The sequence below is a fragment of the Equus asinus genome, chromosome 21, assembly GCF_041296235.1.
Source record: "Equus asinus isolate D_3611 breed Donkey chromosome 21, EquAss-T2T_v2, whole genome shotgun sequence".
In the NCBI taxonomy this organism is placed as follows: Eukaryota; Metazoa; Chordata; class Mammalia; order Perissodactyla; family Equidae; genus Equus; species Equus asinus.
Genome location: NC_091810.1, coordinates 85,630,501 through 85,855,115, shown reverse-complemented (window position 1 = coordinate 85,855,115; position 224,615 = coordinate 85,630,501). Strand labels below are relative to the sequence as shown.

The following is a 224,615-nucleotide window of genomic DNA, read 5'->3' as shown; positions in this document are numbered from 1 at the left end:
AAGGGAGGCTGTGGGGTCATGACAGGCTGCAGAGACATGTCCTGTTCAGATTTTTTAATGACAGCTCTATTGAGATGTAATTCATATACCATGCAATCCACCTACTGAAAGTGTACAATTCAATGGTTTTTAGCATATGCACAGAGTTGTGCAAACATCACCACCATCAATTTTACAACATTGTCATTACTCTAGAAAGAAACCCTGTACCCACTAGAAGCCGCTGGCTAGTCCCCCTCCTCCAGTCCCAGGCAACCACTAATCTATTTTCAGTCTCTATAAACTTGTCTGCTTTGGACATTTCATATAAATGAAATTATACAATGTGTGGTCTTTGGTGTCGTCTTTCACTTAGCATAAAATTTCACTTAGCATAATGTTCCATGTTGTACCATCTGTCAATACTTCACCCCTTTTTATGGGCAAATAATATTCCGTTGTAGGTACACAGCACATTTTGCTTATCCATTGCATCCACTGATGAACATCTGGCTTGCTTCTACTCTTTGGCTGTTAAGAATAATGTTTCTGCGGACATGTGAGTACAAGTTTTTGTATGGACGTGTTTCCATCAGCCTTGGGTACAGACCTAGAAGTGGAACTGCTGGATCATATGGTAACTCTGTGTAACAATTTGAGGAACTGCCAGACAGTTTCCAAAGACAGTTTCCAATATTTTGTATTCTTACCAGCAGCACGTCAGGGTCCCGACTTCTGCACATCCTTGCCAACACTTATTATCTGCCTTTTTGATTAAAGCCATCCTAGCTGGTGTGAAATGGTATCTTGCTGTGGTCTTGATTTGCATTTTCCTAATGGCTAATTACGTCGAGCATCTTTTCATGTGCGTAATGCCGTTTGTATATCTTCTTTGGGAAACTGCCTATTCAGATTCTTTGCCCATTTTTAAGTTAGGGTTTTTGCCTGCTTGGATTTTAACCCTTTCTCTATTAAAAAGATTTGACTTTCAATTATGTTGGGATTAGTAAATATTTGAATCCAGTCAAATCCTGAAATACTCATTTAAAAATATTTTTGACTCCCATGCCCCAAATTGTATCATATTTTCCACATTATTCCAAAATTAAGACGGAAAAAAACAGATCATCAGACAGCCAGAGGGACAGACATGAACTGTTAGGAAGACAAGTTTAAGCTGCTGTGCTGCAAACCAGAGGTTTTGAATGCCCATTTCTCACGGGACACGTGATGGGGGTCAGTGCTGGGCATCTGTCTTACAGCCATGCAAGCAGAGTGGCACCAGCTTGGGAGCGAGGAGAAGTGGCACCCACCTACTTGGCCTAGAGGCAATGAATTTGGAAAAGACTCATACCCGGAGGGGAGCTTCTGTGCCCCCAGTCCTCCCCCCACCTGGCTATTCCCTCACCCCTCAGCCAGCCTGAAGGAAGTCAGTTATGTTCACAAGGGCAGCGGCTTCTCACAGATTGTAAGAGGCATCCTCGGAGCGTCTACCACATGCTAGCTTCTGGAACGGGCACTGAAGTATTCAGCAAATCATTTCCTAACCTTGATCAGAGTCTGGTGAGGAAACAGGCAGTTTCTTTCCCATGTGATCCACACTTTTATAGAGGGTCTCACATGAGGTTTGGGGGCACAGTGGAAGGGCTTGGCTCAACCTGGATATCCTGGAAGGCTTCCTGGAGGAGGGACCCCAGGCTCGCTCTTAACGTAATAGAAGTCATCCAGGCATCCCTGGCTCAGGACACAGCAAGTACACACCCCAGGAGGAGGGAAAACTGCAGTGATGGCAAGTTCAAGTTCATTTGATCAATAATGCTCATAGTAAGGGAACGTCTGGACTCTGGATTTATTTTTCTTCCTTTGTTTGTAAATTTAATAAACCTTGGGAAAAGAAAAAGGACAAAACTCCTAACTACAAGAAATTCCCTGATTATAGACAGTTTCTTGGCCTTCTCTGAATTCCATCCCACCCAGCTCCAGATTTAAACAGTTGTCTTTACGTTCACAGACAGACTGCAGCTTTCTCAGAAGCAGGGGCAAGTTAGCAAGGACAAGACAGTGACCCCCCAGAGGTCAGAACTGCATCTTTCCTCTCTGTGTGTGAATCCACAACTCAGAGAGCAGAGGCTGGTGCATGGAAAGGGTCCTCTCAGCACCGGAAAGTGGAGGGCAGTCTCAAGGCTGAGCTGAACTGGGCAAGCCTGTGTCCCGGGTCACAGACTCTTTCAGGGCAGGGCCAGTTGTTGTTCATTTGGGGGTCCCTCCAATACTCACTTTGGGGTCCTTCTAGCACAGAGACTTGCACAGTGCCCTGTACACATTTGGTGTTCAGTGCATGGCTATTGAATGTGGCTGAACATTCTGAATAATCAAATACAACCGGACCATTTTGACAGAATGACAGCCTTCTTCTTAGACGGCTTTGGGGGGCTGGAAGGGGGACACGAGTGCTCCAGCAAAGGCTCGTGTCAACAAAATTTGCAGCCATCTGATGCCTCCTTTCTGCCCGCTACCCTGAGCTCTGCCAACTGGAACAGGGCATCTAAGGTTCCAATTGAGCTTTTCCCTGAAACAAGAGCTCCTCAGGGGAACTCGCCAACAGCTGTGATGGCTGCTAGAGCTCAAGGGTCTTGTCCTTGTGTCAAGGAGCCCCGCACAACTGAACCTTGGGCTCAGGGGCAGGTGAAAGAAGAGGGAGAGATTTTTTTAACATATCAGCACTAGGGCTCTTGGCTAAGCAAGCACAAAGCTTTATGAGAAAATTCACCTTAAAACTTTTCAAATGGAAGAGGAAGGACTTCGTGCACCAAGCCATGCACAGAGATAGGCGAGCATCAATGCGCACAAATTGGTTTGGTCCCAAAAGCACTAAATAAAGCCAAGTAGAAATGGTTTAATTCAAGTGACATCCTCAGTTGGGTTTTAGCAGTGTGTTCATTGTTTTTCTTTTTTAAAATGTATATAAATAATATACATACATGATATTAAGCAATGAATAATGCCATAAAGCTTACAACGACAGTATGTCCTGACTTCAGAGGTGGCTCTACCATGAAGCAATGAATGCTTAATCTTCAAAGCCCCTCATTTTGACAAACCTCTGCTGAATCTTTGTTCCTAATTTTGTATTTCTAATTCTTTTGCTTAGAGGGCCCCCAAATTTTGTTAAGTTTTGGGCACCGCAAACCTGAATCTGCCCCTGTCTGACCTCCTTACCATCCTTCAGACTCCAGTCCTGCTCCCCAGTGCAAAAAAAAATCCAGCTTTTCTGTGTGTTTTCCCTGATATGTATCTTCATCTTGCTAAGTAAGACACTTATAAAGCCAGTCCGCGGTCTGTTTTAGGCAACATCCATCAACTTCTGTTGTAAAAGCTGAGGTCCGAGCCCTCTCTCACTCCCACCCTCGCCTGCCCTCCCACGATCTTTCCTCCCCAGCACCCCAATAGAATCACAATTTCCAGATGAATTACTATAGTATGTACATTTCTAGAACCACATACATATTGTTCATGACTGAAACAAACAGGGTATTATAATTACATATGTTTTCTTGTACACATTTTCATTTTCCCTCAAGTTGAAATTGCTTTACCTTTGCATTTGCGTGTTTTCTGAGCATCAATCACTAATTCACGCTAAACATTGACCCAGCTGTAAAACAATTCTCGTTATAAATATATGAGATCATCTCTACATTCCACTTTTTTTTCTGGTAACATCTCTCCTGGATCCCTTCATCCTCTGGCTCCAGTCCGAAAAGTTGTTCTCTAGAGCTGTCCCACAGATGTCGCCCAGGACATTCCTCGTCATCAGCTTGCAAATCCCCTTCACTCTCTCTGTTGGCTCCTCTGTCTCCTAGATCCCACAGTTTTTATTTTGTTTCATTTGACTCCTCCATTTTTATGCAGCACAGCCTTCTAAAAAACGTGCATGAGATGCCATTGTTTTATACTTGATAGTTTGGCCATGCAGAGAATTCTAGACCAGAAAACACTTCCCCTAAGGATTTTGAGGGATTGCTCCTTATCTGCCAGCATCCTGGGTTGCTTTTAAGAAGTCTGATGCCATTTTGATTCTCACTTATTTTTATGTGATCCATTCTCTTTCCCTCTCTCTCTTCTCCCTCCCTCCCTCTCTCTTTCTCTGAAAGGTTTTAGGATCTTATCTTCATCTCTGGTACTCTGGCCTTGGTGTGGGTCATTTTTCAGCCACTGTGCTGGGCTTGTGACACCCTTTCTATCTGAAACTCAAGTCCTTCTGCCTGGGAAATATATTTTTATTATGTCTTTAATAATTTCCTCCCACCAATCTTTTCTGTTCTCCCTTTCTGGAACTCCTATTAATTAGATTTAGACCTTGTACATCGAGTCCATAATCTTCTCTTTCTTTCTAATATTTTTTGGTCCTATTTTTACTTTTTTGTTCTCTGTTCTGGAACACTTTTCCTGACTTCTGCATGGGGGTTACAAGCGAGGCAGTCAGCTTTCTTATGGGAGCTGAGCAAAGGAAAGGTGCTGGCTCTCCCCAATCAATTATGGACATTGACTTGATTCCTCTGTTTTCAATGCTGTCCCAGGAGCCCCCTCCACTTTGTGTTGAACGTCCTGAGTTCAGGCCTCCCTGGTAGAGGTTCTTCAGAGCAATCTCCCATAGCCAGCCAAAGAAGAGGAGGCCTGGGGGTCTACCTGCTCCCAACACAGACTTGTATTCTATCTAGCCATCTCTACTCTCACTCTTGCGTTCCCAGCTACCTGGGCCTTCCCATCTTCCAACCTTCTGAGTGTGAATCAATCAGGTCCTCATAGGCATCCCGCTGCAGACACATGCGTTTCAGCTGGCTCCACCACCTGCGTCCCATCTTCCCACATTCGTTGATCTCTTTTAACCCACTGTCATCTTTGCTCCTAATCTCTTTGTCTTGGCAGATTTACACCATTTTTATTCCTTTTTTCTGCCATTTTATTAGTATCTCAAGAGGGAGCAGGGATAAATGCATGTGTGCAAACACAGTCTCTACTTTTATTTTTTCTTTTTTTCAAAAATTGCAATTTTATACTGTTTCATACCAAACAGAGTTGTGATTTGTATTTCATAATTTAAGAAGCCAAGTTTCCTACTTTTGACAGTTTTAAAACTTCTGGGAATTTTACGAAAAGATGCATTCACCCCCCCCCCCCAAACTCTGTATGCTCCACTTAAGATCCAGTCATCAAGCATTCAGTGGGAATTAACTGAATTATTGCTACGTCATTAAAGTAGATACTAAGGTTCCTATAAGATCTAGCGTGGTGGCAGTGAGCACAGAAGAAGAGGTTCCAGACAGATGGGGAAGAAAGATACCCTGGGGCAGCTTGGACAGGAGGTCCAAGGAGAAAGAAAGGAGAGGGAGGGTCCAAAAGGGACATGAGGGTTCCATCCATCTGTTGTCACCCTAATTTCACTGTGCCATTGGACCACTAGGCGGGTCAGCCACACCTGTTAGGCACAGGTGAGGCAGAGTCCTGCTGAGCCTGGCTTCTCCAACTGGACACTGTAGGGAGGAAGCTTTGCTCCTCAGGAAGATGTTGAAGGAATGAAGTGAGATGATAAATCTGAAAGCTCTTGGAAAATGACAGGGCTGCATAAGTGCACAGTGTCATTACCAGATCTAGTGCAGCTCAGACAAGTCCAGTTTTAACTCACTGTAACATTATTGGGCAAGTACGTCACAATAATCTATTGAGGAGATAGAAACATCCCTTGCACAGGACAAATGTCTAGAGTTCCTGGGAAGAAATGCAGCATTCATTAAGGAAATTAAGGCCCAGGGCGTCCAAGGGTGACTCAGGAAGAGATCTGCTCCATTCCTCTCTTCCTCTGCCATGGAGATCTTAGAGAACATATGTCAAAATGGCGGCATCCCAAATGGAGGAAGTCTGGGGCCCTGAGTCACCAGGTGGAGGCTAGCCCTTGCTGACCCACAGCAGACTTTATCTAAGTGAGAAACAAGCTCTCGTTGTGCCAAGGCACTAAGATTTAGGGATATATTTGTTACCAAAGTATAGCCTAGAACTAAGAAGCTTGAACTAGGAATGGCTGCTGCCCCCACACTCGTGTCTGGGGTGAGAGAAGAGAGGCCTACTCAGAAACAAAGGCCCTTCCTTCGTGCCTGGAGGCAGAGCTGAGCCCAGAAACAGGCCCCAGGGTTAGGCTTCATTAAACATTCTGGGGCAAGCAAACAAGAAGTGGCAGGACTGGAAACAATTCACCTCATGAGCCATTACTTCTCAACTTCCGTATGGAGTCTGCCACAGGGGGCCTTCTTCTGTCTCCTGGTCTCCCTCCATGTGGCAGTCCCACAGTGCCATCTCTCAGGCCCACTATGGATCCCACCCTTGTGGAGGCACGCTCCCAACTAACCTGCTTCAGGGGATGCACATTAGCCATGATCTCCCTGACTGCAGACACCCTGCCCTGCTCAGAGGCATGGGTCTCCCCTTCACGTGGGATCTCCTTTCAGAACTTCCTTGCAGAACCGCACGGTCATCCAGCCTTCAGTCATTTCTGCCACAGGAACAGGTGCAGGAAGGGTGGCCTCTTCTCACCAATCTTTGAAGTTAATGTTGAAACACAAGCACACCTCAGTTGCAACTAAAATCATAATCTTTGAGAACCAGAAGCCCCTTAGACATCAAATATTTCAATAGCTTTTAACCTTTTTTGGGTCTTGTGACCCTGTGAGGATCCAGTGAAATCAGAAAAACACAAACACATATACTAGTAACAAAATATTGAGTGTGGATTTTTTCCAGTGGATTCAGGATTGTCAGCAAAGCCCCACACTGGGGGAACAGAGTTACCATGGATCCTACATGCGAAAGTGAGCCCAAAACAATTAGAGACAGACAACCCCATTCCACCCCAGGGCCTGGGGGAAATGGCAGAACCAAACCTGCTACCTCCAGCCACAGGACACCCTGGCCTTTACCAGTCTATCTAATATGGGCAAGGAGGACTGTCCTAAGGAGACTAGAGGTCGGTGGAGAAGAGGATCACACTTCCTTGCCAAAGACAGGAACCTGGGGCTTCAAGAGATGGAGTCATGGAAATTGAAGAGCCTGCAGGAGGGGAGAGCTGGTACTGGATACCCATCAGCGGCTTCGTAGGGTGTAGTACTCACAGGCCCCCCCAGTGTTGACGCTGGATGGAGTAGAGGTTGGTGATGAAGTTTTCGGAAATCCTGACATGCGTTCTCTACAGTTTGGAGTGTATGTCTAGTTGGAGGCTTCAGCCTACTTTTCTGCTGGAAATTTATGAAGGTGGCAGGCTGTCTGTAGCAGCCCACACCAGCAGAGTAAGTAAGGATCGTGGTGTAGACAGCCCACCACCACCTCTACCACATGTGACCTGTGGCTGGTGCAGGAGAGGACTCCTCCTCCTCATGACTCCAAGAGGAGCACTGAGGTTAGAGGAGCACACAGAAGCTATGGGCAGGCCCAGTAACCAGTGGCACAAGTGAGACCATGATCCATGGCCCACCCAGAAACGAGTGTTAGAAACATGGACTAAGGATGACATAAAGGAAATATTGCTTTTCCCTTTGTGGAGGAGTCCTCAGCTAGGGGGAAGCTGAACACTGCCCCCAAATCCCATGTACACATTGATGTGGGGACCACCATAGCGGCCTCTAGCCAGAGTCAGTACTGCACCAAATCTCAGTGAGGCCAGCAGCACCCTGACCAGTCATCAGGGGTGAGGGGAGACTGCTGCTCCCTCTTTTTCTCCTCCTTGCCCTCAGCTCTGGACCCTGGGTAGCTTATATATAATGGAAACGTATTTCTCATGGTTCTGGAGGCCAGCAGTCTGGGATCACGGTGCCGGCATGGTCTGTGAGGGCTCTGTTCTGGGTTGCAGACTTCTCATTGTATCCTCATGGACACACTGGATGGAAGAGGTGAGGGATCTCTGAGGGGCCTATTTTATAAGGGACTAATTCCATTCATGAGGGCTCCACCCTCATGGATTCAGCACCTCCCAAAGGCCCCATCTCCTAATATCACCACCTTTGGGGGTTAGGATTTCAGCATACGACTTTTGGGGGGACACAAACATTCAGACCACAGTACACGGTAAAGTCTTCCCTGGGAGAGGGAACTAAACGGAGTTCCAGATGGAAACTTTAAACTGGACTCAACTTCTAATAACTGAGAGTGACAGAAAAATGATGGAATCTGCCCAGGATGTTGCTAAGAATAGAAAAGAAAGAGTCAAAATACCCAGTGGAAGGCAATGATTAGAGAAAGGTGAAATCATGTCATGTTTCTACCCTAAGTTAAGACTATTCAATAAACCATACTTGCATCCAAAATTTGGTATCTGATTTCAATTTTAAATCACCCCACTAATTTTATAGAGTAAAACCAGACAGGGAAGTGGTTTGTTTGAAGACACATAGCTCGTAGCAGGACCTAGAGCAATGGCATCCTCTGACTCCTGACAGTGCTAAAGGAAGCACCTGTGCGTGACCTTGTCCTTAATCGTCCGGCTCTACTACAAGGGCAGTGCTCTGAATCCAAACCACTGAACAGCCACTCGCACCCAGGACAGCCCACGGCAGTGTGGAAGAGAGCTTAGACTGAAGAGAAGAATGCCTCGTAGAGGGTGGTTTCCATCCATTTGAGAATTTGAGACCAAGGATACAGGGTAGGCAGGCAAGCTGTACAATGCTCTACTTTGCTTGAAGTCCTATGCATTTCAGAACATGCACATCCATATTCACCCATAAATTGAATAAAGGCCAAAACAAACCCAAAATATAAAGATTGTTGGATGGCGTACCACTTTGACCAATCTACCCCATTTGTCCCCTCCAGAACTGCTGACTGTTGAGTTTCAAGAGTTGACTGGCACATGGTTTAATTCAAGAGAGAAAAGGAAGAAAATGTGGATACAAAACAGAAATCTCACAGTCCTCTCTAAGGAAAGATGTGTGTTTCCAAGTTTACCTTAAATACCATTGAACTGTTTCATTTTTCAAAAACGACAAGCCAGCCTTCCCTTCCTGATAGAAATTGTGCAAACACGGCACATCTTCGGCATGCCTTGCTAACCACAGATTCCATTATGTGTTTAATAATTGACTGTTCAATAGAGCATTGATGCATTTTTGTCTGGAACTAATTCACCTTTGTCTGTGCCTCAGCACGAATGTTCCGTGAATCGCAGATGGGATCGTGGAAGAGCTTCAGGTGCTGCTGCCCAACACAGAGCCGCATCCTGGGGATTATTCATGTCAGGCCCTGTGCTCAGAAATGTTCTCGCATGCTAAAGCCACCTGAAAATGTGATTTATAAAAGCAGAGGAGAGTGGGGCTACATCCTTTCCCTTCTAATGAGAACTAACAAATCACAGTCTGCGGGCTGCTGAAACCAGTGAAGAAATTGTCGGCTGCAAAATTAACAAAAATGAACGCCCTTACAGCCCGTTAAGGCCAGGGAGCTACCCAGTTGGAAATCGGGCTGAGATGTGTTGGCTGGGGGAGCAGGTATTAGCAAATGCATATGTCTTGACTTCTCTGTAGTGGAAGGAAAATCCCTGCTCCCTCCTAAAGAATTGCCACCCTGCCTTCATTGGTTTGGATTTATGAATTTGAGCAGCACCATAAACAGCACAAATGGTGCATACTCTTGCAATGAGCTGAGCACCCTGTCCTGCAGGGTGCTCTCCTGGGAAGGACCAGCTCTCTGCCTGGGCACAGACACTGAGCGGGGTGGACGTGACATGAATGCCACTGATGTAAAAAGGGGAGGGGAAGAACTTATTCCAAACCGTCCTTACCCACTGCAATTATCTTGGCTTTTTTTGTAGCAGAAGCAGAGCACTGGCCCTCCAGCAGGAGAAGGCCCAGTTGCCTCTGCCCAGCCATGAAAGAGTATTCTAGAATGAGGGAAATGGGGATACAGGGGAATTATCACTTTGAGTGCTTTGTAGAAGCTGGGCATATGATTTGCTAGCTAGCATACTGTTTAATAAAATTATCCATTTATTTAAAAATTCCAGTCACAGCATTGGATGTCAAGACTGCCTTCTTGTTGCTTGATTTTGTCAATGGCGTTTCCATTGCTTGGGGGTATGAGATCTATTTTTTTATTTTAGTGATTGTCCTAAAGTAATGGATGACTAAATTCACTTATTCCGTTAAGGGGCTCTTCTGTTCGATGCAGGGGATCTGCCATCCTCATTGCTCTGACTTTTTCCACTTCGTTGACTTGAATGCAGGCATGCAAATGAGCATGGGCCCAGGGGCCAGGCACTGAGGCTGCCTGTGTTTCTTGGGACAGCCAAAGCTGGTGACTTAAGCCACAGTTATCATCAAATCTGAGCCTGCGAAAGATTGAAAAAGTTTGGCCTGCTGATCAATTTTTTTTTCAGTAATCAGCCAAGTTGTTAAAATACCCTCAAATCCATTGCCCAGGCCTCAAAACCTCTTGAACGACCAGGATCCCCAGCTACTGTTTTCCCTTTATCATCCTTTTTCAGAAGAGTCAAGCTGGAAAATGAGCACTCCATATTTTCAGCTATAATAATACCTTAAACTTACATAGCACTTACTAAAGTGCAGGCTCTGTTGTAAATGTTAATACCTATTAATTTATTAATCACAGCAATCATATAATGCAATTATCACAAAATTACAGATATGGAAGCTGAGGCACAGAGAGATTAACAATTTGCTCAAGGCCACACAGCCAGTGGTGTAACCGAGCTCGGAACACAGGCTGTCTGGCGCCATAGCCTATGTACTAGATCACCACGTTAACCACCTCACATGGGACAGAAGTGCAACCTGTGATTGTATAATCAATGACTAAAGGCTTTTGATCTTTTCGCCATGAGTTCTTTCAGTCTCTAGTATGTGCACAGCACGGCGATAATCCTTAAGGAAACAATGAAATATAAACATAAAGCACAGTCCTTCTCTCCCACAATCCAAACAGAATGGAAAGGGGAGTATCGTGCAGGGGTGCAGAGAGTGGGCTGGGAGGAGGGGGATGGACCGCCATCCGTGCCTCTTGGCAGCTGTGTGAACTCGGCAGTTTAACTTACCTCTCAGAGCCTGTTTGCCCACACGCAAAATGGAGCTGGTAAGACTGCCTCCTGGCATGCCACCACCTTGCGAGAGGGTGGTGCTCACACAGGTGAACTGTCACTATAGGGAACTGTCACTTTGGGGAAGTGGTGGGAGTGGGATGATGGAGGGCCAAGGTTTGGGGCGGGAACCGTGTTCCGAGGTAGCTTTGGTCTGGAGTTTTTACTTCTAGATTACACAAAGTCCTGATGCAAGTGTGGTCTGGAAACCCTGCTGTAAAAAGTGGGAAGGAGGCCAGGAGAGTTCAGGGCAGGCTTCCTGAGAGGAAGCTGGAAGGTTGGAAGAACGAGAGTAAAGATGGATTTTAGAACATCAGAGCCATGGCTGTAAGATGTGACCTCTGATGGCTCCGGGAACCTCCCATCCCACCACCTATCTGTCCCAGGCCTCAGTGGTGTGACAAGATGGCACCCTACCACCCAGAGCATGGAAAGGGGCCCTTCTGAGAAGATGGAGCAAACACCCACGCACTTGGCCAAGCCTGCCTTCTTCTCTGGGTGCAGAAGGGAGCAGGACATTGGAGGGCAATGGGAAGACCTCCTTCCCAGGATAACCCCCCTGGACCCCATGACTTGGGGCCTCTTATAGCACTGAGTGGGGCAGGCATCCCTGGGGAGAAACAGAAAATGAGGAGAAGCAGATAGTTCATGCATTCATCCAACCAACACCTACCGAGCTCTGTGCCAGGTCCTGCCAGGTGCTGTAGTGTGCCGTGCATGTCCTTTCAAAGATCTTTTATTCTAGTGAGAGGATATAAATAAAGCCCATGTAGATTCATCCAGCCTGTGAACATCCATTGCCTCTAAGGCAAGAGCCTCAACCATGTGGCACACACACCAGATTGGCTGATGACTGGTACTGCCTCCAGGCTGCAGCGACAGAGGGCTCCTCTGCAACCTCACATCCCAACAGAGAGGCCAGAACCTGGAGCCCTTGGGGGACATGAGTTCTAAGGTTCCAGCTAGTGTGTTTCAAAGGCTCAGCAATTGACAAGTCTCCCAGGGAGGATAGGGTGTCTGGCCAGACACTGGCCCACCTGGTTTCCTGTCCCACATTCTCTCCAATTCCCACATGTGGAGAAAAGAATGAGGTACTATTTGTTGATTGTCCAAATGGAACAGGCACTGGCTTAGAGATTTACCCCTATGAGGCAGGTGTTGGAATTCCCATTTATATAGATGAGGAACTGGCCCACAGCTATACAGCTGCTAAATGGCAGAATTAGGATTTGAGGCCATCAGACACACAACGGATCCGTCTGACTCATTCTTTTCACCACAGCCTGGCTTATAGGATGCCAGTCGGGCCCCAGATTGCCTCTCTGACCTCAACATTTCCGTCCTTGCTCTCCCTGTCCTGCCACTCCTTTCTCCACTCGTGCTGAATTATTTGTATCTCCCAGGTGTCACTTGACCATTGTCTAGGCTCTTCTTAGTCCCACTTGTGTCTGTCCAACACTCATCAAGGCTCAGCTCAGATGCCATTTCTTCTGGAAGACTTTTCTGGACATCCTCCCCTCCCCCACCCCCACCACCAAGGCTGAGCTTCACTTTGGGCCCCCACGGCACTTGGGCACTTACCTCTATCACGGCTGAGCAATGAGTGTCATTGTCCATTACTTCTTTGTACTCTTTGAGGCCAGAGCTGGGTCAGATTCATTTTCTGGCTCAGAGCCTAGGCTACAACCTGGCTCAACTGGGACTCAAGAATTATTTATGGGAGGGACGGAAGGAAGAATAGAAGAAAGGAAGGAAAGAAGAAAGGAAGAGAGGAATCCTGGCCCCCACAGGTCTGTCATACCTCCCTTCCAGCCCTACCTGGTCTGACCTCCCACCACCACCTGACTTTCAGATCTGACAAAGACACTGATTTCTCTACCCCCAGATCAGGGCGCAGATTCCCAGCCTGGGGCAGTAAATTGACACTGCCGTCAATTTTTAGTCTTCCCGAAGGGCACGGTGTGTTGACTGATAATCCGCACTAAATTTTTAATCATAGATCAGCTGCTCCCCCTCCCGCTGCCGCTGAGGTCTCAGCGCTGCCCATGCTGAGGGACCAGGGACTCTGTTTGACTAGGATCCGCAGTGAAACTAATCAGGAGGGAGATCCTTGTTTAAGCCTCTGCACTGGCTGCTGAGCCTCATGCAAACATTTTCATACAGTAACTGTCCCCTCAGTTCTGGGGTCAGTTCAGAGCTGAGAGCATTAAGAGGCATAGGGATGGTTCTCTCATACGGGCTTATAAGGGCCATCATTACAAGGAGGGACATGGAAGTTGGTGAAACAAAGCTTGTCATAAGGGCCAGTGCGGATCTAGACTTCCCAAGTTATAAAGCCTTTCATGGCTGTGGCCTCAATGAATCTTCACAACAACATAGGAAGAGATATCAGGAAAGCTGTTGTTTCGCTGGATGCTTACAAGATGCCGGGCGCTGCACACACTTGTTTTACAAACTCTCTCATTTATGTCCACAGCCTCTATGAGATAGGTTCAGTTAGGGTTCTTATTTTATAGATGGAGCCCAGGGATGTTAAGTTCCTTGCCTAAAATCAGACAGCTGGGAGATGGGGAGCCCTGGAGCTTGAATTTAGGTCTGACAACAAAGGCCACGCACTGGACCACTTTAACGAGCAACATGCCCATTCTGCAGCTGAGAAATGAGTGCACAGTGGAACCAGGCCAGGATCTGAGCAAAGGAGCAGCGAAATGAGCGTAGGCTCTGGAGTCACATAGAATGGGAGATGAGTCTTGGCTCTGCCACTTACGAGATGTGTGGCCTTGGGCACGCTGCTGAGGCTCTGTCTCCTCCAGTGTAAAACAGGGAGATAGCACCTGTCTGGCACAATTACTTGCTGCAAAACTCCTCAAGTGCTGCTTTGAGAAAATCAAAAGATTCTCACTTTGGCCATCTCCTAGACTCCTGGAGTCATAAGTCTTCCGAAGCCAATGAGTCTTTGTCGGCTCAGGCTCTCTCTCTGTGTTAAATGCTCATTCATTCAACAGCCACAGGGTAAAAGGAAAATTACTATGGTTGAGCCCTGACCGTGATTGAGGTGCTACACTAGGCATTTCCACATGCTCACAAGAGGCCTGCAAGGCAGGGCTTTTTAGGCATTTTACAGATGAGGAAACTGAGGCACAGAGAGGCAAGGTGATGGTCTCAAGGTCTGCTGCGGGGCAGAGCCCAGGTGGTCTGGCCCTACCACCCTTGCTGCCTCATCCTGCCTGTGATTTGCCACAGCTGTCAGTTACCTCCCAGGAACCGGCCTCCCCCTGATCGGTGCACCTGACCCTTCATGAAGAAACAAGACCGAGTCTCACCCGGAGAGGGTCAGCTGCGTTTTAGACAGCACAGCTCTACTAGGTAAGAAGTTAATTATTTGGCCTTTTATTTTTTACTTTTCAAAATAAAATACATTCATCATGTGGGTAAGAGCTTTTTCCTCCTGTTTACAAATGATATTATTTAGCCTTCTTTGTATCAAAGGGAATTTACTTAGGAGAAAAAAAGAAAGAGGAAAAAGAGAGAAAAAGAAAGGAAAAATTACATTGAATAGAAGACCTGGGGGACATAATTACAGAAATACTAGAGGTTCTGCATTAGCTGGAAAATTGCAGCCATTTCATTGTGGGAGTAAAGCTATTTTCTTTTATTTTAAAGTGGATCCTTCACCTTCCAAAAGGCTAATTATGGTGCTGCCTACATGTTGTGCTCATAGGCTCCAATTTCGTCTTTTCATTAACCACAATGGCAAATAACAACATTGTGTCTGCACCCTGGAAGCATCTTCAGGATGGCTCCCGTCACAGGTGGGAGGGACACAGCAATCACTCATCTCATGACTCAGGCCATGTTTTCCATAATTGAGCTCACCAAGGACCTTGTCAGGGGCCCCTCCTCTAGCTCAGCCAGGAGGAATTCATCAAACAAAGCTGTGGGCAGCAGGGGCTGGGAGGAGGGCCAGGGAGGGTGAGCCCAGGGAGGGCCACACAATGGCTGTTAAAAAGTCAATGCCCTAAAATGTTTGTGGAGAGTTTTTAATGATGTGGGAGCACGCTCAGAGAAAACGGCAGGATATGCAACATGTGGACAGTATGATTTCAACTATGTTACACATACATCTCAATATCAAGCTGTCATGATATTTAACTATATTTGATATTTAATACATATCAATTAAGTGATTTTTTAAAATATCCAAATATAACTGAAACCTCAATCTCACAGAAATGCAGGAATCCAAAGCCTCCTTGGAGCTTTCAAGGGTCCCCTGAGAAAGGGGATTTCATTCTTCTAGGGGTCGTCCCTCACCTCTTATTGAAAACCCTCCTCTTGGCTCAGGTATCAATCCCTTGAGAGATGTCAGCACAGCTCCACTGGGCCCTGCTCCTCTCCTCAAAGCCACCTAAGGGTTTATTCCTCTCCAGACAAGGACCCCTCTCCTGCATCCCCCAGGGCACCAGCAACTCCAGGCTGCATCGTGAAACAGACTTTTATCCCGAAGGTTTGAGGATAGTAAGGAGGTGCTGCAGCAAAGGGCAGGAAAATGCTGAGAGCTAGAAATTGGGCTTCAGTCTCTGAGGTTCACTGGATGTGAACCAAGCAAAATCAGCCTGGCTTCTTGTCACTGAAGAGGCCGGCTGATGCTAGTGTCACTGGGTTCATGCTCTGCCTCTGTGCGTGTGCACACACCTGCTCCTTCTCTGGCTCCTATTTGGTGTCCCTCTCTGTGTCTTTCTCCGTCTCTGCTCTCCATTCCATCCATCTTCGTCTTTCTCTCTCTCTGGGTCCTCCTCACTTTCTCCCTGTATGTGTCTCTGTGTCAGATAACCTCCTAGGCCTCCCACTGTGTTCACGTCCTTTTTTTTTTTCCAGTTTCCAGAGCCCCCAAAACGGAACCTCCTTTCCTCTCCGCTTTCAACAAAGGACCTGAAAACTTCTGTTTGACTAGTATGCAGGGAATTCAGAAAACTTTTCTTTCAATGTTTTTCACCCAGACTAGCCAAGGAGAGCAAGGAAGGGGAGCTCATGCGCCCATTAAGGTGTCTTCCCAAATAGATGCCTTCCTTGTCCTTCCACCCAAATGCAGAAACAGCTGCAGCTTTACAAATAGCATGCTTTCATCTTTTGAAGAAAATATGCCAAAGTTTTAACACTGGCTGTCTTTGGGTGGCAAGAAATGCTTTAGTGTTATTTATTTCTTCCTACTTTTCTGAATTTTCCAAATTGTCCGAGGCAAGCATGAACTACTTTATCATGATAAAGTCTCCAATGTATTACGCACCTGCCAGCTATCTGATTTAATCTTCACAATAGCCTTAATAAGTAGATATTAATAAGCCCATTTGGGAGCTCAAAAAGGTTAGGCAATTTATTCAAGGTTGCAGTAGTGGAGGTGGAAATCAGACAGACCTTAGGTCCTCAGCCACTCAATCATGAGCTTATAGAGACCCATCTTTTACTCCACCAGCAGGCGCGGCACCTTTTGCACACCTGAAAGCTGGTTAGATCATCTGAGCTGCCTCGCCAGACCCCTCACTGTAAATGCAGGGGGTTCTATACACCATGATTCACAGTGTTAGCCTCCCCCAGGGCGAGGGGAGGATTCTGCTTTGCCACCCCACTGACTTCAGGCCTGTGACCTGTCAGAGGACCGTCCATCCTGAGCCTGTTGAACTCGGAAGTGGCATATGACTTACTTGGGTTAATAAAACACGGATGGAAAAACATGTCACTTCTGTACAAAAGCAGTAAGAGCCAGCTTCTTGGTCTCCATGGCTCTTTCCCCTCTGCCACAAGGCCGCGTCCCCGAGGTCAATGTGTCAACATGGAGTAGAGCAGAGCATAGTTGACCCACAATGGACAGGAGGCCTGAGCAAGAACTAGATCTTCGTTTTTGTAAGCCACTGAGATGGGGAGGTTGTTTGTCACCACAGCGTAACTTAGCCTGAGCTGACTGACTCAATATATGCAAAGCTGCAAATGCATAGGCAGGTACTAATACATTCCCTACTTGCTCCTCTTGGAAGGGAACCATAGCGGGAGTCTCGACTACAGCATTAGTGTGAAGTTCCGTTTGTCCTTTCTGAAAATGATCTCCTCTAGAGTGTATTTCTGCAGCCCAGTCTCCTGATGGGGCAGGCTGTCAGAATCAGTCCCAATTATAGGCTCTGGGACTACCCAAGGAGAGGCAAGCCAATTAGCACACGGCTGTGAGTCAGTAGAGAACCGAGTGGAAGGGAGCGCTCAGCTTGCTCCTCCCCTTGGGGGGCACTGAGCTCTGACCAACTGTGGCCACCAATGGAGGCTCGAGGCTCAGGTGCCATCTGGGCAAAGCGGGAAGCAATAAAGGCTGATGGAAGGGAGGCTCGGGGTAACGCAGTCGATTACCCGCTGTGGTCTGAGATCCAGAGAGCCGCACAGCCTTCACAGACAATCTGCACCTTTAGCAAAGCTGCCTTGGAGGGAAGAACAGGGTTTAACCACAAAGCTGAAGGCTCAGAGTAGAAAGAATAGCTGTCATCACTGGGAAATAGGCAGGAGAGGAAGCAGGCATTTCTGCCACTGGATGAAGCAGTCAAGTGATTTGGCAAAGAACCCCTGGGGGTGGACACTATTGTCTCTTCCCTAAGTGACTCAACTGCTAGTTCTGTTGCTCAAGTATCTTTATTCAATTTGTTCATTTCTCCCGCCATTGCGTCCTTCTTGTGTTCTTTCCTCCGGGCCATCGTTCTTTCCTTCACTCAGCCCGCACTTCATTCATTCCTTCACTCTTTCAGCCACTGAGCCGTCTGAGCACAGCACTGTTCCAGACACTCGTGGCCTGAGCAGCACACAGAGGAGGTGTGGGCAAGGGGACAGGGCAAGGCCCAGCTAGGGAGGGAAGGACACAGAGCCAAGATTCACCGCTGAGCTTTTCCTGCTGGGGAACGAGACCTCAATGGTGAGGTCTTCAGTTCGAGCTATTCATTTAGGGTCTGGGATATAGACAAACCTCTCCCTCACTGCACATACAGCCCAAACCCCTAACCCCTCATTTTGCCAGAAACGCAGATCGTCTTGCTTTCCTCGGGGGAGGAGCACCGTATCCCGACAGGGTCTGGCTGCTAGCTTCTTCAGCATCTGCCCCAGGTTTTAAACCAAGGTCAAGCTATTCTCATGGCAGACCCCAGCTAATGACTACCCCAAGCGGGGGCCCAGGGACCTGACCATTTCTGCTCATCCCAGGACTCATCTAGTGGGCAACCTGAGCTCCGCAGCTCCAAGCTGGAGAGACGTCAGGTCTGCATCACGGTCTGACGGCTGCCTGGTCCCACCCTGCCTCTGCCCCTTCTCTCCCCCATAAACCTCGTGCACCTTTAACTCCATCTCAGGGTCTGCTTCGTGGAGAACCAAATGGGCACAGATGGGCAGGAGGAAGAGTGGGAGGGAGGAGACAACGAGAGGCTGCTCTCCCACCAGGAGCTCTGCGGTCTGACACCGAGCAGTGTTTCTTCCAGCTCCTTCTCAGAGGACGGATCAAAGCTCAGGACTGACTGCTGTAAGGTGTCACATCACCTCTTTCTAAAGCTCTTGCCTGATGCAGGACAGCACCATTTCGGGGACACTAGGTGAGGGGGGTAGGCCAGGACGTAGCCCTGTGGCCCAAGGGACCAGCTGGGCAGGCTGGACCTGTGAGTGTTAGAGTTGACAGTGAAAGGGCCATTGAGCGCTCCAGACCCTGAGGGACCGCTGGAGGTCAGGGCCTTGCTGAGGCGGTAAAGTGGAAAGAGCAATATGGTTCAACTGCAAGGACACAAATCAGGGACAGCTACATGGAGGAGGAGGTGATAGTCGATCGGATCCTTGAAGAGTGAGCTCCTTAAGGATGCAGGTACAGATCAGGGCCCATGGCCTGTTCTGTACATGTGTGTTTAAAGGTCTGAGCACAGCCCAAGGTAACTCTCAGGCCTCTTTGGGGACCGGCAACAGAAACGGACTCCGGCTAATGTCAAAGAAAAGACTTGCAGAAAAGCCACAGGGAAATGAAGAATCAGGCAGCAGGCAGACAGAAACCTGGCAGCTCTGGGGCCCCGTGTGGCAGGAGCTCTTACAATGGAAGAATGCCGTGGTTTTTAGTGTCTTACTTTTTCTGCTCACGATTCAGTCTCTAGGGAGAGGCAGTGTCCTCCATTAGCTCGAGTGTGGTCTGATGCCTTGACTAACAGGCCCAGCAAGACAGTATGCACACTGCAAGAGGGAGGGGGAGAGCCAGGGGAATGCAAGGCCACAGAGCCAAGGGGGAGACGCGTCTACGACAGCAGTGGCCAATGCTATCAAAGGCAGCACACAGGTCGAGGAAATGAGGACAGAGATTGACCCACAGGAGTTAGCAACAGCAGAGAGGTCTCAGCGCGGAGGCAGGGACAGAAGGCAGATGCTCTGGGTTGAGGACAAAGTGGAGAGAGAAGGTGTGGACCGACCACTGCTTTGAGAAATTTGGATAAGAAGAGAAGGCAAGAGGTTGATTTGTGAGAGAGGTCACTGCGTAAAGGGAGAATTATTTTTAGGATGGGACAGACTTGAACCGCTTTATAAGCTAAGAAGGAGCAGGGAAGAGGCAAAGGTGATTGCAGACAAGAATGGAGGGACAGTCAGCCCAGGGGTAGGCGGCTGGAGCGCGGGCCTGGACAGAAGGCCTGGCCTTTGAACTCTGTCTTCGCCATTGTAGTCTGTTCCTTACTGCTCAGAATGTATTATACATCACAGGTTCTCGCTGTCTTGCTTGAGTATTATTTTAACCTCAACTCAGCTGTCAGTTCCTTGAAGGCAGTGATCACGTCTTTGTAAGTGGAACATGAATGGTGCTGCACAGGGAATCAAGAGGCCAGAATTCTAGGACAAATTTGTATCATCAGACTGTGCTACACTGTGTGCTACTGATATCCAACTACACCGACCTGGCCAAATAGGTTTTTAATTTTTTTATAAAATAAGAAGTTTGCAGGTAGACAGTTCAGAGCTGCTACAGCAGCGCCATGGTGTATTTAGCATATCAGACTCCTAATTATTCATTCAGCCATCCGTAGCAAGTGACTTTGGAGTTTGTGCTTGTCACCTCACAGACTCAAAATGGCTGCTTGGCCTCCAGGCTCATATCCACATCCCAGGAAAGAAGAAGGAAAAAGGAGAGGAATGGGGAGCTCCTGTGTTTGGAAAGCAGATCTTTCTAGTCATCCCAAGCAAACTCCTGTTGTCTTCTCATGGCCATCTCTAGCTGCACAGGAGTCAACCACTCTAAACTAAATTAGGGTTTCACTGTCTCCTGGCTTCCCTGCGTCCCTGACTTCATCCTAACAGCATCTTTGGGGGCTTCCTTTGGGGATCTGCTTCTCTCCACTAAGAGCCTTAGCAGGAGAGTAACTTCAAGTGCTTTCCCCTCAACATCCAAAGTCAGAGGGGTTTGCCCACACCTTCCCCCGGATGGACAGCCAGCCAGGGGAGCGGGTCCTAACCTTGGCCAATAGAGAGTCTCTCCCAGGACTTTGACTCATCGAGGAATGAAAGAAGGGCAGAAGAAGTGGCTGGAATTTAACCGCCTATCTCTGCAGTGGCGTCCTGACCAGACCGTTTCCACTAAGAGACGTTTTCTAGGGTTTTCATTTTCAGCTTCTCAGAACCACTGTCTTCTCATCCATTTCTAAGCCTGGATCTCCAAGCTTCCTGTAAGCTCTGAAGGCCCACTCCTACCAACAGACTCCCTCCTACTCAGATAGCAGAGACTCTTTCTGTTGTTTATAGCAAACAAAAGGCCTGACCGATGCTCCAGCCCCATCTCTGACCAGCTGTACGCGATCTTGAGAAAACCATCGAACCTCTGGTTAGAAAAGTGATAGGTTATTCCTGAAGTGCTTTCCATCATGAACACTGTACTGTGACTTCCTTCCGAAGGCTGTCTTTGTCCCAAGTGGGCCCAGGCGGACATCAAAGCCTGGATTAGAGTTTTAGCAACAGGGGTAGAATATAAAAGCTCCCTGAGGAATGATTACTGACAGCTTTGGGGTGCTGCTACAGAAAATTTCTTAGACAATTAAGACTAGGTAGACGGTCACCAAACCCCACTCCACTGCTGGTGGCACCAGAGTGCGATGTTTTCATTAGCAAACAGGTGCTACTTAGTGTCATCCTGTCATAATTTCAAGGGTCCACTTATCCATTCTATGATTTCACTGCTCTTGATTCTAGGACTGCTTAACTGCACCACTGGAAAACCAGTTTTTAGGGCGTCTTTGTTTTCCACTTTAAGGTCTCTTTTGCAGTAGACATGCATCTGCCTTATAAAACTTTAGCATATGGGGCAGAGGCCTCTGTAAATTCATAGTCCGTACCTTCAAGGAAAAATTACATTGTTAGAACAGCAAAGTGGCCCCAGTTTGGCCTTATGTTCTAGCAAAAGCTCATTGCTTAGCTGCATTTAATAATCCATGAAACATTTCTATTAACTTTAGTGTGTGAATGGTGCGGCTGCAGAATGGGTAAAAAAAAAAATGTGAGAAGCAGGAATAAAAAATATGCAGAAAATGAAAATAAGTGAGATCTTAAATATTTGATCAAGGCTTCTATTTCCAGGTAAGAATTTACCATCTTGGGCCCTCAAATGCCAACAGAAGACACAGAACACCATTCTGAATTATTAAAATGACTAAGGGAAACTTTTTTCTTCTTACTACTTTTAAATGAGTGTGTAGCCTTTCAAGCTAACCTTTGCTTAAATATTTAACACAGACATTGAGTCAAATATAAAAAAGCAGAAGTTCTCAATCTAATAGTCACCTGTACATATGAATCAGATTATACAATGCATCTCGACTTTTTTATTTTATTTTTTCTCACCCTTCTCCAACAATTCTTCCCAATTTGAGAGGAATCCAATTTAGATTAGCTGAAAGTCTGCATTCTAGAACACTTTTGAACTGAACATTTACCGATTTCATGGAGGCCTCCTTCAAAGGCCGTATAAGAAAGACTTGGCGTTGGCATTATCTGCTCATTGCTTGTGAGAAAACACCCACTTTCTGAGCTACTTGGAGTGACTGGAAAGTTTGTCCTCTTTGGTCATTTTAAAAGTCCGCCAGTCTCCTTTTTTATATTTTATTTTTACTCAGCCAAAGCTTGCCCTTTCTCAGAGAAAACTCAGAAGTCAAAGTTATGGGCTCATCCAAATGCAGAGGCCGACCCAGCCTGCAGCCTCATCGCCATCTGGCCAAGAGTGAGTTTTCCAGAATGTCCTCAGGACACAACTCTAGGCCTGAGACATGACTCTCAGCCGTCTGCACATTGATTACTACCCAAAGTGCTCCTTCTGAAACTTCGTCAGAGCACTGTGAGGTGAAAGAAGGAAGCGGCAGGTATTATAGCTTGATCTCATTCAGTGAGCACATTTTTATGCCTAGAAATATCTGTAAAATGTAGCTGGCTTAACAACGCATCCTTGGGCTGCCCTTCCTTCTTCGTATTCCTTCTCCACGCTTCTGCTGGCGTTCCCTGTAGCTCCCAAATAAACTACTTGCACTTGAACCCTTGTGTCGGGATCTGCTTCTGAGGGACCCAAACTGAGACATCCTCTAAGCAAAATCCTCCGCCTTTCTGGAGTGGCATTACCTGGCCACACGCCTTGAGCCATAATGGCAGATGGGATTCAGGAGAAGTAAAACTTACCAATAAGACAGAGACCCAAGTATATTATCCCCATTAAACCCATGACCCAGTAGCCCTTTGTGCCCTCAAGCAAAAGACGTTACTCTCATCTAGATTTGTCTCTCCAGAATGGATTTCTCAACTACCGCCCCTCCCAATGCAGATTAGGTGGTGTGGCTATCATGTGAAGTTCTTACCTCCCACCACTAGGAGCCACTATTTCGTGCCCAGAAAGCCAGGCTTCCACCTAGACCAAGCCCTAGTCTTCACCACCCCAGGGAAAGAAGCACCCTTGGATGGGGAAGCCATTGCTGGGTCCTGCTCTTGCTCTCTGTGTCCAGGGTCAGGGCCCTGGATCCTTATGACAGCCCTTGATTTTAATCCCACCTGTGGTACCAACATGCTACACACAGATTCTTAGAAGTCCCTAACCTTTCTCATGAGCCTCCCACCCTGCTGGGAGACAAACTGAGTTATCAATAAGAGAACATTCAAAGATAATTATCCTTGAAAATTTTCTTTCATCTCAGGGTGGGAATGGCCTTTGTACGTATGATACAAAATCTCGAAGCAATAAAAAGAAAAGAGTAGTAAATTTGACCAAGATCTAAAATTTCTGAGTTGTTAAAAAAGTAAACAAAGTTTAAAAAAACGAAAACAAAGAAAATAATGATTCTTGTCTACACGGATATTGAACCACTTAATCCTCCCCAAAACCCAACGTGGTGGAGGTTGTTACTTCCAATTTCAGAGAAGGAAACTGAGGCTTGAACTGGAAAAGTGACTTTGCCCCAGGTCACCTTGTGGAGCCACATTTCACACCCTAAGTCTGACTTAGTCCCAAGTCCCTGATCCTCAGGAGCTGGACGAGGGGAGGCGAAGGTGAATGAGCAGAAGGCAAGGGAGGCAGAGCAGAGGAAGGAGACGGCTGACCCCCCTGAGCGGAGAAGGGGTGCCAGGGAAGCTGTGAACACTGTTTCTTCGGTCTGAGTAGGGAGGAGTGGACCAAACCCTTCACCTGGCACTTACTGGGTGCTAGCTGTGTGCCCCCTGTGCTGATACAAGAGGGACAAGTACGGGCCCTCCTAAAAGTGGAGACAGTGGGCCCATCCAGCCAACCTCATGGGAGCATTGTAAGGATCTGGTGACCAGGCAGGCGCCCAGGCGAGCTTTACAAAACACTCTCCATACTAAGGTGAGAACTTGTTAGGGATGCTAGGAAAACCTGGGAATTAAGTGTGCAGCAATCACACAACAAAACCTTGACATCATCCTTGACGTCTCTCTTTTTTGCACACTCCAAATCACTCCATTAGGAAATCCCGTTGGCAGAAGCTGACAAATCTTGACCTTCACCCCAACCCCCTGGGAGGGCTGGCAGTTATAGAGGGTTCTGCGTGGGCAGAGAAAGCCAGGCCACACTGGGGGAGCAAATTCAGGAAGTAAATTACCTAAGGAGATCTCAGGGCCCCAGGATTTTGTTGTGATCGCTTTTCTCATTCCAAATAAATGTCCACTTGCAAGCCTTAATCCTGTAGGGCTTTCTAAAACATCCCTCCTCCCCCCACCTCCCAAAAATTGTACAAGCTGCAGGTCCCAGAAAACCTTGCTCCACTCCTAGCTTGAGGTCTCAGAGCTCACCAGGGCAGGACTTGAGGACAGAAGTGTAAATTCGTCAAAAGGGAGGCAGGGGTGCAGTAAGAGAGTAAATCTTCATCTAACGTGGCAGAAAGTCAATAAATAGAGAAATCGCTATGTAAGCTTATTTTTTTCACGACAAGTGGGTGACCACCAGAAGAACTAACGGAGGAACTGATCTAAAGGGCCGTGCGTGGGGAACAAGGGAGAGGGAACTGTTGCCTTCACTATAAGAACATCTAGATAATTCCAGCTTGTAAAAAGTGCTCAGGCATTACTTTGATATATTTTTTAATTCAGTCTTTAAAAAAGAAAGTAAAATTAAATTACAATAAAAATAAGACAGAATACAAAACAGAAAAATAACGCACTCACAACACAGAGGCGCGAGTGGGTGGGAGCAGGGGTGGGGCGAGTGGGCGGGATTGGAGCGAAGGGGCGGGGCTGGGGCCCCCAGTCTCCTGAGATGCCGCCCCCACTGAGGGGCGGGGCGCAGAGCTCAGTTTCCCCCTGACTCCGCCCACAGCGGGATGGGGGTGGCGCAGGGTCAAGTTCGCCTTAGACCCGCCCCCCAGCGCGGGGGCGGGGCAGGCTCGTCCGGGTTGTCCCACCGTGAAGGGCGCCGCGCGCAGAGACCTCGCTCTGTCCCCGCCGGGTCCTTGGGGACAGGGCGGCGCGCCGGCGGAGAGCCTGGCCTCGGCGCGCCCGATCCCCGACCCCCTGCAGTTCCCCGAGGCTCGCTGAGTGCCTCTGCGGAGCCCCGCGACGCGCAGGTAAGCGCAGCCAGGGCCGGGCCTGCTCAGCCCGCCTTTGCCCTCGCGGCGCCCGCCGAGACCTGGGCGCCCGCTCCGGGCGAGAGGTGGCAGCGGGGTGCGGAGCCCGGGAGCCCATCCGGGGTCAGATGGACCCCAGGACGCCTCCTTTCCACCACCGCGCGCCGCCGGTTCTCACCGCAGCGTTGCCCACCTAACCCAGTACCTCGATGGCTGACCAGAGCCCGGCGGACGTGAGTTCAGATTGCACCTTCAGCACTCGTGCACGCCACCGGGACAAATAAGTAGCCAACAGATATTTATGTGCCACCGAGTGCCCGCCACTGGGCCAAGTGCGGGGGCTAGAGTGGTGGCAAATGAACGTGGTGCCCGCCCCCCGTGGAGCTCACTGTCTAATGGGAGAGACCCACAGCGAACAGATAATCCGCACACACGAGTGTATACGTTAAAACCGTGGTGAGCCTGTGGAGGTAGAAAGTGCAGGGGGTGCTGGGAGAGCGCCTGAGCGGTGGTCCCATCCCCAAAGGATGCTCCAGCTCAGCTGCAGGATGACCAGGGAGTCCAGGGTGGAGAACAACAGAACTAACACGTTTGTTGGGAGAGAATGTGGCTTGTTTGAGGAAGGAAGGTCAGTGGGGCCAGCCTGCAGAGAGCTGGGGAAGAGCAAGTTCCTTAATTTCCTCCTGGGTAAAATGGGGCTGTTGCTACCCATGGAGGTGGAGACGTGAAGGTAAATGTCTCCGCAGGTGTTCCAGGTGTGCAGTGAGTGAAGCAGAGGTGAGGGCGTGTGTGAAGGGAGCAGGATGTTGGTGTGGACCGCACACAGGGTGCCTGCCCCGGAGCAGACTCACTTCCCCTCTCCTTGAGTCCTGTTTCCTTGTCTGAGGAGAATCTCCCAAACACCTTTTTCTCTAACATGGTGACTGGTGTAGTCATTCGTTCTTGAAGCATTTACCTGCTGCCCACTTCACCCTGGCTCAGAGGATTCAGAGGAAATCAGAACAGGCCTCCTGGAGCTCATGTGGGGTGGGCCAGGTGAAGTAGAGTGACGGTTCCAGCCTGGGGGTCTCCGTGCTCTGGGAGCCCAGAGGAGGGGGTCTGACCCTCTGGCCCTGCTGGGGAGAACCCCTCTGCTTCTGGCCAGGTGCTCATCTCCCAGAAAGCTCACCTGTGACTGCCAGCTCCTTGAGCCCCCAGAACAGGAGGCCCACAGTCCTTGACTGAGCATCAGTTACTTCCTCACTTACATTGGTGACATCACCCCCAAAACTGGCCAGAAAACTCCCCAGAGGCAGCAACCCTGCTGGTCCCTCGCTGAGGACCCCTCCGATCTTGAAACCCCAGGGATTTAGGGGAAGGCTTTGGGCTTCCAGAAACATCTGTCAACTGCTTGGTATATTTTATTGGCTTGAATGATCCCAATTCCTTCTTTGGCTTGGTTTACACTGTTGGTATAGGCTCAGGATTTGCTCCATGAAAACAGGCTTGGGGCCCAGAGAGTGGGGGGACACAGCTGAGAGAGGAGTCTGGCACTGTTTGTGGGTAGTGATCAAGAAACAGAGGACAGATGTTAACAGAAGGGAGCTGGAGGGAGAGGAAGCAAGGGCAGTCTTTGTGCAGCCACTCTGTTTCCCTCGCAGCCCGTGGCAGTGCCAGGCACGGAGAGAAGGGGAGTGCCCGGCGAGGCAGTCATAGACCTGGGTTCAGATTCTTATTTGTTACTTCCCAGCTCTGTGACTGGCCCTGGGCAGGTCACTTATTGTCTGACTGTGCAAGCTTAACACAGTGCTTGGCATAGAGTTGACCCTGAAAAAATATTAGCTCCCTCCCTATTCCCCTAAATGAACTAAAATAGGAATAATAAGAGCGCCTGCCTCCCAGGGCTGTCATGGGGATTCAATGAGTTAATGTACCTGAAATGCAGAGAGCAGTGCCTGACACGTATGAAGTTACTACTGCTGCTGCTGCTATTGTCCTTATTCCTTATTCTGGGCAAAAACTGGTGAAACAAGGCAGGCAGAGGCTGGGAGGCAGGGCTGAGGGGTGGCTCTGCGGGCCTGTGCAGGGTGATTAGCGGGGGAGTTGGGTTATCTGCTGCAGTGGTTTTACTGGAAAGCATCAGCCCGGGCAGGAGAAGGGGGTGTTCTGTGTGATAAAGGGCATCCTGCACAGCCAGCCTGTCCGCAGCCTGAAGACTCAGGCCAAAGAAAACACAGCAAAAGCATGGGGGAAACTAGGGTTGACGAAGACCTAAAATTGCCTTGTTTGGTTGTCTCTAACCCACACCTGGGTGTGGATCCCCTGTAAGGGGCCACCCCTGCCCCGGTCTGTCCGCCACCCTCATGTGAGTATGAGACTGGTCTAGGAGCTGTGGAATCCAATTAGGAATCCTACCCAGCAGAGGACTGGGCCCAGAATGAATGAATGGATGAGCATAAACCCGCAAGGCAAACTTCCCTGTGTTTGTGTCGGTTCAGAGAAAGGAGCAGGAAGAGAGGGAAAGATAACTAATGTCTTTAAACACTTGCCAAGGGCCAAGCATTTCTCGGTGTGTTGCAGCTTGGTGGTGAACCCTGCAGCTTTGGAGTCAGATGAAATTGCCTCTGTGACCTCACGTGCATCACAGAAGCCCTCTAAAGCTCAGCTTTTGCAACTGTAAAATGGGAGTCATTGTACCTACAGGTGCAATACCCACAGGGCTGTTTGAGCATTAGGAATGCTCACATATAAGTAAATGAAGTGCCGTCCTCACTGCGCAGCACATGGTGTGTTAAGTGCTCAGTCAATAATAGCTGCTGTTACTATTATTATCTTTGTAACCCTCCCAGTGATCTCCACTGTGGTGAGGAAACAGAAGGCCCCAGACGCAGACGGCTGGTGTTGATTGTGCACTCAGTCCCATCTGGAAGCAAGGGCTCTCTGCAGACACTAAGCGGATAGCTTGTGTGAAACGAAGTCAACTTTATGTGCATCTCATTCAATACTTAAAGCACTTGACTATGTGAAATCTTAAAAGAAAATAAATTGCACAACTATAATTTATGTGCCTTTCAAGTTCAGGTATTTATCATCTAGATAAATCTTCCACTTTGGGCTGTCGAAGCTCTTAAATAAAGTAGTTTGCCCTGACCAGTGTCTGTCTTGGCTCGTTTATCATGGTTCCCTGGTAAAGACAGACAGATCCCATTTTGCAGGGCAGGCCTCAGGACGCAGTTCGTGCCCCGCTGTTTTAGCCGTGCAGTTCTGCATGGTGGTGGTGAACAAACCACAGTGGGCTCCTGATTCCCTTATCCTTGTCTCTCTCACATACACATAGACCCAGAGAGCCAATCTAGGAACTAGGAATAGAAAGGCGTTCTGTTGCTGGTGTGAATCTGGAGAGATCTAAGGTTCTCAGTGATGGGTTTTTGGGAAAAAGTGCCTTGGATGAGGTGGCAGCGTCTTCTGGAAGTCAGAGTGGTCGGCTCTTTCCACCCAGGAGTGCCATCGCTGGGCCCGGCGTCCTGCCCAGTGAAGGTCTGATCTGCATCTCCCTGCTGCCCTGCTGTCCCTGCCTTTGGCCAGAGCAGCCCCTAAAGCTGGGATCCCTGGAGCAGCTGCAGGGCACAGCCTATTGCACGAAAGCCTTTCTGAATTGACCCTGCTTCCCCATAGTCCCTGTGGGCACCTCTGCCGGGCACGCCTTTCTCCAGCTGCCCTGGAATTGCCTCCTGTGCTGGGCTGTGAGCACTTCCACAGCTGTTGGATCAGGTGTTCCTGGTACCCAGCACCGTGCTGGCTGATCATCCTCCCTTCCTCCCTTCTGTGAATTCTTCAGGCAGTGTCCCAGGGATCAGCATCCTGAGCCAAAATGGCACAGTCTCGACCCTCATGTGGCCCACAGACATCATGAGACTGGTTATTAATAAGGACAGAATTGAGCACATAAACACACACGCAGTGTCGTATTATAAACTGGATTAACTGCCATGAAGAAGAAGCCTAGCGCATCACAAGAATGTGTAAAGGTGGGACAGATAGAGAAATATAGCCAGTATCAATATAGATAGAGTGGGCCCATAAATGTGGGTTGGAGGCTAATGCTCATTTATTTATATACCTTTGAAGACCGTTGGATGGTATTTTTCTATAAATTCTGGTAGACAATGTTTTATACTGGCAAGATAATCTTATAAGAATGTGTACTTTTAAAAGTAATTGTGATTTGGCTTCAAAATGGGAGGATAATGCAAATGCTCCAGTTTATTTAACCCAGTGGAGCTGACAGCCCCTCCTTGGATGTTGTCTCATTGGGTGCGCTGGTTCTCAGCATCATCCATCTCGCCCTGGGTGTCGGCAGCTCACCTGAGGGTAGGTCTGGCCTGGTGGGCATTGGGGCCCTCTCCCTTCTAAGTGACCCTGTCTGAGAGCCTAGTTGTTTTCTCCTCCTTTGGTACCCCGGGCCACCAGGCTGAGGTTCCAGGGTAGATTTTTATCACATTGTAGCTGGTGACCTACCATTCAAGAGGAAAGAAGAGCCGAGCTGACTGCTCTTGTCCGGAGGGCGGGACCACCTGTGTGCATGCAGCTGAGGCAGGGTGAGCTGGCGGCATCCTTCCCCTGCAGAGCCGTGCGCTCCCGCCTGAGGAACACCACACCTGCCTTCGAGCCCATTTAGTTCCACTGAGAACAAGGAGAAAACAGCACTAAAAGGCCTGTTTTTAATAAGACATGATCTAAACAGCCCCAGGAAACATTCTCTCTCCATGACTGAATATTATTAGAGACTTATTTTATTTGTTTGGCCAGAGCTGAAGACAAAGTACATCTTCGATCCCACCAGTCTCAGATGTAGACATTATTACAAGAGATGAGCTGCCACCTTCCCCAAAGCAAAGAGGGAAACTACCGTCTCCTTGCAGAAATCAAGAAGGCCTCCGCGCCACTCTTCAGGGAGTGGGTTTGACTGCTGTATTCTCAGGGTGCGGCTCTAATAGGATTGTAACTGTGTGACTCTGAGCCACGAGAAAAGAAGTGGCTCTGGAAATCTCTCTTCCCTAAGGCTGACACGGTGACAGTATTTACGCCTCTTGGAAGTGCATGTTAAGTGCTGGGTATTTATGAAAAGGTTCTGAGGTGTAAATGCGTCCATCAGTCAACCTGGAACTTTTTAGAGCTCCTAAGATGGTTTTAAATTAGAGCCACTCTTCCTTCCTGCCTTCTCTCTTCCATCAACACCCCCCACCCTTTGCTTGCTTCCTCTTATAAAAATGAACTGTCAAGGCAGGACACAGGCTTGGTAGGAGTGTTGGAACCGACTTGCAGAAGCAGAGTTAACATGTTAAAGGCCGATGCGTGAGGGTTTAGTGCCTTGATTCTCTCCTTCCCACCTAATCACAGTGTTTAGAAGAGAGGGGAGGGTGGGACAGGCTGACCGACATGTTCAGCCTAATTGCTTCCTAACCACAGCCGTCACAGCTCTGCTGTCAGCCAGCTTGCTCGTTGAAAAGGCTTTGCAGTTGGCGGGGAAGAGAGTAATGAAAACAAGTAATGCAAACACATCTGATTTGGGGCTCAGTAGGTGGCATATAGCCAGCTGCTCTAGCGGTTAAGATTGGGCACTCTCACCGCTGTGGCCCACATTCGTTCCCTGGTCAGGGAACCACACTGCCCATCTGTCGGTTGTCATACTGTGGTGGCTGCATGTTGCTGTGTTGCAGAAAGCTATGCCATTCACCCACGGTAGACAGGTTTTAGCAGAGCTTCCAGACTCAACAGGCTAGGAAGAAGGACCTGGCCACCCACTTCTGAAAAAATTGGCCATGAAGACCCTGTGCATAGCAGCCAAGCATTGTTGGATAGAGCGTCAGAAGGTGAGAGGGTGGCGCAGAAAGACCGGGCAGGGTTCCCTGTGCTTTGTACAGGGTCACTAGGAGTCAGAAACGACTCCACGGGGCATAGCAATGACGACAACAACAACAAAGTGTTATATGGGAGAGAAGCCAGGTAAAGAGCAGGCTTTAGAAGGCTAGACGTTTCTCTGTGGGCAGGTGATCATCAGGACAGAATGCCTGTTCCATGAATTCCTGGGTAGGAGTCTAACTTGGGTTATTATTGGCTTTCAAATGTTCATTTTAAAGATCAGAAATAAATGTTTTTTGCACGAACCCTATACTTAGTATCAGAGATTGCTTTGCTTTCTAATTCTCCCATCTGGCCTTCTTTGTAACTTCTTTGATGCCGTTGGTCAATCTTGTCTTAATGTTTTTTGTGGAAAAAGGATGCCAGTGTCTGTTACCCACTTTGCATTTTTTGAGCCACAAAGGACTGCAGATGATGGAAGTAGGAGGGCTGCCTGTCTCAGGTGTCACTGAAATGTTGCTCCTCTTTGGCTTCTTCTGGGATTCTGTCTTAAAATAATTTGAAAAGTGGAAAATGCCACTGTGTAAAGATGCATCATTATTTATAATGGCGAAAACTTAGATGTGACCTGAATAAACAGTATGGGAGGATAGTCAAAGTACAGAACAGCAGGTTGATGGAATATTAAGCAATATTTAAAAATATGCAGATTAGTGACGGGGGAAGCCTTTACATGCTCAGTGAACAGAACGCCATCATGTTAAAGACGTGATCAGGAAAACAGTCTGCAAGGGAAGCCTCAAAGGGATGGAATTCTGTCTGAACAGTGGAAGTGTGGATAACCTTTCTTCATATTTCGAAGTTTCTATGTTGTTTTATTACTCCTATAACTTTTTTTTAAATCCTGAAATGAGCCAAGTTAAGTAGTGATCTTTAATGCTGTTTGCGGTTTTAAGAGCACTACGTCTGTGGTCTTATCCTTATTGAATCTCTCAATCAACAATTTCTAAAGCCAGGCTTGGCTCCCTGCCTCCATGTCTCTGGTCGAGGGACTTGCTCTGGGTCCAATGGCTGAATGGCCCAAAGATGTGCTCACTCTGGCCCTGCAGACTCAGATTTCCCGGGTTTTTAAGGTGAAGATGCCCCTCCCCGCCGTGCAGCCTCATATCCCTCTGCCAGCCTGTCTCGTCCTGGCTCCCCCCCTGGTCCCCAGTGGTGAGGTGGGGAGGGGGGATTTAGGCTTGCAACTTTTGATGGCCTCCTTGGTGAAGTTTCAGCAACCTCTGCCCCCAGCACACACACACACACACACACACTCTCACACATCCTAGGTCAGCAGTTTCCTGGGGCAGCCCTGCATCACTCTGGCCTCTCCTGCTCAGGGCTTGGTACTCTAGTACCTCAAGGACTGGATTTTATATTCTTAACGTCGGCTCTCCTTGTGTTGGCCCTATGCCCTTGTATCTTCTGCTGCCTAGTGCTGGCAAGGGCCTAGTGTGTGGCCAGTGGTTTGTCCTAAAGCAGCAGTTCTTGAACTCATTCAGTTGGCCTTACATTGGGAAATGGTGACACGTGTCTACTTGAGACAAGCATTCGAGTCTGTGTGGTTCCTTTGGGAGGAGATCCCAGGAAGCGCTAGCAAGAAGTAGAGACATGAGCCAGAGAAGCACACCATCAAGCAGGTCCCCAGTGTGGACCGCTGCAGTTAAACCTGCTGGGGATCTCCGGCAGCAAGCGTAGAAGACCCAGCCCAAAATTAGCCTCTCTTGGGGCTTGGGGGCTGGGTGCGTACACACCATTGCTGTCCGTCGTTGGTTGAGCATTGCTCCTCAGAGGGAGTTCATTCTTGGGTGCTTCTGGCCGCTTCCAGTCACCAGGCGAAGGACCAGGGCAAAGGGATGCAGATGCGGATGCGCAGAAGTCAAGCCGGCTTCTCTGGAACAGTGAGGCCTGAGAGCTCAGGGCAGAGCCCTGACCGCGTCTGCTGTGGCATTCTTCCCCGAACACGGTGAATGTTATCAGTGCGTGAAACTGAAAATAACTGAGCCCTTAATTCTGTGCTGAATCAGAGACCCGTTTATACTAAATTGAGGACTGCATTAAGTAGTAGCCAACCCCAAAAGTTTAAGAAAAGTCATGGGAAGAAAACTTTAAATCAGAAAAATATTGCCATATTTTTTTCCCTGTTAACTGGGATAGACCACCAATATTTGATTTCCAGGGCACAATGCTAGTGTCCTGCAGCCAGGCAGCATGAGACCCAGCACTTTAAAAGAGGGCCAGAGAGTGTAATCAGATTTTTCTTTATAGTGGCAGTGTTCCCCCTCTGTTGTAGCTTTATTTTTCCTGTTATTTCTCAACGACGTGAAGATGAGCTTAAAAGAAAAATTCACTGGGAGAAAACATTGACCCTCGTTTGTATCAACCCACGATTATATGCCACATTTTAATATTAATGCTGGATTCACCATACTGACATTGATACCAGGGGATGGGAGAGAATTTCTGTAGTAATGGCTTAGGCACTGTGATAAATGTTTTGTAGTCATTGCCTTTATATAGAAACACTCCATCTCCAATTAAAGATTTAGGGAGCTCTTCATCAAAGTATCTATTAACGATTGAGGTGAACAGTATGGTTGTGCTGACATTTCAACTTCATTCACTCTGTAGTTTTGTGGGTCCCAATCCATTTTGTATGCTTGTTGTCTTCTGTGCAGGGAGGAGGAGTAACAGTAGAAGTTTGGGGCCATGTGGCATTCTGGAAACAATAAAACACGGAGATGTTTTATTATTATTAAGTCTATTGGAATATTTGTCACTACAAATGAAGGCCTGACTCCAAGGGATGATTTGAAATTGCTCGTGTAACAAGCGCCATAGGATTTAGTGGCTAAAGTTTATATGCTCTGAGTTATGGGCGTTTTAGGATTTGCATGGAAAGGATTTGAGGTCCCAGTGTTTTTGAGAAATGAGGCCATTTCCCTTTAAGCGATGGTTCGGCGTGTGTTCTGAGATGGAGAATCCTTGGTATCCATGCCCTGTTCCTGTGTCCTGTGCACATGGCAGATGTCCCTCCCTGATTCCCGAGCCTGCATCCTCCTCTCCAGAGTGCTCCCTGTAGCCATGACCGGTCAGCAGGATTGGTCACTAGATGAGGCCTCTGGACTCCCCAGGTTGTTGCATACCTTTCCACTTGGCCTTGCCGGTGCTGTGAATGGTCCACCAAGGAATCTTTCAATCTCTCTCAAAAAAAAGATGAATTCAAGAGGCGGTTGGTTAGATCGCCTCGTGCTTCTTTAGTCACCTAAAGTAGTTATTCGGTCTGGCAATGTTCATCTCCCTTCCTTTTTTCCTTCTGTCAAGTGCATTTTGATTTTTTCTTTTCTTCCTTTTTTCCTCTAATGTTGCTCAGAAGATAAAGCAGGGAGCCCCAAATTACTTGCTATTTGGTCTCATAAAGTTTGGTTGAAGTAATTTGTATTAATGGGAATGCACTGAGATGTTAAGGTTTTCTGCCTGCCACTTTGGGAAGACTGCTCTGCTGTGGTCACCAGTGACCCTCGCCAGATCTCCCGGGCTTTCCCTCTCCGCGTCTCCTGTGCAACATCTGAGGCCTCTGACCACGCCCACCTCTGACCCCTTCTTTCTTGGATTTTCCTCCCTCCGCCTGAGTGTTTCCTCTTTGATTCTCTACCTGCTGCCTTTCCCCTGCTGGCGTTCTCAGTGGGGCATCCCAGGGCACTTGCCTTAGCCCCCTCTTGTCTGCACACTGCCCGTGGCTGATTTCATCCACACCCCTGGTTATTAACTACCACCTTTACATAGACGCCTCCCGCATCATTGCCTCCATCACATCCCCTCTCTGGAGCCCAGACCTTTGTAGCCAGCAGCCTGCTGAGTGGTGCCTCTTGTGGTTCCCCTAGGCATCCAGAGTCTGATGTTCATTTGTTCTAGACTTTTCCTACTTTCACAGGGCAACCAAATGCTCGCCCCTCTCGGGTGGTTTCTGCTGCCTCCCTGGGTTATGGGCAAACTGTTTCAAGCATCTCAGAAAGCTTCCATGTTGGAAAATCAAGCCTAAGACAAAGGCACAAACAAGAACGTCTCAGAATGTAGGGCTTAAAAGAAAACAGTCAATTAGTTGTTCTCTGTCACAGTCCCCAGGGGTTGGTGGGCTCAATGAGGCAGATCCTGCTCTGGGGCTCTCATTCAGTGGCAGTCAGATAGCGACTGGGGCTCGAGCCACCTCTGAGGCCCCCTCACTCAGGGTCTGGAGGCTGGGGCCTGCACCAGGCTGGTGGCTGGAACACCTCGCGTGTGGCCTGGCTTCCTCACAGCCTGGCAGCTGGGGTCTAAGAGCAGGTCTCCCAGGAGGGCTGGGGGCAGCTGCACCGCCTCTCGTGACCCTCCCCCCACCCCGGAAGTCTCACAGCATAGCTTTTCCCATATTCCCTGGCCCGCCCAGCTCCAGGGGGATGGAACATACACCTCCCTCTCTGTGGAGGCATGTCAGGGTCACCTCATGGCTATGTTGGAAAATACATTAAGCTACAGCCCCAAACGTGTCTAACTGTGCCTTTGAGAACTACCTTAAATGCCACAGAAGCTTCACATTTTGTTTTAAATTTTTTTTTCTGAATAGGTAACATATTTGCATGATTGGAAAGTTAAGAAAACATATAAATGTAGATGATGAAAATGTTCTTTCTCATCCCATATCCCATACCCCCACCTCCCCATAGACAACCACTGTTATGTTTCTTTATATTCTTTCAGAGTGTATAGGTATTTTTGTATTTCACCCTTTGTATACAAAACACAGTATTCTATCCTCGCTGTTCTGCACTTTGCTCTTTTTTTTCCGCTTGATGATGTATCTGGGAGAGATTTCCTTATCGGTACGTAGAGGGTTCTCGCCCTCCTGCCTCCCTTCCTCTCTCTCACTCTCCTGTCCATCTATCTCTCTGATGCTCAGTATTCAATTGTGCGGCGCTGCCTCGTTCACTTCATCGGTTCCCTGTGGATGGGCACCGGGCTGCTTGCGTTTGCTGTTCTCACAGACACTGCTGCAGGGAATCACAGACAGCTGCCCTCTTTCCTGTGGGAGATAGACTAGGAAGCCTTCCCCGAGAGCTCGGGCCACTTATGTGCATCCTCCTCCGCTAGGGCCCCATCTCATCCCATAGTGACTTACCGTGCCTCCTCTCCCGGGACCGTGGGCTCCCACGGGTCATGGACGGTGGCCATTGTAGCTCATTGCCACTCTGCCTAGCACCGGGAGCTGTGTCCACACCATACAGAGGAGGCCTGTGCTGAGGAGCGGGCAAGAAGGAAGGGCAGGAGGAGGTGACGGAGTACAGGTTTCTGGGTGGCCTGTGTTCCACCGCCTCTAATTTCACTTGCAGCCGTATCTCTGAGTGGCAGTTACCACTTCATGCCTGTGTGGTTCCTCCCTCAGTCTGTCGCTGAAACTGGAATCGGGTCCCATCCTGTTCTGCCTGCTTCATGGGTGTACCCCAGGAGGCTCAGACCCAAAGCCCAGATTTTGTGCAGTCTCCCTGGTCAGCTCAGGACCACTCTCTGACAGCTTGTCCTATCCAAAAATCGCACCAGCAGGGGTCGTTGGGGAAAGCTGTCGGGGGTGGTCATCATGTAGTGATGATATCATCAATGAGTTGCTGTCCTGATAAAAATCCAGCAAAATTGAATTCTTCCCATGTTGAGGAAGTATCCTTAAATCCTATAATTTTACTGTTTCTGTTAGGAAATGTATTCCTTAAGGAATATAGATTGTTTTTGTTAAATTAAGGAGGCCAAACTATAACCTTAAAAAATGACAGTTGTGCTTGTTGCTTTAAAGAAGGCTTTCTGGGGTGGGTGGATGTTCAGAATTCTTTCTGTTGTAAGGAATAGAAACTTGACTCAAACCAGGTTAAGCAAAACTACGATTGTGGCTATTATAATAGAAAAGTTTCAGGGTATCAGGTACAGCTAGATCTAGGTGCTCAGATGATGGCACCAGGAATCTCTATCTTTAAGCAATTTCTACCACTTTGTTGGCTTCATTTTCTAAGGTTGGGACAATGGAAGTTTATAGCTCCTGATTTCGGAAGAAGACACTCTTTTGTCCAGTGTCCTTATTGAAAAGGAGCTCTGACTTGTCCTGTAGGGACATGTGTCTACTCCTGGACCAATTGCTTTTTCCAGGAAGTTAAAGTTTTCTGGCCCTCTTGATTGACAGACTTTCCAGCACCATAAGGAGTGGTGGCAGAGCAGTTTTCGAAACAAAGAGATGACACATGGGGCTGCCCACTGCAGATGGTGATCCAGAATTTGAATTTCAGTCTGTACCCAAACTGGAGGTGGTAAGCCTAGGAGTTAAGAGAAGGTTCTTTGAGCTAATGTCTCTGCTTTTGTGTATGTTTGAAATTTTCTGTAATAAAAAGTGCTTTTTTAAAAAGTGCATTAGAAAAAAGAAAAGAAGAGGAGCTTTTTTCTGCCTTGGTTTGGGAACTCTCAACAAATGAGCCCGCACATCCCTGTATGTTTACCGTCTGATCTTCTCACTGTTTTTCTTTTCTTTATATAAAGAAACCTTAATCTTTACTCTCCTCTAAGCTGGGAATTGGGAGGAAAACACATAATAGTTGACATCAGATTTCTGTGCTGTGCTGGGAGGGCCTGGGGGTAAGGCAATCAGGTGCCCTTAAGTACGTGTCTCCACGGTTCCCAGGACAAAAGGCTTGGAAAATTCCAGCCAGGAGGGAGAAGGCTGTCCATGCCATGACCGGGTCTGCATCTCTCCCTCTCATGGTCCATACTTGAGTCTCAGTGTGGACAGATGGGTGAGGGTTTCATGGGGCCCTGGACTTTCCCACATACATTGTTAGGGGAATGCCCAGATCCTCAGAGGGTCACAGACTGGCTGCTAGAAGAAATCTTAGCAGTTAGACAGCCTTTTCATTTTATAGGTAAGGAATCAGGCCAGAGGGGTGAAGTGACTTGCCCAAGATCACACAGAGTAGTAGCAAGAGCAGAGCTAGATGTGAGTGCCCATAATCTGACTTCTGAGTCTAGTGCCACTTAATAGCTGTGTGACCTTGAGTAAGCCCCATTACCTCTCTGAGTTTCAGTCTCCTCACCTGTTGTGGTGGACAGAATAATGGCCCCCAAAATGTCCATGTCCCAATCCCTGAAACCTGTGAATATGTTCAGTTACGTGGCATGGGGGAATTAAGGTTGCAGATGATCAGCTGACTTTAGAATGATCTTGGATCATCCAGATGGGCCTGATGTAATCACAAGGGTCCTTATAAGAGGAAGAGGAAGGCAGGGGAGTCAGCGGGAGTGATGCAGGGTGAGAAAGGTCAGGCGGCCAGCGCTGGCTTGGAAGATGGAGGGGCCATGAGCCCAGGGCTGTGGCAGTCTCTGGAAGGTGGAAAAGGCAAGAAATGGATTCTCTACTGGATCCTCCAGAAAGGAACGCAGCCCTGTAGACGCTTTGATTTTAGCCGAATTAGACCCCTTTTGGACTTCTGACCTCCAAAACTGTAAGATAATAAAATGTATGTTGTTTTAAGCCACTAAGGAAAAGGGGATAATCATGCCTTTTTCAAAAGATTGGAGTGTGGCAGTCAGGAAGATAATGTCTGACAGTTACCCAGCACAGCTCCTAGAATGTTAGTAGATGCTTAATAAACAGTGATGTTGCTGGCAGACAGTGATGATGGTGGTAAAAGACTGGAGCGTGGAGTCAGGAAGATAATGTCGGACAGTTACCCGGCAAAGCTCCTAGAACGTTAGTAGATGTTGATGGCGGACAGTGGTGATGGTGGTAGGCAGTGGTGATCATTAACAGAGTAAAGGGAGAGAAGCTGATGTCTTCATCAGCAGGTGTCTATGAAGAGCCAAGGTTGGTGCCTCTGAGGTGAGGTTCAGGCCTAGTAGGAGGCCAGTAGGAAGCACGAGATGGCCAAGATGGGTGGCCCAGGCCCCCTGCAGGAACCTTCCTCCTCCAGTTCCTCAGCCTGCCACCTAGCAACACCATCCTACACAGAGGAAGCAGGAGCAAGGGCCGGGCTGACCCGCCGATCTCTTCCATCAGGCGGAGCCCTGCGGCTGGATTCAGGCCTCTCTGCCTGGCCCTCACTCACCCTAATGCCTTTGGCTGCCCCTATGGCCTTAAAGATTGTTGCTGCCACCCCAAGTGTCAGCAGCTAAACTGCGGTGGGCTTGTTACGGCCCAGGCAGTGTGCTGGGTGCTCTGTGACAGCCTGTGTCACTGTCATTCAATCTTCATGGCAGCCCGCTGAGGCAGGCCTTTTTTCCCATATCACAGTGGAGAAACAGAGGCTCCAAGAGGTGAGCCAACTTGCTCTAGGTCAGACAGCTTGTCACTGGCAAGGCTGGGACTACAAGCTGGGTTCCTCTGACTCCAGATCCAGCCTCCTGGACAAAACTGGTCACTGAGTGAGGCAAGAGAGATGACCCCTCATAGGCTGACTGGAAGGGGCTTGGGAGCAAGGTCCCCCAACTCTCCGAAAGGAGGCCCCCACTCAAGGGAATTCCTCCCCCCTCTGGGAATGATGGCACCCCAGGTGGGACAGGGGGGGACTTATTTGCTTCCTGAGGGCCTGGTGGGGCACTCACATCTGCTCTCTCTCAGGGTCACTGCAGTTGCATCAGCATTTTATCTCCTGAAAAGACATACACTGATGTTTGGACTGGTATCAAACGATATTGAGGAATTTTTGTTAATTACTGTTAATTTTGTCAGGTGTGATCATAGTATTGTGGAGACGTAAGAAAGTGCCCTATTTTAGGAAGTGTCCTTTATTTTTGAAGTCTTTAGAGGTGAAATGTCCTGGTGTTCAGTGTGCTTTAATATACCTCAGGGGAAAAAGGTGAAGTAAACGTGGAAACGTGTCGATCGTTTGGAGACCTCTGTGTGGCTGTTCATTATACTCTTCGCTCTGCTTTTCTGTGTGTTGTAATTTCTTATAATGAAAAGTTTCCATTAAAAAGCACTTTGCCGAGCCCTTAGGATGCACTCAGTCTCGGGCTGAGGTGGAACCCGCCCGGTGCTCTGGAGCAGAGGTGGAGGGCGTGACGAGCCCAGGGCAGCAATGGGAGGGGCGGCCTGAGAGGAGGTCCCGTTTGGCCTGGATTCTGGCTCTCCAGTCTTACAGCTGCTTTTCTTGAGCTGTTTATAGTCAGTCCCAGTCAAGGAACTGAGAGGCAGCTGGCCGAGCCCTTCGTGACGCCTGATCACAGATCCCGGCAGCGTGCGGCTGTCCTTCCGCGGCTGGGCTCACTCTCCTTCGTGGCAGCAGCCTTCCTTTGCTGTGTCGTCATATGCATAAAGGGCTGTGGTGTTTTGTCAAACATTTTCCTGTGGTACACACTGCAGTAGGGCCCCCTTATCTGTGGGGGATACATTCTAAGACCCCCGTGGATGCCTGAAACCGTGGATAGTACTGAACCCTGTATGTATCGTGTTTTTTCCTGTGATAAAGTTTCCTTAAGAGATTAGCAACAACAACTACTAATAAAATAGAGCAATTATAACAACATGCTGTAAGAAAAGTTACTGTAGATCTTAGCAACCTCAGCATACAATTATTTTTCTTTCCCTATTAAGTCGAGAACTTTCACCTTTTCACTTAAAAGGAAGCACTTTATGGCTTCTCTTTGGCATATCTGAATTACCAGCATCACTACTCATGCACTTTGGGGCCATCATTAAGTCAAATAAGGGTGACTTGAACACAAGCACTGTGATACCGCAGCTGTCATCTGATAACCGAGAGGACTACTGAGTGACTAAGGGGCGGGTAGTGTATACAGTGTGGATACGCTGGACAGAGGGAAGATTCAAGTCCCAGGCGAGAGGGAGCGAGATGGCATGAGATTTCATCCTGCTACTCAGAAAGGGCGTGCAGTTTAAAACTTATGAATTGTTTATTTCCGGAATTTTCCATTTAATATTTTCGGCCTGCAGTTGACCGCGGGTAACTGAAATCACGGGAAGCGAAACCGTGCATAAGGGGGGACTGCTGTACTTAGGAATTCCATTTGTCACTGCAGATTCCCCAGCACATTTTTGTTGGCAAATTCTGTAATCTTTTGGGTTTTGCATGAAAGTTTATTTTTCAAACATAACATTGGAAGAAGATAATCAGATTCCCTAATCTCCTATTAGCCTCCTCTTTCTTTGCATTTTTCCTTATCAAAACAGCCAGCCGGTGCAGAGGGGCAGCCCTCACAATGTTTGTTCTTACCTTATCTTCTCAGTATTGTCAAGGACTTTGCCAAATCTGGAGACCTGTGCTGAGCATCTCTTAATATAGTCATTGCTGTTGACCGAGAGGCCAGACTTGGCCAACTTCTGGTTTAGCTCTCTAAAGATGGTGTTATCCTTTAACTAAAACTCTCTTGCTTTCCTATAAGCCTTTGGACATAGGAACGCATAATAGGTGACCTCTGAGTGGTAATTTCATAACTTCTTGGTGAAATGAATTGTATCAGATCAATATATCTGTAGACTCATCACATTTTTTAAGCTGCAGGGGACTTTTAGATGAATCTGGTACAGCTCTGTTAGTGGAGGAAACATTCATTTTAACTGCATAGTCAATTCTCAATTAACAAGGGTAATGGAGTGGAAGGAGGTCAGTGATAATCAAAAATCATGGTGAAAATAAAATTACAGTCAACATTGGATTTTCTGGCGGCTGATTAACTGGTGTGTGGATTAATTGAGGTTAAGACACAGTGGACCCTAGGATGTCATTGCTTTGGTAATTGGTCAGCAGCTGCTCACCAGCTGGGCTCCACCCACCCTCTCTGTTCTAGGGAGGAGAAGGGCTTCCTGGGGTCTGGATCAGGCAGAGCTGGCTGACGTTGGCTGGATTGGTACCATGATCTAGACCTCCGTCTGGGGAGCTAGGTAGAGGCAGCTTTTAGGGCTTGTCACATCACCCCTTGAGTGGTGGTTCTCAAAGCTGAGCTGTGTCAGAACCACCTGACCCAGATTGCTGGCCCTGGCCTAAATTTCTGGTTCAGTAGGTCTGGAGTGGGGCCTGAGAATTTGCATGTCTAACAAGTGCCCAAGTACTGTTGATACCGCACTTTGAGAACCACAGCCTTCTAAACCATTCTTTTCATCCTGGCTGCACAGAACCTCCTGGGGAGCATTTAAAACCTACTGATGCCTAGATACACCTCAACCAATTACCTGAGAGGCTCTGGGGGAGGAACCCAGGCATGGGTGGCTTTTAAAGCTCCCAGGTGATTTTAACGTGTCTCCAGGATTGACGACCACTGCTCTAGGTGCACGTCAGTCATCTGCATATGTCTCATGATTTTCTCCATATCTTTACCTCCCTGTATATTTGCTTAATATTTTTCTTTAAATAAAGTTTTTTTAAATTTAAACATATTTATTTAAAAAGCAAACTATGTATTCCCTTTATATAGAAAAACTAGTTTCACAGGCCAGAAATGGGATGTAACTGTAAAAACAAACATTAAAGTTTTTGCCTAGAATCATCTTGCCTTCCATCACACTTTGGGGGTGGGGCGGGGGTCTTTACTCTAGAGTGGTGCTTTTCGATCTTTTTTCCCAAAGGCGTTGGAATATGCTGTTTCTGTTCTTCATACCCTCTCATGAGTCGGGCAGAGCTGTGTATCTCTGAGCAGGCCTCATCTTCCCCTCAGAAGAGAAACAGGTTGGGATGCAAGTGAAAGTGACTTCATTACAGAATAACCTCAAGTAGGTGATAATCTCCCCTTTAAAAAAAGGAATTCATCCGTAGGAGAACAGATAACCTGGGGTATAGCCAAGAATGGAGTACTACTCGGCAATGAAAAAGAGCACGCTGCAGCCATAGGCACCACCTGGATGACCTTCACAGACATCATGCTGAGTGGCAGGCCGACACAGAGGACTATACACTGTCTGACTCCAGTGACGTCTGAAGTTCTAAACAGGCAAAACTGGTCCAAGGTGGAAAAATTTCCAACAGTGGTTGCCTGGGGGAAGGGGGACAGGGAGACTGAGTGGGGGACACAAGGGGACTTTCTGGAGTGATGGGATGTTCTGTATCTTGAGAGGGATTGGAGTCACATGGGTGCAGCATTTGTTAAGGTTCCTCAAATGGTGTCCTCAAGATTTGTGCATTTCCTTGTATGCTCAGAAAGGAAAAGAGAATGCTAAACAAACACTGACTCTAGTTACTGGCACGCGTGGTGAAGTGTTCAGGGGACATGCACTGCCATCCGCAGCTTACTTTGAAAGGCATCAACAAAATAAGCTGGACTAATGAATGGGTCGGGGGATAGATACATGACAAAACAAGCCTAATGAGATGGTAACAGTAGAATCTAGGTGGGGGACATCCAGGTGTTCACTTGCAAACATGCAGGTGTTCTTTAAGCTTTGCTCTGCTTGAAAGCCTTTCATGTAAGATTGGGGAAGAATGAACATGGACGTTCCAAACAACAGCCGCTGCCTCACCTACGTGCCCGAGCTCTCAGCGTTTGCCACCCCGTGGGTCCAGCCAGCGACACTGCTGCCGTCAGATGGGCGGAGGCTGGGAGAAGTGAGCCGGAGTGGGAGGCGGGGTGCTTCAGAGAGGCTGCTGCGCTGGGAGGGAGACTGCGGTGTTGTGTGCTGGCCCTGCTGCCCAGAAGGCCAAGGACGTTGCCTTCCTTCACCTGTGCGGTATCCTGGAGCTTCCCTGGGAGGGTCGCCTTGGCAGTGAGCCCTGGGGGAGCTGTATGGAAGCTTCTTTGGATGCGACTTGCAAATACCACCTGTGCCCTGCCCCTGACAGGCAGGTGTAAGTGGGTGAGGAAGAGAGGGGGCTTCCCAGGCTCCTCCACCCAGCAGAACTCCAGAATTGGGCCACCCCATGCCCCACTGGGTATCCTGAGCCCAGGGATGTGCTGGGGGAAAAGTGGGGGTGCTGGGGTGTGAGCTTGCCATCATGGGGATTGGGCAGGTGCAGCGGGCAGGAGTGGCCTTCTCAGGTCTGGTAGTGGGCTCTCTCTGGTGCCCCACAGCAGTGACCAGGGACCTGAGGCACCTCTCTGGACTTCAGGGTCCTCCCTGCCCTCAGCACTCCCCCATGATACACCGCAGCACACCCATGACACACCTTCACAGACAGCCCCACAATGTCCCCTCACTGTACCCCCATGACACAGTCTACTGCTCCCCACACAACACACCTCTACCCGCCATGATGCATCCCACAGCACAACCCCACAACATACTCCATATCACGCCCCCATGTCCCACTCTCACAGCAAACCCCCCACAGTACACCCTCATGGCTCAGCCCCTCAATACATACCCCCACATACACAGCCCACAGCATCCCTGCCATGAAACATCCACCCCACAACATGGTTTATACCATACACAGTGCAGCATAGCCCCTCTCACCCGTCCCCACCCCTCCCATCCACAGCACACCTCCCTGTGAGACACCCTATAGACCCATCCTCCATCAAACCCCTCCATCGCAGACTCCGCACCATAGAAGCCCCTACAACGCGTACTCCCATGTGACGTCCCCTATCACACACACCCCCCCCACACCCCAGCACACTCCCTACTGTGCGCACGTGCATACACACCCCCCCATGACATGACTCATGCACCCCTGCTGAACTTTGAGTGGAGGCTGAACTTTGAGTGGAGGCCCCTTGCCTTTGCTGTTGAGGAATGAGTCCCTGCACGTTAACCTGCTCTTTCCTTACTCGGGCAAGAATCTTGAGATACACGGGAAGGAAAACAATTTGCTCCTGAGGGAAGAATTTATGATTGATGTCTAAAGGATGGCTAATATGCTGACTACATCTCTTGTTTCCTACAAAAATGAATGAGCCCATCTTAGATCAGAGAGCCTGGGGCTGGGCTGGAGGGGCGGTTGGGGTTGTCTGTGCCCGGTTGGTGTCCAGGCCTTCAAGGCAGCGGGGAGTGAAAGGCCCGGCCTTCGTGATCAGACAGGAGCTTGTCCTCTGTGTTTCCTGGTGCCACATCTCTGGATGAGCCCAAGCTTCCATGTCCCCTCAGAAATGAGATGATAATACTTCTCTGCACAGTGCTTGCAAAGATAAAACAAAAGACAGTGAAGTTACAGGCACAGTATCGGTGCTGCCAAAACATGAGTTAGTAGACCTAAAAAGTGCCTGCTCTCTAGTGCACTAAATACCTTTTAGCTGTTGTCATTGTTGCTATTATTATTGATTGATGATGATTGTGATTTATTATCATTCATGAGGGTTTAAAATGTGAAAAGAGAGCAATATTTGGAACTTCCACAGCTACAATGATAGGATTTTTTGCTTTGACCACAAATGGCATTTTGAATGTTTAAGTAGCTGCTTGTTTCTGACCCACCCACTGGAGAGAGTGCCTTGAGAGCAGGGACTGTGTCCTCTGCACCCTGGTCCCCAGGACTGAGCACCATCACATATGGAAGCTGTTAGGAATTTACAAATTTTTGTTTTTGTTTTTGAGGAAGATTAGCCCTGCGCTAACTGCTGCCAATCCTCCTCTTTTTACTGAGGAACACTGGCCCTGAGCTAACATCCGTGTCCATCTTCCTCTACTTTATATGTGGGACGCCTACCACAGCATGGCTTTTGCCAGGTGGTGCCATGTCCACACCCCGGATCTGAACAGGCGAACCCCAGGCCGCTGAAGCGGAACGCGCACACTTAACCACTGCGCCACTGGGCCGGCCCCAGCTGTTAGGAATTTAGGTGGTCCGGACGTGGTTTCTTGATGAGCAAGTCCTCGCAACAAGAAAACTATTTAGTTTGTCCTAACTGCACTTTGGAAACATATCGTCAACAGCACCTTCAAACCACAAAGCCGAGGTTCTCATTTACGTGCCACTCTGTCCATTAATGTTACATGCCAATTAAATGAGACTTTCAGCTGCCAATAGGTCTGCAACTTTGCATGCCAGCATCCTCTTCACTTCAGTTAGTGACCTGAATTCATTGCCTCCCATCCATTCCTAAGGCTCTTCCTCCCCTGCATCCCAGCCAGTCCCCACGAGGACAGAAAGGCCGCCAGACATGGCACCGAGCCAGGTCTTGAGGAGAGAAGTTCCCCATGCAAGGTAGCCAGCCTGGATCCTTGTGGAATTCTAATTGTAATATGACCAAACGTTTCAGTTGCTTGGATGCATCTGAATTAGTGACTTTCCCATCTTTTAACATTCCTACTGGAAGCAGAAACAGCAGGCCTTAGTGCCCAAGAGCATAAGGTACCTGCCTGGCACCGGAAGCAGCCAGTTTTCAAGGAGCTGTTCTTGAGAGCAACCCCAGGAGCAGTTCTGCCTCCAGTGGAGCCCCTCCCTGCCCCGCTTTGCTGCGATCTGGGCTGAGTTGTAGGTAAACTGATCACAGTGAGCAAATGCACCATCCAGAGGCCGGGCCTCACATGGCCCACGAGCCTGCATGTCATTTTTCAAACTCTTGCTATTATATTGCCATTGGCAAAAGATGCAGCAGTGCTTAATTCTTCCCTCCCTCTGTGGCTCGGGCACTTTAGTCATTTGAAAGTGCTTCTTTTCCTTCATCTAGAGAAGTAAAAATAATTACAATAGAAAATGGGTAATTTGCAGCTACAATGCCAGGCTGATAATCAAAAACTTGTAAAGGGAAACATGAGCATATGTTTATCACTTCTTGAAATTAGAACGCAATTGAGAGAGGCTGTGGCCTCAGAGAGAGGGCGTTAGGGAAGGCAAGGCAGGCTGCCTGCGAATGAGGCTTTTAAGTTGCTGTTGCCTCAGGAGCAGCAAATAGAGGAAGGTGTCCCTGTGTGCTGTCAGCTGCTCAGGGGACCCTCAGGTAGTCACTCATGGATTGATCACTCACCTGTGTAACACCTTGCAAGGACTCACCAGCCACCAATACAGGATCAGGTTTGACCTTGTCAATATAGAACGCAAGGCCTTTGGCAACCTGGACCTGGGAACCTCATTACCCTCTGCCCCTACAACCTTGGTTACTCTGTGACTCTTGCAGCCCTGATGTGCCCCATGGCCTCCCACATTCCCAGGCTTTGCAAACATTGTTTCCTCTTCCCAACTCATTTACCTGCCTAACTCCTGTTCATCCTTCAAAACCCCAAACACCTGTAACTTCATCCTGGAACACTTCCATACCCCCTTTGCAATCCTCCTTCAGCCTGGCTAGACTGGGGGTCCCCCTCTGTGCATGCAGGCTCCCTCTGTTTCCATATATGCCAGCTCTTACCATCCTGGTTGGGGAACATCAGTTATCTGGCTATGCCCCGCCAGCACAGACAGGTGAGCCCTCTAGGCAGGAATGTGGCATTCCCTTCTGTCTCCCTGGTTCCTGGTACCTTGCCTGCTTCTGATGTTTGCTGAATGACAGGATTACTAATGGCAGTCAAGGAGTTTGGAATGATTTTAACGTTTGTGTTGGGAAAAGCACAGTTATCACGTACAGTCGTTGATAAAATCAATCCCACGACCAGCCGGGTTATTTGGATCCTCTGTGTCCATGTAGATTTTTGTGATGAACTAAGTAAGAGGGGCCAAGAAGGGGGCTTGCCCAGTTTTCAAGTCAAAAGTAGAATTGGCCTGAGAGACATCCTGGTTTTGCTTGCCTTAGATTCTGCATGCCTCGGTCCCATAATCAGGACAGCAACGTCTTTACTGTGTTGCATCTTATCTTTGTGATATTATTGGAAGTGTTGAAAGGCACACAACTTCTTTGAGCATGAAAAGGAGGTCAGTCTTGCTAGGGAATTGTTTGTGAGCCCAGGAAGCAGGCTCATCTCCATTTATGCCTTTGCTCTGTAACCCAGCATCCAGTTGGTCCACCTGCCGGACATCTGCCCACTGCTGGGCTTCTCCTCGCCGCCCTTATTCTGAGTCGGGTCCGGCTCTCGGGTGGGGGGTTCAGCATTACATTTAAATCAGCCCCCTGGTCTGCAGTTGACTTTATTTTCATCTGTGTGTTAACTTGCTGAAGGCTCGCTCTTTAGGTGATCGGGTCCCTCTCGTGCCCCAGCCATGGGAGAGAAAGGGGAATGATAGGTGTGAGTCTTGCCCTATGACTCTCACCCATTAGACAGTGAGCCAAGCGGGGATGTTTCAGAGCCGTCCTTAGCCTGGAGCTGTGCCAGCACGGGACTGTGTGTGCTGAGGGCTCTGCCAGCTCTGGGGACCCAGGGACAAGAGAGGAAAGGAGTCCAAGCTGGAGGTGGGAGGCAAAGTGCTGGTCACAAGGCCCCATGTGCCTCTGACAGATCTCCTAGCCTGTCCCCAGATTCCTGAGCTGGGACCCATGAGGCTGCACTAGACAGTGTCTCTGCTCCCTGGCATCTGGCTCTGAAATGCCTCATGCCCTGGGTCTGAGTTAGAACACGTCACCATGTGGGACTCGGGCAGGGAGTGAGTCCCAGTAGGGAGGGGAGGATGTCTCGGCAGCCTGGGTTTGCTGGATGATCTGGAGTGGGGGTTGAGCTGGTCTGAGGCGAGGCTCATCTCTCCATTCAGCAGTTTCCTCAGCCTAGGTCAGGGTCCAGGCCTGTGCTGGACACAGAGACCAAGAAGGCAGCGAGCTTCAGCCCCTCCATCTGGAGCTCAGAATCCAGTGGGGAGGCGGGTGATGCATATGCACGCCCTCCCTTCCCCCGCCGGGCCTGGGCTGTGGCCCCTGCCCGCGTTCTCCTGCCCCACCTCGTGCCTGCTACCTGGACCAGGCAGTTGTGTTTGTTTCTAGACAGTTTGGTGCCAGCTGTACTTGCTAATAAGTGACGTAACTATTAAATATTACAGAAACTGATGGATTATGAGTATAAAAGGTTTTTTTGAGGGATGATTTGAATGCCTTGAAAAGACTCAAAGCAGGGGCCAGCCCGTAGCCAAGTGGTTAAGTTCTCGCGCTCTGCTTCGGTGGCCCAGGGTTTCGCCGGTTTGGATCTTGGGCACGGATATGACACTGCTCATCAAGCCATGCTGAGGCGGCATCCCACATGCCACAACTAGAAGGACCCACAACTAAAATACACAACTATGTACTGGGGGGCTTTGGGGAGAAAAAGGAAAAGTAAAATCTGAAAAAAAAAGACTCAAAATGGTGAGAGTGGCTGCCCTCCCCACCCGCCACCCCCTGAGGTGTTGGTGAAGAACTAGACTATGAAAGATAAGAGATAAGTGGTGGTGGAGATTGGTCGTGGTGGAGGCAGGAGAATTGGAAAGTCAAGACAGACTCTGCCCTCGTGTGCTGCTTGTGCATTTTTCAGTACCCTCTCCACCAAAAAGAAACTGGACAGGAACTGTCGCCGATGGATGGGGTTTGTGAAAGCTCCAGTCCCTGCTCCAAAATCAAGGCCTTGGCCCTGCATCAAATCACTTGTATGGGTTTAATTTAAAGCTGAAGTTCATGCTGACATTTTTTGAATGATTCTCTGCTTTGACCATTTGTTCTGCTTTACCAGCCAGCCAAGCCTGGGGCAGAGGGCTTCTCTGGTGGCTGGGTGCCCAGTGACCACTGGGCTGGGGCTGAGCACTGACTGCTAGGAGCTGAGAAGTATAGACCAGCAAAAGCCACATCACGGGCCACCTCTCCACCTTGTCAACAAGCTTGGGTTCCAGCCTGAGGACAGGGGAGCAGGGGAGGGACAGCTCAGATGTGTATTCAGGAGAGGCTGGACGGGAGAGGGGGGAGCAGGACAGGCCATGCGGCAGCCCCATAGACGCAAGGAAGACCAGAGCTGGGCATTATAGAGGGGATGGAGGGGAAGGGAGATCAGACAAAGATCTAGGAAGTGGAGTGTACAGGATTCGGTGATGGATGAATTAGAGGAGGGTGGTGGGAGGAAAAGAAAGGGGCCCAGAATTGCTTGCACACGACTACTGGGTGATGGCACCGTTCCTTGATGGAAAACTGGAGAAGGTGGTATGGAGACACTGAGGGGATAGGGACTTTCCAGGTGGACAGAAGAGCTCCCAGGAAAAGAAGGAAGCAGCTGGCTCCTGGCTAGATGCCTCCCTCGTTTATTCAGCAAGCATTTATTAAGCACCTTCTGTGTACCAGGTTGAAGGCAGGAATGCTAAGAACAAGCCTGTTGGTCTCAGACACAGAGGAAGAAGGGCCAACCTGGGAGGTGCTTCGGTGCTGGGAGGGCAGTGAGGCATCGGGTTTTCACCCCGAGGTGCCATCGACAGGGTTGATAATGGGGGATGAGGAGCCACTCTCATGGAGAAGCAGTGTGTCATGGCAGGTCGATTTCCAGGAGGTGGTAAATGGGGGTGCCAGCATGTTAGGCCCTGGACAGAGGCCAGAAACCCAGCAAAGAGGTGGGTGGAGGGAGAGGTCAGGCCAAAAGCAGCCCCCACACAGGGGTGTGGCCATAGAAGGAGAAAGGGTTGGGGGTCTCAGATGCAGCCTTTTCTTAGTGCACACAGGATTCTGATTTAGGAAAATGGTAACTGAGGAACTGCTCATAAGTGATCTGTTTGATGGCTCAGAAAATAAAGGTTTCAACTCAAATAAGCAGTTATAGTTTTTTATTGTTTTTTTAATTAAACAGATTTTTTTTAATTATGAGGTTTTTAACAATATCGTTTACCTCTTGCATTATTCCATGACACACTGAGAGGTGTGAGGTTTTTTTGCACCAGAATTTTTTTGAAAACCGTCTCTGTGTCTCATTTTATTTGCAGAATGACCTCTTAGGAACCTTCAATTCAAGCGTAAGTATTTTTGTAAAATGGAGTAGACATAGAAAATGACAGAATAACACCAATAAGGTGACATTTATGAATCAACAGTTCCTTAAACTGGAGCATCTGGTGTTTTTTCTCCCTGTATCCATCCGTTCCTTTAACATTCTACCTCCATGGTTTCAATAAAATAGGAGTAAGATGCTTATCGTGAAAGCCATGTTTACTTTGAATTTTTTTACTCTTGAGTGATCGTGCATCTTGCTTGTTAAACGCATCAGCCCTGGTTTTTCTTTTCTGTATTTGCGTCTGGACTTCTAGAGTTAAGGTGAAGCTGTCTGCTCCCTGAGAAGCAGAGCTGTGCTGGGTTCCACAGTGACTCCCCGCCTCTCTAGACCGAGGGGAGGGGTGGCCATTGATTGCATCTCGATCCCTCTCCCAGGGAAAGAGGCTGCGGGGCATCTCTTCACTTTTGCTTTCAAAATGAAAGTGAATTTAACTCGGTTTTGAGAATTTTTCAGTTCCACTTAAACATTGTGGTGTTGGGGACCTAGGAATCCAGGCCGTAAAGTGCCCTCATGCGTCTGCTCACAGCCCAGGCAGGACTGAGAGGTGCTGTTGTCACCTAGTTTACACCCAGGTCTTAGGGACAGCTTTAGAGCCAGCATGTGGGGTCAAATCCCAGCTCGCCCCTCCTTGCCCTGTAACCTTGAACAAATTAGTTCACTTTTCCGAGCCCCAGTTTCCATATCTGCAAAGGAGGCATAAGAGCATCTAATGGATATAATATGTGTCCAGCAACTAGCAACGGGCCCCATAAGTCGTTAGCAGTGATATTACCCTACTCAGACACTAACTCTATAGCTTTCCTTGGCTCGTGCCCTCAGAGCCATTTAGCCTTACTCTGGGTCCCCTTGCGTTTTGTGGGTACCCACACTTCGTCAGATCACGGCTGTTGGCTTGCATGGTTCTTCCCAAGCCACAGGCTGCCTCTGAGCTGAGCTGGTGCTGAATCTCCTTTGGGACCCCACACCTGGGCTGGGTGCTGGCTGGCTCAGGGCAGACCCAGGGGGTGGGAGTCTTCCCCAGGCACGATGTTGTCCTCCCAGCGTCATGCCCAGCCTGAGCTTTCGGGGCTCTACATGAGGACCTCAGGTTTTCCCTTTGAGGCCTGAAGCTGGGTGGAAGATGAGGGCTGGACAAAGATCCAGGAGCAGGCCCCAGATAGAGCATTCTCTGAGGAGCAGAGGACCTGGATCCCCAGACCCTCAGCAGATGGGCGATTCCTGAACACCTTGGGGAGGAAGGGGGGAGCATTTAGAGAAACACTGGCTTTGGAACGCAGAGAAGTGGCTGGAACAGCAGTGCTGAGTCATGGCCATGAGGAACTTTGACAGGCCACTAGGGGGACGGTGGGAGTGGGCGTGGAATAAAGCGAGACTGTGTAGCCCAGGACCCTGAGGCCAGGCCTCTGGCGTGTGCTCTTTCCTCAGACCTGCCAGCTTCCAACACGGACAGCCTTCCCTGTGCCACAGGCTGGGGCCACCTCAACTCCCACAGCTTCCTTTGCCATGCACCCTTGATTCCCAGGAGCCAGGAATCTCGTCGTTGCTGGTGGAGAGGCATTCAAACTGTTGGCGCTGGGGCGGTGTTATCGTCTTCAGATGAAGTGCCACTGGTTATCAGCTCCCCTCTTAGTATCACGGATGTTAGGCAGGCTTCTTCCTCTCGGAATAACCTCTGGCTTTCGAATTATTTGGCTTGAATATATGTGGAGTCATTGGTGGAATTTTTAATCTATTTTGGTTTTTTATTTTTTTCCCCTTCAGAATACTTAGAAATGTACTTTCTCAAGCTAAGGCCAATACAAAAACTGCTTTGCAAAAAATGGGACTTTATACAAAACTTAGAGATGAAAATCATAGAGTGGGAGCCCTTATATAGTCTGTAACTCAGAAGTCTTCGTGTTACGGATGTTTTATGCTCTGCAGGTCTCTCTGTAGTACCATTTCTGTCAACGTTCTTCATACAGCCAGGCCCAAGCGAGTCTCCTGCATTCTTACAAATTCTTACACAAATCATAGTTAAGGTTTCTTGACATCTCTGTACTCTTATTTCCAAAATGTTTTCCTTTACAGTAGAAATGTTCGTGTTGGATTAAATTAGAAGATGACTTTAAATAATCACTTCTGAGGTCTCGTGGTAGGTAGATTTTGGTTTTTCTGTAGAAGACCATGTGGTGGTTTTTGACGGTTATTTCTTGGATCCTGCTGTTGAGAGGAATCGGATATTCCTTCTTGTTAGTGAAGTTATGAGATCTTCCCTGAGGGTAGAAACAGGATAGATGCTTCTCCCGTGGAATGAAGTCAGTGACTTCTGCCTCAAGGAAGGGAAATGGAGTAGAGAATCGCTCGAGGTCCTTGCCAACCTCATATTTCTCTCAATTTATTACCTGCCCCAAATGGATCTTCTGCATCCCCTGCTTTTGTCCCAGGGTGCTGGGCTCATTAGGCCTAATGATGAGGCTTATATGTCATGATGCATTCCTTGGATGAAACTTAAAAATCTCCATAAGCAAAGAGCTTGGTTTATAAGGCAGAGCCGCAGTGTGACGGGAGCCTCACAGCCCAGCTCTGATGCTAGCTCTGTTATTATTACCTTCCTGCGTGACCTGGAATAAGCAACTTCACCTCTCTGGTCCTCAGTTTCCTCGACTATAAAATGGGGAGTTTGGACCAGATGTTGACATTCTGCAAATGGAAGCACAAAACCAACAGAGTTCAATATTTTGATGAAGTATAAGCCTTTGATGAAGATGCAACAGTCCCTCTGCTGAAGGAAAAATCCAGCTCCCAGTCTTTGTTTTGGGGACAGTTTCTTTAAAATACAGGAGATGAAAGTCTTTCCTGAAGTTTGTAATATGGAATCATAAAATGTCATGACTTTTGAAGATTTGCAGCAAATCTTGGAGAAACATATTTTGAAAAATAAAACTTCATATTATGTGGGGGAGAAAAAAGATCAATTCCTTTCATTCCACAAAAAGGCAGTTATCTCACTAAGGACCATCCCTTAAGAAGTGCTTGTGGAGACCTGTCGCCTTCAAAGCTCACGTGGCGTGTGTCTGAGGTGGAAGTGACCCATGCGCCTGCTTGTTTCCAAAAGGGACTTGTGCTGTCATTTCTTGTGTTCAGAAATCTCAGCTTTGCTCTGGGTCCTGAGACCCACTCCCAGGCCTGTCCTCACACTTCAAGTTGAACGGGGTGAGGTCCGCACATATTTCCCCTAGCTGTGTTAACACCTTTTTGGTGCACAGTTGATCAGCCCAATGGTACGTTAATCGAAAGCAGCGTTTCCAGTGGACGAGGAACCAGGACTCTATGATCCGCAAGCTCTGCCCTTGTACGTGGGGGAGCATAGTTGGGGTGTCCTTTGGGAGGCCAGGAGGGCCCTTTTCTAAGGCATAAGGCCTCCTGTCCACGGAGGGCTGCGCCCAAGAGCCAGCACTGGAGCTGTCTGCTCACCCGCTGAGAAAACCACCCTTCCAGGGGGCAGAACAACCTTTAGAAACATCCTCATGCAGAATTTCTCGGGAGAAAGTGTTCAAAAGACAGACCCCCCCCGCCTTGGCTTTGGTGGAAACCACTGAATTGGTGAATAGTGACTTGGCCCCCACTCCTGTGGATGAGACAGAATACACACGTGCTGGGACTTTGGTCTAGTGACTGTGCCTTTGTTTCTTTTTTTAAGTAAAAACATGGCAGCCCCACTAGGGAGCCTGGCATAAAAGCCGGGGTTTTTGCCTCCAGCCCTGCCACGTGAGCTGGCTTACGGGCAACCTCGAGAAGCCCCAGCCAGTCTCCATAGACGCCCTGCTGCACAGGCCTTCGCCAAGTACATGGTCACTGAGGGTCTCCACTCTTTACTAGACGAGGGTCTCGGGGTGTATCGTTATTGCATGTTCATCTTTTCTTTCTTAAAACTACGAGAAGGGTACATGCTTAGGGGAAAAGCACATTTGTATACAGTAAGAAGTCCAAGTCTGTCCCCTCCTCCTGCTGTCCCCTCAGCAGCCTTGCCCTTTCCTCAGAAGTCGTGACTTCCTGTTTGATGTGTACACAGCCAATGGATGTAGACACAGAAAGACGTGTGTATATTATAATTTCTGCATATTACAACAACATAGCTTTGTTTAACCAAATGAAATAACACTAATACTGTCTGCAACTTGCTTTTTTAATCCAACGTTTATTCCTTAATAACCTCCCATGTCAGTATATGTAGAAACATGTTACTTTTTAATAGCTACATGGTAGTATATGGGATTTAACCATTTCTCTGTTGGTAGACATTTGGGTCTCTGGTTTTTCACTATTACACACAAACCTTCAGAGAACAGCCTTGCAATGTTCGCTTGCAGGCATTTGGCCATGTTTATTGATAATTACACTGCATTTGTTTAAAGATGTGCTCCCCTGGCACACACAGGCCTACGCAGCCCTCTCTGAGCTATGAGGGGAACTCATGGGAGATTTCTTAAATCCTTGGTCCCCTCTTCCCTCTTAGCTATTCAGATGTTTGATTTAAGAACTAGACATGTTTTCTTTGTGTGCTCAGCCCCCTGCTTCAGGAGGGGACATTGCTCAGAGCTGTCCCCAAGGACCTGGGAGTGTGGCTGCTGCTTTTCTTAACCTGTGCTTTGTGGCCCTGACTGGCCTGCGTTCAATGCTCTCATGTCCCACTGGCCGGAGGCAGGAAGTTGAGTTCTGCCAAGTGTCATCCAAAGAACCACAGAGTGTTTGGGATGGTTTTTGGACAAACTGGAACCCTCCCTTCCCGCACCTCTTTGGGTGTGTTCATTTTCTAGGGCTCTGTAACAGGTTACCACAAACTTGGTGGTTTCGAACAATAGAAATTTACTCTCTCACAGTTCTGGAGGCCAAAAGTCTGAAATTAGTATCATTGGGCCAAAATTAGGGTATCAGGAGGGCCACATTCCCTTCGGAGGCCCTGGAGGGGATCTGTTCCCTGCCTCTTCCAGCTTCTGGGAGCTGCTGGCAGCCCTTGGCTTGTGGCTGCCTCACTCCAACCTTCAAGGCCAGCATTTCCAAATTTCTCTCTGCTCCATCTTCACATGGGCTGTCTGCATGTGTCAAATCTCCCCTTCCCTCCCTCTCGTAAGGACTCATGTGATGGCATCTAGGGCCCTCGGACAATCCAGGATAATCTCATCTCAAGATCCTTAACTTAGTGACATCTGCAAAGACCCTTTCTCCAAATAAGGTCACATCTACAGGTTCCAGGGACTACGACCCCATCTCTTTGGTGACATTATTCAGGCCCCCACAATGGGATTTTCCAACCTCTCTCCCAAAATACTTTAACTTACTCCTGAGGCACGCTTGATATTTCCTTTGAACTCTTTGGAAGAATGTATTTTCATTCATAAGGAAGGCAGAAATTGATGTTATTTCACTCTGTGCATTGAAAAATGAGCTGGAAAGTCCGGGTCAGACAGAAAATCTCTGGCTGAGGAGCTCCTTAAACTGGAGACGACGTGGCAGGAACCGCACGTACAAGTGCTGCGCGTTAGGTGACAGCCGCACCCGTCTTCCCCTGGTTGTCGGGAGAGATTTCACTGTATGATGGTTTGCATGCCCTGGCCGGAAGCAAGTCCAGAAGCCTGATCTGCCTTCCCTCCTGCAGGTCAAACCATATCCAAACCATGACATTCGGCTTTTAAATCTGTCCAGAAGATGTGCATACACACGTTCTGCTGTTAAAAACAAGGGAGAGGGTGGCAGTGTTAGGGGCTAAGGCCAAGAGACACGCAGACCTCTCAGGTGCTTGGGATGTTAAGATGCGAGGGTGAGGTCCGCGTGCACCCGTTTACCTGACCGAGAGCGCTGCGCCTCAGCCCCTCCGCCCTCCCTGCGAAAGGCCTGTTACAGTGTTGGACGTGGCCCTGCCATTGCCGTGTGAATGCTAACGTGTTTCACTTCCATTCCCCAGTTTCACAGCAGACCTGCGTGCTCATAAATTAAACTGCATCGCTCAGCATTATCGTGTGCATCCTAGGATTTCGTCCAAAATGGCCCAAACGACGGGCCATTTCAGCAGAACTCCCTTTGGCCCCTGCCGGTTAACATGTGACAGCGGCTTTGGGACAGCGAGGGGAGAGTGCAGAGCGGCAGGTAGAGAGCAGGCTTCCCTGCGCGGAGCCCTCCCGTGGAGCGGCCCAGGGGAAGGAGCAGGCGAGATGCTGCTGCCTCATTTCGGGCGGAAGGTGGGCGGAGGGGGCCCGGACCCGGCGCAAACAGAGGGCGTGATGCATCCGCCTGTCTGACTCTCAGGAAGAATCTCGAATGTGAATGGCTAGAGTTTAAAAAATAACACATCAATTGAAAAAAGTGAAATAAAGAAGGCCCTGAAGATGGCAGGTTTGGGGCACTGTCTGAGCGGCGAGGGGAGTTAGAAAGCGCGCCAAAAGGCCCCCGCCCAGCCAGGTTGCCGCGGGGAAGGGAAATCCAGGGAGGCTTCGCTTCCCGGTGGAATAGGCTAAACGCTGTCACTTTTGTCATCCAAATATTGCGCGCACAGGGTTTTTAAAAAATTCAACTAATTCAGAAGGGCTTTTACTAAAAAGTTTCAGCTCCATCTCTACTCCCCTGCCTACCTCCCAAAGGTATACTGTTTAGCCTTTTAAAATTATTTTAGGGGTTAAATGCACAATTCTAAATTGTATCCTGATAGACAGCCATTGAGGCCCGTTATGAAAGACCGATTTCACTCATTCATACTCCGCACCCTACCCTTCCTCCTTCCTCTCCTTTTCATGGTTCTGTTATTTTTTATTCTTTTATTGGTTACCTTTTTACTTTAGATAATAGACTTCTATCTCTTGAGTCACAGATGGTGAATTGCTTACTTAATATCCATTCCTCCCTTCTTCTTTACAAACAAACTCAGTTTGTTGAAAGCAGCAATGCGCCATCTAAAAAAACTACACTTCTCAGTTTTCATTGTGATAGGGAGAGTCATGTCACTGTGTTCTGGCCAGTGAGATGTAAGCAGAAGTTGCTGTGTAGGACTTCAGGAAAGCTCTTTATAAGGAGGCTGATTCAGCAGGTAGGCCTCTATTGCCTTTCTCCCCTCTTCCTCCTTCTTACTTGGAACACAGATATGATAGCTGGAGCTGCAGCAGCCATCATGTGACCATGAGACAGTCTTGAGGGTCGATGAAAGGTATGTTCTAAGAATGACAGAGAAATCTAGAGGGGTCCTGGGATATTGATGATATCAAAGCTGCTGTACTGTCCCTGAACTGCCTACCTTCCACTTCATTTTATGGGAGAGAATTTTATGTCCTATCTTGTTTAAAGCACTATTTCCCCATATCTATTACTCACAACCAAATCTGTTTCTTGTTCCTAAACTGTGGTATCTTGACTCTCCATGAAGTAAGAGGAAAATATTGGTGCTTCTCCCCTTCTTTCCATCATTCTTTCCCCCAACCACTGCCTCTCTGGTAGCTGTATTCTTACGTTGCCAAGGGTGTTCGTGTTAACCTTCTGTTCTGTATTCACAATTAAGCCTTCTGAGCCTTTCACTAGACTGACTGTAAAAGTTGACCATTAAATAGCATTTAAATCATTTTACCCATGTAAATGTTCACTGCAGGGTCAAGTAGCCCTGGACCACCCAAAGGGAAACTTCTAATATCAGGGTCAAATGAGCTTGCTTTTATCATATTCCATCAAGGGCTTAAAATTGTCACATTTTAATATACATTATTTTTGGACCGTGTTATATAGTTTTTGTTTTACTTGGATTTTTTGTTTTTTTGGTTATACTTGAGAGAGAAATGCTTCACTGTAATCTCAGTTTACCCAACCTCTCCAACATTTACCTTTTCTCTCAGAGGCCCAGCTTTTCTTCTTCTGCCCCAGGCCGTTGCTCTGCAGCCAGTGCATTCTCATCCTGGCTCCACCAGCCTCCTGGGTCAGATCCATGGTCTTCTACTTCAGTGGGTTTTCTTCCTGGTTTTGCTGGAACACACCCTCAAAGAACTTGTTAAGAAACAGTACTTGAGGGGCCAGCCCTGTGGCCTAGTGGTTAAGGTCAGAACACTCCACTTCAGCAGCCAGGGTTCACTTCCCAGGCACAGACCTACACCACTCGTTGGAGGCCATGCTGTAGCAGCAACCCCCGTACACAATGGAGGAAGCCTGACATGGATGTTTAGCAGGGCGAATCTTCCTCAGCAAAAAAAGAGTATCTGAGAGGTAAACTTTGAGCCCATTCATATCTAAAAATGTATGTATTCCATCCCGGTACTTAACTGAGAGCCTAGCCAGTAGAGAATTCCAGATTCAGTCATCTTCTCTCAGAAGCCTGCAGGCGTTGCTGGTTATCTTTTGCATCTAATGTTGCAAATGACAGGTCAGACGCCAGTCTGATTTTCATTCATTTGTCTGTGAACTTTCTTCTTCTTAGTCCTTAGAAATCTTTAGCACCTTTTCTTTATTATTGGTGTTCTGATATTTCAGATCAAGTGTATTATCAATTAGGTTGATTTTGGTTGCAAGCAACAGGACATCAACTCACACTTGCTTAATATTAAAAAGAGGAGTTACTGGCTCAAGAAATTGAAATGACCAGGTGGGACTGACTTCAGGAGCAGGTCAGTCAGGGCTCTGGCTCCGTTTCTCTGTGATTCTCTTGGTTTAGGCAGCTGGGTAGGTCTCAAAACAATCCTGATAGAACAGAAAACAAGGAATCCAGGCAGAGGTTGATGACCCATGCAGCACAGTGGGAGCCTGGCATCAGAGAAGGCTCACCAAAGGAGCCCTCTTATTTTAAAATGTTAATTCTGGTAAAATACTTACAACATAAAATTCACCATCTTAACTTCTTTTCACTATGCAATTCAGTAGTGTTAAGTACATTCACACAGTTACACAACCATCTCCAAAATTCTTTCATCTTGCAAAACGGAAACTATACCCACTGCAAACTCCCCATGCCCCCTCCCCCCAGCCCCTGGCAACCACACTTCTACTTTGGTCTCTATGATTTGACTGCTCTAGGAAGCTCATACAAGTGGAAATAGGCAGTATTTGTCTTTTTCTGATTGGCTTATTTCACTTAACATAATGTCCTCAGGGTCCATGTTGTAGCGTGTGTCAGCACGTGGCCCTTCCTTTGAGGGCCAAATAATAGTCTACTGTATGTATATACCACATTTTGCTTATCTGCTCACCCCTTGAGGGCGATTGGTTACTTCCACATTTTAGCTGTTGTGAGTCATGCTGCTATGAACATGAGTGAACCAATATCTCTTTGAGACTTTGCCTTCAATACTTTCAGGTATATACTCAGAAGTGAAATTGCCAGATCATATGGAAATTCTATTGTTAATTTTTAGAGGAATTGCCTTACTGTTTTCCACGATGGCTGTGCCATTTCCTATTCTCACCAACAATGCACAAGGGTTCCAATTGCTCCACATCCTCTCCAACACTTATTTCTGTATTTTTGATAGTAGCCATCCTAATGGGTGTGAGGTAGAATCTCATAGTTTGGATTTGCCTTTCCCTAGTGATGTTGTGCATCTTTTCATGTGTTTCTGGGCCATTTGTATATCTTCTTTGGAGAAGCGTCCATGCAAGTCCTCTGCCTGTTTTTTAATCAAGTTGTTTTGTTGTTGATTAAGGAGACCTTCCCTGTTGACCTAATACGTGCTGAGTGCCAGGGTTTCTGAGAAACAGAGTCTCATGGACAGAAATGGGTAGAGAGGGCGTTCCAGGCGGCGGGATCAGCAGGAGCAGAGGCACAGAGACGACGTGCGGCTGTGTTCAGGCTTCCTCTAGTCACCGGGCTGTGTTGGGCCATAGGCACAGATAGGCAAGCAACCAGCACCGAAGCAGGAGAGGCGCAGCTGTGCCCACCCGGGGAGAGCAGGACCGAGGAGGGTATCCTCCGGGGGGCCGTCCCCCCGACACAGCTCTGCCCTCTTAGAGGTCCCTGCAGTGCCGTGGGGACAGTGACAGCAGTTGAGGGGGCTCTGTTCACAGTCTCAGGAGGCAGCCTCCCCTGAGATTAGGTCGTGAGGTCACAGTGTCAACCAAAAATCGTGTTTTCAAAATAGTCCCTGGAAAACTCCCAGTGCAGTGCCACGTTGGGGCTCAGCATGCCTGCCCTGGCCAGGGCCAGCCCAGCGGGATTTCCTAGGGCGCAGGCGCAGTCTCTCTCCAGCTGCAGCCCAGATGAAGATGCTGCCTCGCCGTTGGGGACCACCTTCTGCAGAAAGTGCCTGTCTTCACACACCGGAACCACACTTGGCCCACAGAAGTGCACACACGTGAGGGCGACGGAAGCACCGAGGCCCCCTGAGGTCTATCTGTGTGGATGCTTCGGGCCTCAAGTAACCGAATCCCTGGCCAGCAGCAGCCGCAGCGATAAAGACATTTTAGCAGCTCTGGTAACGAAGTCCAGAGAAAGGCAGTACCCAGGCTAATGCAGCGACTTAATGAGACTGTCCCTGGGTTGCCCTTCATCTCGGGTCCTCCCTTCGTGGTGACAGGAGAGCTGTGCAGCCCCAGGCGTCACATCCCTACCCCACAGCGTCCAGGGCACGGAGGGCAGAAGCAGGGCCGCTTCCTCGCCGCTCTGTCACGGGGCAGGAAAACTTTTCCCAGAGGCCTCCAGGCGCTTCCTCTCACATCTCATTGGCCAGGGCCGGGTCACGTGCCCGCACCTGGCCAATCACGGCAAAGGGGGTGGCCCGCCCTTGCGGGCGGGAGCTGTGGTTCCTGTCAGGATCTGCGCCCTCGTCCCTGAAGCTGAGCGAAATCGGGATTCATTAGCAAGGAGGAAGAGGCATCCCTGTGCCGCAGGAAGGACCAGCAGGTTCTCTGCCACGTCACACGCCCTCTGGAACGTCTGCTCGTGGAGGACAGTGAGCTTAAATCGTCTCATTTTGGCTACGTTTTGTTTTGCACTGAAATTCCTATTTTATTGATGTAGTGAGACCGGCCCTTGCGGGAGATTTCACAGAGCTAGAGGCCTGTGGGATGAAGCCCCGCTGTCTTAATTTTGGAGCTGATACTCCAGATGCCCGAGTCTGACCTTACCCCGGCCTCGGGCGTGGGACGCTCTCTCTAGTTCCTCCGGCCTGACTGCCCTCCAGCTCTGCCCCTTGACCCGGAGTCCCGGCTCTGCCTGGTCCCTGGGGAGACCCTCCCCGCCTCAGCCTCTGGGCAGCCTCTCTGCTCCAGCTGCCGGGAGCCCCGTGCTGTGGCACGCACCCTCGTAGATCACCGTGGGTCACTACGGCCAAAGTGTGCCAGATAAATACATTAGTTCTCCAGAAATCAGAGAAGGAAGTTCACCTCTTTTCTGATTTTTTAATTCATTCATGGGGGAGAAGGTCAACAGTTGGTCCTGAGTTTGTAGGAGGGAGCCTGGTGCAGGTCAGCTGGGGTGTTGTGTTTGACCTGCTGGTAGACATGTTGGGCTTCTTAGACTGCCCCAGCCCAGGCTCCGGTGGGCTGGAACATTGGCTTCATTACATCCCTGATCCTGTACTGTGCAGGGCTGAGTGCCCTCAGACAAATAGTGGCTTCATTTGGCCTCCTCGTGCAGGAACAGGTGAATCTGTCACAGACAGGGGTGTCTTTACACAGGGTTAGCACACGTGAATCCTATTCCCTGACTCTGCCGTGGAAGCGTCCTCCTTCTCTTAAAGCTGTGTAGGAGGTGTAGTCTGATGTGTCTCTTCAGTCCATCTTCACAGCACCTCCATGCGTGAGTGTTGGGTTATCCTCATTTTATAGAGGACTGAAGGGCTTGTTCAAGGGCACAGAGCTTGAAAATGCCAAGCTTTTTCTCTTCGAGGTCCCCCAAATGCAAGCATTGGCAAGCTTGGTTGAAGGCCAGAAGAAGTGGCCCTTGCCCTTCACTGTTTTCGTGCACAGATCCTTGTGTGCATGAGAAATGTGAGCCTATGCATGGGCTTTGGTGGGGACATGGACAGGCCATGTTCTGCCAGTCCTGCTAGTGGGTTCTGAAGCAGAAGCTGAGGGAAGAAACAAAAAAGTTTATCTTTTTAAGAATCTTTGGGACTGCCCTTCTTTCTATAACTGCCCACCATTTGGGCCTAATTTCCGGCCAACTCAAAAGCGATTATGTATAACATTAAATATATCTTGGATGAACTTGGTTAAAATTTTTAATTAATCATAGCCCCAAACCTGGCTCAGGTCTGTTCTGGCTTCATAGATCACTGCTCGCATTTGCAGTTATCTGCTCATGACCGTGGCAGGCCTGCTTGTAGCTCGATAAAGAAGGGAAGATGGGTTGCTTGGCTTATAATTGTGGAGTAAGTTATATTACATGAGATGTAATGGAAAGGATTGCTGTGGACTTGGTGATATGCTCAGTGAAATTGTCGAGAGAACACCTATCCTTGAGCAGCAAGTCTCTTGCCTGCATCTCCCCTGCTGTGGTTCACTGGGCCTCACTGGTCTGTTCTGCCTTCATGGAGAGCCTGGCCAGCTTCCCACCTTTCCAGCTATTTCAGGATCTCCCTGTCATCTTCCAGTTGCCTTGAGGAACTTGATAGCGGTGGCAGCTTGTTTTCTTTTTTAGTGAATGAATGAACAAGCAAGCTAAAACAAAGTTGCCTTCTTTGTTAGAATTTTTATATTTGATTTTAGGGCTGGTCCTCAAATTCAGTGCAAGGGGACTTTAGGATAGAACAGAAAGCAGCTGGACGGAGGAGACACCAGGAGAGGGTTGGAAGGTAAATGAGGCTGGTGAAACAGGTTATGACCAGATTATAAGGGGCCATGGATGCCACCCTAAGGAGTTTCAGCATTATCCCGAATGCAATTGTGTGGCAGGAGATCAAGCAGAGAATTGGATGTTCATGTTAAAAGATCCCTTGGGCAGCTGACTGGAGGACAGTCCGCTCAGAGGAGGTGAGACTGGAGACCAGACAGGTAAGAGTGCATTCAGGTCCAATTGAGAAATAATGAGCCCTAATCCAAGGCAATGACTGTGGAATTTGAGAGAGAAAGATGGATAATAAAGATATTGCAGAGGTGGAACTGACAGTCTGTCAAGGCGAGGGAGAGGGAAGCCCATATGGCTGCCACTTTTACGGTTTGAGCACTGGAAGGGCTGTGGTGCTATCCCCTGCCAAGATTATGAACAGTTCTGCATTTTGCTGCCCTACAGGGAAGCTCCCAGGGCTGTAGAGGAGGTGAGACTGCTTTCCCAACACTAACTGTGGCTACTTGCCCACTGCTGGACTGGAGCAGGGCCCTGGGCATGCACCCTGGATTAGGCATGGGCAGAGGCGGGGAGAGAGAGGACAGAGAAATCCAATGATACATCTGAGGTGGGAATCAGGAATCAGGATCCTGGATGGGGCCCCACCAAGGCAGCAGACACAATTTATGGGGTGAGAGCAGAGTTCCCCCAACATGGAATGGGCACGTAACAGGAACATGAAATAAACCTTTGTTGTTTTAAGCTACTAAGATGGGGGCGGGGGGGGGGGGTCTGTTAAGGCATCTCACCTGCACTCTCCCGACTGCTACACTCAAGGTCAGTAGTTAGGAAGTGCTAGCTGTCTTTGAATCCATGTCTGTCTGGCTTGTTATCAAGCCAGTACCAGGTGGCTATTTGTGGACTTGTAGAGGCCCATAAGCAAGGTCAGGACCAGAGCTGTAAATTTGAATGTCATCAACACGAAGGTGGTAGGGACTGGAGAGAAAGGCATAAGGATTTAGTCTGTGGCCTTTGGGGTGAGGCTTCTTTCTCTCCTGAGGGTTTATGGTCGGCTCCACGTGGCCTGCTGCTAAGTAGGACATCACTGCTGCCTGCCAGGCCTGGTGGTTCAGGGACGCTGGCTTGAGCTTGTTGACAGCTGCACACTCATAATGTTGCTAAAAACTTCATCAACTCTGAAGCCTGGAAATAGCCCAAGCGATTTGAGGTTTTGCTCACTTGTAAATGTTTGAGTATTGTGTCCACAATTGCAAATTGAGTAACTCAATTTTGAGGCACAGCTGTTATTTGGAAAAGACCCATCTAGGAACACAAACTCCTTGCAAAATGATTGTGCTTCATTTTTGTCAAGTATCACACAAGCCATTAAACTGCCAAGCCATATGGCAAATGCCCACTTGAAGCAGAGTGCGACAGTGCACCATAATGAATCTGTTTTTGGGGCAAGGAGATAGGGCCGAGCCTGGTTTTTGTGATCTACAGAAAAGCAGATTCGCTGCACCACATTTCAGCCTTCTAGAGTCCTGAGTAAGGAATTTTCTTCCCATGAAAAATTCATATAAAAAATTAAGTTATGGTAGATTTTTTTCTTAGGTGTATTTTCCCTTTCAACCAATATCCATTTGAGTTTCTGCATATAAAATAGGTTTAACTGGAGCAATAGAAACTTCTAAAAGTTTTCACACTTTTCATCCCTTTATATCCTAATTCAATAAACATTCATTAGGTGTCAGTATATCAGTTAGAATTAGATTTAGCTACATATTACAGAAAAGTAGAAAACAATGAAAGATTATGTCTCCCTCAGGTAAAAGAAACCTGGAGGTCAGCAGTCCAGGGCTGGTGTAACAGCTTCAGGGTCATCAGGGTCTTGCTTTCTCTTGGCTTCTTCACTGTCAAACCTGGAGTTGATCCTTGTCCTCAGGGTCCAGTATAGCTGCCATACTCCAGCCATCACATTCTAGACAGCAGGAGTGGAGAAGAGGAGAAAGGTGTGCCTTTCCCTTTTAAAGAGAGTTCCTGGAAGTGTCACCTAACACTTCTATTCATAGATCACTGGCCAGACCTTGGTCACATGGCCTCACTCTGCTGCAAAAGACTGAGGTATGTGGCAATACACCCAGCTAAAGACAGAGATTCTGTTACTAAAGAGGAAGGCAGAATGGATATTGAGAGGTTGCCAGCAAAATCTGCCCTACCTGAGGACCTGGATGTTTGTTCTTCCTGCTAGATTGTAACCTCCTTGAGGACAGGGGCCAGGTTTTATTTATCCCTGTACCTCCAAGGCACTAGCACAATGGTTGGTAGGTTGTGATGTTAATTATCTGCTGCTTTGTGCGCCTCACAGCAGACCCAGGTGCTGCTCCTCACCTTCGCCCCCTCTTCTGCCTTCTTTGTTCCAAGGTGGCAAGTCAGCTGTGATTTGGGGCATATTTATTCTTCATCATCAGAAGTATTTCTACCAGAATGGCATTAAACTCCCTGTTTCTCTGTTTCTCAGTATTGACTCTTAGTTCTAGGAACAAGTGTTGCTTAGAGCCAGGTTGTTATGGTTGGAGCTGGATGGAAGTCTATGGCAGTGGTGTGTGGGAGTGGCCTCTCTCTTGAGCATTCTTCTTCAGAAACATCTCCCAGGCCAAGCTAGTCAGAGCAAGCTGCCTAAGAGGCAGGAGGATGCTGATGTTCTCCTAAGGGCTGCCAGGTTTTGATCATGGATGACTCCAAAACGGTGGGGCCTTTTTCAAACAAGATAAATAAGCATATGGAAGTAAATGTGGTCATGGTGAATTCTGTTTCAAACGTAATGAAAGGAAAGAGACAAGAGCTAATGCTTCTGGGAGAACCCCCTATAGGCCAGGTACTGTGCTAGGTGGGTGAGTTCCAGTAACTCTCATGACAGCCCTAGGAGGATGTGACTTATCTCCATTTCCGTGTGGCCCACTGAGGCTGGGGAGAATTTGGTTAGACTCTTCACCAGAATGCAAGCACACACTCTTCCCTTCCAGGCGCGTTGAATCAGCATCGATGTGTATAAAGTTTTTAGGACAGTGACTCAGTAAGCCAGAAGAATTGAAATTAGCCCCCAGTCCTGAGTGTGGGCTTACAAGAGACCTCGTCCCATTCCTTGTGCTCCTTCACGTCTTTTGAAAGTTCTCAGAACCGAAGAGCCAGGCTGCCTGCTTTCCTGGGCATCTGACAGTTAGGACGAGAGCTTAATTGGCGTGTTTGTTTCCTCCAAGGAGTGGCTGGCAGAGGGTCCTCATACCGACAAAGAAGGCTCACTTTGCTTTTGTTCCTAGCAGCACTGTGTGCCCATAGCAATAGCGGGTGAAGCCAACAAAGCTGAAAAGGGAAAGTGCCCAGAGTTCGCAGGAACGTTGATTGCCCTGGAGAAGTTGACGCCCTCACACAGATGGAAATGATTTCCCCGGGTCCTGAAAAATGTGCTCGTCAATCCCACAAATACAAACTGCATCTCTTGTTTTCTTTAAGATGAGGAGTCCGGTCAAGAGGTCTGTGTAATGGAAGATGTTTGTAGAATCCATTTCCATTCTGCCTGAAGCCATCTGCTTTATGTCTATAATAAACAGGGATGTTTTCAGCCATTTTCCCAGGCCAGCCCGTTAGAGGCGCTCACCACAGGGGAAGGTAAATTGCCTGCCTCCTGGGCGATGAGCGTTAGCACATTACATCTGCAGGGACGGCACTTAACCTTCTCGTTTGCCTCTCCGTTCTGTGTCTCTGCCACGGCCTGTGACAAATGGGCCGAGGGGTGCATGCTTAGTTAGGATTTACTACCTGTGGGGCATTGGCCAGCATCCCATTACCTGGGGATTGAATGGTGAAAGGCTGGCAGCCGGAAAGGCCATCCTCTGGAAAGCTAGGGACCACCCAACCCTCACCAGGCAGAGGATTCTTGGAGTGGCCATCCTGGGGCTTCCTGATGCAAAGAGAATTTGAGAGCTCTTTCCTAAACAGAAATATGAGTAAGTCACCCCCCTGTTTAAAATCCTCAGAGGTTCCTCATTGACAGTAGGATAAAATCTAGACCCCTTGGGGGCCTGTGTGATCCTTACACCCTCTGCAGCCTCGTTGTAGTCTACCCATATGTCAGCTCATACCCACACACGGCCACATTAACGTGCATAGTTCATCACCCACGTTAGGTGGGGTTTCTGGACCTTTGCAATTCTGGCTGCTGTATCCAGCACACCCTTCAACATCCTCACAGGCTCAGTTCCTGCACCTTCCCGCCCCAGCTTGAAGGTCGCTTCAGAGAACTGGCCCCTAAATAGGGGAGTGTATGAGTTTCTACAGCTGCTGTAACAAATTGCTACAAATTATTGGCTTAAAACAGCACCATTTTATTTTTTCACAGTAGTGGAGGTCTGAAGTCTGAAATCAAGCTGTCGGTGGAGCTGCAGTCCTTCTGCAGGCTCTAGCGGAGAGTCTTGTTTCTTGCTGATTCCTGCTTCTAGAGGCTGCTTGCGCTGTGGGGGTCACAGCCCCTTCCTCCATCTTCAAAGCCAGCAGCATCAGATCCTCTCTCCTTTCTGATCGCTGCTTTGGTCCTCATGTCTTTCTTTATCTATCTGACCCTCCTGCCTCCCTCTTATTAGGACCCTCGTGATAAAGTTGCACCCAGCTGAATAATTCAGGATATTTCAAGTTCCTTAATTTAATCACATCTGCATAGTCCCTTTGCCTGTTAAAGCGGTAGCTGGGGACCTGTAATCCTCTAGGGCAGAGGGATGACCTTGGTCAGTGTGCAGGAGGCCAGCATGTCCTTGTGGATGAGATCACAGCACTGAAGGTGGCACAGCAGGGCAGGAATGCCTGGTTTGATTTCAGTCTGAGCTGGGTGGAGTGGAGTCTTGGGGAGGGGTCTTAAGTGCCTCTAGGAAGCTGTAAGGGTCAGTTTATATCTCTGACAGAACCAAAGAGAGGAGGTAGCCGTCTGAAAAGGATGGTGCTTGTTGAGGACAGTCACTGGTTCTCTCATTCATTCCACATCCATTTCCTGAGTGTCTGTGCTAGGCACAAGGCAGGAGGTGAGGGGACCAGATGAATAAGAAGCCACAATATGGGAGTTCATCTTCTCCTTGGGGAAGAGCGACATGGAAACAAAGCCGTGGCAGCTCTGTGGTTGCTGAAAGAAGAAAGTGATAAAGTGTTTAACAGGGACAATTAGCACGGTTGGTGAGGGTGGCACTGAGCAAAGACTCCAAGGAGAACACTTTGCAGGCGTGGGTGAGGAGGGCGTCCAGGTGGTCGGAACAGCATTTGCAGAAGCAAGGAGAAGGGAGCAGTGCGTTGTATCTGAGCAGCCGGATGAAATTCTGTCTGGATGACTGTCAAGTGGGAGGTGGTCAGCTGGAGGGGGCAGGGCCAGAGGTGGAAACTGTTTGCCTTGTCTCCAGTTTGGTGATAAATTCCAAGAAGGCTGGATGCTGTCTTCTCAACTTATTAAATCCTTCTGCAGCAATTATCACTCACTCTGTGGACCTCCATTTAATGAGTATTGATGAAAAGCCTTTCCCAGTAGCAAAAGTTTCCCACACTTGCTATGTCTTGCTGGATATTATTAGATGACGGGGCACATGAGTCACTTTCATGGCATGCATGTGGCCTTCTGTCTGATGAGACTGACAGTCAAATGGAAGCCTGGTTTTTTCTCCTGGTGGACCCCTGGAGAGAGCCTATTTCAGCCCTCTCCTTGTTTCTCTGGGTTTAGTTGAAGTGAGTGAGAGTATACAGTGATGGAGACGCACTGACCTCATCCCTGAGCCTGAAATGTGTGATCACTGCCTCCTCCCACCGAGCCGTGGCTCGGACAGGGTGGTGCACTATGTGGACAGTGGCCCTGGGTGCCCACGGCAAGGAAAGAAAGGAAACACAGACACTTACTCAATCTCATTTATTCTTCTTCCCAACACCACACTTCCCTGCCTTTGATGCCACCATTCAAATGAATGTTCAAATTTACAGTTTCTGGGAACTTTTGGAAAAATGGAGCAAAACCCCAGGTTACCTGAGATGCTGTAGTTACGTGTTTTAAAGGCTCTAAAAAACTGTACTTTCTCAAAATGAAATAGAACTTTGAAAGGCTTCATAATAGTTGTGAAAAACAACCCACCTCTTCATTTACATACTTCACAAGGCTGCTCTTGCGAATAGCTCAGCGCACTCTGCAATAATATCTCATCAAATCTTCCACCTCCCTGGGAGAAGCGAGCAGCAGTGGCTGGCAGCCTGCCTTCTCACACGGTAGGGTGTGCCTGCCACCTCAGGAAGCTCAGAGAAGCCACAGCCCCTAGGTCCAGAGGCTTTCATCTTCACACTGTTGCCCAGCATACATCCAGAATGACTTCTCTACGTTCGGAGGTGCATGAGACCCTCCGACTGCTGGGACTCTGCTCCGCTCTCCAGCCACCCAGAGCCGTTTTCAGTCTTCACCGAGCCCTCCTCTGGGCCAGGCTCTGTGCTTGGGGCTGAGATCCAGAGATGAAGAAAACAGCACTCCTGCTGTTAAGGGGCTTACTGTCTGATGGGTAGGAAAGACACAAGAGCAGGTTTTTCCAATAGAATGTGATATGTGATTGATTACAGGTAGGTCAGAGATCAGCTAACCCAAGCTAGGTGTCAGAGAAGCCATCTTGGCAGCCTTCTACACTGTCAGCTCCTGGACGGTTGTGTCCTCAACTATGTGGCAGACACTATGGATTAGCTAGTCCCAACTCCCTTTCCCTTGCTGCTTCCCCCTGGAGAGGCTGCAAAGCTAAATACTTGCTTTTCCAGCCTCCCTGTTAGCGCAAGTGGCCATGTGACCTAGTTCTGGCCAATGAGACAGAAGCAAAATCAGTGGGGGGCGGTTTCTGAAAAAGCTTTTATTTTCTTGAGTAAGAGGGATGCCAGTCTAGTATAGTGCCTTTCTCTTTCGTGGCTTGATTGTAATCACGATGGCTTTAGCTACAGCAGCAATCTTGTGACCATGAGGGAAAAGCTGAGAGACTTGTAGGTCATTGTTGAGCCAGTGATCCAGTGCCAGCAGCTGCCTATTTCTAGACTTTTTGTAATGTGAGAAACAAATAAACTCCATTTGTTTAACCCACTGAGGTTAGGCTTCTGAGACTTGCAGTCAAATGCATCCCTAATTGATACAGGCACCTAGCAGGCAGTCAAGATATAGTGATTGACATCATAAATAATGTGATCACCTGAGTTGAGTCGTAACAGATTGGAGTGTCCTGGGGGTATTCCAGTTGGAAGAAACCAAAATAGCATGTACAAAATCTTAAAGCAGGAATCCATGAGGAGCTCACAAAGAAACCACTGACAAGTAGTTCATTGTTGCTAGAGTATAAAGTATGAGGCAGGCAGTCGTTGGATATAAGTCTGGAGGAGCAGACAACAAGGGCTAGATTAAAACAGTTTCCTTAGATGCAAAGAGGGTCCCAGGTTCCAGTGACTGAGAACTCTCCATTTTACCCCGGAACTGCAGGGTTACAGCCAAGGCCACCATAACAAGAGGAGTAAGAAAGGAAGAGAATGCATTCCTCTGTTGGTCCCTGTGTAAGTTATGTTGTTGCATTACAAATTCCTCCAAAACCTAGCAGCTTAAAACAACCCACACTTATTATCTCACAGTTTCTGTGGGTCAGAATCTAGATGTGGCTTAACTGAGTCTTCTGGCTCAGAGTCTCTTACAAAGCTGCAATCAAGGTGTTCACAGGGCTGCAGTCTGATCTGAAGCCTCAACTGGGGAAAGATCCACTTCCACGTTCACTCACACGGTTGTTGGCAGGATTCACTTTCCTCATGGGCTGTTGGAGGTCTCCTTTAGTTCCTTGCCCTGTAGGTTTCCCCATGAGTCAGCTCACAACAGGGCAGCTGACTTTATCAGAGTGAGCAAGTGAGAAAGCAAAAGAGGGAGCAAGAGGGAACCCAGAGTCTTTTCGTAACCTTCTCTCAGAAGTGGAATCCCATTCCATTGCTGTATTCTGTTCATCAGAAGCAAGTTACTAGGTCCCGCCCACACTCAAGGGTTGGCGGGGTGGTCTACAGGTGAATATTAGGAGGTGAGGACCATCGGGAGTCATTTTAAAAGCTGCCAACCACAAGCACAATGCCCGCTCCTTTCTCCTTCTCCCTTGTCATGGTCAGCAGCAGCAGCAGCGTTGTCATCATTGTCATCATCATCACCACAGCCACAGTGATTATTTTTTAAATGCTTCTTATGCACCAGAAACTTTCCATACATAGTTCATTTATCCTCCTGACAACCTTATAAGAGTAATATTATCCCCATCTTGCATATGAGGAAACTGAGGCTGAGAGAGAGACTATGATTTGCCCCAGATCACATAGCCAGTCAGTGGTAGAACTAGGAGTCCAGCCAAGGCCTAACTCCTGTGGAGCTCTTCACCACAACTCCAGGAGGCAGGAGAGCCATGTCCGCCAGCCTGTCCTGGAGCCCAGGCTGTTTTCTGCTTTTCATTAACCTCCCTCTGGTGCTGAAAGCCACCGAGTGGGGTGACAAGAGGGTGGGCTGGACCCTCTCAAAATGCTTGGGCTTCAGATAAAGGACAATGAGTGAAATCTTTAAAGATCTATAAATTAGATAATAGTCCTGTAACAATGTTAATTTCCTGATTTTAATCACTGCTCTGCAGTTATATGAGAAAGTGTCTTTGTTTTTAGAAAACACATACTGAATTATTTAGAGGCAAAGAGGTATTATGTCTACAGCTTATTCTCAAATGTTTGAGACAAAAATATTTATAGGTATATACAGATGTGTGTGTGTGTATGGAGAGAGAGAATGAAGACAAAGTAACTGTGGTAAAGTGTTGACCTTTGGGGAATCTGGGTAAAGAGTATATAGGAATTCTTTGTACAAGTTTTGCAACATTTTTTATGTCTGAAATTATTTTTAAATAAGTTTTTACAAAGTACCAGTCTACTCTGGGACCTTGTGAGTTCTATTTTCACTATCAGAGATGACATTATGGGGGTCTTACATACCTCCTTTTGACCCCCAGGTGACCCATCAGAGCACATGGAGGGTGTAGAGGTGATGAGCAGAATATGGTCTCTAGGGCCAGGCTGCCTGGGTTCCAGTCCTGGCCCTGCAGCTGCAAAGGTCCCTGAGCCATATAAGTCACCACACAGGGTTGAGTTGAAAGGATTTCGTGAGACAAGGATATACCTTGGCACAGTTCCTGGCCTGTGGTGAGCCCTCCATAAGCGTTGTTATTGTTATTGTTACCTCAGTCATCTTACAGGTGAGAAGTAATGGCGTGTGTGTGGTTCAGAGACACTGATCTGGATAGTTGGCTTGGTGCCAGCTCCCTGATGTGAGTTTTTCTCCCCATGAAGGCAGGGTGGCCACTGCAGCAGGTGTGGATGGGCCTGACAAGATGAAGAGCCGGATCCCTGTGGTGCTCCTGGCCTGTGGCTCCTTCAACCCTATCACCAACATGCACCTGCGCTTGTTTGAGGTGGCCAGAGACCACCTGCACCAGACAGGTAAGTCGGGGCCCCAGGTCCAACAGAAGAACTGGTGGGTTGGGCCTCATGGGGGTTTGCTGGCTGCTGTCATCATCACGTTACTAAAACTGCTCAATTTATTAATTTACAGCATAACTGGTGGCATACATTTCCTCCGTCATATATTCTAAGGGCTAACATCCCTTAGCCGTGTGACATGTGTCCAAGTCATATCCTGGCCATACAGTTGAACATTTCTCAGGGTCCACCACCCCTCTGCCCACCTCGTGTTGCCCATGACTGCCAGAAAGACTCCGGGCACTTTATAGAACCCTTATTCCAATCAGGGCATCCCTCCCGGTGCTGCAGGAGCATTTACCTACATGGCCAGGTGCCTTTGAGAACTCCTGCTACTCTTCAGTGGGTAAGCAAAGATCCTGTAATGGAGACTTTGACATTTTCTCCTTTGAAAGAATAGATCTTAGACGATTACAAATTAACAATCTTGTATATGGGGCATTTCTAATACAGATGGCATGGCTTTGCCAGAAATATTTAATCAGCTGGAAATGTTTAATCTGGGAATGTTTCATCTTCTCTACTTTGTATTTCATTTTAAGAGAGTAAAATGGCATTTGAAATCTGCATGATTATTTCTAAAGGATATAAGTCATTTGTATGCTGATGTCAGATATATATGAAAGTAATTATGTATTTATGCATATTTTATGTATTCGTATGTGTATTTTGTATTTTTGTATTGTTTAAAAATGTTTACCTTTAAGGGCATTGTTTTTACACCAGAATCAATCCCTATTTACTTTTAATATAGGAAAAAGTATTTGAGTAACATGTAAATCACTTCTTCAAAGAAATTATATACAAATATCAGTATGTTTTAAAGGAAATGTCTTTGTTTACAAAACATAATCTTTTTTATCATTCAAAAGTGAAAGTGGGTTTTTATCCTTAGTAAATAAATAGCTCTTACAAAGGAATGAAAAATCCAAACAATCCAGTTAAAACTGATCAGTGAACATTAGTAGGCAGTATACCAAAAAAGAAATATAAATGGCCAATAAACTTGGTAAGAGATGTACAACATCACTAATAATCAATGAAAATGTAAATAAAAACATGATAAATCCCACAAGGTTGTAAGCACCATGAAGGCAGCTACTGTGGCTGCTTGAATACCACAGAATTGCCACCATCTGTCACTGGGCTTATAGTCAGTGCTCAATAAATATCTCTTGTGGGAGTAAATAGTTTTAACCTATGAGTTTGGCAAAGATTAAAGACTGGCAAAGTTCAGTACTGGCAGGATAGAGAGGGAACAGACACAGGTGTTAGACTTAGCAGACAAGGACATTAAAATAGTAACTATAATTATGTACCATACATTCAGAAATTAAGTAGAGACATGGAAGATATAGAAAGGATTCAAATCAAACATCTAGAGATGAAAACTATAGTATGTGAAACAAAAAATACACTGGCTAGAATTAACAACAGATCAGACATTGCAGAAGAGAAGGTTAATGAACTTGAAGATATAACAATAGAAACTATCCAAAATGAAACACAGAGAGAAAAAAAGATTTTTTAAAAGAATATCAGTGAGATATGGGATAATTTAAAGCATCTGAATATACTCATAATTGGAAGCCCAAAATGAAAAACAAGAGGAAGAACAGGGAAAAATATTTGAAGAAGTAATCACTGAAATTTTTCCAAATTTGATGAAAACAGATTTCATCAAGTAGCTCAACAAACAGATCCAAGTAGCTCAACAAACACCAAACACAAGAAACAGGTAGAAAACACAACCAAGGTATATGATAATCAAATTTCTCAAAACCAGTAATACAGAGAAAATCTTAAAGGTGGCCAGAGAAGAATGAAGATAAGGAGGAGAGCAGATTTCTTGTTACTGAATTTAGCAAAAGGGAACTCAGTGCAACGAATCTTTAAAGTACTGAAAGAAAAAACTTCTGACCTAGGATACTATATCTGCAAAAAAATCTTTCAAAAACAAAGGAAAAATAAAGACATTTTCAGATATACAAAAGCTAAAGATTTCACCACCAGCTAACCTGCACTGCAAGAAATGTTAAAATTGTTCAAGCAGAAGGAAAGTGGTACCAAATGGAAATATGGATCTACACAAAGGAATACAGAGCACTGGTAACCACATGGGCAATTATATACTTTTTTTCTTATTATTTAAATTTCTTTAAAAGATGGTTTAAACAAAAATAATAATATATTATCGGGTATACAGCATATGTAGAAGTAAAATATATGACAACAGTATCATAAAGTCTGGGAGGGGGAGGAAGGGGCAGAAGGTGTCCCAGGCAGCTGGAGCCACTGCACAGAAGCTTGGAGCTGAGAGAACCCAGAGCAGAGATGGTGTCAAGATGGTAGTGTGGGCAGACTCAGAACTCACCTCCTCCCACAGACACAAGAAATTTACAACTACTCTTCGAACAGTTAACCCTGAGAGAGAACTAAAAACTGGATAAAAAGAACCCCTACAACAAGAGACAGTGCTGACTGAGGTGAAAGAGACAGAAATTCCTTTCTGGAGAGAAAAAACACCACCTTCATGAACCGCGGCACTTCATGGCCAGGGGAAACCCTAAGGTACGCAGCCATCCCTGGAGGAGTGGGTGAGCTAAGCTGGGAAGCGTTACCACTGTAAGCATCCTTTGGACTCAGTACAACTGAGACAAGTGTCATAATATCTGGCTTTGTTGACTATTAACTACAACGGGGAATACCATGAGAAAAGCTATCAGACATAATGGGAAAAAAATGTCTGCTCTTAAAGGGCCCATGCACAAATTCACCCATTTTGGAAAAGAATCTAAAATCACCAGAAAGAAAGGTGCACAGTCCTTTGGTGAAGAGATGCACTTGATAAGCTATGGATGCATCTCAGTGAGAGGTGAGACCTCCCCAGGGACTGAGACATCGGCAGCAGCCATTATTGTGACCTAGTACAGGCATGCTGACACAGACGCTGGCAGACGCCATTGGAGTTCTTCCCCTGGCCTGTTAATGTTAGCCCAGGGTTCTGCCCCACCCACTAGAGCACCAATTTATTCCAGCTCAGCCAGGGCAGTTAGCCCACCCTAGGGACTGGCCCCACCCAACAGCAAGTCCTCAGGCAATTGGTGGGCCCACATAGGCAGGGTGCCTGGAACCTCTGCAGCCAGACGAATGGGTCTGCCTCAGGGGCCAGGGCATGTACAAGGAGTGGGCCTGCATTGGTGGAGTGCATGGGGTCTCTGCAGTGGGGCAACTGGGTTCACTTCAGTGGGTCAGGGTGCACACACAGGACAGGACTGTGTTGATGGGTGTGTGGCCCTGTGGGTGGTAGGGCTTGTCAGCTACAGCATATGTGTGCTTCTCAAACAGCCACATAGGGCATCAACCCCACCTTCCAAAGCCTAAAACAATTGGATGCTCCTATGCCTGGGGCCAGCCCCATTGAGCTGCAGTCCTGAGACAGCTGACAAACAGCCTTGCAGACCAGAGGCCTACAGTAATTGTAAGCCCCTGAGCCTAGCAACCAGCCACTCTGGGGGGTCTCCTCACTTAACAGAAAAACTGCAACAGAAATGTGCTATTAGACCTTGCAGCCAACTGTGCTGGGGCTCCACCCACTGGGTAAAGTGAAAAAAGGGACCATATCAGCCACACACACCTTAGCATTACAACCAGCCAGCCAGGGGGACAGCCTCACCTCCCCAGGCACCTGCAGCAACAGCAACCCTGCCACAACAGAATGACACACATAGCCCACACAGGGGACACCCCTGGAACATTTGAAACTGGTGATTATAGGGAAGCACTCTGATGGACCTCTTAGGCATCTCCTACATAAAGCCACCTCTCCAAGATCAGGAGATATAGCTGACCTACCTGATACATAGATATAAGCACAGAGAAAGAGGCAAAATGAGGCAAAGGAATATGTTCCAAGTAAGGGAACAGGACAAAACCCCAGAAAAATAACTAACCGAAACAGAGATGAACAATCTACCTGACAGAGAGTACAAACTAAGAGTCATAAGGATGCTCACTGATCTTGGGAGAAGAATGAACTCAGTGAGAACGTCAACAAAGAATTGGAAAATATAAAAAAGAACCAATCAGAAATGAAGAATATGATATTGGAAATGAAAAATTCACTAGAGGGACTCAATAGCAGAGTAGATAATACAGAAGAATGGATCAGCAAGCTGGATGAAAGACTAGAGGAAGTCAGCCAAGCTGCACAGATAAAAGAAAAAGGAATTAAAAAGAACGAGGACAGTCTAAGGGACCTCTGGAACAACATCAAGCATGCTAACATCCATATTATATGTGTCCCAGAAGGAGGAGAGAGAGACAAAGGGACAAAGAAACTATTTGAAGAAATAATAGCTTGAAAACTTTCCTAACCTAAGGAAGGAGACAGGCATCCAGACACAGGAAGCACAGAGAGCACCCAATGAAATAAACCCAAAGAGGCCCACACCAAGACACACTATAATTAAAATGTCAATAATTAAAGATAAAGAGAGATTCCTAAAAGCCACAAGAGAAAGGCAACAAGTTACATACAAAGAAAAGGCTACCAGCTGACTTCTCAGCACAAACCTTACAGGTTAGAAAGGAGTGACACACTATATTTAAATTGCTGAAAGGAAAACCTACAGCCAAGAAGACTCTACCTGGCGAGCTTATCATTCAGAATGAAAGGAGAGATAAAGAGTTTCCCAGACAAGCAAAATTAAAGGAGTTTATCACCAAAAAACTAGTTCTATAAGAAATGCTAAAGGGACTTGCTTAATTGGAAAAGAGAAGACCACAAATAGGAATGAGAAAATTATCAAAAACAAAAAAGCAGTAAAATCACTGGTAAAAGTAAATATACAGTCAAGGTAGCAGATTAACCACGACTGAAGCTAGTATAAAGGTATAATGACAAAAGTGCTAAAATTATCTATTTCCGTGATAAGAGGGTAACAGATACACATGCACAAAAAAGGAGGATAGATATAATATCAAAAACATAAAATGCAGAAGGAGGGGAATAAAGAGTAGCACCTTTAGCAAGAGGTCAAACTTAAGAGATCATCAACTTAATATAGATTGCTCTATACATAGGTTATTATATATGAACATCATGGTAATCACGAACTAGAATCCTATAATAAATACATAAAAACTTAAGAGAAAGGAACCCAAACGTACTAAAGAAAGCCGTCAAACCACAAGGGAAGAGAACAAGAGAAGAAGAAAGGAACAAAGAAGAATTACTAAAACACCCAGAAAAAAAGTAACAAAATGGCAATAAGTACATTCTTATCAATAGTGCTTTAAATGTCAGCAGACTAAATGCTCCAATCAAAAGACGTAGGGTGGCTGATTGGATAATAAAACAAGACCCATATATATGCTGCATCCAAGAGACACACTTCAGACCTAAAGACACCCACAAACTGAAAGTGGAGAGATGGAAAAAGATACTTCATACAAATGGCAATGAAAAGAAAGCTGGGGTAGCATTACTTATATCAGACAAAATTAGACTTTGAAACAAAAACTGTAACAATAGACAAAGAAGGACACTACATAGTGATAAAGGGAACAATCTAACAAGAGGATATAACACTTGTAAATATCTATGTACCCAACATAGGAACACCTAAATATATAAAGCAATTATTAACAGACATAAAAGGAGAAATAGTAACACAATAATAGTAGGGGACTTTAACACACCACTTACACCAATGGACAGATCATCCAAACAGAAGATCAATAAGGAAACATTTGCCTTAAATGACACATTAGACCAGATGGACTTAGTAGATGTATACAGAACATTCCATCCAAAAACCACAGAAGACACATTCTTTTCAAATTCACATGGAACATTCTCCAGGATACATCATGTATTAGGCCACAAAGTCTAATAAATTTATGAAGATTGAAATAATACCAAGCATCTTTTCTGACCACAACAGTATGAAACTAGGAATCAACTACAGGAGGAAAATTGGAAAACCGACAAATATCTGGAGATTAAACAAAATGCTACTGAACAACGATTGGGTCAATGAAGAAATCAAAGGAGAAATAAAAAAATACCTGAAGACAAATGAAAATGAAAATAGAACATGCCAAAATTTATGGGATACAGCAAAAGTGGTTCTAAGAGGAAAGTTTATAGCAATACAGGCATATCTCAACAAACAAGAAAAATCTCAAATAAACAATCTAACAGTACACCTAAAGGAACTGGAAAAAGAAGGACAAAGCAAGCTGAAAATCAGTAGAAGGAAGGAAATATTAAAAATCAGAGCAGAAATAAATGAAATAGAGACTGAAAAAATCAATGAAACAAAGAGCTGAATTGACAGATCTTTAGCTAGACATACCAAGAAAAACAGAACACCCAAATAAATAAAATCAGAAATGAAAGAGGAGAAATTCCAATGGACACCTCAGAAATATGAAGAATTATAAGAGAATATTACAAAAAGCTATCTGCCAACAAATTGGATAATCTAGAAGAAATGGATAAATTCTTAGAATCCTACAACCTTCCAAAACTGCATTAAGAAGAAATAGAGAATTTGAATAGACCAATCACCAGTAAGGAGATCGAAACAGTAGTCAAAAACCTCCCAAGGGGCTGGCCCTGTGGCCGAATGGTCAAGTTTGTGCATTCTGCTGCAGTGGCCCGGGGTTTCGCCAGTTCGGATCCTGGGTGCAGACGTGGCACCACTCGTCAGGCCATGTTGAGGCGGCATCCCACAAGCCACAACTAGAAGGACCTGCAACTAAGATATACAACTATGTACCGGAGGGATTTGGGGAGATAAAGCAGGGAAAAAGAAAAAAAAAAACCTCCCAAGAAATAAAAGTCCAGGACTAGACGGCTTCCCTGGTGAATTCTAGCAAACATTCAAAGAAGACTTAATACCTGTCCTTCTCAAACTCTTCCAAGAAATTGAAGAAGAAGGGAAACTTCCTAACTCATTCTACAAAGTCAACATTACCCTGGACCAAAACCAGACAAGGACAACACAAAAAAAGAAAGTTGTAGGCTGATATCACTGATAAACATCGATGCAAAAATCCTCAACAAATTATTGGCAAATTAAATACAGCAATACATTAAAAGGATCATACACCATGATCAAGTGGGATTTATAACAGGGATGCAGGGATGGTTCAACATCCACAAATCAGTCAACGTGATACACCATATTAACAAAATGAAGAATAAAAATCACATGATCATCTCAGTAGATGCAGGGAAAGCATTTGACAAGATAGAGCATCCATTTATGATAAAAACACTGATTAAATTGAATATAGAAGGAAAGTACCTCAACATAATAAAGGCCATATATGACAAACCCACAGCTAATGTCATTCCTAATGGAGAAAAACTGAAAGCTATCCCTCTAAGAACAGGAACGAGACGAGGATGCCTACTTTCACCACTCTTATTTAACATAGCATTGGAAGTCCTAGCTAGAGCAATCAGGCAAGAAAAAGAAATAAAAGGGATCCAAATTGGAAAGGAAGGAGTGAAACTGTCTCTATTTTCAGATGATAAAACCCTAAAGAACCCACCAGAAAACTTTTAGAATAATAAATGAATACAGTTAAGTTGAAGGATACAAACTAAACATACAAAAATCAGTTGCATTTCTATGTTTTAACGATGAATTAGCAGAAAGAGAAATTAAGAATATGAAATTAATAATCCCATTTATAATTGCAACAAAAAAATAAAATACCTAGGAATAAACTTAACCAAAGAGGTGAAAGACCTGTACACTGAAAACTGTAAAACTTTGGAAGAAATTGAAGAAGACATAAAGAAATGGAGAGATAGTCCATGCTCTTAGATTGGAAGAATCGACATAGTTAAAATGTCCATACTTCCTATAGCAATCTCCAGATTCAGTGCAATCCCTATGAAAGTTCCAATGACATTTTTCATAGAAATAGAACAAAGAATCCTAAAATTTGTATGGGACAACAAAAGACCCCAAATAGCTAAAGGAATCCTGAGAAAAAAGAACAAAGCTGGAGGTATCACACTCCCTGATTTCAAAATATACTGCAAAGCCATAGTAACCAAAGCAGCAGGTACTGGCACAAAAACAGACAAACAGATCAATGGAACATAATCAAGAGCTCAGAAATAAACCCACACATCTATGGACAGCTAATTTTCAACGAGGGAGCCAAGAACATGCAATGGAGAAAGTCTCTTCGATAAGTGGTGTTGGTAAACTAGACAGCCACATGCAAAAGAATGAAAGTAGACCGTTATCTTATGCCACACACAAAAATTAACTCAAAATGGATTCAAGACTTGAAGGTACAACCTGAAACCATGAAACTTCTAGAAGAAAACATAGGTGGTATGCTGTTCAACATCGGTCTTAGCAGCATATTTTTAAGTACCATGTCTCATGGAGCAAGGGAAACAATAGAAAAAATAAATAAATGGGACTGCATCAAACTCAAAAACTTCTGCCCAGCAAAGGAAGCCATCAACAAAATGAAAAGACAGCCTAACGATTGGGAGAAGATATTTGCAAACCGTATATCTGATAAGGGTTTAATATCCAAAATATGTAAAGAACTCATACATCTCAACAACAAAAAAACTAACAACCCAATTAAAAAATGGGCAAAAGATCTGAACAGACATGTCTCTAAAGAAGATACTCAGGTGACCAAAAGCACATGAAAAGATGTTCAACATCATTAATTATCAGGGAAATGCAAATAAAAACTCCAGTGAAATAGCACCTCATGCCCATCAGAATGGCTATAATTAACAAGACAGGAAATAAGTGTTGGAGAGGATGTGGAGAAAAGGGAACCCTCATATACTGCTGGTGGTGATATTGAACCTGAAGTGAATTCACTTACCCGTTGCACAACAAGCCAATCTTTGACACCATGTGTAGTTGAAGAAAGTAGGAATTTTACTATTGCACAGTGCTGAGCAAGGAGAGAGGGCAGTTAACACTGAAATCCCAAACTTCCCAAAAAGTTAAAAGGAAGGGTTTTTATTTGGAGTTTTAGGTGGGAGGGGCGAGCATATGGCCTTGCTGGTTGGAGCTTTCCCACCAGCCTGTCTATGGCCTTGAGATTACTTGCAGAGAGGAGGGAGCCCATGACCTTGCTGGTCAGCAGCTTTCCCACCAGCCTGTATCTCTTTGTGGGGAGAAGATAATGAATCCTCATGCTGTCCTTGGCAGTGTCTCTCTCCATGGAGGATAGCAGATTCTGGAGCCAGGAAGCCAGGAAGCAAGCAGGGAATGAGTGTTTTGGTTTGAACTCCACATATGTTGGGTATAATGTGGGGGAACTGATATCAGAGTCGGTATCAGTGGGAGTACAAACTGGTGCAACCACTGTGGAAAACGGTATGGAGATTCCTCAAAAAATTAAGAATAGGGGGCCGGCCCTGTGGCCAAGTGGTTAAGTTCGCACACTGCTGCAGCAGCTGAGGGTTTCGCTGGTTCGGATCCTGGGCGTGGACATGGCACTGCTCATCAGGCCACACTGAGGTGGCATCCCACATGCCCCAACTAGAAGTACCCACAACTGAAATGTACAACTATGTACTGGGGAGATTTGGGGAGAAAAAGCAGAAAGGAAAATAAAAAAAGATTGGCAACAGTTGTTAGCTCAGGTGCCAATCTTTTTTGTTTTTTGAGGAAGATTAGCCCTGAGGTAACATCTGCTGCCAATCCTCCTCTTTTTGCTGAGGAAGACTGGCCCTGAGCTAACATCCGTGCCCATCTTCCTCTACTTTATATGTGGGACACGTACCACAGCATGGCTTGCCAAGCGGTGCCATGTCCACAACTGAGACCCGAACTGGTGAACCCCAGGCTGCCGAAGCGGAACGTGTGAACTTAACCGCTGTGCCACTGGGCCGGCTCCTCAGGTGCCAATATTAAAAAAAAAAAAAATTAAGAATAGAACTGCCATATGATCCAGCTATTCCACTGCTGTGTATTTATCCAAAGAATGTGAAAACATGAATGCATAAAGATACACGGACCCCTATGTTCATCGCAGCATTCTTCACAGTAGCCAAGACTTGGAAGCAACCTAGGTGCCCATCAAGAGACAAATGGTTAAAGAAGTTGTGGTATAGATACACAAGAGAATACTACTCAGCCATAAAAAAGGATGAAATCTGGCCATTTGTGACAACATGGATAGACCTTGAAGGTATTATGCTAAGCAAAATAAGTCAGAAGGAGAATGTCAAATACTGTATGATCTCACTCATAAATAGAAGATAAAAATAACAGCAAATAAGCACATAGAGACAGAGATTACATTGGTGGTTACCAGATGGGAAGCGGGGGGAGGGCAAAAGGGATGATTAGGCACATGTGTGATGATGGATTGTAATTAGTCCTTGGATGGTGAACGTGATGTGATCTGCAGAGAAATCAAAATATAATGACGTACACCTGAAATTTATAGAATGTTATAAACCAATGTTACTGCGATTTTGAAAAAAAAAGACTTGGGGGGGGGAAATGGAAGTATATTATTGTAAGGTTCTTATACTGTATGCGAAGTGGTGTGATATCACTTAAAGGTAGACTGTGATAAGTTAAAGATATGGATTATACACCCTGATTCAACCACTAAAATATAAAATAGCAAACAGTTATAGCTAATAAAGATACAAAGGAGGTAAGACTGAATGTACTCAGAATATACTCAGTTAATCCAAAGGAAGAAAGAAAAAGAGGAAAGGGGAACCAAAGAATAGATAGGACAAATAGCAAATAGCAAAATGATAGGCTTAAAGCTGACCATATCAATAATTGCATTAAATATAAATAGTCTAACTCCTACTAAAGGCAGACATTGTCAGCTTGGATAAAATAAGCAAAACCCAACTACAACTATATGTTGCTTACAACAAACACACTAAATGTAAAGACACAAATAGCTTCAAAGTAAAATGGAAAACTATCCCATGCTAACACTAATTAAAAGAAAACTGAAATAGCTATAGTAATATCAGCAAAAGGAGATTTCAGAGGAAAGAATATTATCAGGGATAAAGAAGGTCATTTTATAATTATAAAGAGCTCAATTCTTTAAAAGGAAATAATAATCCTAAACCTTTTTTTCACATAATAACAGAATTTCACAATACATAAGAAGCAAAAAACTTATAGAACTGCAAGGAGAATAGACAAATCTACAATTACAGTCAGATATTTCAGTTCTCTTTTCACTTGTTGATAGAATAAGTACACAGAAAATTATTAAGGATATAGAAGACTTGAACAACACTATCAACTAATTTGACCTAGTTCACATTACGGAACACATGACCAAACATCAGCAGAATACACATTCCTTTCAAGGACACAGAGAACATTTTTCAAGATAGACCATATTCTGGGCCATAAGAGAAGTCTCAATAAATATAAAGCAACTGAAATCATACAAAGTGTATTCTCTGACCACAGTGGAATTAAATGAGAAATCAATAACGGAAAGATCTTGAGTGATCACCAAATACAGAAATGAAATGATATACTTCTAAAAACCCATGAGTCACAAAAGAAATCAAAATGGAAATTAGAAAATATTTTGAACTGAATGAAAATGAAAGCAGAATATATCAAAAATTTTGGGATGTCACTAAAGCCATACTTGGGAATTTTATAGCACTAAACACCCTATTAGAAAAAAAAAGAAAGGTCTCAAATCAATGACTTCAGCTCCTACCTTATGAAATTACAAATAGAGGAGAAAATGAAACACAAAGTAGCATTAGAAAGGAAATAGTGAAGGTACAAGCAGACACGTAATAGAAAACAGAAACACATTAGAGAAAACCAGTTAAACCAATAGCTGTTTCTTTGAGAAAATGAATAAAATTGATAAACTGTTACTGAAAGTTTGGTCTCTGATCCTGATTCCAATCCAAATTATGAGAACAGAGTCCTAAGTGGAAAAGGAAAGGCTTTACGTTGCCAGGCAGAGGGAGCACAGGAAGGGTTAGTGCCTTAAGAGTTGCTAGCTCCCCGTTAAGAAACGAGTAGGGGTTTTTATTTGGGATTTTAAATAGGGGAGGGGCTCCGTGGCTTTCTTGGTCAGCGTTTTCTATTGGCCTGTGTCTGGGGCTGCTGCCAGCAGAGGAGACAAAGGATTTCTCAGATGAGTGTCCTTGGCTGTTTATCTCCGTGGTGGAAGGTAGACTCTGGTGTCAAAAAGCCCAGGAGTTGGGCCAGGGAAGCTTCAGTTTCTTGATAGTCTCTGGACATTAGTTTTTCTGTGAAAGAACTTAAAGTTCCTGTGATTAGCCACAACTTTAGTGACAGTCCAGGGTGAGGTCATCTGGACTCTAACAATTTGTAGCTTCTATTTGGTTGTAAAGCTCAGGGAGTCAGGGGTTAAATAAACAAGCACTTACATGTGAGTGTAACTAAAGACCCAGGGAACTGGGAATGTGTGTTTTTGGTTTTAACCCATATATGCTGGGTTCACTGTAAGGGAACCAATATCAGAGCTGATATTAACTAAGAGCCAATAACAAAACCTCTAGCCAAACTATCAGAAACAAAAAAAAAAAAAAAGAGGGAAGACACAAATTACCATTATCAGGAATGAGAGATACGACATAATTACAGATTCTACTACTACTACAAAGATAAGGGAATATTATAAACTTTATGCCTCTAAATTTGACAACTTAATTGGATAGACAAATCCCTCAAAAGACACTACCAAGGCTCATTCAAGCATAAATAGATATTTTAAAAAGAAGTAGAAGAAATAGGTGACCTGACCATTCCACAGAAGATCCTGAGGAGATGGGGTAGGAAGCACCAGGAATCTGTCTCCCCACCTAAACAACGGTTGCAGGACAGAATCTGTCTGATGTAACTATTTTGGAACTCCATCTATTGAAGGCTTGCAACTTCCAGGGGAAGACTTGGGAGGGTAAATTGTGGTTAATTTTGGTCAATTTCAGCTCCTAGCAGCAACCCATCCCCCAACCCCAGCCACTCAGCAGGCAACTGTGCATGTTTCTGGAGCAGCTTGTGCACAGCTTGAGGGAACCAGGTTGGGCAAAAAGGACCCTGTCCTCCAAATATTGAAGGTCTGTGCTCTGATCCCTGGTTGCTGCCTCTGATCACAGAGGTGCAGCCAAAGAAGCAGGTGGCCATTATTGTTGCACCTCCCCTCACTGTTGCAAGCCGCACACCCTCTGGCTAAAGTGACTTCCAGGGGATTTAAAGAACCAGCACCCTTTCTACCCTTCCCTCATTTTCCTCCTTTTTCCCTTTTTGGGAGCCAGACACTAAAGAGTAGGACATTCAAAGACAGTGGTAAAAATGGGGAAAATTAGAAAGTGGCCACACATATCCAGGGAAAGACAGAAAAGACCTGAAAAGACCTTAAGTTTATACCTCAAGCTGATCCTTGGCACAGACACAGCTTACAACAATCAGAAAACAGAAACAATAAAAATAATAACCAAAAAAGCAAACCCTAGGGCTGGCCTGGTGGCGTTATGGTTAAGTTAGTGTGCTCCACTTTAGCAGCCTGGGGTTTGTGGGTTTGAATCCCAGGCACAGGCCTACACACCACTCATCAAACCATGCTGTGGCAATTTCCCACATACAAAACAGAGGAAGATTGGCACAGATGTTAGCTCAGAGACAATCTTCCTCACCAAAACAAAAAAACCCCCAAACCCTGGGGAAGGGAGAGAATTTTACTTCCAGAGTTACCACATCAGGAGATTCAAATGTCTAGTTTTCAATTAAAAAATCACAAGGCATACAAAGAAATAGGAAAGTATGACCTATTCAAGGGAAAAAATAAATCAACATAAACTGTCCTTGAGAAAGACCTCATGGCAGATATACTAGGCAAAGACTTTAAAACAACTGTCGTAAAGATGCTCAAAGAACTAAATAAAGGGAGGCATGGAGAAAGTCAAAAAACTATGGATGAACCAAATGGAAATATCAATAAAGAGAGAGAAAACCTTTTTAAAAAGGAAACAAAAAGAATTTCTGGAGCTGGAAAGTACGATAACTGAAATGAAAAATTCACTAGAGGGATTCAAAGACAGATTTGAGCAGGCAGAGAAAACAATTCACTTGAAGATAGGACATTGGAAATTATCGAGTCTGGGGAATAGAAGGAAAAAAGGGTAAAGAAAAGGGAACAGAGCCTAAGGGACATATAGGAGACCATCAAGCAGACCAGCATAGGCATTGTGGGAGTCTAAGAAGGAAAAGAGATAGAAAAGGGCAGAGAGAACATTTGAAGAAATAACAGCTGAAAATTTCCCAAATTTGATGAAAGACATAAATATAAACACCCAAGAAGCTCCAAAAGAACTCCAAGAAAGATGAACTCAAAGAGAGCCACACTGAGACATTATAATCAAACTCAGAAGGCAAAGACAGAGAGACTCTTGAAAGTGCAAGAGAGAAGTGAATTGTCACATGCAAGGGATCCTCAATAAGATTTTCAGCAGATTTCCCATCAGAAACTTTGGAGGCCAGAAGACAGTGGGCTGATATATTCAAAGTGCTAAAAGAAAAAAACTGTCAACCAAGAATCCTACGTCCAGCAAAACTGCCCTTCAAAAGTGAGGGAGATATTAAGACATTCCCAAATAAAAGCTGAGAGAGTTTATTACCACTAGACCAACCCTACGAGAAACACTCAAGGGAGTCCTGCAAGGTGAAGTGAAAGGACACGAGATGGTAACTCAAACATGTATGAAGAAATAAAGATCTCAATAAAGGTAAATACATGGGCACTTATAAAGGCTAGTATTATTGTAACAATGGTTTGTAACTTTCTGTTTTCCACATAATTTAAGAAACTAATACATTTAAAGAACAAAAAACTTAGTCTAAAAGCTAGTATTATTTTAACTTTGGTTGGTAACTTCAAATCTGGTTTTCTACATAAGTTGAGAGACAAATGCATTTAAAAGGAGTATTAGTTTATGTCTTGGATCACACAGTGTATGAAAATGTAATTTTGTGACATCAACAACCAAAAGGGGTGGGATAGCACGGTAAAAGAGCAGAGTTTTTGTATGTCATTGAAGTTAAGCTGGTCTCAATTCAAATTAGAGTGTTATAACATTTGTATATTAATGTAATCCCCACTGTAACCACAAATAAAATAGGTATAGAATATATACAAAAGGAAATGAGAAAGGAATTTGAACATTTCACTACAAACAAATCAACTAAACACAAAATAAGATAGTAATACAGGAAATGAGAGACAAAAAAGCTATAAGGCATATAAAAAACAAATAGCACAACGGCAGAAGTAAGTCCCACCTTATCAGTAATTACTTTAAATGTAAATGGATTAAACTCTTCAATCAAAAGACAGAGATAGGCAGAATGGGTAAAAAACACATGATCCAACTATGTGTCTACAAGAGGCTCACTTTAGATCCAAAGACAAAAATAGATTGAAAGTGAAAGGATGGAAAAAGATGTTCCATGCAAATAGTAAGCAAAAGAGAGTAGGGATGGCTATATACTAATAACAGACAAAATAGACTTTAAATCAAAAACGTTTACAAAAGACAAAAGGACATTGTATATCAATAAAAATTTCAATATAGCAAGAAGATATAATTGTAAACATTTTTTGCACTTAATGATAGACCATCAAAATATAGGAAGCAAAAACTGATAGAACTGAAGAGAGAAATAGACATTTATACAATAATAGTGGGAGGTTTCAAAATTCCCCTCACAATAATGGATAGAACTACTGGATAGAAGATAAGTAAGGAAGTAGAAGATTTAACCAACACAATAAGCCAGCTACATGTAACAAACATACACAGAAACACTCTCCCCAACAACAGCAGCATACGTGTTCTCCAATGCACGTGGGACATTTTCCAGGGTAGACCATATGTTGGGCCACAAAGTAAGTCTCAAGAGATTTAAAAAGATAAATTTCATAGAAAGTATCTTCTCCATCCACAATGGGGTGAGGGTAGAAATCAACAACAGAAGCAAAACTGGAAAATTCACAAAATTGTGGAAATTAACACACTTTAAAACAACCATTGGATCAAAGAAGAAATCACAAGGGAGATTAGAAAATACTTAGAGACAAGTGAAAACAAAAACACAACATACCAAAACTTATGGTGCACACACAGAGTGATGTTAAGGGGGAAATTTATAGGTATAAATGCTTACATTAAAAAAACAAAGATCTCAAATCAAAAACCTAACTTTACAACTTAAGGAACTAGAAAAAGAACAAACTAAACCCAGAAAGAAAGAAAGAATAAAGATTAGAGTAGAGATAAAGAGAATAGAAAAACAATAAGGAAAATCAATGAAATCAAAAGTTCGTTCTTCAAAAAGATCAATAAAATTGACAAACCTTTTGCTAGATGAACTAAGAAAAAGAGTAGACTCAAATTACTAAAATCAGAAATGAAAGTGGGAACATTACTACCAATTCTACAGAAATAAAGAGGATTATAAGAGAGTATTATGAACAGTTGTATGCCAACAAATTGGATAAACTGGATGAAATGGACAAATTCCTAGAAACACAAAATCTGCTAACACTACCGTGAAGAAAATCTGAATAGACCTATAAGTAGTAAGGAGATTGAATCAGTAATCAAGAATCTCCCAACAAAGAAAAGCCTTGCACCTGATGGCTTTCACTGGGGAATTCTACCAAACATTTAAACAACTAGGAACAATCATTCTCAAACTTTTCCAAAATACTGAAGAGGAGGGAAGATTTCCTCACTCGTTCTATGAGGCCAACATTACCATGATACCCAAACCAGAGAAAGACTACAAATTAAAAAACCCTGTAGACTAAAACTATAAGATTTCCTGAAGACAATCTTTGTGACTGTAGGTTAACGAATTCTTAGATCAGGCACCAAAAACATGATTTAAAGTAGGAAAAAATAGATATATTAGACTTCATCAAAATTAAAAGCTTCTGCTTTTCAAAAGACACTGTTAAGAGAGTGAAAAGAGTAGTCACAAACTAGGAGAAAAGATTTGTAAAGCATGTACCTGAAAAAAGACTTGTATCCCGAATATATAAGGACTTCTCAATTCAGTAATTAAAAAAAATAACCCAATAAAAATGAGCAAAATATTTGAACAGACTCTTCACCAAAGAGGATAAAGAGATAGCAAATAAGCACATGGAAGGTTCATGCTCAGTTGCTTAAGGGAAATGCAGATTAAGACCACAAGGAGATAGTACTGCATCCCTATTAGAATGGCCAAAATTAAAGAGACTGACCATACCAAGTATGGGCAAAGATGTAGAGCACTTGGAATTCTCATACACTGCTGGTAGAAATGTGAATGGTGCGATAGCTTTGGAAAACAGCTTGGCAGTTTCTTAAGTGTTTACTGAGCATGATTCAGCTGTTCCATTCCTAGGTATTTACCCGAGAGAAATGAAAGCATATGTTCATGCAAAGACTTTTGCACAAATGTTCAGAGCAGCTTTAATTATGATAACCCCAACCAGGAATCAATCCAAACATCCATCAACATGTGACTAGATAAACAGATTGTGGTTTATCCATACAGTGGAATAGTAGTCAGCAATAAAAAAGAACAACACTGATGAATCTCAAAATAATTATACTGAGTGAAAGACTCTAGACCAAAAAAGAGTGTATACTGTATGTATTCCATTTATATAAAATTCTAGAAATTGCAAACTAATCTACAATGACAGCAAACAGATTAGTAGTTTGGGGGTTGGGGAGTGGCATGGGGCAGGAGGGAGGGATTACCAAGGGGCACAAGGAAACTTTGGGGGATGGTGTGTTATGTTCATGATCTCGACTGTGCTGTTGGTTTCACAGGTGCGTACATATGTGAAAACTTACCAAGTTATGCTCTTTATCTGCGTGTGGTTTATTGTATGTTCATTTCACCTCAATAAAAAATACCAAAGTTAAAAAAAAATACCAAGGTTGCTTCAGTTATATATAAAATGTGATAAATTCTGTAGGACAAATGACCCAATTTCTTTAACAAATAAATAGCAAGAAAAAAAGAACAATTGGAAACTGTATAATTTGACAGAGATTTAAGAGACGTAAACGAGATACCATGTATGGTCCTTATTTGAAGCCTGATTCAAGCAAGTCAACTTATATTCATGAGCGAGTTGGGAAAATCCAAAGACTGACTGGATATTAGATGATATTGCAGAATTATTGCCTACTTTTTAAGATTAATAATTGCTGTTGTGTTATCTCTTAGAAAAAAAAAGTATATACCCTTGGCCCACCAATTCCACTTCACACAATCTATCCTAAGGCAAGTGTATGGGGGAAAAAAAAGATCACTCTTTGAGGGAAAGAAGAAATGTGATCCCTGTATATCTTAAAAATAGTGTGTGGAATAATGTTCTTTTCAGGGTAAATAGCTTCTATTTGTCTTGATAAAGACATCTGCTTGACTCTTAGCCACTGAGTGACTTTTCCTGCCAACCTTGACTCATCAGAAATTCCCCCTGGCTTCATGGGCGTCGTCTTGGCTCTGAGGTTTATGAGGGCAAGGCCTGTCCTCTGCTTTGTGGAATGTGCGGCCTCACAGACAGCTACATCTCTACAGTATATTGGAGACTTCAGATACTTAATGAACTTGCAGACTCTCCTTAGCCATGTGAGAAGGCTCTGGCATGGCCCAGGTGTCAGAGAATATTCCTGGTCCCCAAAGAATGCATGGATAATGACTCATATGGATGCCTTATGTATTTATATTATATATGATTTCTATCACTCAGGGTATTAATAGGTAGAGGGGCCTTGGTCAGCAATGACCTCAAAGACCTTGTTGCCTTTATTCTCAGTCATTCCTCTTTGGAAAGTACTTGGTCATTTTTGAAAGTCCAGAATGGATTCTCCTGCCTGTATCTTTGAATGTTATGTGTTGAGTTGACACCTTTCAACATTCCACAGATACTGCATCTTTTCCAGGCCAGGCACTGTTGCTGGAAGTAGAGTTGATGAAGTTGTATCCCCTTCCCAAAAGGAGTGCATGATGTAGGTGGCGAGAGGCATATGATAGCGGGTGATTGTGGCAGGAGGTGCAGAGGAGGGACATGTCCAACCTGGCAGTTAAGCTTCTTGGAGGAGGTGACACCCGAGACTTGAAGAATGTGAAAGATGTAGCCAGTGTAGGGGGCGTTAGGGGCAGAGACAGCAGCTTGGGTCAAACACGGAGGTAGACGAGAATCATGTTTCGGCCATGGGAGAAAGATGAGGCTGAGACAGCAGGGAGGGCCCAGGTCATGGGGAAAGGGACTTTCTTGCCATCGTGAGGGGGTGTGGTATGAATTTTCCCTCTCTGCACAGTCGGGCACACCGTGAGGGGGTGTGGTGTGAATTTTCCCTCTCTGCACAGTCGGGCACACCGTGAGGGGGTGTGGTGTGAATTTTCCCTCTCTGCACAGTCGGGCACACCGTGAGGGGGTGTGGTGTGAATTTTCCCTCTCTGCACAGTCGGGCACACCGTGAGGGGGTGTGGTGTGAATTTTCCCTCTCTGCACAGTCGGGCACACCGTGAGGGGGTGTGGTGTGAATTTTCCCTCTCTGCACAGTCGGGCATCATCTTCCCCTACCCACAGCCCCAGTCGCTGGCTGCAGCCTCCCACAGCCAGCAGATCGGTGCATTGAGCCGTAACCCGACCCATTATCTCTCCAGGGACAAATATTTGAACAGTGCCTTTTCTCTTAATCAGAATCATCTCACGATTAAGACCAGATGAAAATCTGGCCCCACAGCTAACTTTCTTTTTTCATGAAGAAAACTAAATCTCCCTTCTGTTGGTGCATTTTCATAAAACAACTCACAATTTTAATTCAATATCACATGCATATAAATTGAATTAAACAAGGGGAAGCAATTTGTTTTGCACCTTTAAATAGAAATTAATAGTGTCATCCCGGTTTCTGCAGTAGCTCTGGTCCCTTTTTGGTCTTGAACTCTCTCCCCTCCCACAGACTACCTTCTTCAGACTGCTGTGGTCCATCCTTCCTGTGTTTACTTCTTCCTTTCTCTCCTGAAATAACAAAACCGACAGAGGCACTGTAATATATAAAACTTTTAACTATCTTTAGTCCTGTGACAGCACACCCTTTATAATGAAAACATTATGCATTAGATGAAAACTCAGATCTGTAGATTTTCATTGTTAGTACACTGACAAAGTTGTACATGTGCAGAGGATAAAATGTTGAACCAGCAACTCCTTTACACTCCTTTACTTGAACGAATGTTTGGGAATAAGAGATGGGCTGCTAGAAATGTGTGGTGTCTGTGGGTTTTCTGTATTTTGTAGTGGGGTCCTTTAATCACAGGCACTTCCTTGCCTTACGCCATATGCTGTGCAGAGCCCTCACAGAGAGATGTCTCAAATGCTTGATGGATGAATGTGTGTAGTGGGTGTGGGTGGTTTTGAAAAGGTCATTTGGGATTTCTATTCTTGGTTTGCTCATTTTCGACAGAGATGATTCAGCTCAACATATGACTAGTCAATAGCATCAGACATACCTAAAGCATTCATTGAATATATTCAGAATTCAAGCCTGCGTTCTCTTAAGATGTTGGATGTATTCCCAGTTGTAAGTAGTTGTTTTCCCAACATGTAGTCACAAACTTACTGATGGAGGTTGAATTAAATTTAAATCTTGTTTTCTGTTGCTTAAACGGTTTATTATTTCTAGTCAATATGATTTGGCCATTAGCCTATATTTCAACAACAGTCCATTTGTATTTCTTTTTTAAAATGAAACTGCCAGTTTAATTAATACTTATTTAGTTAACAGCTATTTAGCACCTGTTTGTTTTATGTAATTAACAAACATGTCATCCTTACCATTTGCCGGGTAATGTTCTAAGTGCATTACATGAACTCATTTAATCTTTATTACAACCCTACGACTTAGGTACTCTTACTCTCCCTATTTTACTGATGGGGAAGCTGAGGCTCAGAGAGATTGAGTAACTTGCCCAAAGTCACACAGCCAGTAAGCAGTAGAGGCAGTCTGTCCCCGAGTCTCTGCTTCTAAACACCATGCCATGCTGCCTCCATTCATTCAGCAAATTCCTTGTTGAGCACCTTTCTGTACTGGGAGCTGTGCTAGATGCAGAGACAACATGGGAGCAGAAGTGGTCCCTGTACTCCTGGGGGAGCACCTTAATCAGTTCAGACTGTTGTAAGCAAAAGTATCATAGACTGAATGGTTTGTAAACAACAGAAATTTATTTCTGAAAGTCCAAGATGAGGGCACCAGCAGGATGGGGTTCTGGTGAGAGCTCTCTTCTGGGTTGCAGACTGCTGAATTCTCATTGTGTCCTCACATGTAGATGTAGAAAAAGGGAGCAAGCTCTCCCGTGACACTTACAAGGGCACTAATCCCATTCATGGAGCTCCACCCTCATGACCTCATCTGGTCCCAATTACCTCCCAAAGGCCCCTCCTCCTAATACCATTCCATCAGAGGGTTGGGTCTCAACATATGAGTTTGGGAGGAACACAGACATTCATCCATAACAGGGAGGCAGGCTCAGTCAACTTGCCCGAGGTAAAGTCACTCAGGGGACACATACCACTGAGGGGAAGTTCCCACTGCTGTCACTCTGGACAGTGAGCAGTTTGACAGGCAGAGAGTCCAGGGGAAGTGTTTCGGAAAATGGAAGAACTGAGCTGGAGAAGAATAATGAGGCACTTTTTAGGTTAAAAGTGAGGTTGTCTGGGGTCAGGGGATGCAGAGAAAGAGCATTATTGGCATGGGAAAGTGCTTGTGCTCAGACCCTGTGGTGGAAGAGAACATGGCCACAGAGGAATGAACAGGTTGTCAGGACTGCAAAGCAGAGAACAAAGGAAGGTGTTGTGGAAGGCGAGGCGAGAGAGAGAGAGAAGGGGCAACCACAAGGGCCTTGTAAGAAGGTGATTTTCATGCTCAGAGCTGTGAGAAGATCTGCGTCCCTCCGTCTCACCCTCCCCGCCACCCCCACTCCCTACTAAGGAGTGGATGGAAAGAAGCCAGTTAGGAGGCAGTTGAAGTGATACTTTTGACAAGAGGGTGACATGGCAATGAACAGCAGTTGACAGATGTGAAAGGTAATTTGAAGGTAAAGTTGACCTGATAATGGATTGGATCTGAGGGCAAGAGAGAGTCCTGGCACTGGGCCAGACTTGGGCAGGAGACAAGTGTAGATTCAGACATGAGTTTGAGAGACCTGTGCAACATCTAAGAGAAGGTGGTGATTAGAGCTCAGAGAAGACAGGCCTGGAGAGGGACAATTGCAAGTCACCTGTATATAATAAATGAAAATCCCCATGGGGTAAGTGAGATCTCAGAGAGTTATGGGGAGGGACAAGCCCTGAGGGGCTGCAGCGTTAGCAACCCCACAAAGGAAGATGGGCTTGCAAAGGAGCCCAAGGTGGCCAGGAAGTGGGAAGGAGCCAGAGCAGTTTCTGTCACACGAGACAGGGAAGTCGAGGGGTCCCAGCGTTTAATGTGACTAAGAGGTCAAGGGAAATGAAGACTGAAAAATCACATCTGTTTAGCATCGTGGTTTAGCATTGTGGAGCTGGTTCTCCGTGAAAACGCTTTTCTTGAAGCAGTGGCATTGACAACCCCAAGGTGGAATGAGAGAAGGGGAAGTGGAGGCACTAGTAGAGACAGTCCCCCCAGGAACGACAAGGCCCCAGGTGAAGTGGGGTGTGAATGTGGAAGAGTACAGAGGGATTCTTTGTAGTGAGAGGCAGAGGCAGCCAGCCGACCAGCAGCCCAGGGGAAGCACATGTGCCTGGTCCAAAGCGGGGAAGAGTCATAGCTTCTGATTTCTCAGGAGAAGCTGCAAAGACGAATTGTCATGTTTAAAAGATTGTTGGTTGATGGATTGTTTGCGATTGCAAAATATGGAAAACAAAATATTCAATTGTAAACAAATATTCAACTCTAGTGAGTAGGTTTCTTTTTCCCAGAGTAATGGACCAGCAATCCTGAAACTACTTTCTGTGTGTCCTAGGATTAAGCAATAAGTAAATAGCTTGTGGGTAATGGAAGTCAGGTTTCTCACTTTTGGATAAGGGAGTTACAATATGGACAGAGGGAACATAGAAATACCCCAGTGATGTGAGATTGGAATTGGAGGTATAAGTGTGAACTCATGGATAGATAAGATAGAAAGATTAGATAGATATATGATAGATAGATAATTGGCAGGCAGGTAGACACACAGACTTGTCTGTCGGTATGTGTACAGACACACATACATCTATATCTTATCCCTGACTGCTGAGACGGACTAGAAATAACTGTGCCCCAGTAGCAAGAGTACAACCTAGCATCTAATCTTGATGCTAAATACCATTCTTTAGGAAAAGGGCTCCTTGGAAAAATGGTTGATTCTGGGGCTGGGGCAGGAAAAGTATAGCATGAACTTGGAACATCTTGTGGTACCAGAAACTAAGAAAGTACTCACATAATAAGGACATATCAAAAGCACACAGGAGCCAGCTTGAAGGGGTTCCCACTGGTAAAATCTGGTGCAATTTGAGCATAAAAACGAATGAGGTGAAGGATTATAACTCATCAAATAAAGTGACAGTCCATGAGTCTAAGCTGATATCAGTCAATTTATTAGTTAATTAAATGAACAAACAGATACATGGGAGAGAAGGGAAAGCTCTTTCTTACAGTAGAATGCCAACTAATAAACATAGAAGGAATGGTGGGGTTAGAAAATCATACAGTAATTGATTCATGCAAGAATCATTAATGGGTTCTAAAACTAGTGGTTTGAAATAACAGGGTATTTACATAGTCTCAAAGTAACTCCTGACAATAGACTTAGTAATCAGAAAGGTAAAAATAATAACTTTACAGGAGAAAAAACTGGCAGACACCCCGTTAACCAAATGATCAATGCTACCAGCACCAGTATGGGACGTGACCTTGTGTGTCTCCTGATCTGATGCACTGCGAAGGGCACACCATCACTTCTGTGTCGTTCCTGCCTCAAGTGCGCACCCTGAGTCTCCTGCTGAGGAAACCTGAGACAAACCTCAAGCAAGGGACAGTCTACAAAATAATTGGCCTGTACAAAATGTCAGTGTCATGAAAGACAGAGTAAAGAGCTATTCCAAATGAAAGAAGAGCTAAAGAGACAAGACAGCTGAATCCATGATCATGGATCGATTTATTACTCATTTATTATTGCTGTAATGGACATCAGTGGGAAAATTGGTGAAATATGAATTAGGTCTGTCAGATAATAGTATTGTGTCAATGTTAATTTCCTGATTTGGATCATTTTATTTTAGTTATGTAAAAGAATGTTTTTGTTTAAGGGGAAATACAAAAGTATTTAGGAATAAAGGGGCATCGTATGTGCAGTTTACTCAACTGGTTCAGAAAAAATATGTGTGTCTGTGTGTCTGTGTCTGTGTGTGTATGTAGAGAGAGAGAGGAGGAGAAGGCAAATAGGGTAAATTGTTACCATTTGGGGAATCTGGGTGAAGTGTAGATGAAAATTCTTTGTAATATTCTTGCCACTTTTCCTTAAGCCTAAAGTTATATCAAAATAAAAAGTTTTTAAAAAAATCTCTAAAATGTTAAATATGGGTTCGTTAAAAAATAAGAAACAATTAGAATATGTGGACCAAGCAAGACATGCCTGCAGTGGGCAGATTTAGGCTGCAGTCAACTGATTTTCAACCTCCCTGGTACGTTCCTGTGGGGGCAGGAGGGGCTGGGAGCCCAAGCCCAGGTAGCTGGACTGGCCCCAGGCTGCTGCTCTGTTGTAACTGGAGGGCAGATGGGCAGGACAAGGCCAGATGTTGGTAAATGATGTTTGGTAGCAGGGAGATGGGGACACTCCCTTGTGTAGCTTCTCTTGTCCCCCCAGTTAGGCAGCATGGTCCCCAGCTGAGAGTGAGGGTTGCCAGGAGCTCAGAGGTTTGAGGAGAGAAGATGTTGGAAGTGCTATGGGACACCACATGGGCCAGAACTTCATGATGGACTGTCGGGCAGTGTGGCTAGTCCATCTGGGGTCACTGCTGCAAGAGGCCCCATGGGTTGGCTTTTTCCAGCAGCTTTTGGCTACTCTAGGGCAACCACAGAGAAAGAGGATAACTGGGTTCAACCAGGGAAGGAGTTTGCTAGCTGGATGTGCTGGAAGTATGGAGGGGCATGGAACTTCAGATATTGCTGTGAGCATCCTTGAAAGGACTGATGTGGGATCTCAAGTGGCTCAGCAGTAAGTGCAGGAGAGGGTAGATGGGCTAGGCAGGCTCCCATCTGCTGGATGAATGGGCTGGAGGCCCTAGTGAGGTGGAAGCACAGTCTTATCGGAAGTGGTAAAATAGGAGACTGCGAAGGGCTGAAGGGACAGGGATCAGGGACTCTGGAGCACTCTTAGGGGTAACAACGTCTAGTGCATAAAGGGACCCTCAGGTGGCTTCAGGGTGCAGAAGAGAAACCTTTGGAGATGAGGAGGCAGAGAACCAATGTGTTAGACCGTTTGTCCATGTGGACTTGGAAATTGTCCTGGGTAATGGCCACAGTAGGATGGAGAGGATCATGATGTGCCAAGTGGTAAGGCCAAAGTGTGACCGTGGTTTTATAGATCAATAGATGGAGGCAAAGGAAAGAACCAGGAACCCTCGGTGAAGAAGGGGATACAGGGGAATGTGCTATTATGGAGGGTGCAGTGGGAGAGTTTGGGAGGATGGGCAGCTGAGTCACGGCAGGGAAGTATGGAACCTTGTGAAAATGACCACGGGGGAGAGAAGAGCCTTATAATGTGCAAATCTCCAAGCATAGAAGGATTTTGCAAAGATGAGAGTGCTTCTAGTCCTACTCTTGAGAACCGGTGAATCAAATGGGACGAGGGGAGGCTGGGATGAGAAGGAATGCTATAAGCACAAGAAGAACAGCAATGTGCAAGAGAACATCACATGGGCTCAGAGGATTAAAGGAGATTTCATAAGTGCAAGGACAGAACACACAAGATGTCCAATTTTCAGGAGGTGGTATTATCCCTACCTTTATAGACAGGGAAACTGAGGCTTGGAGAGATTGTCACTTACACAGCTAATCATGGGGGTGCTAGGGCCTGAATCCAGGCCTCTGACCCCAAGGCCAGTGTTCTTCTCACTGTCGCATGCTGCAGAGATGCAACAGTAGGCTTCTGTGAGGCCACCTGAGTGTTTAAGTCCCAGAGACAGATTTGGTGAGAGCAGAGGGTCTGAGAGGACTAGTGAAGAGTAGGGAAGTGGGCTGGGCTAGTTCTTGGAGTCTGAAATGCCAGGTAAATAATGTAGACTTTAGGTGAAGGGAACTTGCTGAAAGTCTTCAACCAGGCAGCTACCAGGTACCTATCAGGTGAAGTCTCGGCCATGGAAGGATCCTTGGCACAGGGCTCCTCAGGGAGCCTCTGGAAAAGCGACTGCCGAATACTTTCAGCAACCTGGACCTGGGTAGCCCATGGGATTGTGAAGTGCCAGGACTGGCTGACTCGGAGAGTTCAGGCCCCCTCACCAGACCGAGCAGGACCCAGCCTTGGGGGCAAGTACACAGCTCTGGACAACTACTCCTGCAACCTAGCCCAGCGTTTCCCACCTCGTTGCCAAGATGATCTTGTGAGACCTTGTCAAATGCCTGGCTAAGGTTCTGCCTTCATGGCTGTTACCTGCCTGCTCATTTGGAAACTCTACCGAATAGAGAAATGACTTATTCTCAGTGAACACCTGCTAACTCTGAGTGGTCACCACTTTTTGTAAGTGCTTGGAAACTATCAGTTTCAGACTCTATTCCCTGATTTTGCTCTGGTTTGAATGCAGGGTCCCAAACTATAGTCCAGAATTTATCCTTTATGCTTTTTCTATAATTGACTCAATAGATGCCTCCAAAAAGAAGAGCATTGGTTTTCTAGACTCATGGAGTGGAAGTGGCACAGATCTGCTCTTGGCCAAGTTTGTGTCCCAGCCTGGGCAGGATCCAGAAGGCTGTGCCTATGCCTGGCAACCTGCCAACATGCAAACCCCACCCAGCCCTGGCTGCTACATAGCCACACTTAGCTCTGACTTGGTTGCTCCTGGGCCCTGGGAGTCTCATCTCTAGTTCTCTTTCCCTTGGATGCCACAACCCCCAAGAGAAAGAAATGCAGAATGGTGAACCATAGAGGGGACACTCTCCCCTCCCTATGACTGTATGGTCACAGAAAGAGCACTGGCTTTGAAGTCAGCCTTTGGTGTCAAACCCACTCTCTAGTCCTTGACCAGAGCAATTTACTTCACCCCTCCAACCTGTGTTTCCTCAACTGCAAATGGGAATACTATCTCCTAACCTTACAAGGTTCTTCAGTATAAGGCTTAAAAATGGTGCTGTGCATGAAGTGTGTAGCCCATGCTGACATATCCAATACGTGTTTGGTGTCTCCACTTGCATCCTGGGCAGCCCCAACCCAGTACCAGCTTCAAGGAGCTCCCGTTCCTGTGGCCACGACCCGACAGATTAACATAATATTCGCATATCTCTGTGTGGAAGTAAGAAAATGGCAAAACAGCTTCTCCTGTTTTCTTTAGCCTTTCTTGGTACTTTATGATGTCATTTCCTAACGATCCTGCCCCACGTTTGTGGCATCCTAGATTAAACTGCATCGTAAAGATAACAACCCAGTCGAAAGCCTTGTCCTTTTTTCCCCTTTGGACAACCTTGAGGAGGGGAGAGGTATTTTATGGCTCCCAGGTTTCCCTCTCAGCGACTTGCATTTTAATCGAAGCATATTTATTGCAATATCATTTACACCAGCAGTTTTCTGTGTTGAATAAAGATGGTTGATCAGTGTCCAGTGTGATGCAATCACTTTTGCTACCCCTGTGATTTTTAATTTTGATTCTCTGTTACACAGTGACTATGGAGAGAATTAAATGAATCATGATAAGGGGGTGCAGTACAATCTGAGATAAGGGGGAAAATGAAGCTATACTAATTCCATGGAAGGCAGTCACAGCCCCAGGGTGGGTTTTCTGGGCTTTAGGAGGTGCCATGAGAGCATGAGTAAATATTATATAAGCTCATCATGTTCCTTTAATCTTGGGCTCACACGGACGTTTATTAATCAAATAGAGTGATTTTAATATATATTCATGGACACTTCTCCAGCCTGGTCTGGAAAACTGTTCATTTTCACGTTTCTAATTTAAAATTTTTTCTGGAGGAGATAGATTTAAGAATGTTGAATTACTCCACCAATTGTTTGGAAGCAAGATAATTTTTTCCTTATCACTTGAGGCTTCAAGGGTTTGAGGCTACATAAGTGTTACTTTCCAAATTCTTTGAAAAGGAGGTGCTTTTCTGATTTAATAACAGACCAGCATTTTTCTTACGCTTATATGTCTACCTTGGGATGTGGTTAAATGAAACAGATCCTGGGAGGGTCTCTGAAGGGGCAGTTCCCATGGCATAGGCTCTCACACCAGCCTCAGCTGCACCAGGTTAGGGGTGCCAGCACTTCACCCATAGTGTGCTTTATACCAAGGCCCTCAGACACTTGGAGAGCCCCCTGCCCTCTGACTTCCATCCCACCTTGCTACTGCTTATATACACAATGATGTGAAAATGGGAACCATCACTCATGTCCTCAGAGACTATAAGATGCCTCCCATGTCCTCCCTATTTTCCCATTCTCCTCTCCTTTCCCCCAACAAAATACAAAACGAAAACAAATGAACATTTTTCTTTAATTTTTTCTTATTTAGTTTTACCCTGTCTCATTCCTAAAAAAGAACTGAAGTTGCAAACTACATATCCAACAAAGGACTAGTATGTAGAATATATAAAGAATTCTCAAAACTTAGTGAAAACATAAACAGTCCAATTAGGAAATGGGCAAGAGACTAGAAGAGACATTTCACTGAATAGGATATACAGATGGCAAATAAGCACCTGAAAAGATATTTAACAGCATTAGCCATTAGGGAAATGCAACTTTAAAACCACAACAAGGTATTGCTACACACCTATCAAAATGGATAAAATAGAAAATAATGACAACGCTAAATGCTAGAAAGGATGCAGAGAAACTGGCCCACTCATAATTGCTGGTAGGGTCGTAAAATGGCACAACTCTAGAAAACAGTTTGGCAGTTTCTTGTAAAACTAACATTCAGTTCCCATGTGACCCAGCAATTGCACCCATGGGCATGTACCCCAGAGAAATGAAAACTTATGTTCACACAAAAACCTGTACATGATGTTCATTACAGATTCATTTATAATAGCTAAAAACTGGAAACAATCCAGATGATTGTTTCAAGGGGTGAATAATTAAATTATGATGCATAGAATAAGACTCAGTAATAAAAAGAAACAAACTAGACATACACACAACATTGGTGAATCTCCAGGGATTAATGCTGAGTGAAAAAAAGCCAATTCTGAAAGCTTCCATATTATGATTCCATTTATATACCATTTTTGAAATGACAAAGCTGTATAAGTGAGAATGGATTAGAGGTTGCCAAGGGTTAGGGATGGGGACTTGGAGGTGACAGGAGGGAAGTGGGTGTGGTTATAAAAGGACAACACAATGAGTCCTTGTGGTCCAGGATCTGTTATGTAGTTCGACTGTGGTAGTGGATACATGAAACTTAGAGGTGTGATGAAACTTCATAGAACTAAATAGACACACATACTAGTACATGTAGAAATGGTGAAATCTGAATAAGATCGGAGGATTATATCAATCTCAGTGTCCTGTTGTGATATTGTCCTATAATACTGCAAGATGCACTGAACAACTATTGGATCAATGAAGAAATTAAAGGAGACGTCAAAAATTACCTGGAGATAAATGAAAATGAAAACACAACATAGCAAAATCTATAGGATGTGGCAAAAGCAGTACTAAAGGGAAGTTTATACCAATACAGGCCTACCTCAAAAAACAAGAAAAATCTCAAATAAACAATCTAACACTACACCTAAAAGAACAAGAAAAAGAAGAACAAATGAAGCCCAAAGTGAGTAGAAGGAAGGAAATAATAAAAATCAGAGTGGAAATAAATGAAATAGAGACTAAAAAGACAAAAGAAAAGATCAATGAAACTAAGAGCGGGTTCTTTGAAAAGATAAACAAAATTGGCAAACCCTTAGCTAGACTCACTAAGAAAAAAAGAGAAGGCTTAGAGAAAATCAGAAATGAAATAGGAGAAAATACGATACCACAGAAATACAAAGGATTATAAGAGAATACTATGAAAAACTATACACCAACAGATTGGATAGCCTAGAAGAAATGGATAAATTATACAGCCTCCCAAAAGTGAATCAAGAAGAAATAGAGAATCTGAAAAGACCAATCACTACAAAAAGAGACTGAAACAGTAATCAAAAACCTCCCAAAAAACAAATGTCCAGGACCAGACGGCTTCTTGGGTGAATTCTACCAAACATTCAAAGAAGATTTAATGCCTGACCTTCTCAAACTCTTCCAAAAAATTGAAGAGGAAGGGATGCTTCCTAACTCATTTTATGAGGCCAACATTACCCTGATACCAAAACCAAACAAGGACAACACAAAAAAGGGAAATTACAGGCCAATATCACTGATAAACACAGATATAAAAATCGTCAACAAAATATTAGCAAATCGAATACAATACATTAAAAGGATCATATACCACAATCAAGTGGAATTTGTTCCAGGGATGCAGGGATGGTTCAACATTTGCAAATCACTGTGACATACCACATGAAACAAATGAAGAATAAAAATCACATGATCATCTCAGATACAGAGAAAGCATTTGGCAAGATTTAGCATCCATTTATGATAAAAACTGAATAAAATGGGTGTAAAAGGAAAGTACCTCAACATAAGAAGGCCACATATGTGAATCCCACAGCTAAATGCTCAATGGGGAACAACTGAAAGCTGTCCCTCGAAGAACAGGAACAAGACAAGGATGCCCACTCTCACCACTCTTATTCAACACGGGATTGGAAGTCCTAGCCAGGGCAGTTAGGCAACAAAAAGAAAGAAAAGGTATCCAGATTGGAAAGGAAGAAGTAAAACTGTCACTATTTGCCTATGACATGATTTTACAGAGAGAAAACCCTAAAGAATCCACCAAAATACTATTAGAAATAATTAACAAATATAGTGAAGTTGCAGGATGCAAGATGTTACCGTTGGGGGAAACTGGGTGAAGATCACATGAGATAGCTCTGCATTATTTCTTAAAACTATATATAGGGGCCGGCCCGGTGGCACAGGGGTTAAGTGTGCATGTTCCGCTTTAGCAGCCTGGGGTTCGCCGGTTCGGATCCCGGCTGCGAACATGGCACCGCTTGGCAAAAGCCGTGCTGTGGTAGGCATCCCACGTATAAAGTAGAGGAAGATGGCATGGATGTTAGCTCAGGGCCAGTCTTCCTCAGCAAAAAGAGGAAGATTGGCAGCAGATTGAAACCACATATTTGATTGATGTAAGGATGAAAGGGTGAGGTGAGGAAGTGACACTGTCCTTCAGTGGACCTCCTCCTTGCCATGGGTTTTCAAATAGCCGTGTGATCCTCAGAACAGTCCTGTAAGTAAGTCTCAATAGTCCCATTTTACAAGTACAAGGAAACTTGAGACCTGGAGAGGTGACATATTTTGCATGAGACCTCCCCGGCAAGTAAAAGACAAAGCCCCCGTCTCTTAAAAGGCAAAGCTGGTGCTCTAGGCCTGTGGGGGACAGTCTCTGCCCTCTGCTGCTGCTGCTACACCAGCTGGTCAGGCGGGCTCTCCACTCCCTGAGGAGACAGCTCCAGGGTTAATGTGCCAGGACCTGCGGCCATCTCTGTGTTCCAAATGCGAAGCAAAGATCATTTGGAGCCAGGCACCAGCGTTTGGCTTCTTTGCTAAGTGGATCATAAAGAGAAGTCATGCAAAGAGCATTCAGAAAACCCAGGCCAGTATCAGATAAAGCAGCAGTGAAGTAACGTTCCCAACAGCACAAAGGGCATTAATTAAAATGAAGTGAAGAGATGTGTCTGTATAAATATTTCTAAAGATGAGGTTGTTGAGAAAAAGACCTTGGGGAGATTTATGAGTCACTGATAATTATAGGGAAAATAAATCTTGAGAGGACAGACTCAAGAATAGATTTTATAAACTAATGCAATTGATTACTTCCAGGGGGTGGATGGGAACGGAGTGGAAAGAATTGGGGGAATGGGAACGGGGTAGAAGCTAGGATGAGGGACTGTACTTCTTTTTATAGTCTGACTCAGAACCATGGAATCACATACCAAAAGAACTAAAAAACGGGTATGATTAACGTCAACCAGGATGCAAGGGGAACCCAAGGGGAAATGCAAATAGTAACAAATGAGTCCAACTCTTACAAATGATCACATAACCACACTGAAGGCAGAGGGAAAGAGAAGAACCAAGCTAGTGACTTGGAAAGCAGCATTGTGATGGATACTGCAAGACTCAAGACAAAAAGTGACATAAGTACTGTTCTCCAGTTAGAAAATTTATTTTCCACATGAGTAGAAGTGAGCAATCTTGAAACTACTTTATGTGACTACTAGGATCATGCAAATGAGTTAATTATTGTGGCTGATAGAGCTAGGTTTCTCATTGTTGAAGAAAGGAGTTACAAATAAGGAAAGGAGGGGAGGCTGGAATGAACTCTGCGGTTTTGGTTTTGAACTGGAGGTTTCAGTGTGAACTCAGGGTTTTTAATATATACACTGATGGATTGTTACAGAAATAAATGTGGAGAGGGGTGTGTACACGTGTGTGAATGTATATAATTTCCTAGCTCTGTCTTCTAGAAGGTGCCCAGAAACCACAAAACCCCAGTAGCAAAGACCACAACAAGCCTCTTGGTTTCTAAATTCCATTCTCCAATAAAAGAAACCAGGGCTCCTTGGAGAAATGGTTGTTTACAGAGCTGGAGAAGGGAAAGCACAAGATGAGCCTGAATATCTTGTGGTACCAGAAAGCAAGGAAGTGCTTAATAGATGATAGGATCATGTCAAAAAGACACAGGAGCCAATATAAAGGAGTTTTCATTGGGCAAATCTGAGATAATTTGAGAAACAAAGTAAATATTGATAATGGATTATACCCCGTAAAATAAAGTAAATATCCATGGGTCCATATTGATATAAATAAGTGATTGAATGAATAGATGTGAGAGAAAGGATAGTTCCTCTTTGCAGTAGAATTCTGCTTAATCCTGTAGAAGGCATGTTGGAAATAGAAGCTCACCATTTGGCAAACATCACAGTAATGATGGTTGCATACCAGAATCATCAATGAATGCTAAAATTAGTGGGGAAAGTATGATGGGAAACTGGTATTTGCATAGTCTCAAAGTATTTTCCCACAAGATACTTGTTAATTACAAATACACAGGGGAAAATAGAAACTTCACAGTAGGGAAATCTGGCACACACCACCTCAACCAAGTATGGAAGTTAATATCACTAGAATCATGTACCCCCTGACACGATGCACTGAGACGGGCACAGCATCATTTCTGGGGGATTCTTGCATAAGGTACATAAGCTCGTTCCAGTCATGAGACAACATCAGGCAAGCCAAACTGAGAGATGTTCTACAAACTAACTGGCCAGTACTTTTCTAATGTGTCCGGGACATGAAAAACTGAGGAGCTGTCCCCAATCAGGATACAGGACAATTACATGCAACGTGGGTTCCTGGATTGGACCCTACATCAAAAAAAGGTCATTGTGGGACAATAGGGGAAATATGAATAAGATCTCTAGATTAGTGAATGCTGTTAATGTTAATTCCTGGTTTAGATCATTGTGCCATGGCTATATGGGATGTTAGCAGTAGCAGAAGCTGAGTGAAGGACGTCTGGAAACTCTTTGTACTGTCTTTAAGTATTTTGCAACTTTGTTAAGTCTAAAATTATTTTAAAATAAAAAGTTGAAATATGTAAAATTATAAAAGATGCCAATAATTATGATGAAATCATTATCTAAATAACTAAGCAAATTTGTTATACAGTAAAAACATTAATTTTATCACATGAAACCAAAATACTGGTAATAATATTACATTTGAAGGGCTCCTTAGATTTTACAAATTGTTTTTACGTACGTTCTGTTATTTAATCCCCAAAACAACCCCATGAAATGGCATTATTTTCCTCTCATTTTAAAGACGAAGACTCTTAATCTAAGAGGTACTTGGTATAGTTAAAATAAGCACAAAACACATAAACAAGCAAAACTTCAGATCCAGACAAATGGACCTGCTTTCAAATCCCAGTGCTATTATTTCCAGCCTGTGCAACCTTGGCCAAGCCAGGTAAGAAACCTGAAGGGATGATGCAACCACCTTTTGAGATTGTTGTGAGGATCAAACCCTATAAACACTCTTCACAGAGCCTGATGCCTCCTGGGCATTTAATAAGGAGAGAATGATGATGGTGACGATGATGACGATGATGATGATGATGGGGATGGGCTCTTAGAGCTGAAGGTGCCTTCAAGTTCAGCCCCAGCAACCTCCCCCAGTACCAGTACAGGAGTCAGAGCATTCCTGACAATGGTTCTGACCCTGTGTGGACACTTGGAGTGGGCACAGCTTAATGCTATTTGAGGGAGTCCATCTTGTGTTTAAAACAATCTTTCTATCTGTGCAAGTTTGTATATGTGCAGAATATACATGTAAGTTTGCATATATTTGTATACTTTTGTTAGCAGTAAGTACATTCACAAAGTGATCATTTCTAATACCAAGATGTCTAAGGAATGAACCATGGTGAGGAAGAAGGCCGGGCAGGCACCCTCTGCGCCACCCTCAGCATCATCCCCGATCTGTCTCTGGTGCTCTTGCTATCTGGGGAAGTGCTGTTTGAACCTAGGATATCTTTTCCTGAGGCCCACTCAGGACCTGGCAGCCCTGTGTGACAATTTTTACTCCAGCCCCAGAGGTAATTGAGGGATAAATATGTGCAATTATATCTAGCCTTCCAACCTTTGAATGCAACCTGAAATAATAATACTGTGTTTTTATTTCCTCTCCAGTCTGGACATAGGAAAGATGGTGGCAACAGTGGGCGCAGTGGTGGTGGCTGCTGTGACAGCAGTTCTAGTGGCTGCAGTGATGGTACTGGTTGCACTAGTGGCAGTGGTGGCAGTGTAGATTACGGTGTAATAATGGCAGTGGTGTTGGTTGTTCATCATGTAGTGGTGGTGGTGACGGGATGGCAGTGGTATTGTTGGTCATTGTACGATGGTGGTGGCACTATCAATGTGATGGTAGTGGTAGGGATTGTGGTGTTGGTCGTAAATGCTGATCATGATTTGATGATGGTGGCACTATTGGTGAATCAAGTAGATTGTGATTCCATACTTCAGATCAGTGCTTAAGCCTGATGTCGAGGTGGGAGGTTTGTATTTGAGGAAGCTTCTCCCAAGTGATCTAATATATACCGCCAGTTGTAAAACACTTTCCTAGGCCTGGGTCTTACAGGCAGTGCATCTCAGTGAAAGCAGCCTGATCCCCCTCATGAATTTGCCAGTGGAGTTAACTGAGTATTTTACAATGTGGGGTCTGAACACTCATGCAGCAGAATGGTCCATGAAACCTAAACGAGCTTAGTAAACCCTGAGATATCTGTCCTCCTTGGGAGTTACTCTGCACATCCACATGTTAGGGGTCCTCAGAGGATCTGCGAACTGCAACGAACCTGCTTCACTTTGTCTCCCCTGTGTTTTCCGAGCTGATATGATCACTGAACTGTTTCTTTGGGGTTGCTGGTAGGCGCCTGTAAACCATTACACAGAAGAGCTAGAGAAACACTAATCTAAACAACACTTGAAAAGAAAAATAAAACTTTTAAGAAAAATGTTCCCCCAGAGGGACTAATGTTTTAGTGCTTGGTGAGAATGGTTAGCTTTAGGTTAGTTTTGCAACTCTAAATTATGTCTTATATTACAAATGGAGAAAATCATCTACAATTTACATAATCAGAATTGACCGATGAATATATTAGATATGTAAAGTAGGGTATTATTAGAAACAAACCTCAAAAATGAAATTGCATTAAACTCCATAAAACATTTACAACCTAAGAAACCCATATCCTTTTTTTCTAAACATTTTTTTATTGGGATATAATTGACTTTATCTTTTTATCCCATATTCATAAAATTGGTAATTTGGTCATTATAGAAAAGCGGTCCTTGTTTACTTTAGAGCCCAGAGCTGATTAATAAAAGAACTTTGGGTAACTGAAAGGATGTGGTCCCTCCTCGACTGTCGGTGTTGACCCATGGTTCTCCACTGGTGCATAAGAATCACCTGGGATGCTTGGCATAAATTAAAGTACTTAATCCTCACTGCCAGAGAGCATGTCTAGGGCAGCCTGGAATAACGCATTTTAACAGTGACATCGATGGAGACCTCACTTTGAGAAATACCAGGAAAAGTACTGATGTTAAAACGTTGTCCTCCTCATTCCTCCCAATGCCATTCTTAGGAAAAATTCCAGTTTCGGGCTCCTTGTTGCTGCAGCGGTTTCAGGAGCAGCCTGGGTGGTGGAGGTGGGCTGGTGGGCTGCTCAGGTCTCTTCCCTAAATGCAAGGTCTGTTAACCTCGAGGGCAAAGTCCACACCCCTACCCCATGTGCTTATCGAGTTAGGAAGATGGTTCCTGATTCCTACCATGATCCCTTCCTATTCACTGAGTAATCGCTAATTTTAACACGAATAATGCAAAAAGTCAGCTAAGCAATTTAAATTTTATCCATAAAATTAAGCCCTGTGTTTCACCACAGCATTTAACTCCATGACCTATTTTATTGAATCCCTTAGCAGATCTTGGACAGTTTCCTTGAGTGTAAATTACCATGAAGGTAAATTGAAAATGTATCAAGAAATGGGCAAGGATAGTGCAGAATCAAGGAGTCGTCAAGCTTCAGTTGTTCTGAAGATTTTTAAAAAGTCTTTTCAATACAGTTAAAGGAAAGAATTGATTTGATTAACATGACTTTACCTTTCATAGATCCCCATCTGCCTGACTCAGCTTAGATGTCCCCTCCTCCAGAAAATCTGCCCCACCTGTTCAGAGCCTTTTCCAGGCTCCCAGTGTACCTCTGCCCCGCATTCACCACCTCATGGTCACTGTCTGTATCTCCGGGACTGAGCTGCCCCTGAGGGCAAGGCTCCCACCATATTTATTTCAGAATTGATGTGCTGATGCACTACCTGGCTTAAAGTCCGCCAGGCTGCTGCCTAAGTAAATGAGTGTGGCCCCCTCTTGCCTTTAGATGAAGAGAAATGGTGTTTGTCATGAAAACAAGGGAGAGGTGGGGGGAAATTCAGATTCAACTGATATTTCTAGGGTGCTCTTCGGCCGTGTGTTTGCCCTGAACTGGTCTCCATCGCCTCCATTAGCTCATTTGATTCAGGTGAAGAGACTGGGAACCAAGAGGTTAAATAATTTGCACGAGCTGAGTCTCATGCTCAGGTGTCCCTCTGCCTGCTCGCCCTCAAGTTCCCGCCACTAGTAAGCCTGTCTGGAGAAGACAGTTGAAGTGACGGATTGCCTGAGACTAGTTCTTCATTAATGGGAAACAAGGCTGCTTTGCACAGATTCCACACACACAGGCTGCCCATGGCTGTGCTTCCAGCTGCTCTCCGCTGTCTCCTTCAGTGGACCGCACACCAAGCCGGAACTGCCGGATGACAACCTGCTCCCCCAACCCCCGCCTTTCTTCCTGTGTGAAGTTCCTGCTAGATCCAAGGTCCCCAAAGAGAGGAGCCATGAGATCCCAGTATTTGGGAGTTCTGGGGAGTTGTCTTTTAAAACCAACCTACTCTGAAAGGACAGTCATTCCATTCAGCGGGTAGAGAGACGGAGCCAGGAGTTAGAAGGTGGGAAACAGAAGCACGCAAAAGAAGGAGGTTCTAATACCCTGAAAGCACACAGGACCCCGGGGCGCCCACACCCCATCGGAGGCTTCGTCCACGCTCAGATAACCAGAAGGCGCCGCCAGGTGACCAGCACCGGGTGCCTGAGACTTGGAGAAACAATGGTAGAGAAAGTAGCAGGAGAGAAGACGAAAAAGTCCTTCCTTCCAGGAGCAGAAGGGACATTTAAACCTTTTGAAATATTGCTGCTTTGTGTTTTTCGGAAGTTGCGCACAAAGCAAGCAGGACATTTGGAAATGAAAGGAAGAGAAACCTCAGGCTGACAAGCACAGGCATCGAAAGATTCTGGAGACCAGAGCGGGCTTCGTAGTGTGCAGGGTGAGTTTGCTGGTTGAAAGACTCTTTGCAGAGAAAGAAGTGAGGGAAATGCAGGGCAGACAGAAGAGCCGCGTGCTCTGAGGGCCCCAAAGAGGGAGGGAAGTTGATTACACTTCAGTAAAGGCCACCACGGTTCCAGCCGGCCCACTCTGGTTCCGGAGGACCCTACTCTGGGCTGATGGGAATGCCTGGATCTGGTCCCCCTGCTCCAGGCTTCTGTGATGCAGGCACACAGTGGCCGTCAAAATTGGTGGGTGCTTGTGGCCAGCAGAGCGATAAATAGGTGGTTTCAGGTTCCCCTGGACCACGAGAGCTGAGAGCAATCTGGCTGACGAAACAAACAACAAAAAGCAAAACTTGTCAAATAAGCTTGAAATCTGATGAAGAAAATTTTGAAAAGGATGCCAAAATGGCCTCAAAGCCTCAGTAGCCTCATGTTTCCCAGACCTAGCTTGGAGGCCAAGTTTAATCACAATAACCTCTTTTTAAAAACGTGCAGATCCATCCAGTTGAGATCCTGGTCTTTTTGTTTTCAACCTGCTTATCATCACTCTGGCCTCTTTTCTTTGTTTACTTGATTTTAACAACACTTGCTTCTGATATTTCTGAAAAGATTTCTGCCTTTCAAGACTTTGTTTCCCAGCGTTCTTTTCAGCCAAACAACCGAAGAAAGAAGCAAATGGACAAAAGGGTCCATGAAGTGGTTAGGGTTGGACTGTGCCTATGCCCGCAGGGACGCTGAGCTTCTCCCCAAAAAAGCCCAGATCTGGAGTCTGCCGAAGGGAGGAAGAGGACTAGAGATCAGCCTGCACAACGGGGCAGCCAAGTCTGAGCGTTACCTAATGCTCTTCTCAGTTGGTTTGACAAGTGTAGTTTTGTTTAAATGTGTATGGTAATTCTTAATAAAATGCTGCTCAATGTGCCAGAGCATTCTCTGTGGAAATAATGAAGTCTTGACACTTTGGGACACTATTAAGTCTTTGCTTCGTGGTTGGTGAGGCTGCTAGCATTTTAAGCAGCAGTAACATTTTATTAAAGCCCAGTCTTGCTGGGGGAGTTGGTCTCATCTGTTCAGGTCAGCCTAGAGGGGGCGGAATCTCTGTTGTACCCCAAAAGGACCTGGTTTGGGGCTGCACATAGACAGAGGTGGGGCCACCCAGTGGTACGCTTCTTAACCCTGGCTGGCTAAGGGCTCTCCAAACCTCACCATCAGTCATGAGTACAGTGCAATAGAAAAAGTACAGGCAGACCTGGGTTCAAATCCCAATCCTGTCATTTTCCGGTAGTGTAAACATGGGAAAATCTTATAAACTTTCTGAATCTCTGTTCCTGTCCCAGTATTATTACTGCATAACAAACTATCCCAAACTTAGTTTGTAAATTGACCATTTCGTTATACTCAGAGATTCGGTGGGTCAGGAATTTGGACAGCACAGTGCGGATGGCTTGTCTCTGCTCCACGATGTTTGGGGACTTAGCTGGGAGTGACTGGACAGCTGAGAGCGGGAATCATCTGGAGACTTCTTCACTTCATCACATCAACCTGGTAGTTGATGCTGGGTATCAGGAGGGATGTCAGGTGGGACGTTGACATTGACCCTAACACGTACACATGGCTGTGCTGTGGGGTCTCTCTGCATAGGCTAGTTTGGGCTTTCCCAGCCTAGTAGTTGGGTTCTAAAACCAAATGTCCCCAGAGCACAAGATAGAAGTGCACGGCATTTCTATGACCCAGCCTTGGAAGTCACTCAGTATCACTTCTACCACAAGCAAAAGTGCCCACTTAGGTCCCAGGGGAGGGGCACAGACTTCCCCTCTCGATGGAAGAGTGTCTGGGTTCTAGAAGAGCATGCAGGCTGGGAGATAACGTGGTTATCTTTGGAAAATACAATCTGCCACAATTCCCTCCTCTGCTGACCCACTAGGCCAGGGAGTGGAGGAAATAACCATTGCCAAGCAGTAGCTAAGTGCCACAAACTGCTCATATGCTATCTAATTCTCATAAGTTTGAAGTATTCCACTAATTCTGGCATCTAGGAGAATAGAAGGGGTAGTGGCTACCTTCTGTATTCTCTCACAGGGATGGCACAAGCAAGCAAGTTTTAAGTTTTTGTTAATGTAGCATCTGCTAATATCCCATTGGCCAAAGCAAGTCTCAGGGCCAAGCCCAAAGTCAAGAAGTGGGGAAGTACATCCTGCCTTTGTGACACTGCGGCAGAGGTGTGGGTGTGTAATACTGTAATGGCAGAGTGAGGAAGTAGGGCGGGCCAATAATTCAATCTACCGTAGCCATTTTCTAGAACAAAGAAAATTGGATAAGGATATTGTGGCATTACAGTGAGTGTTTAACAGTATTATCTTGGATGCAAAATACCCATATAAAGTAGTAGGTTATCAAATTTCTAATAAAAGAATAATTCAACATGACCAGGTAGCATTTATCCCAGATATTCAAGGACAATATACCATAAAGATATCTATTAATGTATCACATTACTAAGGCAGTATATTTTTATGAAACCTAAATCATCATAGCGATACACACTTAAAAGTCATTCAAGAATATCCAACACCTACTCAGGGATTTTTTTTTTAAGCTCTTAGTAAATTAGAACTATAAGGATACTTACCTAGCATGATGCATAATGGCATAACGCTTCGGAAGCATTCCCACAGAAGCAAGGAAACAGAAAAGAATGCCTGCTTACCACTGTTATTTTCCAATGGCGTCAGTCAAAAATAAGAAATATAGTTATATAGAGGAGACTCGGTTTTCATTATTTGCAGGTGGAGTTACTGTATCCCTAGAAAATCCAGGAGAAAAACTATGAGAACAAATAAGTTCAGTAAGGTAGCCTAGAGTCAAAAGAAACAAGTGGAAGTACGGAGTTTTCTATGTAACAGTTGTAATAGACTGCAGTTACGTATAATAAAATATGAGGAAGAAGAAGATCCATTCACAAGAGCACCAGCCAAGGACGCATGTCCCCACGGCTAACCTGAACTCGAAGTGAAGGGCCCTGAGGGCAGCAGCTCTGCCCTCTGCTGAGAGCTTGACTAAATGGAAATATGACCAGCTGCCCCTGGGAATGGATGTTTATTGATCGGCTTTCCAGAGGAAATGCTACCCATGGCTATTTTTCTTTGTTTAACTTGAGAAAAGTCTCACAGGGGTCTCCTGGAAGACTAACCAGTGCTCAGAAAGCTCTCTCAGACGTTAAAATGTAATTTTTAAAAAAGTGATTAAATGAGTGTGATACTGACTCTAGATGGTACGATGAAACATCAAGTCTACATAAAAAGAGAATATGTGGTAAGGGAAAAACAAAAAATAAGAGGGGGGAAGGTTATTTAATAAAAGGAAATGGGACCATCAGTTAAGTATGTGTAGAAAAAAGTAAATTTGGTTTCCTACCTTATATATTTCAGTCGGTAAAATACTAAAGATCAACCTTGGAAGTGGAGAATTCCCTGTCAATGGCTCTTTCCTTTGATCTGCAGCTCCCTCCTTGAACTACACAAGCAAGTGTATTTCTAAGATGCAAAGAAAAATTGCAGTAAACCTAAATGTTGCCTTTATCCTTTTGCTGTGAACATAATAGTTAAACAGGAACCTACGCAGGCTCTGACAGGGCTGCCCAGCAGCCATACTGGGCAGGCAGAGCTTTCCCGAGGTGGCTGACTGGTCAGAGAGAAGTCACAGGTCATGTGAGAAGACGCTGCACTTCCAAAGAAGGTCTTTGCCCACAGATTCCGGCCAGGTGGCCCTCCACTCAAGAAGACAACCTTTTTAAATCTCTGGTTCTCCGTGAGTTTCATGAGGAGAGTGTGATAATAGCCGGAGAGCAGGCTGTCGTGAACAAGGAGCCCCTTCTGAGGACAGTGAAGGGCTTTTGGAATGAAAAATATCACATTGTCACCAAATTAGTGCTCAGTGGAGACAGGGCAGCGGGCAGGCGATTTCTGGCAATTAAATAGAGAATTAGAACACCAGTCCAAGGAATTCTTCCAGAACTCAAGAAAAAGTTAAGGATATGAAAATTGTGAGTTGAAACAGAGAAAGGATGCAAGTGAACAGAGCACAGGAGCAATAACAATCAGAGAAACGACAGAAGAAAGTATCCCTGAGATGAAGACTTGAGGTTCTACTTCACGCACGTGGGGACTCTTACTTGGTTGAAGACCCACACCTCAGTCCTGGCAGCTAGACTGGAGTTGGCGGAAGCTCCCAGATGTGGTGGAGGAGCCCTCCATATGGCTGCTAACAGACTCGACAGGCCAGCGTTCAATATGCTCAGTAAAAAGAGCTCGTACACATCAGTAGACAAAAGAGCAATGAATGTGAACAGGCGGTTCACAAAGGGGAAATATAAATGTCTAATAAATAACAAAAATCACACAAGTAATTTAAAATACAAATTGTAAACCACAAAAGAAGTCCTACAAATTGGCAAAGAGTAGTCCCAGTAGCAGCCAGGACGGGGTGACGTGGGTCTCAGCCCCTGCTGGTGGCTCTCTCCTCTGGTTCAGAACAGCAGTTTTGCAGGATGTAGCAAAAGCCCCCAAAATATTCAAGCCGATAATTTTCCTATCTAATAATTTATCTCAAAAAATTATTCAAAACTTGCAACAAAGATCTGCAAAGATGGTCACAATATATTGATTCTAGTCCAAAAAAATTATTTTTTTAATCTCTATTATTATGCAAATGATATTTTCAAGAGTGCTAATGGTCAAGAAAAATGCTCATGACATGATCTAAAGAAAGAAGATAAAAAATTGAGTTTACATCATATGCAGAAAAATATATAGAAGAAAAAAACAAAGAAAAGTCACCAAAATAGAAACATTATTGACCTCTTAGGTATGCTTTGTTAACTTTTTATTCTTTATACTTTTTGGTATACTGAGGTATTTCTCCAAAGTGCATTAATTTTTAAACTTATTTTGTATATTTATAAACATGTATGTAATAAAAGTGGAGTTACTGTAAGGCTTATAGTAACTTTGTTCCCTCCCTCCCCACCCCTGCTTCCCGGTCCCCCAGCAATGGCATTTGACTCATTCAGCTGTTTTCTCTAGTGTTTGACTCCCTGTTTCTAAATAGTAAGCTTGTACTGTTGTTTCTTGATTTTTCTGATTTAGATATTATCTGTTGGTTTCCAATTATGAAAATGAAGATTTCACTCTCTGACACCTCTACCCTCTCACTCATGCTTCATCTCCACCACATATTCCCAAATTGATTAGCTCATAATTTTGGGTTAAATTAATATTTATCGTTACAGTTATGTCTGTGTAAATGGCCTTAATTAAACCATGTAGCACACTGTGATTCCATTGCCTCATATTAACTCTGGTTTTTCCTAGAGTTAAGATTCGCTTCATTTATTTGTTTCCTTAAGTTCCTTATACCTGCTACTAACTCAGTTCCAAATTGTCCAAAACCCTTCTTAGTACAAACAGGCTCATCAGGTCCTCTGTCTTTTCCATTGTGTTTCTGCTCACATCCTTCCCGGAGTCCTCTGGCTCCTGTCTGGATGGCTGGCTCTAGGCATCTGCTACACCACTGTCATCTGGGCTCTCCCTTCACTGTTTTCCTGGGGAGTCCTTTGCCTCTCTCCTGATTTGGAACCCTTGTTTCTTGGATCCCATGCCTTCTGCTTTTTTGGTTTACTCTTGTTTTGGTGGAATGCCTCCTCCAGTATCTTTCTGAGACAGGATCTCTGGGAGATAAATTTTCTGAGACTTTGTATATATGCACACAACTTTATTTCACACTCCAATTCAGGGGTTAGTGATCTATAGCTCACAGGCCAAATCTTGCCCATAGTCTGTTTTCATTCTTTCTATGAACTGAGAATGAGCTTTTGGAATATATGACACAAAGACTATATGTGGCCCACAAAGCCTAAACTACTTACTATCTGTCCCTTAATAGAACAGTTTTCTGACTCCTGTTCTAATTGATTGTTTGGTTGGCTAAAAATAAAATTCTAGGTTGGAAATAATTTTCCTTTACTGTTTCAAAGACTTGACTCCACTGTCTTCTGGATCGCAGATTTGCTGTTGGAAGTCCAATGCTATCTTGTTTCCCATCCTGTGTAGTCAACCTCTGGTTTTCTCTCTGGAAACTTCTAGAATCTTCTCACTAAACCTGGTGGTCTGAAGTTTTATAATGGTTTGCCAGTGTGTGGACCTTCTTTTGTCCAAAGTGCTGAGTACTCGGAGAGCCTTTGATTATGAAAATTTATGTCCTTCTAGTTAAGGAAGATATTTATATTATTTCTTTGATGGTTTCCTCCATCTGTTCTCCCTCAGGACTTTCTGTTAGTTAGATGTTGGACCTCCTGGATCAAGCCTCTAATTTTATCTTCTTTTTGGCATATAATTTCCTCAAATTTGTCTTCCAGTTCCTCTAATGATTGATTTTATTCTGCTCTCATCCTCCAGAATGTAAGTTCCCTGAGGACAAGAATTGGTCTGCTTCATCACCAGTGCATTTCCCCAGGACCTAGCACAGTGCCAGCATGTCATAGGCAGTTGGTGAATGTGGTTGAATGAGTGAATATTTTTTAATTTCTAAGAGCTTCTTGCTGTTTTCTGATAGTTCCTTTATAAAGCACCCCATTCTTGTTTCATGGGTGGGCTGTCATCTTTCTGACTATGTTATTTGGAGATTTTTGGAATTTCCTTTACTCTCTGCATTGCCTGTGTGTCCTCTGAGTGCCTTTTCTCCTGCTGGTTGTTTTGGTCTCTGTCTTTCATAGTTAGCACCTTTCTAAAATTTGTCTCTTGCTAGGCTGTCCACTCATATTTGCAGATCAGGCCCTAAATGCTGGCTGAGAGCTCTGGGTGTGTAGGTGAAGCTGGTGGGCCTCATGGCCATATGGTCAGGCCCGAGGTCCAAGACCCAGAATGAGAGTGTCCATAAGAGTCTTCTCCTGGGTGAGTCTGTTGCCCAGAGAGACATGTCCAGCCTGGTATTCTGGGAGCCACGCTTAATCCTCCTGCTTTAAGAATGGTACTTGCCCTCCCCACAGCTCTGCCTGTATCTGGGAGTCCAGGGTCTCTCTGGTCCAACCTCAGCAGAAAGCAGATATCTCGCTTTCTGCCAGGATGAGAATAAGGTAGACAATTGGATCTAGGGGCTCCTTAGACAAACTCTTGACCATTCCTCCTGCATTCAGGCCCCCTGGCACCCCCACCTGGAAAGGCTCCTCCAGTTCCGGAGCCACTCTGGGCTTCCACTGTGCTGGGCAACTTGCCTCTTACCGCCTTCCCTGCCTGCAGACTTTGCTCTCTTACTGTAGTTCATCAGCTTTCCAGCTTCCAAAATCTTATTGACCTTTCCCAGCTCTTGTTGTCTCCTTTCCCATTCTCTTTGCCCTTGTGATTTCATACTTCTTTTGTTCCTTTATAGCCATTTTCTTAGAGCTCCCAGAAGGGGTGGAGATGAACAAGGAATTCTATCCACCATGTTAAAGATACAGCCATGTGTTGCTATGGTAACCCCAAGGTAAGGATAGTACTTCCTACTAAGTGATGTGCTAGGCATGTTACCCCCAGTGAAAGGATAGGTTCATGTCCTTGGGGAGCTGTCAGTCTCACGGGAACGACAAAGGCGAACAGATTTTACCATACAAGTGCTGTAATGGAGGTGCGTCTCGGGGCAGTGGTATCACCTGAGAAGTACCTGTATCTACCCGGGGAAGAAGGGGTCACTTGAAGCAACACTGGGATTGTGGGAAAGGGACAAGCCTTCAACTCATGACCACTTGGAGGGCAAGGAGGAGTTTTAGCCTAAATTGTTGTTTGTATTGACCTTCTCTCCTGGGTGCTATAATAGAGCATTGATGTCTCAGTGCATGACCTGGCTTCTCAAGATGAGCTAAACCACCGCAGGTGACACCTGGGTCTCCAAGACACCCGGCAGAGCTGCCTGGAAGGGCCCCTGGCCTGCCACCCCCAGCTTCCTCCAGTAAAGCAGAGATTAAGGTGAAGGTTAAATGTACATAAATTGCCCGAGAGAGTTGGCACCTGACAGAAATTGGTCCTCCAGCCCCCATTTTTTGTAATGAGGAGAAGAGAAAGAACTAACATGTTCCATGTATAACATGAGACTCAGATGTGCAGAAATACAACTTACTTTTCTTTCTATAACACTCAACTTTCTCTTAAGCCACTATTTCCATGAATAGTGAAAAAATTTGCCACTTCAAGGTAAATATCTTCCGATTTTAAAGTTTATTCTCTTACAGGTCAATTTTTAATCAAGTTCATCTTTTCCTGCCTACTTCCCCAAGAGTGAGTTAAGCATCTTAGGTGGCTTATCATCCTGGCATCTGAAAAGCAGCATCAGCCCTCAATGCCCTGTAGCTGAGAGGTCTGCCCTTGACCTTGGTCATTGGCCTCTATCCTCTCTGCCTCTACAGTTGAGGTCTCCTCAGCTGCTCTGGGCTCAGGCACTACCGCTGCCATCTGGGCCCATGCCTGGGCTTTCCCCGGTACTGCCAACACCATGGTCCCTGGGTTTTGGTGGCACACCCTGTAGCTCCCCTCAGTAGCCCTCCTGACTGTTAATTCTCAGCCTCCATTACCACTCTTCTCAAGTAGCCTTAGGAATTGTTATGGATCTCTCCAAAGGAGCTACACCCTCAGGGCTGGAGTGAACTAGATCTTAATCCACATCCTTTCCCCAATCCTAGAGGACTTCAGAGAAGCCTTGGTCCCTTGGTTCTAAGGCAAGCAGAAGAAGAAAAAGGAAAGGATAAAATATTGCTAAGAAGAAATGGCCACACATCAGCCTTTGCTCAGATTTGCAACCTTTTGCCTGGATTAGTCAAAGAAGCTCAAGTCAAGAACTTGATTTAAGGTCATCTAGGACTCCTATAACTCCAGGTGCCTGGCAAAAGCAGACATGAAGCCTTTCTGGAGGAGGGCGTATCTATCTTAGGCCTAGGGAGCTCCCTAAATAACTAGTCATGGGTGTTGACCAGCAAGCAGTCACAAATAGTGAAGCACAAAAGAAAAAGACAATACGAATAAGCACTAGCAGAAACAACAGACAACAAAAACAACTTGTACAGACTTTGAAATTGGCATTGTCGGATACAGATTTTAAAAGTTATGCTTTTATTTCAAGCAAAAAGAAACTATAAGTGACTTACCAGATTTGATGAAGAACCAATGAGAACTTCCAGAAATGATGACTGAAATAAACAAAATTAAATGCTCGGTGAAGGGCCACTAAGAAGACATAACAATCCTAAATTTGTGTACACCAAAAAAGAAAGTCTCAAAATACATGAAGTAAAAACTGATAGAGCTGAAAGGCAAAACAGAAACATTCACGGTTTTAGATGGGAACTTCACACTCAGCTCTCAGCAGTTGACAGAAAATCAGCAAGGACATAGAAGAACTTAGCAACACAGTCAACCAACAGGGTCTAATTGATATGTATAGAACTGTTCATCCAAGATCAGCAGAATATACATTTTTTTCAAACACCTGTGGAGCGCTCACTAAGAAAGGCCATATTCTGAGCCATAAGAAAAACCTCAGCAAGTTTGAAAGAGTTGAAGTCATACAGATTATGGTCTCTGACCCTAATGGAATCAAACTGAAATCAATAAAAGAACGACAATAGGAAAATACTAAAACACTTGGAAATTAAACAACTAAACAATCCGTAAGTCAAAAAGGAAGTCTCCAAGGAAATTTTTAAAAATACATAGAACTAATGAAAGAGAAAATACAACATACCAAAATATGTTGATACAGAGCCAGCCCTGATGGCCTAGTGGTTAAAGTTCAAGGTGCTCACTGCTTTGGTGGCCTGGGTTCACTGCCTAGTCACAGAACTACACCACCCATCTGTCAGTTGCCGTGCTGTGGCAGTGGCTCACATAGAATGGCTAGAAGCACTTACAACTATGATATAAAACCATGCACTGAGGCTTTGGGGAGGAAAAAAAATATATTGATGCAGCTAAAACAGTACTAACAAGGAAATTTATAACACTAAATGCTTATATTAGAAAAAAAAGGAAAGGTCTCAAATCAGGGAATAAAAGGCATACAAATTGGAAAGGAAGAAATAAAACTTTCCCTATTTGCATGTGACATGATTGTCTATGTAGACAATCTCAAAGAATCTATAAGAAAGGGAAAAAAAGCTCCTAGAATAAGTGAGTTCAGTTGCAAGATAAAGATCAACAAACAAAAATCAATCATATTTCTGTATACTATAGATACATTTCTATATTTTATATAATAACAAACGTGAAAACCAGAATTAAAATCATAATGCCATTTACAGTTGATCTACAGTGAAATACTTAGGTATAAATCAACAAAACGTGTGTAGAATTTGTGTCCTGAAAATTACAAGATGCTTAAGAAAGAAATCAAAGACCTAAACAAATGAAGAGACATACATCTTCATAGATTAGAAGACTCAAAAGTTCAATGAATGATTTGGAATTAGATTAGAGCAAAATATAGACCTAGTGAACTGGAATAGTGATCAAATGAAATTATCCAAGATGGAGTGTAGAAAAAGAGGGTTTCTTTTTTTCTCTTTTTGGTTTTTTTTAATTCCGTAAGAGAAGGTAGGAGATATGGAGGCTACATATATACAATCAGAGAGCTAGAAGAAAAGGGAAGAGGAAAGGGGGCAGAGGCCATTTCTGAAGAGATAATAACTAAGAATTTTTCAGATCTAATAAAAGACATCAACCCACAGATTTAAAAGATCCAGTGACTCCAAATCAAGATAAGTAAAAAGAAATCCATATGTAGACAAAGAAAAAGTTGAAAGCAACCAAAATATACAGATGACCTTCATAAGAATGAAGGTTAGATTACAGATGGCTTCTCAACAGCAACAATTGAAGCTGGAAGACAGTGGAACAGTAACTTGAGAGTACTGAAGAAAAAGGTTGGCTAATCAATTATTTTAAACCCAGTGAAAATATCTTTCAGGAATGAGGGTAATATTTTGAAAATGTTTTTCAAGAATAACTTAAGGAAATTCTACAGGATATGGTCTGTCAGTAGGAGAGTGATTCTTAGCTAGAAGGTCTGATATGCAAGAAGAAATGGAAAGCAAAGAAAATGGCAAATATATAGGTAAATTTACATGAGTACTGGTTGTATAAAACAGAATAATAAGGTCTAACAGTGTTAGGGAAAAATAGACTGAAAATATCTACCACAATGACACGTAAGTCAGTAGGTGGTAAATGAAGTTACAGAGTTCTGCAGTCCTCATGTTGTTGAGGAAGAGGTTAAAGGTCTGGATTTACGTGGCATATAAAACTGTATATGTAACTTCCAATCTGAGAGAAAAAAAAAATGAAATAAAGTCCAAAGAGAGGCAGGAAAAGAGAAAAAAAAACCATGAAATTTGTGTGACAAAAAAAATACACAAAATAAGATGGTAACTTGAAACTTAAATATATCGACATTCACATTAAATGTCAGTAAACTTAATGTTCCAGTTAAAAGTCAATAATTGTCAAACTTGACAAAAAATTTTTTTAAAGACAGCTATAGGCTATTTACAAAAGACTTGCCTAGATTAGAAGTATAGAAAGGTTGAAAGAAAAAAGATGGAAAAAAAATATGCCATGCATATGCCAACCAAAATAAAGCTGTTGAGGCTATATTAATATCAGACATGTAGACCTGAAGTGAAGAAGCATGACTAGAGACAAAGAGGCTCAAGTCACAGAAAGATGTGTAAGAATACGAAATATGTAGGCAATAACATATTCTTAAAATATGTGAAACAAAAATTGAAAGAACTAAAAGGAAAAATAGAAACATCCACAATCATAGTGGGAGAATTTAACATGCCTCTCCCAGTAGCTAATACAAGAGGCAGACAAAAAAGTCAGTAAGAACATAGATTTAAACAAAAACAATTAGCAGTCTCGACTAAATGGACAGAACATTGCACCCAGCTATCACAGATTACACGTTCTTTTCAAGCACACGTGGGACATTTACCAAAACTGGCCATAACCTAGGACATAAAGCAAATATCAACACATTTCAAGTGATTGAAATCAATATAGAATATGTTCTCTGACTGCAGTGCAACTAAGCTGGAAATCAATAACAAAAAGATAAGCAAAATCTCAATATGTTTGGTAATTAGCAAAAATAGTTCTAAATAACTCATGGATCAAAAAAGACAATAATGGAAATTAGAAAATATTTTGAACTGAATGTTCATGAAGAACACTACATATAAAAACCTGTGGGATGCATGTAAAGACATGCTTAGAGGGAAATTTATAGCCAGAACTGTTCGTATTAGAAAATAAGACAAGCTGCGTATCAGTTAGCTGACCATCCACCACAGGAAGTTAGAAAAAGACCAGCAAAATAACACCAAGAAGGTAGGAGGATGGAATTAATACAAATAAGAACAGAAATTGAGATATGGAAAACAAACATTTAGCAGAGAAGATCAGTAAAGCCAAAAGTTGGTTCTTTGAAAAAACTCACAAAATGACAAACCTCTAGCAAGACTGAGCAAGGAAGAATAATAGAGACACCACCAACATTAGGAATGAAAAGGACAGCACTACAGATGGTGTAGACGCTAAACAGATAAAAGAATATTGTGAACAACCTTATGCCAATAAATTTCAAAATTTAGATATAATAGACAAAATCCTAGAAAAAGTAAATTGCCAAAAATTATAATGAAATAAAAATCTGGATCGTTTTATCACCATTAAAGAAATTAAATCAGCAGTCAAGAAATTTCACATAAATTAAACTCGAGCCTTATAAGATTTCACTGATGAATTCTACCAAACACTTAAGAAAAAAATGTTATTTCAATCCTACCCAAGCACTTTAGAGCATATAAAAAGAGAGAATTCTCCCCAACACTCTTTATGAGGCATAACCTTGGTACCAGAACCTGATTAGGACATTAGGGGAACAGAAAATTATAGATCTCTCTTCCTTCCTTAAAAAAATTAGCAAACTGAATCCATCAATACATTAAAAAGATAATATATCTTGACCTAATCGAGTTTATCTCAGGAATGCAATGTAAAGACTAGAAAGTTAATCAATGCAGTCCACTAGGTTAACTGACTAAAGGAGAAAAATCACACAATCATTTCAAGAATTGCAGAAAAAGCATGTAATAAAACTCATTTATGATGAAAGCTCTTAAACTAGGAATAGCTGGGAATGTCTCTTAAAGTAACATGTTTTCCAGGATCAGGCTAGGCTGCAATAACAAATCCCCCAATTTCAGGAGCTTAACATATTAAATAAAGTTTCTCTCTCATCAGATAAATTCCTTGTAGGTACAGCAGATCTGCAGGGCAGTTTCTTTCCAAGTTGTGTCTCAGGGCTCCTGGCAGGCCCTATTGATGGCTTTGCTACCTTCATTGTAGCTTTCAGATTCACTATGAAACAGTTGGAAGGTCATACAAGAGTTTTTATGGCCAAGGCTAGATGGGCATACATCACTTCCACCCACGTCCCATTGATTATAACTCAGTGAAATCACATAAACCCAACCTAATTTCAAGAGCAACAGAATTGTTAGCTTCGTGTGTGCCTAAAGAGAGGAAAAATAAAAATGGGTCTTAAGAACACGTGGCATTGTCTCTCCCACAACTGAAAAATGATATCTACAGAAGACTCACAGCGAACATCGTATGTAATAATGAAACGTGAAAGCTTTTCCTCTAACAGTGGGAGTAAGACAAAGATGCCTGCTAACGCCATCTCTATACAGCATCATACTAGAGGTCTTAAACAAGACAATAAGAAAAAGAAATAAAAGGTATAAGGATTGGAAATGGAGCAGCAAAATTCTCGGTATTTTCAGATGGTATTATTTTGGACATAGAAGAGTAAAAAGACTCTGCAGATAAACTATTAGACTTAATAAGAGAGTTTAGGAGGATTACCAGATACACATTCAGGATACCTAAATCAATTATATTTCTACATATCAGCAACAAACAGAAAAAAAAAGTATTTTTAAAAAATTCCATTTATCGTGGCATCAAAAAAATCAAATATCTAGGAATAAATATTACAGAATATGTGTAAGTACTCTACAAGAGAAATTGTAAAACTTTATTTAGAGACATTTAAGAAGACCTAAATAAATGGAGAGATATACCATGCTCATGGATTAGAAGGTTCAATATTGTAAAGATGTCAGTTCTCTCTAAATTGAATTACAGATTCAATTCCTATAAAATTTCAGCAGGTTTTTTTTTTTGGTGGGGACGGTTTCATTTTTGTGGAACTCGATAAGCTTTCTAAAATTTATATGCAAAATGCAAAAAGTGAAGAATTGCCAAAACATAAGTGAAAAAGAACAAGGTGGGAGGGTTTTCTTAAGTAGATTCAAGATGTACAATAAAGCTAAACTAAGCAAAGCAGTGTGATGTTGCACAAGGACAGGCAAATAGAGCAATAAGACAGAACAGAGAGCAGGGACCGTTTCGTGCCTGCAGACACTTGATGTTGTACATGGGTGGCAATGCACACGGCAGAGTGGTAAACGTTGCTGGAATAATTGACTGTCCAATTTGAAAATAATAGCACTCACATCATGCACAAAGACCCAAGTGTGAAAAACAAAACTATAAACATTTTATGACATAATACAGAAAAATGTCTTCATACCACAAAATGCACTAGCCATAAAGAAGAAAACTAATAACCCAACTACGTTAAAATTAAGAACTTTTGTTTTCAAAAGATTCCATAAAAAGAATAAGACAAGCCATAAAGTAAGAGAAGATATATATGACATATATAACCAGTGAACAAAGGGCTAGTATTTGGAATATATAGAGAATTCTACAAATCAATGATAAAAAGGCAGACAACCCAAAATATGGGCAAAAGATTTAAACAGGCACTTCACAAAAAATTAAGCTTGAATGTTTAATAGTACATATGAATAAATACTCAGCCTCAGGAAGCAGAAAAATGAACATTAAAACCACAGTGAGATATAACTACACATCTGTCGGAGTGGGAAAATCCTAACAATAACCCCAGATGCCCTGGCGTGGAGCAAATGAAACTCTCAGACACCCACTGGTTGGAGGGTAAAGAGCTGCAACCACCTTAGAAACTGTTTGACGTTATCTAGTAAAGCTGCAAACGCACCTAGCCCATGACTCAGCGCCGCCACTCTTACGTGAGTGTCCTAAGAAATAACGTGTGCTTTTGCGCACAGGGAGACTTGTGCAAGGATGTTCGCAGCAGCGTCGTTTGTGATTGTCTGGTCAAACAAGTCCATCAGCAGTAGAATAGATCCGTTGCGTGGTAGATAATCCTCCAGTGGAATATCTTGGGTGGACTGCATGAATTTCACTTACATAAAGTGAAAAAGGCTTAAGAATAAGTTCAGTATGATTCCATTTATAAAAGTTTCAGAAGCAGGCAAAATGAATCCGTTTTTTAAGGATGCATAAATACATGGTCAAGCTATAAAGAAAAGCAAGAGAATTAATATTATAAAAATAAGAATAGTGATTAACTTCCGTCAGAGTGGGATTGTGATAAGAACTTCTGATGTTCCAGAGTGTTCTGTATCTTAACCTAGGTGATGATTAAAGCAGGGTAGGCTTTACAACTCTTCATCAAACCGTATGTGTTTTATACCCTTTTATGTGCATGTTATATTTTATAGTACATTTTTAATATATCATGTACTATTAAAACATTATCCCACTACACAAACATTATCTAATTTTATCCTTACCGCGAGGTCCTGCCAAGCAAGTATTATCCCATTTTACAGGTAGGAAACCTGACGTTCAAGTGGCTGAGTATTTTATTTTTTCCAACAGTTGGGTAATTTGCCTAAGGCGTCCTAGTAAGCGATGGGGCTGCAGCTCACACCCAAGGTGTCTTGAGTCCCAGTCATTCTCTTTCCATGATGGTTCTCTGTAGCTTCTTCAATGTCATTGTAGTTTAAAACTTAAAATGCCCCATTCTCCAGTCCCTGCACCACGCAGTGTCACTCATCGGCACAGCCCGCGTCTTTTCCCACTCCCTTAGCAGCGCCTTCCTCCAAAGCCGGCAGTGGGCCTCTGCAGTCAATCTGCTTCCCATCACCCATCTACCTGGTTCATGCTAAACCCCATCCCTTCGATCTTTGATCCACAAAATCCCCTATTTTTTCTAAGAAACTGTATGTAACTATTGTCCCATACCTGATTAGAGAATGATAGTGCCCCTGTTAAGTCCCGCAGAGGGGACAGTCATGATGTTCCTTAAACATATTCTGACCCTAACTGTCCACATTGCTATATGGGAGCCTTGCCTGACTCCACCCTTACAGCCTTCTGTAGCAGACTCTGGCGGAGAGGCAAATGGTCCCTGAGGTAGCGCCTTTGCCTTGCCTAAGGGAGCTGGATCACCCAGGATTGAATGCCAGGGTCTGCTCCCACTCAGGACGAGGCACAGAGATTTTTAGCACCTGCCTGAATTTAGGCTGCCAGGTGGCGAGCATTTTGGCAACACCACTGTTCTCCCTTGCCTAGGAATGTACCAGGTGATAGCAGGTATCATCTCTCCTGTCAATGACAAGTACGGGAAGAAAGACCTCGTGGCTGCCCGGCACCGGGTGGCCATGGCCCGGCTGGCCCTGCAGACGTCCGACTGGATCCGGGTGGACCCCTGGGAGAGTGAGCAGGTGCAGTGGTTGGAGACGGTGAAGGTGCTGAGGTAACGATGGGCCTGCTCTGTGATGTCCGGGGCCACGGGATGCATCTGCAGAACCCATGGGGTGAAAGGTTGGGACAGAGTGGGGAGTGGGCTGTCAGCCAGGCCTTCTCAGCCAAAGTTTGAGATGTGTTACTCCTTATCAGGAGAGAGGCCAACAGACATATTCTCAGAGAGTTCCTGGGCAAGAAAACCACTGCCCCGCAGGAGGCACTTTGTGGAAACGCCCCATCTTGTTTTAGAGGACGGTAGCATCCGGGCTGCAGTGCCACCACTTAGCTGTGTGACTTTAGGCACTTGACTTCCCTGAGACACACTTCTCACTTGCAAAATGGGGACAATAAAACCTAGTAAGGATTTAAAAAGTGTAAATAACTTTTCTGACCCAGAACCACATAAGAATATTCACTAAGTGGGGCTTTTTTTTTTTGGTCTTCACTGAGTAGGTTGAAAACTGCGTCTACTTAATAAGCCATCTTTTCTAATGGTACAAATCCTGGGTTCTGTAAATCTAGACTTTTATGTAAAATTGAAAAAGAAAGACTATAAATCTAGAAATAGTTGCTCAGGAGTTTTTTTTTTTTCTTTTGGCATCGCTGTTAGCATTCAGCGAAAGTAATTTGCTGTTTAAAAGCCCCAGCAGGTCCTGCGTGTTAGGACAATGGGTCACTGACTTGTGTCCTGGAAGCTTTACTTGTGTCGGGGATTTTGCTAGAGAGGCAGGAAGTCCCCTGTCCTGGCTGTCAGAGGGGATCTTGAGGTGGCCTGGCTGTCACTATGACAGCCAGCTCTGCTGGAAGGGATTGCACACTGTGGGCTGTCGTTTATCTGTTTGGAAGCACTAGGATCGTCAGGGCATAGGAAGCACAAGGGAAAGGCTGAATAATTGGCAGGCCTGTTCATAATCTGTTTTGGTTTTCATTTTTTGCATCTTCAAATTCACTTGGGAGAAAAATGTTTACCTTTTTCGTAAAAGTAAACATTTAGGTACATATCCTGGTTCTTATTTACTTGGGAAAGAACCAGCTAGAAGCATTCAGCAGCTACTTCAGAACCTGTTGCCAAATTGAAAGGAGAGCAAATAGGAAATAATTGTTAGGACACAGGCTGGCTTTTTTTTAACATAAGGAATAAATTTTCACCTAGATCATCCTCTCAGAATAAGCAGTAGAGTCAGCTCTCATTTATCTAGGCTAACAGAGGGGAATGGAAACAAAACAACAGATAAGCCGACAAATCGTTTGGCTTTAACAGTAGTCAGGAACAAACTGACGCTTCCCGCCGCCTCCACCCTGTAAGAGGCAGCGGGGCCGAGGGCCCAGGTTTTGGGGTCCACATTAGTAGCTAAGTGACTTGCCGTAAGTGAGGTAGCCTCTCTGAGCCTCAATTCCTCACCTATAAAGTAGAAGTCACACCACCTGCTTCACTGGGGTGCTGTGTGAATTAAATGGGAAGGTGTAGGCAGAGCACCTGGTTTGTGGTAGGTGCTGATACTGTTCGCTCTCTTCCCTGCATCCCTAACCCCGGCCCATAACTTGTCCTCAAACAGAGAAGCCATTTCTGGAGAAATCGGAACTGAGCACAGCACTACATAGTACTGCTACTGCTTCTGCTGCAAAATGCAGGCGGGAGCTAAGATTTTACCGAACACAGTCTTTTCCTTTTTTTACTATACCCTTTTGTCCAGTGCTTTTCAGCCCTAGCTGCACATTGAATCACCTGGGGAGCTTGAGTCTTACCCCGGAGACCGGATGTCATTGGTCTGGGTGGGACGCAGGATTTTTAAGAGCTCCCGGGTGATTTTAATGTGTGGCCAGGATTGAAGCCACAGCCTCAGTCACCAAGTCTGTGAATCGTGCCTATGACTAGTACCAAGATCCATCCAAACGAGTGGTCTCAACTCTGTAGAAATCACCTCCAACTCCCCACCCCACCCCGCCCAGATTTTGATTTGTCTGGGGTGGCATCTAGGCATGGATATTTTTTAAAAGGTCCTCAGTGATTTATTTTGTGCAGCCAACATTGAGAATCCACTGATATAAATAGTCAACATCATTTTATCAGATAGCTGATTAAGATTTTTTTTTCAGTATCTGGAGTGAGCTTCATCTCCAGAGTCTATCTGTTGCATTAGAAAATTTGTTTGTGGGGTCAGCCCCGTGGCCAAGTGGTTAAGTTCGCACACTCTGCTGCAGCGGCCCAGGGTTTCACAGGTTCGGATCCTGGGCACGGACATGGCTCCGCTCATCAGACCATGCTGAGGCGGCGTCCTACATAGCACAACCAGAGGCACTCACAGCTAGGATATACAACTATGTACTGGAGGGCACTGGAGAGAAGAAGAAGAAGAAAAAAATAAGATTGGCAACAGATGTTAGCTCAGGGGCCAATCTTCAAAGAAAATAAAGAGTTTTGTTTGATTACAGTGTTTTTCTGAAACTACCCAAAGCATTTTTTAAGACTGAAAATCTAGTTAAAAGTGTAAAGTTAGGTGATTGTAAAAGCATGGTAGAAGACTACCCACCCTTTGCTCCACATAGTAGCTTCGTGATAGAGTCAACAGTGAATTTACTTCGTAGTGACGTTTGTCACTGTCGCCATGAAGTAAATTCACTGTGGGACTTATTGAGCATTCTTTTTCTCCTTATCAGGTTGCTGATTTTTACCCTAATTTTTTTTTTTTTTTAAATCTAGGCCAGCTTTCCTGCTTGTAGGGCATTTGATAACTTATTCCACTCACCTTTTCCCCATGTTGTGGGAAGAAGGCCTTGGTCACAATGCCACTTGATGTGGGCCATCACCATCGTCACCTCATGGATCCCTTTGCAAACTTGACCTTATGTTGTCCTCACTTTACAGATGAGGTAACTGAGGTTCAGAGAGGCTAAGATAATCACAGTCACACAACAGATTAGCAGGCGGTAGAGCCCTGATCTGTTCAACTCTGAAGCCATGCTTATGGCCGTCTTCAAAACCAGTGACCTACAGGTGGGAGCACAGTGTGGCTGACTTTGCTCCTGCCACAGTGACCCTCTGATGGGACATCCCTGGAGAACAGTGGGGTGACTGAGCACAGGGAACATGCTCTCGGGGTCAGTCCTCAGGCCCAGGGCTGGGCACACCAGGGTGCCAGTCAGGCAGGCAACAGGAGGAAGCAGTGGCCACTGTGCCACAAAGGCAGAGTGGAGGTCTGTGAGGAAGATGGCTTTGGCACTGAGAGTGATCATTTGCCACCAGAGTTCAGAGACCCAGCTAAAATTCAAAGTAAAGTCAACTTGAACTAGGAGCTCAAGGTAAGTAAAATAAAATGATGATCTCCACGTTTTCTTGATCCCCTACTATGTGTGCCAGGCTCTTTGAGGGATATAATACCTACTCAGCTCAGCAACTCTGAGGAGTAAGGGGCTTAGCCCCATTTTACAGATGAGGAATTGGAGGCTCAGAAAGGGTCAGTAACATCCTCAAAGGCCTACAGTTGGAAGGTGGAGGTGAGCCTCAAACCTCCTTCAGTCTGATGTGAGATTCTAGACTAACCCAGGAGTGACTCCTCAGAGATGGAGCTTCCCAAACCAAAGCAGTAAGACAATAATGAAACACAGACAGGGTCCACTGGGGCCCTGAAGACTCCGCTGAGTCTCTGAAATCACCAGGAAGGACCTCGGGCCAGAATTAAATGTGTTTATTCTCCCATCGTGCCTGAATTCAGCCGGCTTTAGGTCAGCAATTCCTCGGCACTAAGAATATGTAAGGATGACTCAAATGGGCTCCCTGTTCACAGCAAGGTGGGGAAGGTGGACTGAGAGTAATGATGGTAAGAATAGCGGGTGTTTATTGGGCCTTCTGTATATGGGCCAGTGCTAAGCTCTTCATTTAATCCTCGCAGCAGCTCTCTGGGATGGCAACAGATGAGAAAACTGGAGGCAGATTGCTCAAGGAGCCCACCAAGATTCCACAGCTAGCAGCTAGAACCAGAATTCCAACCAAGGCAGTCTAAGTCTAGGACTTAACCTTTCCGCTGCCCTTCTCCCCATAATAATCAGCCCTGAGCCACTTGCCCAGCATTTGAAGGTAGAAGCACTCTCTCCTTCGTGCTCTTGTGATACTCGGTGTATAAGGCATTAACTTTCATGACCAAGAAACAGGTCAGTGAGGCTGAGAGTGTTAGTGACTCATCCAAGGTCGAACAAGCAGGAGAACCTAAACTTGAACCCACCCACGGTGGCTGCAAAGCACCTGCTGTTTCCACCAGGCACTGGTCCCTCCCAAATACAGCTCTAGTCACTGCGTAATCCAGTAGGTGGAAGATGAAGATCAGATTGATACATGGCATAGTGATTACCATGTTTGATTAAAAAAAGAAGATGCAGGTACCTCTTGATTTGCAGAAGATAGATTGCTAAAAGAACCGCGCGTGCCAAATGGGTGTAAGTCTAATCATATTGGAAATGCTGACGTATAATGAGATCTGCTCGTGCTGCGCACTCTTCAGTGCACTTTGTGTGCATTACTCCTTGAATCTTCATAACCACCCACTGGAGGCAGGTGCTGTCACTCTTCCTCATTTTGCGGGTGCTGAACCATCCGCACAGAGACCTGAACCCACCGGCCCAGAGTCACACAGCTGCCCCGTGGGGGAGCTGGGATTCAGCCTATGCAGTCTGGCTCCAAGCCACACTCTTAGCCATGGCCCGGTTGAGTTCTCAGATGCTAGCTTATGATAGGAGCGAGCCTGTTTTTTGAGAGCCAGCTGTGGGCCGTGCCCTGAGCCAGTGCTTCCTGGGTAGCAACTCATTTACCTTCACAAAAGTCTAAAAAGTAGGTGTTCTTATCCCTGCTTTACAAGTGAAAATTTGTGTTTTGAACTCAGGTCTGTTTGATTCTAATAAACCATGTCCTTAATCCCTACTCAACCTTTTTTTAAGTGAGATATTGAAAGAAAATGTTGAAAGAGTGGAAATATGCTCTTCCCCGCTTTCTCCCTGGCTCGCAGGAGGCAGGGAGCTGTCTTCTTAGGGCGCACTGGGAGGACCCCAACACCTCTGCTTTCTGTCCTGGCACCTCGCCCAGGGCCCAGCACATGGTAAGCCCTCAACAAATATTTGTGGACTGAGCCACCTGAAATGGACCAAAGAAGGTTGAGACCGAAAATCTGAGCCCCCTGGGTGGCTTTGGGGGACGGTGGGCCGCATAGACACGCCCTGAGCGTATGTTTACCATGCAGGCATCACCACCGCGAACTGCTCAGATCTCTGCCCCAGAAGGAAGGCCTGGACCGAGGCAAGGCTCACCCCGCGGCCCCCACAGGTGGGTGCGACCTTGTCTGTCAGGGACTCAGGAGAGGACTGATGGCCCTCTGACACCCTCTGGGCACAGAGAAGGATTCTGAGGCCCACCTGGTTGGGGTGACACGTCCCAGGTTGAAAGGTCAAATTAAACAATCTGCCACCACTCCTTGCTAATGTGGGATCTTCTGCCTGGTAACTAGTGCTGACAACACGGGTTACAGTCAGGGCCACACAGGGATGAACCGGGGAGTGACGCTGGGGTTCTTTGCAAAGCCTTTGCCTTTTGAACACAAAGTGTGCCGTAATAACCCTAGTAAGAGACTCATCCTTGTAGCAGTGTTACGCAGTGGTTTACTCAGAAGAGGAAACCTATTTTTAAGGGAATTTAAAGTCGATTTGGATTATCCTTTCACTGTGTAACCCTGGATTTCTGCCCTGTTGTCAGCTCCTGGTGTTTGATGGAACCTTGTCAGCTTCAGTTTCAGTGTCTTCCTTCTCCAGTGGCGGCCCTGGTACTGGGGTTAAACGCCCCTCGTGCAAATCAACAGGAGCACCAGGAGATGGGAGGGCAGGATGTGACAGGAGCAGGGAGTCACTGGGCCCACTGGGCCGACATTCCATCAGAGCCATCTGCAGGGTTTCCCACGGGGGCTCCCCCAACTTGGGTTGGTGGGATGCTATTTGCAGATCAGAAGGGCTCGGGAATGTCATGGTTAAACAAACTTAAAATGGTTACTGCAGGACTTTTCAGAGCCTTTACTCCCTTCAAGTGCGTTGTGACTCTACAGGAAAGGGATATAGCCTGCAGCCATTATCACCTTTTAATCATGGGACTCTTCTGAATGCATGTAAGTATTCCTTAGAACTAGTGCTCCCCAGAACACAGAAATGCTCTGCTAAAAAGATTTGAAAATGCCGCCGAACCCTGAGTGAAACCCCAAATGCTGGTCTAAGGACCACTCACGGCAGAATCACCTGAGAGCCTTACTAAAAACACTAGTTCCCAAGGCGGCCCCAGACCTCCTGAGGGGGAATGGGCCCTTGGAATCGGTATGCTTAATAGGCAGTCTGCTTTACGGCCGATTTGGGGAACAGCACTAGCGTAGGACTCGGAGAAGGAAAGAGTTGTGGAGTCTCCTGTTGTCAGCTTACAGTGTTTGTGTTCCTCTGGCCTCTGCCTCTCCTCTGTTGCCTGCATGCGCTTCTCCCCACCGCCCCCCGGTCATGAGCACAGCGCAATGTTACCTCTCAGCCTTCTGCCTTCTTCCAGAATCATCTCTGGCTCAGCAGTCACTCTTAATAGGGTTCTAGAGACGCCTCCTGAGCGTCTCCCCAGGCCAGGCTCTGGGCTCAGGCTAGGAACAGAGACAGCCTCCCCCGGCCCCTGACCTGGGCTGGAGCCAAGCTATGAATGGTGGTGAGTCCAGACACGGATGAGGAAGGCTGCCTGGAGGAGGAGACACCTGCACTGAGACTCATAGGATCATAGGTTATCTGGGTTGGGGGCATTCCTGGGTAGAGGGGCAGCTGAGCAAGGCACAAAGTGTCTGTGCTGTTGGGGGATGCTGGAGCTCCAGTGAGAGGCGGGGGGCGCCAGTGAAGGCTCCAGCTTCCTGTGCTTCCCCTCTCTGCAGGGGCTTCCAGAATCCCTGTCTCTTCGCCTGGCCTGCCCCTCTCCCCCTTCCTTCTTGGCTCGCCTGTTGAGAACCTGTGTGTCCTGTGGGGCCTGGTTTGGAACCCCCCCTTCCCCATGAAACCAGCACCACTGCTTTCCCTGCAATGGGCTGTCCCCTCCCTCTGCCAGAACTCACCCCACATTCTTTGTGGGTTTGTTTCTAGGGGCTACTAGGCTCCTCTGCTTAGCCCTATAATGTGGGGAGTTTGTCCCTATCCCCTCTCTCTCTGTTCAGACCCTAAATCCTACTCACTTTGTTCTCTTCTAAAGTAACTGTTACAAAAGGAAGTTTATGTTGAATGAAAAGTGGGCTTTTCAGTTTACCAAAATATGTCGGGGCTTTAAAAATGTACATGCCCTTTGCTCAATATATTCCCCTCCATGAACCTGGGTGAGGAAATAATTAGAGATTGGGACAAAGATTTATGCAGAAAGATGTTTATCACAGCAATTTTTATAGGGGCAGGAAAAAAGAGCAACCTCAAGATTTAAATATAAGGGAAGGCGTAAGTAAATGATACTGTATACTTAGGACGAAGAATCTGTACAAAAGGCTTTCGTGATATGGAGAAACACTTATGAGGTAAGTGGGGAAAAATCAGGATACAATACTGTATATATAATCTCAAGTATATGAAAATATGTAAATGTACTTTCACATCTATTTGCATGTCTAAATCGATAGAAAAGACTAAGAAGTATACCAAAATATTGCCAGTTTTCGTAGAAAGCAGAATTGTTGTTGTTTTCTACTTTAAATATGTGTTTTCCATACATTCCACAATAGACACAGATTTCATGTTTGTAATCAGAAAAAAAAACAGAGCGATTAAAAAAAGAAAGTTTTTCCCAGCGTAAGTTTGGCTTTGGCTGAGACAATGTGTGCGTTGGTAGTGACCCATTTCTGAAGGAGCCGTGAGCCGAGCTGAGCTTCGTACTTTGCTACTTTGCTGCGTGCTGTTCTGCTCTGGGATTGCAGGTTCCACATGGCCCAGCACTTCCCGGCTGCTGGAGCCTGCCATCCCTCCCTCCTTTGATTTGCAGGCCTCCTTGACTCACCTGGAGTCACGCTGTCACTGCGTCTGGGCTGCTCACGTGTTACACTTTGGGATGACGTCTCCATCCTGTAACAGCCCAGCTGTGTCTTGTCTTTTGTGAAGGTGATCCCTGCCCTCAGCTGATGGGGCTGAGCACAGCTCAGCAACCTCTGGAAGATCCCCTTTCCGTACAACCGGAGCAGGACTTCATCTGACTCCATTTTACACTGACTGTTATGGGGCAGCCTTGTCTGGTTAATTTGGGTGCTGCCCTTCAGATGCCAATACCTGGCTTCATCTCTGGGGTCCTCCTGTTTAGACCCAGCAGTCCCACACTCCTGTGTGTGTCTGTGTCGCCTGTGTGGCTGTGTTCACACCCTGCTCTGGGTAGGAAATTCGCATTGCATTCGCTCCATCACTCAACTTCCATAGCTTCCAGACGAGGTTTTATTATCCCCATTTCACAGCTGGGGAAACAAGCCCGTTGGCTATAACCTTCCTGGGTCCCAGCAGATCTGGAACTCAGACCCAGGCTGACTGACCTCAGGGTTGGTGCTCTTTGATGTCAAAGAGTTGGAGCAACTGGACATTCAAAGAAAAAGGTCCTGGTGGCACTTGCCTCACATTCTGTGTAAATCTCAGCTTCATCTGCTTTTCAAAGCCTGTGGCTATTCAAAGGCAGCACGTTGCCCACAAAATGCCTATGCCATCCTATTTATATCACTGTAAGACGAATCAAATTGGCAGCCCTTATTCAACACCTCAGACTATGGACTTTGGACTTGGACGGTCAGAGTCCCTGGATGTGAAGATTTTGTAGCCATGACGTGACTGGATTTGAAAGTGTATGGCGTGCCTCTCTGAGGCCTGATGACAAGACTGCCCACAGCTGGGGTCTGAGGCACCAGCCCCACAGACATGCCTTTGACTTAAGGGACGAGGGGAGATGTGGGCACTGTCCTCTGTAGGCAGGGGCTCAGAGTGAATTGTATTCCTTACCATCATTGTTAATGAATCAAACAGTATCAAATATCAAAGATGATATGTGGAAATCGTCCCCACAAAAATCCACTGGGAGAAGAAGGGAGTATCTTCTCTGTTCTCTGACCTGTGGGAACAGGGGCGTGTGCCCCAGGCCTCAGGAGACCCTGGAATTAAATGCACATCATTTAACCTCCCCCATAGGAAGACCACATAAGAATCACCTAATTTTTTGAAAGGTCAAACGCTGGTCTCTTGCTATATTACAATGGTTGAATAATAAGAAATTAGAATAAAACGTCATAGATGCAGAAGAATTCAAATCCACGTGTATGTTGTAAGCAATGGGACTAGTTCAAATTAGCAGAAAGTGTGAGTTATTGAATAATTTTTAAATGCAGTTTTATTGACTTTAAAAGGCCAGGCACTTAGGAGGTACTCTGTAAGTGTCAAATGGATGTGTCAATGGGGATTGGTGGATAAGTAGGTGGGTAGGTGGATGGATGGATGAATGAATGATAGTTAACGCATATCACACTTACTGTTCTGAGCACTATGCTAACTGCTTTACATTTATAAACTCGTTCAATCCTAAAATAATCCAGTGAGGTAAGTACTGTTAATATCCTCATTTTAAAGTTGAGGTCACCCAGCTGTTGAATGGCAGAGCCTGGACTGGAATCTAAGGTGTCTGGCTCCAGAGTCCTAGTTCTTAGCCATGGAGAATTCATGCATCCACGCATTAATCACTGTCTGAGTATCATGTCATCATGCCAATATTATGCTCCCAGAGTGTTTGAAAACTGTGTGTCTATAATTAACATCTGCTGCTTTAAAATGACTAAAATGGTGCTCACCATTTCATGGATGGGTAAACTGAGGCCCAGAGAAGGAAGGATCATGCTTCCAGCCCCATAGCCAACTGTGCCCAGCTGAGGCCGGAACTCAGACCTCTCTGTGACACCTCCAATTTGTTGCTCTCCAGTCCACAGCTAGTCTAGCTGTCCTTTGTAAACTCATCTCTCTGGTCTATGTCCTGATTCCTTCAAAGGTTTCACAGTAGAGGAGCCTAAACTGCCCACTTACATCAGACTTTTCCCCAGCAGGGGGGACCCCTGAAGCCCCTCCCAGCTGAGGTTTCATGGTGACCAAGAGATGCCAGCGCTCTAGGAGCCCAGCCTTTGCTGTTTACTGAAGCTACAGTCAGCTTCCAGGAGGACCAGAGATCCTGCTGTGCACTTCTAGCCTGGACTTCAGTTTTCACATCCAGCTTTGCCCATTCAAAAGGGACAGGAGCATGAACGGGCCAGGAAAATCCAGGAAGGGCTTCCCAGTTCTGATGCATGTACAGCTCCCGCCAGCAGGAGGCAGCAGAGCCTCGCAGTTACAAATGCCACCCCCCCCCACCGCCCACCGCCCCACCCCCCACCCCCCAGGCTGGCTGGCAGGTCCGAATCTGACTCCTCTGCCTACAAGTCACTTGCCTCTCTGTGCCTCAGTTTCCCCCTACACAAAACGGGCACGACAACAGCAGCTACCTCATGAAGCTGTTCTGAGGATCAAATGAGATGACACACATAAAGCGCTTAGTCACAGTGCTCATCGTGAGCCCCAGTAAATGTTAGGTATTCTTTCATCATCACGATCATTGTTCTGTTAGAACAAATACCAAAGGATTATCCACATTGATCAGTTTTTCTGGAGCTTTGTTTTATTGAAAACAGATGAAAAGGTCAGCAGCTGGGGTCTTGGAGACCTTTTGGTTATCCAAAGGTCCTTTATAATTAAGCTTTATGATGAGATTTTACTTACAGAAGGACTAGGTGTCCAGGATGAGATAGATTTCGAGAAGGGCAGTCACTTGCCCTTATTGGTCCCAGGGCATGACCTTACCTTCCATCAGAACATGGGGTTCAGGGTCCAGCACAGCTGCCTTTGGACCACTGTGCTGTGGGATCCAGCAACCACAGACAGACCTGTGAAATAACACTGGGGGAAAAAAACTGTCTTGTATTACTTGGCGCTTTGCCAATATTAAACGAAGATTTATTGATTAGATTATTACTTGTAACTGTATGTCTCTGAAGTAAATTCAAGTTCATTTACATGCTCTTTCTTTCTAAGTCACGAACACAGAGACACTGAGTTCCCAATACATTCCAAGAACAGCATTTTGTGTAATTTTCAAACAGAAGATGATGTTATCTTTACTGGCCATGACCCTTCTGTAACTTTGCTGGGATCCGCCCTTGTTTTTCCAGCTGTGCCTGAGCTAAAGCTCCTCTGCGGGGCAGATGTCCTTAAGACCTTCCAGACCCCCAACCTCTGGAAGGATGCACACATCCAGGAAATAGTGGAGAAATTTGGCTTGGTGTGCGTGGGCCGGGCAGGTCATGACGCAGAGCGCTACATCTTGGGCCTGCCCATCCTGCAAAAGTACCAGCACAACATTCACCTGGCCAGGGAGCCCGTGCAGAACGAGATCAGTGCCACGTACATCAGGCGGGCCTTGAGCCAAGGGCAGAGCGTGAAGTACCTGCTCCCCGATGCCGTCATCGCCTACATCAAGGACCACAACCTCTATACCAAGGACAGTTCCTGGAAAGACAATAACACCTAGAGGAATGAGGGAAAGGCCAGGGGCGAGGGCCAGCCCCTCCTCCACGAGCTCCTCCTGAGGAGAGGGCCGTTGAGGGCTTTGTCTTCCTTTTTTTGCTTTTCCATTTTTCATTTGTTCTATTTCGACAATGATTTTACTTCTGAGGCGTCTTCTGTCCCAGGAAGAGACTCCTTCTTTTGGGAGGAGCACGTATGTACATCACGAGGATGGACAGAGAAGTTAACCGGTGCGGCAGGTCATCAGGATCAGGCAGGAGCTCTCAGAACCTCTGGATGCAGAAGCCTTATTTCATAAATTGTTGCAAGCGGTTCTGCGCATGGCAGGGGCCCCTGAGGGTCCGATCAGAATTGCCCACTGTGCGATTTTTAACTAGGACCAGGTGCAGCCTGTGGGGCTTGATGGGAGCAACTTGACAGCGTGCTAATTACCAAACAGTGGGCTTTGTCAACGCCTCGTTTCAAACAAAATAATACTGAGTCAAAAATGTGGAAGCAGCGCTTTGCCGATTTACATTGTCTTCCCTCATGAGCCACCGCCGCCTGCCTACTGGCCGTTGATAAAGTTTAAACTAAAGTCTTTCTAAGTAGTGATTCTCAAACAGTATTTTTGATACAGCAGATATTTTTAACACAGCTCCTCTATGAATGCCAGCGCTCCTGATTTCTAGGTCTCTAAAAAGGAACTGAGGTAAAACAGACGCCCTGACTGTTTTAGAGGATCTTTGTGAATGTTTTATGACTGCCTACCTGTTTGAATATTGGCAAAGGGATAAATAATAAATTGATATCAAAAAGTACTAATGAAAAGTTTCTCTTTCTTCTTCCTTTGTTATATTATTCATGTCTGCTGTACCTGCTGTTGCTCTTCTTTCTAGCTATTCCGTGAAATTTGCTCCTGTTCCAATCGAACTGGCATGAATTTAAAAGTTTATGTTCCCAGGTACTAGCAGTGGAGGAAGCAGTTGCTTTCCAGCACCATGCAAACGGGTCTCTAGTCTGAAGTGCTGGGTCGATGTCTCTGTTCAGGCGGGCCCTGAAGGATGAGGACGGGAGCTTCGCGTGTGTTCAGGGTTTATGATGCCACTGCCGATTAGGAAGAGGTTTTGATTGGCCTAATTCTGTTTGAGTTTGCTCTTTACACATGCTGACCGAGTGACTGAAAGCTTCAGAATGTTCTTCTCCACCCTTCCACCCTGGCGGGTCCTGGCTGCAGATGTAGTCGTGCAAAAACACAAGGGTCGGTCAGGAGGAATCTGACATCTCCCCACATAGATCCCAGGGCTCACGTGTGTGTCATGATGGAGAGCAGTGAAGCAAGAAATCCGCTTCCTGGTCCAGAGTAGTGGGACCTTCCTGTGGGGGGTCCCCCGACTTCTGTCCTCCTGCCCCACCTCCACCTCCCACCCCTCCACATCTGCCCCCCCCAGCAACCTCCACAGCTGCTGGCCATTCCCCACACTGAGCTCCTCCTTAAGAAGTCCCTAAAGGCCTGATAATTCAGAGGAATAGGAATCAAACAGCCTTATCCAAAAGCTGCCACAGCAAGCTGGGTGACTTTGACTAGCTCCCTTCTCCATGTGAGCCTCGGTTTCCCTATCTGTATAGTAGGGAGGTTTGATTAGACATCCTCTAAATTCTCTTCCAGCTCTGATTTTCTAAGACTCTGAGTGCCTCAGTCTGTCCACCCTTCTTTGGACCCAGTCCACTTCCGGCCAGACTGGAAGCTCCCCAAGGACAGGGGTCTTTGTTTGTTTGCTGATATATCCCAAGTGCCTAGAAATTTGGTACTGCAGGCGTGGTCCCAGGCCAGCAGGGTTTGCATCCCCTGGGAGTGGTTAGAAATGCAGATTCTCAGGCTCCTCTCCAGACCTGCTGACTCAGAATCTGTCTTTCAGTAACATTCCCAGGCCATTCAATGCACTGGCCTAGAACCGTGCCTGTTAGAATAAATATTCATTTATTTTTAATCAACCTAATGTATGAAATTACATCACATTTACTCTGGTGAATATCCTCCTTACCCTCTGAGCAGTGTTGCCACACTGTTCTGTGTGGAGTGTGGAGGCAAAGGAGGAAAAAAACCCAGAAACCCTGCAAACAGCTGTAGTGTCCAGAAAAAGCAATACAGAGGGGCCTGTGGGTTTGAGGCGGGCGTTCTCAACCTGGACAACATTGACGTCTGAGCCCCATCCTCCTTTGCTTAGGAGGCTGCCCTGTGCATTGTTGGGTGTTTAGCAGAGCGCCTGCCCTCCATCCATTAGATGCTAGTGGTAGTCCCGCACTGTAACAACAAAAATGCCCCCAGACATTCCCAAATGTCCCTGGGGCGCAAAATAATCACTGGTGTCGAGACCCCCGGTTTAAGGACATGGCTGTGGGGGGTTGTATATGAGAAGGGGTTCTCCATTTCCCAAAAGGGACAATCAAGAAGCAGCAGCTTTAGAATAGTCGCCTTTTCTAAGGACCAGTTTTGGGGGGGTCCCCTACCACTCATGAAGTCGTATTTATTCTGGGGAACACAGTGCTGTGGACAGTAGGAACTAGAAGCCACATCCTTCACTCAGAGGCACCCCCAACTTTGGTCTCCCTGTACTTTCCAGCACCCGTAGTGGCTTTCTCTCCCAAATTTTTACAGGTGGAGGCTCCCAACATACCCTCACCCTCAGTACTGTCACCCGGAGCCTGGCAGGTGGCGACTCCCAGTGCATGGAAGCTAGAAGTTTTATGATTATGGTTGTTACGACTCAAAATTCCGGGATTCATTAATTCGAGTCATATTTATTGAGGACTTCTGATGTGCCAGGCGCTAGACTAAACAGTAGGGGTACGATGTGAGCAAAACAGACACAGTCTCTCCCCTCAAGAAGCTTCCAATCCAGTGGGAGATGGAAGGAATCAGAGACTCACACAACTAACCGTATGATTACCAACTGTGGTGAGAGCTCTGATGGCAGATACACCATGTGCTCCGAGAGCCAGAGGCAGTAGGTTCGCCCAGAACTAATGAAGCTTAAGCTCTCGTCCCTCACCTGTGCAGGCCTTTCCAGCCCTCTGGAGGGGCCCTAATTATGTGGGTAGCTCATTTCATATTCATGGTTTTTATTCTTTTTCTGAAAAAGGCCCTTCAAAATTGTACAAAGTTTAGACCCCAAAAAACATCAGGGATTCACCCTGATAACAGAGTGTAGACAGACAGCAGGGAAGAGAGAATGGATTTGAGACCTGAAAGATGAATTCATAAGACGGGTATGGGTGGAGGCAACTGGGCTTTCAGGTAGCATAAACAGCATGTACAAAGGTCCTGAGACAGGAGAGGGCAAAATGAGCAGCATGATCAGCTAGATACATCATTACCTCCTTAAGAAGGGGTTTGTTTGTTTATTTTTATTTGTGTGTGTGAGGAAGATTAGCCCTGAGCTAACATCTGTTGCCAATCTCCATCTTTTTTTGCTTGAGGAAAATTGTCACTGAGCTGGTATCTGTGCCAATCTTCCTCTAATTTATGTGGGATGCCGCCACAGCATGGCCTGATGAGCGGTGCTAGGTCTGCGCCCAGGATCCGAACCTGCAAATCCCAGGCTGCTGAAGCAGAGCATGCGAACTTAACCACTACTCCACCAGGCCAGCCCAAGAAGGGGTTTGTTATACGTGCACGCAAGGTGTTCTCCGCATGCCACCTTCTCCCTGTCCAGCCTTTCCAGGGGCTCAGGGCACCAGGCCCAACTAGGTTTGGAGGAGATGCTTTCATTTCTCTGATTCATGGCTGCATCATGTGGCTCCCACCAGGCAAAACATCCCTTTCTGAGCCTTTATATTGTTCTCTTCTAAAATAAAACGGCACAACAGAACCTACTTTCTATACATATCTCTCAATTTCTCTACTCTCGCTTTGTCTCATTGATTCATGGAGCCTCCCTTTTTTGGTATCAGTAGAGAAAATCTCTATCACCGCTGTGCTCCTGATTTATGGCGTTGACGCTGACCTGCATGCCTGACTTCACATTCCTTCCCACTCCCTCGGGCCTTCTTTGCATCTAGTCTGCCGCAGTGTTTTGTTTATTTTGCAAGAACAGAAAAACAGTGGTTTGGGCTCCTGGGTAAATAGAATTTCCAGCCTTAAATCAAGGTTCTCCTGTGGTGGCATCTGCTGCCTGTGAGAGGAGCTCCGCATCCAGCCTGAGGACAGGAATTCTAGTTCATAATACTGTCTGGGTCACCTGGGACAGAGTGATGGGAACTCCCATTGTAAACCGACGGTGCTGCGGATGGGCAAGGTTTGGTGATTGGGTTAATACGTGAATATGGATTTCCTCATCATCCTTCTCATGCTTCCTGTGTAACCGCGTTCCTGCCTTCTGTTTTTGCAGCGGTCTCCATGCAGAGACTGTGTTCAGTTTCAGTCATGAAGTTATTTTCTTGGACCAAAACTCAGCATTACAGATACGCGCGTGTGTGACTACTAAACAATCTGTAATAATGCACCTGGGGGGCTGGCTCGGTGGTGTAGTGGTTAAGTTCACACGCTCCACTTCGGCTGCCCAGGATTCACAGGTTTGGATCCCCGGTGCAGACTTACCCACCACTCATCAAGCTATGCTGTGGTGGCATCCCACATACAAAATAGAGGAAGATTGGCACAGATGTTAGCTCAGGGCCAACCTTCCTCACCAAAAATAATAATAATAATAATACACCTGGGCACACACCTCAGAATATTTTAGAATTGTTAAAATAACCCCAAAGGGACTTGTTCATGGCACCATAGACTGTGAAAATTAGAAGGGACCCTCAAATTCATCTGGTCTTACCAAATTATCAAAACACGAGAATCCCACAAATTTACGTGTTTCGCTACTAAAAACAGTAATAGTATTATGTTCTGTGAACAAGTTTGAGGGGCCCTACCCTTCTTTATCCTGTTGGGAATCCATAATGAGTGTCTGCGTGCCCTGTCAGTCTTCCTTTCTACACATCCCTCAGCTGCTACCTCGTATCTCCATCCTTGCTCTCACCTCTCAATCCAGACCACCGTCATCTCTTACCTGGACCACTGTGATGGCCTCCCCAATCCACTCCTGGCCCCTGCAGTCCATTTCCCACATAGGAACCAGAGCAGTTGTATGTGTGTGTGTAAATCTGGTCATATTATTTTTCTGTCCTAACCCCTTCCAAGGGACACCATTAAGAAAATGGAAGACAAGCCACAGAGTTGGAGAACACATTTGCAAAACGTATATCTAATAAATGACTTGTGTCCAGAATATGTAAAGAACTCTAACAGTTCAAAAATAAGAAGACTAAAAACCCAATTAAAAATGATCCAAAGATTTGACTGGACATGGCAGCAGGCATGGTGTTGCTGTTGAGAAGGGCCTCCTCGTGAGGCTGGCCCTTGGCTGGCATCTGAGAAACTGACTTTTGGAATGTTGCCTACATTTCTAACTGATAAGTCTGTGTCGTCTGCCTGGGGCACTGAATCCTGCTGTACCAGCTTGCCTGGACTGTTAGTACAAGCAAAGTGATTCATAGTGAACACCTGCCTTCCTTCTAGGAGTTTGGGATTTCAGTAATCATGGCTGGTTGTGGAGGCAGAGTGCCTACATCACCAGCCCACAATAAAAACTCTGGAGTCTGAGTCTCAAGCAGGCTTCCCGGGCTGGAAACAATGCACACTGTTGCTGCATGTCGCTGCTGGAGGAGGAAGTGTGTTCCGCGCGGCCCCCACCCCAGGAGGGAGCATTTTAGAAGCCTTCGTCTGGGCTCCCCCAGACTGCACCTGGTGCATCTTTTCCCTCACTAGTCCAGCCATGTGTCCCTTCAGTGTAATGACCCACTGCCGTGAGTGCAACTGCATCTGAGTCCTGTGAGTCTTTCAAGCAAGTCACCAAGTGTGGAAGCCCGGAAACAAGACACTTCACCAAAGAAGAGATGTGGTGACAAGCACAGAAGACATGCTCGGCACCATTAGTCTTTAGAGAACCACGATGAGATGCTATTTCGCATCCACTGGAACAGTTAAACTCAATCCAGCAATTCCACTCCTGGGTATTCACCCAAAAGAGATGAAAACGTGTCCGCTCAGACATGTATGTGAATGTTTATAGCAGCATCATTCATTATAGCCAAAAATGGAGAAAATTCAGATGCCCCTCAATTGGTGAATGGATAAGCAAATGTATTCTATCCATGCAGTGGAATACTATTCAGCAATTAAAAGGAGGAACTAGAGATAGGTACTGCAGCAAAGTGGATGAATCTCAAAAACACGCCAAGTGAAAGAAGCCAGACATAGAAGACGACACGCTGTCTGATTCCATTTATGTGAAATTTCTAGAAAAGGCAAAACTATGGAGGCAGAAAGCAGACCAGTGATTGCCTGAGGATGGGAGTGGGGGTGGACTGCACATGGGCACAAGGGAACTTTTGGGGTGATAGATTGTTCTACAACTAGACAGCGGTGGTGGTTGCACAGCTGTACAAATTTACTAAAGCTCATCACACTATGCCCATAAAATGGGCAAATGTTGTGGTATTTAAATCATACCCCAATAAAAGTGTTTTAGAAAAACCTTCTGAGAGCCAGCGGTGATGGCCTAGTGGCTGAAGTTTGGCGCTCTCACCACTTTGGCAGCCTGGGTACGGTTCCCAGTTGCAGGACCACACCACCCGTCTGTCAGTTGCCATGTTGTGGCAGTGTCCCACATAGAAGAACTAGAAGGACTTACAGCTAGGGTGTACAACCATGCACTGGGGCTTTGAGAAAGGGGAAAAAAAAGAGGAAGATTGGCAACAGATGTTAGCTCAGGGCGAATCTTTCACTGCAAATAAAAAAAAATCCTTTCGAGCTTCTTTTGCTTGCCCGTGGAGTGAACACCTGACTTCTCCTGAGGTGGCCTGCCCACCCCCTGCAGCCTCCCACTCTGGCCTCGCCTTCTTCACCCTCTGCTCCAACCACACTGGCTTTTTCCAGTTTCTCAGACCCATCCTTTTTCTCTTCAGTGCTTTTGCATATGTGGTTCCCTCTGCCTGGCATGCTGTCTCCCGTCTCCCCTTCTTTGGGCTAATTTCCATGTCTTTTTCAGTTCTCCGCCCCAAGTCACTTCTTCCAGGAAGCCCTCTCCGAGTCCCCATCAAGTTGGATTTGCCCAGTGGACGCCTGGCTCCCCGCCCTTCTCTTTTGTAAGAGAGTCTCGTCACTCTTGAAATTACTGATTTGATGGTGACTCCAAGTTCCCCGAAAGCAACAGTTTATCTTGATCATTGCTCTTTTTCCACAGCACAGCTCCTGGCTCATGGTGGGTGCTCAATAAATATTTCATCAAATAATATCTGGGGGCCGGCCCTGTGGCTGAGTGGTTAAGTTCGCATGTTCAGCTTCGGCAGCCCAGGGTTTTGCCGGTTCGGATCCTGGGCACAGACAAGGCACCATTCATCAAGCCACGCTGAGGTGGCGTCCCACATAGCACAACCAGAAGGACCGACAACTAGAATATACAGCTATGTACTGGAGGGCTTTGGGGAGAAGAAGAAAAAAAATAAAGATTGGCAACAGATGTTAGCTCAGGTGCCAATCTTTAAAATAATAATAATAGTAATATCTGAAAAAGCATCTTAGTAGCTCTGAGAAGCCCATGGTAAACATATCTGCTTAACTTTGTATAAATCAGTGTTTTTGAAGCATGCTCGCACACCCAGTCCTTTTTACACGCATACACTTAATACTATGTGGAACATAGTACTTGAAGGAGCAGTTCAGGAAGTTCCTATCTAAAATTTTCTTCCCAGTTTTTTTCCTGCTACAAACAATGCTTCACTCAACACCCCCATACATAAGCCCTTACACACCTGTGTTTTTGTGGGATAGGTTCCCAGGAGTGGTCTTGCTGGGTCAAATGAGATGTGTACTTTTTATTCTAATCAATGTTACCAGATTGTAGACACTAGATTTTTTTTTTAAGTAAATTGAAACTTTATTTCAAAAAAAGCAGATTCATATAGAGCTGCTGAAATTCCCATTTCCTTATTCCTTGTAGGGACTCACCTTCATTGTCTTCTGTACATGCCGAAGCAATATCCATCCCTTTACTTCAGTAGATAATCTGCGCTGAAGAATCGCAGGAATCTCTCACCATCAAGAGACAGAAATCTGTAGGCGAACATTGTTCCTGGTGTTTGCTGGTGCCTTAATCAGGATTCTTTTTTCTTCTTGGTAAACAGGAGCTCCTCAGACTAGCCTAAATACGAGACATGGGGACACCAGTGTCGTAAGGATGTCGGGAATAGGAAAGACCCAAAGACAGGACATATATACGGGGATCAAAAGAAACAGGAAGGAAGGAAGAAATTGAAGTTTCCTCCCCCCCTTGTTCTCCCCCTCCTCCTCTTCCCCTCACTCTTTCTCCCCCCCCCCCGCCCCCGCACCACACCACCCCCAGACTGGCTTCTGTGCTCCTCAGCCGCTGCTCATCAGCTAGCAGCCATCACATCTGTGCCTATGCGACCTCCCACCTTAACCTCTTGTCTCAGTGGCGTCTTGGTGTCACAATTCCAGATTCCCAGAGACAGACTCACTGGCCCAGGGTGGACTTGTCCACCGGTCCATGTGGCAGTGATGTTTCTGTAAGGGTGGAGGGTGGGCAGGCAGGGAGGAAGTGAGGCACACTTCCAAGACTCAGGTAGGCGCCCACAAAATCACGGAGTAACCCCCACAGTTTGTGTGCACCCCCTCTTGCTCCTGTTTTGTTGGAGGTGGTGCAATAGGAAGAGATGCTGGTGGAAGAGAGAGGCCTCTGGAGGGAGAAGGGGAGGAATGGGCAGGATGGCACCTGGGTGTCAGTCATTCCATCTCTACTCGTCCCTACACTGTGGGCAGACGGAGCTGGGCCAATAGTGGGTTGGGCAGAAGCTAGAGGGAGCTCCCCCTTGTGCTTCAGTGAGTGTGGGTCTAGGGAGCTGGCTTCCATGCATAGGGGTGAGGGGAGACACAGAGTAAATGGACTGCAACTGGACTGGTGTCCAGTCACCTTCAGGCTAATTCTGCAGAGGAGCCAGGGTCTTCCTTCCCCAGAGGCTGCATCAAGCACAAGACATGGGTCCTTGAGCCAGGCATGGGGTCCCAATCCTCCGCAACAGCCCCAGAGCCTTGTCTCAACTCCCACAGCCTCTCTGGGAGCCCCAACTTGGTCAAAACTCAACTGGCTTCTGGGCAGAAGGATGGCAAGATTGTACAAATGGATGTTTGTGAGGTGTGGATTTCCCTTGGATCTCAAGATGTCACGTTGTCCGGAGACCATTCCTCACATCTTTCCCTCACCTCCCTCCCACCAAAGCTGGGGAGAACCTCTCTATGCTCCCCCAGCCCCTGCATGTCCCCCCATCACAGCCCCGCTCACCCTGCTGGCCCGTTTCCATGGCTGTCTCCCCAGCCTGACTGTGCACCCCGTGAGGACAGGGGCTGTGTTGGAATTGACTCAGCACCCCGTGGAGTGGACATCCGGGTGGTCTGGTCAAGGCTGGCATCCACTCCCTCTTCCTAACAGCACCCAAGTTCCTTCTAAGGACTTCTCTTCCTCACTGGATTCAGTCTGGTAGGGCATACCCAGATGTTCACTCCCCCCCCCCCCCAATTTAAATCTAAAACACAGCGACAACTAAAAGTGGCTGGAGTTTCTCCTGGTGGCCATGTCCTAACCAGTTGTTTTTCTATTTCCCTCCCCAAAATTCTGTGAGCCCTTGGTAATCCTTCCAGTAAACTTCCTTGTTTTCTTAAGTTCTCCAGAATTTGTTTCTTTGCTTGCAACGGAGAGAGGGGTAGGGAGAGGGACAGAGACGGGGGGTGGGAGGGGGAGAGAGGTGGAGAGGAAGAGAGGAGGAGATGGAGGAAGAGGAGAGAGAGAGGAAGGAGAAAGAAGGAAGGAAGACTAACTCAAACCCTCAGTGAGTGAATGAGTGGACAAGACCACGGTCCAGCTGGAAAGCCTGTCGTGGGGAAGGCAGTGGTGGACAATGGTGATGGTGTCCATGATGAGCAATATTGTTTTCCTGGAATAACCAGGCCAAGCCCAAACATTCACATCTGTGTTAACATTGAGGCAGAATGTGGAAATTATTTTAGAAAATTCTTAGCTCTCCCAAATGTCACCAGGCTCATGCTGTCCTCCCCCATTATAGTAATGACTAACAGACAGCTATGAGCTCCTGCTGATAGAGGAAGGAAAGTCGAGGCCCCACCGTCAGATTGCTCCCAGACTTTTAGGAGAGCCCCTGCATCCAGTGTACACCCAGCAATTCTCTAGTGCCAGGCTCAGGGTGCAGGGAAGGGGGCAGGACCACCAAGCAGTAAAGATGCCAGGGGTCAGGCCTTCAAAATGCAGGGAGCATAAGAATTGCCTGGAGAGCTTGGTAAAGGTGCCATTTTCTGGGCTCACCCAGACTGTGATTCAGGAAGTTGGAGTGGGTCAAGGAATCTGGGTTTTAACAAAGCCCCAGGACTCTGAGACAAGCAGTCTTTTTTTGGGAGACACTATCTGAGAGTCAGGAGAAGAAAGAAGAAATGCGGATGATGTGTCCTGAGGCGGCCAGCAGCTTGCTGAACCTCGTAGGGCTTTTAGAGGATGGAGTGCACTGTCCTTCACTCCTGCCCCAGGGATAATTCCTCCTAGAATATCTGCATATTGGGCTGCTGTCACTCTGGTGTCAAAAACATTCAGCATCCTCCCATCACCTCAAGGAAAAAGGCTCTTCTTCTCAGTCAGCATTTGAGCTTCCAAGTCCAGTCACTCCCTTTCACTCCTGTCTGTTCTCTGATTGCTCATCCACGAACCCTCTCCTCTGGATGGCTTGAGATCTTTTCCAACCCACAACTTTTGCGAGAGCCATTTCTCTAACCTGGAATGCCCTTCCCTCTCCTCTAAGCCTCCCTGAATACCACGTATTCCTTGGGATCCTCTCGAGCTCCAAGCCTTCCAGAAAGCCCTCCCCCCTCACTCTGGTCCACAGGGACCTCCCCTTCTCTGAGCTCCCGGCTCATGTTGGTGTCACTTTGTATTGGAGACTGAGGCTGGCAAGGGGCTTCTCTGTCCCTCTGAAGCAGAGAAAGGTCAGAAAGTCAATGAAGAGAAATCCATTCAACTGTCTAACCTGGAAAGACTGGAATGGCCTGTGGGTGGTGGGGGTGGGCACATTTCCAGACCAATTCTCAGTTGGACTCTCGAGGTCTCCAGCCCACTGCGTGGGTTCTCAGTGGTACACTGGGCATCTCAGCCCATCCCTTAGTCCAAAGTTGACGAACTGCATTCCTGTTTCATCACCCCTTTCCTCTCCAAAACTACTTTCTTGCTCCTGGCTTCTCTCTGCTGCAAGCTGCATTGTGCCCACTGGCCCTCAGATCCACTGTGGTTGCCCAATCATCCAGAGGTCCAAAAAAAATGGTTCCCTTAGTTCCTTAGCTGGACCCAGACTGACAGAAAGAACTAACTGAAAGGTGGGAATTCAACAAAGATGGAAACCTACCCCATGTCTCCAGGGAAGCGACCCAAAGAAATGACTCCAGAGAGCAGCAATAACAGAAAAGGGCGCAGGCTTCAGGGTCACACAGAACTGGGTTAGAATCACAGTTTTTTGACTTAAAACTTTGTGGCCTTGGAGTGATGTCAGCATCATGGTGGAGTAAGCTTTCCCAGTAATCTCTCCCAACATACAATGAAAAGGTCATTCATACTCCAACAGAGAACATCCAAACACAACACAAAAAAACGTCAGAGAGACCCACACAGCCATATGATGGAGGCGGAGAGGCTGGAGCCCCCTCGGAGGAGTGGAATGAGGTAAGAGAAAACTTCACTCCCCTCCCTAAAGATTGCGATCAGGACTGTGGGAGGCCTCCAAAAGGGAAGGAATGGAGGAGGGAACGTCTGTTTGTGCAAGCATCAAGTATCCCCAAGGGCCCTTGCAGTCTAGAGAAAAGCCCTCTACTGGAGGGAGAGCTTTCACGGGGTGGGGGGGGGGGGGGTGACCTTATAAAGCCAACAGCCCAGGAGATCAGATAGCGAGAGCAGAGGGAGAAAACCCTGAGAGCACACAGGAGAAAGTACCCTTCCCTGCACCGCCCAGCAATGGATCCAGCGCCTGGGATTTCAGCTGAAAGCAGAGGGCTCAGAATACGTGGCTCTTAACCCCCACCCAGTAACAATAGGCGGTAACTGTGACAAAAATAACACGAGGATGCAAAAAAACAGAGCCACTCCCTCTAGCAATATCAAACATTATATTAGATCTCCAGACCAGAGAGAAAATGACAAGTACCCAGAAATCAGTCCCGAGGACACAGAAATATGTAATCTAAATGACAAAGAATTCATGATAGCTGTCATCAAAAAATTCAGCAAGTTAGAATGTCAAGGAACAATTTAACGAGTTCAGGAGCTACTTCACAAAAGAGACTGAAACTATAAAGCAGAATCGATCAGAAATATTAGAAATGAAAGACACGATGGAAGCAATAAAACAAAATATGGATTGCCTGAACGCTCAAGCAGACATCATAGAGGAGCATAGCAGCATAATTGAGGATAGACATGTTGAAATTCTCCAGCTAGAGGAGAGAGAACTAAGACTAAGAAGAAATGAAGAAAGTCTCTGAGAAATATCTGACTCAATTAGGAAATGCAACGTAAGAATTATATGTATAATTCAAGAAGGAGACGAGAAGGACAACGGAGCAGAAAGCTTGTTCAAAGAAATAATAGCAGAGAACTTCCCAAACCTAGGGAAGGAAATGGAAATCCATGTGGAAGAGGTTATCAGATCTCCTAAATATGTCAATGTAAAAAGACCTACTGCAGGGCATATAGTAGTGAAACTGGCAAAAGTGAATGATAAAGAAAAAATATTAAGGGCAGCGAAGCAGAAGAAAGTAACCTACAAAGGAACCCCTATGAGGCTTTCAGCAGATTTCTCTGCAGAAACCTTACAGGCTAGGAGAGACTGGAATGACATATTCAATTCTTTGAAAGACAAAAACTTTCAGCCAAGAATACTCTATCCAGCAAAAATATCCTTTGATATGATGGAGAAGTAAAAACTTTCCCAGACAAACAAAAGGTAAGGGAGTTCATAGCCATGAGAGCCCCCGCTACAAGAAATCCTCAAGAAGGCCCTCATACCTGGAAAAAAAAAAGGGAGAAAGGGGTTACAAAGCATGGAGTAAGGAGATAAATAGGTAGACAGAATCAGAGCAGGAAAGCAAATACTCAAGTATAGCATTAAAGACAGAGAAAGAAAACACCAAAAACAAAGATAATCTTGTCATTTTAACCACAAACTCATAACACAAAATGGAATAAGATGTGAGAAAAACAACTTAGGAGGGGAAGAGGAAAGGGACTGAATCAATTTAGTCTAAGGAAATAAGAACCCATCAGAAAAGGGACTATCTTATCCATGAGATCTTGAATACAAACCTCAGGGTAACCACTAAACAAAAAAACAGAACAGAGACACAAATAATAAATAAGGAGAAAACAAAGAAACGCAACATAAAAAAACTACATAACTCAACTGGTAGACCAAAATACACAGGACAAGAAACAAAGGAAATGCAGGAGAACCAGAAAACAAGTGATAAAATGGCAGCATTAAGCCCTCATATATCGATAATCACCCTAAATGTAAATGGATTGCATTCTCCAATAAAAAGACACAGAGTGGCAAGATGGATTAAAGAACAAGACCCAATAATATGCTGCCTCCAGGAAACACATCTCAGCTCCGATGACAAACACAGGCTCAGAGTGAAGGGATGGAAGACGATACTCCAAGCTAATGGCAAAGAAAAGAAAGCAGGTGTCACAATACTTATATCAGACAAAGTAGACTTCAAGATAAGACACGCAAAGAGAGACAAAGAGGGGCAGTATATAATGATCAAAGGGACACTCCATCAAGAAGAAATGACTCATAAATATCTATGCACCCAACACAGGAGCACGAAAGTACATAAAGCAACTATTTACAAACCTGAAAGAAAATATTAATAATAACACAATAATAGTAAGGGACCTCAACACTCCACTAACACCAATGGATAGATAATCCAGACAGAAAATCAACAAGGAAACAGTGGAATGAAATGAAAAGCTAGAGCAGATGGACTTAATAGACATATATAGAACACTCCATCCAAAGACAGCAGAATACACATTTCTCTCAAGTGTGCACGGAACATTCTCAAGGATAGACCATATGTTGGGAAAAAAGGCAAGCCTCAATAAATTTAAGAAGATTGAAATAATAAGAAGCATTTTTTCTGATCACAATACTATAAAGCTAGAGATTAATTACAAGAAAGAAGCTGAGAAAGGGGCAAAGATGTGGAGACTGAACAAGATGCTATTGAACAAGCAATGGATCAACGAAGAAATTAAAGGAGAAATCAAAAAATATCTGGAGACAAATGAAAATGAAAACACACCATACCAACTCGTATGTGATGCAGCTAATTAAGAGGGAAATTCATCACAATACAGGCTCACCTTAACAAACAAGAAAAACCCCAAATAAGCAATCTCAAACTACACCTAACTGAATTAGAAAAAGAAGAACAAACAAAGCCCAAAGTCAGCAGAAGGAGAGAAAAAATAAAAAGCAGAGCAGAAATAAATGCTATTGAAACAAAAAATGCAGTAGAAAGGATCAATGAAACAAAGAGCTGGTTCTTTGAGAAGATAAAATAGACAAACCTCAAACCAGACTTACAAAAAAAAAGAGAGAGAAAGCTCAGATAAATAAAACTAGAAGTGAAAGAGGAAAAATAACAAGAGATACCACAGAAATGCAACAGGTTATAAGAGACTACTACGAAAAACTATATGCCAACAAAATGGACAATCTAGAGGAAATGGATAAATTCTTAGACTCTTACAATCTCCCAAAGCTGAATCAAGAAGAAATAGAGAATCTGAATAGACCAATCACAAGTAAAGAGATTGACACAGTAATCAAAAGCATCCCCAAAAATAAAAGCCCAGGACCAGACAGCTTCCCTGGGGAATTCTACCAACTTTCAGAGAGGATTTAATACCTATCCTTCTCAAGCTATTCCAAAAAATTAGGGAAGACGGAACACTTCCTAATGCATTCTATGAAGCCAACATCACTCTGATACTAAGGCCTGACAAGGACAACACAAAAAAGGAAAACTACAGGCCAGTATCGCTGATGAACATAGACGCAAAAATCCTCAACAAAATATTGGCAACCCGAATTCAGCAATACGTCAAAAGGATCATACATCATGATCAAGTGGGATTTATACCAGGGACTCAGGGATGGTTCAACATCCACAAATCAATCAATGTGATACACCACATTAACAAAATTAGGAGTAAAAACCACATGATCATCTCAATAGATGCAGAGAAAGCATTTGACAAGATCCAACAGCCATTTATGATAAAAACTCTTAACGAAATGGGGATAGAAGGAAATTACCTCAACATAATAAAGGCCATAGATGACAAACCCACAGCCAACATCATACTCAAAGGGGAAAAACTGAACGCCATCCCTCTGAGAACAGGAACAACACAAGGATGCCCACTGTCATCACTCGTATTCAACATAGTACTGGAGGTTTTAGCCAGAGCAATTAGGCAAGAGAAAGGAATAAAGGGAATCCAAATAAGTAGTCAAGAAGTGAAACTCTCACTGTTTGCAGATGACATGATCTTATATATAGAAAACCCTAAAGAACCCATCAGAAAACTATTATAAATAATTAATGACTACAGTAAAATTTCAGGGTACAAAATCAACTTACAAAGGTGCCAAGAACATACAATGGAGAAAAGCTAGTCTCTTCAGTAAATGGTGTTGGGAAAACTGGACAGCCACATGCAAAAGAATGAAAGTAGACCATTATCTCACGCCATACACAAAAGTAAACTCAAAATGGATCAAAGACTTGAAGATAAGTCCTGAAACCATAAAACTCCTGGAAGATAAGATAGGTAGTACACTCTTTGACATCAAACTTAAAAGGATCTTTTCAAATACCATGTCTTCTCCAACAAGGTAAACGAAAGAAAAAATAAATAAGTGGGACTTCAGCAGACTAAAGAGCTTCTGCAGGGCAAAAGAATCTAGTATCAAAACAAAGACAACCCACCAATTGGGAGAAAATATTTGCAAATCATATATCTGACAAGCGGTTAATCTCCATAATATATAAGGAACTCACACAACTGAGCAATAACAAAACAAACAGCCCGATCAAAAAATGGGCAGAAGATATGAACAGACATTTTTCCAAAGAAGATATACAGATTGCCAATAAATATATGAAAAGACGTTCAACATCACTAATCATCAGGGAAATGCAAATCAAAACTACACTAAGATACCACCTTACACTTGTTAAAATGGCTATAATCACTAAGACTAAAAATAACAAATATTGGACAGGGTGTGGAGAAAAGGTAACCCTCGTACACTGCTAGTGGGAATGCAAACTGGTGCAGCCACTATGGAAAACAGTATGGAGGTTCCTCAAAAAACTAAAACTAGAACTATCGTATGACCCAGCTATCCCACTACTGGGTATCTACCCAAACAACTTGAAACCAACAATCCAAAGTAACATATGTACCCCTATGTTCATAGCAGCACTATTCACAATAGCCAAGACATGGAAACAATCCAAGTGCCCATCGACTGATGATTGGATAAAGAAGATGTGGTATGTACATACAATGGAATACTACTCAGCCATAAAAAAAGACAAAATCACCCCATTTGCAATAACATGGACGGACCTGGAGGGAATTATGCTAAGCAAAATAAGCCAGACTGAGAAAGACAAACACCAGATGATTTCACTCATAGGTGGAATATAAACAAACACATGGACAAAGAAAACAGTTCAGTAGTTACCAGGGGAAGGGGGGTGGAGGGTGGGCACAGGGGGTGAAGGGGAGCATTTATGTGGTGACTGACAAGAAATAATGTACAACTGAAATTTCACAGTGAAGTGAATTATTATGAACTCAATAAAAAAAGCAAACTTTGTGGCCTTGAGGCCATTACTTGATCTCTCCAAACTTCATTGTTTATATCTGTAAAAGAGTGATAAGAATACCTACGCCATAGTGTGGTCGATGACACGTGCAACATGTTGTCTCATGAGCGCTCAGACAGTGGCTGGGATCATCTTCATCAGGCCTTGTGGAAAGGAAATCCTTTTGCTGTTCCTTGATGCTTATCACCAGCTATACTAAGGCTACCACGTCTTGTCTGGGGCCACTCCACATCCACTTACTGGTCTACCAGGAAATATAAAAGCAAGTGCCTTGGCCGGGGCCCTGGGAGCCTGAGTGCAGGTCGAAGTCTTTTAAGTGCAGATGGTCAGGATTCTGAATATGCTACTCCCTTGAGTCTTCGTATCAGTTAGCTTTTGCTGTGAGGCAAATCACTCCAAAACTTGGTGGCTTAAAACAGGAACCATTTATTATTTCTCATGAATCTAGCAGTTAGCTGGGTGCGTCTGGGCCACTATCAGCTGCTCTTGGCTGGGCTCATTTACATGTATGGTGGCTGACTGGTTGTTGGCTGGGGCAACAGGAGCAACTGGGCCATGCATCTCTTATCATCCACTGGACCAGCCAGGCTCGTTCAGTTGGAGGTGGGCGGCAGTGTTCCAAGAGTATGAAAGCAAAAGCCGAAAGGCTTCTGGAGGCCTTGCTCAGAACTGGTACAACATTAATTCTGCCACGAATTCTACTAGTCAAAGGAAGACATGAGGCCAGCCCAGATTCAAGGGGTGGGTAAATATCCCCCATCTCTTGATGTGAGGAGCTACAAACTGTTGTATATTATGGTTACTTTTGCAGTCTACCATAGATGTCAAGCATTTCTCTGCACCACTTATGTTCCTACTCATGCCTCGAAGTGAAAACTCTGTTTTAAAGTAAAGATGGATAGATGGTTGGAAAGATGCACAGAAGGATGGCTGGGTGGGTGGGCAATGCTGTATATGAATCGTGAGGGGGTAGATGGGTGAAGAGTAGGTGGTTGGGTACATTCTGTGGCGGTGTGTTAGCTGGTGGATGAAAGGAGGTGGTTTAGATAGATGGCGGATTTGGGGATAGGTGGGCAGATAACTTTCACATTCTACTCATCCCTGGAGCCCAGGGCATGGTGACACAGAAACAGGACAACTGTGCTTGCCACTGTACAGTCCTTGCAATGTCCTGGCAGGCAGGATGAGTCACCCACTGCGTCCCACTATATGCTCTGTTGTGGGCTGGCTGGCTTGCACAGAGGCTCCCTCCCAGGGCCTGTGGCCATGCCTGCGTGTCTCTGCTTTCCTCCTTTCCCTCAGGGTGACACTCCTGTACTTAAACTTTTCAGTGCCTCCTCATTTCCTACAGGATACAGTCCAAATAGCTTGTTACAGCATATAAGGTTCTCCATGGTTTGGCCCCACTTGTCTCTCCCACACGTTCTCCCCTGTGTGAGACCGGCCATCTCTCCTGCCCCCAGGGCTCCCCTTAGCCATGCCAATGCCACACTAGATCATCCCACTTTCCCTGAAGACGCCAGGCCTTCCCCCACCTCCCTGCTTTAGCACGCACCCTTCCCTCCTGGGATTTCCCTTCCACCCTCGGTCAGGCAAATGGCCAGTCATCCTTCTACACTTTGTCCCTGTGCTCGACTGCCATCTAGTCCTTGAAGCACTTTGTACAAGCCTCTACTTCTTACGTTTCTGTCTCCCACTAGACTAACTTCCTTAGGGTCATGTCTCACTCACGGCAGCCTCCTCAGCATCTAGCCCCGTCCCAGGCACCTGCCAGGTGCTCAGTAAGTGTTTCCTAAAAGGATCTGTAAACCTGTAGCTTTGGCACTTCCCCAGTTCTCTTGGTGAATGTCCCCTGAGCTCTTGTCACTGTGTGTCCAGCTCATGACCAGGTGCTGCGAGGAATATAGAGAACTGTCAGACGCAGTCACTGGCCACAAAGCACCAACAGTCCCATTGAAGGAGCTGAAGCAGGTGGACAAAAGTGTACACACGAGAAAGAGCTCTGTCTACCTGAGGCAGTGCGGGCAAAAACTAGATGACTGGGATTTCCCAGCGCTCTTGGAGTTCAGGGAAGAGACCATGGTGAAACTGGAACATGAGGACTTTGATGGGTTGCAGAGAAGGAGGAGAGGGAGATATTTGGGCTGGGGGATTCACAGGAGTCAGGCTTGGCTGTGAGGGCTCAGAAGACAAAGCCACCAGCACAGGAGGGTGACTGGAAGGGAAAGGAGTATAGGGCTGGGAAAAGACGTTGAGGTCAGATGGTCAAGGGCCTCAAATGACAAGGAAGAGAAGGAAACTAGAATTTATTAAGGGTGTGTGTGGCAGACTCCTCAAAACTACCCTAAGAGGTGATGGCTCAGAGACATTAAGTGACTTATCCAAGACCACACAACTAGGAAATGGTGGGCCTGGGATTCAAAACCAGTGTGACTCTAAAACCCAGCTCTGTTCACTCCACTGGACCCTATCAATCCAGAGGCAGTGGGCAGGGTCACAGGAAGGAAGGTCACAGATGAGAAGGGTCTTTATAAAGACGATTATAATGCTATATGTGTCCCCGAATCAGTGAGCTCTTGGCCCATTTATTCCTGTTCAGGAAGCATAAACCCTCCACAAGCTGCCTAAAAAGTGTGTTTACCCTCCACTGCTTCTAAGGAGGTAGGGCAGAGACTGAGGCCTTGAGGCTGGCCCTGAACTCACCGGGTGAGCTCGGCCCACCCCACCCCTGCAGTCCTCCTCTGAAGGCCCCCTCCCGCATGATGGGTCAGTTCTGGCCCTGATCTGTATTCACACTCAGGGAAGTCCTCCGAGGCCTCGGTCACGTGCTTCCTAGAAATCAATGTGTGTTTGACCAGCTGCTTCCCTTTCATCTCTTCATTGTATAATTCTACCTCAAGAACACAAAAACATTGGTCTGGCATGATTTGTTCTTTTTAAATCTGGCTGGAGCCTCACTAAGGTACATTAATCTTTAACTGTTTATAGATTTTTCTGCTTAGAATATATGCCCTGTACTTTCATTCACATGGGGGTTAAAGTTCTGCTTCCACATTGACGATGACTTGGGAGACTTATTTCCTCGCTGGGATTTTCTTCTGTGGGCTTATTTATCAGACCCAGCGTGCCAAGATGCCCAGAAATCATGCCTCACTGAGGAGACAATAGGTGGTTAAGACCCTGGGCTTTGGGGTCAGACAGAGCCAGACACAAATCAGTCCCCAGCCCTGCCACTCCACCCGCATGACCTCAAGCAGGTCACAAAACCTCTCTAAATCTCATTCTCTGCTGAAAACGAAGACCCAGTGGAGTCACATCTTACCCCGGGTCCTATACTCAGCACAAAGCCTATGCGTGGTCATAACCATTACTTCTGAAAAGTCCTTAACTCTCTGCCAGGCCCCGCCTCCTCACTGCACCTCCATCCCTCACCTTTTTCTAGTTGCCGCTCTTCTTCCAAGGGCAGCTGCCTTCTCTTTCTCTGTCCATGAAGTCAGCCCTTCGGGGCCACCTCCAACCCTCCCGTCCACCCAGAATCTCTGAATAGTTCCATAAGGAGGCCCAGGGTTAAGTATACAAGACCATGATCTTCCTTACAAGGCAGGGAAGTGGGGAAAGTTGTGAATATATATAATTCATATTTTTTTCAAATTTATTACTAGCCAAAAATATATTTTAAGAATATCATCAAAGTCAAAACACAAAATTTATAAATCTTCTGTTAAGTCTCACACCCTAAAGGCCCAAGCACACCAAGACTGCTCAAGAGAAGTAATTAAGAAACAAACAAACCTTGACCGCCTCCACCCAGCCACTGGCCCAACGGGCCTACCGAAAACAAATACCGTGAGGGTCAAGAATCTGTCTACACCTGTCTTCCATCCAAAACTTGGCGATGGCTGCTCATGGTTGCCCAGCTTGTCAGATAACCCGCCCCACTTCCCACTTCAGTACTTTTGTGAGCATGTTCCAGGGCAGGTACGCTGACTGGCCACCAGTAAGCAGACAAATTATATTGACCTTTTTCCTACCTCTTAGTGACTCTGGTATAACCTAATTGCTAATGATATTGCACTTAAAAAATTCCTTTAGTAATTGCTTCTGACCAAAAACCATCCCTGCATCACTGTCAAGTCATGGCAAGGCCTGGAATGATGACATCTCCAATCTTTCCATCTACCATATCTCCCATAGGATGAAATGGCCACTTAAAGACTGAAATCAGACTGAAACTCAAAGACTGACTGCTTCTGATTTCCTACCAGCTATGCCACTGCACAAGATGCTGTCTTTCAGCTGAACTGATGCCCTGAGGGACCATCCTGTTAGGTGTCTATAACTCCACCAAAATCCTCTGGGTCCTGTCCTCTGGGTTGGTGGGCCTCTACTCCATGAGGTCTCCACCCCTGTATAGGGCTGTCAGGTCAGGAGACATGCAGCACAGTCACCTCCCTGGCCCAGCCTTGGAACCCATGTGTGTGGGCTTCCACCAGCTTATGGGCAATTCCCACCCCCGATGTCCGTGCCTGCCCCACAGAAATCACAGGATTCCACAGGACCCAGGCTTCTTTTCCGGGAGGCATTTTCCTTGCAAATAGATGTCTATGGGGCCACAGGATTGCAAAGCTGGGACCCAGGATCCTTTGCAGAAGATGTTAGACCAGGGAGATGGGCAGGGGTAGATAAAGTAGAGGGTGTTCTGTTCTTCACAAAACTGTCATGACCAACAGCATCTCCTCACTCAGTGTCCTGGATCTGCCCACTGGACCATGTCCTCACTGTGGGCAAGATCCTTGCCAGTTCTCGCCTTCTGTACCACCTTTTCCAAGTGCTCTAGCCATCTAGCAGTAACCCAGGGGAGCCACCACACCGCACTCTGGCTGGAATAGCAGGAAGGCATGTGAAAAGTGACCCCCCTCCCTAAAACTGGGCCCTGGCCTGAGTCAGTGGGAAGCCTTCCAAGATGGTGGACAGACATGGCTGCCCATGTGGGGTGCCTCCCATCTTCCCAGACCCTGGGAGACCCTGCTCTTCTTGAAGCCCTGTGCCTGGAATGCCATTTCTGGTAGCATGTTACATCGAGCTGTCATTCACCTGAGTAACTGGCAGGAATAAGGACTGCAGATGGAGTTGATAAACACAATTTAATAAGACAAACCCGGAAGTCATATCTGTGCTCAGCAGTTCCACCCCATTCTGACAGTCATTCACACGTACAGAGGGGATTCACATGTACAGACTGGGGCTTTTATAAGCCTGGCTAAGTAAGAAAATGACTGCTCACTTCTTGGTATCAAAACCCTCCCCAAATGCAAATGCAAACTACCCTGAGATACCCTTTTTCACCTAACAAAAGTCCAAGAGTTTGACAACATAATCTGTTAGTGAGGAAACAGACACAATCATGCATTGTGGCTGGGAAGGTGAAATGGTACAACCCTAGGAAGGGAGACTGGGCAATATCTATCACAAGAACAGTAAGCATTTGCCCTTTGACATAGCAATCCCACCTCCAGGAATCTGTCCCAAAGATACACTTTCAAAAATATAAAAAGACTTAACCTGCTCATTGCAGCACTATTTGTTACAGCAAAAGACTGGAAACGACCCACGTGTCCATCAGCAGGGGACTGGTGCAGTGAACTGTGGTACGTCCACACAATGCAGCACTACGCCACCAAAAAGAGCAGGAGGGAGCTCTCCCTGTGTTCCTGTGAGTGATGTTTCAGATGTATTATTAGGCTAAAAAGTATATAACATGCTACCATTTATCTAAGAAAGGGAATGTAAGACTTTTAATATATTTATATTTATATTTTTTAATGAAAGGATAAACCATAAAATAAGAGCTATATCAACCATGGCAATGTATGATACGTGCTTGGATCCTGATTCAAACAAACAAACTGAAAAGAAAATTATGAGATAATTGAGTACTTTCTGGATATTTGATGATATTAAGGAATTAATATTTTTTTAGTTGTGATTTTTTTTAACAAGTCTTAGTCTTTTAGAGATACTTCTTGAAATGTTTCCAGATAAAATGATATGATTTCTGATATTTGTCTCAAAATAATTTTGGAAATGGGGGGTGGGCGGGGCTATAGATGAAACAAGATTGGCCCTGGGTTGATCATTGTCAAAGCTGATGATGAATCCGTGGGAGTTCAACATACAGTTCTCTCTATGGTTATATAGGTTTAAAATTTTCCATAATAAAATGGTTAGGAAAGCAAGAAAGAATGAGAGAGAAGGAAGGGAGGGAGCAGGAGAGGGAGGAAAGAAGGAAGGCAGGAAGGAAGGAAGGAAGAAGGGTGCAGTGTATGTCACAATCTGTAGACACAATTGTCAGGTGTGCGTGAAAGGTAGCTGACCCACTCTGCAGAACCTTTTCTAGACATAACTAAATCCCCAGGCCACTCCCCCAAAGTGGATTTAAGATTCTGGGGCTTGCAGACTTGGTGTGTCATTTTCACATTTGCATATTCATGAGCCCATCAAAGAAAAGCATCCTCAGTAGACCTTGGTGCCCCTCAGCCCTGTGGCCTCATGACCAGCCCTCTCACTCCCGAACACTGTGGACATAGGAAAGCAGCTTTGGTGGGCCACGCTCATCCTTTCGAACATTAACCTCACAGATGGCACGGTGACAGCTCAGGGATTGGAGCAGGGTCATTTTCCATAACATAACTCCAGAGACGTATTTGAACACAGGAAAAGAGAAGATTTTACAAGCCTCCAAAATAAAATGAGCCCTTGAGAAGAGAAGCAGGAATGTGATGTCAGATGAGGCAGGCTTTCTGTATAAGCACGAGGCAGGAGCAGGAGGCCACCTGTCCCCTGCTAGGAGACTGAAACCTCCAGGTGTGAGAGACCTGACAAAGAGGGCGGGGATGAGGCTGAAAGGCACACTCCTGCCCCAGCATCTTGTGAGGAGCGTCTTTTGGGGAGAGACAGAGCATCTCAGGGTCTGCTCCAGAGCTCTCTGCTCCAACCCCATCCCCCTCAGGAAACTCTGCTGCCCCAACGACTGGGGCCACTAGGCAAGCTGCTTGACCTCCAGTGATATGGGGATGGGACTGCCCACCTCACCAGGCGATTGTCTGGATCACGGGCAATGGAGGAATCATTTCATGGAGATGGTTCCCTGAGCTCTAATTTACCCCCACGGAGCACACTGATAAGCTAAAGAATGAAAAGGCACTTCCTCCGGAGCTCCTCGGAGCTCTCCTGTCCCCCAGGAGCCCACCCTGGGGCCCGTGGCTCTCTCCTGTCCTGCCTCCCGTACCCCAGGATTGCCTGCTGTGCCTGTCAATCTTGCTGTGTACACGTAGGCTCAGGGTGGTTCCCCACTGGCCTGGACCCTTCTTGGTGGTCTTGGTGGCTCTTTGGGATTGGTCATCATCTCCAGTCTCTGCGGCTCTTCTCTGAGGCGGTTGGGGTGTCCTGGAGCGTCTACCCCCCTCTCCCAGCCATTGGCAGTTCTGCCCTTCCTCATCTTCCTTTGCTCACCCATCTCCCTCCCCTGGCCTGTCCTTCCCTCCTCCTGGCCTCTCTGATCCTGGCTGTCCTCAAGATCCAGCTTGAGCCTCAGCCCCTCCGGGGAGTCCTCACCGATTGCCAGCCCCACCAGATCCCCTCTCCCTTCTACACACAGTGTCCTCAGTTCTCTCTGCTCACACATCCCAGGTGATATCACCCAGACAGAAAGGAGCTCCCAAAACCACTGACTGATGGACAAAATCAAGCCTGACGGAGTGGGCTGAGGAAGGATAACCGTGATGACACCTAATGCTCCACGACACGTCCACAGAGCGCTTTTCACTGCGCCTCACGGGGTTAATCCTTAGGCCCCAGCAGGGGCACAGGCGCACCCTCTCTCCCTTGTCTTTTCCCTCTCTGCAGCACACACAGCGGGGCCTCTGGAGCGCAATCCTGTGCCACGCCCTTGGTACCCCTTATCTCGTTCGCTTCTCACCCCTTGAGAGGTGAGTAGTGAGAGTGTCCCATCTTACAGATGTGGGGACTGAGGCACAGAAGGGATCGCTCAGCTAGCGGTGACACAGCCTGCTCCAAACCAAGTGAGCTGCCTCCAGAGCCTGTCCTCACAAGCCCTGGAGGACCCAGAAGGGCGGGAGTCTACTGACCCACGGGAGACTAGACAAAGGCCGACGGGAACCAGGCAAAACCAGGCTGAATTAAGTGCCACGTGCCCAGCCGGCCAGCTCAGAAGAGTGAGGTCAGGTTAGCAGGAGGCGTCCAAAGGGCAAGAGGAGGGAGGAGTGGCCAGGTCTTGGTTCTGTGGGATGGACAGGGGAGGACCGGAGAGGGAGGGAGGGGCCTACAGCACAAAGGGATGAGTCTGGGCATGGCCAGAACTGACTGGGCCTCTGTCTGCCAGGCACTTTGCTGGGCATTTGGGACAAACGATCTCAGGAGACTCAGCACAAAGGGAGAAGGTTGGGGAGGGGGAAAATCCAGTTGGCTGCACTGGATGGTGCAGGGGAGCAGGGAGAGTAGGTTAGACTCAGGGGTGAGCGAGGAATGGCCGGTTCACTGTTTACACCTTTGGCTGATCCTCCTTTCTGGTGAGTCAGGCCGACAAGGAAGCCCAGGCCATGGCTGGCCTTGCTTAGATGTCTTAGAAAGCGCAAGCAAGGCCGGGCCCCACTGGTCAACCTGCCTGAGCCCAGGGGGTTTCTTTGTGCACCTTCAGGCCGGAAGAGCTGTCCTTTCCCTGGGCTGTCCCACTGAGACTTGCCCTGGGCCAGCTAGGGAGGGATGCAGAGCCAGGGCCTGTGTGAACAACTGATGGCCTGAGCATCCAGAGCCAGGGGAGACGAGAGGGGAAACTGGCCTGATAGGGGCACAGCTGTCTAAAGCAGTGGCTCTCAACCAGGGGTCATTCCGCCCCCTCCCAGGGGCATTTGCAAGGTCTGGAGACATCTTTGTGGGAGGTGCCATTGGGATCTAGTGGGGAGAAGCCAGGGCTGCTGTTAAACCCCCTACAATACGTAGAACAGCCCCCCATGACAAAGAATGATCTGGCCCAAAATGTCAACAGTGCAGAGACTGAGAAAGCCTGGCACAGCACAAGGGGGTTAAAAGGGCTGAAATGCAAGCCACTCCCTGGGGGAAGCACCTCTGCCCCAGGAGGAGGCTCTTTTCTAACTCAGCTAGCTGTCCTGTGAGTGAGAAGGTTGGGGGAGGAGGGGGTGGTTTATGCTGGAGAGGAGGAGGACAAACCAGCTGTCACCCAGGCTGTGATTTGTACAAAAAGCAATTTGAAAGAGGTATTTAGTCTTTAATAGAGAGTCAAAAAGTCAACCCACATGATCATGTCATCTCCTCGCTGGCAGAGAGCGGTTTTAAAGCACAATGACATACGCACCAGGTGGGAGATAGGACCGATCAAAGACCTGAGTTCCGTGCTGTTTCTAATAGGAGGGGATCGGAAACATCAACGTCCAGCCGTGGGGACAAGCTGGATAAACAATGGAATATCCTGCAAAAGAATGAGGGTTCTCTCCACGCACAGATGTGGAAAGGTCCCCAGATTATACTAAGTGAAAAAAGCGAAGTGCAGAACACTTTGGAGCACTTGCTGCCGATGGGTGAGAGGAGGGACAAGCAGCGGTGTGTTGCTAATTGCTGACATCTGCCCTGAGCAGCGGGTCTCACACTCGAGTGTGCATCAGGACCGCCGAGGGCCCTGTAGCGTACTCACTCCAAACAGCAGAACTCTTGCTTCTCTTTGGGGGAGGGATGTGGAGAGTGCCCCACTTTCCTCCCGAGCTGAACTGCTTTCCCCACCCTGGCCGCCCACCGCGCGGGGCTTCGGACAAAGGCCTGGAGGTGCTCGTTCCCTAATCCCTCCAGCAAACCCCGAGGGACTTGCCCGACCCTCAAGTGGCCGCCGAATGTGAGAAGTTCGTGGTGTTTGAAGGAATCCCGCAGGAACCGAAGAGTTGGGGCCCGTACAGCAAACCCCGCATCTGCACTTCCTTCCCGAGGAAGCGAACTGAAGGTCCGAATGGAGGCGGCCGCGGGCCCGGGGCGAACCTGGCCCTCCGGGGGCCCGCCCCGCCCGCACGGAGGGGAGGAGCGAGGGCTCCCGGGGATCCTCCCGCGGGCTTTGTGCGCGCTCGGCATCCAGCTGTCGCCGCCCCACGCAGCCCCCTGGCCCGGGAGGGCGCGCATTTCCGGGCCGCCCACCAGCCCGCCCGCCTCGGCAGCCGCTGCCCCGGCACAGCCGACGCTGCTCCCGCCGCTCCGTGGCCGTCTCGCCCCAGTCGCCCCACGAAATGCCGGTCGACTTCACCGGGTACTGGAAGATGCTGGCCAACGAGAATTTCGAGGAGTACCTGCGCGCGCTCGGTAAGCGCTGCCCACAGCCCTGCGCCCGGGGCGAGCCACTGGTGGCGGGGGCGTGGGGACCCCCCAAGCCTCCGGATCCGCTGTCGCCTGCCTCCGCCCGGGCGAGCGCCGCCCCGGGCCCCCGGGCCGCAGGAAGGGCGGCCGGCGCCGTGGCTCTGAGAGCGGCCGGCAGGCTGCGACCTGGAGATCGGGGTTGTTAGGGTTAATTGGTGGCAAACGTCTGATAGTTGGCTCCAGACGCGGGTAGTTTCATTAGGAAAGCAGGTTTTGGTTTACTAGCTTTAGTTTTTGCAGGGTTAGAATAAAGGCAAAAAACTTTGTTGCAAAAACAGAAAGAAAAGAAAAAGACACAGACCGGCTGCGCGCAGACAGCGCTAAGCGAGCAGGGAACCCCAGCTGTTTTCCCCGGGGAGGGTGGGGAAAACTGGGGCCCCGGCTACTTTGGGAACAATTCTCTGAGTTTTTCGGCCGACTCTCTGCCCCCGCCATCCTACAGATGTCAATGTGGCACTACGCAAAATCGCCAACTTGCTGAAGCCAGACAAAGAGATCGTGCAGGACGGCGACCATATGATTATCCGAACGCTGAGCACTTTTAGGAACTACATCATGGACTTCCAGGTTGGGAAGGAGTTTGAGGAGGATCTGACGGGCATAGATGACCGCAAGTGCATGGTGAGGTTTTGTGTACATCCGGGCATCTCTTGCCCAGGGGGCCTACCCAAAGGCTAAGCTAGTTCATTTGAGTGGGGCGCAAGGGCCCTTGTGTGCTTGGGCACCAGAGATCCTGGCACTCCCAGCCCCCAAGGTAGGCAGCACTGACTCATGAAGCACACCCCTCCCCCCCATCCTAACCGGATGGTAAGAGTTATGAAAGCTGCGGTTAGTTGATTCTCGGCTGTGTCTGGGCACCCAGCCAGCCAGGGGCTTTAGACATTTGACTTCACCTAATCCCACAGCCGCCTTTGAGGGAGGTATGAGTACACCCATTTTACAGATGAGGAAACAGTCTCAAAGAGACGAACCAGCATGCCCCCGAGTAGCACAGCTAGGGAGGGGCCGGGCCGGAATTCAGGCAAGGGCTGGCCTGGTGGAGGAAGGAGAGAAGGAAGGGAGGAAAGAAAGCAGAAACCAGGGAGCCCCTCTGAAGTGTAAGCTTCCTACAGGACCCAGTGGGAAGCCACTCTAGGAAGCAGCAGGCACGTGACCCCTGGCCCTGGCGCAAGCCTTCTGACCTGCCCCTCCTCCTTCCAAAACTGGGCTTTGGCTTCTGGCCATCCCCCCTCCCCGGTCCCCCCCTCCTCCTTTGCCCTCCGAGCTTCCTTTGAACCTCGCAGCCAACACCCCCTCAGGAGGTCAGTGCCTGCATCCCCCCCGCTGGCAGCTGGGGAGGGGGGAAGGGGAGGGAGCCTGCTGCCCCCAGGGTGGGAAGCTGGTGACCGGGAGACCCCAATTAGCGCTGCCACAGCAGACTCCGGAAGGTCAGCCCAGGCCTCGTCAGCGTTCTCAGGTCGCTGGGAGGTCAGGGTGCCCCTGGTCTCCCTTTCCCAGTCTTGGATCCACAGCTGGTTTAAGCTCTCCCCCAGGGAGCCACCTAGCTTAGGATGAGGGCCTCGCCTTCCCCTCCCCCTTCCCTCCTGTCTTCCCCTCCCCCTCTGTACGAAGGGTTAGCTGTCTGCCCTGTGCTGTGCCAGTTCTTTTACCCCACAGCCCAGGGGGGCAGGATTAGTGACCCCGTGTTATGAAATAACTGAGGCTCCAGCGGGGAGAGACTGGCAAGAGAGAGGATTTGAACCCTGGGCCTTTGGACTTTGAAGACAGGGCCCTCTCTGCTGGTAGCCTTTGCAGAAACCAGATGGCTGAGGTTTGTTAGGACTGTGGCTGAAGGAGTGCTGGTGTCTGGGAGTAAGGAGCCCCAGGCCCCGAGGCCTCACACACACACGCACACACACACAAACACACACACATCGTTGCTTCATCTGAAGATGGTCAGGAGTTCGAGTTTGGAATGATGGTGGGAGAGGGGGTGGCCAGCAGGGACTGTCCTTGGAGAGGCCACTAGTGGGAGAAAACACTATTGTTGTAGGGAAATGTCAGGCTGTGCCTTTAAAAGGCCCTGGCCTCGTATCTGCCCAGAGGCTCCAGTGGGAAAGGACACCTTCAGACAGGCTCTGGCTCCGTGAGGAGGGGCCTGCCTTTCCAAGCCCGACCTGCTGCATGGAACTGCACCGTGATCCTTGTCCCCAGCTCCCTCGGGGGGTGCTCACAGAGCACTTCAGACATGTCTATTTGGGGTCACTGCAGCCTCTGGAATGTGCTGGCTAGTACTTGGCTAATCATCTCGGCTCTTTCGTTCCCTCCCTCATCCGTTAATGCACGGGACATCTCTGCTCAGCTAGTGGGGATACTGGCTCACCCTCATCAGGTGCTCACTGTGGGGGGGGGGCGAGGGGGGGCCGGGGGGGGACGGAGGACAGGCAGAGGATGGCCCTCCCAGGTCAGGGAACGTTCTCACAGGAAGTAGAGTCTGCCCTGGGGCTTGAAGGATAGACAGGAAGTAGCCAAACAGAAAGGGGATGAGAGCAAGGCCAAGGCCAAGGCCAAGGCCAAGAGAACAGCGCTTGGTAAATGCTGTTTCACTGGTCACATTGTATTTTAACTCAGGCTTCACAATACCGTTTCAACCCCATTTACAGATAAGAAAACTGAGGCAGAATTTCTTGTTGTGGGACCTTGGGGACACTGAGTAGGTGGCAGAGGGAGGATCTGAACTTGGTCTGTCGGCCCCAGAGTCCCGGCCATTACATTAATCACTGCACCACATCTGCCGCTTTCCTCTCGTGCTGATCGCGGCACCAGGCGCAGGGACACAGCGGAGCAGGTCCCAGTCCCTGACGCCCAGGAACTCAAAGTCTTTGTGGTGGAGACACACACACAGTCAGAACAGAGTGAGATCAGTGGTGACAAAAGTGAGCACCCAGAAGAGGGATCCCAGAAGGAGTCCTGGAGGAGGTGACCCCTGCACTTAATTGTAAAGAAAGGGGGTGGCAGGGTGGGTTTGGGACACAAAGGAAGTGGCATGTGGCCACCTTCTCTCAACCCAGCATTAGGACAGGTAGGTGAGCTGCTCAGGGAGCCCAGCAGCTGGGCAGCCTGCATGAAACTGGGCAGGATTCATGGTCACCTCTGCTGTCTAAGGACTCGGGGCAACCCCGTCCCAAGCAGACAGCCACTCACTCACCTTGCTGTTGGCTGTTGGCAGAGGGACGGCCCCTCTGCTGGGCCTTCCCTTGGCCCCTGCCTTGCAGAGAAGCCTTTCCCTCGGGCTGCCCTGCTGGATGGTGGGCCTCTCTAGAGTGTGGCTGGGGAGGGTCTAGGGTCGTAGAATTAGAGCAGCTATGCCGCCTGAGGCTTGTGAACGGGGGAGCTGCAGGCCAAGGGGCCGCGCTGGCTGAGGTCTCTAGGGCCTGGGTCCTGGCGAGGTGGCTGCTGGGTCACCACTGCTGCTCTTGTGCTCTGCACACACTGCTAGGAGCAGGGGCCAGAGGAGGCGGGTTGTCCTCAGCATCAGGCTGGCGTCGTTCTAACTTGTTCTTCCTAGCACATTACCAGGGTCTCATTTCTCACCTGGGATCATTCGTTCACCCGTTTTGTTCATTCCTCTCTTAGTCCTACAGGCATTTCCAGGGGCCCACTCTGTCTTTGCAGCCCCATCGCGCAAGCTTCCTGCCCTCCTGGAGTTCAGTGTGGTGGGAGAGGCAGACCAGAGCAGCCAGTAGTTTGGTGATGGTGTGCTGAGGGACGGAGGACAGGCAGAGGATGGCCCCTCCCAGGTCAGGGAAAGTTCTCACAGGAAGTGGAGTCTGCGCTGGGGCTTGAAGGATAGACAGGAAGTAGCCAAACAGAAAGGGGATGAGAGCAAGGCCAAGGCCAAGACCAAGAGAACAGCGCTTGGTAAATGCTGTTTCAGACCTGTCCCACCAGGCCCTGGGCTCAGCCCTGCGGACACAGAGGCAGCAGGGCCTCCTGGAGCACCCAGGCCGGTGGAGGAGACAGACATGTCTTCAGACGGGTACAGCCCAGTGTAATGGTGGAAGCTCAGCAGGGCAGGAGCGGGGAGCAGTGGTCATGGAAGGTTCCCCAGGGGAGGTCACAGCTGAGCAGGGCCTTGAAGGACAAGTACTAATTAGGGCAGATGTGGAGAAGGGATAAGAGCATTCCAGACTGGGGGAACCATGTGCACAAAGGCCCAGAGGTCAGAAAAGTCCTGGTTGGGAGGTGGCCCCTGGAGGTGAGAGGTGCAGTCTTCGAAGACTTCAGCGTGGCTGGAGTGCAGAATATGGCCAGGGAAGAGGAGGTGATGAGGACCTGGCAGGGAGCTAGTTGTGGCCCTGACAGGCCACAGGGAGCCCTTGCTGGGAGAGGCACAGTCAGGGTGACATCCCTCCCCAACGGGTCCCGAGGCTCACTGGCTCAGAGATCTCTGCTCCCTCCTCTTCTCCACCGGAACACACACACAGTTCCCAGCCAGAGGTGAAATCGGCCTACGCATGTGTTTCGTTTGGCCTGCACAATGTTTGAAAAATTTCAGACAGTTGCCAATTATAGCCCCAAATTGTAAGATTTCATAGAAAAATTCATATTTCTGGCTGTTCTTACCAAAAAAAGTCAAGATTGCTGAAAACTCTTGGCTGCCTGTTTTTTCCTGTGCCGTGCGGATCCCCGGGACAGTGTCGCAGTGGCTCCCTTTAGATGGGACGTTCTCCAGTTTCCCGTCACTGTCCCCCCTCCTCCAGAGTCGAGGATCAGTGGCGGTTTGTGTGCGCTGTGGGTCCCTCCCTTAGAGCCCTGGTTCCCAGAGCGGAGAGCAGCTGCAGCATCACAAGAACTTGCTAGAGACACCAATTCTCCAGCCTCACTCCTGGCTGAACCAGAAACCCTGGGAGCGGACCAGCCATCTGGGTTTCAGGAAGCCGGCCAGGTGGTGTTGATGCAACCAGAGCTTGAGAACCTCTGCTTTGGAGGAAAGAAACATCTTTGTGTCTGTGCCTTTATAAAAAGTAGAAAACTATAAAATTAGGTATAGAGGCCCTTGTGCCACCGGCCGCCATAGTCCATTGTCTGGCCCCTATGGCCATCGCAGTCCATGCCCAGAAGCACCTGAAATGGCCCTGTGGCTGAGGGGTGGAGGGATTTACATCCGCATAGCCCAGGACCACGCAGCTCACATTTCCAGCCTGCTCTGTTCGGATTTGACGTGACCCACAGGCAGCAGGGCTATCATTCGGGTGGAAATGGTGGGCTTGGTTTTTCTCTACTGCCTTCATCCATTAAGAGGAAATCTCAGGCCCAGTTTAAAACCAGTGTCATTGATGGAATCTAGCAGACAGAGGCTCTGGCAGGGCGGGGGCCTTGAGAAAGGAAGGTGCTCCTCAGCCTCAAACAGTGTCCCCTTCCTGGCCCCAGAATCCCCAGGTAGGGGTTCTTTGTTCCCACCATCCGCTCCCCACAGCAAGAGCAGTTTCTGTGGGAGAAGATGGAGCCTTGGCCAGGAATCACAACCCGGAGCCCGCCTCTGCAGGGTGGAGGGAGGAGGGCCATTTGTCATCCCACCACGGACACCCATCAGGTTTTCCCTGGAGGAGGCGGCTTCATTCACTCGGGAGCCCGGAGCCTCCTCCCAGGCTGGGGCCCCGCCTGCACAGCCAGCTCTGAACTCAGGATGACCCCTTGCGCAGAGCTTGCCTTCCGCTCGCTGGGCTGCCAGCCCTCCGCCCCCACTGTCGGTGGCGGCCTTTGTTTTTATTGTAAAAGGAAGATTCAGATAGCACTGGAGAGAGCCGACTGAGAGGGAAAGGACCCCGCCCCCTCTTGGCCCCATTCCCCCTCCCCAGAGATTAACACTTGCCGCTGACCGTTTCTTTTGGATGTGTCTGGAAATCTTCCTGGAATATGTCTAGCAGCTATCTGCCTATTGATTGAGTGTCGGTGTCTCTAACTGAAGCCTAAAAAAAAGGAAGGAAGGACCCACTCCTCTGCACAGTGGTTTTTCACCAATGATATTTTTTTAGGCATCTTTCCATATCAGAGTTTATAGATTTTCTGAATTCTTTCCTTTTTAACCACCTTGTGTTTCCATTCCTTCCCTCCTTGACTTCCTACTTCCACCCGTCCGTCCATCCATCCATCTGGTTATATGTGGTAATACATAACTTCCACCAAACCACGTTAACACTTTGGTTTAAACTCCTGCCAGTTTTCTGATCCTGTCTTGATTCATTAAAGAGATTTTGGGCTTCTTATTTTAAAACACACAGTGCCAACGGCAGAGTTAACCCCTGCGCTGCAGAGCTGGGAATGCCTCTGGTTTTGGGAGCCTTCTGGGCGCCGCCCCTCCCAGATCAGGCCCCCAGGGGTCGGCTGGGGCCTTTCCAGGATGGAAACACGGAGTCTCTTTCATGTCTTAGCTAAAGTTCTGAAATCGGTGTCAGCAGCGTGCTTTTGAGGATTACTAAAAGAAGAATTAAAGCAACCCGAATAAAATGCACAAAGTAGCTTTCACGAATCCACTGGTCTGTTAGGTTTTGTTTGTTGTTGGGCCGGAACAAAGGAAAATGCCGGGTGCAAATCCTTACTAGGTACCATGCTGCACCAAATGATCTTAGCAACGTCCCCGTTACCTACCTGACAGGGTGACCTTAAGTGACGGGACATGCTGCCTCTGTCTTCACATCTGCAAAATGGGCGTCATGATTGCTGATCTGCCTGTCTCGCAGGCAAATTCTGAGGACCATAGAGATAGGACAGGGGACAGTGCCTTGGGAGGCCACAATACCGTGTGCAACAAGGGGCCAGGGCCCTTCTGATACCCTAGACTGAGGGCCATGGCGTAGTCACTCATGGTGACCAGGGGTTTAGTGGGGGAGGTCCAGCTGGTTTTCTGACCGACGTCGCTCCCCACCCACCCAAAGAAGCGCTCCTTTTGGTGGAAATTACCCCCACTCACCTGGGGGGTTCAAATCACAGTGCACTGTCTCTCCTGGGATGAGCACCTTAAACCAGGGTGATGGCAGTGTCCCATGGCTTGTCACCTGATGGCGCATGTGACACAAGGTGGGCCAGTCACACCCTTTCCTGGGATTTAACTTGGGGACCCTGGGAGAGAGGTGTGTTCTAGTCTCCCTAAGGTTGATAAGCTGGCCTGATGTAAGCTTCCATGCCACCTTCCATGGTGCATGGAGAAATCCAACAGAAGGGAAAAATGAGGCCAGTAGGGAAGTAGAGGCGAGAGAGAGAGTGCAACATTGGAGGATTGGGAGCTCTGACACTAGTATCATCCGAGACTTTCCAAGCACTTGAGCCGGTATATTTCCTTCCTTTCCCCTTAAGCTATTTGAATCGGTTTCCTGTCACTTGTATCTACAAACATCCTCAGACACTCAGAGTCCGAAGATCATGGCTTAAGAACCACATAAGTGGTTAGATCAGTAGTTCTCAATCTGAAGCACATGCCAGCCCCAGAGTTTCTGATTCAGGAGGTCTGGAGGGGGCCCAAGAACTTGTTTTGCTACCAAGTTCCCCAATGATGCTGATGCTGGTGGTTCGAAGACCGTGCTTTTGACACCCACTAAGAAAGAAAAACGAGGAAGTGTGCTGGCCCCTGCCCAGGTTCCTGCGATGTTCTCGTTGTGATTCAATGTAATAAGCCTGTGCTGGGGTCAAGGGGGCCCAGCTCTGGGGACGAATGAGTGCAGTCCAGTCCCTGTGGGTGGAGTCTGCGTGGAGATACCAAACTTGCAGCGGCTCACGATGGTTTGCAACTGAGGGTCCAAATGAGTGACACCAGGAGTGTGCGCAGTTGGACGAGTGTGGGGCGCGACAGGGCGCTTAGGAGCTTTGGCGTTGCGAGGTACCTGGATTTGAATCCTGGGTCTGCCTTCCAGCTTTTTTACGTTGGGGAAGGTGCTCCATCTCTCTGGGCCTCAGTGTCCTCATTTGTAAGAAGGAGCCGAGGTGCTACCACTGGTGGGCTGTTGTAAAAATTCAACGTGGTGATGAATTATTTCAGTTTTCTGTTGCGGTGTGACAAATCACTCCAAAACTTAGTTAGTGCTGCAAAACTCCAAATCTGTAGCAGTTGTTTATTTTATTCACGAATCTGCAGTTTGGCTCAAGGGGATGGCTCGTCCCTGCTGGATGGCACATCAGCAGGGAGCTGAAGGATTCGCTTTCTGCTTTCTGGATGGCTCATTCACACGCAGTCCTCTGGCTGCCTGAGCTTCCTCACAACAAGGCGGCTGGGATTCAGGACAGAGAGGGCCACGAAAACAAGGCAGATGTGTGTGACATTTTATGATTTACTCAGCCTCTGAAGTCATTTACCAACAGTTTGGCCCTAATCTGTTGGTTGAAGCAGTCACAAAGGCCCACCCATCTTCAACAGAAGGAGACACAGACTCCACATCTCAGTGGGGATGTGGGAAGGTTCTAGAAGAGCATGTAGGGGGAAAGATACTTTAGAGAAGTTCACAGTGGTATATGCATGAGAAGCTGTGACCACAGTGCCTGGTGTGTGGTGAGTACGCAGTGGGAGTTCGAACATTATTCTCTGGCAAGCCTGAAAGTTCTGTCAGGCTTGGGCTCTTGTTTCTGACTAATCTTAGGAGCAGCCGAGCCCAGGAGGACTCCTCGGCGTTGGGAGAAAGTGTGTGGTGCCCCGAGTGAGGCCTCTGCAGGCAGGGTCAGAACTCCACCCCCTGGGCCACCTGCCATCCAAGGCAGGCCCTGCATGGGAGGCTCGCGTGTGGGCCTGACGAGAAAGGGAGAGTCCTGTGGGAAAGCCTGAGAATGTTGGGAGTGGCCCAGGACCTCACCTTCAGCCTGCACCCCCTCCAAAAGTCCCGAGTGGACAGGTCTGAACAGTTCCTGAAACCACTTTCTGGCTGTGAGCTCAGCGTGGGAGCGTCCCTTTCACTGGTTCACCATCCCACTCTGAGGTCTTTAGGCCCTCACAGTCAACCCAGACCCCTGGCTCCACGGGGCCTGGAACCCAAAGAGGTGGGTGGGGCTGGAAGCTCCACCATCCTCCCCTGCAGGCATCCAGAAGCCAGGTAAGCTGCTGACTGCCATTGGGGCCCCCTTTCCCCATGGAAGTCTCTGGAAACCAGCCGCTGAGGCTAGGTCCTATTGTTAACATTTCACCTGGGCTCAGGGATTTTTTCATATTTGACTTGGAGTTGATTGAAAACTCCTCTGAGAGCAAGGACTGTGCCTCATTCACAATAGCTTCCTCCCTGGGAAGCATTTTTGTAGCTGTGTCTGTTGTATAAATTGGGTGTGCATGCACACACACCACCCCTTGTCCTCCACAAAGGAACACCGGGTCTCTGTCATGCTACCTAAAATGCCACCATTAGAGCGCATGTATTTCAATTAAATAGCCAAAGACTTCTCCAGATGTTTCCTCTAAATGCAAATGCCTTGTAGTGCCAGCTGTCTTTAATAGGGGGATGTTAATAAGTCAGCCCTCCATCCCTTCCCTCCTTCCTTCCCCCCCAGCCTGCCCCCCGCAACCTCCTTTCCTGACTTGAGGGTCCCGGGACAGCATAGGAGTGCTCTGGAGAAGAAGAGAATAAACAAGACGGGTATGGAGGGCGTGAAAGGAGGACGGGGGAGAACCCAGGCTGCAAAACCCACCTTTGCCAGCCTCACTGCAGAACTGGTCCTGTGCTCAGAAAATGAGGGGGAAAAAATTCTTTCTGATGATATGCAATGAATCAGAAAAATCATCATTCTCTTTGACTCAAAGATCCCACTTAAGGAATTATATTCCAGGAAAATCACTCAAAAGGAAAAAAAAAAGCTCTCTCTTTGTTCAGAGGTATTTCTCGCTGTGTGGTCATAATCCTCAACAACCCACCTGATCATGGCCACCATGTGAGCTGCTCTGTGGCAGGCTCTGCCCTAGCACTTTCTGAATACCATGCAATCCTCCAACAGCCCCAGAAGGGAGGTGCTACTCTCCCATTTTACAGACAGGGACCGAGGGTCCTGCCCGGGGCCGTGCTGCTGGGTAACTGTAGCCCTGGGATTCGACTTCACATCTCTCTGACTCCTGGCTGTGTGTGGTTTACAGAACAGGCTGCCTCCTGCTGGTGCTCCCAAATGCCCAACAACCACAGATGGTTAGAGTGACTGGCTTTTTAATTCCCTGCACCACTACGTGGCTGTGTAAATGATCGCTGTGAAGATAGATGAAAAGTGTTTGTGGCCAGTCAGTCAACAAGTGTCGTAGATTCTGCTGCTTAGCATCTCTTTCCCTTTTCCCATTCCCATATCTCTTGCCTGTAATAATAGTAACAATAATAATAGCAATGAACGTCTCGAGCTCACTGTGTGCCAGGCTCAGTGCTTTCCAGGGTTATTTCATTTAATTACTGCAGTATCTTCACATTGATCTCCCTCCCACCATCCTCAATACTTCAGCCCATCCTTCACGTTCTCAAAGGGGAATCTGATCATGCTGCTCCCCAGCTCAAAACCCTCAGAGGCTCCCCAGTGCTGATGGGCAAAGGCTGGATGTCACTGGGGCTCTTCGGGACATGGTGGCACCTGCCTCTCCAGCCCCGTCCCCTACCTCACACCTTATGCTTGGCCCCATCCCACCATTTGCAGGTGCCTCCACTTGCCAGCCTCTGTTGCATCTCTCTGTGCACTTCCCTGGGATGATTCCCCTGCCGCCTCCGTCTGGGAGGATAATTCCCCGTTGGTTAAGATCAACCTGGGCTTAACTGCTCCACTGATCTTGTCCTGACTCCCCATCCCATCTCATTCTCTCCATTTGCCTCACTCTCCCTCTCTACAGATGCTGTCCCTCTCTAGGGCGCCTGTGACACTTGTTAATGCATTTGAGATTCTAGACAGTGGGGCCCACACCTTTGTATCTCCAGTGCCTAGCACAGTGGGCTCCAATGTGTTTGTCAAATGAGTGATAAGTAAAACTAGCAGAACCTCAAACAGTAGAAATGGTAGTCATTGATCAGATCAGCACAAGATCCACTTGCCATTTAATAATAGCTGATGTCTACTGGGCATTTCCCATGTGCTAGGAATTCTAAACACTTTCCATGTATTAATTCTTCTAATCCTCACAATTCTATGATGAAGACGCCAACGTTCTTCCTATATTATAGATGAAGGAAATGAAAGAACAGATGTCACTTGTCCGATCAGGTAGCTGGTAGAGCTGGGATTTAGATGCTGGTGGTCTGACTCCATAGTGTTAGCAGAGAGAGATGGAAATGGGGTGTCCCCTGAGGAGGTAGTGGCGTCATGGGATGGAATCGGCAGGTGCAGGGGAGTGAGGTCTGGTTTGCGTCTCATTCTCCTTAACGGTGGAGGCTGGGCTGCTGTCCGAGAACCGCAGCCTCAAGGCCTGCGGGCAGCCGTTCCTGGCCCTCCTTGACGCTCTCACTTGTCCACAGCCCGGCTCCCTCTGAGGCAGGTCCTGGCAGCTGGCTGAGTCAGAACCGGTTCAGCTCTGGGGCCAGACCGTCGTCTTGGAATCCCATCTCTGCCACTTAAACACTGGGTGGCCTTAGCAAGTTGCTTACCTCTCTGTGCCTTGTCTGTGAAATGGGTTAATTCTAAAGCAAGGGATACCTACTTCATGGTGAGGATTAGATGCAGGAAAGCCTGCAGTCAACTGCTCCCTCAGTGTGAGCTGTTATTATTACTTCTCTCGCCTTATAAACTGTGTCCTCTAGAAGACAAATTCTCGGGGTGGTGACATGTGTGAAGGGACACCTGGCCATCAGGGTTATGAGAGCAGAGGCTGGCCTGACAGAGCACATGTCTTTCCACTTCTGCAGAGAGCAGACTGGGCAAGGCCAAGGGCAGAGGGGCATTACTGCTTGTGGAGTAGTTCACGTGTCCAGCACTGAAATAGGTCCTTGCATCCCCAAGTTTCATTTCATCCCAGTGGCTGTTTTGTGGCAGGACTCATTAACCCCATCTTGCTGATAAAGAAATGGAGGCTCAGAAGGAGTAACCTGCTCCGGGTCACCCAGCTAGAAGGAGGTGGAGATGGATCGGAGCTCAGGCCTGCCTCCATCCAAGGCTGTCATCGGGTCCCTCTTGAGCGCCCCACTCAGGCAGGCATACTGCTGTCAGGGGCTGGGCCAGCCTGCCAGGTGCTGTTCAGTGGCAACGGCATCCATGGCAGCAAGTTGTTCATGTGGTAACAGTGGGCAGGCAGGCCGTGGGTTCAGAGTCGGGGGGAAGGGAGTATAAACCATGACTCATACTGTTCCTGGGTCTGGTGCTGGGCATGATGACTAAGTGCTCCAGGCCTCCAAAGCTTGGGGCTTTGTCACTCCAGTGTCTAACCCGTTTCTATAAGGCTGATCTATGGAAGAATAAGCAGATACTTTGCCTGGATATTTTGTCTAAGGGTGGCGGTGTTCATTGGCTGAAAAATTATGAGTACCCTAGAATGCTTTCCACCATTCATTCATTCATTCGACAAATAGTAATGTGCATTTCCTTTGCTGTAGATCATAAGGTGGGGGCTGGTATCCTGCGGTGAATAAAAGGATTCCAGACCCCAAGGAGCTGTTGGTCAAGAGATTCTGACCTGCTCACGCTTCCCTGGTTACTGAGCCAGCATCTCTTATCTTCTGGGAACTGTTTGTTTCTGTTCTCCTTGAAAGATGAAAAATAGAGTCCAGAGGCTCCATGGACATGATGAGGCCTTGGTGGGCTCTGGCCTTGAGAGCTCCTCTGAGCCTCTCTGGCAGGATGTTCCCTCCTGTTGCACCCGCTCTGGGGGTGGACCTGACAGTAGGCTGATTTCTTGCACTGGCCTGAGTAGCAGAGCCAGCTCTTCTGCCAGAGAAGCAGGCATCTGGATTTTCCTTGCACCAGCTTTGGCTGGTTGGAGCCACGAAGATGTCAAGTGAGGAGGAAGAGAGGCTGTGAGCGATCTCCCCAGTAAATTCTGGGGTTGGAGGTACAGGATCTGGCTCCATGGGGAGGGTCATGCCAGGAGAGTCCAGCCAGGCAAAGCCCATTTAGAAGCCTCGCTCAGGCAGCCCCTGGCCTCCCGGCTTCTGTCCAGGTTGTTCCTTCTGCGTGGATTCCTTTGTTCCTCTTTTCCAATTTTGACTTCTTAACCTAACTCTCAGGGTGTTTTTTGGTGTCAGTTCCAGCATTACTTTCAGTATTGCCTCCTCCAGGAAGCCTTCCCTGGTGGACCTCTGTGCCCACTTCAGAGGCCGATGAGGTGCCTTCCCAATTCCGTAACCACCACCCCTGCCTCTTCCCAGCACTGCCGTTCTGCTGGAATTCTCTGGCTCTTTGTCCAGTCGTCTGTGGGCTCCTGAGAGGCAGGGTCCTTACCTTACCTGCCTGGATTTCCAGCACGAGGCTGGTGTGCAGGTGTGGAGCCCACAGTTGCTGAATCCTATTTCCTTGCACAGAACCGTGCTGCACAATCCTGCTGCTCGGTCAAGGGTCAGTTTAGATTAGGGAACTGTGGGCACAGTAGCCAAGAGCATGGGCTCCAGAGTCAAATCTCATCTCCCCACTTGATGGCTAAGCGACCTTAAAGCCTCAGTCTCCACGTCTGTAAATGGGGAGAAGCGAACGCTCCAGGAGGTATAAGGAATCAACCTATATGAGCCCTACCTTATTAGTACCCTGCCTGGCACATAGTGGTTACTCAATACATGTTGTTAGGGTGATGATGGTGACAACGGTAATGACATGATGCTGTTACTTCCACCAGGAAGCCTTCCCTGACTGCCAGGCTGGGCTGGGTGCCCATCACACATCCCAGCACCAAACAAGGCTCATGTTGATGCCAGTTTACATGTCTGCCTTCCCTCCAGGCTGAGCTGCTCCATGGCAGAGCTTGGGTCCAGCCCGGTCCTATGGCCACCCTTGGTACTGGGCCCTACAATGACTGAGTGCTGTTCCACAGGGGCCCCGTGACCTCCAGGCCCATCTCCCTCCTCCCCATCCAGAACCTTGGCTTCTTGGGGCCTTGAGCTCTCTGACAGTTTCTTGTTTTAAAATTGATCTTGGGCGCTTGCTGGAATGTTTAAGGAATTTAAAACATGACATGTCAAGACTAGTCTTAACATTTTATCATTTGTTTGTTCTAAGAAGCATGTTACCGTTTGCTGTCAGCTTCTTCATGGGATTAGAACTGCATTCTTTAGCCCCCTGAAGGCCATGTGGCTTTCCTGGTCTAGAGTAGTTGCTTCTAATATCTTTTACGTCTCTAATTACTCATTCGCGTTTTAAGCCCTTAATAATTTAGTGTTAGTCTGCTTTACAGTGAATTGCCTTCCCCCCACCCCCCACCCCCAAATGTGCTGATTTTAGATAATTGCCAGCGCCTAGGAACGGATCAGAAGGAGAGGAGTGAGTGCATCTGCTCGTCCAGCCTGGCCTCATGGACACCCAGTGGATATCTCAGCCAGAAAGAACTCGGTTCGAGCAATGGCTCAACCCCCAACCTGTAGGTGGCTCGGGCTGGTTACTTAACTAAGCCTAATTTTTATCAGCTCTAAAGCTTGAAGGTCAAGTGAAAAATTATGGAAGCTCCGAGCACCGGCCCTGGCACTTGGCAGGTTCTCTTTTCCCTTCCCTGCCCCTCTCATCTGCCTGCTTATCACACAGGCACCAGAGGCTGAGAGCTTTCTTACTGTCCTAGGAACCCACAAAGGGTGAAGCACACTCCAAAATCCAGCTCCGGGAGGAATGGCCAGTTTGCGTCTTTTAGTGATTCACGTCATGTATAGAGAGGATCTAGTCACGGTCTGGTTTTTCAGTCTTCCCCCCAAATTTAAAGAGCCATGGGCTTTGGGTCAGACCTGGACCAGTCCTTTTCTGCCTTTTCAGACAGAATCACCACAGACAAGGCCTCCCCTGTTACGGCCTGGCTCTGGAGCCACAGAGACAATGAGGTTCAGTGCCAGCCCTCTGGGAGGTGGGTCCATAAGCAGGGGGCCTCCCCTGGGTGGGCGAGCCTGGAGGGACCAGTGAGCCATCAGCCCCCCTCCTCTTTGGAGTGGGTGTTTTGGGTATTGGGGAGCTTTAACGAATGTCGCAAATTCTTGGCAGCCAAGTTGAATCCCCCTATTTCTGGTTCATGCCAGGTCACTGCCAAGAGATGAGTCCATTTAGTGGGAATGATCTGTCACTCCCAGAACAGGTCACCTGCACAGGGCAAGGGGGCCTCAAGACTGCCCTGGGATGTGCTTCCTCAGGCTGCCTGCGGGAACCAGGTTTTCTGTGTCATTGGTCCCATGCAGCAGTGCCAGCTGGGGTTTCTGAGTGGTCAGGGGAGCTGGATAATGGCCTTTGCAGTGACAGTCCCTTGCCAGGGTAATGCACAGCTGTCTTCATTCATCTGTTGGTGCACGTCTTTCTGGGAAAGCTGCTGACGAGGGCAATGTGCTGGAGGTTTTTAATAGAAAAGTTAGACTGGCTTTGCTGTACACCCAGCTGCCCTGGGCTCCGACCTGTTTGCAACTTTCAGGTGGCCTCTGCAGTGAGAATTACTGTTAGGAGGGGTGGGGAAGGTGGCCTCGTTCTTGGATTTGTCTGGGCTTCATTTCCAGGGTGGCGTCCCAGAGCCCAGGGTGGAGTGGAGGCAGGGTGGGGGTGGGGGTGGGGGTGGGGGTGGGGCCCATCCCTGTGGTTGTTACCCCTCCAGGCAGCTGCCTTCCCATGCCGCTTGAAAAGCATGGGACCGTCCTCTTGCCTGAAATTCCCTGTGAGACCTGATTAAATGGATTGAGCAGTGGCAAGTGTCCAGGCTAGGAAACTGGATTGAATGACTTCTTAAAGACCCTTCCAAACCTGGCCTTCAGAGGGCAAGGAATCCTTGTCCCAGACTTCACTGCTCCTCGTCCAGCCAAGGTAGCTGGCCGTGTACCGCCGAGGGGTCACAGAATGAGTTCTTGGGTCCTGGGGAAGGTTGTTATCAGAAGTTGCGTTTTGTGGCACAAGAAAACAAGTGGCGTTGCTTGTTACGCCATTCCCTTTCCAACATGACTTCTTTCCTTTTTCCCTCTCATTTGTTTTCAGGTGACAGACCTCCTTCCCGACTCCCCACCCCGCTTTTCTATTCTTAGGACAAATCTGATCCTCTGGGAAGTGGCTGGTCTATTCCCACAGGATACAAAGCTTAAAAAGAAAAAGCCACACCCACTGAGAGTGAACATGGGGTGGCAAAGTGGGAGGACTATGTCGCATTTTTGAAGCCGTCACAGCTCTCAGTGGGGAGTCTCCAAATGCATCTTCTGATTAAGCAAAGACTAATTCCGTTTTAGGGGCAGCGGACATCGCAGTATCCCCGGGCCCCCGGCTCAGCAGCTGGGCCCTGCGTGGACTCCTGGAAGGAAAGGAGCTTCTGAAACGTTTAGCCATGATGAATAGCGAGTCTGTCACTTCTTCACAAATCTCCAACTTAAAAAAAAAGACTTCAGTTATTGTTCCATCTCGACAAACAAATCCCGTCCATATCTAAGCTCTGGACATCACGGTCCCCGTTAGCTAGTGCCGTGTGTGCCAGCCTCGTGCATTTTATGTACGTTTTCTCTCGTCCTCAGCACAACCTGGTAAAGTGGGTCTTGGGTTATCCAATGCCACATAGCAAACCACCCCACAGTTCAGTAACTTAACACCTTTATTCTCATGATTCTGTGGGTCGATTGGGCAGTGCTCTGTGCCATGTGGCTGCCTTCAGCTGAAGGCTGGGGTGGGGGCCTCAGGTCTCTGGTGGTACCCTCTCTCTCCTCCTCCGGGGCTTCTCCATGCGGCCTTTCTCTCCGGTAGGACAGCCTGACTTCCTTAAAGCGCAGCAGCTGTGTTCCAGGAGGGGCGGGTTCCCAGAGGACAAGCACCCAGCGGACAAGTACTTATGAAGGCACTGCTTGTGTCATGCTTGCTAATGTTCTATTCGCCAAAGCAAGTCACACAGCTTTGTGAATATCACAGGGTGTGAATATCATGTGATCCATAGGGGGCCACCAGTGGATCAGTCTGCCACCGTAGGTACCATTAATCCCTCTGTTGTAGGTGAGGGCACGGAGGCTCAGAAAGGTTGATCCCGTTGCCCAAAGTAATTCGCATGGCTGGGGACAGAGGGTCCAGCGGGGAACATGTTCTTAGCTGACAGTACTGGGTCAGCCTGATACAGGTGGAGGGTGTACAGTGGGATGGGGGAGGTACCAGGAGCCCAGTGCAAATGACAGCTTCCAGAGCCCTTTAACCCAGAGGACAGTCTGGGAGATTCCCTGGCCCACCTACTGGGTGCTCTCCCTGATGGCTCCCCCAGCAGGTCAGAGCTATGGGGCTGTGTGAGGGCACAGGCGGTACTGGGAGGCATTGAGAACGTGCTCCAGGCCACAGTCCCAGTTTTCAGTCTGGCGTTGTGGCCCCATCTGCCTCCCAGCCGTGTTCCTCCCTCTCCTTAACTCCTGGATGGCTTCTACAGCACTGGCTGGCTTGTCCTTATTCACTGTTTGGAAAGCCTTCCCACTTCAGAAAACTAGCTTATGGGGCTGGCCCAGTGGCGTGGTGAATTTCGGGTGCTCTACTTCAGCGGCCCGGAGTTCATGGGTTCAGATCCCCAGCACAGACCTAGCACCACTCATGAAGCCATCAAGCCACACTGTGGAGGCAACCCACATAAAACAGAGGAAGACTGGCACAGATGTTAGCTCAGCAACAATCTTCCTCACAAAAAAAAAAGAAAGAAAACTAGCTTATGCTTCCTAGGAGAATGAGGTGCCCTCCTTGGCACAGCAGCCCCGTGCTTCCCCTAATCCCAGCACCTACCACATGGGCTGTAACCGCCTGGCATTTCTCTCTCTCCCTTCTCTGCGGTGGTCTCTTTAGGGCAGTGGCCTTTAGGACACATCTCTGGCTTTCAGCACCCACACCCAGCAATGGTTGGACTGAACTGAAAGGTCTTCCTCCTGGGAGCTGCTCAGTCTTAGCACAATGCCCATGTTTTTTCTGCAGGCCCCAAAGACTTCAGCAGACATCTGCTGGGTGCCCTGCCCTGGCCTGGGAAACAAGGGGGCACTGAGTCATGCAAGGCCCATATTCCAACCCAAGTTCTTTCCCTCATAAGCTGGGGGACACTGAGAAAGTCACTTAACCTCTCTGAGCTCAGCCTCCCCTTTGTATTCAGTACAGACAAGAATGGTCTCTTCTTTCCAACTCACCCTGGGTCAGAGTCAGCAGGAACTGAGGGTGAGAAAGTGCCTGCTTTGGGAACTGACACAGCTTTTGTGTGTTGGGGATCCTTCTTTTTAAGGGGTCCTATTTGTAGGGCTCTAAGAAAGGCTTCTGTTCCCTGTATCCCTGGACCTATCGTGAGGCTGAAATTCTGCCGTCGGTCATTCCTTTGATAAGGTATTTTTATTATTTATATCCAAACGGTCCCTCTTAAGAGATGCCAGGTGATCTGGAAAGGCTAACATGTTATCCCAGGAGCAAAGCCTGCTGTGCCACCAGTGACCATCTCTTCCCCGCTCGCTCTCTGATGCAGGTGCTGAAGGTAGACAGGTGTGAGCTTTGTGGAGCTCGAGTTGCCAAGACTTATCCAAAACCTTCCAAACCTGCACACTTTTAGCGCCACAGTTCTTCGTCTGGAAATGTATTCGAAGGAAACGATGTGTTCACAACTGTGTGTGCAAGGAAGTCTTATTTATAGTAGCACAGAATTATAAATAACCCGAATGTCCAAGAATTGGTAATGGGCTTAATAATGGCATGTATGTGCAGTGAACTGCTCCCAGGCCCGGCTTCAGAGGCCTCTGCCCAGCACAGTTGCACAGAGGCCCCACACTCAGAAGGGCCCCTCGCTTGGTTCAATGCTCTGCTGTCACCATCTTCAAAGTCTTAATCATTTTTTTCAAAGGAGCCCCTCATTTTTATTTTGTGCTGCATCCCACAAATTATATAGCCATTTCCTGAATATGACATGACAATTAAAATAACGTTTATGGAGAACATTTGTTGAAGGGGAAAAATGTTTCTATTAAATGAAGAAACTAGGCTACAAATCCATAAATGATGAAATTCTAATTTTTTGAAAACATATATATGTATTAATAGAAAAAAAGGTGAGAGAGAAATCCATCAAAATTTTAGAGGAATTATCTCTGAAGGAGCAAGATTATAGGCATTCTTTTTATTACTCTGTTCTTCCTTGAGCAGTTCTCGTATCTTCCAGCACAGAGGGTATGAATGTGCTCTTTGACTGATCTTTCTGGTCGAGGCAGAAGTGCGTGCGTCGTAACTGAGAACAGCGATTGTCTCTCGGCCTCTGATTGAGGCTGGCTGGAGCCCTTGGCATGCAGGGTAAACTTCTGGATAAACACGCAGAGAAGTTCAGTTGATGAGGAGGCCAAGTGTTCTTACGAGCTCCTTGACGTCGAGGGCTGTCTGAGTCCCCAGTCTGCACTCCCCGTCACAGGCCTGGCGTGGACAAGGCATCCAGTGAATGGCTTGAGGTCTTTAGGGGTCTTTACCTGTGACACTTTGTCAGATGTGAACTTCATTATGTTCTGGCTTCAAGGTGGGACCTCCTCTCTGGTTTGGGGCTGGATGGGTGCCCTGAGTGATCTCTGGACCAGGGAGAGGAGCTGCCCCACCCCAAGTCCCCTGGTGCCCCCTCTCCCTCTGGGAGCAGGCTCCAGGAGAAGAGATCAGATTTATTCCTGTGCAAAGCTGGGGAAATGCAGCTGGCTCCACCTGTCCCCCTTGTGCATGGATCTCATTGCAGGCTTCATCCCAAGAGGAGAGGGCAGTAGTGCTCAGCAAGCCCAAGAGGAGACTGGGAGTCGGGGAGGGAAGGGGGAGGTGGTCCTCCTGTAGGGAGTGACCCCACTCACTCCACACCCATTTCCCGGATTTCTCCTTCTCTCCTGAATCTTGATCAGCCTGTTGCTGACTGTCCTGACTCTGAGCCAGGTGTGGCCAGGAACACGGCAATGCTAGAACCTCACCTCTGTAAAGCCAGGGCCTCTGAGTTAATGTCCCCCGACCCCCTCCTATGACAGATGGAAACACTGGGCCCCAGAGAGGGGATGGACTTGCTCAGAGCCACACAGGAACTACGGGCAAACAGGGCAAACAGAGTTCTAATCGCTACAGTGGGGAGGCAGGGCTCACAATTTGCCCCATGCGGAAAGGCTGTTAGAGGGAGCTGGGTAGCTGCAAGGATGGGAGAAGCTCCCTGCACCTGCACACAGGTCCCACTCCAGACCGTGGCTCCTGGACTGTCTCGCCTCTAAGTTCCCACACGTTGAGCCTGTGTTTCTGGGTGGGCCCTTCTGCTCCAATGAGACTGAAATCTCCCGAGGGCATGGGCGGGGCCTCCTCCAGCTGTCTGTCTGGCCTTCAGTGCACCCAGCACCTGGCGGGGCACCCCGTACTTAGGGAGGATGTGAGGGCTCAAAGGTAGGGGCGGGGCTGGGGCCAGCAAGGCAGCGGGAGCTTCCTCTTCTTTCCCCCACGTTTCCCTGGAACCCACCGAGGAGCGTCCTGAGCACGCCCTTGGTGGCCTGTCTCTGTGCCTTCGTCTCCTGGTAGCCAGCCGAGAACCCCTCTCCCCCAGCGCCTCCTTTCCTCGGCTTCAGCTCCATTGTCCTGTCCTTCAAGGCCAGGCCCTGGTGCCTCCTCTTCTCAGAACTTCCCCTTCCCTGACTGTCATCTGGGCCCCCACAGCCCCTGGTCTGTAACTCTGGTGACCCTGGGCGCCTAAGGAAGCAGTGCAGTCCACTGGGGAGGGGGACTTCGGTCCCCACAGATCTGTGTTCTGACCTGGCACTGCCATTGACCACCTGGGTGAACTTGGCAAGGCCCTCAACCCGCCCTGTAAGACGGAGATGCTAATCCGTGCTCCACAAGGACGGTGGCAAGCATTTAGAGAGGGCACAGAGAGTGCCTGAGGAGCGGCCATTTGTACCTACATTCGGTTATTTACAGCTAAGGTTGTTCTGCGTGAGAGGAAAAGCTCTTTGAGGGCAGGGGTGGGGTCTCTTTGGTGACCCAAGACCTCGAAAAAGTTGAAACAACGAATGCATAGGTGAATGAATGAAATGTCTGGGGATGGGCAGGGTACTCTGAGAAGTCTGCGTCTCACCAGCAAGATGCGGGACAGCAGCCCTCACCCCACCCCCGCCTGGGGTGTGCTCTGCCAGCAAGAGCCCCTGCTCTCCCCAGCCCCATTCCCCACCCTTGCACGGACAGCCCCACCCCAATGACATTTTCTCTCCTAATTACCCCTTTAAATGAAATGAAGATTTCCTTAAATTTTAAACCTGATTTGCATTCTTTGATGAGAGCATATGATGGACAGGGGGGTCTTATTTCCTATGATGAAATTGACTTGAGCACACTCTGGATTATCAAGGTTGGGGCGGCCCCTCCCCCAGCTCCCAAGGGCTGCTTGCTCAAGATTGACAACTGTGGTTTTTTGCTTGGCAGACCACGGTGAGCTGGGATGGGGACAAGCTGGAATGTGTGCAGAAGGGCGAGAAGGAGGGACGTGGCTGGACCCAGTGGATTGAAGGTGATGAGCTGCACCTGGTAGGTTCTTGGGGCAGGGGGCTGGGGAGGGCAGGCCAGGCTGCACCCCAGAGGCCCTGGTCACTGTCCAGGTCCTGATGGACCTTGGAAGAATGCCTCATGGCTGGGCCTTCGTTCTGCTCTGAAGCTTCTCTTCCAAAGGCCTGCAGATGACACTTGAATGACTTTAAAAATTGAGCAATGTGTTTTCAAGGTCTAGGCTGACCCAATTGTCCAGTCAGAGGGAGGAGGTGAGGGGATGCGTCTGCTAAACGTCAGACATGGAGCAAAGCCCTTTGGCCTTCCATATCACTGTCTGTTCTCTCAGCAGCCCTCCAGGCCAAGTACTGTTGTAGTCCCTGTTTTGGAGATGAGAACGTAGACGCTCACATCCAAGTTACACGGCTAGAAAGTGGCAGAATTAAAATTTGCTCCCAAATGATGTCTATTTTCACCATGCCTAATTGTGACAGGCCAGAACCAAGGAGAATTCTCTAAGCTTCTCTAAGACATGATCTCAATAGTCTAGGTTGGGGGAGGAGAAGCCTTTCTCAGTTCAGCTGTGGGCCATCCTCACCCTGTCCTTGGGCCTGGGACCTCTAGTCAAAGCCATTTCTACTCCATCCATTGTCTGGGAAAGCACACACAAATCCAGAGTAGGGGCCTTAGTCCTGGAGGGCCAGAATAACACGTGTCCTCTGAGAAGAGACCTCCCACCACTCCTCCTGCCCCTTGGAACTCCCCAAATACCTTCCTTCCTAGAAAGGAGCCTGGTCCAGGAGACCTGGGTGCTAGTCCTGGCTCCCTGAGTGCCTCCCTTCCCTTAGCCTCTTCTGCAAAATGCCGTCCTACCACATGGGGCTTCCGCAGAGATCGGGGCTGCGGGATGCCGGGAAGAGGTGCCAGGGCCTTATTTTCAGAGGCAGCTTAGGCTGCCGCGGAGAGCCTGGGCTGCAGCGCCTGACCTTGAGCCAGTCTCCCCTGGGCCTCTATTTCCTCAGCTGCAGAGCGTGAGGGTAAATGATGTGATCTCCATTGGCCCTTTCAGCTCAATAGTTCTGTGGCTCTAGGCCAGAGGCTGCAAACTGGGAACACCAGGCCTCTTTCATTTGGCTGTCAATGGGCTTCAAACTTCTTCAGCCAACAACTTAAAAATTAGGAGATGTCACATAAATATTCAGATTTCCAGCCTCCTTCAAAGAAAAAAAAAAAATCTTGGCAGACGACAACACTGTGCTGTTGCTCCCCTTGGTGACACTCAGCAGGAGCTGGCCTGCTGGCAGCACACGGGCTCCCCCAGCTGCAGTTTAGTGTTACCTGGGGGCTTTTAATCACAGCCATCCCGGTACTGCACCCACTGAGATACTGATGGAACTGGTCTAGCGGGGACCCAGGCGTTTGTCAAACTCCCCAGGTAAGTCCACTGTGCAGCTGAAACTTGTAAAACAAGCTATGAAGCCTGGAACCACCGCCCTGGTTTGCAACCCTGGTCTGCATGACCTGTTGAGCCCTTTGGGGAAAAATAGCAGCCCCCGAGTATTTTCAAAGTTTCTGTCCCTAGATGCGCGGGCCCCAGGTGTGGCCGTGCCCTGGCCAGTGACAGGCACCTGCTTCTGTTTTAGGAGATGAGGGTGCAGGGAGTGGTCTGCAAGCAAGTGTTCAAGAAGGTGCACTGAAGCGGAGCAGACCTTGGCCGCGAGGAGCAGTGGCCTGGACGTGGGGCCGGGTGCCCTCTCCCCTCTCTGCACAGCGTGGGGCGGAAATGCCCAGGCCACTGCCAGCAGGGTCTGTCTCTTGGCTTTGTCTCTTCTCCTCTTCTTAAAACAAAACCGTCCCAATAAAAGTGATCTCTGCTCAAGACGTCTGTTTTGGAGAAGCTTCAAAACCCCACCGTCTCCCCTTTTCTCCGGGGCTTCTGAAGCCACGTCACCTGATGCCACCTCTGGGCGGAAGGTGGAAATCCAGCCGCATACCTGCAGATTTGGGCCTGATATTGCACCTGTGCGGTCGTTCCCCAGGGGCACAGGCTTGGGGCCAGGGTGTGTGACCTGGCATTCAGTCTTCTGTGTATTACGTACCTACCACCTTACACATCCCATCAGGGCCAGAGTGTTGTGAGTGCCACAGACACAGGAGAAGGTGGCCTCCACCCTAGGAACTTGGAGCCTAGTTAGGGAGGTCCACCCAACAGAGATCTCTAACTGTACACACAGGAGATGGTCTCAAAATTATTTCCGAATGAAATGGAACTGGATGGAATTGTAAGCCCAAAGCTAGAATGAGGTGAACCCTCACCAAGGGCAGTTACCAATTGGGTTTGAGTTCAGAAGTGTCATGAACACATGCTTCACCACCCCAAAACCATCCCCATCTCATCCGTGGGCTGATGAAATGCCTGCCTTTTCACTGTTGCGGATGAGGCATAACTTGCAAATCCCCCTGGAAGAGGAAAGCAGCCTCACGCTCACACTGAAGTGTAAATGATTGCTAGCTGTGTCTTTGCATAAAGAAAGACAGGGTAACTGAAGGGTGAAGAAGGAGGTGGGAGACCATGGAAAGAGAGGACTCCATTGGGGAACCCCCAATATCGAGTCTGCCCAAGCTGTGCCCGGTCCCTTGGAAGGAGTACGCACCAGGTTAGGAGTCGGATGAGCTAAACTCACAGGGCAACACAACACCTCTCTGGACCTCACTTCTTCAGTCAGCAAACACAGTAATAATCCGCCTTACCTCCCGCACTGGCGGGCTGTGAACTTGTGATGCGTATGAAACTTGTGCTAACTAGTGCTCTCAGACCCGGCCGAACATTAGAGCCACCCAGGAGCTTTCAGAATCCCCTGTCCCCAGGCTGGTCCCCAGAACCCGTTTCATCTGAGTGTCTCAAGGTGGGGCCCAGGCATCGGTATTCTTTTGAAGCCCCCAGGTGACTGTAATATGCCCCTGTGGTTGAGAATCCCTGCCCTCGACCAGCATTTCTAACCCGGGGGACATCCAGCACCCGCCCAGGGACATGTGGCGATCGCTGGGCACATTTGATTCAACAACCTGGGTGGGGGCACTACTGGCACCTAGTGGGCAGAGGCCAGGGATGCTGCCAAACATCCCACGATGCCAGGGCAGCCCCACAACAAAGAAGTGTCCAGCCTGGCATGTCAACAGTGACAAGGTTGAAGAACCCTGCCCCAGACAGATGATTTTTAATAATGATTTTTATTATCCTGGTCACTTCCCGAGCCTGGATCAAGGAAATGAAAACCCCAAATTGCCTAGGATTTTTTTTTTTTTTAAAGATTGGCACCTAGGCTAACAACTGTTGCCAATCTTCCTTTTTTTTTTCTTTCTGCTTTATTTCCCAAACCCCCTGTACATAGTTGTATATCTTAGTTGCAGGTCCTTCTAGTTGTGAGATGTGGGACTCCACCTCAACGTGGCCTGACGAGCGGTGCCATGTCCGCGCCCAGGATCTGAACCCTGGGCCGCCGCAGCGGAGCTCGCGAACTTAACCACTCGGCCACGGAGCCGGCCCCCCAAATTGCCTAAGATTTTGAAGATCCCTTCACCTTTGCGGCCTGCTCTCTGTCCCTGAGGGAGGAGAATTCAGAGGCAAAGATTCTTGTAAAGACCGTCGATTCATTCTCCCCACAAATGGCTACTGAAGACCTGGGATGTGCCAGGCGCTGAGCTAGTACCACGCCTGTTGGGCGTCCAGGAGTTCCCGTCCCACCCCAGGTACGGAGACCCCCATCAGACCAGCCTCAGTGCATAAATGCCCCACCCAGCAGTTAGGGTCTGTGGAGGACGCACAGGTGGGGCCCTGTTAGTGTGTCATGTGACGTGGGCGTCACGGCCCACCCTTGGGGGCCTCAGTCCCCTTCTGATTGAAGAGCTTGAATACTGGGACCTATTCTAGTGGGCAGTGGGAGCCACAGGAGGTTTTTGAACAGGAGAGTAACATGATCAGCCTTTCAGCAGAATGGATCTGGCAGCCACTCTCTTGGCAGCAAAGAGAGAAAAGAGCGAGGAATAGAACTTGGAGCTTAGCACGGGGCAGTCACATTTAATTCACCATTTGCTTCATATGAGACTAATCTTCCTGAAGAAGTCTGCGCAGAGCGGAAGAGATGTTTCCTATTGTGCACGAACCTGTAGCCCCAGAAGCCGGCTTTGGCTTTAGCGCTGCTTTCTGCTTTCTCAGCACCGGCTCTAGTACCTGGCAGACGGCTCGCTCCTGCACTTGGCAGCTGCCTGCATCCCGGTGCTCACGCAGACTTCTTTGTGCCTCTTCAGCCCCTCTCACCTCCGGTCCAGAGCTATTGATGTGCGCTCCGTTTCTGGAAGACTGCTGCGAGCTCCACCACTTACCTGACACTTGGGTTGTTACAACATATAAAAAAGATTTTCAGTTCTCACAAGTGCCTGAGAACGTAACCGAGCGCCAGGAATGGACTCATTCACCATGTTTCCAGAGCACAAAGCATGGCAACAATGCTGTGATGCCCACAGGGCTGACAACGGGTGGCGGCTGTCTACTTCCCAGCTTGCCTGGTGCCACTAGGCTGTAGAGATAGTCACTACGCTGACGATTCCCTGGGTCTGCCAACTTGGAAGGGCTTTTTGACGTTTTTTGAACTAGATGGTTACAGTGTGTCAAAATGCACTGTAAGGGAGAACTTACTAATATATTTACATCACATAACTTCAGATTTTCAGAAGCTAGGGCTGCCACATGCAGCAACGGAGGCAGGAAGTGCTGAGGCCGAGCGAAGGGCGATGGCAGCCCTCCCTGAGGACAGGCAGCAGATGGAGGGGCTGAGCACCCAGGTACTGGAGCCACGGGGCCTGGGTTCAAGTCCCATCTCTGCTACTTCCTGGCTCAGTGAGGTTAAGGCAAGTCACGCAACGTCTCTGTGCCTCAGTTTACTCATCTGTAAATCGGGCTAACAATTCCTCACAGACTTTTTGTGAGGATTAAATGAATCTAATCCGTGTAAGCAATTTAGAACAGATATATATTTTATTTGCAAAGAGATTTTAACAGTGCCTGGCATATGACAAGCCAACTTACATGTGGGTTAAAAAAAACAAAAACAGAGATCTGAGAGGCACTTCAGGGGTGAAATCAATATGACCTCACTGCTGACACGACTCCCTGACAGATGAGCAGGAGGAGCCCAAGCTCAGGGTCAGTGGGGAGACTTCGACAGAAATCAGCCTCCTCTAAGGCAGGAAGCCCCCAGACAGCCTCAGTGGCAGCCGAGGCCTCCCTCACATCCTGGGGGTACAAACCTAATTGCAGGGTATCTGCTGCCCCCCTGCCCCCCTACCCACACATGCACCAACGGGACACTGATTGGGACCCCAGGGTTTCTGGTGCATAGATGCGGTGACCCACCATCACAGGGCTGGCGGGAAGATGGACTTCAGGCCCTAGACCCCCAACACTCCTGAAATGTCATTGTCTGAGCAGCTTCCACAACCGTCCCACAAGCAGATCCTGGGGAGAGGAACCCCCAGGACCTCTCCAGAAGCCCTAATTTATAACCTCTGTCTCCATTAATCAGGACACCCCTACTGTTCCTTTCAGGTGCAAATTAAACAGCTCCATGCTGCACTGCAATGAAACTTGCTTAATCCTCCTAAAAGTCCCTCGACCACCGATGCTGCCGGGAGCAATTCCCCATGCCACCCCACCCCCACCCGCAGATCTGGGTCTTTCACAACCTGAGTTCCCATGGGCCTCACCAACTCAGCCCGAGCCCCACATTTCACCCTGAGCTGGAGACCTGTGGGGCTGAGTCAGCGTAGGCGGTGAGGACCTGCTCATCCCGAATCACAGGAACGGGCTTTTCTCTCAAGGAGAGTTGGGACAAGGAAAGAGATGGCTGTCCTTTTGGAAAAAAAGGACTTGATTCACTCTGGGAATGACACTCCCCCATTTCCAGTCCAATAAACAACCTTACCAATCCTTCGGAGATGAGTTTGGGGTCCCCTTCTCATCCCTCCACAGTCCAGGAAATTCCCCCCTTCTTTGAGCTCTGATCCTCTCAAGGGTGGGCCTGGCCATTTCTCTGTTCTGAGACATCCTCAATAAAGAAATACCAGATCAGAATGACAAAAGTTGTGGTTTATTTTAAATGGTTGCGTGTAACAAATTAGATAGCACACAGAAATACAATGTAATATAATTATGTTGTGCTAATTCCAAGATAGTTATAAGATTTATGAAATTAATCAATCCCAAATGTACCCTAGGTAATCTGGTCCAATCATGGTACACAAGTTTAATGGTGGAGAATGAACTTCGTTCTGTCCCATGACTGTCTCTTGGTGACCTTCACGTCGCTTCATTTGGTGATAATGTCGAAAGTTGAAAAGCCCTTCATGAATGTGATGTCTGCGCCGAGTGGGTCCTTTCCTCCAACACCGCAGAGCCCCACTGGAGGCCCTGTTTGAACTCCTAACACTTAACTTTCAGTCTTCCCATTTTCTTAGCCCCCCCCAGTGGACATTCATCACATTTGTGGCTGTCTGCCGTCTTGTGAACAGCTCTCCCAAGGTTGAGGAAGTTCCTGCATTAGGAGTTCCATCTCTCTAAGGTGTTAGTGGGAGGAAGATCTAGCTGTCCCAGCCCACCTTGCATCCAGGCTCCAGGAATGAGACCGAGTTTCCCTCAGTTAGATGCACCCGAGTGAAGAGATTTGGGGAAAAGGACTGCGTGAGGAAGGTGGGTACCGCAGAGTCCATTCTTTGGAAACAGTGGGAGCGGAGGAATTGGCGTTGGGCTGGCACCAGGGGCAGAGCTTTGGTTCCTGGTGTCCGGCGTCATGGGCGCCATCTACATGGGCAGTGGACACGAAACACAGAGGCAACCAGAGCTGTGTGCTTCCTACACAACCCCACCTAAGAAGTGGTCTCGCCAAAAACTCAACTGAATCTGCTCAAGCCTCCGATCTAATTACACATTTACGGGAAATGCAGAGGGACGTGTTAACGGACATCTCAGGGATGCAATCAGCAAAACCCACTGTGAGAAACTACAGGACAAACAACCTGGTTTTTTCACCAAATAAATTGTAAGGAACAAAAAAAACACGGAGAGGGAACGTGTCATCTAAAACAGACTCAGGTGCCATATCACCTAATCGTACTTTATTTGACTCCTAATTTAAATAAGCGAACTGTAAAAGCAAAATAAACTAAAACAAACAAAAAAGGATGTGAGATAATTAGGGAAATTTGTACACTGACAATATTTGATGACATTACCAGAAATACTGTTAAATTTTTAGGTGTGATAATGGCCTTATGGTCATGTATTTTGAGCTCTTATCTTTTAGATACACACTGAAATATTTAAGCATAAAAGACATAATGTCTGGCATTTGTTTCAAGAGAACTGGGGAGAGGAGGAGCAGCAGGAATAGAGAGGAAATAAGACCAGCCAGGACTTGATAATTGTTGAAGCTGGGTGATGGGTATGGAGTTCCTGCAACTATCCTGTCTGCTTGTATAGATGTTTTAAATATTCTGTGATAAGAAGTTTTTTAAAAACTAGTTAAAATAAATAAAATTTTAAATAAATAAAAGATCCTGCATAAAATCAAGCTTCATCTGGCGTAGGTATGAAAACCCTCACAGGACTGACGGGCAGGGTTAACTAGGCACCTTCCATTTCAGATCAGAGCGTGGAAAGTAATTGCTTCTCCTCTGGGGAAGATGGAGGGCGAAGCTGCTTGGATGTGGAGGCTGAGAAGCTCTGGGGCACTCTCGCCATCTGGTCTCCCTCAGCTCATAGATGCTCCGGTCTCCAGGGCTGTCCTGGGAACCATGATGTCCAGCGCCAGGGCTGCCATGCGTCTCCACTCCATCCCAGCTAACTAGTTCTACCACCCACCTGCAGCCAGCTTTCTCTGCCATAAACCGTCCACGTGGACCTCTGGAGCCAAGGGGACATTGGAAAGTGTGAGGAAGTGGATGGGTCTTGCAGAACCAGAATCAGGTTTAGGTGCGCTGAGAGAGTTGGAGTGAGGTCAGCTGGCTGGTGCTCCAACACAGTCCAGGAGAGCGGCAGTGAGAGGCCATAGCAAGGCAGTGGGATGGAGAGGAGGCGCAGTTGCAAGCAGCAAGGCTAAGGGAAGGCCCACGGACTTATCAAATGAAATGATCCCGGGGTGGGGGTGAAGGGGTGGGGAGGGCAGAGTAGTAATAAGACCAAGTGGATGAAGACAGAGGAGAAGAATGGAGACCTAATGGAGGAGCGAGCTGTGGTGGTTTTTAAATATTGTGGCAAATTCTTTGACAGGCCCTCTTTCAAAAGGTGCAGCCTAATTTCCCCCGGGCCCCCTTGAATGCAGACTAGTGGCAGAAGCGATGCTAGTGACTTATGAGGCTGGGTCATGAAAGGATGCAACCTCCTCCTTGCTCTTTCTCTTGGCTCACTGGATCTGAGGGAAGCCGGGCACCATGTCTTGAGGACACTTGAGCAGCCCTGTAGAGTGGCCTACCTGGAAGGCAGCAAGGCCTCTCACCAACAGCCTATGAGCCACCTTTAAAAGCAGATTCTCTTGGTGAACATGATGTAATCTACACAGAATTCAAAATATGTTATGATGTACATCCAAAAATAAATAAATTAATTAATTATAAATAAATAAATAAAATAAAAGCAGATTCTCCAGTCCAGCTAAGCCACTGTTAAACTCCTGACCCATGGAAACAGAATAAATGTTTATGTTGTTTTAGGCCACTAAGTTATGGGGTAATTTGTTACACAGCTGTCAATAACTAATACACTAATACAGAACTCTCAGATACACAATCAGGGTGGCCTCTGTGTGGACTGACAGTGTCTCAGTGGAAACCCTGAAGGACTGCTGCGCCCTATCTCAGGACCCCATGAGTATGACACATCAGCCAATGGAAGACTTCCTTTCTCTTGTATAGAGCTTTAGAGGGGAACCATGAGGCAGCACTGGGATTGGCACCCGGGTCTTTGTGATGCCAGAGGCTGTGCCCTTTCCATGAGGCCACAATTCAGTCTGGCTGTCAAGGAGCTAGAAGAGGGGGAGGGAAGAGCTAATAAACCTCAGGCTGTTCCTGTGAGCCCTAGAGAGGCCAAAAACTAGAGGATGGGATAAGATGGTGGTTCTCCTGTTAATTTGGTGACTTGAAACCCAACGAGATGTGATTAAGATGGAGGTCAAGATGAAACCATATTAGACTAGGGTGAGCCCTAAATCCGAGAAGACTGGCCTTTTAAGAGACAGAAAGAGACACACACAGAAGAGGATGATTTGAATATGGAGGCAAAAATTAGAGTGATATGTCTACAAGCCAAAGAATACCAAGGATGGCCAGCAACCCCTAGAAGCTAGGAGAGAGGCACTGAACTGATTCTTGCTCAGAACCTCTGGAAGGAACTACAGTATCAATACCTGGATTTTGGCCTTCTGGCCCCCTGAAGCGAGAGAATAAACTTCTGTTGTTTTAAGCCAAAAACAAACAAACAAAAAACTGCCAATGATATTAAATAAATAGATATGGCAAGATCAGATACCAGTTTCAAAAAGGGCTTAGTGGATTGAGATGTCCCCTGTCATCTTTCATTCCTCCATAAATGTATATTGATCACCTGATCAGTGCCAGGGCCATAGCCGGGCCATTCACACAGGAAATGTTACTTCAGGACCAGGGGCCAAATTAGTGCCTCCAACAGCCAGTGCTACAGGAGCTTGCTGGCATGTAGAGAGCAGTGGGGGGTATAGAAATCTGGAAAGACCCCCTGCAGGATGTGGACTGAGCAAGCCGGGTAGAGGTTTGTAAAGGTGAAAGGGGGAAATTTCTAGCAGGCATACAGATGCAGCACCAGGAGATGCACGTTGGGCTGGTCCATTGTGTGGGTGGAATACGGAGGGAAGAAACAGCCTCAGACAGTTTGCTTCTAAAAGAAGACCTGAGAGCGGCAACGCCTTAATCTGAAGAAGCCATGCTAGACCCTCCTTGGTACCTCAGACACCATGACAAGAGTCAGGGAAGAGATGTGGGGAACCTCCTGTGCCCACAAGGGGCACTTTACTTCCCGTAGCTTCTGCCCCCCTCATTTTGGTGTTCAAGGCTTCTTTAAGAAGTCCCCCCCCGAAGCTCCTGTGCACACCCTTTCTGTCTGAGCCAGGCTTGTCTCCTGAAGTGGACGCAATGGTTCCCGCACTGCACTCTCATTCTTCCTACTCCCTCTGAAAAATGCCCAGTTCTTCCCTTTCTAGCACATTCTTATGAACTTGCTCAAAAAGTCCCTCCTCCAAGAAGCCTTCTTTGACCGACTCTTTCCTAACTAAGGCCACTCGATTTTGATTGGGTTGGTGCTGCTGCCATCTTGGCAGAGAGGGGCCAAGTCAGGTTGCACCTGCCAGGAGCTCTTTCTTGTTCGTCACCACATGGCCTCCACCAGACTTTCTCCAGCCAGGTATGACCTGGTCTCACGCTGTTCTCCTCTCCCGCCTTGCTTCGCCCTGTGTTCTCTGAGCTGCTGGACTGTGCAAGTAAGTTAGTTAACAGTGAGCTTCACACACTGTGGTTATCAGCCAACCTTCAGCACACTTTCATTTATGGCCTCTCTAAGGAGACCTCCAGACTGTGTAAAGAAGTCTTCCTGCCACGCAGCAGCAGATGGGGACCTTTGGCCCATAAAGAGGCCACCTCGGAGCGGGTGCTGCTCTTCAGATGAGGAGGGCATTGCATCACCCAATCTGGGGTATCGAGATGACTCCTGGAGATAGCCTAAGGAAATCTCTGCTATTTTGCACTTTGGGACTCTCACCATTTTATAGCCCCTGACTGATAACCCTCAAGGTTGCTGTAAGCACTACAGATTTTCCCCCCAAGCCCCACTTCCTCTTCAAGACTCGGCTAAATGCCCTTCCTAAGCAAGACGCCTTCCCCGGCAGCCCTGGATGACCTCTCCCCCGACTGACATTGTGTTGTTATTAAATTCCATTCTTTTTGTGGCCCATTAACTCTCTTTAAAAACTTTTGGATCAAACAGCGAATCAAAACTGAAATGGCAAAACAGTTAGAAATCAATAATAAAAAGACTACATGGGAGAGAATATTTGTAAATCAGATATCTGGTGAAGGACTCACACAAAATCTATGAAGAACTCTCCAAACTCAACAGTAAGAAAACAGACAAACCAGTTAGAAAGCGAGGGAAGTATTTGAATAGACATTTCACCAACAAAGATAAGGATAGAAAACAAACGCATTAAAAGATGTTCAACATGGTGAGCCATTGGGAAAATGTAAATTAAATCACAGTAATATACCATGATATACTTGTTAGAATGGCTAAAATTACAAATCTGATAATAGGGGCCAGCCTGGTGGTGCAATGGTTAAGTTCACACATTCCACCTTGGCAGCCTGGGGTTCTCTGGTTTGGATCTTGGGTGTGGACCTACTCACCGATTATCAAGCCATGCTGTGGCAGGTGTCCCACATGCAAAGTAGAGGAAGATAGGCACAGATATTAGCTCAGGGCCAGTCTTCCTCAGCAAAAAGAGGAGGATTAGAGGCAGATGTTAGCTCAGGGCTAATCTTTCTCAAAAAAAAAAAAAATAGAGAAAGATTGGCATGGATGTTAATCTTCCTCAGGGCTAATCTTCAAGCAAAAAAAAAAAAAAGAGGAAGATTGGCAATGGATGTTAGCTCAGGGCAAATCTTCCTCAGGAAAAAAATCATTCTGGTAATACCAAGTGCTGACAAGGATGCAGAAATACTAGATCACTCACACATTTTTCAGTGGGAATATAAAATGGTAGAGCCACCCTGGAAATGCACTGGCAATTTCTTAAAAAATTAAACATATGCTTATCATATAACCTAGCAATCAGACTTCTGGGTATTTTTCCCAGAGAAATGAAGCCTTTTATTCACACAAAAACCTATTCATGAATGTTCACAGCTGCTTTATTTGTAATAGCCAAAGACTAAAAAATTTCCAAATGTCCTTCAACAGATGAAAGGTTAAACTGTGGTACACCCATACAATGGAATAGTACTCAGCAATTAAAGGAACAAACTCTTGAAGCTTACAACAATTTGGATGGACCTTAGGGCATTAAGCACAATGGAAAAAGCAAATCTCAAAAGTTACATACTATATGATTCCATTTGTATGACATTATCTAAAGGACAAAATTATAGAGATGGAGGACATATTGGTGGTTGTCAGGGGTTAGGGAAGGCGCAGGAGGATTTGACCATAAAATAACACCATGAGAGAGTTCCTTAGTGGGAACAGAAGAGTTCATATCTTGATTGGGTGGTGGTTATATGAATCTATACATGTGATTAAATATCATAGAATTGTACACAAAGACATACAAAAGTGGTGAAATCTTAGTAAGATCTGAGGTCTATTGTATTAGTTGTGCCAATCACTTTCCTTGTTTTGATAATGCTCTATAGCTATGGAAGATGTCACCACTGGAGGAAGCTAGGTCATGGGTACATGGGACCTCTCTGTACTCTTTGTGCAACTTCCTGTGAGTCTATAATTATATCAAAATAAACATTTTTAAAAATAAGACTACATATAAAATCCCAAGGCATATGATTAAACCAGGGGTTAGAGGAAATATTTGCATCCTTAAATAATTAATATTACTCAACAAAATATGAAAATAATTGAATTAAAATTTAAAAGTTAGAAAAAGAATAGCAAAATAAGCATAAAGATAATAGGAAGAAGGAATCAATAAAGCAAAAAGCCAAAATTAATGACATCGAAGATAGAAAAATAGAACAAATCCAAGCATTGGATCTTTAAAATACAGAGGGGCCAGCCTGGTGGCACAGTGGTTAAGTTCGCGTGCTCCCCTTCAGTGGCCCAGGGTTCCTGGGTTTGGATCCCAGATGCGGACCTACATGCCGCTCATTAAGCCATGTGGTGGAGGTGTCCCACATACAAAACAGAGGAAGATTGGTGCACATGTTAGCTGAGGGACAAGCCTCCTCACCAAAAAGAAAGAAAGGAAGAAAGAAAATAGAGAAATCACTAGCTAACAAAATTTTTAAAAAATGAGAAAGCATAAGTACACAAAACTAAAATTAGGATGAGAAAATAGGCACTGATACAAGGAAATAAAAGTGCGTATAATTATTTCTTCAAGAAATGGAAGATTTTCAAGTAAAATATAAAAGATCAAAACTGATCCCAGAATAGACAGAAGACCCAAAGAGATTAACTACCTTGGTTTAAATTGAGAAAGTTGTCAGAGAACGACCCTTTCTCACAAAAGCACCAGACGCACGTGGTTTCAGAGGCAAATGTTATTAAATCCTAAAGGAACAAACAATGCCATTGCATTTTTTCCTTTCAAGGTTTCATGGGGAGTGTTTTGGTATGAATATATTTATTCCTTCATACTCTTATTCCCTCTCCTCAATAAGCAAACATTTTAATAAGTTTAGTGCTTACATATTTTTGCAAGATGTGCATTGTTTTGTGGTGCTATATTTTTAATTTATGTAGATGGTATTATATATCTCATTGTGTTTCCTACTTTTTTTCTTTGCTCAATCCATTATTTGGAGTCCATTCATGTTGCTCAGTATATATTGAATTAATTGCTTCTACTTGCGGCATAATACTTCATGGTGTACATCCACCAGATTTTACCTCTCTGCTTTCCCAGTAATAGATACGCAGGTTTCCTACAACATCCCGGGACGATCCCCTCACGGATAGATATGAGAATTGCCTCGGGACATGCACTCAGGAACAGAAATGCTGGGATGTAGGGAATGTATAGACTTGATGTGTTTGACCGAATGGGGCCAGATTGTGCTCAAGGATGCCACACCACTACACTTCCTCAAGTTCCGTATCCCCATAACCCCTATGTCCCCGCCATACTCGGCCTTATCTAGCTTTCAATCTTGGGCTGATTTAACAGATGTCAAGTGATATCTCATTGTTGTCCAATTCACATTTCTCTAATTCCAATGAGTTTGCACGTTATTTCATATGTTTGTTAGAATTTTGAGTTTTTCTTCTATGCTAGCACTAGTGCTAATATATGCCCTTTGACTTTTTTAAAATTAAGATTGCTGTCTTTTTTTCATTGATTTGCAGAAATTCCTCATATAGTTTAGATACTATTCACTTGGTTTTAGAAATTGCAACTATCTTCTCCCATTTTGCTATAAATTAACCTTGTCAGTGGTATCCTTTGTTGAACAGAAATCCTTAATTTATGTGTAATAAATGTCAGCATTTTTTGCCTTATGGTTTATATTTCTGAAATTTGGCTTAAGAAGTCTTTCCCTGACCTTAGTTCCAAAGATAGTCTCCTACTTTTTCTTCTAAAAATGTTAGAGTTTTACCATTCACATTTAGGTCTTTAATTCACTTAGAATGCACCTTTGCATGGGCTATTAGGGCGATCACTGGTTTCATTTTTCTCTGTACAGTGGACCACTTTGCTCACTGTCTGTCCCTCTCCCATTGATTTGTGGTGTCACTTCTGCTGTCCGTTAGCTTCCCATATGCACAGGTCTGTCTCCGAGCTCTCTATTCTGCTCCTTTGGTCTATCCGTCTCTACAGTGTATTTATTACTTTGGCTTTGTAGTTTATTTTAATATTGTTAAGACAAATGCCCACCCAATCTTCTTAGACTAAGCTATTCATGGACCCTTATTCCTCTGTATAAATTTTAAAGCAATTTTATCATGCCCCCCCCCCCCCCCGCCAAAAAAAAATTCTACCTGGAATTTTGTTTGGAAGCATATTGAGTTTATAGATGAGTTTATGGAGGACAGAAACCTTCAGAATGTTAAATTATCTAATCCAGGAGCACAGTATTTCTTCTCTTTTATTCCGTCATCTTACATGTCCTTTAATAGAGGTTTTAAGATTTCTCCACAGAGGTCTTGTGTGTTTTTGTTTCTTTTAATTCCTATACTCTTTGTAGGTTTCTTGCCCTTGTGAATAATTTCTTCCTTTTTGTTATATTTTCTAGGAAGTTATGGCTGGAATAAGGCAATGCTATTGATTTTTGTAGTTCGCTCTTACGTCTGGGAAACTTTTTGAACTCTCTTATCAGTTCTAACAGATTGTGTGTTGATTCTGATTTTTCCTACATAATTTATTATATTATTATATCACCTCAAATAATGACAGTTTAAATCTTTACTTCCAATCCTCCCACTACTTGTATAAAGCAATCTAGAGCAGAGAGAAAAAGAAGAAAAGCCTCCAAATTTACCTTACAAACCGGTGCAATATTTATACCCAAACCAGACAAGATAGTCTAAATTTAAAAACTACATATTAACTTAATTCATAAATATATATGTAAACATTCTAAATAAATATAGTCAAGAGGTACCTTACAAGAACAATACACCAAGAACGATGGTGTTAATTCCTAGAATGTGAGAAAGGTTCAATGTGATATATTATACTAATATGTCAAAGGAGAAAATTATATGACCGTCTCCTTAGGTGTTGAACATCCATTTCTGATACTAACTTAAAAATAAAAGTTTAGGGGCCGGCCTGGTGGCGCACGTTCCACTTCAGTGGCCTGGGGTTCGCCGGTTCAGATCCCCGGTGCAGACATGGCACCGCTTGGCAAGCCATGCTTTGGCAGGCATCCTACATATAAAGTAGAGGAAGATGGGCACAGATGTTAGCTCAGGGCCAGTCTTCCTCAGCAAAAAGAGGAGGATTGGCAGCAGATGTTAGCTCAGGGATAATCTTCCTAAAAAAATAAAAAATAAATAGTAAAATAGACATGGAGAGCTGACCTCTTAACAAGATATATTAGATTAAAGACTAACTAATTAGTCTTATTGGCAAAGCATTAAAAGCATTTCACTGGAGTAAAGAATAAGACACAGACACCCACAAATATTTTCCTGGAAGCATTAGCCAGTGTCAGACAACCAAAAGGAATAAAAGTGTAAAAATTGGAAATACAGAGGCAAAACTACTTTTATTTGTAGATGATATGATCGTACACATGAAAATACAAAATACAAGCAAATCAACTAAAAAGCTATTACAGATAATAAGAGAATTCAAAAAGGTAATTGGCCACAAAATTAATATGCCCAAGTCAGTGGCTTTTCTATGCAGTCATAAGCAGCTTAACAATGGGGATATGTTCTGAGAAATGCATCATTAGGTGATTTTCGTCATTGTGCGAACATCAGAGGGTGTACCTACACAGACTTATATGGTATAGGCTGTACATGCCTAGACTGTACGGCACTGATCTTATGGGACCACCATAATATATGTGATTTGTCATTGACTGAAACATCTTGTGGTGCATGAGTGTATACAAACAAGAAACAATCAGAAAATATAATGGGAGAAAATATTCCATTTGTATTAGCAACAACATATAAAATATTTAGAAATAACTAACAAAATATAAGAAAGATATGTACATAAAAAACTTTAAACTCAATCTTCCTATAAAATAAGATTTGGATTAATGGAAAACCCTACCCTGTTCTCATATAGTTTTATAACTCAACATTATAAAAATGTCCATTCTTCCTAAATTCCCGTATAAATTGAATATAAAAATTTTCTTATTTTTGTAGCAAAATGGAACTTTAAATTAGTAGGAAAATTATCTGAAATGATGCTGGGATAATCAGTTGCACATTTGGGAAAATAATTAAGCTGAATCAAAGTATATAGGCTAAAAATGAAAGTGGAAAGATTTAGAAGTAAACACATGAGGTTTCGGTTTGTATTTTTCTAATTAATCTTAGGGTAGGGAAGGCCATTCTAAGACAGAAACTTTAAGAAAAATGTTTGTTAACTTTAAGTACTTATAAATTAAAATCTCTGCACAGAGCTTTCAGTTTAAAAATATGGATTGAGTACGTGAATTTATCACTGCTCTTTCCCAAAATTTCACTAAAATGACAATAAAAGTGCTGAGGGATAATTTTTTTAAAGAAGATAAAATCATGACCCTCATAGAAGCATAAAATAAACACTTGGCAAAGATTTTATTCAACTTATTAATTAATAAGGGAACCAATAAGATGTTACAACTCTTACAAAGGAGAATTCAATTTACAGAGATTTATATTCCCTACCTAACAAAATCTGTTTACATTGCTGTGATCAGGAGTCATTTGCATTGCTATAAACTGGGAAACATTTGCATTATTATCCGTTCTACAAGTTAACTTCTATCTCTGCAGAGTTGGGAAACAACCTGGTCCAAGACAACCTGGTCCAAGACAAGATAACTTGGATGGGTAGGCTAGACAGGACACTCAGTAACATTTTTTTGCCCATTCCAAAGGTTTTTATAATTTTCCTGACAGTCTCCTCCATTTGTAATCATAATAATCTCAAGAAATATTATTCTTGATCACAAAATAACACTGTTCTCATAAGGTTGTCCTGATTATTTACATAGGTACAGAAAGAGTATTAATGTAGATCTTTTTAAATTTGCATTGTGGTCTCTAGAGCAATACAATATTCAACAATTACAAAATTAACTTTCATTTGAAAGTTTTCATAGAGCATCTCAGAAGGGACTTTTAACAAGTTCTGTTCTTTGCTATCCCAAGGCTAAGAAATAGGCCCAAGAAACACTCTCTACCAGATTCTACTTACAAACTTAGATGAAGTCTCCTTTTTTTGAGGTCCCCAAGATAACTTAGGTTTCTTGACCCCCAAGGAAGTGATCTTCCATAACACTTGTGACACTGGACACTGTAAGCTGGACACTTAGGCCAGTTTTCCTGGGAGGTCATACTGGCAATGGCTCCATAAGGACAGCCAGACTTTCTTCCTTAAAAGTGGTTTGTCACCACATTAGACTAGATGGATTTGGTAGATATATATAGAACATTCCATCCAAAAACCTCAGAATACACATTGTTTTCAAATCACGTGGAACATTCTCCAGGATTGATCACATGTTAGTCCACAAAACAAGTCTAATAAATTTAAGAAGATTGAAATAATACCAAGCATCTTTTCTGACCACAAAGGTATGAAACTAGAAATCAACTGCAGGAATAAAATCAGAAAAGTCACAAATATGTGGAGATTAAACAAAATGCTACCGAACACAATTGAGTCAGTGAAGGAATCAAAGGAGAAATAAAAAAATACCTGGAGACAAGTGAAAATGAAAATACAACATGCCAAAATCTATGGGATACAGCAAAAGCAGTTCTAAGAGGGAGGTTTATAGCAATACAAGCATATCTCAATGAACAGGAAAAATCCCAAATAAACTAACAGTGAAGCTAAAGGAACTGGAAAAAGAAGAACAAACACAGCCCCAAATCAGTAGAAGGAAGAAAATAAAAAAAAATAAGAGGAGAAATAAATGAAATAGAGACTGAAAAAAATAGAAAAAAAATCAACAAATCTAAGAGCTGGTTCTTTGAAAAGATAAACAAAATCAACAAACCTTTAGCTAGACTCACCAAGAAAAAAAGAGAGAAGGCTCAAATAAATAAAATCAGAAATGAAAGAGGAGAAATTACAACAGACGCCTCAGAAATACGAAAGATTAGGGAACAGCCCCACCACTGAGTAGCTAAGTTCACACGCTTGGCTTTGGCGGCCCAGGGTTTTGCCAGTTTAGATCCTGGGCACAGACATGGCATTGCTCATCAGGCCATGCTGAGGTGGCGTCCCACATAGCACAAATAGAAGGACCCACAGCTAGAATATACCACTATGTACTCGGCGGGGGGCAGGGGGAGCTTTGGGGGGAAGAAGAAGAAGAAGAAAAATAAGAAATACAAAAGATTATAAGAGAATACTATGAAAAGCTATACACCAACAAATTGGATAACCTAGAAGAAATGGATAACTTCTTAGAATCACACAACCTTCCAAAACTGAATCAAGAAGAAATAGAGAATTTGATAGACCAATCACCAGTGAGGAGATTGAAACAATAATCAAAACCTCCCCATAAATAAAAGTCCAGGACTAGATGGCTTCCCTGGTGAATTCTACCAAACATTCAAAGAAGAATTAATAAGTATCCTTCTCAAACTCTTCCAAAAAATTGCAGAGGAGGGCAAGCTTCCTAACTCATTCTACAAAGCCAACACAACCTTGATACCAAAACCAGACAAGGACAAAACAAAAAAAGGAAATTATAGGCCCCTATCAGTGATGAACATCACTGCAAAAATCCTCAACAAAATACTAGCAAAGAGAATACAGCAATACATTAAAAAGATCATATATCATGATCACGTGAGATTTATTCCAGGGATGCAGGGATGGTGCAACATCTGCAAATCAATGAATGTGATACACCATATTAACAAAATGAACAATAACAATCACATGATCATCTCAATAGATGCTGAGACAGCATTTGACAAGATACAGCATCCATTTATGATAAAAACTCTGAATAAAATGGGTATAGAGGGGCCAGCCCGGTGGCACAGCAGCTAAGTGTGCACACTCCACTTCGGTGGCCCAGGGTTCACCAGTTTGGATCCTGAGTGCGGACATGGCACCACTTGGCACATCATGCTGTGGTAGGCATCCCACATATAAAAGTGGAGGAAGATGGGCATGGATGTGAGCTCAGGGCCAGTCTTCCTCAGTGAAAAGAGAAGGATTGGCAGCAGTTAGCTCAGGGCTAATCTTCCTCAAAAAAAAAAAAAAATGGGTATAGAAGGAAAGTACCTCAACATAATAAAAGCCACATATGACAAACTCACAGTTAACGTCATTCTTAGTGGAGAAAAATTGAAAGCTATCCCTCTAAGAACAGGAACCAGACAAGGATGCCCACTTTCACCACTCATTTAACATAGTATTGTAAGTCTTAGCCAGAGCAATCAGACAAGAAAAAGAAATAAAAGGGATCCAAATTGGAAAGGAAGAAGTGAAAGTGTCACTATTTGCAGATGACATGATTTCATATGTAGAAAACCCTAAAGAATCTACTAAAAAACTTTTAGTTTGTATACACTATACAACGAAGTAGCAGAAAGAGAAATTAAGAATACAATCCCATTTACAATTGCAACAAAAAGAATAAAATAAATATACCTAGGAATAAACTTACCAAAGAGGTGAAACATCTATACAGTGAAAACTATAAAACTTTATTGACAGAAATTGAAGAAGACACAAAGAAATGGAAAGATATTCCGTGCTCTTGGATTGGAACAATTAACATAGTTAAAATGTCCACACTTCGTAAAGCAGTCTACAGATTCAATGCAATCCTTATCAAAGTTCAAACAACATTTGTCACAGAAATAGAACAAAGAATCCTAAAATTTATATGGAACAACAAAAGACCCAGAATAGCCAAAGGAATCCTGAGAAAAAAGAACAAAGCTGGAGGTATCACACTCCCTGATTTCAAAATATACTACAAAGCCACAGTAACCAAAACAGCATGGTACTGGCACAAAAACAGACACACAGATCAATGGAACTGAATCGAGAGCCCAGAAATAAGCCCATACATCTATGGGCAGCTAGTTTTTGACAAGGGAGCTAAGAACATATAATGGAGGAAGGAAAATCTCTTCCATAAATGGTGTTGGGAAAATTGGACAGTCACATGTAAAAGAATGAAAGTAGGCCATTATCTTACACCATACACAAAAATCAACTCAAAATGGTTTAAAGACTTGAATGTAAGACCTGGAACCATTAAATTTCTAGAAGAAAACATAAGCAGTATGCTCTTCGACATCCGTCTTAGCAGCCTCTTTCCAAGTCCATGTCTGACTGGGCGAGGGAAACAAAAGGAAAAGTAAACAAATGGGACTATTTCAAACTAAAAAGTTTCCACACAGCAAAGGAAACCATCAACAGGATGAAAAGACACCTAACAATTGGGAGAAGATATTTGCAAACCGTATATCTGATAAGGGGTTAATATCCCAAATATATAAAGAACTCATACCACTCAACAACAAAAAAGCTAACAACCCAATTAAAAAATGGGCAAAAAATCTGAACAGACATTTTCTCCAAAGAAGATATATAGATGGCCAACAGGCACATGAAAAAATGTCAACATACTATCAGGGAAATGCAAATCAAAACTACAATGAGATATCACCTCACGCCCATCAGAATGGCTATAATTAACAAGACAGGAAACAAGTGTTGGAGAGGATGCGGAGAGAAGGGAACCCTCGTACACTACTGGTGGGTGTGCAAACTGGTGCAGCCACTAAGGAAAACAGTATGGAGATTCCTCAAAAATTAAAAACAGGGGCCAGCCCCTTGCTGAGTGGTTAAGTTAGCACACTCCGCTTCAGTAGCCTGGGGTTTCACCAGTTTGGATCCTGGGCGTGGACATGGCACCACTCATCAGGCCACGCTGAGGTGGCGTCTCACATAGCACAACTAGAAGGACCCACAACTAGAATATACACTAGAATATACAACTAGAATGTAGTACTATAGCTATGTACTGGGGGGCTTTGGAGAGAAGAAGAAGAAAAAAAAAGAAGATTGGCAACAGATGTTAGCTCAGGTGCCAATCTTTAAAAAAAAATTAAAAATAGATCTACCATATGATCCAGCTATTCCACTGCTGGGTATCTATCCAAAGAATATGAAAACACAAATGCATAAAGCTATATGCACCCCTATGTTCATTGCAGCGTTATTCGCAATAGCCAAGACTTGGAAACAACCTAGGTGCCCATCAAGGGACAAAGGGATAAAGAAGATGTGGTATATATATGCGTTGGAACACTACTCGCCCATAAGAAATGATGAAATCCGGCCATTTGTGACAACATGGATGGACCTTGAGGGCATTATGCTGAGTGAAATAAGTCAGCAGGAGAAAAATACCATATGATCTCACTCATAAGTAGAAGATAAAAACAATGACAAACAAACACATAGAAACAGAGACTGGATTGGTGGTTGCCAGAGGGGAAGCGGGGAGGGGAAGGGTGAAAGGGGTGAATAGGTTCACATGTGGGTGATGGATGGTAATTAGTAGTTGGGGGGTGAACATGATGTAATCTACACAGAAATTGAAATATATAATGATGTACACCTGAAATTTATATAATGTTATAAACCAATGTTACCACAATAAAAAAAAAAGAATTAAAAAATTTTTTTAAAAAAAGCGTTTTGCCATGCCTGATCAAAGAGCATTGGTGTCAAGTATGACACTGCAGGAAGGCCTTGGTTGTTTACCCACTTGGTTTAATTCTGTTCTGGTCGAAAGGAAGAGAGATTCTTGTTAAACCTATGCAATTAACTATGCCATGAAGGTGAGACTCAGAGTTTCTAGATTCTCAGGAGTTGGTAGAATTAAATATCAGTTTTAAATGTTTCATTTTAGTTTACGAAAGCAGATCTAACAAATTGCTATGGGTTACAGGGAGCATAAGGAAGAACAGAAAGGGCTTCCTTGTCTATCTGGGAAATAGCGCGTTCAAACAACATCAGTAATAATCCACACAAATGAACACAGTAAAACTTTGCTCATCGATCCCTTCAGCTCTATATGGTGCCTACGTGATGTGATTCCAACTCAGACGCCTCTCCCCACGAGTCCGCTCTTTGAAAGGTCGATGTTTTAAAGTGCCTCTTTCCACAAGGCTTTCAGACTCTACTTCTTTGGTGAAGACACAACCCCTGGCCTGTTGCTAATAGCGGAGACTTCAGCTAGCATTAGAGTGAAACAAAAACTGTAAATGACAATTATTTTATTACTGAAAATTTTCAAATGTGAAAGGACTGAGAGTTTATAATAAGAATAATGCAAGAATAACACAACTCACAAAGATATCTAGTTGTTTAGTTGGTGGCATGCAAAACAAAGATAATATACCCATTTTCCAAAAGAATTTTTAAACAAACGTCTCTTTATATCAATGATAAAGTCTACTTTCTAAAAAGCCAGTGAATACCACACCTGATTTATAAAATTGGATGGATATACTTTTAGAGAGGAAAAAACTTTGAGATTATAATATATGATAATCTTTAGAAATAACATGTATATAACATACAAAGAATATCAAGTAAAGAGATTCTGTAAATCTGGAGTACAACCTAGACATCTGTATTTTTATAAAACTTCATGATTAGGTTGGATATGCATTGATAACCACTGGCCTAACGATTACTTACTCAGATTTTCTAAAAAAAGAAAAAAGACTGTGGCAATGAACATTTTAAACAATATTCGAAATTTATTGTTGCTCAAAATCATTAAGCAAAACACTCCTGAGACTCAGATAAATAGAGGAAAATTCAACAGAACTATTTTATAAGACTTTTGTTGAGTGTTTTCCCCGATATTAAAGCATATACAGAAAGCAAGGCTTTGATAAATCTCCAGGGACTTCCCAAAAGGCATAAAATTTCTGAAATATGTGTGTTAATAACGCCTTACCTATACCAATTTAACGCAGGGGAGGCTGAGCATCTCTTCTGATTTGACAGCTCTTACTATGCAACTCATCAAACTTGATTATTTCTAGCATCCCTTTTTATAAGGTAAAAGAAGAAATCTTTGTGATCTTCCTGGAACCCTCTGGGAACTCTCAGACTATTTTAGGTGTAAAAGATGTCCTGCACGTTTTATTGTGTTTTCTTCTATATTTCAGACCTGATCTTTGGAAGGCAAAAAATCAAAAGAGTTATCAGAGGAAATTGGGACGCTTGATTAAGACAGGATCACGAGTGCCTAAGAAGCAAGAGTTGGTTTCCTATTGAATCAAAGTGACTACAAAACATTTAAAAAGAAATATAAGGGGTAACTAGATTGTAAAGAACCATAGCACTTTCATAAGCAAGCAAGATTTTTTATTCTCTTTTCTTTCTCCTCCTCCTCCTCTTCTCCTTTTCATAATCAAGAGCACAAAGTCAACATATGGCTTATAAAATTATTCAGGTCAGTCATAGAATCTTTGCTTTCTAGGCAGATTACACAAAAGGTAAATAGAGTAACGAAGCCTCCTAGCTTCCCTGGGAATGCCCTGGGTTTTAGCACTGAAAATTCCACATCCCAGGAAACCCTCCATCCCAGGCTGGTCAGGAAGGTGGGTCACCCTGGAAAGAATAACCGTCCACATTGTAGGTGAAGACGTTAATCAGAAAACCAAGGAGGCAAGCCCATTAATATTGAGAAGTTTCCAAAACTTTTAACACATTTTGTAGCCTATACAATTTGGTATCATAAACCCAGACAAGTAAAATTCACTTTCCAAGTTTTGTTCTTTAGTATGTTTTATTCACACTATGGTGACACTTTTATTTGCATACAGATGTCAGGGGGTCCACAAGTTCAAAACTAATTTCATAATAATATTAAGATGCTATTTATGATAGCAGGCTATGCATTCATATCACTATCTTCAAAAGAATAAATAAATGAGTATTTTAAATATTTATCAGTTTTGATTTTTAATAAACATAAATAGTTTTAACCACATAAACAAAAGCTGTTTGTGTCCCTCGAAAAGTGCAAAGTGGTCTGAAGAACGAAAATCCCGAGAACCACTGCTTACAGAAAAGCGAAAGCGTACCCTCAGTTGTATTTCTCTGCCATCATTGCTCCTGGGTGCAGTGGCAACCACTCGTCTTGATGATAACTTTTCCCTGAAATGACTAACTCCTACTTCGCAGAAAAAACTAGAAAGCAGATAACTGAGAACTTTCTGTCATACTGAAGCATTTTAGCAGATTAGCAAAGTTCATAATACAATTTTTTATAGTCACATGCATTTCTGTGTGGCAAAAACGAGCACGTTTGTTAACATGACATTGCTATGGCTTCTCTTATAGCATATAAAAATAAGCAAAATTATGCTGAGGGATCAATGTGTCAGTGTTCTACCCTACTGAGAAAGTACCCAGATAGCCATTGATTATATAATAATTAATTTAATTTAATATCAGCTTCAGGTTTTAAGTTACTGAGAGATCTTGGAAATTATCTTCAAGCTGACATACTACAAAACATAATTACCGTTAAAATTCAAAGTTCGTCAGAATAATCATAACTAATGATTCAATTTAGTCAAATGTAAATTTATATTTTTCATAATCTTAAACACTATGTAGGAGTAATGTTAGTTATTTGATCAGTAAACCTGTAAATGTTTAGGGAAAACATAGCCAAGTAGAGAACGTTGTTTGCATTATGCAGTGATGGATCAGAGACGACAAAGCTGTTTTTATTAAACCCACATTAGTAAACAGGTCATGTCTGCCAAACATCTACTTTAATTATGTGAATTTGGATTCTTAAAAGGTTGCTAAGTTGGCTTCAGGAAGATTGATTTTTAGCACACTTTTATAGCTCATTTAAACTATTAGAAATTTAATTATCTTATTTTTCAGGATTTTATATAGGCACTTATTTATTCTATAAACCAATCAGAACAAAGCTTTAATTTAAAAGACTTAGTAATCTAATTTATTTATACCCTCCAGAAATAGGAAAATAGACACACACACATTGGGAGGTAAAGTTTTTCCCAAATTACAGACAGAGAGCTTATAGCGTCAATTCTGCGATTTTAGCCACAGGTCAAGTGACGCAAACACAGAACTTAAAAAAATTCACCGTTCCGTGTATCAGAGAGAGCAGTTCTCCTTCCCAGGGGGCATGGATTTTCTACTTAATTTGTATTCAGAATAGACAAACACGTAAGCAAATTTAAAAAAAAAAAATTTAGCTAAAAAAACAGATTCTCTCTCACCCAGCAGAGAATAGATATTTATCATTCATCTACAGAAATCACGGAATAGTCAGAGCATCCAGCCAAATTCCCAGTCATTGCTGTCACCGATAAGGTATGAACTTATGGGCTGTAAATCAGCCAAAACCAAAACACAAAATTAATTGACAGGGGAAAAATAAACCCCCAGAGAATACAGAGTTGGCCAAGTTAAAGTTCTATTGACACTTGGGATTCACCTCTGGGAGCCAGGAAACACGTGCCTTGGCTTAAGCCGCTCATGAAATATACTTCTCTTGGCACACAGTCTGCCTGCCTCTTCCCCGGGACTATTGTGCATCTCAGCAGGAACTCCAAAATTATTAAGATAATTGTTAAAAAGATGCAATCATAACTCTCATACAAATATAAAATGAACACAACGAAGATTTTAAATTAACTCGTTAATTAGTGAGGCAGCCAGTAAGATGTTGCAACTGGTTCAAATGAGGGTTTGATTTGCAGGGATTTGCAGTCTCCACTGGGCAGAGCTATTTGTATGGCCGGGGTGAGAAATCAATTGCACAGCTATAGACCAGAAACACTGGCGTTACAATCAGTTCTGCAGGTTAACTTCTCTCTCTACAAAGTGGGAAAATAGCCTACTAAAGACAACCAAAGGCAGAGATCACCTAAATGGATGGACTAGATAGAACATCCATTAATTTTTTCCCCCTTTCAAAATTTTTCATAACTTTTCAGAAAAGAATAAAAATGATATAAATCCATAAAAGCGAAGAAAGGTGAAAGAGCAGTTGAGTGATGGGAAAAATGGAAAAGTGGCTGGATGGGTGATAATGGACTTAGCCAAGTGGGAAAAGGAAACTCAAGTATCACAAAGGAGTATGCCAAAGGGGAGCAATCCAGTTTACCTGCAGAATCTTCTGTGGGGCACAGAAGTCAGAATCATCAACTGCCCCAGAAGGCAGGGGTGAAGACTGAAGGGAGAAGGATCATTATATGTCTATAAAAGGAACAACTAGGATCCTGGGTTTTCACCTCTATCCCATCCCCAAAATTGACTACATCCACCCAACCCCATCAAAAACTGCAGGCTTACTCTCTAAGAAATTGTCTCAGTGGGCTTCTAGATTTAAGGACACTGGGCACAGCACAGCCCCCTTGGGTTGATTTGCAACCTAAACAGGAAGGCTACAGTAAGAGGATGAAGGGCTCCAGGACAACACCTTCAAGAAAAAAACGTCTTCCTTGATTCTACTTAGAGGGATTTTACGTTATGTTTGTGAGTTTGAAAAGAATTAGTCAAAGATATGTATTAGGTTGAAACACATGAAATTGACAGTATTCAACTGTTGTGGACCTACAAAAACTAACAATTTCAAGTGAACAAAAAACTGTGGGAATTGTTAACTCCAGGAATAACAGAGTTGTACAGGAATGGAAATCTAATCACGGTAGATTATTCAGCTCAATTATAAATAATATTTAAATAGTCAAAACAATGTAAATGATAAATATTGACCTAACTAAAAATTGGATAATACAGAGAGAGAATGGAAACTGAACAGAGGCCAACCAGAGTTTTCATTGTATATTTTTTCATACTACTTGGATTTTGAACCTTGTGAATGTTATTCAAAAACGCAATAAAATATGAATAGGTAAAGAAATAAGAATTAGGTAGATCTTATGTGCTGATTTGAAAAGATTTCCAAGGTACATTAAATGGAAATGTCAGACATTCCTTAGGTTTGGTGGAAGGAAAGGTCAGTGGGAAGAAGTTTCCATCGGATGGGATTGCCAAGGGCAGTCCAGGATTCACGGAGGAGAGATAGGGACAGTCGCCTTGGGATGAAGTGGTCTGGAGCCACCCGTGTCAGCTTCCTACCTCCTCCTGGCTGATGTTAAGGGGGTTAAGGAAGGTGAGGAGGACAAGGAAATTGCAAATGGGCCAGAGCAGTTTGATCCCTGTGGTCCTGGGAGGGATGAGGGTTTGTGACTTCCTACTCTCCTGGCCTGCCTTCTGGGGACAAAAGTGCAGAAGCAGCAGAAGTTGCATAGAAACTAAAGCAGAGCCCAGTGCTGCCTTGGTGTCTGAAGGAACTCCCAGGTCCCCTTCCTCCTGGGTCTCCAGGTGAAGACAAATCCAGTGGCTCATTCCCCAGCCTGAGTGGCACTGAACATTTATTCAGGACCCTATGGGGGCTCTGGGTCTGGAGTCCCCCCTCTGTCAGCAGGGGAGCATATTTGCCTGGCCCCGGTAGCCTTATGGGGGTGTCTGGTTGGGAAACCTTCAATCTGACTCACATCCATGGCTGAGGTAGGGAATCTGCCATCAAGGGCAGCACGACCAGCTGCTCCTCACCAGCAGCCCAGCATTGGCCCAAGCACAGTGCCGTGCTCGCAGAGGCTGCCTTGAGGCCTTTGTGGGCATGAAGTTGGCCACGGCCACGGCTATGGCCATTATTAACACATGTTCCTGAGACCTGGCTCTCCCAAATCCAGGGGCAGCGCCTGCAGAATGCGGGGCACTGAGGGGATCATGAAGTGCTGAAGCTTTCTCTGGCCCAATATTTTCGGCCTCTGCTCTTTCTTTACACCTGGACCTCATGGGAATTTTGTGTTTGCTTGTGTTGACGCAAATAATCCATAACCAACCTATAAATCAGAATTGGGGTGAGTTTATTATGAGCCAGAGTGAGGATTACAACCTGGGAAGGTGTTAGAAGCCTTCCAGAGAAGCATGGATTTCAGTACAGTCTTAGATCTTTTTAGAACAAAGAAGATACATTAAATACACCCAAGATACATTTCCAGAGAGGTATTCAGTTGCAATTTAGCAGGTCAACATGACCATGATGCCAAGAAAAGGACTAATCCAGGAGTTACCAATAGGGTAGAGGAGAGGAAGTACACACTCTTTATCTTAAGAGTGCATTCCCGGGGCCGGTCCAGAGGTGCAGCAGTTAAGTGTGCACATTCCGCTTTAGTGGCCCAAGGTCTGCCTGTTCGAATCCCTGTTGCGGACATGGCACCGCATGGCACTCCATGCTGTGGTAGGCGTCCCACATAGAAAGCAGAGGAAGATGGGCACGGATGTTAGCTCAAGGCCAGTCTTCCTCAGCAAAAAGAGGAGGATTGGCAGCAGATGTTAGCTCAGGGCTAATCTTCCTCAAAAAAAAAAAAAGAGTGCATTTCTTACTTTAATGGATAAGCAGATGTACACCGTATGTTTGATAGGCCTTAAGTAAGGCTTTTAGCTCAAGACAAGTTTTGAACCCGGATAGTTACCCCACATACCTCAATATGTGAAAATCTCAGTCACTCGTTTGTTAGTTCCCCATGTTTTTGTTATCTAATGTGCTGCACTTATGGTTCTCGAACTTTGACAGGTATGGAGGAATTAACAAGGCCTGGAGAGGCCCAGGATTCTTCAAGTAGCTCAGGGCCCCGCCTCTGGGTTTTTACCATGTTCACCAGGTGATTCTGGTAGGAGTAAAGTTGGAGAACCACTGCACTAAATTCTTTTCAAACGTTATCCAGTTTTAGTCCTCAATACCGTCTTAAGAGGTAAATAGTATGTTCCTCACTTGGTAAACAAGGCCTAATAGGCCAGACAGAATAGTGTCTGGGTTCAAATCCACCGTCTTCTTACCAGCTGTGTGAACTTTGGGAAAGCACCTAACCTCTCTGAACCTCACCATCATCATCCTTATGGTGGGAATTCAGTTACTAACTCCTTTGAAGAGTTACTAACAGAGTTAAACGAAACAAGCCAGAACAAGTGCTCAGCACTCACTCGCAACAAAAGGTCACAATTGTCATTCTAATCATGGGCCAAACCACTTATTGGAAACAAGACACTATGTAATAAAAGTTTTTGAATGGGCACACCTTCATTGATTTTAACATCAAATGGCATTTGATAAATGGTAGGAGAGTATATGGACCAATATCTTATTGATTAACTCAGCAATGCCTTCATTTAGTTTGAAGTCTTGCAAAGAAAGATTGCTGGCGGCTCATAGCATCACTGGTATTCGAAATCCTTCGCCCTTCCTTCGGCAGAGCATGCAGAAAACTGGGGCGTTCTGGTATGGAAAGGCCCTCCCCCACTCACAATCGAGACAATCAGGCTTCACTCCACAAACCTTTGTTTATCCCTCATCCGCCATGTGCTAGGCACTGGGATACGGTGATAAACAAAACAGAAAATGGCCCCTAATCTCAGCGAGCGAGACCGTAAATAGATTTTGCCTAATCTGGGAAATGTGAGACAGTCCTTAGGTCTGGTGTCCGGAAAGGGCAGCGGGAAGTTGTTTCTCTCGGGTGGGATTGCCAAGGGCGTTCCAAGAATCCTTGGAGGAGAGGGAGGGACAGCCCCCTTGGGAAGAGATGGTCTGGAGTGACCCCTGCCAGCTCCCTACCTCCTCCTGGCTGATGGTAAGGGAGTGGGGGAGGGAGTGGGTGGCGTGGGTAAAATAAACAGATTGCAAATGGCCTAGAGAAACTTGATCCCTATGGCCCTAGGAGGGATGAGGGTTTGTGACCTCCTCCTCTCCTGGCCTGCCTTCCAGGAACAAAAGTGGAGCAGAAGCAGAATTTACATAAAAATCGAAGCACGGCCCACTGCTGCCTGGTAGCTGAAGGAACTCCAGGCTTCCTTCCTCCTAGGTCTCCAGGTGAAGATAGCCTGATAGAATGTTTACTTCCCATAAGAAGCACATTCAGCTGCAAGTGGCAGGGGCATTGCCCAACGGGAGGGGAACAAGGGGACCCTGCAGAGAGCTGAGTGAGCATCCACTGAGCCATTTGCCTGCTGAGGAAACGCCTTCTCACCTCAAGAGAGGGAGAAGGCAGAGCTGGGCAATCTGGGCCAGAGAGGCTGCCTGGCTTCCGGGAGCCAGCGAGGAGTCCAGCTGCTGGCAGTCAGATGGTCCTGAGAGCTGCAGGTAAGTGCCTGGGGATCTTGGCTGTGCTTGCTCTTAGCTGACGTTTATCTCAGACCCAAGCTTCTTGAAAGACACACAGCTTCACATTTTAGTGTCGTCTCCAGAGGGGTTCTTGCAACCTAGAAAGACAGTTAGTTGGCTGATGAGTTGTCCCAGTCTTTAGAGCCACCTAAAGGATTCCACCAAGAGTTAAGTAAGTAAATTCAGAAGTGAAGACACCCAGGAAACAGAAAATGCAACATCCAGGTGATGAGGCTTTTTAGGCTGGTTACTTTTAAAACTACAGATGAGAAGCAGGCTCCGAGGAGCAGAGTTTGCTTGCCCTTTGTTGGGAGGCATTTACCTTTGTAAGGGAAACCTCCATCTGTAAAGATGCCTCCCTCTCTGTGCTAGGAAGGCGGGATGGCCTTTTCTCTGGAAGCTCTTAATGGGGGGGCAGGGACTTAAGTCATTTACCGTCTGGCAACCTCATGTAACTGACCTCCCGCCAACATCCTCCTTTGTCTTCAGCTGAAGCGGTGGCTTCTGCCATTTACTTAATCTGGTTTGATTCTTAACTAAAAGTTATAGGACCACCCAATAACCAGAACCTACCGACACTGAGACCATTTGAACAACTTTTTTACATATTCTTTCCTTTGTCTTGTAAAGAGGTAACTCACATACCTATGCCTTAAATTTGGCCCTACTCTCAACGCATGTTTGCCACAGAAGCAGCAGCAGCGGCTCCTCCTGCTCGTGGGTCCTGTCTCCATGCTACTCCACACTATTCTCTAAATAAAAGAGCACTGCAGCCAGATCTTGAGAGTCCAAGAAATCTTTCTTTCGACTCCTCGGCTCACCGACCCCGCATCACAGGTATGTGATTTGTTCATATGAGTGGAGAGTTAAGAGGCTCTGGGACAGAACTTTTGAAATTGGGGCTCTGCTGCCGATTCTCAGATAGGTGGTCCTCCTTGAATGGAAGGTGTAGAGGACAATACTGGCTGAGGGGTTGAGTGGCAATTGCTTTCTTTCATCCTCTGTCCCTCATTTTCCCCCGAGACGTCCCCTCCCATTCTCTACACACACAGATCTGAGATGGAAGAGCATGCTGAAGCTGTGTTTTGTTGAGGACCTCTGACAGGTCAAACACTTGCTAGGAGCTTGATCTGTGACCCCTTCCATACCACAGCCACTACCTTGGAATAAATGCATGCTGCGTGCCGGGGACTCTGCCAACAGGGTTACGTTTGTTATCTCCTTTAATCCTTACAATGACCCTGAGACTCAAAGAATCAATCTGATGCTCAAAGAGGTAAGAGGCCAGGGGTCCCACTGCTGGGAAGTAGTGAAACCTGGATTCAAAATTTGGTGTGGCCAACTCTAAAATGTTTTTTAAGATTCTATTTTTCCTTTCCATTAGTTTCCTCTTCTATTTCTATTACTCTCTAGCCGTAGTTCTCAAACTGTGGTTCTGGACAGCAGCGTCAGCACCACCTGGGAACTTACTAGAAATGAAAATTCTTGGGCCCTACCCTAGACCCACTATGTCAGAAATTCTAGGGGCAACGCCCAACAATGTGTCCTAATAAGCCCTCCAGATGAACCTTATGCTTGCTGGAGTTTGAGAACCACTGCTCTAGAGGTTCCTCTTAAGATAATATTTAAACATGTTTCTTACAAACATCTGGTCAATCAATTATTACAGCCTCCTTAGCACACGGTTACTTCATGTCAATCAGCTGACTTCTCATGTGGGTATAATATGGGATTTTAGGTTGGGTTGATACTTTTTGCATAAACAATCATGAATCAATACACGAATAAAAAACAATTTTATTCATCTTTTATTAAAGTATAATTTACATACAGTATAAAGGGACAGATATCGATTATACAATTTGAGTTTAGACAATTTCATACAACCACCATCTCGACTCTAGAACATTTCCATCCTACCTCCCCAAGAATTTCCCTTGTGCCCTTTTCTGTCCCCACCTTCCTTCCCCATACCCACCAAATCACTGATCTATTGTATATCGCTGTAGATTAGATTTTTTTCCTCGAGTTTCATATAAATGCAACCATGCAGTATGTGATCTTTTGTGTGACGTTTCTTTGCCTCATCATAATGTCTATGAGATTCATCCACATTGATACGTGTATCAGAAGATTGTAGATTGTTCCTTTTTTCTGTTGAGTAGTATTCCATTGTGTGAATATATCACAATTTGTTTATCCATTAACTTGTCAATGGATATTTAGGTTGTTTCCAGTTTGCAGCTACTATATCTGAAACTATCTTAATTTTTAAAACCCTCTTTTTTGTTTTTTGAGGAAGATTAGCCCTGAGCTAACATCCACTGTCAATCCTCCTCTTTTTATGAGGAAGATTGGCCCTGAGCTAACATCTGTGCCCATCTTCCTGTTTTTTTACACTTGGGATGCCTGCCACAGAATGGCTTGATAAATGATGTGTAGGTCTGTGCCCAGGATCTGAACCAGTGACCTTGGGCTGCCGAAGTGGAGCGTGCAAACTTAACTGCTGTGCCACCAGGCCGGCCCTTAAAGCCCTCGTATTTTAATGAAGTTGGCTGGGTTTAGACTTCTTATTCAAAAGTATTTCCCCTCATTATTGTAAGATATTGTTCCATTGTTGTCTTCCATCAGAGTTGTTGAGAAGTCTGATATCAGTCTGATTATTCTATTATTTCTTTATAAATAATCTATATGGTTGTTTTTGCTTTCTCTGGGAGATTTTAGAATTTTATTTTTATTTTAATGCTCTAAATTTTCACCAGTGTGTTCTGTTACACACATTCTGGATAATTTCCTTGGCTCTATCTTCCAGTTTACTAATCCTCTCTTCAACTGTGTTCAATAAGCTGTTTAACACATCTATTACCTTTTTAACTTTAATGACTATATTTTAAAATTTCTAAAACTACTCTGGTTATTTTTTAATCTATCTTTTAAAAAAGCATCATTTTATTCTTTTTCATGTTTTTAAGTGTTTTAAATTTCTTTACTCACTTTAAATATACTTATTTTATAGTTTGTATCAGATCATTTTTATTATCTGAGGCTCTTGGAAGTCTAATTTGACTGTATGTTTCTGCTGATGCTTGCTTTTCAGTGGATTATTTTCACGTGTGTTTTACAATTTTAGATTGTGAGCTCATGTTTGGCATGGCTTTATCACAGGGAATTTTGGTTGGCCTGGTCTGAAGTTGTGTGCCTCCAGACAGTTTTTATATTTACTTATTTCCAGCAGCCTATAAGTACTGCAAGCTCAGGGCTCCATTTATTTTAATCTATTGGCTAGCAGGACACATAAATTCAAACCCAGAGCCAGAGCCAGAGCTAGAGCAGAGCAGAACTTCTTCTTTAACTCACATAGATCCTAGGCCAAATAGACAAACTTTCTTGTTGTCTCTGAGCAGATTTTGGTTATTTCACACTCTCACAGAGGGAGTAGTCTGATCAGTGTTTTTGGGTTTATGCAAGCATCTCAGTTTCAATTTCCTACCTTACATAGGATGAATGCCTATTGAATTCCAGCTCCTTGGCTTATTGCAATCAGCAGCCCCATTCTTGTCCCCAACCCCCTCCCCCACCAGGCCAGCTTTTTGTTACTTTCTTGCAAGGGAGTTGGGGGTAGGAGGAGGTATGTGGAGGCCCTTGAATCTGAACCTGGAGGGAAATACCTACCTGTCCAAACCAGGAGGCTGAGTGCTCAGCCTACAGCAGCTTCTGGCTGGACCTCAAGGATGAAGCCCAAGGCTCCTTATCTGTCCACCTCTGCTGCCTTCACTCATCTTCCCTTTGTGACGAAGTTGTCCTTTACTCTCCTCTTCCCTTTATCCTACGTTGGCCTTCTGACAACAGCTGGGCCATTTTTCACTCTGTGTCTTCCGGACTCCAGTATACTTACTAAAAAGTAAATGTGCTGTGTTACATCCCCCAAACCACACACAGACAGAACCATCTGCTTAGATTTCACAGCACAAGAGTATATACATCAGAGCCCGAAAGTGTCCTAATCAAGATTGGCCTCACTTTTGGGGACTTGTGCTTTATCCCTCTCAGCCCACACCTACGTTCTACACAGTGTAGAGGCCCTTGCTCAGGTCCCATCTCTCAGAACCAGGTGTCAGAGCAGTAGACCAACCCATTTTCTGACCTGCTGGGACAACCAGTTCAGAGAACAGCCCTGAAGCAAGAGTCCTTAACCAAATGCCAGCCATGCCCCCTACCTTGGTCAAGGTCAGCTTGCTCATAGGATCTTGAAGCAGAGTTCTGCTCCACCACTGCCTCCTATCTGGCTTCCCTCTAGGTCCTGCTTGCTTTCAGTAGATTCATGCTCCTATAACACACTTTTTTTTCGTTCCTTTTTTTTTTTTTTTTTTTTGGTGAGGAAGATTGGCCCTGAGCTAACATCTGTTGCCAATCTTCCTCTTTTTGCTTGAGGAAGAGTGGCCCTGAGGTAACATCTGTGCCAATCTTCCTCTATTTTGTATGTGGGTCCCTGCCACAGCATGGTCTGATGAGTGGTGTAGGTCCACGCCCAGTATGTGAACCCAAGAATCTGGGCCACTGAAGCAGGGTGTGCTGACCTTAACCACCATGCTACTGGGCCAGCCCCTTGAACACATTTTTCTTGAGTAACGCTGCTGCTTAGAGGTCCTCAAAGTACCTTCCTGGGAAGCAAGTAAGAGTCAAGCTCCCAAGTCAAACTCCAACCCACTTTCCAAGCTGACCTTAGCACACTGTTAAGGAAAGAGCTTTGGAGCCAGACAGGCCTGGGTTTGAATGCCAGCTCAGCCACTTACCAGTTGTTATCAGGCATGGAGTTTAACCTCCCTGAGCCTTTCTCACCTGTAAAATGGAGATGGTTAAGCATAACTCAGAGCTCTTGTAAGAGAAGACAAGATGAAGAATGTACACTGCCCAGCATAGAGCAGAGCAGAGCTCCACAGGTATGTCCCCAACTTCTTGGCTTCACCAGCCAGGCCGGAAGTGCTGGCTACACGGCTGACAGACACCAGGTCTGAGGCCTGGGTAGTGCATGTGGGTAGGCACTGGGTGTGTTTTCCTCAAGTGCTGGACGGAGTGTTCTGTG

At 46.0% G+C, this 224,615-nt stretch overlaps 2 protein-coding genes across 8 annotated transcripts; both read left to right on the top strand.

The window, feature by feature from the left end:
* Positions 1-24,959: 24,959 nt before the first annotated feature.
* NMNAT3 (nicotinamide nucleotide adenylyltransferase 3) lies at positions 24,960-149,573 on the top strand. Of its 6 annotated transcripts, XR_011496604.1 has the most exons (7): positions 24,960-25,200; positions 72,948-73,097; positions 128,020-128,203; positions 133,422-133,504; positions 134,227-134,333; positions 135,621-135,743; positions 139,440-140,594. XR_011496604.1 is itself a non-coding variant. In XM_070493425.1 (6 exons), the coding sequence occupies exons 2-5, from the start codon at positions 72,989-72,991 to the stop codon at positions 134,325-134,327; spliced, it is 477 nt and encodes a 158-aa protein (XP_070349526.1). In that variant the 5' UTR covers positions 24,960-25,200; positions 72,948-72,988; the 3' UTR covers positions 134,328-134,333; positions 147,831-149,568. The 6 variants fall into 6 exon arrangements, 5 of the variants coding, with proteins under 5 accessions (XP_070349526.1, XP_070349525.1, XP_070349522.1 ...); XM_070493425.1 differs by lacking the exons at positions 135,621-135,743; positions 139,440-140,594 and adding an exon at positions 147,831-149,568; XM_070493424.1 differs by lacking the exon at positions 135,621-135,743.
* Positions 149,574-166,619: 17,046 nt separating this feature from the next.
* RBP1 (retinol binding protein 1) lies at positions 166,620-190,705 on the top strand. Of its 2 annotated transcripts, none has more exons than XM_014852063.3 (4): positions 166,620-167,248; positions 167,745-167,923; positions 188,765-188,866; positions 190,468-190,705. In XM_014852063.3, the coding sequence occupies exons 1-4, from the start codon at positions 167,176-167,178 to the stop codon at positions 190,519-190,521; spliced, it is 408 nt and encodes a 135-aa protein (XP_014707549.2). In that variant the 5' UTR covers positions 166,620-167,175; the 3' UTR covers positions 190,522-190,705. The 2 variants fall into 2 exon arrangements, with proteins under 2 accessions (XP_014707549.2, XP_070349528.1); XM_070493427.1 differs by having other exon boundaries at positions 166,971-167,248; positions 167,745-167,869.
* Positions 190,706-224,615: the final 33,910 nt, after the last annotated feature.

Excerpts from the sequence above, each read along its gene's own strand:
- RBP1 (XM_014852063.3), top strand. The coding sequence starts at position 167,176 with ATGCCGGTCGACTTCACCGGGTACTGGAAGATGCTGGCCAACGAGAAT. Across the intron at positions 167,924-188,764 it reads TAGATGACCGCAAGTGCATG|ACCACGGTGAGCTGGGATGG; the intron begins GTGAGGTTTTGT and ends TTTGCTTGGCAG. Across the intron at positions 188,867-190,467 it reads AAGGTGATGAGCTGCACCTG|GAGATGAGGGTGCAGGGAGT; the intron begins GTAGGTTCTTGG and ends CTTCTGTTTTAG.
- NMNAT3 (XM_070493421.1), top strand. The coding sequence starts at position 72,989 with ATGAAGAGCCGGATCCCTGTGGTGCTCCTGGCCTGTGGCTCCTTCAAC. Across the intron at positions 128,204-133,421 it reads GAGACGGTGAAGGTGCTGAG|GCATCACCACCGCGAACTGC; the intron begins GTAACGATGGGC and ends TTTACCATGCAG. Across the intron at positions 133,505-139,439 it reads TCACCCCGCGGCCCCCACAG|CTGTGCCTGAGCTAAAGCTC; the intron begins GTGGGTGCGACC and ends TTGTTTTTCCAG.